The 253,593-nt window shown below is 43.0% G+C and overlaps 5 protein-coding genes across 20 annotated transcripts; 2 read left to right on the top strand and 3 right to left on the bottom strand.

Moving 5' to 3' along the window:
* Positions 1-8,223: 8,223 nt before the first annotated feature.
* On the top strand, positions 8,224-163,433 carry MTSS1 (MTSS I-BAR domain containing 1). 13 transcript variants are annotated; one of them, XM_045560512.1, is made up of 16 exons: positions 8,224-8,850; positions 30,581-30,642; positions 34,189-34,262; positions 127,084-127,168; positions 128,368-128,459; positions 131,718-131,792; positions 136,019-136,030; positions 147,115-147,272; positions 148,407-148,514; positions 149,805-149,902; positions 152,320-152,530; positions 155,711-155,830; positions 156,687-156,881; positions 158,114-158,287; positions 158,658-158,820; positions 160,255-163,433. In XM_045560512.1, the coding sequence occupies exons 1-16, from the start codon at positions 8,779-8,781 to the stop codon at positions 160,953-160,955; spliced, it is 2,400 nt and encodes a 799-aa protein (XP_045416468.1). In that variant the 5' UTR covers positions 8,224-8,778; the 3' UTR covers positions 160,956-163,433. The 13 variants fall into 13 exon arrangements, with proteins under 13 accessions (XP_045416468.1, XP_045416460.1, XP_045416464.1 ...); XM_045560504.1 differs by lacking the exon at positions 155,711-155,830 and having other exon boundaries at positions 160,255-160,608; positions 160,717-163,433; XM_045560508.1 differs by lacking the exon at positions 156,687-156,881.
* Positions 163,434-163,998: 565 nt separating this feature from the next.
* On the bottom strand, positions 163,999-174,638 carry NDUFB9 (NADH:ubiquinone oxidoreductase subunit B9). The gene is made up of 4 exons (XM_045560519.1): positions 174,442-174,638; positions 170,219-170,411; positions 166,821-166,934; positions 163,999-164,222 (listed from the first exon to the last, which is right to left on the bottom strand). Exons 1-4 carry the CDS (start codon positions 174,540-174,542, stop codon positions 164,091-164,093), a joined length of 540 nt encoding a protein of 179 aa, XP_045416475.1. The 5' UTR covers positions 174,543-174,638; the 3' UTR covers positions 163,999-164,090.
* On the top strand, positions 174,639-202,592 carry TATDN1 (TatD DNase domain containing 1). 3 transcript variants are annotated; one of them, XM_045560517.1, is made up of 12 exons: positions 174,639-174,706; positions 179,482-179,547; positions 179,875-179,924; positions 182,781-182,844; positions 184,099-184,242; positions 184,341-184,383; positions 190,143-190,228; positions 190,317-190,357; positions 192,669-192,745; positions 196,329-196,399; positions 198,363-198,489; positions 202,407-202,592. In XM_045560517.1, the coding sequence occupies exons 1-12, from the start codon at positions 174,685-174,687 to the stop codon at positions 202,507-202,509; spliced, it is 894 nt and encodes a 297-aa protein (XP_045416473.1). In that variant the 5' UTR covers positions 174,639-174,684; the 3' UTR covers positions 202,510-202,592. The 3 variants fall into 3 exon arrangements, with proteins under 3 accessions (XP_045416473.1, XP_045416472.1, XP_045416474.1); XM_045560516.1 differs by lacking the exon at positions 174,639-174,706 and adding an exon at positions 174,709-174,789; XM_045560518.1 differs by lacking the exons at positions 174,639-174,706; positions 179,482-179,547 and having other exon boundaries at positions 179,873-179,924; positions 182,781-182,920.
* Positions 202,593-203,195: 603 nt separating this feature from the next.
* On the bottom strand, positions 203,196-215,942 carry RNF139 (ring finger protein 139). The gene is made up of 2 exons (XM_045560514.1): positions 215,408-215,942; positions 203,196-205,265 (listed from the first exon to the last, which is right to left on the bottom strand). Exons 1-2 carry the CDS (start codon positions 215,586-215,588, stop codon positions 203,443-203,445), a joined length of 2,004 nt encoding a protein of 667 aa, XP_045416470.1. The 5' UTR covers positions 215,589-215,942; the 3' UTR covers positions 203,196-203,442.
* TRMT12 (tRNA methyltransferase 12 homolog) lies at positions 205,183-226,671 on the bottom strand. 2 transcript variants are annotated; one of them, XM_045560515.1, is made up of 3 exons: positions 225,435-226,671; positions 216,836-216,918; positions 205,183-205,265 (listed from the first exon to the last, which is right to left on the bottom strand). In XM_045560515.1, exons 1-2 carry the CDS (start codon positions 226,586-226,588, stop codon positions 216,873-216,875), a joined length of 1,200 nt encoding a protein of 399 aa, XP_045416471.1. In that variant the 5' UTR covers positions 226,589-226,671; the 3' UTR covers positions 205,183-205,265; positions 216,836-216,872. The 2 variants fall into 2 exon arrangements, 1 of the variants encoding a protein (XP_045416471.1); XR_006737128.1 differs by lacking the exons at positions 205,183-205,265; positions 216,836-216,918 and adding an exon at positions 222,606-222,684 and having other exon boundaries at positions 224,769-226,671.
* Positions 226,672-253,593: the final 26,922 nt, after the last annotated feature.

Here is a 253,593-nt window from a genome sequence, read left to right on the forward strand (position 1 = left end):
CTCCTGCTAGCCAAACTTATATGAGACTGATGTATAGTCAGACCATTAATTGGCTACATTATAATTTTGTTTGCCTGAAAGTCTTAATGCTAGAAGCATCTAAACATGGTTTGTTTTAAAATGAATTTTAAAATCTTTAAAATCATGCTATTTGAAGAATCAATAAACAATTTGCTGTAGGTACAAGGCTAGGTAATGGAGAGATTTGCCACACCACTAATGACTAGTTGGGACAACACAGCAGCCAAATTTTTTGATGTGGATGGATGATGTAAATTGTTATGAATAGATTGACAGTGACTACATTGGAGTTATTTCGTGTTATAAAAAGCTTTATGAATTATATGGACTACAAACCTAAAAAATAGTCTGGCAGTTCCTCAAATGGTTACATGTAGATTTTCCATATGACCCAGCAGTTCCACTATAGGTGTCTATATCTAAGAGAATTGAAAATATATGCCCACATAAAGACTCATACACAAATATTCATAGCACCTTTATTCATAATACCCCAAAAGTGGAAACAACTCAAATATCCATCAATGGATTAATGCATAAACAAACTATGGTATAGCCATACAATGGAATATTATACAGCCATAAAAATCAATGAAGTATTGATCCATGCTCCAACATGGATGAACCTTGAAAACATTATGCTAAGTGAAAGAAGCCAGACACAAAAGTCTACATATTGTACGATTCATTTACACGAAATGTCCAGAATAGGCAAATCCATAGAAACAGAAAGTAGATTAGTGGTTGCCTAGTACCAGGAAAAAGCAGGCTGGGGAGAAATGAGGACTGACTGCTAATGGGCAGGGGGTTGGTTTGAGGGGTGATAATAATGTTCTAAAATTGATGATGATTGTACAACTCTGTGAATATATTAAAAAATCACTGAATTGTGCACTTTAAAAGGGTCCATTTTATGGTATGTGAATTATATCTCAATGAAGCTGTTTTTTTTAAACAAAAGCAAAAACAAAAACGTTTACTACTGAGTAGAAGGTGCTCGTGCTGAATATTTTCCATTGCTCCCCCGACCCCAATCCACTCTCCATCCTTCTCTGCTTTGCTTTCTCAGTTAGCTGTTCTGTACGGACTGTACCAGCAGGCACCCTCGTGTGAGAGATCAAACCACGTACTGACCAAACTGGGGCACTTCTGAGAAAGACCAATGGGGATAAACTGGGACTCTCCTGGACAGACTTCGGTTGGGGTTTGGTCCCTGCCGCGCAGGGTGGCTGCATCGCCCTGCAGAGAGCACGGCTCCCACCACACAGTCAGCTCCATGCAGCTGCCTCTCTGGGTTCCAAGCCCACCCTGCTCTTTCCCTCTCCTGGCAGGGGTGGTGATGGCTTCTCACCATTGCCGGCCCCTGGAGCCGCACCATCCACTGGTTTCCCTAAACCCTGCCCATGTCCTTGCAAACAGTCTCTTTCTTAACCTTCCTCCATTGCCCCGTTTGAGTGGGCCATCTGTTTCCTGCCAGTACCCTACAGACACAAAACTCCAGATAAGCAGCCTGAAGGATAAATTTGAAAGGAAGGGTGTGGCCAGCGCAGTGACACAGCTAGATCTCTGCCGAAGAGCCGAAGAGCCGTTGCACTGACTCTCCTTCAGTTTCTACAGATGTCTGCTACACCAAATCCTGATAATAAATGATTTTACCACACTCCCTAGCAACAAGGATGTTATAATAAATGGAATTTTAATTTTTCTATTATAAGAGTTTTTTTTGGCCACTTTGAAGGAAATGAGTACATGGCACAAATTACAATTTTATTGTTTTATTTTTATTTTTAGAGACAGAGTCTCACTCTATCGCCCTGGCTAGAGTGCCATGGCATCAGCCTAGTAGCTCCCAGCAACTTTAAACTCCTGGGCTCAAGCAATCCTCCTGCCTCAGCTTCCCGAGTAGCTGGGACCACAGGTGCGTGCCACCACACCCGGCTAATTTTTTCTATTTTTTTAGTAGAGACGGGGTTTGGCTCTTGCTCAGGCTGGTCTCGAACTCCTGACTTCGAGCGATCCTCCTGCCTTGGCCTCCCAGAGTGCTAGGATTACAGGTGTGAGCCACTATGCCCAGCTTCAAATTACAATTTTAAGTATGAGAGTTCAATATAAGAAACTATATTCATTTGGTTTATCTTATTCAGAATTTGCTGTACTTCCTAAAATTGAGGATTTATGTATTTCATTAACTCTGGAAAATTCTCAGCCAATATCTCTTGGAACATCCATTCCCCCACCCCTCCCTTTCTCTCTGGAATTAGCAATTATGGTCTATTTTCATCTGTCCTCCTTGTCTCCTAATTTTTTTTTGTAATTTCTATTTCTTTATATCTGTGCTTTCTTCCAATCTTTCTGATCAAAAATTCTCTTTCCAGCTCATGTCTATTCAGTTCTCCAACCTGTCCATATATAGTTCAAATCTATATTGCTAATTCCAGTGCCTATAATTCTTCCAGTCTTCATTCTAGACTTTCTATTTGATTCCCTTTTCACAATGCTTGTCCTCTTTTCATAGTGTCTGTGTTTTTTATTTCTTCTTTTATGTTTGAATCATTTTAAATCTACTTACATCTATCAGATGTTTGATTATCTTCAGTTCTTGTGGGTTGGATCCTGCTGTTAGCTTGGCTGCTGGTTCTTAAGCGTGCTAAGTAGACTGTTTCCTTGTATAATTGATAATTTTAACTTTCGAACTCACTTCAGGGAGCTTTATTGTGGGGATCCTATGAAGACTTGATTGAGGATGGATCCCCTCAGAGCCATTTCTCCTTGGCTTTCTTCTGGGTTACTCAGGATTATTTTAGTCCAGTAACAATTTTTCACGTTAATTCTCATCTTGGGTATTTTGGATCCATTCTAGATAAGGCAAATTTAAGCCTCCAAATGCAGCTGGGGTGCAGCTTCTGTTACACATTCTCCTTGGATGCTTTTTGCTCCCACCCAGAGCCCAGACCAAGACTGTCAAGCTTCTGTGTCGGCTGCCTGTCCTGGTGGGCAGATTGTTTCTGGTCCACCTGTCCTTGAAGTGCTGCAATTATGGGGTGTCCTGGTTCTGTGGGTGGCACTCAGTTGCATGTCACATGGGGCCAGGGCCTCTTTTTTTGGTCTCTCTTGGGGCCGAACACCCAGGCTCCTGGATTACTGAAACCAAGGACTGCTGCCAGGGCACTCGAAGCATCAGCTTTCATACATTCTCTTCTTGTTTTCAGATTCCCTTCTGTTGCCAGCTGCTGGGGATTTTCCTTCTTTCTTGCTGGCTCTGTCGTGTATTTAAAAGGATTCTAATTACATTTTACTTACTACATCTACATGGCTGTAGCAGGAGGGGGTTTCAGGTTATAGAATCTGCCTCTGTGACAACTGGGAGTCCCCTTTTCATTGTGTATATATCACAAAATATTGGGTTTTGTGTAATGTGTAATATTTTCCACTTTTATGTAAACTCAGATCCTCTAACGGATTTAAAATACCTGGATATGTTTCTCAATTACTTCACACGATACGTAGACTTAAGGTTTGCTAAATTGTGCTTTAATGCTCTTTTTTTTTGCTACTCTGGCCAGAATCCATATCTTACTTACAAAATATCCCTTTTTCTCATCGTGCTCATATGAACAGAAAGAGCTAAGCTCCCAAAATACTGTCAATGAGGAAGAGATCAGGTCCTGGACAGTCTTGTTCTATAACTTGTAACTGGAATATCTGCTCCCCCGAGAGCCCAACTCTCCGTATCAAGGTAATACAGAAACCAAATGAGCGGTCGGCAGGCAGCCTGGGAGCATATAAACAAAGCGAAGGAAATCGGATGCTCCTGGGAGAACAAGCATGGCTTGGGGCAGAGTAGGTGCTTAAGAAGTGTCTCAGGAACTGAATTGAACTGTTCCTACCCCACACTGTCTTGGAGACCCAGGAGCATCAGATACAGACCTTCTTCCTTGAACAGCCCAAGAGAAACACAAATTCTTACAATTCTTTTCCCCTTTCATATCTTCCCCGTAAACCAAACTCTTTACTCAACTTCCATGATCAGAAGCTACAAATTGGCTTGCAAAGAAGTTTTTAAAAACTGGGAAATCTAAAAGTATTTTAAAAATTGGGTAACTTCACCTCTAGGCGCAAAGTTTTAGCCTCTCCAGAAAGACTGGAGCAGGCAACAATTAAAGGCCCATAATCCCCCCGACTGAGGATTGGGGGCAGCTGTCCCTGTGGGGAGAACTTGTTCTCTAGGTCTCCATGGCCCTGCCCACCCCATATGAACCCACACCTGGTCTGCTTCACACAGGTACACTACTTGGCACCCACACGCTGCAGGGTTTGTGCCTCTCCTGTTCCTGCATTTCTTCAGCCTGGCTACTAAGAAGTTCATTGCCTTCCTTCATTAGTTTCCTGTCCCAGTGACACATTCTGGACACTGAGGTTTATACTTGGGTATTTCCCAGCCTGCCATTCACAAAACACATACAAAACATCTCCTAGGGTGAGTCATTGTGACAGATATTTTAAATTGATTCTTGCTGATTTCATTTTCAAATGGGGCCTGTTTCTAAATTGAAACTTTTATATACCGACAACTCCCTAGTTTGTCTAACGGATTTAGCGGCTCAGGGATCATACAGAATTCTGCTTATAGGTCATCAGGGCAAACTGAAGCCAGTTTATTTCATAGATGAGCCATGGTCATGATCAATATGTAAATAGCTAACTGTTAGTGAGTACTAACTGTAGTCCAAGTGATTCCATTCAGGCCTTGCAGCCTTATGAGTTAGCATTTGCATAATTCTTATTCTACAGATGAAGAAACCGAGGCATAGAACGCTGGAAAGTGATGGAGCCAGAATTCAAACCCAGCAACCTGACTCTGGGCTCACCATCTTAACCCCCTCACACAACTTGCTCTAAAACAAAGACCCCTCACAAGGGTGACAAGTTTCACAAACATTGCCTGTCTCACAGCCACCTGGGATGCCTGCATAGCAACTAAGCTGCATGTTAAAATCACCTGAGGAGCTTTAAAACATATCTAAACATGAAGCAGATACCACAATGGCATAACATTTGGGAAACCTAACGAAGGGCAAATGAGATATCTTTGCGCTCTTGTAACTTTTCTGTAAGTCTGAAAGTATGTCAAATAAAAAATTAAAAGAAGAAAGAATGAATTAGAATATTATTAGTTGACCTGGGGGGATTTCTGCAGAAATTATTGTTAATAGCAAGATCCAGAAAAGTGTGTGTGACATGATCCCATTTTTGTAAAACAATGACAAAAGCCATACACATGCATCTATATGTCCTTATGTAAGGTTGGAATAAAATACGTATGATACATTAAGAAAAACTTTGAGCACAACCCCCAGAGGTTCTACTTGAATTGTTTAGGCATAGAACTTGGGCCTGGGTACCTTCTTTTAAAGTTCCCTGGATCAGGGTTCTTAACTTTGCTGCACATTTGAATCACCTGGGAAGCTTTAAACCATCCTGGTGCCTAGGCCACAGCCCAAACCAATTAAATCAGACTCCCTGGGAATAGAGCCCAGACATGGGTGTTTTAAAATTCCTCCAAGAGGATTCCAATGGACAGCCAAGTTTGAGAACCAGGTAGGGTCTTAGGGGTGGCCAGGGTTGAAAATCACTACTGGGAAAGGAAGGGACTCATGTGTGTACCCCCACTACGTGATAGGTGTTTGACATCCATTTCAATCCTAAGAACAGCCAGTGAGTTAGGAACCCAGGAGGAGAGAGAGGCTTGCTCCAGAGATCAAATAACTTGCCAGAGGTCACAGAGCTAGAAGATGGTAGTGCACGCTCTAACCCCACCATCCACCAGCCAGCCTGGCAGGAAGCAGGGGAGGGGAGTTGCTTTGGGAGGACTTCCTTGCCTCCCAATCTTTCTTCCCCAAGACCACAGGGGTTGAAATTCCTTAATAGAGATTCTTTCCTTTGGGTTCCTCCTCTTGGGAGCTATTAAAAACAACAAGAAGCAAATACTCCTGGGAGGAGTTGCATGTTAATAGGATCTTGATGTCTGCTTGGTGAATGCTTGATGTTTTGAAAAAAAGGGAAAGTTAGAAAGATGCTCAAATGTGGGAAAAGAATATAACATAAGGAGTTTAAATCTGATCTTTTGTCATTCTCCTGCTCATTCTCCTTTCACTCACCGGCTTTACCCCCAGTCTTAATAAAAATGCCAATTGTCTGTCCTACCTTGGGGAATACTTTTCCAGACTCCCTTTCAAGGAGTTTTGGGATACTTCACTTTCTCATGAGAGAGAAGGGCCCGGTTGTCAGGCCTGATGCCAGGAGAGTCCCAAGGACAAAAGAAGCAACAAGAGAGGTGTACTTTGGCAAATACTGCTAAAGTTGGGGTGTTTGGAGCATTTAAATTCAGGCATGTGGCAGGAAAGCTGAACTCAGCATCCTCTGGGCTAAGGCAGGGGCTCCTTATCCCAGTTCTGGAGGCTGGGCAGAAAGGAGATTTGGGGCATGGGAGTCAGAAAACTAGAACTGGAGTCCTTCCAACAGTAAAACAAGGACCAGCATGATGAAGTCCATCAATTAGATGTAATACATGTAAAACGCCCAGACTGCACACAGTGGGTCCTCAGCAATGTCAGTGGGATGGCATGCCACATTAGAGAAGCCTTGCTTCATCTCTACATCTTCTGTTGGTAAGGTTTGAGTCCTTATTTACTATATGGCAGATAACACTTTTAAGTCCTTTCATATATTAGCTCATGTAATGCACAGAACAGCCCTACCAGGTAGATGCCATTATTATCCCCATTTAAGATGAGGAAACTGAGGCCCAGAGAGATTAAGTAATTTATTCAAGGCCATACAGATAGTAGGTTGTACACTAGAGTTTGAATCCAGGCAATCTGGCCCTATAAGCAGTCCTCTTAGTCACTATAATACTGATAATATTAAAATCATAATAATGACGACTGAGAGCAACCTATGTATCAAGCACTGTGATTGGCAAGGTGAAGATGAAGCCAATGCATTCGAATGTCCTTGGAGACAGTGACCAACAGATCAGTTACTTCCTGAAGGTAACACCCCTCCCTGGTGATTTTGGGGAGATAGGCAGAGAAGGGGATTGCAGGGGAAAATTATCTTCTGCAGCTGGGATATGCAGTTCCATGCATCTCTTTAATCCATGTGGTTTTCAAAGTCAGATCTTTTCCTACTACTGAGTGAATCTGACACAATTCTGCAGCAGTGTGCATTTGGTTTCTTCCGGCTGCCCTCCTCCTAGTATTTTCCGTTTGTTATGTTTTGTGTTTCAAATATTTAGCTCAAGCGTCAAAGGTACCATTCAGAGTTAGGTGCTTATGTTTTAAGGGCTTTAAAAAGTTGATCATTTGATTCCCCTCTCCCTGGCCCATTTGATGTGAATCTGAATGAATGATCTATCTAAGTAGATAGGCAGTAGAGCTGCGAAAATGAACCACTAGGCCCCAAATCCTCCTGGGCACATTTGTGCTCTTTCCAGGTTAAACTTCCCAAGAGGGCTCTCAGTGGGCCTGAAAAACATCAGCCGTCCAAGTCACAGGCAGTCAGCAATCTCTATACGCTAATCAACAGCAGAGGGAAGCTCTAACGCCGTTTCTGTTCATCTTGCAACGCGCAAATCAATCCACTTTCCCAGCATCCTGCAACTTTATCGAACTCTCGCATCCCACTGCAGAGGACGCCTCCGAACTCTCCTTAATTATATATTTGGCTATTTGCAATCGTGACTCGGCGTTGCAGTCCTGACATCACGGAATGGGCCTCTTCTCAGAAGGCTGCTGTAGCTGCAGCATCTTTCCCGCCCTACTGAGCGCTCACTATAAGCCGGCGCTGGGCTTAGAGTGTCACGGCGCAAGTAGTTCCCGGGGAGCGGCGGTGCAGCCTCTGTCCCGGGCGCTTGCAGCCATTGTGGGGTGGCCGCTGGCCTGGCCGGGTGCCGGCACGCCCTCTCCGCGCTGCGACGGGCGGCCTGGGGAGGAGGGGTGCCCGGTGTTCACTGGAGGGGAAGGCTCCGGCCCAGCGCCGCCCGCGCGGCCGCCCGCCAGCCAGCTCCTCTCCGCCGCCCGCGCCCCCTGCGCCTCCTGGGCGCGCGCTCCCGGCCCCGCCCGCGTGCGGCAGACGCACGGCCGCGAGCGCGCGCCCTCCCCGCGCCCCCGCGGCGGACGCACGGCCGCGAGCGCGCGTGCGCCCCTCGGAACGTCCCCGGGAGCCCAGCCAGAGCGAGCGCCGGGGCCGGGCGCGCAGGAGTGAAAAGGAGGCGGCGGCCGCTGCTGCGAGCAACAGATCCGGGCGCCGCGAGCAGACTCGCTCTGCTGTTTGGCGATCTTTTTTCCTATTTCAAAAAAATTTACTGAATTTGAAAATCTTGCATTTTTAAATGGCGCTGGCCCCGGGTCAGAGGGCGGTTTTCTCTGCATCAAGATGGGCTTTGCCGTTTCCGTCGTGGGCACCAGTGGTGGCCTGATTGTCAGTGTTCTCCCGGCGTTTTTAAGGCCAGGAGCCGAGCGCTGCATGTAGGTGAATCACCACCCTATAGAGCGGTTTGGCTTTTTAAATTATTGCTGTTATTATTTTGGGCAGAGAACAGTCGATCTCGTGCACGCCGTCCCCTCTGCAGAAGAGGCTGCCAGTCGGAGGTGGGTCGCTCGGAGGGTGAAATTCCTCCCGGGGTGAGCGAGCCCCGGCCCCGCGCGCAGTCCAGCGGCCCCGCGTGTGTGTCCTCCCCCTGCCCGCGCCGGGAAAATGGAGGCTGTGATTGAGAAGGAATGCAGCGCGCTCGGAGGCCTCTTCCAGACCATCATCAGCGACATGAAGGTAGGACGCCGGGGCCGAAGCGCCCTGACCTCGCCGCCGTGCTTCGCCTCCACCCCGGGCCAGCCGCCCGGCCCTTGCCTGCGTCGTGGCCGCCGGCCACCTGCGGGAGCTCCCGGGCTCGGGTTTCACCTGCTCACCCCGGACGCTGCTGGGTCGACGGGCGGGCGGCTTCTCTGGGGGTGTCGGATGCCCCCTGACCTCTCCCCGTTCATTGTCCCAGGGGGCGGCACCATCTCTTTCCCCTAGGAGCTCAGGGCCCCGGCTCCAAGTTTTCCATTGTCTGTCCCTGCACTAAGTGTCTTCGTCCCGCCAGGGCTGGATGCCCGGGCGGACACCTGATTCCCCCGGGTACGGAGCCGGGGCGCCAGGCATGGTGGTAGGGAGGGAGTGGGGGCTCTGACCGGCCGCAAGGAGTCCCCCGGACTGGGAGACTGGGAGGAAGGTCCTAGGTTATCAGGTCTACCCGGAGTGCGGGGATATGAGCAAATTGGTTATTAATTAGGCTGTTCCAAAGCTGGTGAAGGTGTGCATGCCTTCCCTCAGCCCTCCCCGAGGGCGCGGAGCAGAAGTTCCCAGGGCAGCCTTGCAGGGGTCCCTCCTTCCCCCAGCTAAGGCTCCCTGCCTGAAGGCAAGATTGGGGCCCCCCCAAATAACTGTATCCCGCCCTCCCAAACACACTCTCTCTCTCTCTCTCTTTTTAGGTTTTCTCTTGGAAGGATTGTGAAGATTGTGTGTGTATGTGCGCGCGTGCGTGTGTGCGCGTGCGCGTGTTGGGGGCGGGGAACAACACCCGGGCTTTTTCCTGCAAAGGGTGGGACTGGGGATAACCTGATCCTCAGATGTGGATTTTCTGGTGCATAGAGATAGACCAGGGCCCTGTGTTACTCATCCAAAAGGAAATACAGCCAGCCGCGCGAGCTGGCTGGAGGTGGGAATTGAGGGTGGTGGGGGAATTTTTTTTTTAATGTGTATTTAGGGAGCTTCTCTTTGGCTCTAGCCCAGCCCCAGTTTGCCTCAACAGATCCAGATCCGGGGAGGTGGTGTTTAATTAAAAGCTCGGCTTCCAAAACGAGTGGGCAGGTTTGGAAAGCCGTGCAGCGAGTGGGTGTGGACAGCCCCTCTTCAGCCGCTGCCTGGGCGCCTGGAGGAGCTTTTGTCTGATGAAGTGTAGGGTTTGGAGAGGCTTCGTGCCTCGGAGATGGACTTTGGGAAGGAATGCCCAGCTGTTATGGCCTGCTTCCCCCTTTTAGAACCAACTGCCACCTCACCCAGGGTGAACTTTACCAAGGTGCCTCTGTCCTGGGCTTGTCCATTTTGAAATCCTTCTACAGAGCTCAGTGCCTTTTGTGAGAAATTGACATTCGTGTAGCATAATCTGCAGCCAGACCCTGCTTGCCTAGGAATGCCTCTAATCCAGCCACTTGGAATTAGATGGATTATTCCCCGTTCAGAGACAGCCCCTTTCATTCCTTTGCCCCTAAACCACATTGAATTATTAAAGTGGTCTTTTGAGACAAAGATTGGTGCCCTTCCATGGCCTCCAGTATGAATTGTTAACTTAAATTCTACAGACCTTATAGACTATAGTCAAACAAGATTTGGTTTGAGGCACGAATGGTGTTTTCTGGTCTCCAGGGGAGGAATTTGAGATAGGTTGGTAAAGCTGCTTATGTTTTTTTTGAGGAGATAAATGGATGTTTCCACTCCCTCAGTAGTAACAAGGAGCCCAGTGATCTAACCGATCTACCCGCTGCAGTCCTGAAGTGAACACACCTGGAGTTTTTCTCTCTTTGTTCTTTAATCCAGAATCCAGGCTTGGTCCTTCCCATTGATTAGTTTGAATCCAAAGCCCTTCAGAAGGTGACCCTGTCCTGCTTTCTACCTGCCATCCTGTGGCTGCTGGGCAGTGTGTTGCCCTAGCTGGGGACTCCTGGGCGTTAAGGTGGCGTTTTTCCCCCTCTGCAAGGTTGCAGTTAAAAATAAAGACTCCTTATTTAATGCCCAGTGAATGCTGAGAGTTTGTGGGTCCTGACTTCTTTCCCTTTGAGTTTAGTAGGTTTAGTCAACATCCTGTGGGAAAACATGTATTTGAAAGGGTTTTTTGTTTGTTTTGTTTTGGCAGTAAGATTTTCAAAGCAAGGTGGAGTGGAAGACTAAAACACGCCGTGGGGTCTGCAGAATTTTAGACTTTTGGGGAGTCGAGAGATAAGGAAAAAGGGAGTGTCTGATTTTCAAGGTTGTTTATGCATAAGACATTTACTGAATATTTTCACGGAGTTTTCTTAAAAGGCTTCTTCATGCATTAGATGGCAGTGACATTTTAAAAGGAAATTTAAAAATTTTTAAATTTGGGCATCTAGGATAAGCAGTGTATAGTGTGCAGATGCATTAAGTCACTAGCTATAAAAGTCAGTTTTTAATATCTGAAATCAGCTGACTTTCTAATGACCTGCTTATCCTCTTTTTCCCTTTTTTTAACTCTCAAATAATACCTTTGGTCCCCTTTCTCTTCGCTTTAGGGAGAAGCATAAATGTCGGAACATTTGGAATGCCATCTTGATAACATTTTTAAGTTATTTTCTCAGATGTAATGTTGGACTGGGGTGAGAAAAGGGTAAGGAAAATGGTTTTATTAGTAGCATTTGATTTTCCAAGGCAGCACAGGAAGGGAGTCAGTTTCCTCTTTGGAGGAAAAAAAAAAAAAACAACAAAAAATGAAGTAATTTCAAGTAATTTCAATGCCAGGCCTGGCATCATCCATCTTCTGAAACCCCAAAATCTCAAGGTACAGAAAAGCTCGAGAGAATTCTTTTTGCTTTCTTCTAAGATACATCATCCAGCTAAGTCCTCGAATGGCTGACAGGGTGTGTGTTTTATTCCAGTGGGTAGGGTGTGGAAGAAATCCTGACTTTTCTTCCATTGGGATCTAGCACTGCGTAAAGCAAGCGGCAGCTGTTAAATAACTTATTGATTCTTTGACTAGAGGAAACCTGGTGGTTTTTTCCCTTTATTCTACCCTGCTGTGGTGGTGGTCACTAATGAGTGGTGGTGTGCAAAATCGCTTACTGGCTGTCTTTCCTTCCATCCACATAAATTACCCATCAAGTCGTCTGGTGTGAGTTGGCCAAAGGAAAGGGGAGACAAGATATTCGTGTGGCTGGCGGGGAGGGCCATGGCTGATTTGTCTGGGGGAGCAGTAGTCTGGAAGTGACTGTTGACTGCCTTCTGATGTGTAGACAATGCTGACTGCTTTAGGGAGGTCCTGGAATCTTTCTGTAGTTTCTATCCCAAGTCCTGGGAAGGGTGGGCTATATGCTGCAAACAGACTTGTGCCTTTGCTTTTCAGTGATGGAACTGGCATAGAATTTGGTGATGTTTGAGGAGTTTTTAAGACTAGGAGACTTTGCTGGCCAAACTTGAGGGCATCTCACCTTGTGGATGACTTTCTTTTAATATTTAACTTGGCTTGGAAAAAAAAAAAAAACAGTTGGATGCTAAAATCAAATATTTTCCTCACCCTTGTTGCTCAAGAACCAGCATGTCAGGAGCTGAATTGCTGAATTGGGCCTGCTGCAGGGAGAACTTTGTCCTAGGTTAGGAGAGTGTGTTCAGGGTTCTGTGATGTGACTGGGGTGTAAAACCCCCCAGCCACACCTGATTCCTCCACCCCACCTGTCACTTTAGACAGGGGTGTCCTGTTACCAGCACCTGTGTGCAGCAGAATAGGAGCCTTGTTTAGTTCTTCCCTGCCACCCCCATCCCCGTTGGCCACCAGTATCCTCTCTTCTAAGTTCTGCATAAAATTAGAACTGGTAAAGGGACTTCTTGAATTCCATGGAAATCTTTCTGCGGTTCAGCATGTCATGTTATTTTCCCTTGCTTATCATAAGATCGAGAATGTGGGTAGTGGGTCCAGCGCTGGGTAATGATTTCAGGGTTGTTTTTGTCCCTTCACTGTTTTGGGATTCCTGTCAGAGGGAGGTTCACTTCCTTGCTGTTTATTGAGGGCCTACTATGTGGAAGGCCTTTTGCTAGGCCCTGCCCTTGGAGAGCACCTTGTCCTGTGGGCTGTCAACAGATAATGTCAATACAATATGGTGGCCTTGAAGGAAGGACTTGTAGTCCAGCCTGGGGAAGGGCGTCAGTCTCTGCAGGACTTCCCTTTGACATTTCAAAAAAAAGTTTTCTCCAGGAAGATACTGAAAACCCAGCCAAGGCCTCAGCCAGGTGCTCTGAGGGAGGTGGGCTGCTCTCTGTAAACGATGACAGCCACACAAAGGCAGGACAAGCAGAGCCCTTGTAAAGGACAGATGGGCCCCATGTTGGCTTTTCTCTCAGCAAATGGTTGTATTTGGCTAGGGTTTTACAGCTTCCTCATTTTGGGCCCGTGGGAGAAGGCAAAGTAAAGATGTCATAAAATTGACAGCAGGAACTGCCTGGAATGGGTGCCTGCTCAGAGATTTAGGGCCTCGTCTGTGTAGATCAATCTTTTTGGTTTCTTACGTGCAAATCTTGTTGTCATGGTTTGGAAAGATGTCGTTTTTGGTCTTGGCTTGAGGGTTTCTATGGGAAAACCCCCTTACACATCCTATTTCATCAAAGAGGGGTGGGGAACCTGTGGCCTCAAGTTCACATGTGGCCCCGCAAATCCCCAAGTGTGGTCCCTTGACCAGTCCAAACCTCGTAGAACAAATCCTTTTATTGAAAGGATTTGTTCTGTAAAATTTGGATTCAGTCAAAAGGCCGCACTCCAGGATCCAGAAGGCCACATGGGGCCCCGAGGCCGCAGGTTCCCCAGCCCTTAGAACTTGTTGCCTGATGCAGTGAACCTTTATGTTCTGAAACTCCCCAGTTTGGAATGCCCCAGATGGAGAGAGGAGGTCATTCCTAGGTTTCCGTGGAAGGTAAGCTGAGTTTGGATTTTGCCTGGGTCAGTAATCACCTAGTTCCTACTGGCATAACATATAGCCATTCTACAGTATTTATTGAGCATCAGCTGTGTTGCAGGCATCAAAGACAGTGTTACTACTGCAATAAGTAAAAACATAGAATTTCCAGTTAAACATGCATTTCGGATAAATTGTGAAAAATTTTTTAGCATAAATATGTTCCACCCATGGTGTGTCTTCTCAGCAGCTGACCTCTTGCCCTTTGAACTCTTCTTTTGCATCTTGGTCATGGGAAAAGGGAAAAGCTAAAATGATATCTGTCAATTTGGCTAGCTCACTCGAGGTTATTAAAATGCTTAGAAGGGTGGAAAGGTTGAAACTATCGATCCATCGGATGCTTTATCTACAATTTTCATCTAGGCTTTTTCCATCTTCACAGGCATGGGTGAGAGCTGGCAAGATTCCTTCTGTAGTGAGACCATTTAGGTGTTCAAACTGGGTATGGAAAAGTGAGATCATTTTAAGTTCCCCAGTACTTCTTGGAACTGCCTTGGGGCCCTTTCCCCCCAAACCCACACCTCTGTAAAAGCAAACAACTACCTCTCCCCAAACCAAACCAAAGCCAAAGGACAGATTTAGCTGTGGAGGACATCAGACAATAAGTATTTGAGGCCTCTTAAAGGGAACTGACTGATGCCTTAACAGTTTAACTCAGATTTGCAGATTGCACTACTGATACGGCCTTATTAAGTAGCAAACGGGAGAGACAAACGGAGTAAATGAATTGGCTGAGCATTAAGGAAGCCTGTTGTATTTCATAGCCGAGGTTCTCCCTTAACTTAGCTGGAAACTGCAGGTTTCATCTGAGTATGTTTCACCAAAACAAATCAAAATGACCAAAAAAATAAAAAGCAGTTTTCAGTGCAGAATCCGTTCCAGAGCGGCCCACCTCTCAGCGCTTGGAAGGCCTTGGCATGCAACTGTCTCATCTTGGCTGCTTCCTGATTTAGTTGGAGGTGGCTGTGTTTTTATCTACTGAACAATTGTGAGGGTTTTGGTTGTTTAAGATGTGCTGGTGTGCCACTGGGCACGTAGTAGGTGCTCAGTGTACACTGCATGCCATGAGCAGGGGACAAAAAGGACTTGGTGGGGACCTACTGTGTGCCAGGCATTGTGCTGAGTGATTGGTGTGCATGATGTCATGTCTTCCTCACATCTACCCACTTAACAGGTGAAAAGATTGAGGCTTAGAGGGATTCAGTAACTTATCTAAGGCCATGGGGGGGGGTGGAGCAGGTACTGAGATCTCAGCCTGTTTGGCCCTACAGCTGGAGTTCTGTAGAGCGTGCCTCAATAAGGGAGAGGGGATGTGTAAGCTTGAACTGAGATGCCGTGAGGCCTCTTGTGGGGTGGGCAGCTCCAATCTGGCTGTCACATTTGTGGAAATCATTTCATTTATGACATGTTAACATAGCATGGCTTCCTTCCCTCTCCCACTTACCAGTCTTCTCCAATACACAACTTGGCATCCCCCACTTGTCTCTCGTTCCCCTGGGTGTGCAGAAGGCACAGAAGCCTTGGGGCCAGGCTCAGGCTTGTCGCCTTCAGCATCTGTTCTTGTCCTCACACAAAGTACATCGGGTCTTCTCAGTGACTGGCCGTGGATCCTGGGAATCTGTTGGTCCCTGAGGTTGGGCGACTCTGCGAGCCTGGCCACCCCCTCCCACTCCCATAATCATCTGAGTTAACTAAGTTCACCCAAAGTTCAAGTGACTTCTGCAAGAGAACTCCTTACCTTGAAGTCGCTTTGTGTCCAGCCCTGACCCTCTCTTGTAAAAGAGCTTTCTGTGTTTAATCATGTCCCAGTAGCCCTCCCGTTTGGGCTGAGTTGGTAGAGCCATTACAAGTCTGTGTTTGGAGCAGTTGATAGGCTCGCCAAGAAAAATCCTTCCTGTGCTGATTCTTGGCGTCTACAGCTTTGGTCATAGTTTCTAAGTGGTTTTTCTTTTCCTGTCTAGTTTAAGTGGGGTGAAAAAAAAATCAGTTGAGTGCCTTTTGAGCCGTGTGTTTTTATTTGCTTTCTTTCTCTCAAAGAATTGGACGGCAGAAGTTTCAGCTCCTTCGGCATCAGCAGCCTCCTGAGCACTGGCGGGCAGGGCGGGGAGCAGATTTTTCCCGTGTCTCCCTCCTCTGCCACCTCCTATATGACAGGGACCTCCAGGAGCTGCAGGAGTGGGTCTTGCCAGAAGAGGAGGCTCTGGACAAGTGTACCTCTTTTGGTAGAATGGCCATGGTTACAGGGAAGGGCCCTTGGGGTTCCCTGGGAGCTGGAAGATGCTGATGCCTGCGCCCCACTCCCCAGAGCCCCTGATTCAGTGCTCTGGGTGCATCCTGGGCCTTAGGATTTTGAAAAGCAGCCCAGGTAATTCTAGTGTATATCTAGGATGGAGAACCACTGAGCTAGTATAAGGCTTCCCCTTGCACAATTTCAGCCCTCAAAGTGTTTTCTCAGTCTTACCTAAGTCTAAATAGAAGCACCTTTGGATAGTTGCACGACAATGTGAATATACTTAACACTACTGAACTCTGTGCTTAATGACGGGGAAGATGGTAAATTTTAGTTATGTGTATTTTAGTTCAATTGAAAAGAAAAATCATAGAAACTCTGGGTAAAATGTTAAAGCACATACATTGAAATAGAAAAATAAACGACAAAAGCATCTTCAGAATACTTTGCAGTGCTTTATTGATCAATAATAGTTCTGTCAATACAATTTTCTGCAATGATGGAAATTGTCAAATACATAAGCCACTAGCCACATGTGACTGTTGAGTACATGAAGTGTGTGACCAAGGAACTGAATTTTTAACTTTATTTCCTTTTAATTTGTTTAAATTTAAATAGCCATATATGGCTGGTGGCTATGGTGTCGAATGGTGCAGATCTATAACTTGTAAATAAATAAAAATCGTATGCTCGCTTTGTAACACAGCTTCCTGCCTGTCCTTCCTTCTACATCTTGTTGGCCACAACACTGCCCCTAAACTGCTGCTGTAGAGACTCTGGAGCTACTGCTGACCTAGGAAGTCAAAGGGATCTGATTTCAAATCTGGTGGGCAAGTTACTTAGTCTCTCTGAGCCTCAGTTTCCTCTTCTGTAAAATGGGTCTAATGAATTACCTTATAGGGTCATGAGGATTCTGAAATGAGATATTGTATATGAAGGTTTTCACGTGGTGCCTGGCGCACATGCACTCAAATGTCAGCTGCTGTTATAATATTGCTCAGTCTTCTAGACTTGGGGATGAAATATCTTGAAGTCTTAAAATCAGTGTAGTAATTATCTCCTCCATTTCTCTTAGGGCAAACGCTGCCACACCCTTAAGGAGCAGTATTTAAGGCTTGCAGTGAAGTTGTTGGAAATGAACTTGAGTTTTCTTTTTTTCTTGCTAAATAAATCAATCACCTGAGTTCATTGTGACTGTCAGCTTGTCCATCCGGGCCTATTTACATTCAATTTCTCAATTTGCAAACCCCACTGTCTGTTTATGGGGGTAGAGGAGGGTGGGGTGCCTCGCAAGGGTCCTCAGGGCATTTATTTTAATGCTTTAGGAAACAAAGTCTATTTTTAGAGATGCTAAGGCCAAGGGGACGGGGGTTGCTTTTGTAAGGGCCATCTTTTACTGTCTACAGCCTTTGAGTTTTCTTCTTTTTCTGGGGTGACTTTGCTTGTCTGTAGCCCGCCCTGTAGCAGCAGCTGTGTACTGAACCTCTGCCACTTCCCAGGACTTGGCTGTACGTGGGTTCTGCCTGTCTGCCGACTCTGGCCCTCCTGCCTTGCCTGGTGTTTGAGGACCCCAGTGATTTGGCCCCGGCCCAGTGGCCTGTTATGTGCCCCGTCTTTCCCAGCTTGGGTTCCCTGGCTTCCTTGCACACATCCTGGGCTCCTCACTCTTGCAGCGTGTCCTGCCCCAGCCATTGCTGCCTGTTAAATCCTCATCCTTCAAGGTCCCATCAGAAAGTGACCTCACCCTCTGGTCCCTCCTACTTCCTCCAAGCTGGAAACCCCTAAGTCATTTTTCACATTCTTTGTTGATTCTACCTGGTATTTATTACATTCTCTCTTAAAAAGTGGTTGCCCTGGGGCCTTGAAGCCTGGCCCTGCCTCTTTCTAGCTCTCTTACTCTGGATAAGTCACTCAACTTTCCTGAGCCTCAATTTTCTTATCTGTTAAATGGGGGAGGAGGTGAATAAGACTTTCCTCTTAAAGTTGTTGAGTATTAAATGAGAAAGTGTATGTAAAGGGCTTAGCATGAAATAAGTGCTAAGTAAATGCTCTGTGTACCTGCCTGTGCTGCCCTAGTAATTCCTAGCAGAGCACCCTGCCCATAGTGGCACTGGGTTGTGGGTGTTTGGGAGAATAGGAGAAACCTGTGTCTTCGCTTTGATAATGCAGTAGACAAGAGGGCAGTGCTTTCCAGCTTTCAACATATAAATAATTTGAGAGCACACAGTACATGTATTCAACAAATATGATGCCAGGCACTGCTAGGTGGTGGAGATACAGCTATGAACAAGATAGACACGGTCCTTGCCCTGAAATGCTCAAGCTAGAAGAGAGGCAGGCAAGTAATTAGCATTTAGAGAGATCTGTACCATGATAGAGATCAGCACGAGATTGTGTGGGGGCTCTGGGGAGAGAGCCTCTGCTTCCCATTTGGGGTGGGAAGAGAGTTTGGGAAGACTTTTGGTCTAGGTGACACTCAAACCGAGAACTGAGTTCTAATTTACTTATTTAACAACCTTGATGTGACTACCAGGAACCATGCTAAGTGCTTGACAAGTAAAGACTTATTTAACCTCCCAGTGACTCAGTGAGGTAGTTATAATTACTATGACTATCATAGTTCTCATTTTACAGATGGGAAAACTAAGGTGTAGCGAGGTTAAGCCATTTGCCCATGTGGTACAACTAGGGACAGGCACAGCCGGGAGTTGAATCCAGGCAGTCTGGCTCCAGAGCCTGTGTTTTTTGCCGCCCTGCTGGGCTGTCTCTTACAGCATAGCATTTTAGATTCTGTAATGGGTGCATTTCACCAATCTCTTTGATTGCTCTGTCTATATCATTAGGACTCAGGATGACCCAGATAAAACACACAAAAATCTAGACTCGTCTCTGAGACTCTTCCAGAAGCTCAAGGGGTCTCCCTGTAATTAAAGAGGAATAGGACCGGGCTGTTGACATGAAGCTATTGGGCAATTGACTCCCCTGCCTCTAACTTGTCGGCAGAGAGAACTATGTGGGGAAACATGGGGGGTGAGACCACAGGGTCGGATACAGCTGTCCAAGGTGGCAGCCACACAACACACTTGTTTTGCTGGAGAAACCCCTCCGTCAAGGGTCGCCCCAGTAACGGCCCTGCACCCCACATGACTGAGTGCAAAACAGGAAGGGGGGAGCTATTTGCAGCAGGAGGCTGGAAATGCTTGGGGATTAGTTCCCAGGGAGACCTCACTTCTGAGGCCAGCTCCGTTCCTGCAGCTGAATGCACAGCCATTAAGGAAGTCTTTGAGTTTGGTTTAATGGTCCCTTTTTGTTTTGAAGTGACTGTTTACTGAACCTTCAAAGGCAGCTCTTGCAGCAGGATGTGATCGAGGGCCTGAATAATTGGATGAGGCACCCCTATAGGAAGCAGGTAGAGGGGAGCAGAGCCAGGAGGAGTAGCCCATGGCCAAGTCCTCTGTCTGAACTGCCGCTGGAGGGACTGAGGTCGTCTTGCAACCAAAAGTAGAGCTGGTGCAGGGGTCCCCTGGAACCTGGCCTCTTTGATGTTATTCTGGCCTTAATTAGGAACACCCTAATTAAGTCACAGAGGAGGCAGCTTTTTTCTTAAAAAAAAAAAAAAATTAGCAAATGTTTTGAGAGCATTTCATGAGGGATTACTTCTCAAAGATTATATAAGTGATGTAAAGTTAATGGAAGAAAAACTAGGAACTTCAGTTAAGTAAAAAATAAATGACTACAACCACTTGATTACAAAGTGGGTTATGTACAGACACTCACAAGGGCACACACATTTTAAACAAAGGGTCATGCGGCCTGTGCGATGCCAGAAATTCTTTTTTCACTTAGCAACCTAGTGTCCTTCCTTGCCTTTCTGTGTGTGTAGTTATAAACAAGGTCAGTTTTAATGGCTGTGCAGTGTTGCATTGTTTTGCATGTCTATAGTGCATTTGGTCAACACTTATTTGAGGGCCTACTGCGTGCCAGGTTCTAAGTGCTGGTGATATAGCCATGAATAAAATGGACCCAAATCCATGCCCTTCTGGAACATTCTAGTGGAGTAGGGGGTGCCGGTGAGGGAAAGACAAATGGAATAGACCAATTCTCTTGTACATTAGAAGGATCTATGTGCAATAGGGAAAAAGCAGTGTTGCTGTTTTTAAATAGCGTGGTTAGGGAAGGCCTCACGGAGAAGGTGACACTTGAACAATAACTTGTAAACTGTGTGGATATTGGGGGAGGAATGATCCAGGGATGGGAAGAGCATGTGCAAAGGTCCTGAGGTAGGGGCCAGTTCCTTCCTCATTCGTGTTTAGGCTGCTTCCAGTTTTTCACTAATTACAAGCAGCACTGTGATGAGTAAGTATATCTTGATGGGTGTATCTTTGTTGCTGGACCATCCATTTACATGGATGGTTTCCCCCTGAAGCATTTATCCTGGGTCAAAAGCTGTGCAGTTCTTGAGGCTTTGGAAATGCACTTCCCAGGGCCTTCTAAAAGCATTTCTCAGTTCACACTCCTCTGTGTGAGTGCCTGTCTCCAGGGATTCCTTCTGAAGGAGCCAGACATGGGCATTAGGACCAAGAAGTTGCTGATCCCCAGCTTCCAAGAACTCAGAGGGACACGTGGCATCATATCTAATGCAGTGATTCTCAAATCTTGCTGTATGTAATTTGTAGCAAGCAAGAGTGTACCCAGGGAGTGGGTTAAAATGCAGATTCCCAGGCCCCATCCCCAGAGACTGTGTAGATCTGGGGTGGGGCTCGGGAATCTGCAGTTTTCACAAACACCTCGAGTGATTCTCTGGTAGGTTTTGCTGGCATTGCACCAGGAGTAGATGGAAGGTGGGGGTGGCTCTCAGGCCACCCTGAGCTGCCGGGAGCTTCCTCTGCAGCTCATGAAATGAGTCGAGAGCTATCTCCCTGCTCTCTGGCCCCTGCCCCTCCACAGATATTCCTAGAATGTGTTCCAGGTGGACAAAATGAATCCTGTGCCTAGACATAGCATGGTCTCCTCTACTTGCTTTCCTTGGCTGATTCTGTCTTTTGTGGGGAATTCCCCCCTCCTCCTCTCTTTCCTTCCTCTTTGCCAACAAAATTCCTGTTTAGCCTTGAGACCAAGGTGAGGCCTTACTCCACTCTGGAGAGCTTGCACCAACCCGACCTTCTAGTACTTTATACTTGAAGTGTGCCATCCCCCAGGGCTTTGGAATGGATGATTTCCACCTCAGCTTTCCTGCTAGACTGAGTTCCCCAACACTTTGGTCTCTTATCTCTGTGTGACCTGCCCTGCATACGAGGTGGTCATTAAATGTCCCAGTTAGGGTGACTGGCATTGTATATTGTTTTATTAAAGCAGTATGTGCCAGTCACCCTTCTAAGCACTTGTCGTTTTCCCCATAACCTCATAACCATCATTTGAGGAAGAGACTGTCATTAGCATCGTCTACAGGGCAGCACCAGGTGATTAAGTAACTTGCCCAAGGTCACCCAGTGGGTAGATCTGAATTTGGCAGACTGACTCTACAGTCATGCTCTTAACCACCAGGCCACACTGGGCCTTTCAGACTCTGGAATATGGCTGCACATTGGGCCCTCTATCTAGGCAGGGAGAATGGCATTCAGTGGAAAGATACTTAAAAAAAAGGCAATGACTATAGCAATGACAAGCACAGTCACCTTTTTTTGTGACATTGGTGGGCTCTGGCTCTTCTCTGACCATGAGGGCATCATTCCTAGCAGCCTGGGATGGGAGTTGGAGTCATGGAGGAGGTACTGCCTTTGCTTCAAAGGGGACATCTGTCTTGTGGAAGGTGGCAGAGCACACAAAGTGTGCACAGTGCAGCAAGCACAGTGCCTGCCACCAGGGTGGCTTGACAAGTTCATCACACTATCCCTAGCTGGGGAGAGGTTACGATTTAGAAGGGAGTATAAGGTGAACACAGAGGTGCTCATTTAGGGGAGCAAGACCTCAAGCCCGTTCCTGGTCCCCCCTAGGGTCGTGGGTGTGTGTGTCTGTTAAGGGTGTTGGAGAGATTGGCCCCAAGAGGAATGAATCCCCAAAATGCTGGAGCAGTTTTGGAGTTGGGTGGAGGCCAGTCAGAGAGGGCACTTCCAGGAAGGAGAAGTGGGTAAATGTAAGCGTGCAGATGTGAAGTCATGGTGAAAAGACTTGACTTTTTATAGGGTTGCCAGGTATTTTGCTTAGGTTCATTATCTCATGTGGACATTTATAGACAGGAGTAAACAAATGAGTTTTGGCCTCTGGATAGTGGGACAAAGGTTAGAGGGGTAGGTAGCATACTCATTATTCTGGGGAGCCTTAAAGGTACACAAACATTTCTTACCAGCCCTTAGGTAAAAGCAGCCAGTCCCCGTATTAGGTGATTAAATACTGAGTTCGCAGGTTTCCAGATGTGGAGAATCAGCCAATCTTCGGTGAACCCATGGGACAGTTTTATTCTTAAAAGAACTGGACAAGTTTAGGATTAGTTAATGCAGTTAACTGGGTAAGAGGGTAAACTCTTCCCTGAACTTGGGCAAATTACTTACCCTTTCTGTGCCCGAGGTTTCCAGGGTTAAAAGGGAAATGTTAACTGGCTGTTCTACCAGTTGCCCTTTTTGGGTTGGGACAGCCCCTGTACTCTCACAGGTACGGTCACCCGTGAGGTGGTGGGGTGTTCTCGATGAAGATGATGAAGTCAGGTTGGGCTCCTAGATGGCAGGTTTTCACCTTTGAAAACCAGGTCGTGCACGTGTCAGGTGGCTACTGATGGAGGCGGTCACTTACCACCTCTTCCTCTGTCTTTTTTGGCAGAAGGGACTGAGTAATAAAGGAAATACCATGGCAGTAAAAGTAGGGCGTGGGGGAGAACAAGATGAATTGAGGGGACGGAAAAGGAGAGGGAAGGGGGTTTCATTTTCAAAGAACCATGGAGCATGGAACACACACACTTTTGTGAAGGTTAGAAAGTAGACCCAGAAACCTAGTTGCAGTTGTCGAACACCCCAGGGGTGCCCGGAGTGACTTTGTCGTAGTGCGGCCAGCGCCGTCCAATGGAACTTTCTGCAGTGATAGAGGTGTTGTGTGTCAGTGCCGTCCAACGCGGTCGCCACTAGCCGCGTGCAGCTATGGAGCACTTGAAGTATGGCTGGTGGGACTGAGCAACTGAATTTTAAATTTTATTTAATTGTAATTTACATTTAAATAACTCCATGTGGCCGGTGGCTCCCCTCTTGCTTGGATGGCTCAGGGTAGACACAGGAATGCTTACTTGTGGAGAACTTAAAAAATAAGATGACTTTGAAGATACGGTTGACATATTTGTTTGGTCCTTTTTATTTCAAGTGGAGACATACCCATATGTCAGAAAACAGACAGCCTGGGCATCGAACCTAGTAACGCAGGAGGAGGAAAAGCTTGATGTCTTTGATTTATCGAGTTAGGGTGTTAGAGTTACAAATGGAGCTGTTTGCGGTGGAGGGTGGGGGGAGGATGGACGGAGAAGTTCAGTGTTCTTTTTCCTAGGCATATTTATTGCTGGTGTGCTTGGGTGAATGGGTGAGGGTGGGCGGCAAGGAAGCAACCATTGATTATCCCCAAGGCTGTCATCCACTTGATGGACAGGGATAATTAGTGGCTTAGGCAAGCCCCAATCAGAGAATAAAAGCCCAGGGACGGTATTTATGATGGATGGGCTTACCCGGTGCCTTTCATCTCAGGATCTTAGGAGCCCTTCATCTTGCAGGATGGGGTGGGGAAGGGTGGTTTTGGGGACAAAGCTGTGACAGGCATTCACAGGCCCTGTCCATCATCCTGCACACCCACTTCTGGAAGTGCAGTGGGTTCCTGCCTCACCCTTGAGGAAGCAGGGAGTCCAGAGACGCTCTGGCTGAGGTCAGAAGGTGCCGGCTCCTCTCCAAGCTGCTTTGCTCTTCTTTTCCCTGGAGTCAGAGCTTATCAGGGGTGTGCCTAGGAGAAGAAGGGGAGGGATACTGTTGGCTGCATTCCTCATGCTCACCCTGCTGAGGTTCCCGCACACCTGGGGAGGGGACATGGTGGCAGGGGTGGCTGCAGCACCAGGAGATTGAAGAGCCCCTTCTAGACTGGCTCTGCTGATCTCCTGGTGCAGGAAGATCAGGCTCCGTGTTCACAGAAAACCCAAAGATAAGATAAAATTTACCCCACAGTCATACCGTAAATGACAGCAACTGTGACCATTTCAGTGTGTTTCTACCAGGCCTTTTTCTACACAAAGGGTGTTTCTTTGTTTTGTGTTTCATGTTTTCTTTTTCACATGGTGGCATTATCGTTCCCCCGGGCTGTCTGCAGTTGTAATCAGGTGTTGTGTGTTCAAGGCCCCCTTGGCCCCCTCCCCACTTTGTCTGGGCTCCTACAGGACCCGCAGATAAAGCAGGAGGCTGCCCTGAACTCTGTTCATCTGGCCGTTTGCACTTCCCAGAGTCAGGGAACGCTGGGACTGCCATGTCAGACAGCTCTGGCATCGCACTTCAGCCTGGACCACTTCGCTACAACCTCTCTGGGCCTCAGTTTCCTCAGCTGTAAATAATAGCAGCACCTGCCTCCCAGGGCTGTTGTGTCATGTAATGACAGTGCCTGTGGGCCAGCCGCGACACTCAGACTGAGCAAATCAGAACCTGCATGTTTACACACTCCCCAGGTGATGATATGTAAATTAAAGTTTGAGAAAGGCCAATATATACACCTGGCACCTAGCAACTCTTTAGAAAGTGGTCATGCTTAATGACAACGATGATGATAGCGATGCTTATCAGGGTGGAAAAGGATGCTTGGGAAGTTATCTGGCCAGTCATAAACCCTATGGCTTGAATTCTCAGCCATAGCCACCGTGAGCCAGCCTCTGTCTAGCACCTCTGGGGCAGAAGAAAGGCCTCTGAGCTCTATAGCCTGTGCCTTGCTTATTCCTGTTTTGTTCCTGACTAAACCGAATTCTTCCTCCTCTTGGGAGTCCTGCCCAGCCCTCTGGCTCCTCTCACGTTGCCCTTTCTCTGGTGGCCACAGTACGTGGCCCCTCTGTGCCTTGTGTGGCAGTGTGGTGTCTGATTCCCTCAGCTGTCCCTCTGGGTTCTGCTGTCACAGTGGGGCTGGGCTGGGAGAGGCGGTTGCTGCATTATTTATGGAGTGCTGTTAGCTAGCCTCGTGGATGAGTTACACACAGTTTATTCTTCTGCACCATGGGTGGGATGCCATCCGGGGCCTCTGTTTAATACAAAACAAAACAAAGCCAAACAGAACTGCAAGCCAGAGTGGCTGTTGGCTGACTCCTGGGCCCTGTGTTAGGCGAATGGTCTGCCCAGGCCTTCTGGGCCTGGGGAAAGGGGAGGAAGGAGGAGGAAGATGAGGAGAGGGACTCAGGTGGCGGTGGGGAGCCAACTGGCAGATTTGTTTAGGTGGCCACCAAACTCTTGAGGAATCGAAGGGGATTTAGAGGCCTTTTCCCTAAAAGGTAAGAAAATGACATCATCATTCTCCTCTCTCCGAAAGGGACCAGGCTGCCGCCAATGATGTGACCCATCAGCCAGGTTCTCCTGTCATCGGGCTGGTTTGGAATTTATGTCACTCGACATCTGAATGAAGGCCACCCTGCTCTGCCCTGCTGTCCCATTTGTGGGTCAGCTCTGGGCCTTGCCCTGACGGCTGCCCTTGACCCCCTTGGCCACTTCCTGTGTCTCCCCAGTGTAAACACACCACTCTAGTGTCCCCTGGAGAGAGCCAGCCATGTCCAGTGCCTCCCTGGCCTTGTGCCTCTTACTGGAAGTGCTTTTCCTTCCTCCCCCATTTCTCTGTCCTTGTCCCTCAGGCTCATAGATGGCCGATGATATGATGATGTGATAAATGGAGGGAGTGGGCGCAGCTAACTTGGAAGGGTAGGTGGGAAGTTGGGGGCTTGTCAGAGAATGTTCTGGAAGAGGTGACAAGTGAGCTGGGTAGTGAGGACTGAGTAGGAGTTTTCAAGATTGCTGAATCCCCCTGGATATTTGAAGAGAAGACAGCCATCGGGGTGGTGTGTGTGGGGAGTGTGAGTTAGCTCTGTCTTCAGGGAGCCCAATCTCTCACTGTTGGCAGGGGGACTGTCACGCAGTTTGATTAAGGAAGTCCTCTGTTTGCTTATAAACAAACTGGCTTTCTCCTCCTGTGTCTTTAACAGGGGCCTTTTCCTTTCTGTCAGAACCTGGTGTGATCTGAGTTCTATGTCCAACACACTGCCAAGGGCTCCGGAAAACTCCCTACCCTCCTCTCCAAAGAAGTTCAAGCGATTCCCGGTCTTCTCCCTTTGCCTTGTGACTTTGGACTTGGCAGAGCCCGGGTGCTTGGTGGGAGTTTTGTTTTCTTTGATTTTGGTCTGTCTGGAAAGTTGTGCAGCCTTTGTGTGCTCTCTCTGGTGGACTCCACAGTGGGGTCTGTGTTGAAGCGTTTTCATAGCTCTGGGAGAGTATTCCTCGGGATTTCCTCAGATATGAATAGAGCACAGCCAGCGACCTCAGGAGGAAGCTTTCTGGGCCTCCTTGGTGGGTGGGTACAGGTTAGAAAATCAAACTATATGGGCATTGCTTTCTAAAAGGGTTCCAGTGTCTTGGTTTGCAGGTTTCTTTTGAAACTTGAGTATGGTCACTTTCACACAGTCTTGTAGTCAAAAATCCAAGGCTGTTTCTTTGTTGCCGTTTAATCTTTCTACGGTTTCCTTCTCCCTCCTTTCTTACTTCCTCCAAGCGTTTGAATTTTTGTAGTAAAACTGCTTTCAGGTGGGTAGAAACTTCTTTTTTTTTTTTTTTTCCTTGAAAGAAACTTAAAAAAATCTGGAGCAACCCAACGTCACCTTGCTTTTAAATTTTATTAATAATAACATTTACACATTCTTTTTTCATTTCTCTACAAGGAGATTTTTGTCTTATGTTCTTAGAAGTTGATTTTTTTCCCCTTTTTTTAGAATCCATTAAATTATATATTGCCTAAAACAGGTGGGGCTGACACTTTTTGATAGACTGTCAAATATCATTAAGTCAGGAGAGAGCTGATTTGGGCGGCCTTCCCATGGCGGAGTGGGTGTTCGTAGGTGGGGAGCTATGTGCTGTACCCCTTGACTAGAGAGGGGACCGTTCATTTGTTGCTAATTTGGTAAAAACCGAAATGAGGTTCCAAGTGTGGGCAGATAAGTGGGTTTTTTAAAGTAGTTTGAGCAGTTGTCGATTTAAGGCACATTCATCTTGGGATTGAGTACTCTACCCGACCGTTTGCCTAGGAGTGGCAGACACGTCGTCTGATACTGTGCACCCAGCTGCCTCCGTCTGTTGCTGCTTTAACCGTGGTTAACTAATAGGGAGGTGCAGAATGCGTCCCACATTGGCTGGATCCACACCTGGGACTAAGAATGAGAGAGTCCAGCTCAGAGAGACAGTCTGACTTAGAGAGTTTTTAACCTCTCTCCCACAAACATCCTCATAGCAAATGTTTATTGAGCACTTACTGCGTGCCAGGTACACCCAGCACTTTTTATGTGTGACCTCATGTATTCCTCGCACCAGCTCTGTGAAATAGTGACTTATCCCCATCCAGGGCTCAAATGACTTGCCCAGTGTCACATAGCAAATGGGAGAGCTAAGACTCAGTCCAGGAGATTGGATTCTTAAATTTGTGTTCCTTATTCCTTTCCTACATTCTTTCAATGTCCGGTAATTGTTAGTGTTAGTTAAGGGTGATGGAATTATTTGTTTTTATTATTATCATTATGAAGAAATGGGGCCTTAGAGTATGCCTGTAAAGGTGAGTATGCCTCACCTTTTCCTTAAGCACTATTATTTATCATCTCAGGGGCCTTCTCCAGGGCTCCCTGGATGGCAGTGGTTGCTGTTTGGGAGAGGCTCTGGCCTTCCTGTCCTTCTCCCTTGTGTAGCTGAGAGATGATGGCACCTTTGCTAGAAGTAGGTGGGCAGTGTTTGCAAATATGCTCAGGCTTCTCAAAGCTCTTTTCCTCATGTCTCATGGCTCAGAAAGAGAAGGAATGGCTAGATGAGGCCGTTATTGGCCAGTCGAACCTTTGTGTCCTTAAGGATGCCAACTGTTGTCCCTGTGGACAGAGATCTGGAGTGGCCAGCCAGAGGACTCTGATCTTGACCCTTATCTCTTTAATTACTTGAATGTAGATGTAGGAAGGGTGTTCATATCTGGACTTGATAAGATAATGGTGAGTATACTGGGTGGCCATGATTAGGATTCCCCCGTGATGTCTTGATGGGCCTGCATTGGTAGCCTGAGCTCTTGTAAGATTTCATGTCAGTTAACATACAATTCTGCTCTTGGGTTGAAGAAACCCCCAGGGTACAAACCCAGGACGGAGGCCATGTGGTGACAAGACCTGTGCATGGGTGTTGGTTGACAACAGGTCAGGTGTAGCTGCCAAAGGGCCTGTGCCAGGAGCCAGACAGGATCCCTGCTCTGGTGCAGCTAGGGATCCCATGGGAGCACATTGCTGCTTAGAGGAGTAAATCCAGAGCCCTGTGCTTGGGCCAAGCAGGTCTCAAATGCCCAAATGCAGAACTGATGGATGTGATCTAGCAGCATGTGTGAAACAGACGCTAGGGTTTGGGTGGATTGTAAATTCATGGTGCTGTTGTAGCCAGAACCTCTAATTTGATCTTAAATTTTTTTGTGCAATGACTTTATTGTTTTCATTAAAATGATACATGACCCTTATAAAAAGAAAATACAAAACTCTAGCCATAGAGGAAAGTACAAAGAAGAAAGCCATACATTGGGCCAGATCTTAGCTCCCAGCAATAACGCATTTTAATATTTGTTAGACAATTTTCCAGATATCTCTATGTAGATTTTCAGACAGAACTGATAGCTAGAGAAATACATAAAGAGGCAATTTTGTAACAAGGTGTTCCTTATTATGCATGCTATGCAAGATATTTAAAAAATAAAAAACATTTAATTTACTTTCATTTAACAGAAAATGAAACGGAAGTAATACTGAAGAAACTGCTGAGCTTCAGATAACTGTTTCTATAACGAAAGAAATGGGTTTCTCAGATGTGCCTCTAAGGCGGTGGTTCTTAACTGGGGGTGATTTTGCCCCCCAGGGGACTTCTGGCAATGTCTGGAGACATTTTTGGTCGTCCCAACTAGAGGACAGGGGTATTGGTGTCTAGTGAATGGAGGGCAGGGATGCTGCTAAACATCCTATGACGTGCAGGACAGCCCCCCACAACAAAGAATTATCTGGCTTCAAATGTCAGTAGTGCTGAGGTTGAGAAACTGCTCTAAGGGTAAGGAAAAAAAGATGATTAAAACCATTAGAAAGGTGAAATCGTTTTGTTTTATCTTGGTTGCAGTTTTAGACCATTTTGATTGGGCATTTGTAAGGAAAGATGAGATGATTAACCTCATTATAGTTTCTCCTTCCTGTCCTTAACAACAAAATCAAGATGTGACTTGTGTTATTTTTACCTTGTCAAAGTTTATGACATTTACACTCTATCCTGCAATTGTAAGTCCTGGGTGTTTAGTCTTAGTTTTCTATTTAAATGATCAGGGCCAAACACCGCTTCCCTACCCATGGTTTGTTTCCCTCTTTCTGGATTGATTTTGAGTCCCCTCTTGGCTGGTGGGCTATTCGATCTTAATATAAATTTGACATGTGCGGGAAGGGAGGTGTCAGCCGCCACTCTGCTTTGCCCTGGTCGGACTCGCACCTGTAGTTTTGAGCTCACGTCTGAGCGCCATACTTAGAAGGACAGAGAGACGTGATGGAGTGTCTCTGGGACGCTATCGGGGTGAGAAACAGTCCTGTGGAGAAATGGGATTGAACATGGGATTTGGTTTTGAAAAGACATTCATGCGAAAGCAGAATTACTGGTCTTAACTCTGAGGGCTCCCAGAAGGTTAGAACTAGAGCTGCCTGAACATCAAGGACAGGGTGGCCGATAGAGGCTGCCTTGGGAGGGTGGTGAGATCCCTGTTAGCTGACGTGTGCTGGGGAACCACCGGTTGCCATATTGTCTCTAGATGGTGGGTTTAAACTATCAGCTGAGTGGCTGTTTTAGGTGACTTTCCAACCTTGAGATTCTGATATTCTAATAATGCTTCCCCGTAGCTACCTGCTCATGGGGAGGAGCCTCAGTCACTCTGGTTTCTTCCTTCCTGCTCTTTGGGACAAGGGCGAGAACAGCCAGGGCCATGTTGAGGAGCAAGTGCTTCAGGATAGAGTCTTAAATGTTCTGCACAGCTTAAATTTGGATCAGCCATTGACTGACTCAAAAGTGTATGTGTGAAGATTCTGCCCAACTAGTTCCAGTCGGTGTCCATAGTATTTACAAGATTACAGGGACTGAGCACATTCTAAACCCATTCTGAGACGATACATGTATATACAATTTGGGCAACATATCACAGACACTGCCAAGGAAGAGAACATACAGATTGTTCCCTGCATAATTGGAATTGGATGTTCTGTTAATGTCGTAATCAGATGTCTATCACAGTGTGACTTACTGATGGCTTTGATTTGTTGTAGGGGAGCTATCCAGTTTGGGAAGATTTCATAAACAAAGCCGGAAAGCTGCAGTCCCAGCTTCGGTAAGTAGAAGCACATGTCCTACAGGAAAAAGGCAATGTCCTTAGATGGAGTGTGAAGGAACAAGATACAGATTGGGATTAATTTTGGATGTGTTACAGATAGAGAAGCATGGCGTGGGTTCTGATGGGAGCTTTACCACTTACTGGCCAGATTCTCCTGGTTCCTCATTCCCATGTGTAAACTTGGACCCATATCTGCTTTGCCTCCTTCCACAAGAGTTTTGAGAGTCAAATGAGGTACTGTAGGTTACAATGGGCAGTATTTATGTGGAGCTCACTATGTGCCAGGCATTTGTTAACTTGTTTAAGTCTCACAACCCCGCAAGGTAAGTACAGATATGATCTCCATTTTGCTGATGAAGAAACTAAGGCACAGATAACTTAAATAACTTATCCATAGTCATATTGCTAGTACATGGCAGAGCAGGGATTTGAGCGTATAGATGGTCTGGCTCCATAGTCCCTGTTCTCCTCCTTCCTGCTTATGGCCTCTCTGCATAAAGAGTTTTAAAATCTAGTGTTGATTATTGTGTAATTCCATTTACATGAAATGTCTAGACAAAGCATATCTACAGATATAGATGTAGATTAGTGGTGGCTTGGGGATAGGGATAGAACAGGAGATTGACTACAAGTGGGTAAGAGAGATCTTTCTGGAGTTTTGGAAATGTTCTAAAATTGCATTGTAGCGATGGTTTCACAACTCTAAATTTACTAAAAATTGTTGAATCCTACCCTGAAGAAGGTGAATTTTATGGTATGTAAATTATGCCTCAATAAAGCTGTTCAAACAAACAAGATCTGGTGCTGATCCACCCTAAGGGGCTATTTTGCCTAGGCATGTGCTTGTTCATGTTTCACTTGATATGAAATAGAAAACATGTCAACATCTTGTTAGAACTATACCCTTGTAAATCAGTATAGAGAAGGGATACGATTGTACTTCGTGGTGCTCTGTGAAGGATGGGACATTTAAAAAAGTATAATGATGATTCCCTGCACAGCATCTGGGGGATGACATTCGTTGGTTTGGATGGATGAGGAGGGTTCGGAGGGCAGAACATGAAGGTGTTTTCTAGGATAAAGGGCCACATGTGTTGAAGGGTGAGCGAGGGATGATGGTGTGTTCTTGGGCCTTTGCCCATGGACAGCAGGTTACTGCCCAGAGCTTTAGCCACAGGACTGGAGGTTCCATGGCTCACCTGTAGATTAGTTGAGAAGGACGGGAAGAGTAGATCCTTTTCCCCTGTTCATTCCTTCAGCTTTTGGGCCTGGGATTTCCAGAGCTGTGAACGGGCCTCCAGATGGACAGTGGACTCTGGAATACAGTGGCTTTTCCAGTTGTCAAGCCCTTTCCTGTTTCCCTGCGTAGGAACCTGTGATTACTTTCTGCTAGATCAGATCCAGCCTCCTGTGCTTAGAATCCAAGGCTTTTCATTTGAGGCCTTCACCAGCCTCACCTTGAGCCTCACCTTGCGCAGCTCCATCTCCTCCCCCTCCCTCTCTGCCACCCTTACCATTTATTTCAGGTGGCTTCCTCTCTGCCCTGTAGGAGGTCTCCTGTGGGAATACAGGAAAACATTTACATACATCCCCCCCCCTCCGCTTTTCCTTATTTGGCCTCATTTAATTGTCTGGCCAGCTTTCAGCTTAGGCCAAGAAAATGCTTCTCTTCCCCTTTGACCAGTGAGGACACGGAAGCTTAAAGTAATGAACTGATTAGCCGTCTGAAACATATAAAGTAAAACTTATCTTATTCCTGCTCCTACAAGGCACAGTTTATATTATTAAACAATATTTAGCCCTGAGGGCAGGGACCATTTCTTTTATTATTTTGTCAAATTTCTAACATAGAGCTGAGAGCACTGTAGGGGCCTCATGCACATGGTTTAATTTTCTGTGTAAAGAAAGAATGAAGTTTAGATTGCAGAAGAGGCATCCAGTCTCGGTGCATTTAAGCAGAATCACTCCTTTGTGCTGCCGGTGGTTGCATGTTTGCTCTGCCCCATCCTTTGAGGGCCAAGATGTCTTGTGACTGCATCAGACAGTGAAATATGACGGTCATTTAAAAGCCCTTAACTCCTCAAAATTGACCATCGTCCTAATTTCCAGTGGAGCGCTGGTGACTGCGTAATATGCAAGGCACCTCTACAGCTGGCTCATTAAATTTGGATGGTTGGCATTGAGTTGGATGAGAATAAATCCAGCCGCTGTGTCAGATATTAACTGTAAATCAGAATGACCTATTTATAAATTCCAGGGTGTTTGATAAAGCTAACTTTTCCAGGGTTTGCACTAGATGTCATCTTTTTAAAAAATATGGTTCAAAGTGGTTTTTGTGTGTGTGTGTGTGTGTGTGTGTTTATGTCATTATTTTAAAAAAAAATTAGGGTAGAATGTTTTCTTGCTCTCCTGGAAAATATCAGCCCTCATTTTGAAGTTTGGCTCTAAGGGACTGTCACCCGGGTTCTCCCGGGGACCACTCCCTGCACCTTCCAGGAACCTTTTGTTTCATAGCCACTGTTGCTTATATTTAAAGGCCATTTCTTTCCTTTTCCCCCATTTTGAACTCTTCCCTTTCTAGTCCTTTTTGTTATTCTTCCTTCAGCAACTTTGCATTCTTGGGGATTGCTCAGTAAAGACTGGACTCATGTAAGAAATACTTGAAAATTAGCATCCAGCTGTGAGTTCATTTGTGAAGTGTTCACATGCTAGTTCTGGGCTTGTTTGTGTGGCTTCCACGCACCTGGCTTGGCGTGTTGACTGCTCTCCACTAAGTGGTATCTCAGGCCACGACTCCGGGAACCAGGAGACCGCAGAGTGCTCAGGGCATCTTATAGTGCTCAGGAAGATGTTGAGAATTCAAAACAATTTCTAGGCACTAAAATGAGTAGAGTAACTTCTCCCATTCTCAGCTTTTAGGAATTCAGAAGATACAGTTGAAATAGAATCCCAAGGTTAAAAAAATAGTATCTCAGTTTCATTATAATTAGGATTTAGGCAGAAAAGTCACACTGCCAGGATCTTGTCTTGTGTTGGGTCTAGCGTGGGCCTGTGAGTCATGACGCTGGGGTGCTGGTCCCAGCTCTGGTCTCAACTAGGGATCTTGAAAGTCACTTTGTGTTTGTGGTCTCAGTTTTCCTGTTCCTAAAATGAATTTGAACTACATTATCTCTCTCCGGGATTCCTTCGCCCAGTTCTCTATCCTGTACTACTTATATTTTCTATGTTTTTTCTTTTAGGTAGAAACACCTGTCTTTTCCACCATTGCAAAATTTTGCCTGATGATAATTTTATACAGTCAGGTGAAATGGAATGGGAAGGTCTACTAGCATTTAACGATTAGCACCAGATGAGCTGGACACTATTAGGGTACAGTGCCTGGAAAAAAGTGGGTCCATCAAGCCGGTGGTTATTCATATCCAGTGGAGTTGTTTCTCCTGGAAAGTTACATTCACTCCTTAGCAGAGGTTTTAGCTTTTGAGCTGAAATGAATTTGCTAGTGTGAGGCATTCCTCATGCTTTTGTTATCTGTTTGCATTTCAGGACAACAGTAGTAGCAGCAGCTGCCTTCTTGGATGCCTTTCAGAAAGTGGCTGACATGGCCACCAACACACGTGGTAAGCAGATGGAGGCTGCTTCCAGCATTAGCTGAATTCAGCATGTGGGCTCTTCCCCTTGGGTGGCTGCACAAGAAGATATAGCTTAACTTATCAGAGCTTAGCTGACTCATGTTTTTCATTTTTTTTTTTAAACTCTGTGGGCTTCCACATATTAAAAGTTGCAACTAGTTTTCCAGATAGTAAAGCACATGTGAAGAAGAATGAAAAATAAAGAGAAGGAACCACTGTTTTTACCTGAGGTGGCTTGATGTGTTTTTTGATCACTTTAATGACGTGCTGATTATAGAACCTTGAGCTATGCCTTTAGTTGCAACTTGTTTTTCTCCCCCCTCATGGGGGTTGTCCTGTGGTTTTTCTTGTTCCCTTGTGGAAAAAGAAGCAGTGGGGATGATTGGGTAGACCATTTTTCTGTGTTTCCATAAAACAAGGAATGCTTTTATAATGAGTATCCCATTGCATTGTATCTATTTGTGTCTCTTACATTTGACTGCAAACCCCTTGAGCCAGAGTCTATGACTTATTCATGTCTGAACCCCCAAAACATAGAGCCTACAACATAGTAGGTATTTAAAATATATTTATTAAATCAATAAACAAAGAGAAATCTTTTGGAAAAATTTTATGTTTGCAGTGAATACTGAATCATACAAAGGATATTCATAACAAGTGAAAGGTATAAGAAGAAAATACCCCTGTATGCACCACCATCTTTATGAAATACAATGTTAGCAGTAAAGGAGAGATCCCCTTTTCAAAGAGGGAGATATTTCTTTTTCATTCCAATGCAGCGACTCTCTCCTGCCTCTTACTTTGTCTTACCTGTCTGGGTCTCCTATGTTGCACTGGCAGCTACGTGCCTGTTCTCTTCAGTGTCATGGTAACGTTGGAATATTTGGGTGTTGAGGGCAAGTATTGGGGGATTGTTTCCAGTCTCATGAAAGTTTAGTTTCTCAGAAGCACATGAAGGGTACCTCCAATGGGTTTGAGTAGGTACCCATTTACCTACAGGTGTGTAATTAAATATTTGCATGAATTTGCAATGAGGACACTACTCATTCATTTAACAAACTCAAACTCCTTTTATTTCAGGCACTGTCATGGGACCACAAAAATCACTACTTTACTCTCCTTGTCCTGGAGGAGCTTTCAATTGAATGGGGAAAATGAGATGTGTAAATAAGGAATTTCAGTGTAGAAATAATATGTTTGGTATGATAATAATGGTAGAACAGAGTGCTAGGGGATTATAGAAAAGTGAGCAATTAACTCAGCTTGGAAAGTTGGGGAGGTTTTCCCAGGGGAGGTATTATTTCTCCTCATTTCCAAGATGCCAGTGGTGTTTCAAAAGGTTCCCTGGGAGAGTTTGACTGAGACAGCAGAGCCATGGTCTCCATCCAGTTTGTTAGTGTGATGTGGATCTTAACCGGTATCTTTTTCAAAGCCCTTTTAAAAAATTATTATGGTAGCTTTAGTGTGTCTGTTATAGAAACTTAAGAAAATACAACCATAAAGAAGAACGTCACATGCAATTAGTGTTTACCACTGTTAATAGTATTGGGTCTGTTTTATTATATTTTCTTCTACTTCGGCACTCTGGAACTGGCCTTGTCAGCCATATTGATACCTCTCTGTAATAGCCATTAGAATGTCTCTTTTTTTAAAGCTGCTCTACTGTTCTAAAAAACTTCGGTATCTGATGTTGCATGTTTGAGGCTCTGCGATTCCTAATGTTTTTATATTTTGATTGTTTAATTATGAGATGGATCCTACTGGGTGGACTAGGAAGGGATCCCCTGATTGTCCATAATTTCCTGTAGTGGGAACCTGGGATTTTGAAGACGCTCCTCCCCAGAGTGGCTCTTGGTGGGACACTGGAGCTGCCTGGAAATTGTCCTGGTTTGAAGGGAGGAAAAATGGCAGTTATTTGTGGGGGGAAAATCCCAGAAAAGTCTCTCTGTTCTGGTGATAGGGGTGGAGTAGGAGTTTGACATATTTTTAAGCTATTGGATTTCAAGTCATTTTTAGTGATGCTAGAATACTTTTCTGTTTAGAATCTATATGTATTAATACCTTCATTGAGTGTGTGCATGTGAGTCCTCATATGACCGAAAAAGTATATAGTTGATAGAAAGAAGGTGTATTTTCTGGAGACACTAAGAGAAACTTGAATGCATTTCTTGTATGTCAGTAAGTATCCAAAGAGATTTTTATTAACTTAATTCTTAAAAATTTAAAAATATAGAATATACTCTTTAGTTTAAAAAACTCAAATAATAAAGTATATAAAGTAAAATCTACCCTTAGCCTATCCAGAGATTGGGTTTAGTGTCATTTATAGATTTATTAATGTTTGCATATATAAACAAATACCTCTGAGAAGAAAAAAACTGGTTGTAGAATAAGTGGAATGACCTGTGGAATAAAATACATCTGTGTGATCTTTTTGAGAAGGTAACACCTAAAAAACAATGTTCCTGTGCTTTTATTCCATAGTATATTATAATTGTCTTTCCACTTAAGCACCTATAGATCTACCTTGTCCTTTCTAGCGGCCAAATGGAATTTCACTGTCTGGATATAGCACAAGTTAATCATTATTCTGTTGATATTTGGGTTATCTTCAGGTATTTGCTCTTGCAAGCTATGTTGTAGTTAATGTCCAGGTATACATCCTTCTGGAGTTTTATGAGTGATCTATTTTTAATGGTGTATGGATTATCAAGGAAATGATGAATCTGTAGAAAGTGCTTCAAGCTGTTGTGGTCAGCAGCAAATAGGTTTGAACTTAAGTTCAGTATGGGCTGTAACTCTAATAGAGTTTGCAGTTTAATGTCTACCCGCTGCAGAAAAAGTATCTTTAGTTCACTCTCTGGCTTAGAGCCTTTAGATGCATTTTTTAAAGACCCTCTTGCTGGAAGTGGTAGAAGAGAATTACAGTTATTCTTAAATACATCTCTTTTGGGCAAGCGTCCAGAATTTCAAGCTAGCACGTCTCTGGTTTCCAAAATATTAGCATTTCGTATTGTTTCCGAAAGGAAACAGCTCTGAAAAGTCTTTGTCCTTTTTAGCAAATCTTTTGCGGTAGCCATTAATAAAAGGTACTTAAGAAAAAGTTTTTAAACTAGTCACTATAAAAGCAAAATCAATCTCGTCATTATGTACCTATTGTTAATGTGGAATTAAGTTAGAACTCAATTATTTTGTTCATTGTTTTTTTAAATGAAAGAGTACAAGTGGATATTATAATGTGTATATCGAGGTTAATAATTAAACCGTAATGGAATTTGAGTTTATTAGCATTAGACAGTCCCATATTTTGTTGATTTTATACTCTGGAATAAATACACAATTTGTGTTAAATATGAAAGTACACCTTTTTCTGTGTTATTGGCCACAAGGAATTAGTCTTAGGCATTCAGTATACACAGAACCCTAGACAGTGTGGAGCAGGGTCTCCACTTTTTTTGTGTCCATAATGGGCCAGCACACGGCCAATCATAGATAGGAATTGAGAAGTGTTTGAAATGAGTGGCATGCACTTGTCTGGGTTACTTAAGAAAATAAGGAAAAAAAAAAGGAAATGAAGAAATCAACACTCTATGGGAGAGGTGGCCTGTGTTGTGGACTAGAATTCTTGCACCTGTGAGCCCATGCTCTCACGCATCGGGGACTTGCTTGTGCTTTGCTGAAGGCAGGAGTATTGGGTGGGTGAAACCCTCCCTCTTAGTCAGCTGTGGCCGTTCATGGCCGCTGCAGCATTTGCTTGTGTCAGCAAGGGCCTTTGAAGAACACAGCGCTGTGTGACTTTCATTTTCGTCTGCCTCTGTGTGCCTCTATAATTACTTTTATGGCTTCGGAAAAACTCTCTCAGTGATGTTTAGATGATACACCAAACCCAGAGGAAGAAGTTTAATATTCTAAGAAGGAAGGACTGAATCCCAGGTAGACTAGATCATCTTTATCCCATCTGACAATCGACTAGATCATTTTTAATGTGCAAAATCTTTTATCAATCATTTAAAAAAGTGGGCATGGTTTTATTAATACTATTGAAAATCATGATAGCTAGCCTTTATTGACTGTGTGCCATGGGCCGGGCTCTGTTTTGTGTGGTGTACATATATTTTCCTTTTGTTCCCATAACAGCCTATGTAGTAGGTACTTATGATCTCCATTTTGGGTGATGAAGTTGGGCCAGAGAACTTACCTAAACTGACCAAGGTCACACGGCTGGTAAGTGGTGAAATTGGAGTCTGGCCCAGAGCCTGCATGTTAACCAACCATTAAATTATACATCCTTATGTGAAGAGCTCCTGGATATAATATAAACTTATATTTTGCTTTTGAAATTATTTGATCCTGAATGTATTAAACAAATCTATGTAGCACAAAAAACAATCTATGTAGTTGAAATAACAACAGCAACAAAATGTACATATAGTAGTTGGAGTAGCGACTAGATTGGGACGTTGGATGCCTGGGTTTGACTTCTGGCTTTGCCAGCTGTGTGACCCTGAATAAATAATAATTCACTTCTCTGGGTTTTAATTTCCCCACCTGTAAAAGAGCCTAGGGTCCTAGATGATCACAAGTAACATTTTTTTTTTGCCCTAATATTCTGTGCTTTTTAAATCTTGCTTTGGTCTTCATTAAATGTGAATGAAGTTAAACAGTATAAATTTCTTCTTTTATATTATCTTTAGAGCTTCCAATTTTTGCTCTTGGGACAAAGGGAATGGAAGAAGCCAAGTTAAACAGACAATAACAGAGTCTAAGATTGGAAGGGAAAAGGGGAAACTGCAGATGGGCATCTGGGTTGGTTTGAATTATATAAAAGATCCCACTCAGACTTGGAGTGATGCATGAGGAAGGCAGGTGGAAGCTGGCACTCCTAGGATCACCATGGAAGGCTGGACTGTCAGACTGGAGCTTTAATCAGTGAGCCAGGATCACCAAAGTTGGTGAAGACATTTGCTGCAGGCTTGGTTCGTAAAAATGTCATACATGTTTTTAGTATAGATTTTTGCTAAATGCTACGGTCTCCAGATTGGGCCGCATGCATCATAATCACTAAAGTTCATTTCAAAGTACATATTTCAGGGCCCTGTCTTATACCTATGGAATCAGAATAATTGGATGGTACCAGGGAATCTCCAATTTCGCAAAGCTTCGTAGGAGATTTTGCTCTCCAGGGAGGTCTGTTTGTGCTGTTACGTAAGGCCTCTTGCCATCTCACCATAACCCACCTGCCCAATGACATCTCCCGCCCATGGCCGGCATCTCCACCCACTGTTTCCTGAAACCCTTAAAACCTTTGATCCCTTGCTGCTTGCACATGTGCATTCCAGGACTGGCATGCCCTTTCCACCCCTGCTCCACCCACTTGTATGCTTCGGGATACTGCTTGTCTTTCAAGGGCAGTTTAAGAGTCATATCACCTCTGAAACCTTTGTCTCCCCCCCAGGAAGTAAACTGGGTCCTTGCTCAGGGCCTCCGGGCACGGCTGTTAGAGCATTCGCCTCACTGTGCTGTCACCATCTTCCCCACCAGACTGCAGACACCTCTGGGACAGGAGCTGTGTCGTCTCCTCTCTGAGGAACCCCGGTTCCCAAATGCTAAGCACCTGGCATTTAGCAGTGTGCAGACAATGTCTGCTGAATGGATGGTAGAACACACACAACAGCTCTCACACTCACACCCTCGGTGCATCCTGGTGAGGAAGCCTGTCACCTGTGGGACAGGAGACTGTTGGGATAGGGTCTTGGCCAGGTTCCCCTCGGAGTTCAGAATTTGAATCTTGGTGACCCCTCCCTGAGGTCGAGGCTCTGATGTGGTGTGTGACTTCATGTATCTTTGTTGCTAAAAGAGGGTCCTCGTTCTTCCATGATGAGGTTGCTGTGTGGCAGGGAGCCCCGTCCTGCTCTCTGCTGGGGTGGGGAGGGGAGGGGAGGGGAGGGAGCATCCCTTTGCAGGGTGAAGGTACCGGGAAGCAGTTTCCAAGTTCCAGCCAGACTGCTGTTGTTTGCCCCCAAGTTTTAGTTTAACCAGAGCATTTCGTTGAGACTTCACTAGCTTTTAACTTCTGGATTGACTTTGATGTTCAAGCCCAGAACTCTCTTTCATGTAATTAAGAGTGTTAGGATTTAGTAAACTTCTTTTTTAATTAATACATAATAGATGTACATATTTGGGGGTAAATATATTTTGATACATTCGTGTAATATGTAAAGATCAAATCAGGGTAATTGGGATACTTATCACCTTAAATATTCATCTTATCTTTTTGCTACCTGGCAAACACTAGCCTCAAATTTAAAAAGAAAATTTTTTTAATTAAAAAAAAGTCACTTCTTGCAGGTTTGCATCTGAATATTCTTTGAATATTACCTTAAAGGAATGTGGTCAAATTTGTTCATTTGATTAAAAATGAAAAGGCATAAAACTGCACTCTGCTAACCTATGGCCATAGATCACAAACTGGTTTTGTGTTCTTTTAGACCTGTTCTGCTTCCTTAGTTATTTTTAGTTATTGTCCTTAGGATTTTAATAGGAAAAGAGAAAACTTGTGAGTGAGTGAGAAAGAAGCTCAATTGTAATTTTTAAAAGCTGAACTTATTGGTTCAAAAGATTCAAGGATAGTGTATTAATTTTTCTGATGATCGTTATAGATAGTGTGAGAAAAAAGGATCTATCATAAAGCGTCTCTTGATGCTTATGGAAAATTGGCTGGGCGTAATTTTACCTGGAGTCTGTATATAGCTGTCATTGGGGCACCTGAGCTCTGATTTCCTAGAGCCTGGCACATCTTAGGTATCCAGGAAACAATTGCTGATTTGTTGGAAAATTATCAAGTGAAGTACTTCATAGTTTGCTTGCAGGATGGATGGGCCAGCAGTATTCTCAAATATTTTTTAATATGGATCTAGGCATCCTAGATTGAAGATGACTCAGAAAACTCACTATTAATTTTCATGTTTAGGGTTTTGAACTTGACCTCTTGGTTTTGATTCTTATGAATTATGCTGAAGAGGCCTTAAGAAAATTTTGCCCTGTCAGTAGTTATGCTTTGAAAAGTCTCATTGCTGTATTTGTAGGTGGATATGGGGAGTAAGAATGAAAATATAAAAAATAAGAACATTTGTAGTTGGTTAAAGTGGGGAATTGGCTGGGCAAAGACAAATTACCTTTTCTTCCATATTTCTTGTTTTTTTTTTTTTTTTAAATTTTAATTGTAGCCATTATATCAGGACTTGACCGTCCTTTGTGTATCGTAGTAACACTCAGGCAAACTGGCTTCTTAGTCTAGACCAGAGACCTTCTGTGCAATAGAATTTTCTTTGATGATAGAAATGTTCAGCATCCACCCTGTTCAACATGGTAGCCACTAGCTATTGCCACATGTGGCTGTTGAGCACGTGAAATGTGCCTGGTGTATCTGAGGAACTGAATTTTTAAAAATCTGAATTTGAATTTAAACAGTCACATATAGATAGCTAGTGGCTATTATATTGGAGAGCATAGATCTAGGGTGTATACCTAGTCCTACAAAGAAAGACTCATTCTGCTTTAGCAGTAAAGGTAATATTTTATGACTTATCTGATTTATGTAGTTTTATATCAGAAAGTTTTGTTGAGGGCTTACGAAGTACCTGGGCTCTGGGAATGGGAAGATCAATCAGACGGGGGCCTTGTTTCTGAGGCATTGTTAGTGGGTGGTAGCAGGGTTGGGCAGGCATGTGGGAGTGGGTTAGGTGGAGAAGTACATGTACATGATAATTATAGTTCAAGCAATAAACACCCTCCTTCTTTAAGTATATCTGTTTCATGCATTTTCAATGGACAAAATATTGTTCTTAAGGGAGTGAAAATTTGTTCCTGAGGAGGAGAGGGGGTCTTATTCTCTTTGCATATAAGGCACAGATATGCCCACAGTATATCAACAGACAGTCATACATTTGTAGGATTAAAATTTGGTGGGAAGGTGATGTTTAGGGCAAAAATGTGTCCAAAAAAGGGTGCTTACGGGAGCAGTAATGGGGAGGAGAAGCTTGAGAAAACTGTTTTGTGATGAAGACCTAGCTTTTAACCCATGTCAGCCTTTGACTCGTTGCCTCCTTCAAGGTACCTGTAAGCAATTTTCATGGACCCGAGAAGGGTGGTGGCTGGTAGATTCTTTACCTGAAATAAGGACGTTGGCAAAACGAACCTATATTCTTGAACTCCATAGATTTGTCAAAAAAGTTGCTAATGTTGAACAATAACTGGGTTCAAGGTGTTTTCAGGCCTGGCAACTACCTCATTGTTACATATTCACCGTTTACAAATATTCTTTAACCACAGGTGCACATAAAGAACAACTTTACTGCTGGGTTATGTCATGGCCATTATTGATGGGACTTTATACTATAATTGTTTGAATGCATTTTTTTTTTATTGTTAGGTGAAAGAACTCAAGCACTGGACTTGGGCTTAGCTGATTCTTGGCTAACATGACAGAGAAACAAGTCCTCTCTCCCAGGATGGCTGGTTTCCATGCACAACTGATCTCTGATATGTTTACCACTTTGCTGAGGGCCGTGGTGGGACCCAAACTTAGGATGGATTTAGTGTAGCCTCACTGACTTCCATCAGCCCCTCAAACTACCCAGACTTGATGTGTGTCTACATAAGTGTGTATCTATCTGTATATTTTATAGAGTACCTATTATGATCTCAATCTTATATGAAGTATAAATAAAAAATCTTATAAAAATCGTTGCTACTTATATGCAACATAGCTAAAAACTGTGGTTATTATGTAAACACAGCTTCAAGATGAATTCCCAGCTCCTAAGCCCTTTTATACAGATATTTTGAAGCTATCATTGTCCTAGGTAGAGGTTATGTAAAAAATATAATGCTGTCTTAAGTGGGTTCATAAATGCGCATTCTGCTTTCATCATTTCAATGCTTTTCCACTCTGATATAGCTTGAGTCATTTTAGCTCATTAGCACAATAGGTTTACTCATACACATTCTGCTAAGGATGAAACAACTTTTTATGAATGGCCCATGAATGTAAAGTTTGTCTTACTGTTTTGCATTTTTTAAAGCTCTCGTGTTTTTCATTGTGCGTTCTGTGAAACTCAGAGGTGTTGAGTTCAGGACAGCAGGGCAGCAGGTGTATTTTTAGCATTTTTTACAAATCACATTATAGATAAGGACTAGAAATAAAAATTCGTAGATATATTGAGTGGTTTTATTTTATAAGTTTTAAAAAATAGATTTTAATTTTTTTCCACCTTTTTTTTGGTGGATGGACTTAGAAGGTGGTTGCTTATGAGTTTGATTATTTTGATGGGCAAATATGCACATTCTGGGAGATTTGGAATCATGAATCCAGCATTAATCGCAATAAAATGAATCTCTTTTTTCCAATGCCATTGATCTTTTCTTGATATTAAAACTGATGCCTGACGACAGCTCTGTTCCCTGTTCTACAGTGGCCTTTGATTATTGATCTTTGGTTGGGTAGCAACAGTTGCCAGAGAGGACTGTTCATTATGGTTAACCCGTGTTCCTCCCTGAGTGGGGCTTCGCTTTTAACCGTGTCTTCCTGGAATGACACTTGAAAGAGCGGTCATCGTGTGTTAGCCAGAAAGGATCTCACTGGAATCCAACATTTATAAAAGCATATCCTGGGTCTCTGGAGCAGGATATCGCTGGAATTCTATAATCCTACCACATGGATAGCGAGGGATATCAGAATTCCGCACCCAAGCACGTGTGGATGTATGTCCTCTTAAGGATTGTCTTACCACGCACTAACTGAGAGAAGCATTTGCTCTTGCTGCTTTCTGTGGGGCTTCCCCATTTTGCTTTGGTGTATTTTCCCAGAGGATGCTTGAAATATGATGTGTGCTGTTCTCTGCCTAACCTTGGCAGCCCTCATTGATGCCGGGGAATGACGCGGTGGCGGTGGCGGTGGCAGCAGCGGCAGTGGGGGTGGAAGGTCCAGGCTTGGAGAGGATGTGTGTTTTTATGGGTGACTGAGTCGGTTTGTGTGCAGCGTGGTTATTTGTGTTGTTAGGCAGTTCACATAATGAAGTGGTTTACTCAGCATTTCCCTCTTCCAGCTTTCAGGGCTGCGGTGCATTTTGTACACAAGCAGTGACTACTCGCCCCACTTCTTCCGCCTCCTTTCCATCCTAGTCCTTTCCCTTTGCTTCCCGTAGATTGACTTTTTGTTTTGGCTTCATAACTAATAGCTCACCCCACCCCTTCATAACTAATGCCACACACACAAACACATTGCAATCACTTTTGGTAAAATATTGATTAACATTCATGAAAGAATGCATTATTTTAGCTTAGACAGATGAAGCAAGAAATTCCTTTTTTTTTGGGTAATGCTTTCTTGTGAAAGATCATTTGCCATAGAGCCATGAACTTGGTTTGGTCTGCCCTGCCCATTTCAGATAAAAAATAACCATTTGGAATGTAAATGTGAACTTGAAGGCATTTGACGTGTCAGACCAGTATTTTTCTAGGATGGGTCTGTTCTGCCAGACCCCCATAGATACCTCCTCTCTGCTCCCACTGATAAAGTCCCAGCTTGAAAACACACACAATGTGTGAAAACTATTTAGGACTAAAATTTTCACTTTGTGCATGTGTCCTCTGCTATAGGAAAAGTGTGTTGTCGGGAAATAGCTCAGGGAATAAAGAAAATGCAAAAGGTCTTTTGTCACCAAGAATCTTGCAGTGAGTTCTTCTAATGCATTTTAAAGAAATTTGATTTTTATACACTACTTTTAGAAAGCTTAAAGTGAGAATTACTTGCAGGGTTTTTTTTTTTTAAAGACATAATTCTCTGGTCCTTCCTTTTTAAGAAGGAACAGGGTTTTTTTTTTTCTTATAGCTCACCTAGTATCTAGTGTGACCTTTTCATTTTTTCTGGGGACACTGAGTCTTAGCCAGTGAAGTCACTTGTCTGAGGCCACCCAGCTAGCAAGGGGAAGAGTGGGGACTCTAGCCCTGGGCTTCCTATCTCATTGTTTCCCCCAAAAGCTGCTTAAACTAACCAGTTGTTCACTTTGCCTTCTTAGTTTCATAGTGAGGGTCTTCAAGGAGGAGATGACATGCGGCGTGAAAAACATCTCTGTTCTGTGCTCTCAGTCGATTATTGTTTATAAACCTTTTTGTTTGCTTGTTTGTTCATAAGGAATCCTTGCCCATCTGGTTTTCCAAGCAGTTTTCTGTTTCCATTCTGGCCCTTCCTTTTTCTGTGGAAGATATTTTTGTTTTCTTTTGGATCTTTGAAGGGGTGAGGCTTACATTTTAATCATTCATTATATTTGACATAAGCTTCTTAACTGTGAGAATGACTAGGCTTCAGTTCTCCTGCTTGCCGTAGTAGACATACACGCATACACACCCACATGCATGATTTTTGATTCCCAAATGTTTACAATTGCCATGGAACTCTTATTTCTGGTAAAAGATACTGCTGTGGAAATCTGCAGCATTTCCTGCTGTGTGTGATAGGGCCCAGGGACCCCAGTTACCATGGAAACTAATATTCAGCCACCAGGGTAGTGCGTCCCTTTAGAGCCGCATTTGAGCGCATTTCACAATTCAATACAATGCTGCTGCTTCCTCCCTTTCAAATAAGGAAATGGGAAAACGCTGATGGATTGCAAACAAAATGAAAAAATACTGTTTCTGCTGAGGCAGAAAGAGACCTTTAATATGCACCCTTTTAATGTGACTGTCAGAAGTAGGACAGTACACAGCTTCACAAAGATGGCCAAAGGTATCTGATAAAATTACAAAGGAATTGTGGAGGAGAGGGTGAACATCTTCTTCCTGTGCTGCCAACCCATAGGCTTCTCTGAGAGTGACGGGCGTGCGAGGCTGCCAAGGGCATTCACCGCTGACTCTGATGGAGTCCATTTGGTTTGCCAGAAGGGCTTGATGGCAGACAAAAGACCTTACGCACTCTGCGTGTGCCGGCCATCCTGTATTTCCTGACCCCTCTCTCTCTGAGAGCCTGGGGTAGCTTGCGGATTTCAGCCTTTCGGTTGCCACTTAAGCACGTGATTGCCATCTGTGCTTGTTTAAATGCGGATGCTGATTAGGAGAGTGATACTTCATTTGGATAATACGCTTTAAGCTCAAGTGCAAGATGTGTTGGCTGTACTGGAACTGGGGGAAATGTGAGCCATGCAAATGTGCCACCTGACCTCCGCAGTGGTCCAGGGGCTCCTGCTGGTCACTGGCTACAGGTGAACCTACAGTATGTCTACAGGGAGACGACAGTGACCCTGAGGCCTGGGTTCCCCTTGCAGGTGTACAGGCTCCTGCTTCATGAGACTGAAGGATAGTAAAATTGCCTCCACCCGTATTTAGATGGATGCCTGTTGCTCTGGTGTTTGTTTTTCCAAATGCATTTGATAAATTCAATATTGGGTATATGTGCTATTTGGAGATCTCAGTCCAGCCTTGGCCTTGAGCATTTACTGTGGATCCTCTGCCTGTTGGAGCCCTTAGTTCACCCCACAGCTGCTTTATCTCATGCTGAGAAAGGTAGTAGGAACCCCATTTTGCAAACAAGGAGACTGGCTTGATGACTTGAAAGTGACTTGGTTTAAATGTCATACATCTTTGAAGCAGCAGAGCCTGGAGTGTGTGTCCGGTCTGTGTGACGCTTCAGTCCCACATTCTTTCCCTCTCAGGGATCAGTTGTGGAACCACCCCAGAGCTTAGGGCAAGGTCTCTCAATCTGGGCACTGCTGGCATTTGGGGCTGGATAATTCTTTGTTGTGAGGGGGCTGTGCTGTGCCTTACAGGATGTTTAGCAGCATCCCTGGCCTCTGCCCCCTCCCAGTTATGAAAACCAGAATGTCTCTAGATGTTGCCAAATGTCCCCTGAGGGGCAAATGAGCCCTGGTTGAGAACCACCCAGCTAGACCCTCAAGGTGTTTTTTATTGGGCAATTTAATGAAACTGTGGCTATGCCTTTTTGAAGCAGTTGTGAACAGCTTGGTTCATTTAAGCTGCTAGCTTCTAAATTATTCATAACTAAGTTATGTTTTTAGAAATTGGACAGTCCATGCATTGTTTCATCTGAGAAACCACCGCTCTGCCAAGTTGTATGTATAACACTCTGTAAAAAGTCCGCGTCTTACTAAAAAAAGACTGCTTCCTTTTTACCAGAAGGTCATTTCTCACTGTGAAAATATGCACAGTTTTTTTTTTTCCCCCTCAAAAGATTAAGTCAAGTAAGAACAGGGCCGGCGTGAGCAGAGTGCTTGAGCCCTCGTTCCTGCTGAGCTGCCTCCTCCGTGGGGAGAGGCCTGATCACAGCTGTGGGTGGGTCTGTGCAGCCGGAGCACCTCGGTTCCCTTGTCTCTGACAGTCAGGTCTTCCACACCTGCTTGTCAGGGTGACCGTGGAGGTCAAACGAGGTCGTGGTTGCCAGAGTGTTGTGTAAATTGTACAGCCCCACGCAGCTGTGACAGAGGTCACAGTGCTCCTGTGTCATGTGACTTCTAGGTCCCTGCCCACCTTCCACCTGCTGGCTCATCAGGCACTCAGAGACGCCGGTGCGCCCGGGCTTCCACCTCTGCCCTTGCTCGGCCTGTCTCCTCCCACCTGTCTGTCTCCAACTTGTGCGCTGTTGAAGATCTAGTTCAGTCCCTGTTTTTCCCCCGAAAGACTTCTTTTGCCATTTTTTAATTCCCTATGATTCTGTGGGGTTTTTTTATTACTACAGTTTATTTTGTTTATAATTATTATAATTGTGATCCATAATTATAGTTATTATTAGTTTAATATGTGGTTTATGAGAGATTGGAGGGATTAACGACGACTTGAATGAATTTTGAGTTTTTTGGGTGTCTCCCGCAGCATGTGCCCAGGTGTACTGAATCTGTCGTCTTCCCCTGCATCGCACACTCCCAGAATGCCCTCCCCCTGCCCTCCCCCGCAGACTCCGTCCTGTCCTGCAAGTTCGTCTCAGGCAGTCCCTCCTCTAGGAACTGCGTCCTCCTCAAGGAGCTTAGGGGCCTCCCCAGCAGCTCTGCCCGGAATCTGGGCTTCCCCGTCGTATCGCTGTAACACAGATGTGTTAATGCCAGATGTCACCTGTTCCCTTACCCACTTGTGAGCTTCCTCAAGGTGAGGGCTAATTTGTTTATTAACAAATATTGAGTACTACCCTTGTGCCTGCCTTGGTTTTTCTTTCTTTTCTTTTTGTCCTAATTGAGGTGAAATTCACATAACAGAAAAGTAACCATTTTAAAGTGAACAATTCATGAGCATTTAGGACATTCGCAATGTTGTGTAACACCATCCCTATGTAGTTCCAAAACATTTTCATTCCCGCAAAAGAAAACCTTGTACCCAGGATGATGAAAAAGTTCTGGAGGTGGATAGTGGTGATGGTTGCACAACAATGCGAATGTACTTAGTGCCACTGAATTGTACATTTATAAATGGTTAACTCGGAGCTGAGCATGGTGTCACATGCCTGTAGTCCCAGCTACTTGGGAGGATGAGGTGGGAGGATCACTTGAGCCCAGGAGTTTGAGGCTAGCCTGGGCAACATAGCAAGACCCCTGTCTCTTAAAAAAAAAAGTTAAAATGGTAAATGTTGTGTTATATATTTATTTACCAAAAACCGATACCCATTAAGCAGTTATTGCCTGTCCCCACTGCTCCCAGCCTCTGGTGCTGTTTTATGTTGCTGTTTTATTCATCATTATATTCCTAGCCCCTAACATAGAAGGGGCCAAATAAAGCTTTGTTGAGTAAATGAAATGAGTTTTTACTTTAATACGGATTTGTCCTTGTATATCTGTCTAATAGCTATGAAATGGGGAAAGTTACCTTTAAGGAAGTTTCTTAGAAATGTTTCACTAGTGTTTATTTAAGGGATGTTCTGATTGCCAGTATCTCCGTAGAAATGCCTCTTAAACCAAAGCTATTTTGTAGGTTTATTCACCCATTTCTTCATTATCTTTAGTTGACATTTGGGACCAACAGTGTTGGTCCTGGTCCTGGTTCTGTACCTGGTGGTATCTGTCTGGCACACTCAAGAACAAAGTGTTATGGAATCTTTCAAATAAGTGAAGCGATGGTCAAAAATATACCTTTTCTTAGGATGTTAAAGTTTTTGATAACTGTTTTCTTTTATGGGGGAAAAAGAAAATCTACCACCCATCCTTTCAAAAATTAATGTTTCTAACATGACTTCTTCCTAGAAACATGGCTGCCTTGTTGTTAATTCTTTTCTTTATGCTTACAACTCACAAAATCGTGTTCTTTTCTGTTACTCTATAATTTATAAAATTGTATTGCAGTTGGCTTGGGTAGAATTTACTTAAGCATAGTTGAGCCTTTAAATTTTCCTTCTGGCATGGACAAAAGCATCATTAATTATGAATATGAATTCCTTTTGCAAAATGACAAGATTGAACATTTCCTCATGCCAGTAACCCAGCTGTCTCATTCTGATGCTCAACAAAGACTTTTTAGAGATTGTTTTTAATGGCCGTGGTATCAGATACTAAAAAATAAGAAGCTAAAGGAATGCAAAATAGTTTACAGTTCATTTGTCTAGAAAAAAAATAATGAAAGGTTTTTGCTATACTGTGGCTGCTTCTACTCTTCTGATGCATTTGCGGTCTCCAAGTTATGGCTGCAGACCAAGTAATTGTGCTCTGCTGTTGCTGGAGACAGCATTCCAGTTGTTCAGAGGATCAGTATCTGAGAATCCTAAGGCCTAGGTCACCCTGTCACTCCCCCTTTGTTTGGTGATGGAAATGGGTGTGATGTCAGAGCCCTCACTGTATGTGGTTACAGGGTCATTATGGCCTCACGAAGGTCCATGCAGTAGCTTCTGCTGTGGCCGCTGGAGGAGGATGCAGTGGGCTCTGATTCCAGCACCTTGAGGCTTTTAACCGTCATGTTACATGACCTTGATCCCGAGCATGTCTGCTGATCCATTACTTAACTGTCTCATTCAGATGGTTTCTGATGTTCCCACTTGCCCTGTATCCTGAGGGATTTGCTGCCAGAGAAGGTGACCCAGATATGACAGTTAGTTCCTTCGTGTTGGAAAGGCTGTGTTGTTCCCCTCTGTCTGCCTGGACGACTCCCAGGGCTTGCCCTGCCGCTGGCCTCTAGCTGGGGTTTTCTAGCCTGGAGATGGCCCTGTGTCGTCGCATTCCTTTCCGGGGTGTCAGAGAAGCTGCACTCTTAGAATTCCCTGCTGAGTTCAGAGCCCAAGGCCCAGCGAGAGAGAGCACACGAGAGCGTGCGTGTGTGTGTGTGTGTGTGTGTGTGTGTGTGTGTTTGTGTATATACATAAGGCTAATATTTGATAATGTGCTACAGGCTGGTGAAAGACTTTGTTTCTGCTCACAATTCCTTGAATGAGGATTTTTGGGTCACTGTTTCCCTTCCATTTTTTAACATAATCGTTTTTGAATTGTGGGCCCCTTTTTAACCAAACGTATTTGTGTGTAAGGGATTTTTTTTTTTTTTGCTTACTTTAAGTGGAAGTGCTGTCATGTTAAACACGAGGCTTAAGTCACAAGGAAATAAAATAGGGCCAGACAGTTTAATGTACTGTCGCTTCAGTACTTTAGGAAACATCAGGAGAGGTACCAAGATGGTCTGGAAAGGTCATAGGTTGGGGAAGGAAGGGCTGGGATGATCATTTGTCAGTGTCAAAAAAAAGCAAAAAAACAAAAAAAAGCAAGGCAAAATGGTTATCCCTGTTTCAAAGCCCACCCAGTTTTGTTCTTTTCAAGAATGTGGTTAGGGATGTGATTTGGCTTCATGAAACCCCTGTTTTCTTTGATCGTATTTGGTATACATTTGTGTAGTCACGTTTTTTTTGTTTGTTTTTTTTTTGAGTGCCATGAGGAAAATGACTGCTGTGGGTCATTTACCCTCCCCACTTTGTCCCTTCTTTGAAGGAGGAGCTGCTGGTTCAGTCAGCTGCCCCGAGCTGGCCTTGTGGCCTGGCTTCCCCTCTGCCTCTCGGGGGCCAGACTGGCCGCTCCAGCCTCCTGCCTGCCGAACTCCCAGCCTGCGAGGACTGAGGCGGTGGCCGGAGCCCTCCTGTTCTGCGAGGCTGGGATCCAGAGGCCTCTCTCCTGCCTCAGTACTGCCCCTCACACCTGTGGCCCTGCCCACTGAGGGATTATGTGCCCTGAGAGAAGAGGGAGATTGAAGGGTCGCCGTGTTAGTTCTGGTCCAGGCACCTTGCCACTGATGGTTTTGTCACCCCCAGGGAACTGCTGTTAGCAAATACAACTAAGCACAGCCTGGGGGAGGCTGCGGAAGACGGCAGTGGGCACATGTTGACGAACAGTGTCCCCACCCTGCTCTGACTGCGCTTAAAAATGACCACAAAAATCATTTTAGTGTAAAATGGAAAAGAGGATAAATTATTCTGGTGCAAATGCTATCATGTTGTTAGCGTTAAGAAATTGCATAGTGTGCTGCTTAAGCACCTTCCATCTGGGTTGAATCCCAGCCTGTACTTTTTTTGCAGCGTGACCTTTGGCAAGTTGCTTTAACCTCTGCGAATCTCAGTTTTCTCATCTGTAAACTGGATGTGATAACAGCACTTGTGTAGATTGTGGGGAAGAGTCTTTGAGAATATACATAAAGAGCCTAGTTCAGTGCCTGGCCCATGATAGCCTTCACACGTTGGCTAGTATGAGTAAGGAAATCAGTTATTTATCAGTACATACAAATGTGCCATGCACTACGCTATGTGCTTGATATAGATTATATTAATTAATCTTTAAAGAAGCGGTTCTGAGAGAGTATTGATTTAAACTAAACAGTGGTCATGTTATCTCTGTCATGGAAATATATTTAGGATGGGTACATTTTCATGGTGGACATTTTAAAAGACCACAAAACTAGGAGTGGCATAAAACCAGTACCTTTCATGCTGGACATAGCTCCTTTAGCATTAACCACGTACAGGGGTCTTGGTATTGGTGTTTCTCTGTGCTGCTGTGATGCCAGGCAGATTTGTTAGTTGAGTTCATCATTTGCTTTTTTTGTTTGTTTGTTTTAAATGTCACAGCTTCCCTGTGTTGTTTTAATTCGATAGATACATTTAGGTAAGGTTTCAAAAGTCTAGCTTTTCACTTAAGAGGAAGCTGAGCTCCATAATCCTCTTTTTTGTCTCTAACACTAGGATGCTGGAGTCTGCTCCGTGCGGGGGAAACGTTTCTACCTTGGGTTGTACCACTTAATCTGCAGGTGGCCTTGAACAGATTATTAACTTGCTCAAATGTGATTAAGGAGCCCCTCTCCTATGGCCTAAAGAAACCACTACTCCAGCCATGAGGGTCTTTGTGGCCTTGCTTAGCTGTCCTCCCCTAGGAGTAGAGACTGGGGCAACGCAGAGTAGCAACGGCCAAAAGGAAGTCGGTGGCTGTGAGAGCTCCTTGAAACCTTCCCTGTTTTGCCCAGAGGGTGTGTCCTCCGTTCATACCTGCAGGAATACTACCTGGCAACAGTGAAAGTTTTCTGACACATGTAATGGGTTGTTGAGTTTCTCTATTAAGGATTCGTTGCTGGTCAGAGCCTGGATGTTTTTTCAAACAGATGCATATAACAGAAATATTATAATACTATACTATTTGTGTAATAGATATACTTTATGCTATTAATACTAGAGAAATGCTATTTTGGATTCTGGAAGTTGAGTCCCTTAGTTGTGACATGTAGATAACTTGTTTTTTCCTATAATCTTCCCCACTTTTACCCTGGGGTGATTCCCCTCCCAGGGAGCTCTTCCCTGTGGCTCAGCTGCCAAGGGCTTCCTTCCTGACCACTTTTAACCGAGAACAGAGGCAGCAGCTGGCTGTCAGTGGCCCTTGGAGCTTTGGCATTTGGAGAGGACCAGGATGCTGTTCAGGTGACTCATCTTCCTCCCTGCCCAGGCTGCCTGACTCATGGCCTTGCCTGGTATTCTCTCCCCCTGTCCAATTGCTGAGCCTGTGATTGAGTTGTCCTACCTGGGAGAAGCCCTGTGTCCCAGATGTGGTGGTCTGATCCAGTGATAAAGAAGTTGCCATTTACAGAAATCGCATCCTAGAGGGCCATTCTGCCTTTCACATGTTATATATAGAAAACTCTGACATGCGTCTTAGTATTCCTTGCATGTTTCCAAGGGCTTAATATGTACACAAGGATTAAGAGAACTGACTTCCTGCTTTACTCGCCATAATATTAATATTAAAAAAAATCTGAAGGTAATAAAGACAAAGTTTAAAGAATATCTTGGCAGTTGTTAGAGGAGATTTTCATTAAATCTCAAACTGGTGTGTACATGAGGATTATTCCCTTTTTGAGGGTGACTATTGGGTTTTAGTCCTGGTTAAAGCCTGTGCAGTGTGTTGTGTGAATTATCTCCCACTGAAGAATTATGCATCTTCCAAGCTGTTTCTCCTAGACCTTGTTGCAGATGTGTGGGAAATTTTGAGATTCCCATAAACTATAAATCTTCTGTTGTTATTCTTTGAAGTTTATTTTGAGCTTGGATAGGGAGGATTATGAGTTGAGTGGTACTGCATTGCAAGTTTCTATTAATACACAACATTCAGGTTTTCCATTGTGACCAAATGGCACTTGGTTCCTTGCTTCAGTCAACATACTTTGTGAAGTTACCACTACAGTGTGCAGTTGCTTTCAGATTCTACATGTGTTCAGTGAGGATGGTCATATCTACTTTCAGAGTGGTTTTGAGGATTAAATAAAACCTTTTGTTAAATGAAAAGAACACACCGGAGCTGAGATGCAGGCACCAGGCTTGGCTTACTTCCTAGCTAAAGGACTTGCCCTCACAAACCAACCTTGCCTCACCTGGGATTCAGACCTCGCCTTGGCTGAACCATAAATTATCACTTGCCATGGACCAAAGAAGCTCTTATGAATAGTGTCCATCAGGAGAGTGTAACTCTGAATGCCAAGGGTCTCCTGAGTTCATGCTCCAGAACAGAAGTGGCAAATGCATGGCACATGTTGTGCATTGAGCTAGTTCTGTCTACCCCCAGATTTACAGGTTGAAGTGGAATTTAAGAGTAGGGAAAATAAAGGAGCATAGGTGCTTTATAGTTGAAGGAGTGTGTTAGGCACGTGTGTCTGTTTCTAATGAAAAACACCAATGAGTTGGTCTGCAGGTTCCATGACAGTGGAGATGGGGTTGACCTTGTTCATCTTTGGCTCCTGGAGCCCAGTACATCGTAGAGGCGCATTACAACCTTTGTTGAAGGAGAGGATGTATGAGTGCCTACCGGGCTCCTGCACAGAAGTGTTGGGCTTATTCTAGAAAGATGTTTTTATGTCTGTTCTTATAGGGTAGAGGATTTGGAGAGGTTAATTAGTTTTCCCCAGCTCACAAGGCTAAAGGGCAGAACCAGGATTTTAAAGTCGAGAATTATTCCTGTGAGACCACACTAACTTCCTTGCTATAAATATGTCTGCTATCTGCTAGCTAAAATCACCTCTGAAGTGCATTCAGTGGATCAAAGGGGAATCCGCTGAGATCATGGTTTTGGAGGGATCAGCCTCAACTTGTCACTTCCATACTGAAGCTATGACATTGAAAGCTCTCGGGGATCAAAATGTTTTAGAAGAAAAGATACATTTTGGTGTCCTTTATATCTGACAGCATGACCAATGCTGAGCACACAAGAGGCATCTTGTGAGTATCTACTGATCTGGTTCAGAAAATAGGAATAATGATTCTTATATTTTTTTCTGAGAAGAAGGGATTGAAACATTTAACTTTAAGCGTTAAGCAGGCACATTTTAAAATTTGTGGTCCTCTGCCAAGAGGTGATTAAAGGAGTCTTTAAACTGTCTTGGGATTCATGTAACAGAGGTAGGTGCTTTTTTTCTGAAATATGCTTTTGTGATGTTCTTGCCTGGTTCTTTTCTGGTTTATGCAAAACCTCTAAACCTCCCTCCCCTATAAATAAAGAAAAAAACCGGTTATACCGTGTCCTAAAACGTTAGCATCAATAATTTAAAGCAGGAATAGTCAGACTCTAGCCTATGTGCCATATCTAGCCTGCTGGTGGCCCTCAAGCTGAGAATAGTTTTAAAAGAGTTAGGAAAAAAAAAAGGTGAAAACAGTAATATTTTGTGACATGTAAAAATTACGTGAAATTCAAATTTAAGAGTACATCCATAAAATCTTACTGGAATATAGCCATCTCATTCATTAGTGTTTTTGTCTGTGGTTACTTGGTGCTACAATGGCACAGTTGAGTAGTCACAACAGAGACCAAATGGCCCACAAAGCCTAGAATATTTACTAAATGACCTTTTCTGGAAAAATTTTCCTGATTTTCATTTAAAGCAAAGTGCTTTGGGAGGAAGGGGTGGGGGTAGAGGTGGAAAATAGGCTTTCTTCTTACCTTTTCCCTTCCTTTGGTAAAATCGAATGTTCAAAATGAATCTTTCTTTTAAAAATTTCTCTCTGCCTCCTGATTTGTATCTTCCTAAATCGAGAGTCTTGACTGGGGAAGACAAAAAGAAAAAAGTTAACGATTGGTGGTGGTGGAGACCAGGAGAAGGAAGGCCCTGTGTCGCTCAGCAAGAGTCTTCTGCTTCTCGCTTCCTTTCCTCTGCGTCCATCCCAGAACCTTTAAAATTCTGAATAGTCAGTTTTTTTTTTCTTTGCATCACATGGGGAACACAGTATGAGAGTGTTCATCTGACTGACTTTGTTATGTATACAGTGAAGAGTACTGGACATGACACAGTGCCTCGTGCCAAGTTCTTTTTAATCAGCGTGTGCTTTGTGCCTGTGGTTGGCCGGTTCACAGCCCCGAGTCTGGCAGGCCTGGTTCCTAAGGTGAGGTTGCGTTTTGCCTCTTCCACGGGCCTCCTGTGGTTGGGTTTACTTTCTACTGAGTCTGAAGCCCAAAACCTCAGGTTAAAAAAGAATTCAAGGAAACTAAGACTTTTTTTTTTTTTTTTTTGATACTTTAAGAAGATTCTTAACACCTAGAGGGAGTTAGGTCTGTTTGTTTTGGTGAGGAGCGGTCTTGGGAGCCAAACAGTGACAATGTTAATGAAGACAATAATATTAGCCTCTCCACTGCCAAGGTTTAGGTGTGAGCGTGCTCTTCTATTTGCCCAGGCCTATATAGAGCGCAGTGGAAGGCCTGCCAGGTTACTTCCAATTCGTGTTTGCCCATGTGAGGTTTTGAGCTGACAGTCTCTGGACGGTAGTGAAATGGTGACTTGATGAAAATGGTTCTTTTACGAAGAAAGGTCTGAGTGTTCTGAGGTCACTGAATTGGATGGCGAAGAAGGATTCAGCCAGAGACGAGGGGCTTTGCTTTTGTTCTCTTCCATATCATTTTTTCCCCATGTTCCTGTAGTGTCTTTCCTTTTCAAAGACTTTAGTCTTTAATATAGCCTTTACATTTTCCATGCATGTTAGGAATAATGTTCAGTTTTGTAAAAGTTCTGTTACACATTCTCAGTTATGATTAATATTTAAAAATAAAATCATTAATGAACAGCTTTTCATTCCTTCACAAACTTCTCACGTGTCTAACTTAGACTTAGAAGTTCTTTGCCATTTTTCTTATTTTAAAAAAAGTGGGGGGGGAGATTAGAGTGTGATGAATTAATGAAGGAGGCAGCACAGCCCAAATGTGACTCATATGACCAGAGTCTACCTCATGTACTTGTTAGAATCAAATATAGAAGTGCTTTAAAAGAGAACTGCTACATGTTCAGAGCAACATTATTCACAATAACCTAAAGGTGGAAACAACCCAACTACCTATCACTGAGTGGGCGAGTAAACAAATTGCGGTATATACACAGTGGAATATTATTCAACCATAGAAAGGAATGAAACACTGATGCTACAACTTGGATGAACCTAAAAAAAATGCTACCTGAAATCCAGACACCAAATGTCTCATATTGAATAATTCCACATATGAGAAACATTCAGAATAGGTAACTCTGTAGAGACAGAAAGCAGAATCCTGTTGCCAGGGGTTGGTGAGGGTGAGAATAGGGGTTTATTTTGCGGCGATGACAATGTTTGGGAACTAGATAGAAGTAGTCAGTAACACATTATGAATGTACTAAATGCTACTGAATTGTTCCCTTTAAAACGACTAATATTATGTCAGTTTTACTTCAGTTAAAAATACAACCTGCATCAGTGCCATCATATATGGTGTACCTCCCTTGATGTCAACAGCTGTCAGCCTCGATGTACTTGGTCCCCAACTCTGTAATAGATGGAGAACCAAACACACCTTTACACATGGGGGACCTGAGCAGGGCTCGAGGGCAGTAGAACTTGCTCAAGGGCTAGTCATTGGGAGGTGGAGGTGTAGGATTGGCTCCTGGGTTTTGCTGTTTTCCACGCATCTTTATTCACTACTTCCAAATGGTGTTTGCTGGCAGGTTGGCAGGGGAGGCCGACGCGTTGGATAGACCAGTTGAAAGATCAGTGTTCCTCTGAAAGCTTCAAGTCTGCCCCTCATGTGGAAGGGCAAAGCTCCCCGACAGCACCTGCCATGAAGCAGAGGGTTCATTCACTCTGAATTTCAGCCTGGTTCTCTCCTCACTTCTCTGAGCTGGTTTTCTCTCTTTTAACATAGAAATAATGAGGATGATAAGAGGACTGCCCTCATAGGATTGTTGGAAGTTTTTAATCAGATTGTGCAAGTGCCCGGGCGAGGTTTGATATCTATTCTATGCCTGCCCCTTAAGACAGCCTGGTTTGGCAAGTTTCGTGGAAAGATTCAGGGAAATCCTTGTGTCCCCTGAGTTGGACTTGCCTCACGAGCCCCGTTCTGCCTTACATTGTGCCCCAGCTGGGATCATTGACCTTTTCCCATCTTCTGCTCTCAGAGGAGGACCCTTCCTGTGTCTGCAGTGATGGGAACAGATTTCACAGTTGGGTGGCGCTGACAAGGCTTAACTGCTTCATCGGCAGCTCACCTCGTGCCATTTTTCAGGTAGATCTGGCAGTTGGTTCCAGGAAATGCAGCCAAGTTTGTGAAATACTCTCAGGCTTTAAAAAAAGAGAGAGAGAGAAAAAAAAGAAACAGCTAGTGCTTTCCTCTGCTTGACACACGACAGCTCCAGCTTCGGGCTGCCCTAACACGAGGCGAGAGAAACGTGCGGCTTTGAATCTGGGGCTCCTTCTCATCCTGTAGTAACATAAATTGATGCGGCCCATCTGTGCTGCTTCAGAACAAACAAGAATGAAGTCACCGTGCTTAAAATAGTGCAGGGTGGAATGGCTGCGAGCAGCCCTCTCTCTTCCCTCTCCCTGGGGGACTTTCACACGGGGTTTTGGAATCGTGGCTGTGGGTTTGGTTCCCTGGGCACCACAGCTGGGTCACGCGTGTGCTTGTCACCAGCTTTCCTTCACAGGCAGCACTCCTGAGAGTGATTTTTTTTTTTTTTTGAGAGGGACATTTGCTGTGAAAATGTGTATGGTCTCTTCTTGGGCCTGTTATTTAATTTATGTGACTTTCCTTCATCTCTCCTGTGTTTCCATTATGGATTTTGGTGCCAGTTTAAAACAGAGGTCCTCTTACTAATGTAACGTACCAGTCCGGTGTTGAATGTACAGTAGTAACTTCATTTGCAAGCTTGGGGTGACTCTGAAGGAAATCCTCACTGCTTGGTCCAGACCCAAATGCACGGATTCAGTTCTTCGGGTTTAACTAAAGAGGAAAGGAAGTAGAAGTCAGCATGGTTCTCTTTCCTGGACAGTAAATGAAAGGCCACATTCCTCCATGATGTCCTTCTTCCTTCTCTGTATTTTTAAGTGGATGAAAATAATCTTAATGTCTTAATACTGTCTTTGTGCCCCTTATAATCTGGGAGTGTCTTACTACTTCACTCCATACATCCTGAAAAAATACATCCTTCATTAGTGTTCCTTGGGATAATTATGAAGCATGTATTCCAGTTCACATCTCTATAGATGTGGCTTCTAATTTCCCTTGAAATTCCTGCAGAGTAGTACTTACTATGCATGGGAATATGTACCCTTAGCGTGTATTGCGTTGGTTGGGGATTTTCCTGATGGTCACTGAATATGGCAAACATTGAGCTTTTGTCTTATTATTGTCCTCTAGAAATAGCATTGATCATGATATGTGTATGAAGTCTCAATCTCTTCTTCCTAAGTTATTTTTACAAAGGAAGTTGATGTTGGTATGTATTTCTTGAGGCAAGATGCTGTGTTCTTAATTAAGGTGGTGGTTATGTAAGAGATATCTGGTGTTTGTCCAGCAGGAGCTGTCGTCTAGATGAAGTCAGGTGTCCACAGCCACTGTTCTTAAATTTGCACCTGGGACGTCTTGAACTAATTTGCTACTGCCGTGGATCCTTCTCCAACGTTTGAGCCTCCTAGTGGGAATAGGAATGTCTCAGAACACTCTATCTCCACCTTGGTCATGTACTGAAAAGTTATCTTTCCTTTGTAGAAATTTTGGGAGTCCCTGCAGCATGTGCTGTGGGGTTTAAGAAGGGAGGGCAGGCCCAGGGAAGGAATGCTTCATGAGAGAAACTCGGCTTTTCTGGCCCTTGAGGCAGAGTGAGTGGCTAGAAAGAGGACGACAGCCTAGCTCAGCCCTGTCACCTGAAGTGTGCTGTCCAGGTTGATGCTGACATGGCACTGCAAGAAGACTGATCTCTGGAGTGGGGAATAGGTGGGTGGAGGCAATGAGAGCAAGATAGGTTGGCACAGGTCGTGGAGGTCAGGTGAGGATTTGATAGGGCTCAGCGGAAAGGTTTTGGGGTTCAGGAGTGTTGAGGGGAGAGATGCATTTAAGGGAGCCTGGCCTGACACGTGGACACGGGAGGGAGGGCAGATGAGAAAGATGTTGGTTGGAACAGTCTAGGCCCGATGAGCTTATTGGCAGTACAGATGTGAAAAAAACAAAAACATAAAACAAAAAGGCAAGTGTTTCAGAAATTCTCAGTAGGGGGAAGAAGGGGAGGGGCAAAAACCCACCTAACAGGTACAGTGAACACTATTTGGGTGACAGGCACATTTATAGCCCTGACTCAAGCCATGTAACAGAAACATTGGTACCCTTTAATGTTTTGAAATAAAAAAAGAAAAAAGTTCTCAGCTGTGATCTTGATGGCTTCGTCTGAACTGATCACAGTGGGAAACTAAGGATGCCCCTGTCTTATATTTTCATACAGCAGCACTCTGTGTTCTTTGGGGACCAGGCCTTTTGGCACTCCTGGGGTCTGTATCCTAAGTCATTTTAAGGCGATGATTTGAAGTCTTCAGAGAGAGAAGAATGCAAAAGCCACCTCCTTTCATTTACCGTCTCTGGAGTTTTCCTCATTAACCACTTTAGAGAAGGGATGAATTGGTTTGTTAATAATTAAGAGCTAGGAATTCTTTTTATTGCTGATCCTTAACCTCCAATTTCATTGCCCCCAATATAAACATCCAAATGAGGTGGTGTAGTGAAAGCTCTTGGGAAGTCCTAGGGCACGATACAAATGGTGTTTATCATAAGCCCACTTCCTGGCTGCTAGTCACGTTGCTCAGATGATCAATTCTAAGCGTGTCATGTTTGCTGAGCTCATATGTACATTTGCATTGAAATTAGTTGGTTCCTATTGATTTCTGAGACTCCTTTGCCAGTAGAGCTAAGTCACAAGTCCCTAACCGTGCCTGCAGGGCTGCCTGAGTAACCCCTGCCTGACTGTAATGTCCTTTGCCACCACTTGTCCCCCTGTTTGCCCAGCCATACTGGCCAAATTCCTTTCCACCCCAGGAGCGCTGTATTTGCTGTTCCCTCTGCCTGGAACGCTCTGCCCCAGACCCTTGTGTGGTTTCAGCTCAAACGTAACCTCAGAAGGGCCTTCTCTGACTGCCATGGCTAAAATACCCCCGTCCTCCTCTCACTGCTTCCCTGTGTACTTCCCGTTCTTCGACTGTGTTTTATGGCACTTCCAATTCTATGAAGCTCTCACTTTGTGCATGAATACCTTTGTTTCCCTCCCACTAGCATGTAAGCTCCATGAGGGCAGGACTTTGTCTTGCGTAGCTCTGTATCTACAGTACCTGGCGATCAGTAAATATTTGTTGAATGAATGAATGAACAAGAATTTTAAATGAGTGACTTAAGAAAATGGCGGTGCCTGTAGACACATCCTTCTGTGGAGATATTTGAATACTGTTAGCAGAGTGCGAGCGAGACAGTCGCACCATCTGCCTTTACATACTGGAGGTAGACTCTAATGTTACAGTAATCCATTTTCTTTTATCAGTACTAGACCCAAATGAGTGAACATGAACTTTGATTGGTCAAATGGAACCAGCAGATTTTAGCACGAGCTATAAAGCTCATCCCTTGGCTTTGTGTCCCTGAGTATGTGTAGACAAAGACACTGAACCTTAGTAGAAAGCAACCAAAAATGTGTAGTTCATTGACTTTGACATGTCTCTGGCTGGGACCTTCTGCAGTGCTGTAGCATCCTATAAAACAAGCAAGAAAATAAAACTATCTTGAATGTATTCTCTAGCCAACTCTTTTTTTCCCCCAGTCCATGACATCTGGCCTTTATCTAAAGGAACTGTTTTTCCATTTAGGATGTCTGTCATTAAAAGTGTATATTTCAAGCTTGGAGTGAGCTGTACTGTAAACGCTGTGTGGTCATCTCAGTTTGTACAAACATTAGGAGCCAAACACTTTTTTTCCACCCCTTGGTTAGCATCATTTGTCACAGTATCTCCGCATAGCAAGATGGTGACACCTACGCAGTTTCTCAGGCTGTGCTTTCTACTAATTGTTTGTTTAATTAGAAAATGAGTAAGTATTTATACAGAAAATAGAATCCCAGACTGTGGGGATGCAACCTTCTCTAATTGTACTGTGTTATCGTGATCTCCTAAGGATCGCACTTTTGGCGTGTGTAGGTGGGAAGGGGTCTTATTTTGTTGCTGTTGTTTACCAAGAGGTTCATTTTTTGCTCAGCAGCTCAAGCAGAGCAAAATGAAATCAGGTGGCAATAAACTTGCTCTGCAACACGGATTTAAAAGCCAGATACAATCAACCTGTCTGTTTAAACCATGAAGCTTGTGTTCATTCCACAGCTTTGGCTGAGGACCTGCTACATGCAGGATGTCATCGAAGGTACACAAATGTGTGGGAAAGGGCCTGTGTGTACCAAAAGGTGTTTTTTTCACTTCACAAGGACAAAGTGAGTCAAATCTTGATAAGCTTTGTGGAATTTGCTGGGTAAAAGCTTGTGTCAGGTGAGATCCTGTCGAGAGAGGTAAGCGTGGAGTTTGGGTTCTGGGTGTAGGGACTATCTTTCAGCTGGCTGTGATCACAGGGAGGCAGGAATCCACTTGCAGACCCACTATGGGCACGAAAGAGCTAGGGGAGTTTGAAAATGGAGCCAGGATGGGATGAATTCCTGCTGTAGTTGTGAGCTAAGGTATGGACACTCAGCTTTGTGTCTTCTGGATAAAGCAGATCTGGTGACTCCTCCTGTTTACAGCGTCATTCTCCACGAGGACATTAGTAGCTTTGGTGCCAGAATAAAACATGCCTGACAAGATGGGGCATATGGAACTGATTGTGCCTGTAAGAAAACAAAAACAGACTCACCGCCTTCCTCCAGTGGCTCTGTGGGAACCCCTGTGGCTGATTGCCCCAGGGCTGCCTCGGTTGCTGTCCTGTCCTGCCGCTGCCTTGGTTTACAGCGTGACAGTGGAGGTGAAGCTTTGGAGACTGATCTTAGTTCAGAGCTTAGCAGCTGTGTGACCCTGTCAACTGTGGAACCTTTTAAGCCTCAGTTTCCTCATTTATCTGAAACCATAATAATACCTACCTCACAAGGTTATTATTTTTTTATTGTAAAATATACATAATATAAAATTTACCATCTTAATCATTTCTAAGTGGATAATCCAGTGGCATTAAGTACATCCACATTGTGCAGCCATCACCAACGTCCATTTCCAGAACCTTTTCATCTTCCCACGCTGAAACTCTGTACCCATTAAGTGTTAGCTCCACATTCCCCCAAAAGAGCTGAGAATTGAATCTGTGATTTTTGGCTCCACGTGCCTGCCGTTCTTTCTGCCACATTATAACTCGAGAGGGTTGTTTAAGACATCTCCTAAGAATCTGTTATCTGAATTGGTATTATCTGCAAAACTGTATTTTCCAAATAAACTTAGTCCGATCCTTGCTCCATCACTGAGGTTGAATCAAGGATCTGAACTCACAAGGTTTGCTGTTCTGTTCTGAAATTCTCACTGATGAATGGTGCAGAGTTTGGTCACCTCTCCTGCATGCTCATCTTGCACGTGTTCTCTGTCAGTCTTTGATGTCGCCAAGCTGAGGGTGTCTCCTCCTTCAGCTTCGGGGACGCCCTGGTTCCTGGTTTGCCTTCTCTCTCTCTGACTCTTCCTTCTTGGGCTTCTTTACCGGATTTTCCGTTTTCTCCGCCTTATTGGTATTCTTGGAGGGTCTGTTCCGGGCTTCTTTCAGAACCGTCTAACATTTCAGCAGTTGCCTTGAGAGGACATAAGAATCCACTCGCATCCCCAGCCCTCCTCCCTCTGTAAGCTCCATGTCCCCCACGGAGAGCTCCTCCCCACGGAGGTCACACCATCACCTCAAACTCACAATCTAAAATCAAATTCTTTTTTTTTTTTTTTTTATGGAGGTGGGGGTCTCACTGTGTTGCCCAGGCTGTTCTTGAACTTCTGGGCTCAGGCAGTCCTCCCACCTTAGCCTCCCGAGTAGCTGGGATTACAGCTAAAATCCTATTTTAAGAAAGGAGGAAATGAAGGCATTACCTTCTCTCCCCTCTACCTGAATCCCAGCCTGCTCCTTAAATGTTTTCTTTTCTTCTTACAGAGCCAGCAAGACTGGACTGCTGTCTTGGGCTTGGGCTCATGTGAACTATTCCTTCTTAAATGGGAACCCTAATTTCTGTCCTTATGCCCATCACCATCTTCATCTCTCCCTCCTATACTCCTCCAGCGCCCTCCTTGCCGGCCTTCCTCTTCCTCTCCTGGGCGGCCTCCACACTGCTGATGGATTTTTCTTCCTGCGTTTCACATGTGATCACGCCACTGCCCTGTTTGAAACCCTCCATGACTCCCCGTCAGTGGCCACGTGATGAAGCTCACACTCCGTCAGCTGGGCTCATTTCTGCCCTGATGATCCCTCTCCATTCTCCCTCTGCTCTCCCTGCCCCCTGACCAGACACATTGTCACAGGGGTCCTTCATCTTTTTGGGCTTCAGACCCCTTCGAGGAACTAATGATAGCTATGGACCGCCTCCCAGGTAAGGTACATATTCACCTAGTTTTCATTCAGTTTCAAGGGGTCCGTGGATCCCAGCTATCAACTCTGCCTGATGCTCGTGCTAGACCATCTCTGGGAAGACTGTGCCCTTTCAGCATCTTTGCCTTTGCTTGTGCCACTTCTTCTTCTTCTTCTTCTTCTTCTTTTTTTTTTTTTTTTTTTGAGATAGAGTCTCGCTCTGTTGCCCGGGCTAGAGTGCTGTGGCATCAGCTTAGCTCACAGCAACCTTAGACTCCTGGGCTCAAGCGATCCTCCTGCCTCAGCCTCTCAAGTAGCTGGGACTACAGGCATGTGCCACAATGCCCGGCTAATTTTTTCTATATATATTTTTAGTTGTCGGCTAATTTCTTTCTATTTTTAATAAAGACGGGGTCTTGCTCTTGCTCAGGCTGGTCTCAAACTCCTGACCTCGAGCGATCCTCCTGCCTCAGCCTCCCAGAGTGCTAGGACTATAGGCGTGAGCCACTGTGCCCAGCCTTTGTGCCACTTCTTATGTCCTTGGTCCATATGCTTCCATCAGTATTTTCTTCACTGCACATTCCTGCCAGAATGACTCTTTCCTCCTATCATACTTGTACAGCACATTACCAGAACATCTATTTAGCGTTTGTTACAATTGATAGTTTGCATGATGCCTTGCATGTGTTATACACACAGTTGTGTGTTCATTTATTCTTCATTCAACAGAAGTTCTTTTAGCTCTTTCGAGCTGGCCACGGTGCTTGTTCTAGGGATATGCTAGAAATATGATCTCGTCCCCACCCCAGTGAGGTCAGTTTAACGGAGCATGTATATAGATAAACAGGTCATTATAATGCAGTGGGACCATAAAACAGCTAATGATTATTGAGCATTTACTGTATGCTCAATTACCTGCGTCATCCCTGAATTCTCATAACAGCTCTGTGAAATAGGTCCTAATATTTTACAGATGAAGTAACTGAGACACAGATGGGTTAAATGCCTTACCCCAAATCACAAGGCTCATCAGTGGTAGAGTGGGACTTCAACACTGAAGTCTGTCTCCAGGGGCCAGCTTTGTTATTGCTAGGCTTTCTAAGATCAGCATGGCCAAGTCAGGAGGAAATCATTGAAGGCTTCCTGGAGGAGGATGGAGAATGGGGATGAAGACAGAATAAGCAAAGGCCCAGAGGTGAGATTGAGCGAATGAACTTTGGCTGAAATTTTATGATCTGAGCTCTGTAGAGATGGACAAAGGGAAGCAGGCAATGACTGAATAAATTGAGGGGAAATAGAGAAGTAGCCACTGAATAGATTGTTGAATTGAGCAAAGAACTCTTTAAAGAATTCTAGTGACAGAAATGTCTCAGACGCTTTAGGACTAATTTTTGTTTTCAACATTGGAAGGCAGCACTGCTGCTTATTAGACACACATTCAAATAGTTTTAAGTGCTGATTACTCAATAGATTACCTGGTACTGATGTTTGCATTCGGGTGAGTTGTATATCCTCTTCATGCTCAGTATATGTATCGGTAAAATGGGGTTAAAGAATACTGATTTCCTCGAATTCAAGGACTGTCAGTTTAGCTGCAGTTTTAGTGTATGTAGCACTAAGAAAACAGTCCTACCAGCCAAACTCTGACATGCCTTTCAGAGATGTTAAAATGTGGTGGTGGGGAAGGATTGAGTATAGAATTTATTCTAGGATTGGTCTCAGAATCAATGAAATAGGATAGTCTACTTCATAGAGTAATTGTGGACAGTGCTGGATGCATAGCAGTTACTCAGCACCTGTTGATGGTGAGGGTGGTTGTGGTGGGAGTGTTTATATAGAGAAGGAAACGGGCCTGGAGGCTGAAGTGACTAATGACTCGATGTGAGCAAAAGCTATCAGTAAAATGCTCTCATTGCAGATTTTGTAGATTTCTCACTAGACAGGTTTTCTGACAAGCAAGAGCCCTTGTTGCCCGTAATTCCACGTTACTAGGAGCTGTGAGTGCGGATGCTTTTAGGTATACTACAACCAAGCGGTCATATGCCTTTTTAAAGCCTAAAGGGAAATGAAGGGCTTAATTTGAGTGTGTGGCCTCTAATTTTGTGTGCCCCTAAACTCTGATCTACACACTCCCAATGATTAGAGAGACGTTTTGTAACCTGAAATGGTTGGGTTCAGACTAGATGCCTCGGTGCTACCAAATTACAGGCCAGTGGAAAGCGGCGTGGAGAACCCGGCCTCTGGCACTTGTGGTAGAGGAGCACTGATCTAGAGACGGGCCTTGCAGAAAGGAGATGGCCACGCCTGTGTCTCAGGCGACTTTAATTAGGACCATTGGCTTGGCTGCCCCATGATGACAGGTTGGACTCAGGCCTGCGGTTCTAAGTCCTGAAACCACTGCTGGGAAAAACCCAGCAGAACCGTGAGTGGCTCCCCTGAATATTTGAGGGGGCAGCCCAGTTGACACTGGCTCTGCCTACCAGCCTGGCCGCCCTCTCGTGGGGCCCTATGTGCGCTTCACCTGTCTTCACACACAGGTATGTGTGGTGCCTTCCCCCCAGCCTGGGAGTAGGTTTCTTCTTCCTCTGCACGCACCACTCGGCCAGACCGACTCGTCCTTGGTGTTTAGACTCAAAAGCTGGGCGCCATCTCCCAAGGAGGCCTCCTGTGATCCTCTCTGCTCCCTGTGCCCCTGTGATGCCCTGGGCTTATCTCTTTCATTGTATTTTCTATCCTCATTTTCTGTTTGTGTCTTTGTCCTCCTTGGGCTGTGTCTTACTCATCGTTGTGTCCGATGTGCTTTGCATGTAGGAGGCTGTTTACAAGAGGGCACTGGAGTGAGTGGCTGGAGGGGCAGAGGATCCTTTGAGGAGGAGGCAAAGGGCAGCCTTTTTATGTAGAGGAGTAGAGAGCCACATATGCAGGGGAGCCCAAAAAGAAACAAGACGAATTCACAGAATCTGCTGCTTTAAGGAGTGTGGGAAGAAAGGGGAGGTGGGACAGTCCTACTCTTGACCTCAGTGGGAGCATGTGTGCGCGGGTGGAGAGATGCCGGCTGACCGTGCACACGTCCCCCTGGGTTTCCTAACTGGCCTCCTGGGTCCCTGGCCCTTCCCTCAGGGGCTTCAGGTTTGGGGAGGGGTGCTGGGGAGGGCCTCCCACGCACAGGATGTTGGGGATTTTCCTCCCCTCCAGGGGACGGGTGTCCTTGGCTTCATTTTTAGATCTTTGCCAAGGCCTGTGTGGGAAGCCTTCTGGAGCAAAAGGGCACCTGAGGCTGTGGATGTTCTTAGCAGTGTCTGTTGCTCTCTTAGCATGAGATTTTGCAGGCAGCCTAAGGAAACGCTTAGAACACAATGTGCGGATTCCCAGAAGGGAGTTTCTGGCCATGCTGTGGGTGCTCCTTTTCTAAAGAAATCTTTTTGCAGATTTCAGAGTGCAGGTTAAGCAGAGGCTGCTGGTTTCTGTGCCAGAGGCCAGCCAAGCCGCTTTTGACCCAACAACCCTGAGTGGGGTGCTGGGGGAGGGGGAGAGGTGTGGGGGCCCAGGACCTGACATCCAGCCCCATCATCTGGCCAAAGGAGAGCAGCTGCTCCTTGATAACTTGGAGGAAACCGTGGCTCAGAAATGGCAGTCACTTGGACCTGCAAAATGCTGTCAGGTTTGGGAAAGCTGGGAAGTAGCAATGCTTACAAATAAAAAAGCATAACCTGCCTTGCTCCTCCCACCCCAATATTTACAAATATAATAATAGCTTTAATTTACTGTCTGGAACAGAGGTTCTCAAATGTGGAAGTGTACCTCAGAATCACCTAGGTAGCTATTTAAAAGTACCTATATCTGGATCCTGTCTTCAGAGGGTGATTCAGGAGGTCTGGGGTGGAACCCTGGCTCCTGAGTATCGTGGAAAGGCTCTCCAGGTAATTGTGATGGGTGCCCTGGATTGAGAACCTGTATTAGATGGAAAAGCTTCCTGGTGGCAGAGACCGAGGCCTGTCTATCTTGGTGTCCCCTGCTGCATCTGGCATGTGGTATGTTTTATCATTTATTCAGAAGTATTTATTGACACCTGCTATGTGCCAGGCCCTGGAGTACATTAATGGGCATCACTGTTCTTGGTACTCCTGCAGCCCTGGTGAAGGGGCCCTGGTGTTAGATGCCCAGAAACTGGGGACGGGCTTCTGTTCATTCTCAGTTGTCATTGGATTCTGGTCTTCCTGAGTGGTGTTGGGTAGGTACCTGGTATTATAGCATTGACGTTGTCTCCTTTACTAAACTGAACATGGGCCCTTGGAATATTGTAACAATATTAGCAAATGGGCCAAATAGATCTCAACTGCCACCCCTGCCTTTCCTATGAACTTTCAGACTAAAGAGCAGAGCCTGCAGACAGGACTAGGATGGATCCTTTCCTTTCTCTTTAAAGAAAGAAACTGAAGCTGGCCACTTCTTTTGTTTTCATGGATGGGGGTGAGCCCACCTCTTCAGCAAATATTTCTTGAGTGCCTACTATGTGCTAGACACAGAGGACTTGAAGGTGAATGAAGAATAGCCCCAGACCTTACAAATTGTGTAGTCTAAGAGAGAAGAAGTGCAAACAGATGCATGCGGAAAAGTGTGAGGGGTTCTGGATGAGTGTTGAGCAAACTGTGAGCATGCTCATTGCTCTCAAAGCTCTGGCGGCTTTCGGCAAATAGGCAAATCTCTTATGGGGCAGTGCTGACGTGACTGCCCAGTATCCTCCAACCCAGGCTCTGAAGGGTGGTGTTTGTAGGGAGTGGCTGATTCCGGAAGGAAGCCTCGCCACCCCTCACCTGGCTGGGGAGGCTCTGGTTTGTGTCCCTCCCAGCAGCGTCTGTACCTTTGGCTGGGCTAGGACCCCAGTACCTGGCCATTTGACCTGTCCCATTTTCAAGTTGAGAGTCACACGTGTATTCCCAGTTGCTGGATTCCTTTTGAGTTAGCCTGAGACAATTGTAGCTTCTGTCTCTAAGAGCAAGTGCTTTGGTGGAAAACATGGCTCAGGAAGCCTGCTGTTTATCTAGATACCATAATAATCAGGTTGTGTAGGCGTGAATTGTTTGCAAAGATCCATCCATTTATAGAAAAAAAAAACCTGGAAGGAAATAAACTGACAAATCTAACTTTGATGTTGTTTCTGGTAGTGGGTTTTATGGGCGACACTTTCCTAGACTTTTTACTTTTGAGTATTACCCTTTCATTTTATAAAAAGACAATGAACTTTATTTTTTAAATATATAAATGTGTTGGTGAGTTTTTGTGATTCCCTTTCCTCAAAGGATAAAGGTTCTGAGCAAGAAACTTTTTAATGACCAAACTGAATCCCACTGCACGGTGGCATCTTGCTGTGTGGAATGTTCTGTGTGTCTCTGTAGATTGAAGATGGTGAAAGGGCCAAGAGGTGACGATTCTCCGAGGGTAGAGTGTGATCCAGATTGTGTGTGTGTGTGTGTGTGTGTGTGTGTGTATTCAGCTGTGCCTTCGGGGCACCATACCCTCCTCCTTTGGCTTCTATGGTGAAGACACTGAGAGAAGCCACTTAGTAGAGAAGAGAAGCAGGGGACACCCAGAAGGAGGAGGGGCGGGAGAGTTGGGGGTCCCCATACTGAGCTAGCGTGAAGCTGCACCACAGTCTAAAGTTTAGACCACTCATATCAAGTGCGTGTAGAACATGCTTTATGGCAACACTGTGGCTGCTCTGGTGCCCCCACCAAGCCAGAGCCTCATCCTTGGTGTCTAGTGGGGGCCTCTCATCCCCGGCAAGTGGGAAGGGGGGTTAAAGCTGTAGCCCAGGAGCTTCCTCTTGTGTGGGAGGCGCGGGTTAGTGATCCGTGCTGCTGTGTTGCTGGTTTAGCGCCTTGGTCTTGCTTCCCCCAGCTTGAGGGTGGGTGTGTATGTGTACACGTCTTTCTAAATACCAGAATAGACCTTCTAATTATAAACTGGTGTCATTGGTTCCTTGCCTGTCCCTCCCTCGTTGTCTTACTTTCGGTTAAAATGCTGCTCTTTCCTATTTCTCCTTTGTCAGGGGTACAGCCTATTCCAGATCATTCAAGTGGTTGGTTGTGCTCTTCTGAGACCCAACTCTAGACTGCCGAGTGCTTTTTCATCTCCCACAATTGAGCTCATGGCCAGAGAAGGGCTTTTGAAAGTTCTTTTCTGAAATGTACACATGTATACTGTCTTGAAGTCTGAGGATGTCCTCTGGACAGCTGTGTGGCTTTCAGAGCCACCTGGTCAGAGTGGCCGTCCCACCTGCTGCATTTCTGGGGTGTGGTACCTTTGAGTGTATGAAAATAGAGACTGCTTCTAATACCTCTGTGGCTCTTGTTGTTCAAGTTCCATGGGAAATGAATCACAAGGTCTGGTTTTAACAGAAGGAGAAAGGATAAGGAAGAGAGATGATTCCTTACAATGCTGTGTGCCTGTATTTATTTTTGTTTAGTTCTTTTATTTGGACTCTCATTTAATTCTGTGCTGGGGTAACCCTCACAGCCTGAAGTTGACTTAGTTGATCCTCATAGAAATTTCTGCTCCTTTCATTAATGTTTTCATGTTACCCAGGTGGGAGTGGAGCGGCCCATTGTCCCATCAGTGCATTTAGGAGAGAATCCAGGATGATGGCCAGGTACTTCACATGGTCCCCACTGGTGCTATGACAATTGCACCTGGTCTGTTTTCTCCCAAGAATTTCTGTGGTCTTGAGCATTTAACCAGTGGGACCAGTACAGTTTAAATGTGTTCCCTGTTTGCCAACAGGAGCCAAATCATAATTCTTAGCCTTTAATCTCCTGAGAAATGAGCTTAGCAGCTCCATGTGATTTTTAGGTAGCTTTTCTGGAATAAGCCTAGAGAGGCCGTCCATGCATTGCAATCCAAGTGTTTCACTTTATTTAAATTACAGCTTTCTTAATACTATCAACTAAAGGCACGATATGTGTGTGTGATATATATTTATACACACAAACACATACATACATATACATACATGATTCCTGAGATGCAAGTCACTGAAATTACATCATGGGGGAAAACTTAATAAACGATAGGTCTCAGTTACACAGAATTTGAGCTCTTAAATTACGGTGGTAATTGATACCATTTAGCTATTATTATTTATTTAAAGTACCCTCACTGTCAGAAATAACTCTTCTAAACAGGGCAGAAAGATTAATTTTCATCATGCATTGTTCATTTCATGTGATCATCCATGAGTCTAGTTATATCTCAGATTCTTAACTAGTGTTGAGCTCTTGTAAAGGAATTGCTTTATCAATTGTAGAGGAAACGGCTTATCAGAGTCCAGTTGGGTGGTTATGATCATGATGTAAAACAGTTCAAAATCGTGGGGGGTTGTTCAAATTCATTGGAAATAATGCAAAGATGATATTTTAGTTCAGGTTGCTCTAACTGAAAACTGTGGATTTGGTGGCTTAAACAACAGAGATTTATTTCTCACAGTTCTGGAGGCTGGAAGTCCAAGATCAGGGTGCTGGATCATTTGGTTCCTGGTGAGAGTGCTCTTCCTGGTTTGCGGGTGGCTGCTTTCTTGCTTTATCCTCACCTGGTAGAGAGAAAGATGATCATTCTTGTGTCTTTTCTTATAAGGGCACCGGTGGAGAAGCACTCCATCTCATAGTGCTTGCTGTAATGTGACAACTCAAAAAGGGTCAATAGTGAGCTAACCAGGTGGGCTTGCGAGCTAAGAGTCTCATGCTTTGTGTAGGGAGGTAGGTGGCTAGGGGTCCTGTGTGTCATCAAAAGGCCCCATCTCCTCGTTAAATTTGGACTTGGGAAGGGCCATGTGACCTGCCCTTGCCCACGATGCATGTTCAGTCGATGCATGTTCAGTCGGCTTGGGGCTGACACTTGGAACCCTCTTTGGTACAGTGTCACTGCTGAACCCTCATGTCCTACCCTCTGTTTTTGCTCAGTGCAGAGGAAAGTGCCTGCTGTTCACACTCATCTGTGGCTTAGAAATACCTGTCCTCTCTCATTCCTCTCTCTCTCTCTTTTTTTTTTTTTGGCTGATTCTGCCTTTAACAACATGTGTTGAAAAAAAGGAAAAAATCTTTCTATTCCATTTTTTGTGGCTTTATTTTTTAAACTTCATTATAGAAAGTATTAAATACACACAAAAGGAGACAGAATACTATGATGAACCCCCACTTTTGCCTACTTTCAACAGCCATCAAGTTTCTGCTATTCTAATGTTCAAACACATGCCCCCTGCCCCATTCTGTATGCTGAAGTATTTTAAAGCAAAGTACAGGCATTTTATTATTTCCCCCACATACTCTTATGCATGTACCACTAACAGATTAGGCCTAAAAACAAAACCAACAAAACCAACCCATGACCACAATACTGTCACCACTTCTAACAAAACTAAGTCATTCGTTAGCATTGTTAGTCTACATTCGGTTTTCCCCAGGTGACCCAAATGCCTTTTGTGTTGGTTTGTTTGAATCCTGTCATTGCATTTGTTGATACGTTCCCTTAAATTTCCTTTAATCTAATCTATAACAGCCCTCCACCTTTTTAAAAAATGCCATTTACTGGATCATTTGTCCTGTAGAATTTTCTGCATTCTGAACTTGACTGGTTATGTTCTCACTGTGTCATTTCACACCTTCCTCTGTCCCACGTTGCCTCCAGTTAGAACATTTCAGGGGTGGCTCTGAATGAGGAGTTCCATTTTCATAAAAAAAGGCCCTGACTCATTGTTGTTTTGGTAGCAATTTAGAGAGACTCAGGTCTGCTTCTTCATGATTCACACTTCTTGCTCGAATGCCTTAACACCTTCATGTACTTGTTTTCCTCCTGTGAACAGATTTGAGCTCATTTAGCTCACTTAAGAACTTTGTTTTGCAAGCCATATTCCCTAGCTTTGTGCTTGTCTTCCTTGCCAGTCTAGCCTTTATCCTATAGCCAATTTTCTCCTCCTAAAGGAAAGAGTTGGTTGGTTTTGAGTTCAAGTATTCTAGCCCCACCACTGAAGTTGTGTAACACTGGGCAAGGTAATGAGCCTCACTTAGTCTGAGTTTCTTCTCCCAGAAAATGGGGGTCTGTCTCTTAAGGTCAATGAGATGGGAAAATGCAATAACGTATGGAAAGGGCTTAACACAGTCATGTTGCTCAAGACACGTTAGTTTTTTCTTCCCCGATCATATCATTCCAGATTCAAAGATCTAATTCTCTTCTGCCTACAGAATGAAGTACAACCTTCTAAACAGGGTTCTTTTTTTTTTGTTTTTGTTTTTTAAGCATCTCACCATTTGTTACAAACACACCTTTCCAGCTTCTGACCATTCCCCTAAACTCTGGGCACACTGGCCTAGCACACACTATTTATTGCCTTTGCCCATGTTTTCTCTCCTGGAATGCTGATCCCTCTGATTTCTGTCTCCTACTTCGAGGACCAGCTGAGATGCTACCCTTTCTCTCAAGTCTTCCTGTCCTCCTTCCCCAGTCCGTCGGTAGCCTTTTGCTTGGGTTTCAGTGGTCCCACAGTGCTAATATATGTGCCAATGTCATAGCACATATCACTCTCCAAATTGGATTCTGGGTGGCTGTCAGAATATTTATCTTCCAGGCAACTAGTGGTAAATTCTTTGAAGGCTGAAAGCTTGCATCTTCATCTTTGACTTTTGCAAAGCGAGTCCATGTTCTGGCACATGGTGCCAGATGAGTATTTTGTTGAGTTGTAGAGACTGATTGCTCTCACCTATGTAGAGCCCCCTCCCTGTCCTGCTGAGATGAGGAAGGGCATAGCTGACTCTCTGTGCTCCTGGGAATCCCGTGTACTTCCAGGCCCAGCGAGGGGAAGTCTAAACCCAAGATATCCAAAGGTGTCTGTTTGTCCAGCTGGCTGTTGCAGCAGAGTGGGCATCTAACATGTTTTTTTGTTTTTTGTTTTTTAAACCATTTGCAATGACTTTAAGAACAACAGCTTCCCTGGGAGGGTCAGCAGACAGGGTCAGGTGTGTGTGTGCCAGGCAGGGCTCCACAGGCCCGCCCAGCAGGTAGGTGCCCAAGCCTGGGGCTGAGGCCTGTCAGCAGTTAACAGTGGAGGGCAGGAGAGTGGCTGCAGTTATCATAACTCTCATGTGTGCATCATTTTCTAATCCACATTCCGCTGCTCATGGGGCTGGTGAGCAGAGAAGGGAGGATGGAGTAGCGTTTCACTTGGACAGGGGTTTTATGATTAAGAGTAGAGTCCCTCATTGACATTTAAGCAGTATTATTAAAGTGTTTGAAGTTTTTGCACTGGTAAGCTAGAGCCCAGTGCCTGTTGTGTTACTGTCTAACTTTGTGGCCTCAAGCAAGTGACGAAAGTTATCTGAGCCTCAGGTGGCTCTTTTCTAAATCAGGCAGAAGATACTTCATAGGGTTGAAGAGAAGTGTAAGTAAATCATAAAGAGCTGTTCATGTTGTAACATTTACTAATAGGTCTATTACGTTATGCTTGTCAAAGTGGAAGTATGCTCTTCCTTCGTGAGTAAGGCGGCTGAGGTCAGGAAAGGTACCCACCTGCCCAAGGTCACTTCTCGTAGTGATTGAGCTGGTGTTCTTGACTTGCTGGTGTGCTTGGTAGAAGAATATATTTCATGTGGTTTAATATGAACCTTTGAATATATATACTTGATGAAACCCTTGTTTTTCTTAAAATTCTGCAGTGTTTTTATTTATTATTTCTCCGGATCTGTGGGGAGGGAGGAACTTCCCTGCTGTAGAATTCACTAACGTGCGTCCCATTTACAGAAAGTACTCTCACCGTGACAAGTGGCAGAGACTGAGTGAGAGTAGGTGGGAACATTTGCTTCTGTGGTGGTTCTCATAACAGTGGATTCTTTATTTGCTAATGATGTGTTTCATTAAAATGAAAATTGGGTGGGAGAAGAGGGTGAGACATTTAACTATAGGTTAATAATTCATTTAGCAAAGATTCTCATCCTCAGGATTTCATCGGCAACTGTCCTCAGGCTTCTGGCCCAACCCTCCTTTCTTTTGAGTTGAGGCCTAAGGAACTTGCTCCTCCGGCAGCTGCGGGTCAGCTGTGTCCATGATACACCTCATTACCCTCTTCTGGGGTAGCAATAAGATATTTCCAGAGGCACCTGCCCAGCGAGAGCTCTGGAATGTAAATAACCCGGGAAGTTGCTGTTCTGCCCCAGAGCCTGTGTTAGGAAGGAGGCCTTTTCCCGCCGCCGGGATGCCCAGCTCCTTCCTAATGGGGCTGGAGGCGCTCAGTGAGTTAAAGTTCCCTGAGTTTCCAGCATCCTTTAAGTGCAAGTTATGTCTGGTGGTTCTGTTGACTTCAGCATCCTCAAAGAAAGTCACACGTGTTATATATCCTAGGAGGAGAGGGGGATATTTTTATGCAACATAAATGTTATGAAGACCTGTTTTTCTTTTTTATACAATAGCACATATGACCTTCTCCCTGGTGATGGACCAACATAGTTGTAATGAATCAAAAGTTACAGGAGACATAGCATATGGAAAGTCGTTAGCCAACTATATTGTTTCAGATAGTGGACTAAACTGCACGTTGGCATTTAGGCATAGCGCTGAGCTGATGACCTTCTGTGCTGTCCCTGACCAGCTGTCATCCTGCAGAGGGCCGCTAGGCTTCCCTCTTGTTGGCACAGGAATCGGTGGGTCTGGGCTTTCCTATCAGGTCCATCTTTCTGAATTCCTTCCCCAGTTCCTCTCCCATGTGCCTAGGACCTGTGCCCTCTCCGGGCTTTCCAGATACGGGCCAGCTCCCATGTGTCTGGGCACAGAACTGAATCTGTTTGGGGTTTAAATCAGGTAACTGCTTTTGAAAGTTGCCCTGCAGTAGACAGAGAACTCGGAATACAGGTGGTCGAGGCGAGGCAGAGAATTTGCTGCTCTTAGTCACAGTGTGAATGAGATCACAGAGGTGACAGTTACCTATCACAGGTGAGGGAAGGACTTCGAGTGTTTCAGGTCGATAGTCATCAAAGCAGACTGAATGGGATGACTCTTTAGAAGCACTCTTGATGGCTGGTCTTACAGGTTACTGTCCATTTTTGAAAGCCACAAAGGTTCCCTGTCTTAATGTGTGTCCATTGGTGGTGGAAGGAGGGGTGGATATGACTTCAAGGCCTCTAGAGTACAGAAATGCTGCAAGTTTTGTACTTTACTCCTAATTAATAGGCATGCTTTGGCATGCCTGTGTATCTTCCTTCTTTTTATTTGCTTGTGCTATTCCTCTTGTCCCTGTTAAGGATGGGAAGGGGAACATTAGATTGAATTGGTGAGACTCTGCTGAATTTCTAGATCTCAGAAATTTGGGACTTATTTATTTGGAGGAAGCAGAGTTCTGCTTTCCATAACAGCCTTTGTCTTACATTAGCCATTGGCTACAGATAGAAATCTGGTTGTGTGTGCGTGTGAGATATTTCATGTTTGGAGAAGCTTCAACTGGACATCTAGATTTCAGGCCTTCCTCTGCTACTGCTTATCTGTGTGATTTCAGATAATTTGCCTGAGTTTTCTGGGTCTCAGTCTCCCTATCTGTTGAGCTGAAATCTCTCCAGTCCCAGAGATCCTGTTCTGGTGAGAACGGGAAGATGCTGCTCCCGAGTTTGTTCTGTTTCTGAGCCTTGGCTAACTGATACACTAACGTGCTGGCGTTGTAGGAAGGAACGGTGTTTTTCCTGCATATTGTTCGAAGGCAATATAAGAATTCGAACAGGCCGGGCGCGGTGGCTCACACCTGTAATCCTAGCACTCTGGGAGGCCGAGGCGGGTGGATCGCTCGAGGTCAGGAGTTCGAGACCAGCCTGAGCGAGACCCCGTCTCTACTAAAAATAGAAATAAATTATCTGGCCAACTAAAAATATGTATAGAAAAAAAAAAATTAGCCAGGCATGGTGGCGCATGCCTGTAGTCCTAGCTACTCGGGAGGCTGAGGCAGGAGGATTGCTTAAGCCCAGGAGTTTGAGGTTGCTGTGAGCTAGGCTGATGCCATGGCACTCACTCTAGCCTGGGCAACAAAGTGAGACTCTGTCTAAAAAAAAAAAAGAATTTGAACAGACAATGGTATAGAATTGCCCTGTCCTATTCTGGAGCCACTGGCTACATATGGCCGTTGAACCCTCAAAATGTGACTGGTCCAAATGGAGATGTATTTTCCAGTAGAAAAGACACACTGGATTTCAAAAACTTAGTATGAAAAAAGAATTAAAATGTCTCATTAATTTTTATGTTGGTTTCATATGGAAGTGGCAATACTGTGCATATATTGCATTAAGTAAAATATATTATTAAAAGTCTTTTTACCTGTTTCGTTTTACATGAATGTGGCCATTAGAAATTTTAAAATGACTCATGTGGCTTACATCATGGCTTACGTTGTGTTTCTATTGGACATCGTTAACGTGTGGGAGAAATTCCTGGCTAAGCAGTTGGAATAGGTGTTTGCTGGGTCTCACCCAATTATTAAAGAGTTCATGATTCTGAGGGGACAGGGAGGGAGGATTGGGAGAAGGGAACCCCTGGGGTGGTTGGAATGGGTGAGACTAGCCAGGAAAAGGGCTCTAGGGGGAGGTGACTGTGGAACTGAGTTTTGAAGTTGAAGAGTAGAACCCTTTAGAGAGAATGAAATGGGCAAAATCAGGCTCTGTGACAGACAAGGAATGGCCTACCCCTGCCTCCAGGGAAGCCTGGGGCTCCAGGCGAGGACCACAAAAGGAGGTCTTCCTCCCTATAGGAGGGTGTACGTGGCAGCTCTGAGATGGGAGAGGATGAACCCAGCAGATAGGGCGTCACTGGGTCCCTTAATCCCAGGATCATGGTGACCCAGGCTCAACTCATTTTCCTGCCTCTGAGCCCCTCAGATGACTTAGCAAGTCTTTTCCTGCTGGGTGTTGGCTGGGCGGAGACTCACGTCCCAGAACAGCTGAAATAACTGCTTTTCTTGGGAAGCCTTTCACATTGTTCTTTATCTGGCCTGTGGTTTGGGGGAAGGGCCCTTCTGCAGTCTGGAATTGTCCGTAGCCTTTATTCAGAGGATCAAACTCTGGGGAAATGTTTTTAATCAAACCTGTTCCCAGCTGCGGTAACTGATGGCAAACAATGTCCATGTAGACTGTATTTGGTAGCTAGAGGTGGGTAGAGCAGTTCAGGACAATTTCCATGATTGTGCTGTGTGTGTGTCGGAGAAATGCTCTCTTGAGTGGCATGCCATGCTCAAGTTCTTGTTTTAGACTGCCACATGTGACCAACTGGGGCTATCAGCTTGCTTTGTGGCATGTTATCAGCTGAAGCCAGATGTCTTTCTGAAAAAGGCTGTTGTTGCCTGGGGCTTTAATACTGACATCCTAGGAGGTGGCCTTTCTTAGGTCATTATTTTAAAAATTGCTGTCATGGGTGTTTGGGGAATGACTGTGCAAATGAGAAGGCAAAAGTGGTCCAAAGACTTCTGTGTAAGTCAGGTAGATTTGACTCAGCAAATAACAGAAGCCAACATTTAATGAACAGTTGGTTTGTGCCAAGCGCTGTTCTAAGTACTTTAAATATTAATACATTAGCTTATTTAGGCCTGTCAACAACCCTACGAGGTAGGTTATTATTTCCATGTCACAGATGAATGAACTTGGGCACGGAGAGGTAAACTGATGTCCCAAGGTCCCAAGGTCAACAGCTACTAGGTGGAGGGGTTGGAATTTGAATCTAGGCCATATACAAGTGTTAACATAAGTGTTTGGCTAATTATTAAGTACTTACTGGGCCCTGGGGATGGCTGTGGAGCAGTGGATAGGTCAGCTCTGACCCTTGCTGCCAGGCTATACTACCTTTTGTAGCCTCAGTTTCCCCAGCTGTAAAACTGGCACCCAAACCCCGCCCTGCCCACCTCATGAGATTTGGGTTTTAGGATCAGTTGCCCTGGTGCAGAGAATGTAATGTTCATGTACAGGGGAAGGCTGGGGTGATTAAAGGCTGTGCATGGCTTCGGTTTGCAAATGTCAGAGAGGATGGTGTCAGAAAATGGGGGGACAGGAGAGAGTAGTGAGGAGGTGTGGCTGCCCCAGCCTCACACATTCTCAGGACTTGGTTGTGTTGGGTTTCTGCCTGCACCGTATTCTGATGATTTGGTTCTTGTCAATGAGCTTGGTTTTCCCTGGAGTCACACCTATAGTGTGTGGGTGTCATATCAGCATGAAGCAACGGGAGAGTGATTTCACAGCCCTTTAAAATATGAGCTTGTCAAAGCTTTAGCTGGCCCGTGTGTAATTTGGCCAGTGTCTGGGAACACCCTCTACCAGTCGCTTGTCTGTTGGAAAGATTAAAGGTGTAACGTGCGGTGATGGACTCTGAGTGGCTCAGCTCTGGGACTCCTCCATGTCCAGGAGGCTGCCTTAAGTTGGATATTGAAGGGTTCTAACCTGAAACAGTTCAGTGTTTTCCCCTAAGCACAGGAACATAAAATCCTGACCGTTTGCCTTTCTGACTCAACAGGGAGAGAACCTTGCATCCTTTCTTTTGCTTGTAGTGCTCTGAGTCTGTCATCCTTTCAAGGTCATGGCAGTAGGGCTCAGAGTGACTGAAGATGAGTATCATGGTGATTCACGTTTAGTACTACATTCTTACTCAAGTAACAGTGGTTGGTAGGGTCATGAGCGTTAATGGAATACCTTGAGGAATACCAGGCCTGGTGCTAGGGGCTTTTTGTATAGTCCATCTTGTTTGACCTCCATGGCAGCCTTGTGCCCTAATAGTATAGCCAAAGGTGCTAAGGCTCACCAGGGTCCTGTGATCGTCACGAAAGCTGGTCAGGAAACAGGTCTCACCTCAGTGCCCCTGACTGTGCAGCTCCACACGAGGGGACTGTTTAGGTAAGGGCTGCTTCCTGCTGATAAGATACTTGCCTCTTCTTAGAGCTTTAAATGCTTTGTACTGTTTAGGGAAAACTTTTATCGTAAAAAGGCACATAGTAAATATTTTAGGCTTCATGGACCACAGTGTCTCCCACAGCTACTCAACTCTGCTGTTGTAGAGCAAAAGCAGCCATGGATAATAGATAAACAGATGGTCCTGGCTGTGTTTCAATAAAACTTTATTTACAGAAACAGGCAATGGGCCAGATTTGGCCTGCTGGCCATAGTTTGCCAACTCCTGATTTAGGGTTTAATCTAAGTGAAAATGACTATTATTATTACTGTTATTTTCTGAAACTTTATGAAGGGTGGCAGGTTGCCCACAAAAGATAGAAAGGCTAACTCTCTTTTTTTGGAGAAAATTAAATCATGATGCATTCTTGCTTGGGCAGCAACTCGTAGAGGCTGGATATTGTAGAAACTCCTTGAGGGTAGCCCTGGGTGCACCCCACGATACTTGATGGATGCAGACATGGACCCCGTGGGTGTTGCATGAATATGGCATTTTCATCACGACATACTGATGGCTTTTTGATGTCCATTTCACAGCAGCCGCTGCGGCCTTAGATTCTCATTTTATCTCACCTACCTTGCATTGGAACATCCCCTGGTCACTATCTGGGGGTGGCTGCTACTTGAGGTGAGGGCAGATTTGCCTCCTGTTCCCTAAGCCCAAGATAAAGGAGTAGGGTAGCTGCCAGGACATCCCTGGGCTTACTGTACTTCCCACCAGCTTTAGTGTGGAGACCCCAAGCCTTTCCAAGGTAACGTATCTCTAGGAAATGGGGCTCCTCTTACAAATGCTGGTCTTTTCACTGTGCTAGGGAGCTGTGATGAGCCCTTTTGTGGGCTTGAGGAGTTAGGGGAAGAAAGCAAAGTGAGCTGTTGGTGAGATGCAGTTCATTCATTGTTGGTCCAGTGCTGCTTAGAGGAGATGAAATTTTCTTAAGCAACTCTTCATTATGTAGCCCACCAAAAACTTTCATAACAGAAGGGAGCTACAGTTAAAATTGACCTGAAGAGTCCATTGTTGGTGTATTGTGATACTTAAAAACAAATAAAACTGGACAACAGTAACAGTAAAACCCTTTCACTGGATCGCTCATCTGCTTCCAAACATCAACTCAAAGTCTTTGAAGCATCTCCCATAGCTCTTTGGTGTTCTCTTGCACCAGTTCTTTCCTCTGTAAAAGGCTTTGAAATGCTGGGATGGGATGAGTCTTGTCACCTCCTGATTTCAGACATTCGTAGAGAATCTAATAGTTCATGCCCACCATAAATAGGATTCTAGCCCTGAAAGAGGATCAATCTGCAGGCAAACTGTTTACCTTCCTACTCCTGAAACACAAGATTGGCTGAGGTCTCTAAGGACACGACCTGGCACTTGTGATGGGTTGGATCACACAACCATATAACTGTAGGTGACCAGGAGCTCTCATTTATCCTCAGATTTCAGAAGAGTTCTGGGTTTAAGTGTATATAACCTTGTGCCTTGATCCTGTGTCCTGTTGTCAAAGATATGTTTATATAGTCATGTAAGTATTTCAAAAAACTTGAATTGCCTTGACTATTTTTTATAGCTGACCAGCTGTAACAATAAGTGAGAAATTATTTCTCTCCATAATTTGGAAGTTAGCTAAAACATGATAATGAGTATAGAAATAATGGTAACATTTCAACACTTACACACACATACACACACCTTTTTTGTGTATTAGAATATACTTTATTGAGGATAAACACTATTGTTGGTTAAAAGGTACAAAGATTTAGTTAGGATGGATAAGTTCTGAACTTATTATATAGCATGGTGACTGTAGTTAATAATCTATTGTATACTTGAAAATTGCTAAGAGTTTAGATCTTGAATGTTCTCACCACAAAGAAATAAGTATGCGAGGTGATGGGTATGTTAATTGTTTGATTTAATCATTTTACAATGTATACATATATCAAAATATAACATATACTCTAAATATGTACAATTTTTGTTTGTCCATTATACCTTAATAAAGCTGGGAGAAAAAAAGAAACTTAGAAGTCTAATAAAGCTCTCCCCCAAAATCCTATTTTACAAAACCGTCTAAATCTAGATGTATCCAAATATGAATTACATAACACATACATAAAACATAAATAGTATGAAAATGTACTTGGAGGTAGTTTTTGAAAAAGAGAGATTCTATAGGTCTGTAGAACGGCAAAGATATTTTCTTAGGAAAATAGCTATTAACTGTAGGTTATATAACATGTTTATTTAATAAAAAACAGGTAATATAATTTTTTCTTCTTGGTAGTAGGTGATGGCTCTCTGATGGTTCTGTTCTGTCTAGAAGGCTTAAAACTCATGGACATTTAGTCTTTTAAAGCACTTGAGAGGCCCTGAAATCATATCCAAATTATTTCATTCTGTTTCCTCAGTAATTGAGGGATCTTTCATAATTTCTAAATTATGAAACTATGGACTTAACTTGCTTTTAAAAACCCATAGAGGTGTAAGAGATTTCTTATTAAAGATAATTTGAGAAATCCCAGGACTCAGTTATTCTTTGTGACCCAGGAAGACATGTTTGGAAGATTTTTTAATGATTTCCTAGTATCTGATCATTTATTTACAATGAAATGCTGATTAGATGGCAGCTATATTCATTATTACATGTCTGCCAGATTGTGAACAATTGAGTATATGTAATTGACTAAAGATGACTGGCAGCAGCCATTGAGGTGAGGGGCTAAGGCTTGTGAGCCCAGCCTTGATAATGTTCCATTGGGAAGGGGAGAAGAAAATACAGAGGAAATTGATTCCTGGCTTCCTGAAGGAGCCTCAACAAGTTGAGGTTTCAACATGGCCTGGCCCAGGACTGTCTTTAAAAAATGCATCAAATACAATTTTTTAAAACCCTCACTATCCATTAAGTAAATTTTAAGTGTCTTTCATTTTAAAGACTTTTTTCTAAATAGATGTATTTATAGTGGAGAGAAGGAGAAAAATATAGCAGAAACAACTAGAATTCATTGTATTAGCAGCTCCTGAAGATACCATAGTCTCTTTGAAATAGGGTGAGAGTCAGTGACCTTTTTGTCCTGAAAGAGCAAAGGTCATTGCTGTCACCTCTTAGGCTGAGGGCCAAGGAAACTGGGCAAGAGTTTTATCTGTTTGGGAAGATGGACAAATATTTCAATCAAGAGCTTAGGGTACTCAAAATAGTAAGATGCTATGGTCATTTTTGCTTTCTGGATACTCATGATAGAGTTTAAATCAAAGCTTTAGGCTTAAAATCGAAAATCATGTTGAGCTTCAATTGAGAAAATGAGATTTGGAGAAAGTAGTTAAAAGGAAATGAAAGAAAGAAAACCTTGGTATACTGGTGTGCTTTAAGCTTGTGAAACTCCAGTGTGAAAACATTGTTGTAGCTGTTCTCAGATGAGTACCATTAGGGTTCTTGTTGGGAGAACAATTTCACTTAATCCTAACATTTTTGCTGTTGATAGCAATTGTGAAGATAGTACTAGGCACCCTGCATGCATTGGAGCTTCTGTTTTCTTCTTTACACTGAAAAATGTATTTTCGATGCACTGACCTGAGAGGGTCTCTGGGTCAGGTGTGCCCTCTCCACATTTGGGCCCCACGACCCATCAATGCCAAGTTTATAGTAGGCCCCTAGTAAATGTTTGTAGCTGAATGAATCTGTGTGTGACGTAACTAACTTCATCCAGTTTATCTATCCAGATGTTTTCTTACAAAAATGACTTAAGGGGTAGACACAAATTCCATAAAATGTTTTAAGTCCTCTTATGGTTACTGAATGGCAAATGGTTGACTTAGGTTTTCCTGTCTCCCTTTGAAGTTATCTACTGGTTTCTTCCTAATATTCTGCCTGTAGTGTTCAGATGTCAGAGCCCTGCTCACAGCCCCTGGAGTGTCACTTTCCAGTTTGACATTCGCCTGTGAAATTGAAGTCGAGAATCCCCCTCTCCCCCCACCACTTGCTACTCAAGGGACCTGAGGTGGAAAGAACCGGTAAATATTTAGACACTGGTACTGTTTAGCAAAATTGGAATCTTAAATGTAATTTCCTTGTTCCTTTCACTTAGTGAAAAAGATTAATTATGTTTATATGATGCTAAAATTAAATTGTGATAATATGAAAATCAGACAGCTCAGAACTCAAATGGCGAATGTATCAAGAATCTGTTCTCTAAAATCCGTCGTGGAATGAGGTTGGTAGGGGACAAATTCTTTAATTAGAACTTCTTTCTTAGCGAATGAGCATTCTACCATTGTCTGCTGCCGTCTAGCTGGCATTGATCTCAGAGACTTTGGAGGACCAAGACTTTTTCATCTGTAGGTGAGATCAAAGAAGACAGAGATAAGGTTGCCAAGGAAACCAAAAATGCTATAGAATCATGTGCTGCTCATGCATTTAAATGTGGTGTAAGGTTGGGGAGGCTTTTTTTTTTCTTTTGGCACAAATGATAGTACATGAAAATGAGCAATGCCCATGTGCCCAGGTCTTTAAAGGAAATGACCGACGGCTTAATGTAGCTCCAAATGTGGCCCTAAGTGGACCATGTTCTTGCCCTTCTTGCTGTGCTCAGCGTTAGCAGTTAAGGGTGTGCTTTCAGGGAGCTGGAGGGGGTCTCTTTCCTCTGCTTTCTCCCTCTCCATCACACCCACCCACCCACACACACACACACACACACACACACCACAAACTTTTTAATAACTGTTTTTCTGAGTCTAACAAATTCTTGGCACAGAAGTTTGAAAACACGGAACAGTTATTCTGTTAAAATATATAAAAATTATCTGTAATTTCATCATCTGTAAATACCTAACATAATATTTTGTTGTATTTCTCCTAGTATTTAAACACACACACACACACACACACACACAATTGAGCTCTGTGAATACATACTGTTTTAGATACATTTATAACATGTAAAATCCCAGTTTTGAGTATTGACTTAAGTTTTTAAATGATCATATTGGAATCATTTTTCCGTGGCTACAGAAACATTAACTCAGGAACGACAATTATTTGGCCATTTTTCCCACTTCGGTTATCTCTTTGTTTATAGTGTTCCGGTGTTACAAAGGATGCTGCAGCAAGCATTCCTGTGCATCTCTTTGCATGTCTTATTTCCCTAGGGTGGAGGCCTATGGTGGAATTACTGAGTGAGTTGCATGAGAATTTTAAGGCTTTCGCTCTAGGTTGCTAAATGCTTCTTTGCAAGGCTTTGGGTGAGTGGATAGGGTATCTCATTAACACTAGGTGTTACCAGTTTTTTCACTCTGCCAATTTTATTGATCAAAGATACTCAGGCTTTTTTTCTTGATTTTAGAGAGAAGAATAATAATAGCAGCTACATAGATTGAGGGGTTATTGTATGTAGGATATGCGAAGTCTGTTATGTATCTTTAGTTCTCACAAGAGCTGTCTGAAATAGGTCCCCCTGCTCCCATTTCACAGATGAGGAAACAGAGGCCTAGAGAAACAGAAGTCAGTGACTGTTTTAATATTGTGTTTAAAGACACAGAAGAAAAATGTGTCTATCTTAAAAGATTCATATTTCCAAATCAGGTGGGTAAGTTCTGTGTGTATGTTACTAACTGAGGAGGTGCCTAGAGACCTAATAGTTTTAAAGCTTCTTTGGACTGAAGGTGGGTCACTGGCAGAAAGACGGGAGGGGTAGGTAGACTTGCACTCTTTCTGTTGAAAATGGAGATGTTCTTCTTTCCAGAGTATAGCGTCCCCTCCCTAGTTTTGGGGTGTGTCTTGGCACGTAGAGCTTCTGTAACCAGAAAATTCACAGAGTGACTGAAAGCTTTATCTGTTGATTGATTCATTAAATAAAAAAAGCCTTCCATTTCTGCCTGCTTTCCATTCCTATCACATCCACTACTGAAAACATGCATTCGGCACCTGCCTCATTTCAGAGCTTAAATCTCTTTCCAGTTAACTGTGCATTTTGTGAAATGCTAAATACTTGAAAGCAAAACCACATGGTTGTCATTTTGGAACTGTTTCCCTTTTAACTTTTTGAGACTTGCTATTTGTTGAAAACTAAAGGTAAATGATTTATCTTTTTTCTGGATTTAGCTGTCTATGAATTTCTCTGTGTCTTGAAAAAAAAATCAGACTCATTCTATCTAACGTGTCCTCATTCTCCATAACTACAATTAGAGGGAAGAGGGGGGAAAAAACGATTTATTTACCAGTGAGCCTGGCTTTTTGCTTGACATCCAGGACTGATAACTTTTTAAATTCTTCTGCTTGTCTCTTCCTTTTATTCCTATTCTGGTCTTCTCTCCATGCTCATTGGTGAATTTAGAACTTGTTCATCTTTAGGGGGAGAAATTGTGACTCAGGATATAGATCCTTGATTCATTTTTAGGGGAACATTTGAGTCGAACAATTTACCAAACCGAAGGATGTTTACAGTTCTGCACTGTACCATTTGTCTGTCTTTCTGTCCATCCATCCATCCTACCCATCCATCCATCTCCAGAACTTTCTACTTCGGAGCATGTTGCTAGGCTGTCTGGGAGGGAAGTACGATGGTGAATAAGGCAGAGAGCTCGTGTTCATTGAGTAGTTTCTGTGCTCCAAGGCTTGGGCTGTGTGCTTTCTGTATATTCTTGTTTAATTCTTGTAGCAACTGCATGATGAACACTGCTTTAACCATACATTACAGACACAGGAATTGAGGCTCAGAGATGCAGGGACTAGAAAAGGTCATGGTTGTTTGAACTCATGTTTGTTGTGTCTCGATCCATTTATTCTGTTCTAACAGTGCTTTTGTTTTTTGATGGAAATGCCTGCTGTTTTCCCAAGGTGCTTACAGGTATGCATGGGTTGAAGCTCTCTTAACTGGCCGCTGCAGGGCCTGCTGGTCAGAGTGACTGCCCTCTGCCCTCTCTGTCCCCCTGCTCTAGTCGAGGCACCAGGGGGCTGTGGTGGCTTTCTCTCCTGTCCCCTACCATGTCTGCTCCCCCGGGTGAGTTCTGTGCTTAATTGGTCAGTTGTGTTCTTCCCCCAAACTTGTTTTTGCCACTTGTATTTGCTTTTGTAATTATGTAATCAAATAAAATATTACATAAACCGATGAAATTTTGGTGTGAAAAGTGAAGTTGTTTTTCTGGAAACTGAGTTGTATGTTTTGGAAAGACTTGAAAAAACAAAACTTCTTTAAAAAAAAAAATCCTGTTGTTTTAGGTGTGGCTGAGACACGTCAGTATAAATAAAGAGGGGTGGGGATGGTGGTGGTTAAAATCTGGAAGGAGATTTCACTTTGTGAGTAGTGAAACTCACCTTGAAAGAACCTGAAATCAGACATTGCAGGGTGTGCAGTTGAGGTGTGGTCTTTGCCAGAAAGACCACAGAACTCCAGTTCGGCCAGACTCTAAAGAAAGGCCTTGGCTCTTCACCGCAGGCTGGAGGAATGAATGTCTTATGTTCAATTGTTTAAGGTGTGTCTATATCATGTTTGAGTCCTTTCCTGCTCTGACTTCTTAAAATAATAAGACAACCATCACATCAGAGAGGGTAGTTCTTCTATTGAACTGGAGTGACTGCATTTCTCAGCCCTGCCCTAAGCTGCTTGGTGAGAATTAGACAGGAGGGTGGAAGAATAGTGGGCAGAGTCAAGAAGGCTGGGTTCCTATCCCAGCTGAGGCCTAGGGAGAACCAGCCACTCAGTTTCCCCATCTGTGAAATGGGATGAACAGCTCCTGTCCAGCACTGCAGTTGCAGAGGGTCCAGCAAGTGGATACTTGTTGTCTGTGTGGAAGCACCTTTCACATAGTAGGTGCTCGTTAAATGCCAGTTGAATGTTGTAGACTCATTATATCAGTCTTGATCTATTTAGAATGTCTGTTTTGTTCACTATTAGGAGTATTAGTAATTGGGGCAAGAAGTTCAGCAAAAATCTTACTAGGTTAGGCTTCCCAGATTCCAGTGTGATGAATAGTACGATGAGTATTATGTAAATAGCAGTCATAACACTTCATAGAAAAGAAATCTAAGCAAATTAATACTATCAGAAGCATAGAATATTTAATAGAGTATGTTCTTACAGCCTGTTCACATTTTTGTTGTGATAATTTTACATCTTCATTAAAGCAGGTGTTCTAGGCCCTCTGCTTATCAACACACCTTTTTATCTTAGCTCATTCCTATATATACATTTGAAAAATGGAAGTACTTTTTTGTTGTTAAAATGTATAGTAAATACTTACAGGTTCAGCCTTTTGATGGATTCAAACTGGCCTTCCCAGTTAATCAAAATTCTTGACCTCATGGGGACTGTTTCTGTATTTCCAAAATGCTATTTTTCATTTGTTTGCTTGTAACATTATAGCAATAATTACTAGTGATTAGGAAAAGTGGATTCCTCTGCTACCCATTCTTTTGTGGCCTCAGGGTCCTTGTCACCCTCCTGTGTCCTGGTAAAAGTGGCAGGAAATATGTCTGTGATGGGTGTTACTCTAAAATCTCCTGGGTTATTAAATGGGAAGCAGTTTGGAGATATCTCAGCTTCATGCTTGAGTGGTGGTAATGAGCTCTGTGGCCCGTTTCTGTTCTCCAGGGACAACAGAGCAGCTCCAGGAATGTGGGGAGAGCAGGTGTCTGCTTATCCCATCACAGACCCTACGGTTTCCTGCCAGTGAACCAAAGGGCAGGGATCTCCGCCGGGGAAGGAAGTTCAGAACTGGAATGTCTGTGTGTGATCCCCTTCCTGTTTCAGATGGGACTCTTCTCCTTCCAAGCTTATTTTTGGAGGATTTGAGCTTCCTTTGAAGCTCCACGCAGCAGCATTGCTAAGTTCTAAGTGGGGGCAGTTTTGGGGAGTGGATGTGATCACAAACAGTTGTGTGTACCTTCTTAGCTGTATCGTCTCTGCTGGTTGGAGGGAGAGACCCTTAACCATTGAGCAGCAGTGTCCTGACTTTAAACCTTTTGTAGTCATGAAATTTGAAAATTTCCTTGGATCTCTCTAAGGTGAAAGAATTATGATTAACATCTTTATTAGATTTATTGTCAAAGGCTACGTAGCATTCTCCGACTTAAAGGACACCATCATCAGCCAAGTCAGTGTCTTCTGCCCTAGAAGGATACAAGAATTAAAGAATTTTATGAGGAGAAATTTCTCAGGTGATCCTTCTGTACATTAAAGTTTGGGAAGTGCTACCCCACTCCCAACTGGAATTAATCTATGCCTCCCGAAACTGCCAAACCTATTTAACCTCTTTAATTTATCTAACTTGTGTGTATGTCTTCTATGAGAGAATATATGCTTTGAGGGCAAGTTCAGCCTGATTTATTTTCATGTTCCCATAGCAACTCTCACACCTGGGTTCAGTAAGCATTTGCATAAAATGAACGAATGAGCGAGTATGTACATCCAAAATGTAACTATGAAAAGCAGCTGTTTAGCTCTTGGGGGCAGATCACCCCCCCACTTAGAGACCCATCGGAAGCATGCTGCTTTGGGGGAAGAATCTGAGACCCACATGTGACACATAAATTCCATCCCTTCTAGGGTGTGAACGGAGGTGACCACCTGTTTCCTGCAGGCCCCGGCATGAAACAGCAGCTGGGCCAAGGGTTTGCAAGTGACCTACCCCCCTCCCTCCTGCTTTCTGCAAGTGTTTAGTTCTCATCTTCCTTGTGCCAGATACCAAGCCTACCGGCAGCCCGCCCACGTCGGAGCCCTGTGCCCTGCTCCCCTTCCTGTGGGAGAAGGGCCTTGTCCGGGTGGCATCCCCCACCCCTGTCCTACTTAGATTTCTCACCCCGAAGATCCCTTGCTCTGGATTGGTCCTGAGTGCATGTATTCTTTAATGTCACCATCCTAAACCTCTCTGACTCTCTCTCTAGTTACCAACCTGTTTCCCTACTCACTTTCACGGAACAGGATTGCATTCATAAACACGTTCACTTTAAAATCTGGCTGTCTTAATCTGAACTGTGTTTTGAGGGAGCAGGCTGTCTTAATCTGAACTCTTTGTTTTGAGGGAGCAGGCTGGCTCTAGAAAAGCGTGAACAAACGGTTGTTTTGGGATCTGACAGTCCCCGGAGCCCGGTGCTTACTTCTGTGGCCTTAGGCAGGGCCAGATTTCCTCATCTTTTGAGCAAATGTCTGAACTCCCTGGGTTGTCGTAATATTAAACAAGGGAACGTGTAAGGTACAGGACACACAGCAAAAGATCGAGAATCCATTCCTCCCTTAGCCATTTCCAGGGATGCCAGAGGAAAGTCCCTTCTTAGTTGAGAGTTTTGCACTTTTGAATTTTAGATGATGTAAGTAAGGCCTGAGAGAGGATAACATTGGTAGGGTCAGTTGCTGTTGGCTCCCTGCCCACAGCAAGTGCTGACCGTCGATTCCTCTAAGGAGGATCTGAGGCCATTGTGCAAGGTCACGGTGGGGGCCAAGAGCTCCTTGTGCCAAAAGTAAAGAGGTCTCCTTTCAAGGATGCCCTTTCTAATGGTGACGGGCACTCAGGTGCTTTCTGATGGTTGTAAAGGAAGACTTTAAGACTCTTGATCTGCTGAGGCTCTCAGTGGACAGCTGTGTGCATGTCCTGAGCAGCAACACGAGGCCTCAGTGACATAGTGAAACAGACAGGGAGGCTCTCGGGCAGTTAAAGCTTCATTTTTCACAGCTGTCAGAATGATCATGTCATGTTTTCTGCCCTTTTGAAAACTTTTTGGAGGTAAGCTCTCTCAGTTAATAGCCTTTGTTACATTTTCCTGATGTTTGAATTCTCAAACATATTAAGAAAAGAAAGAAAGAGAATTCTGGCAGTAGCTGAGCTGAAGTTGCACCACAGGAACCTGCATCCAAGGCCGAGGGCTGGGCCCTTTGGACTTTGTGCTCCTGGTCTAAGGATAATGTTAAATGAGACCCTCTGGTTTGAATTTGTTGCCTTTCCTACCTTTGTGTCTTTTAATGTTAGAGCTGAGCGTTCAAGACCTTCCTCAGACACTCATTCAGATGCTTGGTTTATGTAACTAGGGCGTTTTATTTTTCCTAGGTGAAAATACTGAGACAGGTAACCTTTCTTATTGTTTTGTTTAACAACTAGAAGGAAGGCATGGTAGCAGTCCAATGAAATTAGAAATCAGGGAGCCATAAAATAAGTCGTTTCCATCTAGAAACAGGGCAGTTGCATCAGAGATGATAACAGCTCTAGACATTCACGCAACAGCAGTGATTGAGCACCCATTGTCTGCTAGATCTTGCAGTGCTACGGAAAGCATAAAGATGATTAAGCCACTCTCCTTCGCCTCAAGCAATTCTGCATGGCACATGGGAGATAACCTGAAAGCTGCTAATTAGAATAGACCAACCATGATAAGGACTTTCTATACTCTGGATCGGGAGGCATGGGAGATTTCGTAGGAGCAGAGGTGTTCAGGCATTTGCCTGGGATATGTCAAGCCACTCTAAACTTCTTTTTTATGTATAAAATTACAGCTGGGCTTAGTAGCAAAAAAGTCCCAAGTCTTCGCAAACGTAGATGATCAAATCCACATTTTTAGGACTAAATGTTGAACCCACTGTCTGAAAGGTGGACCATGACCAGAGCCTCTCTGTGTACATACTGCTCACCTTAACAGTTCATTTTCCAAGGTGAACTAGAGTCCCCTCTGTCCTTTCACTCATGTTCTCTATATTTGTCTCTTTCTTCCTTTTCTCTCAAATGCTGTTCTTAGCCTTCTCTTACCTTTTCCAACCCCAAAGTGAGGTTTACTGATAGGAAGAAAGAGAGAAAAGAGGTGATGTTTAGAGGATAAACAGATGGACGTTTGAGCACCTTTAATGTTCCAGGCCTGGAGCTAGGCTCTCAGCATTAACTCTTACAAAGACCTGGGGAGAGCATACCTTTATCCCTTTGGGTAGATGAGGAAAGAGTCAGAAGACAGTTCATTGTACAAAAGAAAAAGTTCATTAAGACTAGGTTTTTTTTTTTTTTAATCATTTGCTCTCTTTCTAAGTTACAGCACAGACTAGCACTTCTCAAACACTAAGGTGCATAGAACACTTGGGATCCTGTCAAGTGCAGGTTGTGATTCAGCAGGTCTGGTACGGACAGGGCCAGGAGGCTGCATTTCTGTCACATTCCCAGACTGACCCAGGGACCACACTGAATACCATGGGCATGGCCCGTACATATGGTAAGGTTTTTTTTTTCCTTTTTTTAAAACAATGAAAGGTAAAAAAGATTTAGAGCAAGGAAATTTGAAGGTTCCCTGCTGTAATCAACTGATCACAAAAATGAGACCAATACCTTTTATTTCCCCCACTTAACCCCTTAGGTGAAGGGTGTGTCCTTGGTGACAGATCAAGATCTAATCATTTTTACAAATATTTATACAGTATGATTTGAGATGTTGCAGAAGGGAAGCATGAAGAACACACGGGAATTAGGACTTTTTATCTCTCTCGTTTTAAATAAGGACTGTTCTAGATATTATCCTTATTACTGGTCTCAAAGGAAGCTAGCTAGAAAAGGTCATTGCTATTTGTCATTTTGATGAGTTTTTACTTCCATGCATAAATGTGGATCTGGATCACAGCTTGAAGTACGAGAGAAGTAATGGTATTAATATTAATTGCCTTTGGAGGCTAAGTCCATCTACCCCCACAGTGTGCCACTGCTCAGACCTTTTGGAGAAGCTCTTCTAGAACCACCTTCAGGAATTAGGCAATATTGAATTAGGATCAACGGACCTTATCTTAAAAACCATGTATTGTGGTAGATTTTACCCACTGAGAGTGAACCTAATTTTTCCCTTTAGAAACAGGAGTCAGAGCCAAGTCCTGGGGCCAGGTGAGTGACAGAGCCATTCAGGAGTATCTGTGATCGGAAGGAGAGTTTGTGAAGTGGAGGGACTCCTTTCCTGAGTTACTTAGAAACCTGATTCTGAATGCTGTTCTTAAATACAAGTTCCCAAAAGGTTTTGACCAACAATAGGATTATTGGGGCATTGATGCCTAAGATGACAGCAGCCCTTTGGTTGGAGAAATTTCTAGTTTGTAGCAAAATCTAAGTTTTCACTGAACTTTGTGGTTATGGTCGTGTTAATAAAAGGTAGGATTGAGAGACTTGCTCCTTACCTTTTCTCCCTGTTCCTGTTGCTTTCTGTTAAAAATCAAACCAGATGACAAGCACCACCAGCAAACCCCAGATCTCAGATCTGTTATTCCAGTGGCTACAACAGGAGATCAGAGTGGGTGGACAGGCAATGTGGGAGCCGTAGCTTTGCTGTGCCTGCTTTTGGAGGACTGTGGGTTTATTCCGTGAGCAGCAGAGAACCACTCAAGGGCACGATGGGATCAGATCCGCTGTGGGAGGTTGGCTAAGCAGGGGTGCTGAAAGTGGGTTGAGCTGTGGAGACACAGAAGCTGGCAGGCCGAGGGCTTTCACAGTAAGCACCTGAATGGTGGCTTTGGCAGTGAAGTAGATGGTGTGGGGTCAGAGATATTCCAGCCACAGAGATGCTCAGACTTGGGACAAGGAGGGGTTGACCAGGACTTGAGGCCAGGTGCATGGTGAGGCCACCAGCCAAGCCCAGTAGCACAGAGGAAAAGCAAAGTTATGAGGAAGTTGATGATGGCCCGCTGGCCGGGACAGGGTCCGACTGTGCAGAGGTGCTGGGACCCCAGCAAGTAGAGCCTGCCCTCACTTGGTATGTGTACATGCTCTTCGGAGTCCGCAAGGGCGCACCTGTTGTGAAACCAGATTGCTTTGTTTGCTGGCTCTGAAAGTAAAGGACATTTGTGCCATTAGGGCAATTCTTGGGTCAAGGTAGTGAACTTTGGTCTGTGCTGTCCTCAGGGGCACCCAGCTATGGCAGCTTGCCTGCAGTCTGAGTCCAGAGAGCTGGCCTGTCCCTGTCCCCTGGCTTCCCATAGCAGTTTACTCCTTGCCTTTGACCTCAGTGCTGTGCGTGTGTGTTTGTTTTAGGCTTAAGGGTGAAGCCTTGGGGTGCTGGCTGATGAAATGTTTAAGTGCCACCGTTAGTCATTATTTTGCTTTTCTCACACAAGTGTACGTCTGGCACCAGCGTGGTTGGTGACTTTATCTCAGTGATGATGTTGTGTTAAAATGTGTATTTAAGAACACGCTGGTAGGTGGCACAGCATTGCAACACACCAAGCAGGTTGTGGAACACTGGCCAACCAAAGCCGGAGTGATGAAAGTAGGGAGAGGTGGGATCTGACGAACGTCAGGTGTTGATAGCAGAGCCAACTGTTGTGTGTGTGTGTGTGTGTGTGTGTGTGTGTGTGCACGTGTGTGCACGCGCGCGCGCACGTGCATGCGCCGGCCTCCTTATTTTGTTCGTTTCTTACAACCACCTTGTAAGTAGATGCCACTTTACAGATGAGATGACTCAGGTTGGGGCTACACAGCTTGCTCCAGGTCATGTGGACAGTAAGGAGTGTGGCTGGTGCTGGAACCCAGATTTTTCTACTCCAAAGTCCATGCTCTAGACTGGTATGTCTCAAACTTTCAAGGGCCCACGAGTGGCCTGGGCTCTTGTTAAAAATGCAGGTGGTGACGTAGTAGGGCTGGAGCAGGGCTCCCAGGTCTTGCTGCTGGTACGTGGGTTCCACTGAGTCGCAAGTGTCTACGCCATCTGGCATATGGCTCACTTTCTTTGACTCTCATTTCCCGTATTTCCAAACCAAGGAGATCAATTATTGTCTGTCCTTTCTTTCCTTAAATTGCACTGAGAACTGAGATAATAAATGTGAAATCTCTGTTGGTCAAAACAACAAAAAATTGCCAGTGGCCTTTCTCATCCTCTTCTCGTTCTCCCCCTCCTCCCTCCCCGCACCATGCCTTCTCCTCCTCTTCTTTCAGTTCCTGCCCTCTGCTCCTGCTCTGACCCACATCACCTCTGTCCCCAGGTGGCCGACAATCACCTGTGTGGCCCAGGCCGCTGGTCTGTTTGTGACTGTGCTGAGGGATGGCTTGCCACGGGGAGTGGCAGCTCGCCATGAAGTCGATGGCGTTTGTGGACTTAGACTGGGGCCTTGAGGGTCCATGGCCTCTCTGGGCTTAGGGAGGAAACAGGTCCCTTCTGAAATGACCTCTTCCAGGGGAGGTGGACGAAGGTTTCCTCTCCCTGATCATGTTTATTAAATGCCTTTGATCTAGCAGTTTTAAGTACTTGTAAAAGAGGAATTATATTCCGTGGAGCAGATGAAGTATGTCAAGCAAGACTCAGACAGGACCAAGCGAGCAGGGGCTGATGCAGTTAGCTTGGCCTCCCCACATCTGTCCTCGGCACCTCAGTTCTTTGAAGAGTGAATCAGCAGCCACTGGGCCGTCGGCTCTATTTAAGGAGGCATAATGTGTGTAGTATGTTTTTAAAAGATCACAATTAAAATGATGAAGATTAGTTATTCGGATGATTCACTCTGGGAAAGTCTCTTGTCCTTCCAGGGTGCAGGTGGAGGCCTTGCTGTCAGGTGTCTGGGAGAAAGGACCCTCCCTTCAGGCAGGCTGGGGCCAGGGCTGTGCCCCTCTGTGTGTTAGGATGCAGACAGTGGCTGCCCAACCTCCAGCAGGACAGGAGGCCAATTCGGTTTGAGGCATTTGTCTATCCAGTGACTGGCGACGTGGGAGCTTATGCTCTGGGTCTGTCTTAGGGAGGGGCTCATGCAAAATTCAGCTGTAGTGTAGTTCAGTGGTCAGATCTTGGGCTTCAGAGTCAGACCCTTAGAGCTAAGGGTCCAGCTCTAGAATTTCTTAGCTGTGTAACTTTAAGTGACTTAATCTCTTTGAGCTTCAGTTTCCTCATCTATAAAATGGGGATGATAACAGTACTTATGCCCAGGGTTGTTAAAAGAATGAAAATGAATTAACATGTGTACAGAGCTTAGGCCTAGGCCTGGCTCCTGTGTGCTTAGGACATGTGAGCTCCTATAATTAGCTCATTTTCCTTGTTGCCCCAAGGACCATCTTGGTAACTACCCTGTAGATAGTTTAGGATTATATAAAATATATGCATGTTCCTTTCAGGAGATGCTATGGTGGAATGGGAGAATTTTGAACTAGATACCACCTGGGTTTAAGTCCTAGGTCTGCCCACCTATAGCAGATTTCTCTTAGCCTCAGTTTCCCCATCTTTAAGATGGGGAGTAGGTAATGAAAATTGCCTCACAGGGTTGATGTGAGGATTAAATGGCGTGATATAAAGCGCTTCATGCAGTTTCTGGCTCATCGCAGGCACTCGATGAGTGGAAGTTATTACTTGGCTGATAAAATGCCTATAGCCTGGGTATTAGGGAAATTGCTGTCATTGATGGGGAACTTCCCCGTTGGGGTTGGTACTTTCGTACCAAAACCCTCCTCGTAGAGGATGGTGGGCTTGAAGATGAGCCCTGGCTTCCCCAGGTCCTGCTGTCATCGTCTTCCTGCCCTTTCCTGGAGCACCTGCCATGGGGGTCTGTGGGGGACCTAGGTTCCCTGGGGGAACTGTGGGGAGCAGGAGATGGAGCCTTCCTGCTAGTAAGGGTCTTAAATGCCAGCCCCCGCCTGGGTGGGGATCCTGCCGCTGGTTTGTGTCGTGGGATTTAGCATCCTGTGGTGGTGGTTTAATTGGAGGAGGAGATTGGTGCTGTGTCCTGGGGAGTGTGAGCCGGGGGTGCGAAGACCTGGTGGCTGATGTCTTGGAGCTGAGACCCGCAGCCTGGGACGGGAAGCACCCTCTGCTGCATCCTTTTGGCGTCTGTTCCTTTGAGTGACCTGCTCTGTGTTTTGCACTGTGGCTAGTTTTCTATCTCTGGGAGAGTTCTTATAGGAAATAGCAATGCCATGGTTTTCATCTAAAGCCCAGCTTGCATTGCTTCCCTCTGCCTCCCTCTGCCTGTTCCCCGGGCTCTCTATAGCCTACAGAAGCTCAGATACCTCAGGCTGGCCCCTGAGCCTTTCCCCCTCCTACCTGAGCTTCCTTTTCTCTTACGTCAGCCCCACTCGATGGTCCCTGGGGACACCCCCCATCCCCGGTCTCACAGGGCTGCTCAGTCTCTGATCCCATCCTGCCCCCCTTAGCTCCTTCCTCTGCATTCCTAGTCTGACGTCATCCCTGCCTCCTTGGCTGTGGCGCCATGTTAGGGAGGAAGAGCTGAGAACAAGGACTTAGGGATCTGACAGTGCTGGTTTGAATCCTGCCTCCAACATTCTCCTTTTGTGACCTTGGATCAGTGACTGAACCTCCTTGCTCCTCAGTCTCCTCCTTTGTACGGTAGAGATGCCTGCCCTGCTGGGTTGTAAACAAGGTGAAATGGCGATGCCTAATGTATGCAGTGGTGCTCAGTAAGTGTTAGCTAATATAACAATTATGCCCCGATTTCTCACTGATAGCCAGCCCTCATCCTTTGAGTGTCAACTAAATAACTTAATTGAACCAGTTTTAAATAGTGTAAGATGATTCCAGGTCTTCAGACAGCGCAGGGGGCCTTGAAGACGTGGGGGTCAGAGGCCAGAGGTGCTGGGTTGCAGGAGAGGATAAGCACAGCCTCACTTTCTCTTTTAAGACCCTGGTGGCAGCCTCTTGAGGCCCTGGAAGGTTTTCTCAGTGCAGACTTTGAAGAGGTCCACACAGCTACTGCCCGGGAAATGGGAGTGTGTGAAGGACTCAAGGATTGAAGTGATGTCGCGTGACAGGCTTGTTTCCAGCCCCTGTGTACCGGCTGGGCAGGGCTGGAGCGACTGCTGACTCATCAGCTGCGGTGACTGGGAGCTGCCTCGGAGACCTTCTTAGCGCTCAGGCCGCGTGTATCAGACCGTGTGCCAGTCGCCATGGAGATGTGATCCTTCCTGCCTTTCTTTCCCTCTGCTGCAGCAGAGGCTGGGCTGATGCCCAGAGGAAGAAACCTGTGACCGGGAGTCTCAGCAAGAACTTGCAGGGAACTTCTGCTGTGTCCTTGCTGCGCCTTGATCATTTCCAATCAGCCCATTCGCTTGACCAGGTACATCTCATTACCTCCTTCCAAGGGCAGGTTGAGTGCCTCCCAGCAAACTGCTTTATTGAAAGGAGCCTCACTAGATCCCCACTCCACCCACTATCCTTCAGCTCTGTGGCTGAGATTAATTTCTGGACTTAATGCTTCTTAAGGTCCTTTTGACTTGGGGCTTACCTTGACTATAGGATCATTTTCTAGCTCAAGAAGCCTGGCAGAAAAGCTATCAGTGGACTGGACCAGCCCAGCGCTGTGTGTGTATTAATAGAATCTTCCCAAGAAAAGAATTGGTGAAACGTTAGACTGGCTCAGTGAAGTGCGAAATAATGCCAGTCCTGGAAGACCTGCACACCTGCCACTTCCTGTCCCATAGCCCTTGCCTTTGTCTTGTCCCTTCACTCATTCTCATCATCACCGTCCTTTCCAACCACGTTAAAGGACCTGGCCCTGGAGTTCTGTTTGGGTTCGAATTGCAGCCTCTCCTCTTCAGTCTTCATCAGACATCAGACTGCACAGTGTCCTGCTGCATATAGTAGGTGCTCATTATGCTTAAGCTAAAGTCATGGACTACAGGAAATTGACCGTGGTGGAGCCAACTGGGAGGTGAGGCAGAGAACATGGCATGGATATAGTCCTGACGTCTGGATTTCTTGGATGAAAACAGTGTTGGGTATGTGGGTTTGCTCATGAAAATGGATGTGTAGCTTTCCTGTTTTGCAGCAGTGTCTGGGAGCCTGTTCATTAAAAAGTAAAAGGAGCTAGATGCATTGAAAGAAGGCAGCGTAGCCATACTTGCAGCTGGGGCATTTAAGTCCTTTTCACAACAGTTATCAAAGTGTAGCATTTGTGTGTGGGGCGCCTTAACTGGCCTTCTTTCTCAGAGCCAGCACGGGGCTGCTTCTGGGGGTAGAGTTGCCCCGCCAGCAGATGGTCTACACCAGCTGAACTCAACCATGAAAGCCGCCTGTGTTGGAGAACTGAAAGTCTGTGTCCCAAAGTGCTGGTCTATCTGAAGTCTCAGCTTCTGTGATCCTTAGAGAACCTCAGCCATGCGCTCATTTCTCTGGACTGTAGTTCTGCCTTTAAGAATGAGTCAGAATTATTCTGATAGGTTCAATGCATAGATTTAGGAGGATTCAGCTACTTGTCAAGAAACCCTTGCCCCTGTGGAGGGCTTTACATTTTAATAGCATATCCTCCTGTCATTTATTTGAGATGCTCCTTACCAGAATCCTACAGAGCAGGTGCAGAGTTCCACTCTACAGATGAGCACACCAGTGCTCAGAGAGATCAGGTGTCCTCTCCAGGGTCACATAACTAGGGAGAGGCAGAGCCAGGACATGAGTCTGATACTGACAGACGAGGATGACAACCGTTCGCACAATGCCTTCTCATTTCTGGCTCCCAAGCTCAAAACCCTCCCCAGAAAACCATTTCCCTGAAAAGGGAAGATTTGCATTTTTGGATCTGAAATCCACACACCCAGGCCCTGACAGATATGTGGCACGTGCTGTATTATAGCCGCCGAAGTCTGTAGCTGGGGAAATGTGGGCATGTTGTCTAGAGCATTTATCTATGAAACAAGCACAATGAGTGTCAGAAAATTGCCAGGCATTTGCCAGACATCTGCCATTTTAATGTGGAGGGTAGCAAACAGCTTTGTGTGTAGGCCTCATTCATCCCTGTGCTCACACCTCCCTGCTCTGGGCAAAGCCACCTCTTTCAGCTTCAGTCTCCAACTGTCTGCTGGTTGGTCTCCATTCATCTGGACAGACGTGTATTTCAGCACCATCAACGTGGCTGGCACGGTGCTGGGATATCTGGCCATGCCCATGGCGCCTGAGGCTCAGCCAAACCAAACTGCCTTCTCCCGATTTCCATATCTGTCAGTGGGACTCCCAGGTGGAGGTTAGCTGGGCCGAAAGTGTCAGACTTCCCTTGGATCCCATGCCCTGCCTCTTTCATTACTCTCCAGCTGTCAAGCTGAATGGGTACTGCCACCTGCAGTTCCCCTCCAGCATTCCTACCTTTCCTTTTTCTCATACCACCGCCCGAGTCTAGACCACTTTTCGTCACCAGCTCTCTGAACGTCTGGTCCAGGCCTCCCACCATCTCTCCTTTCACAACCTGGGCTGACAATCTTCTGAAAATGTCCCTGCTCTGCTCAAAAAGAGGGCATGTACTTGCTATCTGGACACCATGCCATTTGGCTTAGAGCTCTTTGATAGCGTAAAATAAATAGTGTGTGTCTGCCGCTTCCTCTCCGACACTAGGGTCCACTCACTGAGGGCAGGGGTTGTCCTCTTCTTCTTCTGTCCTATCCAGGTCTTTGCACAGCGTCAGGCCTTCTTGAGTACGTGCATGAGTAAAATGGGGATGCAGGGAAGCCTGTCTCCTCCCAGCACGGATCCATTCTCCCACAGGAGGCAGTGGTTGGTAGCTTGGATGGGCTGGCAAGAAGAGAGGAAACAATCTCCTTATCTTCCCGGGAAGGGGCAGGTAGCAACGAATTTTGCAAAATGCTTCAGTGTTTTAGGTGCTTTTTTTTTTTAAGCCAAATGCTTAAACTGGGCAGTTAATTTTATAAATTTCACTCTTTTGGGCCAATTTGTAAAGTCAACAAATGTTCATTGTGCAGATAAGTTGTTTTGGGGGGAGGGTCTGGGCACCAAACTATCTTGGATACCGGATTTATTTATATTTGGTGAAGAAAAAATGTGGCACTCACAAAATTGAGCCTAACCATGTTTTCCAATAATTGTAGCCTTCCCATGATGCTGCTCACAAAGGTGATCGATCCATACCTTAATGGGAAATGTCTGGGGAAATATGCCAGTTTAATATATACATATGAGCACAAATACATGCAGTTTAGTTGCATGTGGTCTTTGTAAGAAGGATAAACCTTCGTGTGAGCTCGGATGACAACAAATACAGTCGATGTCAAAGATTTTCAGTAGGGTAAACTGCTGAAGCAGCCAGAGCAAGGGGTGTGGGGAACCTCTTCTTACTGAAGTCCGTGAGACGAAACAATCCTTTGGGTTAGATATCACTTGAATGCTTCATCTAATGTCTGTGACTTGCCCTCCAGACAGGATGGACAAAGGCCAGTGGGTTGAATTGTTTACTTTTATGCAGGGATGGGGCCGTCTGTACTCTGACTCTGTGTTAGACAACTTGAGTTAGGACGGTTGTCTTTTTTTTTTAATTGTATATATTTAAGATGTACAACATGAAATTTTGATATACATAGTGGAATGGTTATTGTAGTCAAGGAAGTAAGTGAACATATCCATCAACTCACAGTTAACCTTTTTTTTTTGGATGGCAAAAGCTCCTGAAATCTATTCTCTTAGCAAAAATCCCCAATACAGTATTATAAAAGTCCTCACAGTTGTATGTTAGATCTCTAGACTTGGCCATCCTATAAATCTGCAACTTTGTATCCTTTGACCTACATCTCTCCATTTCCTCTTCCACCCTCCCGCCGACTCTTTTTTATACATATACATACATATATACACACACACATATACACGGCATTTTCTTTATATCAGGGAGGGTCTCATTTACTGAGAGTGAAGCAGCTCATGGTAGCCCATCACCTGAGAGAAGCAAAACCAATCCTAAACCCAAAACACAGTTCAGATGTGCAGATCGAACTTTCTGGTTGAATTTTTCCGACCCTCTGAGGGTTAAGAAGGATTTCTCTGGGAAAAGTGATAGAACTAGTCTACAAGAGGTCAAGGCCTCTGTTTTTGTGTGATTGAGGGACAGGGCCACGATGCTACATAGCCGTTCCCCCCCACCCCCCCCCACCCCCCCCCACCCCGTCCAGCTTTCCCATCCCTGTGTAGGGAAGCCTGGCCCCTCCCAGCGACATCCCCTCCCAGCAACGCCCCCTCCCAGGGGCCTGGCCCCTTCTACTTCCCTCCTGACCCCATGGCCAGGGCGAACAAGGCTGTCATGAACAGTGCCTCGAACAAAACTGAAGGCCATTAAATATTTAATTGAATTATTTCACTGTGGGGATATTGTGACTCATGTTGAAAACTAATCACCTGCCTTTTTTATCTGGCCCTTAAAAAATAGATCCCTGGTTAAACATTTAAAGGTCAGAGTCCTGGCGATTGCAGTGGCGTCATCATTTTCTTTCCTTTGTGGGTTTGGGTGGGGGAATGGGGACGGAGAGGATACCTGGGAAGGAAGATAAGTTGTTAGAAGTTGCCTTTATCAATGAAGGGATTCTGGGGGATCAGGACAGCTATACTTTTTTTTTTTTTTTTGACCTTCCCTGGTCTTGGTTCTCCAGAGGGATGCCGGGAAGGGCCTGGAATGTGGGTGAGGACGGCCTCTGAACTAGGCGATCCTGTTCCATAGAAGAAACTGTATTCCCTGTCCAGTCATTCGGGATACTGTTTCCTTTGCTCTGTCAGAGCTTGGTGAGGCACTGAAATTCCATTGTTCTGCTTTTTAATTTAATTTTTCATGCAGGAAGAAGAAAGGTGTTTTAAAATTCTCATGGCATTTTTTCCTCCCCTCAGCGTTATTTCTGGGTTAACAAGGCAGCACTTCTTACCACTGTAATATCTGTCCTTAGCTATGGTCGGGTCTTAGCTTCATTACTCCAGTAATACAATTGATTGACTTAATTAGGTTTTTAGGTGACTCCAGCCTGTGTTCCTCTTTGCACCATTCGACAGGAATTTCAGGAGGCAGGAACTGAGGTCCTTGAAAGTGCAGGCGTGTGGCTGACACAGGGCTGACGCTGATAACAGACCAACTGTGAAATATTTTGAGCGTCCACTGTATGCCATGACCTTGCTAGGCACCCTTGGGAGTAACAGAGTCAGTCCAATGCCATCCACAAATGCCTTAGATTTTCCAGAGAGAGGAGAAAAAGCTATTCCTTTTAGAATGCTGCTATGTTTCATTTTCCCGAGGATAAAAATGCCCAACTTTGAGTATGAAGCCCTAACTCCTAAGTTTCTTTGCATCTGTTGAAGATGATGAACAGGAGAAAGTTGAAGCAGTGGACAGAAAAAAAGTTCTGCTGTAATTCGTGTAGTGTTATTCTCTGGCTGAAAATCGCTCCAGCAGCCGATGGCCCTTAAGGGAGATGCGTCTGCCAGGATGACCAAGTGTCAGCAACGTGTTTGACTCGGCACAGAACAGGCACATGTTTCCTGCGTTATGCAGATGTTGGGCCACATGACCTAGGAGCCCTTCCAGGAGTCTACATTCCATGACACTCATACCCAGACAGCTAGAGATTTCAAAAACACTTTTCTTTGCAAGTCTGAAAAGATAATCCAAATCTGCTTTGTGCAAATTTATGTTCCCATTGGCTTTAATGACACCTCCTGGCTCCTGTATTTCTCAGCAATTTGTTTTTCCCTGCCCTCCCCCTCTTTTTTTTCTTTTTAAGAGATAGGTTCTCTGTCACCCTGGCTGGAGTTCACTGGCAAGATCACAGCTCACCGCAGCCTCAGACTCCTGGGCTCAAGTGATCTCCCACTTCAGCCTCCCGAGTAGCTGGGGCTATAGACGTGTGCCACCATCCCCAGCTAATTTTTTTGATAGAGACAGGTTCTCACTATGTTGTCCAGGCTGGTCTCAAATTCCTGGCCTTAAGCGATCCTCCTGCCTCAGCCTCCTGAGTTGCTGGGATTATAGGCATGAGCCACCTTTTAACGTCATTCAGCAAATATTTTTGCAGTGCTTCTCCGTGCTAGACACTGGGCACCTAATGGGAGCTCCACCGCGAGCAGGCTAGTCTTGGTGGAGGAGACAAAACATAAAGAGACGATGTCAGGATGAGTGTGACGATGTGGTGGGACATGGAGGTCTGGGTGGCACAGAGAGGAGGCTCCCTCAGAGGCAGAGCGTGGGAAGTGCTGCTCGGTCTGGGTGTGATACCCAGGTAAGGTCGTGGAGGTGCAGAGAAGCCCGAGAGAAGGGCAGCCGTCGCGCTGTGGGGGGAACGGTGGGTACAGGAGCCAAGAGGCGAGTGGCAGCAAGAACAGAGCATTTGGGAGCTGCCAGGATGCCTGTCACCTGCAGCCCGTGTGTTGGCAGCTTGCGATGATTTTGTTTCCTGGGAAGACTCTGAGATGCCAGTTTAAAAGAACATTCACAGCTCTGCCTTTTTGTCTGTTAACTTTCATAGACGTCAACTCCATGAAATTCAGGTGAAAGCCTCCCTGCATGCATATTCATTACCTTTCGTTAACCACACACTAGAAAATTTTAGAAAGGCAAACTTAGTAAACATCTGTCCAAATCATTAGGAGCAAAGCGCTTAGTCCTTAGATCTTCCAGCCATCATGCCCTAAAATGTTATTCTGTTGTGAGACGTTGCTGAGGATGTGCAGAAGTCACCGAGTCTGAGATTGTTTCGCATCTGTTCTCCCTTGTTCTTTAGAACTGTATTTAAGCCTGTTTGTTAATGGATACTTTTTGTAGGTGTTTTCTCCTCCTTTCTTTTTTCCGTGTGTCTGGGAAAGGCTCCTCTTCTTGCCTAGGGTTTGTCTCGCTATAAGTGGGCAGCTGCCTTACAGAGAGCTGCCAGCTCCCAGGGTCATGGCGGAGCCAGTGTGGAGAAGGCACACGTAGGAAACCGCCTACTTGGAGTCCCTGTGGGTTGAAAGGAGTGCCCTTGGGCTCCCGTTCCTCTGCCGTCCTTCACCCTGGTCATAGTGTGTAAAAAGCAAGTGTAGCTTCTGCAGCAGACCACCGAGTCTGCTCTGCCAGCTGCCCAAGCTTTAGTTTCATCAACTGTGGATTAAATATGAAAAAAACTGGTACACACACCCTGACCTGGTGACGTCATCTTTGGAAATCTGTCTTGTGATTGTGTGAAACGATGCAATGGCTGCTTGCTCTTGCCATGAATGGAGGCCAGAAATGTTGTGAAACAGAGGAGTGTGTTTTGGATATCTGTCCACTCACCAGGTAAAAATTGGTAGAAGGGATGGGGGCCAGTTTTCTTCAGCTTCCACTGGTGCCTAGGTAAAGTGGACAGGCCCGGGCAGCAGCCTAAGGGATTTAGGTCAGAGAGGCTGTGGGTGTGGTAGAAGGCGCATCGGCTTTGGAAGCACACAACTCAGTCCGAAGTTCCACTCCTTCGCATGTTAGCTGTGTGACCCAGGGCAGGTTACTTAACCTCTCTGTGCAAAGGCAGCTTGAGAGTATTCTAGGAATACTGACTGAAAGAAATACTCTTACATCATTCTTCACACAGGACTAAGAAAACATGCATAGCCCACATAAAGAGTCCCCTTCCCAGAAATAGAGTCGGGGCGAGATGAGGGCCAAAGTGCCAGGCCACCTCTGGGAAGCACTGCAGTCTCTGTGCCTCACTGTCCTCTGCAATGGGCATATTCATGTCCATCCCATAGAGCTGTCAGGGATATTAGAAATAAAGCATACACATTGCCTGGCACAAGGTTGCTGCCCCAAGTGAGGAACGTAAACCGTGGTGGTCAATTTTGCCAAGTGACTGTCTTAGATCTCTGAAGTCACTGAACTCTGGGTCGGCTCTGATTTTGAGTGGCATGGTCAGCGAGGGGGACCAGGGGCTTGTGGTGGGAGCTGGCAGTCTGCAGAGAGCCCCTGCACTCCCCTCTTGTCCTTTGATTTGAAACATCTGAAATCAAAATCAGGCTTTGCCACTTTAAGAATTCCTCTTTTGAAAGTCTCTGGTTTAGGTGAGATCCCTTCTGGAGCACCAGATGATTTTTCAAGAACTCTCCCAGCGCTCGTGGTTCTCTCATAAGCAATGGAAGAACTGAATTTTTGGTCTTTTATCATTGGCAGGAAAATGAAGGTAAACGGGTTAAAGGAGTTAATAGCTTTTGGCCCTGAATGTCTGCTTGTGGCCAGGAGGGAACACCCCCGGGACCCTGCTGGCTCTTGGGTGGGTTCTTGATCCCCTGGAAATAGAAGCAAGAGGCGGGGACCCTGCCCCTCAGAGGCAGCTCCTGGTTTCCTTCACTGGACAGCAAAGAAAGCGACCCCCGGCCTCCCTGAAAATCATTTTCTTGCCACTGGTATTCTGGGAATGAATTCTGGGAAGAACATTAGGCATGAACTTCAAGGCTGACACACGCATGTGTGGTAGAGGTAGACGCTCTGACCAAAGAGCATTTCCAGCTGTTAGTGTACTACTTGCGTAATCCTGATTGGAAAAACATGAGGATTTGTGGCAGGCCCAGAGGTTAGATGAAATGCTAGTCCCTAGATGAAAGCCTGGTTAATCTGAATGTTTATTAATCAATCCCTGTTTTTCTAAAGGAGCTCCAAATCTGAAATGAAAAAGCAATCAAGATTTCAACAGCTAAGCGCCTTGCTCAAGGACTGAATTGAGAAAGGCTTCGCTCTGTCCTTGAGACCATCACTCAAGTTCTAAGTTGCAGCAACAGAAATCTCTTCAGAGTCAGAAAGGGGAGTTGTTGGAGGATATCGGGGAGCTTGGGGATCCTGCCCTTCGCTCTTCCATTTGTGTTCCCTACTCTGTTGTAATCCCTGTGACAGTGTAGGGTGCCCATTTGCATACGTATCTCACTCTCTTGTGAGACTACAGATGCTGTTGTTTCTACATCAGCCATGCCCAGCCTTGACATGCGGGAGTTGAGTCACGTCATGTGGCCACAGGCAGGATGTCCGGGCATACTGAAGCATATTGGTGGGCCGAGATCAGTTAACAAAGTGATTGGGTATTTTTACCGCCTGAAACAGGCACACTTAACAACAACAGCAACAACCACAGAATGAGAAGATGCCTGAGCCAGTGCTCTCACTTCCGGCAGCTTCCCAGCGAATGGAATGCAGACGGGCCTAGGCTCTGTGTTGCAGTTCATTGCAGTGGACTCTTACCTGTTGCATGCAGAAGCCTAGGATCTTGCAGCCCCTCTGACATCATGGCAGATTATTTGCATGTTCATGGCCCATTTGTTGGTTCTTGGTCTGGGTTACCTGTGCCTGAATTTGGAAACATGAAAGGGCCACTCGTGGTTCGGTCGGAGGCAGATGTGGCCCAGAGCCATGAGGATCTTTGGTGTATCACCTCTGATGGTGGCAAGGGAAGAGTGACACTGAGGAGAGGGTGGGAGAACCTTGAAGGTCAAAGGCCGTGGGGCCCCGGCTGCCACAGCGTCCAGGCCGCTGACCAGGAGCAGGGCACTGATCTTGGCACTTCCTCCTGTGGTGCTGAATTACCGGTTCTAGGACCGTCTGTCCGTCTGGTTGGGGAAGGGGACGCTTCTTGTTCCTACTTCAGGAGGTACTGTTGGGTGGGGAAGCTAAGACTCAGAATGGATGTCACCCACGGTTAGACCAGTGTTGGAGGGCGGGCTGGAACAGTGACTAGGGATATCCAACTCCAGAGCCCCAAACTGTAGCCTCTGTGCTATACTCTTGCTCAGCTGGATCGCCCTGTGCAAATTGTTCTGCTGTCTTGAGCCCAGCTCCTCGTGTGTGAGAGGACTGAGAGATGGTGTAGCCGAGGGCCTGAGTGTAGATGCATGACCAGCACCGTCTCTTGCATTTGGGAATCAGGCCATGCTGCCAGGGCAGAGAAACGCCCCCTAGAGATCTCTTGGAATGATAGCACCATGCCCGCTTTCTGAGAACAGAAATTTGGAGCGATAGCCTGCCTGCAGGATTTGTCTGCTTGTCCCGTGGGACATTCCTGGCTGGGTAGTGGTTGTTCTGTTTACATAATTCACTTTGTGGGTCTCAGTCTTTTGAACTTAAAAAATAAGAAAATTGGATTTGTTTAATCTCATTTTCTGACACAACATTCTGCTTTTGAATGTTTGTGGGCTGATTGCAATTCAGTGTTAATCTAGTGACCTGCTATTATATTTCCTGGCGACTAAATCTGTCTCTGCCTTTAGGTTCACTTATATCTGTCTGTCTCTCTTGCTCTCATACACACATTCTTTAAACTTGAAGTCATTCAAATGTCATTGCTTTTCCTGTTTTCTTGCTTCGGAAGAGAAAATCCCTGATGCCGAGATTTCTACCTGAAAGGTCAGTTTCAGCTCTATAATAACTGGGTAATTGTCTCTTAAACTAAACCGGCATCTCAAGGACTGTAAGCTTGTCTTTTCAGTTATTCTCGCCTAATGACTGCCTGCCTGTGCCATTTCCTGTGGGCATGTGCTGTGGTCTGGAAATGGCTACCAGTCCCACAGCTGGGGACGACCAGTTTCTTTAATGGAAATGTGTCTGCTCCTGCCACTCTTCCACTCTTTGTCCTCTGCCTTGGGGTCAGGAGCTGCTCTGTGTGCTTTCTTTCTTCCCCCAGTTGTCACCACTGGTTTGAAGTGGCATCATGTCACCTCTGTAGGATGTTCACCAAATCCATACTAATTCTTGCAGGAGCTAATTCCTGCCTCAGACTTCAGTAAGCTGGCTGATTAAGTACCTTAAGACTGTTTGCTGGGTGCTGCCCCAAATGAGTGCTGGGTTCCTGATCGGGAACCGTGGTGGGAGAGCTCGTTCCACTGTTCTGTGAGCCCCCAGGCAACCGTGCCCTCCCTGGCGTGCGCGTCAGTTCCCAGGGGTGGGGGTGGGGGGTCCCCGTCCACGGGTGCCATCTTCGTATCAAATCTGCTTCTGTGCAAAGAAGCCTGCTTGGGTGTCTGATAGCAAGGGATCATCATAGGTCATGTAAAAATCCTTTTCATTTCTTCAAAGTCTTCTTTTGGGATGGTAGAGATTATTTATTAAGGTACTAAGTAAACTGGAGTCCAAAGAAAAACAAGGTTATTTTCTTGAAATGTTTCTGACTCTCTTTCTCATATGAAATAGGCCATTAAGCTTGCTTTAAGATCCCGGGTAGCGCTCCGTCAGCCCGGAGCGATTACGGAAAGATGCTGATGGGATGCAGAGGCTGTCCGGGCAGTGGCGAGGTGGGTGGTGAGCTGAGAGGAGCCCCGGGTTCTGCCACGGACAGAATGGAAGTAAGCCCCCAGGAGAGTGTCCCAGGCACCTGCCGTGGAGGACCGTCACTTGAAGAGGGGATGCCAGGAGACAGAGGTGGTGTGCTCATGTCGGCTGGACCTGGAGGGATCGACTGCCAGCCATGCCACTCCTCATGGCATCACACGTAGGCCAACTGTGGGCTTCTCCTTCACTGGAGCTTGTGCCCACTTTTGTGATGCAAATTACTCACCCAGCAATACCCGCCAGCTCACCCTGGCCCTTTCTTCCAGTCTTGATCTACACAAATGTGTTCCCTTGTGAACTACCCAAAAATCCACATGTATTTGTCTTAAATGACGGTTGCTAGACAGTGCCCTGGGAGGAGCCATTTTTGGTGATGCTCTTCAGAGGTGACTGTCAAGAGTCACGTGCTGGTGATCTGTCTTGTAGGTTTGTGCACATGTGTACACAGCACATGCACTGTTTGTATAACATGGGGACACAGGGCACATGGTTGTGGTTTTTCCCATGCAGGCTCCCACGTAGTTCAGAGAATACCAGCAGGGTCCTTGGTGCTGTGTCCATGTAGAGTAGGTGGTGACAGCCATGAATTTCCAGGTGGCATTGAATGGCTGGAATTGGAAGCCAGCTCTGTATTGCGAACCAGGAAAAGCTACCATCCAGTTTTTGTTTTGTTCAGGCTCATTGAGCTCATTGCAGGCATTGCCAAAGCCTACAGCTTCTGCTTGCAAAGGGAAAGATTCCTCAAATAAGTCTTCCCTCCCTCCCCATACCTCTGCTCACCTCACTCCAAGGATTCTTGAGGAAAGCTCCCTACCCTCTTGCTCCCAGCGTGGAGGGGAGCAAGTTCTCTGGCCTTGGAGATGTTTCCGCTCCGTGCAGATGACTGTTTGGCAGGGATGATGAAGAAATTCTGGTGTCATGCTAAACTGGGTTACCCCTAAGGTCTCATTCAGCTTTCAGATTCTATAACTCCTGGATGCTGAAGATTCTTTAGAAAGTGGCTTTAAGAAATCCCAGGGCTGACTGCAGAGAATACATTCGGTAGGGCCCTCACCCTTCTTCATACCCAGCCAAGTGACTGTTGTCATGGCGACAGATCTGCTCCTACGAAGGCTTTTCTTATAGCATGTAAGGGGACCTGAAGCTTCCTGAGATTGTTAGTAATTATCTTCCAGAAAAAATTATTCTGAGTATTGTGAACATTTTGATGGGCTCCGTTTAACCTTATGGGGACTTTTGAGGTCTGCATCAGCCCTGTGTCTTAAAATAAAAAGACTTGATTCTTTGTTTTGTTTTCATTTTTTCCTTTTGTGCATGGCTAATGCAGAATAAGAATCACTATCCTGTTAATAATGCTTTGCACATAGTAGGTACTCGGATATCTAATTTTATTTGACAGGCAGGTAGAATAGCCAAACATTGATCTAAATATTCTTTATTAGGTTAGCAGTTAGATAGGCCTTTTCCCTAGATGACCTTGAATCTCAAACCAGGCAGGACTCCCGGAGCTCACAGCTTTATGGTCAGAACTCCTGTCCCCTTCGTTTGCACACCAACAGGCAGAGGGGATCCACAGGTGAGGGTGATACATATAAAGAACCTCTCGTTGCCCTCTTCTGGGAGCTCAGATTTAGCTTAGCTGCAAAATGTTAGGAATGTCTGCTCTTAAGAATAAGATATTGTCCGATTTTTCACTTTTTTCTCCTCTGCAGCTACAAGTATCTATTGAGTCTTTATTCTGGGTTATGTATCTTGCTAGATGCTCAGAATTGGCTGATCTGAAGGTAGTGAGTTATCTCACTTGATTGTTCACAATCAGTTACAGATTGCACTCCTCATTCTACTACTTTCTCCCCTCCTCACTACTGCACTTGACTAGCCTTTAAAAAAAAAATAGATGCTCAGAATTCAGGAATGGCTCAGACATAGTCACTGTCCACAAGGCGGTCACCGTCTACCAGAAGACACAGGTCCATGAAGCAGGACAGCATGATACGTGTGAGAATGCACACTTGTGCAGTGGGAACAGGAGGTGACTTGGTGACCATCCTGGTCCCCTTAGTCTCTCTTTCCTTCCCTGCCTCCATTCTCCATCCTTATTTGCAAGTGCTGGAGGCCTCTGAGCTGCTTCTAATATTCTGCAAGGCAGAAGAGAAAAGTTTATTCCATGCCCACCTTTTTACAGCAAGTCACTCTGAAGGCTACTTAAGTGTCCCAGGTATGGGGAGGATGGGAGCTAGTGGGAACCAGGGGACTCTTTCTAACCCTTGCTTTTCTTCTTTTGAGCCACTTTGCCCTCAGACATTGTCTGGTCCTCCTTCGCTTTCTCTTCCCTCTAGATCAGAGCTGTAGTTTCACTCGTTGGTAAAAGGACATCTGGTTAAAGGGAGAGTCTGGTTTTAGATGGGAGACTAAGGTGAGGGCTGGGGAAGCTTCACTAGCAGGAGCCTGCCCCAGCAGCAGACCCCAATGTCCTATAGGGGTGCAACTGGTGAACAGTCACATTTCCTGTGTTAGGACATCTGGTCCAGCTGGATTTCTTCTGGCAGCATCTCTGTGTGGTGGCGGCAGTGGTGGTCGATGTCAGGGAGTTGGGGACAGTATACTGGCTGGTGAAACACTCTAGCCCCTTCAACTCAAAGTGTGATTGGTGGTCTAGCAGCAAGTCAGCATCATCTGGGAGCTTGTTAGAGCCGAATCTCAGTAGTACACAAACAAAGGGGCAGCACTCATTGCTATAAGGACAGTGTATCTATACCAAACCTTCTGACTCAGAATCTGAGTTTTAGCATAATCCCCAGTGAATCTTATGCATATTAAAGTTGAAGAAGTTGCATCTTTAGTTCTCTTTTGAGATCTTAGGGCCAGGGTGGCAAATACAGGGTATGCATCCTTCCACTGATGCTGTGTTCGTGGCAGACATTGCTAGCTGATCTAGGCAGTCTGTTTCCCATCAAGCCGGGAGCCAGCCACAGAATCCTCCCACGAAGCTCCAGGCATCTGTTACGACCTGATTAGAAGTAGCCCAGAACACAAAACCCAATTACCTTCCCTGCCTTTGTCTGTGAAGAACTCATCCAAAAAACAAGGAGATAGCTTTTTGTCTAGACCTTCAGGGTTGAGAATTAAGACCCTAATTGTGTTCTAGGGCAGAGGGAAGGAACACAAGGGCCCACTGAATGGACAGCCATTGGCAGCCAGAGCATACACAGCACAGTGGCAATACGTCGGACCCTGCTGGTCCTCTGGATGGAGTAGCAGGCCATTGTGTCACTCTGGCTCCTGTGCTCACCCTTAGGACATCTGGGCAGCCCCTCTGGCCCACGGTCCCCTTGCTTTCTGGCAACTTCCTGTTGGGCTTAATTGATGACTAGGCAGCAATTGGATTTCAGTCATTCCTCCTCACTTATTTTCCTTCCTCGCATTATGTTAGGAGAACACAGTTACTAAAATGGGTGTGGGGAAGAGAACGATGCAGGAGGAGGAGAACAGGAAGAGGAGCGAGTGGCTGAAAACATCTACTTAGAAGTTTTCATCACATTACGTGACCAGCTCTCAGGGCATCTAATATAAACCAGTTTAGTTTAACCTCAAAGGGTTATCAAGATGCTAGAATCCTGTTTTGATGGAAATTGAGCAGGACGGGGAGAATGTTTGGGGGATGCACTTTCTCTCTTCCCCTTAGAGCAGTGGGTTCTAACCACTGAGGACTCTACATTTTTCTATTCTCTGTGGACCTACCTCAAGCTTTGTACGATCTTATTTACTGAAAAAATTACATTTTTAAGTAATAATTAAGCTCTCCTTTTTCTTTAGAGATACAATAACTTTTAGCCTGGAGTCCTTTTCACCAGATTTGATAAAATTCCAACCCAAAGCAGAGGACTGTGGATGCTTACGTTAGCCTGAGCAGTAAAGAGGCTTTTAGAAATACTGAGAATGGTTTTGGGATCCACATGACTACTGCTTGACCTGAGACTCAGTTTTGGAGCTAGAAGCTAAAACTGGTTTATGCCTTTGGGTTGAAAAGATGGAAGATGGGAGGCTGGGGCTCCCTAGCTTGTAGGGACCTAAGGACACTTTGGTGTGTCACTGTGCTGCTTTCTCGCCTGCACGAGCCTTACATTTGCTTTTTCTCTTGGGTTGTAAACACCAGCCTCTTGTTTTCTGTTCTAGGATTAGAGTTTCAATTACTTTTTGACGTCTTCCTAGATCAAAAATCATCCAGACACTTGTTCAAAAGCCATCTGAGGAAGGTACGACTTGAAATGGAAATTGAAGAGGTAGAGAGGAGAAGATAGTATATAAGTTGGTTTCAATGACCGTAGGTGAGTTTGGCTAGGAGATCAACTGCAGAATGGAGCCTCTCTCCCACTGACTGTACCGCGGGGCCTCTGGGGGAGTGTTGGCTTAACTGCAACCACTTTTCATTTAGAACTTTAACTCAGGGAAGGTGTGCAGCAGCAATGGAGAAAGGGGAGCATGGAGAGGTTCTAAGAGAATTGAGGAAAAGCAAATACTACATGCCTAGAACTCAAAGTTTGTCACATCTGCCAGGGGTCCCACTTGTGTTTATTGAGCACCAACTACGTCCAAAGCTGTCAGCGTTTCTAGCAAACAAAGGGATCCTAATTCAGCTAAGCACGACTAGGGGGCCCTCCCTGGGGAGCCGTACGCAGATGCCCCCGGCTGGGATGGGTTACAGTTAGTAGCTGAAAGGGTGATTTCAGGAAAGATTCTAACAAGTACGAAAGGGTCTTCTATGTGAATAAACAGTGCCCCCTGCCAAAGGAAGCTGGCAGGAGGTGGTTCTTGCTGAGGCCTGACAGTACATGTCCACCCTGAGCCCAGGGTCTTGAATGCAGACCAACCAGCCCAAACGCAATCCAGCAAGGAAGTGATGACACTGTGGTTGGAGTCTGGCTGGTAAAAACAGATGTTCATGTGGAAGGATTCTTATTTTCCCCCAGTAATAGGATGGAGGTGGGGGAAGAAAACCTAACTGCCTGTCTGTCAAATATTTCTATCAGTGGCATGTATTGGCAAGAGTGAGATTTCCTCAAGAATGGACTGTTTAGAAGTTCTGACTGTGGATTCAGCCTTAGATGCAAATTTGGGATTCTGTGTGACCTTGGGCAAGTTACTTAACTTCTCGGAGCCCCTTCGTCTTCATCTGTAAAATGAGGGTATGATGCCTACTTTATAATGATACAAATATGAGGAACATAAGATTTTTTTTCCTAACAAAATGAATACAACATTCCTGCAAGGGCCTGTCACATTGTAAGCGCTCAGTAAATGGTAGCTATTGATAATAATTTAGAAAATGGTGAGACTGCACGCTGGAAGATGATAGAGTCAACATGTTCTGGCACAGTTCAGGGATATATAGAAACCCCTTAAAGGAACAAAGTCGTTCTTATGCTAGTAACACATGAATGTAACCTGAGTCTAAGTTACTAGAGGTTTTAAGGATAGATGTTTGTTACAGGAAGTTCTGATCCCAGCAAGAGGCCAGTGAGAGAGGTGGCAGCACAGGGCCACCTCTGTGGGGTCCCAGCACAGGGCCATCCATCTGGGGTGGAGACTGATGTTGCACGCTCTTACTCTGATCCCTAAAACACAGTTCTGATTCCGTATCCATCAGGCCACCTTCTAAATGATCTAACATTCCAGAAAGGCTGCCTGGGAGATAATTCCCCGATCTAGCTAGTGTGAGCGTCTTATCTACCCGACAGTTACATTTTGTGAACTAAGAATACGACATGTGGCTTATACATCAGGCCACATCTGCTTTGCTGGCATGAGTTGGCGTCCTCGAGTCACTCAAGCCTGGCTCCAGCGGGCGCCTCTCTCTGAGCCCACGTGGCAGAGGCAGACCACAGCAGTGGGGCTTTGGGGTGGCAGATGTCGGGGACCCAGCCGGCGTTTCCCAGGTGACACCCTCACAGGGCTGTGCAGCCAGGCACCATACCATCGGAAATGGAGACAGGGAAGCATCCCTGTCGGAATGTGTTTGCTCCTCATACGATTTCCCCATAGCGGGAGCATGTCCGTATTTTTGTGTTTCCCTATTACCATTCTCGCTTTGCTTTTAAAACAGCAACAAAGAAAGAGGAGTATCGGTCTTTGTGGCTGCCAGTACCCTGCATGCCAAAATCTCCTGCGTGCTGGTCTGAAGCTGCCAGATGGTGGTGGGATTGTGTGTGGTTTTGTTTCCTCTGCTTTTTGAAAAGTCGTGAAGTAGGAGAGCCCGAGAAGTGGGAGACTGGCTGGAAGATTGTCATCTGATAAGAGTTTGTAGTATCTTCCACCCTGTGTGTGAGCACAATGGTGTCTTCCAAAAATGCGACGCTGACCCTGCCTAGCATTTGCTGAATCTGCGGTATTAGCTGTCCCAGAAACACCAGCTGGGGTGTCCATTACATACTCAGCTATACACAGTAGCTGAATAAAACGGTTTTTGAACAGGAAATTCTATGTCTTTTTATCTTCCTTGAAGATTGAAGTGAGTTGTTAGGATTGCCATTGTAGCAAAAGGGAAGTCGCACTTCCTTTGTTGGGGGTCTTTAAAGGGTTTATTTTTGAAAATCTTTATTAAGTTTTTTCATTTTTGTCCTAAGGAACCTCTGTCCACAGCTTAAAGGACTGATGTTTTTCATCTGTTAGTTTCCTTGAAATCAGCTTGTATGTTTGTTGCAAGAACATGTAGGTGATCTTTTAAATGGAACATACAAAAAAGTTCAGATAGTTTTGAAGCCATTTTCAAAGCTAGCATAAAGTATTAGGATGCTGTTCGGTGACTTATGTATGACCAAGTCTCTGTTGAGTGGAGAGAGGACACTTGTCTAGTGTGAGTGGTATAGTCACTATGATAACGTGTCACACCAGGGACAGATTGTGTCTCCCTCTCTCCTCCTCCCTCTCTCCCTCCCCTCCCTGGAGTTAAACAAATGTAGGGCATCCAGTGATGCCACTTTCCCCCAGTCGTCCACCTCCCCATGCCCAAGGATAAAAATAAAGTGTTGATGAAGCCAGAAGAAACATAGTTTGTTCATTTGATGTTCTTAATATCCTGAGCACCGGCTTTGACCTTTAGTGAAAATGACGCTCCCCCGACAGGAACCAGCTGCCTCACAAGTGTGTGGCTGAAAAACAAGGATGAGTTTCCTTGAACAAGAGAAACAGCAGCAAGCGTGGAAGTCCTGAGTGCATCTGGGACTATCTGCTAATTAAAGGCAAGAGTGTGGTGCTGAATGGCAAGGAACTGCTGATTTGTTGCTTTGTGAATTTTCTGAGGCACTTTGTAGCTCTAAGGTCACCATCAAAATCTATCATTTCCAATTTTAGGAAAAGAGATGTATACTCTATGAGAGCAGGGGGCTGTCTCCTTATTTCATATCACAGTAATTAGACCAAGATAGCATTTCCTAAAAATTTGTTGAGTGTACGAGTGCTGTCCTGTCTTTACTCCAGCATCTTGGCTGCCCGAAAGAGGGGTCATCTGGTCCACCTTGGAGGTCACCTGGGGAATCTATTTTATAAAGCTTCTGGCAGGTGTGTCCACCTCTAGCTGAGGTCTGGCTAGCCACTTGCCTGAGCACCCAGGTTTCCTTACTGATCCATTTTTTTGTTGGTCTAGCTACAGTTGTCTACCTTTTGGATTTTGCTGCTTGAACTAAATCTTTGGGTGAAGCCTAGTCTTTGTGAGGTAGGGTATCATGCTTGAACTTTTCCAGGCATAAGAATTGAGCTGCTTCTTCTCTTATTATTATAATAAAGTTCAGGTTCACACTCAGATGCCATTTGGAAACACTTTTACTCTCCCTTTCAAAGACTGTGTACCATCACTTCATGTTGTGAAATAAAAGAATCTGGAACACACCAGCTCAACTGCAGAAGGAGGGTGCCCCGCCGGCTTCATGGTCAAGCCTGACGCTCAAGTGCACGTGAGCAGAGCTGTGTCGGCCACGGTGAGCGCTGGCCTCCAGGCATCCCCCAGGGCGGCAGATGGTGTACCCAGCCATGCCCTGCTCCGCCCAGCCAGAGCGGCAGCTGACGCATGCTGCGGCAGCTTCTGTGATGCAACGCCCAGGCAGTCCTCCAGCCCACCGTCAAGGTGAAAAGACCCCTGACATTTCGAGACGTCTGGGCTTCTGAGAGCAGGGGCTTGAGAGGAAGGAGAGAAAGACTGTTTCCTCATGTATTGAAACTAAAATATTACAACCTGTCACGGGCCATTGCAGACATGTCCCTACGTGGCCCTGAGTGTCCCGTGACAGTCCCAAGCACTGGATTCAGTAGGAGCTTTCCTTTTCATTCTTGGCTGGAAGGCAGCTGGTGATGCAACTGTTTTGAGCTCTGCAATATAAACATTAACAGCCAAGGGAGATCTGGGGCCAGGGACACCTTTAAAAGCTACTTAGCCAAGGGCAGCTGCTTGCCTGTTTTGCAGGGGTGGCGGCAGAAGGATGCTCGCTGGAGTTGGTTCTCTGCGAGCCTCTCAGTGTTCCAGCTTTGAGTTCCATTAAATAGCTATTTTGTTGGTGTAAAACCGTTAATAAGTACAAACAGAACCTTCCCAGGCAGGCCCTCTGGACCACTCGCTCTAGGCCTTTTGTCTTCTGAGATGTTTGGGAAGAAAGAACAATTCTGGCTTTCTTGGAAGCTGCCCTTAGGACTGTTAATTTGCCCTCCGTGTACTGATTTGCCAGCTTCTTGCAGAAGGGAGACATTAGATGCGGAAGGAGGGTGTCTAGCGAACAGTTCTTCGTTAAGGACAGACGCCCCCGCCTAGCCAGAATTAATCACTCTGGCCTCTGCCTTCCTGTAGGTCTTGGCTGGTTATTGCCACATCAGAGCTGTGCTTAACTGGCTTGCGGACGTCACTAGTGCTCCTTATTTTCTCTGTAATATACCAACCCCTGCCTTCAGTGAGCTCACAGTTGGTATGCGTCTCTCTGGCATGGACACACACTTCTTCCACCTGCATTGTGGGCTCATCCAGGAATCCGTTGTGCATGCACCCAAACCTGCATGTGACCGGTGTACAGACCGTTGTTAAATAATTTAATTATGAGGCACATAAATCTTCAGAATCTGAACGTGAAAATCAAGACTGTTGATTCTACAAAATAGGTAGAATGTTTAGAAAGAAAAGGTAAAAGCGAATTGCTTTTCCAAAAAAAAAAAAAAAATTGCCATCAAATTAAGTATGGACAAGGCACTTGTAAAAGATTGCCTAATTTTTTCTAAAACATTGTAAAAATCTAGGATACTCTTGATTGTTTCACAAGAAGCTCACATGGGACATCATAGATGATACATTTTGGGGGTGATTTATGCAACATAGATGGCATGAAACGCTGCTTGGCCTACCTGTTTTTTGGAGTACAACCATCAACACTTGAGTCTAAGCAAGTCAGACCCTTGCCGAGGCCACACAGCCCGTGCATGGGAGAGCCGGGCTTTGAAGCCATGTTGTCTGATTTCAGAGATGATCTCTTAACCCTTTTGTTCTACTGCTTATCCTCCTGCTAATTCAGGAGATGGAAAGGAGTCAGCCACAGTAAGAATACTGCTGCTACTGAAACTCTGTAGCTTGCAGGCTGCTTGGGGTCTGCATGTCACCCAAGTATGTGGCAAGGAGGGGAGAGAGCTGGGGATACAGCTGCTAAGGAGTCCCCAGGACTCTTGAAGGTCAATGGGGAGGAGGGAATCACTAACCTCAATAGCTAAGTTTTTGTGTGGATGAACCAGATGCTTTTAGAAAAAGATTCCTGATACACTATGTCACAGGGGGCACCTACACTCACATATTTGGTGTGTGTGGTAGTTATGTGCCTGGGAACCATATATTTATACCTGTCTAAGGTCTTTTAAACTTGTAACCAGGTGGGTGCAGTGAGCAAGTTCCCCTGTGTGATTAGGTGAGCTGCATTTCCAGCGCACGTACTCCAGCAGGGACAGGCCGAGGAGGGCCTACTTGGGGTCACGTTTGCCTGGCTCCCGTTTTGTGTCCAGTGTCACAGATCTTTAGAGGGACACTTTGGGACAGGCTGTTCATTAATGACTGGTGTCCAGAGAGAAGTCACAAGCCATTGAGTGGTTGGAGTTGCTGTCTTCTTCCACCCCCATTCCTGCTCCAAGGTCTCGCCGGTCCCATAGAGGAACCTTCCCAGCCAGACAGATGGCAGATCTGCTGCTGCCTGAGATCCTGCCAGATGTGGGCCTCTCGGGCTCCCTTCCATAGTTGTTTGGATTTTTCCGATACTTTGGACTTGAACATAAGCTGCCTCTCACTGAATTAATATGTCCCTAAGGCTGTGGGAGAGGAAGTTATGCCTGTTGACTTTGTGGGGAATGTCAGTTGTGTGTCTTTAAATTAATGTTTCTTTAATGGCAAGTGGAATATTTTCTTCATTATGAGAACACAAGTTGCCTATTACCTCTGTGTTTATGAAGGTGGGGGTAGGCGGTGAACTTAATAGCTTTTCATAGCTTCTGCGGTGAGTGTTTGGGGGGAGTGTTTGTGACAGATGAGTGTGTCAGTTGTGGCTTCCCCAAGCCCTGCACCAGGGTCAACGAGGCCTGACTTACGGGAGAAAGACATGTTCCCCTTGGCAGGTGCTGCGCAACAGTGGCAAGTTTGCACCCAGGGGACGTTTGGCAATGTTTGGAGACATTTCTTTTCTTTTCTTTTTTTTTTTTTGGAGACAGAGTCTCACTCAGTTGCCTGGGCTAGAGTGCCGTGGTGTCAGCCTAGCTCACAGCAACCTCAAACTCCCAGGCTCAAGCGATCCTCCTGCCTCAGCCTCCCGAGTAGTTGGGACTACAGGCATGTGTCACCATGCCCGGCTAATTTTTTCTATATATTTTTAGTTGTCCAGCTAAGTTTCTTTCTGTTTTTAGTAGAGACGGGGTCTAACTCCTGCTCAGGCTGGTCTCGAACTCCTGAGCTCAAACGATCTGCCCACCTCGGCCTCCCAGAGTGCTAGGATTACAGGCGTGAGCCACCGTGCCCGGCCCAGGAGACACTTCTGGTTACCAGGATTTGGGGGTATTACTGGCATCTAGTGGGTAGAGGCCAGGGATGCTGCAAAACATCCTACAATACACAGGACACACAAATGATCATTCTTGACAGCAAAGAATGATCTGGTCCAAAATGTCAACAGAGCGGAGATGGAGAGCCCCTGCCCTGGTGAGCTGCCCTGCCCTGGACCCCCACCTCCTGCAGAGGTGCCAGAGAGCATTCTCCCGTCCAGTGGTTCTGTCTGACTCCAAATGAGCCTCCCAACAATATGAGCCCTCTGAGGGACAGCTGAGATGCACAGTGACTTATTGTCGTGGCGCTCTTCGACCAAAGCAGTTCTTAAATCTTGCTTCCTCTGGCCCTTCCCCTCCACGCAGCAGAAGCCCGGCCTGACAGAAAGGCTTTTCAGTCCCAGCTCGCCACCTGCCTGCACTGTAGACCCCGACTGCCTGCCCGTTAGTCCCCCACCGCGTGGGGAGACGGAAGCTGCCTGCAAATGAGGCAGTTCGGAGGGGTGGGACAATGCCACTTGATGTACCCACTGCCCTGCCTATCTCTGCAAAGCCACTGTGGCAAGTGGCAGTCTGGAGGGTTTAGCCACGTCAGACTTTTGGGGGGAAGGAGCCTTTGCTTTTCTTATTTGCTCCTGAACCCCCTCCCCAAAATATGCATTAAACAATTTGCATTCTGTTTGTGACTTTAATGTGTCTCTTTGTCCTCAGTTGGGAATGTCTCCAGCTTGTCTTAATGGGAAACAGCCGTTGGTATCGGTAAAAACAGGATTTAGACCTTGACTCTACCACTTACCAGCTCTGTGGCTCTTAGCAAGTTAGTTAACCCTCCTGAGCTTCGGTTTTTTTCATTTACAAAATGAGAATGATGATACCTACGTCACAGGGTTTCTGTAAACATTGTGTTCCCTGCGCACAATTTAAGAAACACCCCCAACCTGTGTGGGAGTCTTGATCATCTTTGGAATCACTTTAATCCTTGCTGCGTGGTAAACACTTGTTACGGGTTACGCTGTGTCTCCCAGAAAGATACATGTTGAATCCCTGGCACCTGTGAATGTGACTCTTTAGACACAAGGTCTTTGCTGATGTGATCAAGTTAGGATGAGGTCATTAAGGTGGGCTCTGATCCAGTATGACTGGTGTCTTTATAAGAAGAGGAAAATTTGGACACAGACATGCAGACAGAAGAATGCCTTCGCCTGTGTCTCATGGGAAGACAGGCACACAGAGGAGGCGGGCGTGTGACAATGGAGGCAGAAATTGGAATGACGGAGCTGCAAGCCGAGGACCTCCAGAGCCGCCAGAAGGAAAGAAGAGGCAAGGAGGGATTCTCCCCTGTAGGTTTCACAGGGAGCAGTTCTTAAATCTTGATTTCACAGTTTTAGCCTCCAGAACTGTGGATGTGAGCCAACAGGTTTAGGGTGCTTTGTTATGGCAGCCCCAGAAAGCGAATACAATACTCAGTAAATGCTTATGGAATTTGCAGGTGTCTTCGTGTGCAAAATGATAGAGTTGTGGCCCAGCATTCACACTTTACTTGCTTTCTGCTGATCGTCTCCCTTACAGACCGTCGCATTTAGATTATTGACGGATTTTGTGTTACTTTATTATAAAAACCTTTGCTTGTTATAGGAAAAAGGTTTTACATGTACCGCATTGAACAGAGTTGAGATTTTTGCCATAAAGAGTTTGTGTGTCTCTAAGTAGCAGCATAAGCAGCAGCAGCAGCGAGTGACTGACTGTATTTCTTTTAGCGATGGTTGATTCCTGGTTCTGGGAGGAAGCACGAGAGGCTGTTGCTCTCTTCTCTCTTCTCCTTTCAACTGGCAAGAAACAGAACCCAATCAAAGTGGATTTAAAAATGAGGAAATGTATGCTTTTGCAGATGGGAGTGCCAGGCCCAGAGGAAGAGCGGCCTCATGGTGGCGGCTAAGAGAGGTCACTGGGGACTCTGGCTCTTTCTGTCTTCTGTCCCCGGCAGAAGCATCACCCTGACGTTTCCCCGTGGCCATAAAGATGTCTGACAGCAGCAGCTGGGCAGCCTGCTTCCTTGTTCTTGGCCCGTGGGGCTCTTGGGTGTATTTCTCTAAATACCAGGAGAACTTCCCCCAGAGGCCTCCCCGGCACCCTTCTCTCCGTGTCTTTTCCCAAATCAGCCACTGCCAGAGGGGTTGGAGTTAGCTTCATGGGCCCAGCCTAACCATCTGAAGGTGAATGGATGCTGGAGAGTCAACCACATGCCCTTCTATACCCTCCAGATTCATAACTTACCCTTTTTTGGCAGGCAGAATAATGGCATCCCAAAGATGTCCACGTTCCTAATCCCCAGAACCTGTGACTGTGTTACTATACATGGCAAAAGGGGACTCCACAGGTGTGGTTCCGTTAAGGGTCTTCACACAGGTTATCCTGGATGATCCAGGTGGGTTCTTACAAGAAGGAGGCAGGAGAATCAGAGCCAGAGAGAGATGGAAGGACAGAAGCAGAGGCCATTGAGGAGAAAGGGTGCTTCATCTCTTGCTTTGAAGATGAAGGAAGGGGCCACAAGCCAAGGAATGCAGGCAGCCGCTAGGAGCTGGAAAGGGCAAGGAAACAGATCCTCCCTAGAGCTTCCAGAAGGAATACAGCCCTGCCAGTGCCTTGATCTTAGCTTGGTGAAACTGCTTTTGGACTTCTGACTTTCAGAAATGTAAGATAATAAATAATAAAATAATAAATAATAAGATAATAAATAATAAATTTGTGTTATTTTAAGCCACTAAGTTTGTGATACTTCAGTACCAAAAGGAAACTAATACTGCATTGTTTCTCTAGGCTACCTTAAATCTATATAGACCTTTTTAAAGATTAAGCATCTTATAATTATTTTTAATCTTTTATTTGTGCACATAGAAGATGTGTTAATCCACAAATATTCATGGATTAAACAGAAGATAAACCCAGTCCCTGGTCCTAACTCCAGGTAGTACCATCCTGGTGATTTGCTCTCAAAATGGCAAATGTTGGTTTCTTCATTCAACACTAGTGCTGGGTTCCGGGAATACAGAAGTAAGAATTTTCCTTACTCACAAGCTGCTGAGTGTGCCTCAACCCGCCTTTCGATTCCATAAATATTCTCATTGTCAAATTAGAGCTCTTCCAGATGTCGGCTCTGTCTTTGTAGCTCAAGCCAGTTTCCTCTGAAGCTTATTCAAACCTGCTGATTTTTTTTTAAAATTCTAGCAAGGGTTAGGGAGTGCAGAAGATGTTTAAGCACTTCCACAGATAGGTCTATTTTTAGGGTGCCCCATGTTGCCGAGATCAGCAATAATTCTGGCTGAGTCCCGGGGTCCACAGAGGATGTCATCTGCCTCCTGCCCTCGTGCCAGTTGGACAGAGACACTGCTGTTTGGAAGTTTTCTTTGTGGTTCTTTATTTCCTCTCCTCTATAGGGCTTCCTGTTCTGCAGAGGCACAGTGGTAGAGCACATGCATTATGTTTAGAAACTTCTTGTTATTGTACTATAGTTCAGCCATTTCTGAGAAGCTTTGGGCTTTCCTGGGGGTGACAAACGACCAGTGGCAATCGATGGAAAATATCTGGGAAGGCAACAGCAATAATGGGGCAGAGAAATGGAGTGGGGGAACTGACCTTTGAGGTGATCCTTTCCAACTTCATACTGCTGTCTTGGGGAAATCTCAGCATAGGTTATCCACGAAGCAGCTCACCACCCCTGAGCTCTTTGCAGTAGCTTAGCAAGGATGGAGCTCAATCCTTGGAGTACCAATTAGGCAATTCTAGGTTCAAGAAGCAAAATTTGAGAGCTGGCTGTAAAGTGCTTACACCCGTAGCAGTGTGCAGACAGGCAGGTTTGGCGTAGTGTTCCTTCTAGGCCCTCATCTCTGCTGCTTGCCATTTCCCTTTGTCTGTAATAAGCACCATGTAGCTGAGGGGATAAATGCACAGACTGGAGATTCGGCTGGGTTTGAGTTCCACTTGCCAGCAGTGTAACCCTGGACAAATTACTCGAGGCACTTCTGTCTGTACAATGGGATGATCACAGTACCAACGCACCTGGGAGTGTTGTGAGGATTAAATGAGTTAACGTGTGCAGAGTACTCACACCGGGGCCCTGCACGTCCTAAGCACTATACAAGTGGCTCGTCTTTCCGGGACCCTCAGCTTTGTGCTCCAGCATTTTAAGTGACCGCTTGCTATTGCATCGCATGGCTGTGTTCTATGGTTGATTGGAACAGAGCCCTATGGTAGGATTTTGTTTCTAGTTTTCCAATGTTGTAAACAACATTTTGATGACTACCCTCATAGGTAAGGATTTGCTCTCATCTTTAATTATTTCCTCGGGTTAAATTTCTAGGATTAGAATTGCTGGGTGAAAGAGGGTGCATGTTTTGTAGGCTTTTCTTGATAGACGCTACTAAAGTCTCCTCCAGGAAAGTACTAGTTTACACTCCTACCAGCAGTGAATGAGTGTGCCAATTTCCTTGTGTGTCCAGGTTATTAACTTTTAATCAAATGAAGGCCCAGGAAAAATAGGAGATATTTCCCTAAGGATAAAGTGTTCTTCATTCTTGCTTATAAGCAATAAAAGCTTAAGAGGACTGGGAGAGAGCCCAGAAGGCGAGTGTGTGTGTGAAAACAGCACCCTCTACTGGCTCTCCCTGGTGGCGTGGTGTGAGCCGTGCTAGATGGCGATGCTGAGATGGTCACAGCATCTATCTGTCCCCTGGCCCTTGGGGTACAGGTGCCAGGAGCCAAAGTGCAACATTTTTGAAAGACTTCTGGCCATTTAAAAAGTCAGACTCTGGTAACATTTAGTTCTTGATCAGGTTCTTTCTACAGCAGTGGTTCTCAACAGGGGGTGATTTTGCATCCCAAGGAACACTTGGTACTATCTGGAGAGGTTTTTGGGTGTCACAAATCTGGGGGTGGGGGAGTAGGGAGCCTACTATTGAATTCTAGTGGGTGGAGGCCCAGGATCCTGCTAAACGTCCTACAATGCACAGGACAGCCCAACAGCAAAGATGCCTCAGCCCAGGATGTCAATAGCGTTAAGGTTGAGAAACCCTGTTTTAAAGCAATGGAAGAATTGTCCTGAGAAGGTTTCTCTTTTCAGACAATAAAATATAGAAATATTAATATATATAATGTGCCATGATTATTATCTGGATGTAAAAACGTGGGTTTTGCAGAATAAAATGGAAAACAGGTGGAAATGAAACAACAAATGGGCATTTCTAGAAGACAGGGCAGAGGAAAACGCAACTCATAATAATGTCACTAGTACTAATACAAGAGGGAATTCTTTTTCTGTTAACTTGACTCGGTTAAACCTGCCACAAATTCCTGTGCCTTTCCCTTAAAGGCTTTGTCTGTTAGAAATAATGCTTTATTTGACACTTTCCCCCAATTTCACAAGCACCAGTGTTTTCATAACATTGATAATTGCGCCTTCCAGTGTTCAGTGAGGAATTACCATCTGTGGTTACGATTTGCTCCACTCACCATGCTCCAGTAAATGCTGATTCAAGCATTGTTTCCAAAAAGGGGAAGGAAGAAAAGAAATGCAAAAATAATCTTAGAGAAGGGTGTGCCTGAAGGGAAAAGTATGATGAGAATTCCAGGTAAATCAAACTGTGCTGTAACTTGGTTTGACATTTGCTGAGCTTAAAGCCCTCTTTCACTGGTGTTACCCAAACCTGTTCTTAAAGTCTTCTGTTGGTCAGGCATGGTGGTTCATGCCTGTAATCCTAGCACTTTGGGAGGCTGAGGCGAGAAGATTGCTTGAGGTCAGGAGTTCAAGATCAGCCTGAGCAACATAGCAAGACCCTGTTTCTACTGACCAAAAAAAAAAAAAAAAAAGCTGGATGTGGTGCTGCGTACCTGTAGTCCTAGCTACTCAGGAGGCTGGGGCAGGAGGATTACTTGAGCCCAGGAGTTTGAGGTTGTAGTGAGCTATGATCATGCCACTGCCCTCATGTCTGGGCAACAAAGTGAGACCTTGTCTTCAAAAAAAAAAAAGAAGTATTACTTTATTTTGCTTTAGCCTTGCTATTCTCTGAATTACTTGCATTCTAGAGTATGCATCTTGATATAATTAGCTAGAGTGGTCTCCTTAGCTATTCTAAATAATGTTAAGAGGATCATTTTGTGGTGGGGAAAAAAAAACCCTGCAGCTTTTCCCTACACATCAGATGCTATTTTGGTCATCTTTCATCAGAAGTATTTTTCAAACTACAGGTCATGACTAATGGGTTTTAAAGTCAATTTCTGGACCACAATCAGGATTACCAAAAAAAAAAAAAAAAAATTAGCATAGAAAATATCAATGAGTATTGTATATAGTAAGAGTAACCTGAGTTTGGTGATGTACAGATATGTCACTGTACACATATATATATGTTTATGTGTGTGTACATATGTGTGCGTGGTGAGCAGCTTTAAAAGGCAGTGGCTTAGATTTTACAATGTGGTGAGATCTGACTTGTTTTTAAAATTCTCTAAAGATCTCAGGGATTCCTACATGTCTCCCGTCCCTCAACTTTGCCTGTGTTGCATTTTCAGGTGGTACCAGGGAGATCGGATCCGCTCTCACCAGGATGTGCATGAGGCATAGAAGCATAGAAGCCAAGCTGAGGCAGTTTTCGAGGTGAGGAGCACGTTTCACCCCAGTCTCCAGCGCCCTGCTGAGTTCAGGTTAAGGAAGCAGTGGCAGGCAGCGTGACTCACCTTGAGCAGCACTAGTGTCCCCACAGTATTTAAATCCCACGGCCTGTCTTTTTTCTGGCTCTGCTCATTTATCGCGTGAGTATGTGTTAGGCACCTGCTGCATTCCAGGCACTGGTCTGGGCACTCGGGATGCAGCGGAGAACCAGACAGCCACCTCCTTGGCCTCATGCAGCCTGCGCTCTCCTTTGGATCTTCTCTGTGCGCCTGCGTGGGTCTCTCCTCACCTTCCATCAGCGTGAGGAGCTGCTGCATCCCACTGCGGCCCCCACCACCCCGTAGGAGCCTCTTAGAAAGAGAGGCCGTGGGATTAGAGGGTGACATGTGCCCTGCTGGTCCTGTTCCCCAGGCCCTGTGTGCTTCCTCCAGACCCACCGAGAGGGCTGTGGCAGCTCATAGAACCCTCCACACTGCCAGCTTCCTGTCAGCCTGCCGGGCACCCAGAAGGGGAGGAATAGCAGTGGCTGGTTCCAGGATTTAGAGTCTCCAATGTTCAAGTGAAAATGGACCTCTTTTTCCCAAGCAGATATGCATGAATTCATCCGTTTCACACAGTTCTGTTTGGGAGACTGCACAAAATGAAGGGGTGAACCCGGAGATCCCTTCACCCCTCAATGATCTAAGAACAGACAATGCAGCTTGAGAATTTCCTGGGTCTCTCCTTTCTTCTCTTTCTCCAGGCTGTGCACAATTAGTGTACATTTATGACTTAGAATTCGGCATGCACATCAGAACCTTGTGGGTCTTTTTGAAAAATAGTAATGCCGGAGCCCCACTTGCAAAGTCTCCATACTCCTCCTGGGGTAAGGCCCAGGTGTCTTTGCCTTTTGGTGGTTCCTATATTGCAGCCAGAGGCGTGAGCCCCTTCTGCAACTGGGTTTGTTAACATAAGCACGAGCATAGTCATGTTGACAGCTTCTCAACAGTCACTGAAAAGCGTTCTGAGAACAAGGGGAAGCGAGGGACTTTAGATATGGACATCGGCTCGTTAAGCTGCCTTTTCTTGCTGCCTTTTCTTGCTTCGGGTAATTGTGATGTAGGTTTGTTTTGACAACCACATGTAAAGCTCGACAACAGAATGTATCTGTTTAATTTCTCTTTTTCTTTCCCATTTGGTAAAAGTGCTTTGATTGATTGTCTGATAAACCCACTTCAAGAACAGATGGAAGAATGGAAGAAAGTGGCCAACCAGCTGGATAAAGACCACGCAAAAGGTACAGGGGCAAGACGTCCGACGCATCATCACACTCTGGGAAGCGCCGCGGGAAGGTGCCGGCTGCTGCGTGGCACCTCTGCAGGGTTTACTGGGTCACCTGAACAGCTGAGGACCCGCTCGGTCCCCGCTTCTCCCGTAGGCACTTCCACGTCAGGATGAGAATGACAGAGTGATGTCGTTGCAGGACCGAGTGCCGTTTCTTTGGCATGAACCATCACACAGCAGCCGATCACTCGGTGCCATTAATTGTGTTCAGCTGAATTAAAAGGGAATTGTAATGACAGGTTTAAATGCCAAACATTCATACATAAGGCATTTCAGCATATTTTGAAACCATATCAGCCTACCCTGGGTCTCCTGCCCAGAACTGGCTGTTCTCTTTGTGTATTGTCTTGAGTAGGTGAGACAAGTCTTTGTGAACTGGTTTAGGTAGCTGTCGGGGGACCCTGATGGTTGGTATGAGAAGGAACTAGGTGTGAAGGGACTATTTGGTAAGAAGCTCTCATCCCCTGTTCAGGTCATTCTGATGTTTTCTACATACTAGGTGCTGTGGGGGCTATAGAAAGGTGGGTGTGGCATCTACTAATACGGGAATAAACTGACACTATTACAAAGCAAAGTAAAATAAAGACCACAGTGAAGACCCAACCAGATGCTCTGGGAATGTGAATGGACCACGTGCTGGGGCTCCAGAAACAGGCCTCTTTCTGACCATGGAGATGGTTTATTCCACCTGCTCTGGGCTATGTAATGAAAATCATTCCATGTCCCCAGCCGCTGTCAGTGGCCACTGGAGAGTTGTATGTTCATTCAAATCTCTGATCCCTTCCCTCATTTCTGCACCTCCAGCTGCTGAGTACTTACTGTGCTCCATGCCTGTACACTCTCTGGGGCCACAAAAATAAATAAGTTGATCTTGCTTTTTGGTGCATGTCCTTTAACATTTGTTAACCACAGATGATAGGCTCCTGTAGTTGTGTCTTTAGTGTTAATGGAAGTCAGTCTTATGTAGAACTTCAGGCAACCACTTTAATAAAAGAACCAGGAATGGTGATAACTTATGTTGACGTTCAGAAGTAGGGGTATAAAAGCCAAATATTTAGCAATTTTATTAAAAAGCTAATATAAAATCTTTTATTCCTCCTACGTTAACTTGAAATTAGGGAGAGAGGCAAATTCAAAGGATTGACTGGCATTGTGTATTTATCAGGTTATGCGTTGTCTTCTCTTATGTTCACTAGATTTATCCATTTGTACTTTTCATTTGATAAAATAAAAACGTTTGAATTTTTTTGTCAATGGGGAAAGAGTTGATAGTTTACATTTGGCCCAATTAACTTTGTTCATGTTATGTTTTTATTAAATGTTACCATTTGATAGTGCAGCAAAGCTGATTTTATAGCAAGGACGTCAAAATTGGACGAGTAAAGCTTTTGATAAGAGTGTGCTGAGCCCATGGGGAGACAGCAGCAGGTCTTGCAGACAGCCCTGCTTAATAAAACAAAGGTCCCTTGATTTTATGGAAAGTTCTCCCCTCCCTCCCATCCCAGGTGCACACAAAGACACTTCTCAGTTTTTTCCTTAGGTCTCATATGCAGAGACTAAGACAGAGCCTATGTCCGAATTGAATTTAGACCCCTTGTCAGGCCCTGCACACCTGCTAAGTAGTCTCTCACTGATCAGAGGCCAAGAAGTCAGGAGGGTACAGAGCCCCTGGCCCCCAGCCTGTGTGACAAAGCCCATCCTTCATCTTTTTAAGCCAGCCTTAACTCAGTGGCAGCCCCACGCGATGCACCCTGCTAGCATGCAGGATGTGGAGTGAGAGAGAGGGTGCCCCCAGAAGCCAAAGGTAGAGGAGCACACGTTTGGTTGAGGAATTAGAAAACGAGGTGCTGTTTGTAGGGATCCTAATGGATGGACATGGTTTCGTCACACTGAATTTGGGGTAGTGGGAGGTGTCCTAGCCAGAGGGAAAACCACGCAGAGAGGCAGGGAAGATGAGAGAGTGGCCGGAAAAGAGCAAAAAGCTGCCCTCAGTGGACTTCAGTCCTTCCTGCAAAGGCTTTGTGTGCCAATGTGAAGGAGTCTGGGAATTGGCATTGGGAGTGGTGGCCGGGATATGGCATGTGTTTTTGAACAGGGAAGTGACATGAATAGAGTTGTGCTTTAGGAAAACTATTCTAGCCACGGTTTGTTTATGCTATGCACGAACATGTCTCTGTGCCTTACGTGCCAGGCTTTGTGCTGGACTCTGGGGACAGACTGGTCCAGACAGACATGACCCCATCTTCATGGAGCCAAAGAGCAGGGATGCTGGTGGCATGGCAAGGACAGGAAATATCACTCCACGTTTCCCATGACCTGCAGTAGATGGAAGGGAGAGAAAGCATGCGGGTAGAGCTGAAGGGGAGAAACTGCAGAGAGAGGAGGGATTGGCTGAAAGGCAATTGCAAGAGCATATCAATGAGTACTCTGACAGGCTTAGGGCCAGCGGAAGGGAAGCACCAGGGCTGGTGCAAGGTCAAGGTAAAACGTACAGCAGTTGGCAATTAATTGACTGTGAGGGCAGCAAAGGAGAGAAGTGTCAGAGGCAACTGTCATCTGAGTTGTCTGTGTCTGAATCCCATGATGCCAACAACAGGAATGGGGAAGTTTGGGCACGGGCCCGTGGAGGAAGAGGGAGCAGCTGGCAGGGGACATGGTGCTCGTGGGCTGTCCCCCTTGGTGTCCACAGTGTCTGGCTGCAGGACTGATGGCGAAAGTGAGGCAGCTGGGGCGTGCCCAGTTTTCCCCTCGTGTGGTCTAGTTTCTCCTGCTGTGGTCTGAGACTCTCTTTTCTGAATTGTAGCATCTGGCCAGCATCTTCCCCACGTGGGGTTCTTTTTTGAGCCAAGTCCTATGGATTTGGGCCTTAGAATGGTAGATAATATTGAAAATCTTTCCTGATATTTGAGCTGAGGAATTGTGGAATTTTTTTTTGTTTGTTTTCATTAAGATAATCCTACATGAGGTCTCTTCTCAAAACTGGCTTGAGTGAATATGATAGAGAAAGACCATAGTGTGTTTTGTTGTTTTTCATGTTAGTAGCCTCTTGGTTGTAAACTGTCATTGTGAGATTTTTATCATTTTGTATTCCAATAAACCCATTTACTGCTTGTCACAGTTTATGCTTTCTATGATGAAGGTAATGGCTGTTTCTAAAATATTTTCTGTTGAGCAAAATGGTAATATTATTTAATATTCTGATTTCTCTTAGAATATAAAAAAGCCCGCCAAGAGATAAAAAAGAAGTCCTCAGATACGCTGAAACTGCAGAAGAAAGCAAAAAAAGGTAACTCCTAAAATTTTGCTATTGCTGTTCTTAATACTTTGAGAAAAAAATGAATGCATGCTTGATTTGTCTTTGAAGCAGAAGGTTTTGAATTTGTAGACTTCCTCATGTCTGAAGGACCTGGAGAACAGATAGGAGCTAATAGAACCTATCGGAGTTAAAGTTTTCAAAGTGCAGAATATGCATTAAGTCGAAGCCCTTGCAAAGTAGAACTTGACTTGTTCCTTCCCCCACCTTTGTCTTCCAAGTTTGACAGTTCTTCCATGCCTATTGTGCTTTGTAATGAAACCTATAAATTTCTTGGAAGCCTTGGGATAATGCAGAAAAGGCTTTATGCAAATGTTCTATAGTAATTATTATAGAAATTATGTTGTTTTCTCCTCCAACTTTCACAGCCTATAATCTCTGAAACCCTTTATTAAGTCTTGTGAGGATGTTAGAAATGGCTTCAGGGGGAACCAGAGTCATTGCTCTATGAGGGGGGCGTTTTAGTGTTCAAGAAGGCAGAGCTCACTGCTAGGAAAACCAGGCTGGTGCAAGACGCCCCTCCTCCCCGTTTATCATCAGTCACAAACCAATGAACTGCCAGGTCCTTGTCCCACCTTTGTTCCTCCAGAAGGGACTGCGAGTTTGAAGAGAAAAATCTAGCCACATCCACCTTGCAAGTATTCATAACATTTCACTAATACCTGAGATGTAGGGACTTTCCCTTGAGCTGGAGGAGGTGACATTCCTTCCAGACTACTCTTCTTGTTCCCAAGTGTTTTAATCCGCTGCATCGCAACCGATGAAATGGGCTTTTCCCATCAGACTGCCCTGGGGGTCCTGTTTAGCATTAATTTGGGACAGTCACCTTTTCAGGTAGAGATCCCTCAAACCAACTTTTTTCTTTAAGTGAGCAGTTCTCATTTGGAATTAAAAGCAAATACATTTGGAGAGACAGAATGGTGGAGGGCAGTGTGGGGGGTGGGGTGATGATAGGACAAAATTTTTAAGCTTTGACATTTCTGAAAAATCCCCCCCTCTAATTCTCACAAAAACCATAAGCCCATCTCAAGCTAAAGACAGCAGAATTTCACCTGCAATCAGATTTTCTGTCCCTGTTGGCCCCAACAGCTTCTTTTGGATGTGTTGTTTTGGGTCTGGTACTTCTCCCATTTATATTCTATCTAACTAGGGCACCTGGGAGCTAGTGTTTGACAAGTAATAGGGTTTGTGGCCAGTAACATTTTAGTGAGTCTAGAGGTAAATGTTTGTAAGTGAAATTGCTACCATATTCTATCCAGTCTGAGGCCCCATGAGGAGCAGACTGGTCAGAATTTGGTGCTAAACTCCACCTAATTGGCAATTTGGCAGCTTTGAGATAGGAGGGATTAATGGGCTTGGAGAGATGGTCCAGGGAAGACGCTTGGGCTTGGAAAAGGTTTGGGAGTTTGGTGAAAAGAATGAGGTGAGAAAAAGTAGCTCTTTTCCCTGGCCCTCCCCCCTCCTCCCCCCGGAGTTCTCTTTTCAGAGGCCTTAAGTTCTTGGCTACAGTGATGATCCTTTTATCTAAATTCTGCACGGAGGCTGAAACAGTCCTCGTCCGTCACTCAAAGCCGCTGGCATTGTCCAATTAGTAGAATTGGGACTTCTGGGTGAAGCCCGATAGGCTGATTGCAGTGCAGCATAAAAGGAAGCTTCTGGCAACTAGCTCTGCCCAGCACCGGCTCAGGCTGCCGACAGGGTAACGAGCTCCCCCAGCAAGGCCGGGCGGGAAGATTCAGAACCCACAGGATGCTGGACTGCATGTAGCATGAAGAGCTGCTTCTGGCCCTGGGACTTGGGAATAGTTGGCATCTAGTTGTGAGGTTTCTTGGGGGACCGGGGTCTGAGGGCTGAGAGAACGGAGGCTGCCATTAAGGGTTTCTGAAGCATCTGTCTTCCCAGCCCCAACCTCGCACCGGCAGTCTCAGGCACCATGTCCTTCCCAGACGGTGTACTTATGCCTCGATCAGTCAGATCACTGGCATGGAATGTTCTGGAGATTTTCTAGTTATTTCAAGATACAACCAGAAAACAATTTTTATTTCTGTCCTTTATAAAAAAAAATTTTTTTTTTAAATATAAGTGCGTTTTTTGGCCAGGTGCTTATATTTGTGTATTTCGGGGGTGACTGTGGCCTTCTAGAAGGTACCAGAATCATCATTCTGACTGGACTCTCATTCTAGAGTGCTCTCCTAGAAGGCGTATGGCCTGAGAATGGACTGAAACCACCGCGATTTAAGGGGCTGGAAGAAATCTAGTTATTTAAGTCTTTCATTTGTTTGGAGGTCTGGTTAGTTGAAGTTCCCCTTCCTGCTAAAAAACCTCTTGAGGCATCTGTTTCGTCTCCTTCAAGTGGCAACATCCTGGACTCTTGGCTTATAAGAGTGTTAGTATGTTTTGTCTGAGATTTACGCCATGTATTAGGGTGGATGAAGGCTTTTTGATACATTTTTTCCTGTCCTGATAAAACTGAATCTGATTTATGCAGCCAGACAATCACTTCCTTTTTAATACATTTTTAGATTATCAAGCAGCTTTCTGCCATCCCTGTTACAAAAACTGTGATCTTGATCTAAAAATTCTTCCGACTCTCCTTTTCAAAATTCCAAATGCCTGTGTGCATATGGACGTGGTTTTAACACTGTCCTAGACGTGGGCGTGATTTTTGTGAGCAGCTCATTTACCTTACTTCTTACTGTGCAAATATCACCTTTGATCACATTCTTTATTTGATTCTGTTTTTACTATAAAGAAAGGTCATTTGTAATCTAAAGGTATTTAAATATTTTCATCAACAAAACTTTTAATGGTTTGCTTCTTAGGTTTTATCTCAAAATCATTATAAAACAACTTGGGATATGCAGCAGCTATGGGTGAATGTGCCTTTTTTTCTTGAAGGCAGGCTTGTTGGATGCCTTTGAGGAGTAAACTCAAGGCAGGGAGTTGGGGCTGGAGAGACAGTCCCCCCCCCAGAGAAGTTCTGGCTAGGGCACATGGTTAAGGGCACAGAGTCAAGAGCAGGACTCAGAGCCAGTCTTGCCGCCAGGGGGAGGGACAGAGGCAGCAGGATGCTGGGGAAATGGTGTGGAGCTGACCCCGTAGCCCCGGGCTCTGAATGGGGTGTCTGACCGCTTCCTGCTGCATAATGTCAGCTCATTGATATTGGGGTCCTGGAGCTGACCATGTGCCAACTAGGGAAGGAAGAGAGGATCAGAAATGAGAGGTAGTTTACATTAATTACCTACCTTTGCCAACTTCCTGTATGAAGTCAGCAGCCTTCTCATTTAACTGACTCCCATATTATTAAGTGGAAAATATGGCAAAGCCTTCCGTTTTTATCTGTAACTACTAGAGATTTATCAGGGATTTTTTTTATAATAATGGCTAGCATTTATTAGGTACTTATCATGGCCATGGTTCCACTTACTACCATTATGTCATTGATCTAAGACTTCTTTGGTTTCTTTTTTAAAGACAATATCTCACTGTGTTGCCCAGGATGGTCTTGAGCTCTCAGGCCCAGGCGATCCTCTTGCCTTAGCCTCCTAAGCAGCTGGATTAAAGGTTCATGCCACTGCACCCAGCAGGGACTGAGAGTGAGAAATATGACATTATACTATGTTAACCAACGAGTTGACATTTAAATAGCGAATCTGTCATTTTCCACTAGAGACTGCAAAACCGATGTTATAAACGTCATATACAGACTCACAGAGTTCTATACTGGCATAGTATTTGCTGTTATACTGAAATTTTAAGTTCTTTAACTTTTTTTCATTCTCAGCCCATCTAAACTTTGTTTCCTAGGATTTCCTAGATATTTTTCAAGTTATGATAAATTACACTTGAAAGATTTTCTTGTTAAAGCATCTGAATGAGCTTCTTCTGGGTATATATTCTTCATCTCTTTAAAAAAAATCCTTGCTAGACTCTCTAGGGGAGATGACTACTAACTAGAAAGATTTCTGTTTAGATGAGAAGGAAAGAATGTTAGTAAGGCAGGAAAGGGGAACTTGGACGTCCAGCTCTTGGTGGGTTTAATCAACCTTAATATAAAATTTGGTGGCGAACCATGGACTGTTTAACGTTGGAAACAAAGGTAAGATTGCTGCTGCTCGAATACCGGTTTGACTTTATTATTTTCCTTTTTGTGTCAATTGTGTATCCTGCACTTTCTCACCGTGCGCCACCCCCGCCAGTGGACGCTCTCGGTAAGTCTACCATCCCGAATCTCTGGTGGCTGGTCACGGTGTGGTCCTTGCTGTGGGCTTTCCGTGGTTGTCCAGACCTATGCTAGTTGCCCAAGTTTTCCTGCCAGCTCAGAACTACCAATTGTGCCTACTTAATTTTCCATAACTTTAAGAAAATTTGTGTGTGCGTGTGTTTTAATCATTTTCCTTCTTGGATGTTTGGCCATTTAAAGTGTTAGAACGACATTCTGAGAGCCTTTGCATCATCATAATTCAATGGTAGACTCCTGGAAAAAAGAAATACAGAGTGATTTAAACCATCCTTTCCACAGGAAATAAACATTTATGCATACATATATGTCTGAGTATATATGTATGTGTGTATTGAGGCCACAAACAAAACATATAGAGCTATGGACCTTAAAATAATTTTCAAATTGGATTGAGTTGTATTAAGCTTGCAAAACATCTTCAACTTTGTTCCCCTGGACCATATAGTTGTTTTCAAAACCAATAATTCATATTTTAAAAAAATCAAAAGTATTTCTTATTTCAGTAGAGTTTGTGAAATGTTTCATTTCAAAGATATCAGATCTTCAATGCTCAAAATGATTCCTCTTGATTGAATGTTGAGCCTCACTCTGTGGGTAATCATGCTACTAAAACTTCAAGTCGCTTTTGGAGTCTTGTTGCTGTCCCTCTGTCTCGGGAGGTCTGTCTGTGAGGTGTCCGTGTGGTTTATCTTGCCTGAGTGTGCCCAGGTGTTCTTAGAGCTTTCTACTCCCGAACAGCTCTAAAGAGGTCTTTGAATTGGATTCTGTCATCCACAACAGGCCCGATGCACCTAGGTCTCCTTTGATGGGTGGGGCTTGGATGTTCCGATGTGGGGGAACACAGTTCTGCCTCCACCTCCCCTCATGGTGACATTGGGCTAGTCATTCCTCAACTTTAAATATGATGATCCTTTCCAGTTCTCAATATTGTGATTATGAAACAGCTTGAAGAGTTTCTAGTAAACCTTTGGAAGGAAGGTAAGACATAGCCACTTTTTGGCTTATTGCAAAAAAATTCACATAACAAAATGTATCATTTTAACTATATTAAAATGTACATTTCAGTGGCTTTTAGTACATTCACAGTGTTGTGCAACCATCACCACTATTGTAATTTCAGAACATTTTTGTCATCCGCAGAAGCCACTTCATGCCCACTAAGCAGTCACTCGCTGTTCCTCCCCACCCCCAACTCCCCCAGCCCCTGACAACCACTCATCTGCTTTCTGTCTCTGGATTTACCTGTTCTGGACATTTTGTATAAATGGAATTGTATAATATGTGGTCTTTTGAGGACACAGTCTCTTGACTCTTGAGTTTTATTGGAACCTTTACTGAGAGCCTGGCGTGAGTCAGTCCATGGAATAAATGGGGCATTTTATTTGTTTGAAATGGTGGGAATTAGGTTTGCAATGAATGAAGAAACCATATAGCCTTTTGCCTTTGTGACTTCTAAAGAGCCCACTCATCTTTTTTAAAAAAATTGTTTTACAGATATGGGATCTCACTGTGTTGTCCAGGCTAGTCTCAAACTCCTGGCCTCAAGCAATCCTCCTTCCTTGGCCTCCCAAAATGATTATAGGCATGAGCCACTGCACCCATCCAGATTCTCCTTATCTTTCAAAGAGAAATTTCAGCAGCCCCTTTTCATTTTTTCTTCTACAGAGACTGGTTCATAGGGCTAAGCCACAGTGAATTTGGGCATAAAGACATAAGAAAAGCTATATGGTTTGAAGCTCTCATAATCTTTACTATATATATGTGTGTGCGTGTGTATATAGTAATATATGTATATTATATGTGTATATATAAAGAAATAAAAAGAGGGAGAGAAATAATTCTTTAATTATTTTTGAAAATTGTCTCATGCAATTGTGGGGGCCGGCAAGTTCAAAATTTATAGGGCAGACTGGCAGGCTGGAGACTCAGGAAATAGTTGATGTTGCAGTCTTTAGTGTCATAATTTTTTAAAACAAGTTTTAAATCATTTTTGTACAGGTTGAGTATCCCTTATCTGAAATGCTTATGACCAGAAGTGTTTTGGATTTTGGAATATTTGCATATGCATAATGAGCTATCTTGAGGATGGGATTCAAGTCTAAGCATGGAATTCATTTATGTTTCATATTTACACATAGCTTGAAGGTAATTTTATACAATATTTTTAATAATTTTGTGCATGGAACAAAAGTCGAGACTGCATTTTGACTGCGATCCATCACATGAGGTCAGATGTGGAATTTTTCTCTTGTAGTGTCATGTTGGTCCTCAGGAAGTTTTAGATCTTAGAGTATGTTGAATTTCAGATTTTTGGATTCGGGATGCTCAACCTGTACTTGGAAATCTATATTTTAACAATATCTCATGATGGTTAAAATGTTTTGGTTTAACAAGAGGGAAAAAAATATATACACATATGGAACTCTTCCTTTGGTCTGGTTAGAACTATTTACCTTGAACCCCAGGTCCCTGTGTAAGCAATGGCTAGGGACCTCCAAAATGAAAGGAATGTACAACTCTGTAAAAATGTATTGAGCCTGGAAGGAGCTAAACTGTTCTGTAAGGAACTCAGACTCTCCCAAACTAATCAGTTTAATCTGGTGTGCTCAGTGCTGTGGTGAATATTAATATAAGCAAAAGGTGTAACATTGAGGCAAAGAGGAAGAAACCCAGCCAAGTTTGGGGGTGGGGTAGTGAGGATGGGACGGATGAAAAGGGGTGAGCTGGTGGAGAATGGGCAGGGGATGTTCAAGTCAGAGGGGACAACATGTGCTGAGACGTGGCTGTCACTATTTGGGAGTGCCAGAAACAATGGTGAATGGTAGACATGTCACAGAGGGGTGCCATGAGGGGCAGCCTGTGTGTGATGCCCCAGGGCAAACCCTGAGGCCAGGCACTGGGTCCCACTAAGGATGGACTCTATTCATAGAAAACTACAGTGACACCCCACTACTCAGCCCCTGGTTTCCTGGGCAGCGTCCCCCGTGCTGACCTGCCTCCAGAATGGTTCTATCACTGGGCCTCAGTTCTGATCAGACCCCAGAGTGGACTGAACCTCTCCCTATGTCATCCTTCCTTTCTTGGAAAAAGCCTGTGAAGTGTTGAATCCTTTCCACTGTGAGCAGTGGTTACTGGCCATACCCAGCATATGTGCATATCCATGCCGTTGTTTCTTCTGCGTTTACAAAGCCAGCAGAAACCACTTCAGAAGGGCCCTGAAACCTGCAATCGGTGGATGTCTGCCCTGCCTCAGTGGTAAAAATTGAGTGTGTCTTGGTTCCCTCCAACCACCAGCCCCTCTTTGATTTTTTGAAAAGGGATCATATGGGAACCCTCGTTACCAGAGGGAAGTCAGCGGAGTCAGGGGGAAGAACCAGGAGCAGGCAGTGGGATGGTTCCAGCCGGTTCTCCGAGGCTATGCCCAGCACTTCAAGGCCGATGGGGAAATGCAAAACAAGGGCACAGCCAGACTTCTTCCATCTGCGTGGAAGCTGGGGTGGCAGAATCTTATCTTTTAGACCTTGTGTGACAATCAGGAAGCTGTCCCTGACCTGAATCCGTAAAGACCTTTGAATTAAAAAGCTCCTGCAAAGGGATGTTGCATTTCAGATGAATGCACATAGTCCTCAGAGACTGGGGTATTCATCAGATGTATTTCACAACGGCAGATTCTGGGTAAAAACAAGTCAAACGGATCCACCGTCGGGCCAGAGCTGTGAACTCTCTTCCTTTGCACAGCGAGTGTTCGGTAAAGCCCCACGAGACACAGCTCATCGAGTGCCTTGCTTGTGACTCTGGTCTCAGAATGCCCCGGAGTGTCCGTGTGCGGGATGAGACCATTGTCAAGGTGCAGTTGCGCCTGGCTTTCCTGTGGCTGCATTCGGAGACCAGGGGTGAGGTATTTACACTGCCAGGGCACAGCAGGGGCAGAGTGCTTCTCAGGGTTAATTTTGACCAAAATACAAAATAGCAGAGAATTCAAAGGACACCTTGCTTTTGAAATATTGATTCCTTGCATCATATGGTTTTCGTCTCCCTGGAGAACACTAAGTGGACGGTGCAGAGCGTGAGTGAACAGCAGGGTGAGAAGCAGTTGCTGCCCATCTTGAGTTGCAACCCGTAAGCCATTCACAGTTTACACAGGACTAATTGATTCACATCTGGTGCCATTCTTGCGTTCATAGGCATTCTCCTTGACTACTGCAGATGGGTCCGCCAAGCAAGCAAGCCTTCTTTCATTAGTTCATTCATTCATTCATTCAGGACATAGGTATGAAATGCCTCCTCTATGCTGGACTCTGTTAGCTGCTAAGGAGGTGAAAGTCGCCTCCACCCTTAGCTTGTCCCCAGGATTTATGTTCTGACATCAATTCTGTGACCTCAGCTAGCTGTCCTAAAATTCAGTTCAATTCTGACACTACCTGCAGTGAGCACAGACCCCACGAGATAAGGGCTCAGTCCCACGAGACTGCCCCCACTTAGTCACCAGCCACAAGTGGGGCCTCAGGCTCCCCACATTTCTGCTCAGCTGACCACAAATTTGGGGTTTCCTATGACCTCTGTCTCCCAAGTTCATCAGTTGACTGGAGGACTCACAGAACACAGGAAAGCACTGTACCCTCACGATGACTGGCTTAGATGAAGAGTGCAGATCATAGCCTTGTTTACCACGTTAGAGACTTGACTTTCAGGACTCTGCTGAAGCCCCTAAAGACTTCTTGGCTTCTAGATAATTCCGCTGTGACAGTGTGTATTTGGATTAGACTGTGGCTGCCGTTGTCCAGGTGGAGATGATGATGGCTGGGGTTCAGGGAAGTGGCCACAGGGTGCAGAGAGAGAGAGAGAGAGAGAGAGAGAGAGAGAGGGAGAGAGAGAGAGAGAGATGGATTCAAGTTGAGGTGATGGCAAGTTTCTGGATCAGGGAATCGGGTGGCGGATGGTAGAGAATTTATTTAACCACAAAGGAAGAAGCATTTTGAATCGTGAGGATTCTGTATCTGAGACGCTGCAGGTGGTGAGCCGCAGGTCAGCGTGGGATGTTTTCTGTCTTTTCTTGTCCTTTGCTCTGATGAACAGCTGATTGCCCAGGGACCAGTGAAGACTCTTGGTGATGAAACTCCCACCTTTAATGAAGGAATTATGGGATCTTTTGCATTTCCTTACATCAAAGAGGACCTTGAACTGAAAGCTTCTTAAAAAACCCACCCTACTCTGCCTACTTATCCCCTGCTAACGTGCTCAGGGTCAGAAGGACAACTTCAGAGAAGCTGCTGCAGCAGCCGATAGCGCCTGACGCTTACCGAGTGCTCAGCGCGTGCCGGGCATTGTTCTGAACACTTCACGTGGATCCGTTCATTTGCTCTCACATCAGTCATGAGAGCCAGGTATTTACATCTCACAGGTAAAGGGAAACTGGGGCACAGGTGGTTGAAAAGTAACAAGAAATTGAGTTTGTTGGAAAGGCTAAAGGCCTTCAGTCTTATCTGATCACATCCATCTTTCTTTTGATTTCTGGTTGTTTTTCCTTTGGGGAAATCAGTCAAAAACTGCTATAGGGTATTAAGAGTAGAAGATGACCTATGAAGGGATAACGAGGGCAGGAAAAGGGAATTTGGTGGGAAAAGGGAATTTATCATTCCAAATTCTAATCTCCAGCATCACCTTGAATGTCCATTTTAGTATTTATATTCTGTATTTCAATATTTATAGCCTATATTTCATTTAACTCTAGGGTGCCATCAGTAGTTAGATGCACCATTATCTTCTAGACTGCTAAAAAAGAAAAATAACTGCCTATCGAACTATATAACACACTTGATTGTAAGACACATCCTCATTTGTGAGGTGTAAAAGTGAGGAAAAGCTGCCATCTTAGAGTGAAATACAGCATTTGTGTGTGTGTCAGGGGCAGATAGAAGTCATTTTGCAGGATTCTGATAACTTCCCCATACGTCAGCCTCAGAAGAAAGAAATGGTTTTGGATGTCTTGGACTCCTGATGGCAGGCTTGGCCCAGTGCGTCCCGGGTTTGTGCTTACCGCATTGGAAAGCCCCTTGCCTGAGAACGGCTCCTGGCTTGATCACCGTGTAAGGTGCAGAGTGTGTTTGAAGAGGCTGGGCTGGTACAGATAATGCTAATCACACTTGACTGGCTTTTTGATCTGCTGCTCAGCTCCTGGCCGCTTGTTCCCAGCGTTTGTGTTTGCTGTACGCAGGAAGCATAAAGAACATGGGCTTCTGAATGAGGGAGACCTGGGGCTGGATTCTAGCTGTGCCTGTGACTAGCTGGGAGTAACTGTGGCCCTGTGTAAGCCACTTTGCCTCCTGCAGTCTCAGTTTCCCCATCCATCAAAAGGGGTATTAATTCCTGCCTTGCATGTTTATGCAAAGATTAAGGAAAGGAAAGTATAAACATTGAGGAGTTGATATGGGATCTTCATTTCATTCCAGAAAGCTTTGTAAACTCTCTGTACTTAATTTAAAAAAAATCCTTCATCCTTTAAGGGTACTGCTTTGGCCCATGGCATGGTGCCCATTTATCGTGCTTTGCCCCAGGAATGTTTTCTGCAAAGAGAATAATCACGATTTCCCCTGGGGGAGGAGGGTAACAGGTTCTTGGCTGTTGTTCATCGGAATTCCCCAGCATGGATACACCAAAATGTGGAAATTGGCAGTGGCAAAAAAAGTTCTCAAGACTAAGGATGCCTTAGATTTTACAGAAAAAGCCAAAAGCAATTCTTTGCTTAAGAATTCTGCCTGGGAAGCCCATCTATGGCACCCACCTCCCTTCTCCTTCTGGCTGCCCGATGGTCCTGGAATTTGCTAGTTCTGAAGTGTTAGGCCGATTAAGGGCATGCTGGTTTGAGGCCAGTGAGCAAACTGCAGGAGTTATATCAGTGCCTCCTTCGTTTGCAAATATTTGCACACCTGCTGTCATCCAGGCACGTGTGCTGAGTGAGAAGACATGGAACTGAGCAAAAGCACTTGTGGGTTCTGCCCTCGTGAGGCTGCACAATCAGTAGAAGAGACTGATGTCAATCAAGTAACTAGAGAAATAAAGACAAAATTCAAACTTGGGGGAGAGCTGTGAAGGATAAGTATAAGGAACTTCTAAGATCAAGTAAAAGGATCCCGATCTGGGGAGAGGGTTCAAGGAGAGCTTCCCTGAAGGATGCAGAATTAAGCCAGACCTGCAGGATGAACTAGCCTGAGGCACGGGGAGGAGGAGAGTGTATGTGAGGATGGGACGGTGCCCAGACACCAGAGGCTGAAAGGGAAAGGGAGAAAGGGAGGGGAAGAGTGGCCCAAGAAGGCTGAAGCTGTGAGATGGACAGGTGTGACCCAGAATGCCTTGCAGAGCAGGCCATGTTAAGGCCATTGGACTTTTCTTGAGAGCAATGGGAGCTATTGAAAAGGAGTGACAATATTTGCATTTTGAAAGTAATTCGGGGCTGCTCTGGGCGAGTTGGTCTGAGTGCAGTCAGGGTAATGCATTAGGGGTCATTGTAGCTGTCCAGGTGAGAGATCATGATGGCCCAGTGATGGTGGAGGTAGCAGAGGTGAGACAAGAGGGTGGAACAAGTCCGCCTGGGAGCAGGAATAGCCAGCACCTGTGCACAAGGAGTCAGCAGTGAAAAGAATGGGCTTTTGTATATATTAAATCAGCGCCGGTATAACTCGGAATTTGTGGACCTCAGAAATACCCTTACATCTTAAAACCAGTACATCCAACTGGGACATGGAATAATTTCTTCCACAGTTTTTTTTTTATAAATATAATTATATGTTATGTTAGTGAATTTAAAAAATAAACATTGTGTTTTTAGGTTATGATATACCCTGAATGGAATGTTCTCACTATGTCTATAATTATAGCAGTCTTTACAGATTATACTTATTTTAGAATACTACAATTTGAGAGACCTTTAATCATTACATAATACGTATTTAACTTTACTATAATCATAGAATAATTTAAATTTGTATTTACCAAATGAGATAACTCTTGGTTCTGTTCCCTTTTTTCTTTCCTGTATAGATCTATTTTTTAATATAGGTAGACATGTGTCTTATACCTTGTAAAATGAAGTAAAGATACGCATTTTTCCAATTTCTTATAATCACAGATTGTTGTTTAAAACAATTGTTACCACAGTCAAAGCACATCCAAGCAGCACTGATCAAGCATTATGCATTTCAATCTGCCGTTTCCCAACTTCCCTACACCCTCTCCCACCAAAGTTAAGAACATTCTGACATTGTCTGCAGCTCTCCATGTTTTGTTATGAGAACATCATGGAAGAGATTGAGAGACTTAAAGAACCCCCCTAGACCAACCCCAAGTCATGTGGCCTCACCCAGCAAGGCCCAGGATTGGCCAAGCTATTTTGTAGATTGCAGAGGAACAGTGAGTGTTTATAGTGTTTGAGAGTTTCCCTGCCAGTGGGCTTGCATCCTGTGCACGTTAAGTATATGTGGATTCAGTTGCACAAGCCAGCATTTTAAAACAGGAGAGAAAACCCACAGTTTCACAGTGCTGGTGACACCCAGCCCTCCCTCTGTGAGCCGTTGGCCACAGGTGGTGCGTGTCCATGAGAACACTTGACCCCCTCGTAAGTCCCCACAGAGAATGGGAGAATGCTTTTACGGGTTCCCCATCTACAACAGACATGGGAAACCAGTGGCTCAGGTGGCCAAGTTAACATATAACGATGATTCTTCCTACATCCTTGAGGGAGAAATTGAAGAAATGGTAAAGAATTACTCTGAGAAGTAGATGGTGACTAAATGGAAGAACAAGTGAATGGGTCACCTTAAAATATGCTGAAACTTCTCAGGTAGCATATTTCTTACATACAGCAGTCCCCCTCAGCCACAGCAAATATGTTCCAAGACCACAATTGGGTAACTGGAACTACAGATAGTGTAATATATACAGGGTTTAGTACTGTGTTTTTTCCCTACATGTATGTAGTACTGTTTTTTTCCTACCCTTGATAAAATTTAAGTTATAATTCAGACACAGTAAGAGATTAACAACAATAACTAAATAGGACAGTTATAATAGTATACTATAATAAAAGTTATATGAATATGATGTCTCTCTCTTCATCTGCTTTCTCCCCTGCCCCCTACATATCCCCTTGTAGTATACTTCAGGTAACTGAAGCTGCCCAAAGAAAAACTGTGGATACGGGGAGACTAATGTGATTGTTGGATAAAATCCCTCCATGAACTTAGAGACTATACATTGTACACATCATACATTTGTACTCACTTGACTGGTGAGAGTTACACACACAAAGTTGTGCATACTGTCTTTAATGGCCATCTAAGGCATTTTCAAGGGTAATCCTTGACTGCATATAATTTTCTCATTATGTGCTTATTTAGAACTTACTCCCTGGCTGAGAAGTAACTTTTTCTTACTGGACTACCTTTTCTATTGGGATATTCTTTAAGCCTAACTGTCTCTTGCTCCAAATTAAGCTTTCTCATCTGCTTATAAGAGAAAATATGGAATACATTCCTACATCTAAGACAATTTTCCCCTATCTTTTCTTTCTTAAAACCAAATGGCACATTGCATTTAAGGTTCTCTACATTATTCTTACGAGAGGTAGATGGTAACAGGTAAAGGCCCTTCTTACAGGGTGGTGGAATTCATTCCCTCGGCTTGAGGCGGTGGGTAGTGAACGGGCTCTGTGTTATGGGAATCGGGCTGTGTGGGCGTGACCCTGGCTCTGAGTCTTGCCCTCTGTGACCTTGGATGAGTCCCTCCACTTCTTTAGGTCTTGACCTGCATGGAAACATGAGCATCTTGGCCCAACTGGATAACCCTAAGGCTCCTCCTAGCTTTAACATTCTGTGTTTAAAACTATTAGATACTTTTTGAGCACTTGGTTGTGTACACACATGACATCATACTGGGGGCTGTGCTGGGAAAGGCCAAAATCCTGCCCTGAAGGAGTTTAGAAATTCTCTCTCTGGTTTGGGTGATAGGTGACATACCATGTGGGGAGCCCAGTGTGGAAGCCCATGAGCTGGTTTCCCCTGTGGTCACACTGCTGTTGCCACCTACAGATCAGACTTACAGTAGCTGTTCCCTCAGGCAAAAATGCCTGTTTGCCCATGTTATTGCAACAAACTACTTCTGCAAAGGGCCAAATAGTCATGGTCTCAGGGCCATGCTGTCTGTCTGTGTCACACTACTGCACTCTGCCACTGTTGAAAGAGCAGGTATAGACAACATGGAAATGAACGGACATGGCTATGTTCTAATAAAACTTTATTTACAAAGACAGTTTGCTGACCATGTTTTAGAGTTGTTTAAAAGGTTAACACCCTGTCTTAAAATCTAGCAATGGTTGTCTCCACATAACTTGAGTCTGTGGACGTGGCCAGACGATTCCCAAACATGGGCCAGGCATAGCAGAGACTCTACCTTCAATTTTGCACAAGAAGAGACTTGACTGAAAGTCTTTTTGTTCCTGGGCTGCTTTTACAGGAAGAGCATTCAGAACTCTCCACTAGGGACTTAAATTAACTGCCAAGGATTCCCAGGGGCCCCCAGAGCCAGGAGAGCTGCTGCTTGCCACCTTTGTCTTCAGGGGCAGAAACTTCTGCCCAAAGTCTCCTTGACTGAGGTCAACCCAACAAAGCCAGTTTGTGCCCATTTTTGGAAACATCCACAGCCCCATTACCTTGTTTCTACATTGCTTAGCCTCTTCAGAATGTCCTAAAAAGAAAGAATACTGTCTGGCTATGTGTCCCAGGGTTTTATTGGCAGAAGGTTCTGTGCATGTTATGAAAGGCAAGAAGGCAAGTCATGAAGAACCACCCCAGGAAATTTTCCATTCAGGCCCTGGAAATTAGAAATGGCTTGGCCTAGGAAAATAGCCACCTTAAATCCTTTTGGGGTATAAATAAATAATTTGTTTTTAAGTCCTGGAAAATTGTGGTTTTTGACTTCAGCAAGGACCCCAGGGAGAAGTGCTTATTCCAGAAGCTGGTGTTTCAGCAAGCCGTGCTTGGGTCTTTGTTTTTTTTGCAGGGAGAGGTGATATCCAGCCTCAGTTGGACAGCGCCCTCCAAGATGTCAATGATAAATATCTCTTGTTGGAAGAAACAGAAAAGCAGGCCGTCCGGAAGGCTCTGATTGAAGAACGAGGCCGATTCTGCACCTTCATCTCCATGCTGCGGCCAGTGATTGTAAGTGTGGAGGAGGCTTTCCTTCTTTATGGGTCACCCAGCGTCTGCTGCGTGTCTGGAATCATGACGGTGGAGTCACTCGTACAGACAGTGATTGTCTGCATGGTGCTGAGGGCACGTGGCCTTCTCCCCATTCACAGTTCTTAGCACCAGTTGTTCTACTTTACTTTTTCTCCCCAGATCAGGAAGGCTCTAGAAGGGTGGTTCTCAAAGTGGGGTCCCCAGGTCTGCAGCATCACCTGGCAACTGGTTATAAATGCAAGTTCTTGGGCCCAGCCCGGATCCACTGAGTCCAAAACTCTGCGGGTGGGGACTAAGTCATCTGTTTTTTAAGCAAGCTCTTCAGTTGGTTTGGAGACTTACCATTCAAGCTGAATACCAAGGAGTGACCGTGAGATGGCTGTAGGAAGAGCTTCCATGAATCAATTCAGACTTAACCTTTAAGTAAATCATTTGTAAATCATTTGGTAACTTCTGCTGTGGGCCTTCTTGAATCTGATAAGGCACCAGCTCACTTCCCTCAACCCTAGCAAAGCATCTGAGTTTGAGTCATTCCCCTGAGCATAGAACTTTTCCATGGAGCGTTCTTGCTGGGGCCCACAGTCCCAGCTTGGCATTTGGGCAAAGTGAATGGTATATTTCTTTAATAGTTCCTGGCTCCCATCTTACTTGCCATTTATTAAGTTGGTGGAAAAACAGAAGAAAGGGGAGGATGGTTAACCTCTATTGAACACACGCGGACTTCACAAAGGTCTAGACCAAGATATCTCCAAGTCTTGTCATCCACTGAAGTTGAGCTGCTTCAGAAAAGGGCCTTAGCACATGAGGGGGGCTGTGTTGCGGGATACCTTGAGGACACACAGTCACACGACCCGTGCAGGCCTGGCACCCCCACACATGCTCACCATGGTCCCTGGCACACAGGTCACTCCACCATGATGGCAGATTTCTTTTTCCTTTCCATTCCCCGAAAGAAAGGGCATGTAGTGCCTTCAGCAGAGATCTTCCAGTCACGTGGTGCCTGTTCTGAACGGTCAAAAGGGTTATACAGTGACCCTAGTAAAAACAGCTGGAGTAAGACGATGAAGTGACTCACTCACGACAGTAACACATTGTGAATGGCTTTTCCTCCAGGAGGAAGAAATCTCAATGCTGGGGGAAATAACCCACCTTCAGACCATATCGGAAGATCTAAAAAGCCTGACCATGGACCCTCACAAACTGCCCTCCTCAAGCGAACAGGTAGGAGTCGTGGGTTAAGCACTCAGGGAAACAAACCAGAGAGAGAAAAGTTCAAGGCCCTGAGCGTTGTTCCTCGTGTCATTTATCGTATCTCAAATCCTATTCATGTGTCACCATGTCCTTTACATTGTAATGTATGGTAATTGTCACAGCTGGCCATTGTGTGGGACCTACTGTGTGTTAGGCACCGTCCCAAGGTCTTTACCTAGACTTCCCCAGTTCATCTTCACTGTTAATGCCCATCTTGTGGAGGAGGACACAGAGGCACTGGGAGATGAAGTCACTTAACCAGGTTCACCTAGCTGGTAAGCAGTGGAACCAGGCCTGGAACTAAGTGGTCAAGTCCCAGATCCCATGCACTTAACCGCTGTGGCCATCCACCCCCTAGGAATAAACCCTCATAGGAACATGACAGTGGTACGTTTTGGCTGTCATTGTCAAACAGTCTCCATTTCTCTCATTCTAATTGAGCAATACATGGAGACCGCTCTTGTCTTATGAAAAAGGTGACATTTTTTATGCTTTATTCATTTGGTTCATGTCACATATCACTATGTCAAGTGTGAAGAGACACATTTGGTGGAACAGCTGAGGAAGCACACGCCCTTTGTATATAATTCTTATGGATTCCTTGGAGAGCCAGGTCAGAAGACAAATTTGAGAGCTTGAATTTTCTCTTCTGGGAATTGCTTTTATTAGGCCAGAACATTCATGCATTCACTCAGTAAATAGCCATTTATTGAGTACCTCTTATGTGGATAAGAGGTGGACCTTATGCTCTAGTGGCTCTTAGTCAAGCAAGGGAGGTGGCCGTAGGAATAATTGTGACAGATCTGGCTTGCTCTTGATTCTGTCGGGTTTTCAAATTTCTAGTCCTGGTCAAATAGGACCCAAGTGACCATTGAGTATCAAGTGGTTAAAATGCACGATCAATAAGTCCGGAAACCATTATTGCCTTTATGGTGCTGCCTTCGGTATAAATGGCTCTCATAAATTGTTGATGGGTCACTGTAGTTATTTTTTTTCTCTCCCTCTGGTATTTCATGGTTTTCCTTTTCCCTCCCCACCCCCCATCAATTATAGTGTGCTTTTTTCAGAAAAAGGATTATGACATTGATGGGTTGGTGGTATAGTTCTGCAATTAAAGAAAAATTTTAACTTAGCATTTTTTTTTCTTTAATTCCTACCCCCTGTGATGGCAGCATTCTGATGTTATGGTGGGTGTTAAGATTTGATGGCTACTGTTTCCCTTCTTGGCACCTCACTTACCCAGCCGGCTCTGTCCCCTAGGTGATTTTGGACTTGAAAGGTTCTGATTACAGCTGGTCCTATCAGACTCCACCCTCTTCCCCCAGCACCACCATGTCCAGAAAGTCAAGTGTCTGCAGGTAAGTGAAGCTGGGGTCCACTCCTACTTTCAGAACAGGTCATTTTTCTTTATGCTAATGTGGGCAAGAGAGCCAGTCTTTATCTCTTAGAATGGCTCATTTTCAACAGGAAATGGAGAGATGATCAGCAGAAAGAATGCTAGTGATTTTGGTCTCTCTCTTTAGTCTCTGGATTAATTTGGATCAGAAAGAAAACCCCAGTAGCTCTAGACTAGTGGATGTACCTTGCTTTCTCTCACTTGCATGTTGTAGGGATTTTCCCATTTTAGGAGAGCGCATTTGATTCTCCTGTTTAGCAGAGTGAAAACTACAAGGACTGAAAAAGGGAGAACCTTGGTTGAGTCTTATACAGGCTGAGCTCCTTGTTGCCAGAACAAATGAAAGAAGTAACAATGGCTTATGCCCTCATTTTCCACTCAAACTTTTGTTTTAGGGTTTCATAAGGTAAATAGAGTTCTTGCTCTGTCAGCCGGTACTACTATTGCAATTACCACCACCACCACCACTGCTCTGTTAACTAGTACCATTACCTATTGCAGCATATTCAGAATCATCTGGAATAGTTCTGCCTTCTGCAAAACTGTTGCCTAGCAGTCTTCTGTTAAAAGACCGTTCTTGGTTTTCTGACTAGGAAAGATCATCCTCCTCTTCTCGAAAGATGGAAACATGTATCACTTACCTTTCTTGGTATACTAGTCCTGCTAATCTTTTTATGTCAATTTTCAAAGCCAAGTGAGTTTCCACTTTGTGTGTATTAGCACTGAGAGCAAAGATCAGGATGGATCTGCTAAATTTGTATATGGGGATGTCTGTGTATACCCTGGTGTGTGTTTCTTTTCACACTTGAGCTTGTACAATATACACTTAGCAGGAAGTTCAGACTTAAGATGCAATATCCTGACATTCTGCCCCTGAAGATGTTGATTGGTTTCTTGTCATCTTTCATAGGCTCTGTGGGGGGCGGGGGGGGGGGGGGGACAGGGGGGCAGAGAGAGAGAGAGAGAGAGAGAGAGAGAGAGAGAAACAAGCCTATTTTCTTTTTGGTAATCAAGAAAAATTTCTCTCACTAGTGTAAAACAAAGTTGCTTGGCTATCTTTTCTTCCTTATGATTTCAGTTTAAGTAGAAAACCATGTTGCACTGACATTTGCAACTATGAGGCTGCTGGGGTGCAGCGGTCATGAGCTTTACTGCCTATCCCCAAATGCCCTCTTCTGGCTGATTGTCAAGAAAGGCAAAAGTCATGATATTCATCCCTGATAGCTACGACTTCCTCCAGCATATTCCCCTATATCCATCTGGACATTTGCACCATGTAATCTTGGTGTAGGACAACCACGCCGTCCTTGACTGCCTTGTTAGCCGCCAGAGTTTGCAAAACAAAATCTCTTGCAGCATTAGGAGCAGAAACCACAAACTTTCTAATCCCAGGCTGGGTCGTTGATTTCATCCCTTCAGGTGCTTCTACAACTGCCCTTTACATATTTCAACTCTGCCTGTTTGGACCATGGGACTCTGTTCAGTTTTCTGTTTTTCATAATTTGAGTTTTCTGCACTGTATAGAGTGTGTTTCTTATGACTGGAGATGGAATGCAGACAGAACACCCAGCGGGGTGTGTCATTATTTTGACATCCTGTTTACTGTTCCATCTCAGAAGCAAACAGTTGAGCATTGATTGCCTTTAGTTGCTGAGAGCTGCCTGCCTGTTGCCAGCTGTACTGTTATACCAGACCCGTGGATAGTTTAATAGAGAAATGCCTGGGGTCAGGGTAAAACCACTAATTAAAGGATCACTTTGTCAATAAAAGGTAGCACACAATGCACACAAACACACTGAGTTGATTTGCCAATTCTCTCTGGTGGTCCTCACCAGGCACCCCCAGGATGAAGTCACTGCAGGAAGTCCATCGACAGTGGTTGGCTGTGTCAGCCTTGGTCATCTGGACCCAGATGGTCCATCTAAGGACATTCTGACCAGGTCATGCTGAAGCCTTAGTGGGTTCTGCCACAGAGTCGTGATTCCTGCAAGCAGATGAGTGGATAAAGATTAGCCCTGTCCCTTTTCATGCCACTGGCATCAGCTGCCCTAGCTTTGGTGGTGGATGACATAGCAGAGCTGATTTTAGTAGCACTTAATTTTTAGCATCTCAGACCCCGATCGTCAGAATGCCACATTGCACTCGTAGTCCTGAGTCCTGGTGGCTATTTTTCCCCCTTGCTCACTTGAAAAAACCTTTTGTTTACCAGCTTAATGACTTGGTGTTCTGAAACATGTCTCGTGGTTTGTGCTACTTCTGAGGGCAGAGAGCTGATTGGATTGTGCTCTGCTTCTTCCTCCTCTGCCCCTTTTGTCTGTCTCCCCTTCCTCTCACTCCCCCTTCACCTTCCCTGCCTACCACCTCTGCCTGTCCCCACAGCAGCCTGAACAGCGTCAACAGCAGCGACTCCCGGTCCAGCGGCTCCCACTCGCATTCCCCCAGCTCGCATTACCGCTACCGCAGCTCCAACCTGGCCCAGCAGGCGCCCGTGAGGCTCTCGAGCGTGTCCTCTCATGACTCAGGATTCATATCCCAGGACGCCTTCCAGTCCAAGTCACCGTCCCCCATGCCACCAGAGGCCCCCAACCAGGTAAGGGTGCCCTGGGCTCCAGGAGCAGCCGTCCCACCTGGTGCCCTGACCACTGTGAATGGCCGGAAGCAAAGAAGGGCTTCCGCTTGGACAGACCCCCGCCTGCTGACTCCAGAAACCAATGGTTTAATTTCTCATCGTTAGCTGTGTTGTTCCCCAAAGGGAGAGAGACTGTAAGTTGGGTCTGAAGCCTGTCTCCTTGGTGGTAATGGTTGAGTTACCACATTGATTTGGGGAGCTCTCACATGTAAGTAGACAGATTAAAAGAACTTGGCCATTCTCTGGTGACACTGCAAGTGCCCAGCCTAGCGTGATGCTGTAATTAACAGGCACTAGGGCAACAGGGACATCCTCAATTGTCCCTCTCAAGTTCTTCCTGAATGGCTGAGATTTTATCATTGAATAGTAGCACTTCAGACACCCTTTCCTGGCACCCTCAGGTTCCCTGTATCAGTTTGTGCTGGAGAGGAGAATGCATCATCAGTGCCTCTGCAGGTAATTCTGTTGGCACTTGGATCTGGGAGAAGGGGCCGTGCGGGTTCGATGGTGCTAGGTCCAGCCTGGCCTAGTGGTTCCAACTGGAGCTGAAAGCCCGAGCTGGGGAGGGCATCAGAACACCCTTCCCGTGCATTGTCGTGTATGTGACCCCCTCTCTGTCCTCTCTCCCTTAGTGCCCTGGGTTGGCCTCTGGCTGAACACTTAGTAAAGCAGCACAGCATACAGAATGCTGGGTGCCCCACAGTGCCACCTGCTGGGAAGCCCATGCCAGAGCGCTGTGGTCCTGGCCTCAGCTCAGCGCTCCCTTTAACATTTTTCAGCCATCCCGGGGCACTGTGGCCTCTCTGTCTCTTCCTTGGCTGGACACTCAGTTTCAAATGGAAACAGAGCCAAGAGCCACGGCTCTAGTTTTAAAGTGCTTGTCCCGGCTGGGGTGCTTTGCCCCCCAGCCCTGCCGTGTGCTGTACTAAACCATACCTGTGTGGCTTGCGAGCAGGAGTCTGCCGTTCCTCTGAGACTGTTCTAATGTGCGCATAATTGTACATTTGTTTTTAATCGACTGCAAATTAACGTGGTACTGTGCACTGACACCCGTTTCTAAAACAGAGAGGCACGTGCTTTGGCCTTCCCATTCCAAAACCGCGTGTGTGCATCGGGCTGAAGCAGAGTGTTTCTGCCACGGACAACGTGGAGGGAAGCAACAGGGGTGTGTTGGGTTGAGTTCAATCTGAAAGCCTGTGCCCAGGACATGCTTGGCCAGCAACTCTAGGCTAGTTCTAATGAGCTCAGGGATGCTGCAGAATTGAATAGAATTCTATCTTTAAAAAAAGGCCTTATGGCTGCTTAGAATGATAGAGGGGAAATTTAAGGAAATTGTACAAATCACATGAGCCACAGGGTACAGTCTCCTGAAGGTGGCTTTATTGAGGGTGGGAGGGTGGGAGCACACCCCTAAGAGGGGCAGGAACCCTTGTCTCCCAACTCGGTGGACAGGTCTAGACCAAGGCCAAGCGATAGAGTTTGTTCAGGGTCCTCCTGTTTTCCTCCCTCTACTCTTTCCCAATTGTGCATTTAACCCACCTGTGCCCAGGAGTGGGGCCACATCTTAAGTGAGGGTCTCACCCTAGAGCCATTCACTCCATCTGAAGCAAGAGGTTCTTTAGAAAAAATGAGCAGAAGTCAAAACAAATTGGGACCCGCAGTCCTGGGGTGAGTCGCTGGTTTGTTTTTTCAAGTGCACCATCTTGAATTAGAGGAACCAAGAAAAACAGTCCTGATAAATTATAATAAGTGACTCTTACTTACATCTAAAGAAGAAAAAAAAATGAGGTTTAGAGGGCTTTAAGTCCACAGTCACTCAGCTGGGAAGTGGCAGAAATGTGACTTCAAACCTTAAAACCCCAGGTCCCGGGCTGCCAAGCAGGCCCTGCATGCGGGGTGTGGTGGGGACGTCCGTCCGCTATGTGGCCTCTCCCCACGTTGGCCCCACACAGCCCCACGTGTTGTTTAGTGTCTTCTTGGTCCCTTGCCCTTTCAGGAAGCCAAACCTCTGTCCCTTCCTTTGTTTTGTGGGTGAAAGGGACAGAAACGTGAATCTGGCCTCCTTGACAGTGAATACAGGAACACTTTGAGGGACAGCCCAGTAGAGAAGAGTGGGGCTGCGGTTGGTAAGCCAGAGATCACAGTTAACAGTGAAAAAACTTAAAACTATCTGGGTGGACACAAGGCAGTACGTGGGGGACCCAGTTTACATGAAAGAGATGGTCATTGTCACTCATCCATTTAGTATTTTTTAAGCACCTGCCATGTGCCAGGTCCAGGACTGGAAACTCAGTGTAACACTGAACTCATAGGAACTGTCCCTCTGCCTCGGCCGAGTGGCAGGAAGCCAAGCCGGGAGCATGTGTCCTGGCTGACATTAGGAGCCTGGCAGGGACCCAGATTTAATGTAGATCAGCACGAAGGTGTTTTCCCAAGTGAGACCTCTCCAGACGCTTCATCCCTCCCCACAGTGGCCACCAGAAACACTGCACTGACCACAGGCCTTGCCTGCCCCAAACCCCCAAATCACTCTTCAGACAGAGAAACCTAAAAATGTACCTTGCTGGAAACCCTCCCTTCTGGACCCAGAGGCTGCATTTGATGAAGGGGGAGTCCAAGAAGTAGAGCCATTGTAGGCTGATGTGTAGCAAAAGCCCAAGCCGGGGGTCAGCCTTCACGTGATAAATAATGCCTGTGAGCATGGGAGACGTGACAGGCAGGGCCTCCCTGGGGACCTGGGCCTGTGGCATGTGAAGAAAAGCCCAAGAGAACACAGCATCGCTGGGACTGCCAGTGCCATGACCGCCCTAGTGCCAGGCGTGCTTCTGGGTGCCAGCAAAAGGCACGAGTCTGTGTCCTCTGCAGCCCTGCAGTCCAGCAGGTCTAGGGCTGGCTGGGTGTCATGCTTCCTTTCAAGGGCTTGAAAACCTCTGTGTGGTTGCAACTTTGGGGAGAAAGTAACCCTAACCCTCTGCTTCTCTCATTCTCCCCTCTTCTGTGTATATGTCTGTCTCTCCCTCTCTCTGTGCGTGCCCTCCCCATTCCCACCCCCACTTCTTCCTTTTTATTTATTATTATAATTTGGTGGCGTGTGGTTCGGTTTCTGTCCGGTTCCCTCGTGTGGTCCCTCCCCTGCTGCAGAACTCGTCCAGCTCGGCCTCCTCTGAAGCCTCCGAAACCTGCCAGTCAGTGAGCGAGTGCAGCTCTCCCACCTCAGTCAGCTCGGGCTCCACCATGGGCGCCTGGGTGTCCACAGAGAAGGTGACCGCCCGGGTGGCAGCCACGGCGGCCCTGGTCTCCCTCCTCCCCACCCCCTGACTCCTGCCTGCTGCTTACACAGGCATCACAGACACGGGAACCTGGAAACTCAGAATCGACACCAAACGTGGGCCCCTCTTGGGGACAGAGGGTGGGATGAAGCTGAGGGTTTTCTCTAGAATGAGCGCCTGGCTGCGGAACAACGACCGTGTGGTCGTCCCGAGGGAGAGGAGGGGTATGGAGAATTTGGAGGTGTGAAGGCATCTTCCCAGATCAGGTGTTGTGTGCACATCCATCTCTCCCGCCCTTCCCTGGCCCCCGCCAGACCACTGAGCGGGACATGTCACTGTGTCAGAGGCTGTGTGCTTTTCTGCCTTTTGGTTTGCAAACCCCTGCGCCCTTCCCTTGATTCAGAATCTGCTCCTGATCCATGTGATGATTTTGGAAACCTAGAATGAACTGATTCGTCTGAAGCCGCTTTAGAATTTTTAAATTTGCATAATGAGATGAACAAATCACTATCACCATGAATTTAGGCTTCGTTAGTTACGTAATCAAAAACCATTGAGAACGCCACCAATTAAGGACACTGATCAGTTTCCAACCTATTCTCCATGTAGGTCAAATATTTCCTTGACTAAATACTTATTTGGTGTCAAATGCACGTGCATTCTTTGCACCCTGGCTCTTTTCTCTTGCATCATGGGTCACCTGTGAGCAGCAGAGCCCCGTTTGTTTTATTTATAAATATTGAGGTTTCCCCCTCCCTTGAATGTCAATGCCATCTTGTACCTCCACACTCATCCTGTTATATTAATTTTTTTTCCTTTTTTCCCCCCCTTGTTTGTTTTGTTTCCAGTTGTCTAACGGGTTTTCTCACTGTAGTTTATCAAGTGATTCCCACGTGGGGCCCGTGGGTGCAGGCCTTTTCCCCCACTGCCTGCCTGCCTCCCGCCTGCTCCCTCGGGTCACCTCTGTCCACCTTCCAGACTACGCTCATTATTACACCATTGGGCCCGGCATGTTCCCGTCATCTCAGATCCCTAGCTGGAAGGTTTGTGTCTCTCCGCCCCGCTCCTGTCCTCTCCTCCTGTCATCGCCTCTGTGCTCACCCCTCTTCTGTTCCACCATCCTCACCCTGGTTCTCCCCTCACCCTTCCTTTCACACTCTGCCTTCTTCCCCGTAACTCCTCTCCCTCAGTAACTTCCCAGCGGGGGAGAAGCGAAGAGCAGCAGGCGGCTCCGAGACAGCGATTTCCACGTGGTGTGGAGGCCCAGGAGCCTTCCTTCAGGGAAGCCTGGTCAGCCTCTGCAGCAGCGGCCCAGCCTGCGTCCGTTCCCAGTTAAAAGGCCCAGTTCCGCATCGAGTTGACACCTGCTGGGTTTATCCCCCTCCTGGGGCCCACCCGAGGGTGTCGGCGTTATCAGAGGCAGCTCTAGGCGGCTGGGAGGGACTGTCCTCAGCCCTGTTCCCCAGACGTGTCCCCTAGTAAGTCCTCTGCTGGGCTATGGGAACAGGACCATGATCCAAAGTATGTTTTGGGTCATTGCGTTTGACTTAAAAGTGTACGCAGACTTTATTTCCAGTCTTGATTGTTTTATGTTAAAGCATAGTTACTTTAATACAAAAATGAAGTTTTCAGATTATCTCCTGGCAAGTTCAGTGAGTGCTCCAGGGAGATACTATACTTTGTTTTGAGAGGAGGACCCACATGTGAAAAGTGGGCCCCTCGGCTGCCAGCGTTTTGGGCAGATTTTGACCTCAGCACTCACAGGTTGCATGGACTTCTCAAGACTCCTCAAAATCTTTCTACTGACCCCAGGAGCCTTCCCTTCCTAGCTGGGGACGTGAGAGGACAGGGATCCCAATGTGCCCTTGGAGGCCAGCTTCCCAGGGATCAGAGGACCAGCTGTAGGGAGAGTGGCTGGCGTCACCCTAGTGCCCCCTGGTGGCCACTCCACGAACGGGCTGTCGTCTTGGTAGCTGAAGGAGCCAGAAGGGCTGGACGTGCTCCCCTGGCTGGTGCCCTCAGCATAAGTTGGCCACCTGTTAGGTGGCTGTTAACTAAGAGTCCCCTGCTGCCTGCGTGGCGGGTGAGGGGTTTTAATCTTTGGGCAGGAATGAGGAAAAGGGACGTACCCAGGAGGCCCCCAAAGGGTTTTCCCACCCCTGCCTGGCCCTGCAGAGGCCTGCTGGCGTGTCCCAGCCTGAGCTTACCCCCAGGGGTCACCGCAGCCCTCCAGCTGGAGACAGGCCGTGGGCCTGACTGCGCTTGTTCTGCTTAGGACTGGGCTAAGCCAGGACCCTACGACCAGCCTCTGGTGAACACTCTGCAGCGCCGCAAAGAGAAGCGTGAGCCGGACCCCAACGGGGGAGGACCCCCTGCTGCGGGTGGCCCGCCTGCCGCCGCCGAGGAGGCTCAGAGACCACGGAGCATGACTGTGTCTGCTGCCACCAGGGTGACGCTCTTGTTCTCTATAGTTTGTTGGGTCCACTTAGGCCTAACCGGGGGCTGAGGCAGCCTTGCAGCTGGAGGGACTCTGGGCTCCATTCCCTTACTTCCTGTTCTGCAGCATGTAGAAGTCCCCGGGGAAAAAAACCTTGTGTGGGAACCAGACCTGTAGAACTTTCTAGACCCTGGGTAGGACCCAGGCAAGTCAGTAGCCCGCTGGGCCCACAGAAATGTGCTGCTCACAGGACGGAATAGGAGTGGTATTGAGTGCCTCCCAAAAGCGACGTGTGGATAGGCTCTGGGGGACACCAGGTGGGGGCTCATGGCCCTAGTGGCTTGTCTGTAGGGACGCCGTCTCTCTCTCCTCCATCCTGCAGCCTGGTGAGGAGATGGAGGCTTGTGAGGAGCTGGCCCTGGCCCTGTCGCGGGGCCTCCAGCTGGACACCCAGAGGAGCAGCCGGGACTCGCTTCAGTGCTCCAGTGGCTACAGCACCCAGACGACCACCCCGTGCTGCTCTGAGGACACCATCCCCTCCCAAGGTACGAGGGCAGCCTGCTGTTGCAGTTGGGCTTTCTGAGCAGCACAGGGAAGGAGACGGAAAACTCGTCGTCCCTTTTAACTAAGCTTAACCCCCGGCTGGCAGAGGGGTGTCAGAATTGTTTCCATTATCCGGGTGTGCGGTGGAGAGTTGGTCTGCAGTTGTCAGGTAGCTGCCATGTGAGACAGTGATCTGGGCTCTCCACAGCTCTTTTCAGTTTTCACCATCAGGGTGAATTTGAATTGAGACACATGCTGTTAGTAATAGCTTCGTTTTTGTTTTAGCTCTTTGTGCTAACGACTTCGCATTTATTTTCCCATTGAATCTCTACAATCTCTTGTGGGATAAGTTTTTTATCCCCATTTTACAGATATGGAAACTAAGGCTCAGTAACTTGCTCACAACTTGTTCACGCAACTAATAAGTAGCAGAGCTGGAGTTTGAACCTAAGACATGTTAGAGTCTCACGCCCAAGCTCTTAAGCCATTCCAGCCAAACCCTCTCCAACCTGCCTGCCTCACCCCCACCCCCACCCCCCACACGATCCAGGCAAGAAGAAGATATCTGTAGCTGGAACATCTATGATAATTGACCACAAGCTATTTGCCATCCATCAGTCAAAGCGTCTCTAGGACAGTGAGTCTCCGTGGATGGTGATTTTTGTCCCCCAGGGGACATTTAACAATGCCTGGAGATATTTTTCATTGTCACAACTGGTGCTACTGGCATCTAGTGGGCAGAGGCCCGGGCTACTACTAACCGTCCTGTAACACATAGCTCACACCCCATCCCTTCCACAGCAAAGAAGCATGTGGCCCAAGTCGTCAGTAGTCCTGCTGTTCAGAACCACTGCTGTGAGAGCTTTAGTCTCTAAGCTTCCCCTTCCCCACACCCTGAGACTGGCGTTGTGCCATTTCTTGATAGGAAGTGAGCACATGGCACTGATGGAACCTGTTGTTGGACCTTGTTGTCAGGAACTCATTGCCAGTAGCCCCATTCTTTTTCTAGCCCTCACCTAACCGGTTAATTATCGGGGAGACGTAAAGGCCTATGCTAGTGTGTTTGAGGTTTGTTTCTCATGTTGAATTCCAGACAGGAGAATGATCTCCTTCATCCCCTTACTCCTCCCAGAGATGCTTGGAGGTAGCTTTGCTGCAACCTGGCAGTTTTACCTTCTCCCCCACTTGATGATACTTGAGTGCTTTCCGTGTCCAGCGCCGTTCAGGTGCGCAGGGCACGTCAGCGAGCGAAGTGAAGATCCCTGCCGGGGGTTCTCCGTGGGTGAGGCTTGCTAAGGACGGTACGGAAGCCTGGGGGAAGCTTCGCATGAGACAGTGTGTGTGTCCTGCTCCGTGCGCTTTTTGTCCTCCCAACACAAAAGAATCAAAAAGCAAAGCTGCTGTCTTGGATATGTCTAATCAAACCCTATCATCAGTTTCAGATTATGATTATTTCTCCGTGAGTGGTGACCAGGAGGCAGATCAGCAGGAGTTCGACAAATCCTCCACCATTCCGAGAAACAGTGACATCAGCCAGTCCTACAGACGGATGTTCCAAGCCAAGCGCCCAGCCTCGACCGCTGGCCTCCCCACCACCCTCGGACCTGCTATGGTCACCCCAGGGGTTGCAACCATCCGCCGGACCCCTTCCACCAAGCCTTCTGTCCGCCGGGGGACTATCGGAGCTGGTCCCATCCCCATCAAGACACCCGTGATCCCTGTCAAGACCCCGACCGTCCCAGACCTCCCTGGGGTGTTGCCAGCCCCTCCAGATGGGCCAGAGGAGCGGGGTGAGCATAGCCCTGAGTCGCCACCTGTGGGTGAGGGCCCCCAAGGTGTCACCAGCATGCCCTCCTCCATGTGGAGTGGCCAAGCTTCCGTCAACCCTCCACTTCCAGGCCCGAAGCCCAGTATCCCCGAGGAGCACAGGCAGGCGATTCCCGAAAGTGAGGCTGAAGACCAGGAAAGGGATCCCCCAAGTGCCACTGTCTCCCCAGGCCAGATTCCAGAGAGTGACCCTGCAGACCTGAGCCCAAGAGATACTCCACAAGGAGAAGACATGCTGAACGCCATCCGAAGGGGCGTGAAACTGAAGAAGACCACGACAAACGATCGCTCGGCCCCTCGCTTCTCTTAGGCTCTCTTAGTCTCACAAGAAACGCTGCCAGTGGGGAATGAACTGTTTAATTAATAAAACCTAATTTGTCTTGATCCATTCCAATCTATAATCTAACAAAAGATTTTGTAGGCAACTCAGAATACAGCTCTTTTGAAAGTACTCAACACCTTTAGATAAGAATTAAAAGCAACATATGTAACTGACATAATCTTGATCTTTTAATTTGTAAATATTGACAATTTTCTTTCTGCACATTTTAATCTTAGTTTCCCTTTTGATTTTTCTGAAGGTGCCAAATTCCATTTAACTTTTTTACAAGTCTTTGTAAAATTTTAAATGCATAAGGGGGGTGGTTGGGGTAGGGAAACCATGAAGTAGTTAATTTCAGAAAAGAATTTACTATACTTCACTCTCTTTTTTTTCTGCAAGCTTTTGTAGATGCATTGTAGTAGTCTAGCTTAGAAGCAAATTCAAGTTATTTTAATGTACAAACAACATGGGTAAGAGGTAAAACCCTCAGTTAAATATACTGTGTTCTGAGGGAAAAAGCAGGAGTAACAATTGATGAGCAATATTCAGAGTGAAGTAAATCTGGAAATGGTAGACTGTGTTGGGATTGGGGGGAGGGCCATGGGAGGGGCACACTGTCAACATAGCCGATCCTGTCACATTTAAGAGTAGCCTCGTAGGTTGAATTTCTAGTAGCTTCATGGTAAATGCATCCGAATAAGCCATACTGGATTGCAGTGTTTGTTTCTGTAGGGTGTTTAAGGACTTCCTTTCTCCCACGATTCCTCTTGACTGCACACAGCACCCACCTCCAATCCCGTGCATGCTGCTGCCACCAGGTAGACGTAGAGTGCCCCACTTTAGTTTCTCGTTGATTGTACTCACTTTCATTGAATCCAAATACATCCAAAAGGGTAAGGCAGTTTAAAAAATGTGAAAACATTTTAAAATGATAGCAGGGAATTCTTAGACATAGCAAATGCCTTTTACTTAACTGTGCCCAGCAGGCTGGGTGCGTTGAAAAGCCCAAATATTTTGAAAAAACTCGAGTGGATTTAACAAGGGTAACCAGCTTGGAGTCTAGCAACTTGCCAATGTGTTTACCAATTTGGGGGCTTGTTTTTCTTATCTTCTTTTAAATCAATAGCAGTTAATTGGCTTCATATTAAACACTGAAGAGAGGAGGATTTGTTTATTGTCACTGGGAATCTGACCACTATACTGTCCTTTTTTGTATTCTAGGTAATGTTTTTTGGAATGGATTTGTCTTTTCTTTTTTAAGTGGAAGTTAAATTTGTTATAATACCCATCCCTTAAAGCCAACAGAGATTTGTAGATTTAAAGGGATCACATTTGGAGAAGGCAACAGTGTTTAAAAAAGAAAGCAAGCCCCTTTAGCAGTTGGGTCAGTTGACAGGGCACATTTGTGACCATACTTCTCAAGGAAGAGGAGTTTGGTGGGTCCCACACACCCTGCAGATTTCTGTTGGCTCTGATCCTCAAAGACATAATCTTATGCTTTAATACATAACCGCATTGGATGTGACAGTAACGTACCTGTATAGTCACTGTTCTATATATTAACATTTAACACTGCTGTGATTGCTCAAGGACATTTTATGTTATGGCTTTAAAGCAAAGGCATGATTATTAGAAACTATTTAAGCTTTTTTCTTTGAAAAACAAGCTCCTTTTACAGAATATAAGCAACAGTAGTGCCTGTGGTTTAGCCCACCAATCTTGATGACTAAAAGTAGCTGATGCATTGTGCATATGATGCTTGAGATGGTTTTTGCAAAAGCAGAAATCGCTGCAAGGTAATCACAATAGATAAAAGTGGTATTTTAAACCTTTGAAATAAATGGATGTAACTGTACCTTGGTACAGCTTTTCACTTGTTTAGTTTTTAAACGTTAGTATAATCGGAGTAAGTATAAAATGTTGCCAAATTCAATGTAGAAAGAATGTGACAAGACACCTTGGGTAGTTCTGTTTGTGTTTTTGCATATTGTAAAAGCAGTGTCACAGCTAAAAATAAAGAAATCCTTTCTAAAGGTAAATTATTGTGGTTTAGTTGCTAGTTTGTACTGAGAGTTGATCTCTCCCTGTGCAGTTTTTTGTTCTAAACGTGTATAAATAACAATTGTGTAATGTGTCTCCCTTCTACATTGTAACAATTGCTTCAGCCCACGTTATAAATAAAGAACCACTAGAGAAAAAAAAAGTTCTGTATTTCAAGTCTTGTTAAAATTCAGTTTGAGGTCTTAGTCAAATGTTAGAAGATGGACTGAGACTCAAATTGAGCTTACTTGTAAAACTAACAAAATACTATTTTTGTGATGGTTGAGCCATAAGAACACTAGTTGCCTGAACTATTATTTGAGAACAGGTCCAATAAGTTACAAGAACTAAAATTATCCATTTGGGGTTGGCAGTTTTAAAAATTGCTTTACCTTAAAAATAAAAACAAAAATGTCTTGAAACATTTAAGAGTTCTGCTATACCGTTACCTTTCCGTCTGCAGACAATCTAAACTATGGTAGAGGAAGCAAAGCTGGAAAACTGGCTCTAAAATAAGTGTCACAGAAAGTTTCATCCTGGATTCGACACTTGAACCCCAACCAGCTGAGGGAACTCCATAAACTCCATGCTTATTTGTTGGCTATGTGCTTCTTAGAAAGAATTGTCCTTTTAATAAAAGCGAAAATCCCCGATTACTGGAATCTTTAGAAAACCAAAGGGGTATTCTAAGACCTCAGTATGTCTCTCTTCAGCTTTGCATGTTCCTTCCAGTCACTATAGGTAATTAAGCCTTCAACTTGAGTTTGTTCACCTCAGTCTTCACAGTAAATCTTGTATCTGGTTCTGTTGCAAAGTTTTCCCTTACTGATAATGTGCTATTAATATGATTTCTTAAGGAAGAAGAGAACACATCTGACTGACTACATTTCACATCATTTTCTTTACGTGCACAACTGATAAAAAGACAATGACAGTTGCATGTCACTTGACATCATGGTAATCGTTAGAAGAACACATCAGTCAGACCAGATCATTTCAGTTATTTTTATTAGGGCAAGTGTGTGTATGTTCTGTAACTTATTTCACTTGCAAGCATGAACAGTGAGGTCTCTCTTTCTCTCTCTACACAGGCCGATCCCTGGGTCTGGTCACAATATGCCACCACAGTGGGGGCAAATCACCTTCCTTTCTGGCAGGGGGCAAAGCTTCAGTCAGAGGACCACCAGGTGGGGTTTCCTCCTCTAGCTGCTTAACCTAGAAGGAGACAAGGAACAATTACCAAAGGAGTCTCACTGACTGTCAATCTGTCTACTGCAGCGAAGTGTCAACTTTATGGGGTGTCACACACTACCTAATCTCAGTGTTGAAAAGTGTTTTTTATATATACCTGTACTTTTACTCAGACAGAAAAGCTTTTCTCCTATAAGGGTTTTCCCATTCTTTAAAACAGCAAAGCTAAAAAAACCCTCCTACCCCTCGTATTATTTTGCTTAAAGCAAAACACGACAATTACCATTTCAATTCCCCTTGTCATTGTTCTTCACCTCTCCCCCAGAAACACATTTGTTTTTGTGTCTCAGCTAAGTGTTGTCCAAAAGCACCATTAAAAAACTTCAGTTCATTACATATTGGAGATTATAATCAGAAAGGTCCCCTACATAGCAACCAGGACAAGAAATAACATGAAATCACATGTAAAAATGTGCTCAGTTCTGCCTGAAGGTGCCCGGCTACTCCCAGTTCTAGTGCTCTCCAAGATAAATGTCCTAGCAGGGGAGGAGACCTAAGAGCTGAAGCTCCATCTAGAATAATGCATTCTGGATTGTGGTTGCTCTGGGCCTCCAAACACGTGTGTTGTCTAATAATGTTGAAGCACTGGAATAAGTAACAGAGAAATGCACTTGAGCAAAAAAATAATCATGGTGATCCACTGCAGAATGAACCTGCTGTTACCCGTGAATAAATATACTTCAAGCTTTTAAATGCTGAGACATTTACAAAACGCTGCCTACCTTGGTCACAATGACCTTCCATCCACTCTACATTGGCCAAAGACTTCCAAAGGTCAACATCCTGGACCTCACCAGAACAACTTCCAAAACCATGAATTCAAATATCCTGCTATCCAACTACCCCCTCCCATTTCCAGCTCATTTGCTTAAATACCCCCCTGAAACTCACACAGATGAAACAAGTCATAGATCCTCCCACCCAACCTGCCCTTCCCCCCTGCATCAGCCTCCTCTGTCTTTACTACCTTTGTTTATCCAGCTTAGGTTCCTTCATGACAAACGCTCCCTTTTGAATAACCTCAAGTTGTCACTTTCTCTGGGCAATGGACAAACCGAACCACCTACCTTCAAGCCTGCACCTGTACTACTTAATATTGCTAAAGAGAAAAAAATTTCTGGAACAAACCGGTGTCATAACACATTCATTGTTCTCAACTCCAGATGGGCCTTCACCACCACCTGGCCATCCTACTCCCCTCCCCAAGACTATCACACTTCTCCCACATTCTCCAAACACACTGGACCCACTTCTTTTTAGCTTTTCCTCTTATTTCAATAAAAGATTAGAAGCTATCATACAGAAGTCTGTCATCTTTAAAACTTCTAACCGTAAGGCATTTATATACATTTTTTTGTCCAATTATAGTGGAGAAAGATCTTTCTCCTTTTCTTTCTTCTCTACACTCTCTTCTGAGGATTCCACATATCTCTCCATGGCTTTTAAAACAACTAAAAATGTGAGGCCGGGCGCAGTGGCTCACGCCTGTAATCCTAGCCCTCTGGGAGGCCTAGGTGGGTGCATCGCTCGAGGTCAGGAGTTCGAGACCAGCATGAAGCGAGACCCCGTCTCTACTAAAAATAGAAATAAATTATCTGGACAACTAAAAATGTATATAGAAAAAATTAGCCGGGCATGGTGGCGCATGCCTGTAGTCCCAGCTACTCGGGAGGCTGAGGCAGTAGGATCGCTTGAGCCCAGGAGTTTGAGGTTGCTGTGAGCTAGGCTGACGCCACAGCACTCACTCTAGCTAGGCAACAAAGTGAGACTCTGTCTCAAAAAAAAAAAAAAAGTGAAAGTTCTGTTTCTAGGCAAAATTTCCCCTTGGAGTTCCAAAACTGCCTACTGACATCTGCCTTTGATGTCTCACAGGAGTCTCAAACTTCACACTTTCAAAACAATGCCTGATTGTCCCAATACCTATCACATGCTCTGTGTCCCCAGTCTCCCTATCTCAATAAGTACCACCACCAAGATCCAGATGTGAAGGCTTAACACCTGGAAACCACGCTGGATTCCTCCCTGCCCTTCACCTGTCCTTCACATGCAATCAATCTTTATATCCCTCCAAAAGACATCCCGAATCTAACTCCTTCCATATCTACTGTGTCCCCCCTAGTGCTGGTCGTTAGAAACCTTTTTTGACTAAACTACTGCAATAATTTCAATATTCCTCCTCTTGCCCTCTCCAATATATTCTTCACACTATAGCAAGACTGAGCTTTTAAAAATGTTAACTCTGGCCATAACACAACTAAAAAATGCCTAAGGCTCTAGTGGAGAAGAAGGTTAAGGGGTAGTCGGGTACAGCAAGAAGGTCAGGCAAAGGAGAGAAGCAAAATCAGAGAAGAGAAAAGCCAAAAAGAACAGGGAATGCATTTAAACCTATTTGTAAGACGGTTGTAAGTGTTAAATTGAGCACACTCAGAAATTAAAATATATCTGAGAAGCAAGGGGCCAGAATAACTGTCATGGCTGGAATCTGAACCTCTGCATGTGAGGAGTAAAACCCGACTCCGTCCATGTGGCCAAGCTATATGGTCAAGGGCAAGTAAGACGCACCTCTCGCTCCCAGCTTTCCCTCCGCAGCTTTTTCCACTGTTCTCTCTTGGCAAAGTAATCAGGATACATTGCCTTCTCAGAAGGATGCCAGTGATCTAAGCACCACTCTGGAAGCTGTTAGGAGAGGAAATCATGGTGTCATTCCAAAGGATACCTTACATGTCACTCACAGGGCCTGCTCAGGAGATAAGGACAAACATCAAGGTGAGTTTTTATAACCATTTGCAACTATTAGGCTGTTTCTAAGCAATGAACAGCAGGGAACAAGCAGAAACCAAAGAAAGAGCCTCTGGCTGAAAAACAGCAGCAGCATCAGTCCAAAGAGAACTGGATCATTCCTCCTCTGCCTGGCTTTTCTAGATATCCAGAGTGGTTTATGTTACTTGTAACTATTACCTATAGTATCTCAGAAATACTAAGCATCAATCCAAGTTGGTTAACTTTAAGGTCCTAAAATGAGTTACTTACCCAATAATAACTTTGCTCTGCCAAAAAGTATACTGCAAGACCTTGAGCTGAATTTGAAAGAAAATCTTTATGATGTGTAAGAGAGAGAAAACTGATACCTGAAAAAAAGTACAGGCATGCCTTGGAGATACTGTGGTTTCAGTTCCAGATCACTGCAATAAAGTGAGTACCACAATAAAGGCACACAAATTTTTTGGTTTCTCAGTACACATAAAAGTTATATTTACATTATACTGCAGTCTATTAAGTGTGCAATAGCATTATGTCCTAAAAATGTACACAACTTAAAAATACATTATTGCTAAATCTGTTAATGATCATTTGAACCTTCAGCGAATCATAATCTTTTTGCTGATGGAGGATTTTACATCAATGTTGATGGCTGCTGACTGATCAGGGTGGTGGTTGCTGAGAGTTGGGGTGGTTGTGGCAATTTCTTAAAATAAAACAATGAAGTTTGCTACATCAACTGACTCTTCCTTTCACATAAGATTTCTCTGTAGCATGTGATAGACACTGTTTGATGGCATTTTACCCAGAGTAAAACTTCTTGCAAAATTGGAGTTAGTCCTTTCAAACCCTGCCACTGCTTTATCAACTAAGTTTATGTACTGCTGTAACTCCTTTGTTGTTATTTCAACAATATTCACAGAATCTTCACAAGGAAATCCATTTCAAGAAACCACTTTCTTTACTCATCCATAAGAAGCAACTCCTAACGTATTCAAGTTCTATCATGAGATTCAGTCACATCTTCAGGCTCCACTTCTAATTCTACTTCTCCCACTATTTCTATCACATTTGCAGTTGCTTCCTCTACTGAAGTCTGGAACTCCTCAAAGTCATCCACAGGGTCAGAAACAACTTCTTCCAAACTCCTGTTAATGTTGAAATTTTGACCTCCTCCCATAAGTCAAATATGTTCTAAATGGCATATAGAATGGTGAAACTTTCCCAGAAGGTTTTCAATTTATTTTGCCCAAATCCATCAGAGGAATCCCCATCTATGGGTAGCTATAGCCCTGTAAAATGTATTTCTTAAATAACAAAACTTCCAAGTTGAAATTAATCCTTGATTTGTGGGCCACAGAATGGATGTTGTCTTAGCAGCCATGAAAACAACATTAATCTCCTTGTACATTTCCATTAGAGCTCTTGGGTGACTAGGTGCATTATCAGTGAGCAGTAATAAAAGGAATCTTTTTTTCTGAGTGGAGGTCTCAACAGTGGGCTTAAAATATTCAGTGAACCATGCTGTATACAGATGTGCTGTTATCCAGACTTTGTTGTTCCATTTATAGAGCACGGGCAGAGTAGATTTAGTATAATTCTTAAGAGCCCTAGGATTTTTGGCATGGTAAATGAACATTAGCTTCAACTTAAAGGCATCAGCTGCATTAGCCCCTAACAAGAGAGTCAGCCTGTTCTTTGAGGTTTTGAAGCCAGGCACTGACTTCTCCTCTTTAGCTATAAAAGTCCCCTAGATGGCGTCTTCTTCAAATAAAAGGGTGTTTCTTGGCTGGCACGGTGGCTCACGCCTGTAATCCTGGCACTCTGGGAGGCTAAGGAGGGAGGATTGCTCGAGGTCAGGAGTTCGAGACCAGCCTGAGCAAGAGCGAGACCCCTGACTCCACTAAAAATAGAAAAAAATGATCTGGACAGCTAAAAATATATATAGACAAAAATCAGCCGGGCATAGTGGCACATGCCTGTAGTCCCAGCTACTCGGGAGGCTGAGGCAGAAGGACTGCTTAAACCTGGGAGTTTGAGGTTGCTGTGAGCTAGGCTGACACCACGGCACTCTAGCCTGGGTAACAGAGCGAGACTCTGTCTAAAAAAAAAAAAAGGAAAAAAAAAAAGGCTGTTTCTCTACAATGAAAATTTGTTAGCATAGCCACCTTCATCCATTATCTTAGCTGAATCTTCTGGATAACTTGCTGCAGCTACTGCATCAGCACTTACTGCTTCACCTTGCACTTTTATGATTTTAGGCTTCTTTCCTTAAACCTCATGAACCAAACTCTGCTAGATTCAAACTTTTCTTCTGCAGCCTCCTCACCTCTCTCAGCCTTCACAAAATTGAAGAGAGTTAGGGCCTGGCTTTGGATTACACTTTGGCTTAAGGCGATGTTTACCTGGTTCGATCTTGTATCCAGACCACTCAAACTTTCTTCATATCAGCAATAAGGCTATTTTGCTTCTTATCATTTGTGTGTTTACTGGAGTAGCACTTTTAGTTTCCTTGAAAAACTTTTCCTTTGCATTCACAACTTGGCTAACTATTTGGCACAAGAGGCCTAGCTTTCTGCCTATCTTAGCTTTTGACATGCCTTCCTCCCTAAGCTTAATCATTTCTAGCTTTTGATTTAAAGTGAGAGACATATGACTCTTCCTTTCCTTTAAACATTTAGAGGCCATTGTAGGGTTTTTAATTGGACTAATTTCAATACTGCTATGTCTCAGGGAATAGGAAGCCCTAGGGAGAGGGAGAGAGAGAAGGCAACAGCTAATTGGTGGAATAATCAGAACACACACAGTATTTATCCATTAAGTCCACTGTCTTATATGGGCATAGTTTGTGGTCCCCCAAAACAACAGTAACATCAAAGATGAATGATCACAGATCACCATAATAGAATGAAAAAGTATGAAATATTAGTATTGAGAGAATTGCCAAAATGTGACACACAGACACAAAGTGAGCACATGCTGTTGAAAAAATGGTGCCAACAGACTTGCTTGACACAGGGTTTCCACAAACCTTCAATTTGTAAAAAGTCAGTATCTGCAAAGCACAATAAAGTACAATAAAATGAGGTATGCCTGTAGTATCTAACAATTGTCATAAAGGAAATCTCATTGCTACCCCTCAAAGAGCAAGTGGTTTATATGGCTCTCAGGAGACAGCTGCCACTGTAAACCTCACCTACCTTGTAGCACTCGTATCTCTCATATGAGGTACCCCCAGGAGAGTCGGGGAAGATATATGGCTGTGGATGCTGAGAGAACCAGAATTCTTCCTCTGCCTCCCTCAGCAGCTGGGTGGCCTTCCTCATATCCTTTTCATTCTTGTGTTCTTCAAACCGGGCTCTCATCAAACAAGCAAAGTACCGGTATTTGTCCCTTAAACCAAAATGATTTTGGAGATTAGAAATGTTATCTACTCAAGTGGGCAGTATCACCGCCTGACAGGAGGCTGCACTCCTACTAATACCTTCTGGATGAGTATGGAACATCCTGGCACCTCCCTGAACCCTGTCAATGGAGCAGCCATATCATTATAATTGCTTCCTCTGCAGCCTGCCAAACATCAGCAACAAAAAAATACTGTATTATTAATAAATACAGCCTAACTATTTTTCTCCTCTCCTCCAACAAGGGAATGATGATTTAAACAAAAAAAGAAAAAGAGAACTGGCAATTAAGAGAAAAGCTACAGCCTCTGTAGGATCAGTCAACACTTATCCAGTGACAACTTATTCCATTTCCTTCTATCTAGTGCTAGGCACTGTGCTAAATTTTGGAGATAACAAAGATGATAAGGAGGTGTTATATGGTACAAACATTATTGCTCAAATCATATAGAGCTGGGCTTGAATCCTGACCGACACTAGTCGTGTGACCTTAGCCAAGTTGCTGTCAGGTTCTGAAGAAACTGTGGGAAGAGATCAGTTATGAGGCTTTAACAATAATCCAGGCCACAGATACAAGGACCTGAAGCTGGCAGCGGTGGTGCTGACAGAATGGAGACAGGAGACATGTAGATTACCAAGTTATGAGACTCTTAAGTCAGACTGCACAGGCTTGAATCTTAGCTCTGCCACTAGCTGTGTAATCTGGGATAAGTTACTTACTGTCTCTTGGCCATGGGTTCCTCCTCTATAAAACAGTGTTAATGACAATGTCTGTATACCTTGGGTTGACTTAGAGCTAAAACACATCAACACATTTCACAAAGTGCTTGGTATATCCCAAGTGCTCAATAATGTCAGTTACTAATATTATTGCACTGGAAAGAGAATTTACAAAAATCAGTGTCCAATTATACACAGTGTATGTGTGTTATTGGCAGAGGAGTAAGTGGTAAAAATTCTGAGACTTAAAGCTTAGTAACTGAATCGCTAATAGGGCCAGTAGCTGAAGCAAGGAATCTGGGAAGAGAATCAGAATGGCGGATTGAAAAGAAGACGAGTTTCTTTTAAAGAATTTAGACAAATTGAGTTTCAGAGAACAGTAGGTAATCTAACAAATAATTGCAACTACAGCTCTAAAGACACATAAGCATAGGTGGCAACTCAAGTCCCAGCATTAAATGAGGCTGCCCAAAGTAAATACAGCAATACAGAGGGCCTGGAATGGAACCATGGAGAACAGATAGCACTATGAGGGCAAATGGAGGAAGGAATTCAAGCAAGGACTGAGAAAAATGTCAGATTTTAAAAATGCTAAGCTGGTGCTGTCATAGTAGCTAGTTTTATCATTTTCTCCAGGGCTATGGACTTCAATATTCCCAGCTGTAGTTCAGGAATTACCAGAATTCTTTTTTTTTTTATGTTTAACTTTTAAAAATTGATACATAATATTAAGATTATTAAGTATGAAATGTCCGGTTTCCTTAAGTACTAAGTTTTACAGTTGATATCTCTTGACATTTCACTCTGACATTTATTTTATTTTTATTGTGAAGGTACATCCTCGGTCTTGCAAATGCATGTTTTGGCTTGTGATTATCTTTCAAATTTTTTTTAGAGCAATTTTGTGAAACCATGGATAAGTCAAAAATTCGTGTTATTTTTGAATATGAGTTCTATTGTGGAACCAATGCAGTGCAGGCAGCTTGAAATATCAATGAAGCGTTTGGGAAGGATGTGGCTAATAAATGCACAGTATGTCAATGGTTTGAGCTCTGTTCCAGTGATTTTCATCTTGAAAATAAGTCACGTGGGCAACCTGAGACCAAGGTGGATAATGATGAGCTGAAAGCTATAGTGGAAGCAAATCCATCTCAACCTACGCATGAATTAGCAGCAAGGTTTGATGTTACTTTTCCAACAATATTGGACCATTTGAAACAAATCAGCAAGGTATAGAAGCTGGATAGATAGGTTCTGAATGAATTAAGCATGAGATAAGAAATCATCTCAAAGCTTGCCTTTCTTTGCAGTCATGAAATAAAGGTGAACCAATTCTACACGGTATTGTTACATGTGATGAAAAATGGATTCTTTTTGACAATTGCAGGCGTTTGGCACATGGTTAGAATAAAGATGAAGTGCCAAAACATAGTCTAAAACTGAATAGTCACCAAAAAAACTAATGGTGTCTGTTTGATGGTCCAGCACTGGTATTATCCACCATAGCTATATGAAACCTGAACAATCTATTACAGCAGATGTCTACTGCAACCAATTAGATGAAATGATGAGGATGCTGGCGATTAAGCAGTCCAGATTGGTCAACAGAGACAGGCCAATCCTCTTGCAAGACAATGCTCGACTGACCACATGTCGCATAAACAATGCTGCTCAAACTATAGCATCTGGACTTGGAAACTCTCTGTCATCCACCATATTCATCAGACCCTGCACCAACTGACTAGCACTTCTTCCAGTTTTTGGACCACTTCTTGCAAGGAAAAATATTTCGTTCTCAATAAGCTGTAGAAAATGCCTTTCATGATTTCATTGCCACTCGCTCTCCAGGTTTCTTCGCTGCTGGCATAAACAAGATACCATTAAGATGGCAAAACTGTGTGGACAGTTTAGGTGTATACTTTGATTAACTGTACTGCTTATTGTTTGAGATATAAGAAACTACACTTTTGATTTGAAATCAGACACTTCATATTTAATGACCTAATAATTGTAAATACTTATGGGATACATGTGATATTTTGACACATGCATACAATGAGTTATGATCAAATCAGGGTAATTAGGATAGTCATCACCCCAAACTTTTATCATTTCTTTGTGTTGAGATATCTAAATTCTTAAAGGCTTGACTTCCTTCATCTTTATAAGACTGACTGATACTACAATTCTGTTATCTATTTGTTTATGTGTCCATTTTCCCCACTAATCCATGAGCTGCCGCAGCTCAAAAAAGCATTTACTAACTTTTATTTATTTGGCATCCATCATAGAACCTGAATTGCAAATTTTGTCAAATAAATGAATAAGGAAAACTCAGGGAAGAAACTAACAACCCTGTACATGGCCATCTTCTTGCCTAGCAAAGAGAAGTACGTCCATGACTTTCTAATAATCACAGATATGCAATCTGGACTTCAAGGATATCCTCTGCAACTCTTTCAGGCCTACTCAGTTTTCCATCACTTACAGGCTTTTCCCAGAAGCCCTTCTCTTGAAACTAGGTTTTAAAACTCTGACAAGAGTGGGGGCCTGGCATTCACACATCTGGGGTTGTCAGCCCACCCTGCATTGCATTTAGGTCATGCACATCTATATATTTTAACACTATGTTCTAAGACTAGTTAGTCTCAGATGTATAAAGGAGGAAAGAATGGAACTATGTGGGAGGTGAGAAAGACTTGAGGGTAATGAAAAGGACTGGATGAAGCTAAAAAGAGAAAAGTTGATAGGAGGGGTGGGACAACGATAATGCTGTGGAGTCATACTTAAGTTTTAATAGTGGCTTGGCTACCAGCTAGCTCTATGGCCTTGCACAAATTATTCTCTGTGCCTATCTCCTCATCTGTAAAATAAGGCTAAAATAATCCCTAACTCCTAGAGTTGTTTTGCAGACTAAACAACATAATATGTTTTGCACATATTATTATTGTTAATACGAGATCATAAAGGTATCATTTTGTGAGCACCGGACCTGTGACATTACAGTTTTAGACACATTCCTTTATTTCATTTAATCTCCAAGCAACCTTTGCGCTGCGTCCTGTTTTACTTTATAGAAAACTGAGACCCGGACCAGATAAGCAACTCTACAAGGTCTCGCAGCTATGGGCGGTGAGCCTGGATTCGAACCCGGGTCTATGGGCGGCCTCTGTGGGGCGAGAGGCCGTCTTCTAATGTGTCCCTGAAGTCCTTGAGCCGCCCAGTCCCCTGGCGCTTCTTAGCGTCCATAGAGTCCCCGAGATCACCTCCCTCCCAGGCCCTGGTTCCCCCTCTCCCACCTGTGTATGCACCACGACTCGAGGTGGCGTAGCGCCCGCTTATAAAGCCTCAACACCTTCTGCTGATGAGTCAGGTAGGCCGCCGGCGCTGAGAACGCCATGACGGCCCGCTCACCTTCAGCGGCCGCACGCGCTGCCGGGAAACCGGAAGCCTGGGGCTACGGCACCGAGCGAGCCGGCTGGAAGGGCGGAGCTGCTGCCTGCCACTTCCGCTTCCGCCGGGGAGGTCCTACGGCAACAGTCATGACTCGCTTCAAGTTTATTGGTAAGAGGAGCGTTTTCCCGGTTCTTGCATGTCGCTAACCAAGGCTAGGGGGCCCAGGACTTGCACTCTCCGGCTTTTTAAAGGTTGGAAGGGCCACTCAATGGAAAAGAGTGCGGGGAGGCTTCTGGGTGGATGCTGGTAATGAATGTTCTGGTTCTTGATCTAGGTCCTGGATTCACGAGTGTGTATTTATTTGTGAAAATTCACAAGCATGGTTATGATTTGGGCTCTTTTTAACGTGTGTGTTGTAGTCAGTTTTAAAAAGAGGAAGAAAACAACCCCTCAAAATCCAGTACATCAATTCGAACTTTTCTTTGGTCCTTCTATTTTAACTTTTCTTAATCACTGTGCCGGTGTTTGCTGGTGGGTAGGGGGGTAAGGAGGTGATTTATATCTCAGAGGCCATTAAGTATAAGAGGAGAAACAGACATGAATAAGAGGAGAAACAGACATTGAGTCCAGGAAAAGAAGATATTTGCCACCAAACCTCCTAGCTTAGGTAAAACACCCTATTCATCAAAGGATAGAAGCAGCTGTAATAACTGGCTAAGGGATGCACTTTAGGCAAATCATATGTCAGAAAGAAAAGGACTATATGTCACCGATATGAGAGATTCTCACAGAAAAAGGAAGAAATTGGTGGCTGAGCCAGTGCAGATTATTTTAAAGCCCAAGACACGCTTGCTTCGAAACCTGAATTTAGAAGTTTAAGTACACTGAATCAGAGCCTGAACAACTGACCCTTCAGAGGACTGTTCTAGGAAGAAGTTGTATCACCTGGAATTGATCTCAACCAGCATCTCCCTCAGGGAAGGCATTGTAGAAAACAATTTAGCATCCCATTTAACATCCATTCCTATTAGGGTGAGAGAGGGCAAAGAATGGCTTCATAAATTGAGTCTCCAAGCTAATCTTCAATTACCTTTTAAAATTAGAGGCATAAATGTTTACGTGTTAAATTTGCCTACTTTTCAGTTCCATATATTTTTCACTTTGTCTTCTAGTAAAAGATTGCTTTGGAAAAATTCTAATCTCTTTGCTGCTGACAAAGACTCTCTCCTTGACTAAACCTGAATCAGACTGTCCTGAGCTGGCTTCTTGACTAGGCTCTGACCTTGAGCTCTGTCCTTGGCCCACTGGGTCCAGTTTTAGGAAGAATTCTACTGGATCAGTTTAGTGAAAATCCCTGATCAATTCCTTATCTCCCGTCTTGTATATCCTATCACTCTGGCCTGCCTTCAGCAAGAGTCCGTCAGGTTGGGTTAAGTGAGAATCCTCCCTTACCTCTGATATTTCCTCAGTAATTTTTTGTCTGCTGATACCCATCCTATTTGGTAGCTATAAATCCTTACTTGTCCTTGTATTCAGAGTTGAGCCCAATCTCTCTCTTTCTGCAAAACCCTCATTGCACTAGTCCTTCTTGAATAAAGGCTTCCTTATGGTCTTTAATATGTGTCGAGAATAATTATTTCTTTTACACTGCACAAAGGGGAAATGGACTAGAAGAGATGCAAACCATTTCCATTTTCCTAATGATCAATGACAGTAGGTTACCACAGACTGAATCTCTGTGAAAGATTATTTTAGGCAGAAAATTTCACTGGGTTAATTTTCTCAGTCTGTCCCCTTCTTTATCTAATTTCCTTCCCTACTTGTAAAGAAACCAAATGATAATTTCTTGTGCTTTGCCATTCTACTGGTTGACTTAAAATCATGAGGTCTATAAATTTGGAGAGGAGAACTTTATTTCTTCTGATGGGTTGCAACCTGCAGGCCAGGAGGCACAGCCTCTGGCTGAGACTAAAAGAAAGCACTTTGTGAACCCGAAAGATCAATTAGCGTCACCTCTTACTCTAGGACACCCAAATTATTATTTCCCCTTCCCTTTTTGTCCATGAACAGAAGGAAGGGGAGTCCTAACTCAGCTCCATGGGGATAGCAGTCAGTCCATTGGGTATTATAGTCAACAGTTAGACTCAGTGGCCCAAAGACTGCCACCCTGCCACCTCCACCCTCATTAAGGCTACCAAAAAAATAATAATAGGATCCCCTCTCACTCTGTATGTTCCTCATTCAACTGAAGCCCTTCTCATCTCTCACCATACTCGGCATATTTCAGCCAGCCGATTGACCTCCATTGTGATACTTTTTTCCTCATCTTCTAACTTGACCATGGTTTATTGCAACTTCCTTAATCCAGCCACCCTTTTGCCTTTACCAAGAAAAGATTTTCCCCATGACTGTGTTGTCTTTACAGATGCCCATCTTTTACCCCATATAGACTTAAAGGAGACCCCCATTCCCAGTCCAGATTTTATCTGGTACACTGATGGATCCTTTCTCAAAAATTCTGCTGGCTCCTATCAGGCAGGCTACATAGTGGTCTCTCTGATAGAAACCATCATATCAGATCCCCTGTCAGGTGCCTGACCACCCAACAGGCAGAACTACGTCCCTTCCTGAGGGCTGCCTGCTGGCCAAAGGCTAGAGTAGCTGACATTTATACAGACAGCAGGTATGCCTTCCTTTGGAGTTGCCTGTGGTTTTGGCATGCTCTGGAAACAAAGGGATTTTTTTACATTTTTTTACTTACTCTGGACAGCCTATAAAGAACAAAGACTTTGTTTTGGCTCTCTTAGATGCCATTCAGGCTCCTCTGAGCCCTAGCCATTATCAAAGTCTAAAGACATTCTTCTGACAAGACAGAAGGCAGCAAAAGCAACCACTTAGTGGATGTGATGATATAATTTCCCAATTATGCTTAACACACTGCCTGCCCTTCTCCCCTTGCTCCTCCTTCTCCCCACCCCCCCCCCATCTCAAGATCTCCTTTCCAGACTCTCACTATCTCAAAAGACAGTCTCAGAGTCTAAAAGGAGGAAATGGATAAAACAAATTGTACTTTCAGCCCCCAGACAAAATTATGGGACAATCTATGCACTTAGGCCAGGAAATGTTTTCTTCTACCCAGTTACAGGGGGGAACTCCTGGTTTGTTGCTGGGGGCTCATTAAAGTTATAAAAATCTATCAGTGCAAGGTTGTACAATCTTTTTACAGGTTCCAATCAGATCATGAACTCCAGTATCACCATCTCCAGCCTGGTGATTACGTATACTGGAAGAGACATCAGTTACAAGACTCCCTCCTGCTCAGTTGGAAGGGTCCTTATCAGGTGCTATTAACTAATCCTTGTGCTGCTAAGTTACAGGGAGTTGAGTCTTGGGCACACATATCTCATCTGAAGAAAGCGCCAATCTCTGCTGAGTCTTGGAAATTGATGCTGGTATCTGACATCAAATTCAGGTTAATCAAAGTCTTGTCTTTAGACCCAGGAAAAGGTGACAAAGTGAACTGCTTTCATGAGACATGGGCCAGGCCTTTATTCAGAGACATTGGGACTCATGTAATAATTTTGATTCTATCTAAAGTAATGTAACTTGTTCTTTGCCTTGATGCTAGATAATCTGAATGTTTAGTTATCTTTGAGCTCTTTTCCTGTCATTTTCAGAACTAGGCAGGGCTTAGGACCCTCCCCCGAGGACATGATTACTCTATTTCTTATTAGTCAGTTGCTCTATTACCTGAAGGACAGTCCCCAAAGTTTGTCTGATAACCTGAAGGGTAGGGACCAAGTGTGTTGGGTCTTATTCATTTCTCTATCCCTTAATTCCTTACATAGTATTTGGCACAGAGTTGGTCTTTGTAAGCATTTGGTGAATAAAGGAAATAATTTATTCTTCTGTGTCTCCACTTACATTACTCTAATTCAAGCTATCATTGTTGCAAATATGAATTCTTGCCAGTTTCCAAATGAGACATCCTAATTCCAGTGTCCCCTTCAAATTCTTCCTTTCACAAAGACACCAGATAGAGATGTCCAGAATATAAATCTTACTCCTCTGCTTGAAAGCTGTCAGAGCTTCCTGTTTCATCCAGTATTTTAAAGACAAGTATCTGAACATAGCTGGGTCTGGCTCCTCCCTTATACAGTCATCCTTCTGTATCCAAGGGGGATTGGTTCCAAGAGCCCCTGCAGATATCAAAATCCTCACATGCTCAAGTCCCTTACATAAAATGGCATAGTGTTTGCATATAATCTATGTACATCCTCAAGTATACTTTAAATCACCTCTAGATTACCTTAAATACCTAATGCAGTGTAAATGCTATGTAAATTGTTGTTATACTGTATTGTTTTTATTTGTATTATTTTTTATTGTATTATTTTTAATTTTTTCCTAATATTTTTGATCAATCTGCATTTGCTTGCCAACTGTTCTTCCAGCAGCTGAGACAGCCTGTAGCTCTCTATGAGCGCTGTGCTGTTTCCTACCCTGGAGGCTTTGCTCCTATTGCTTCCTCTGTCTGTAGTCTCCTCTCTTCCACTGGTTAACAATAACTCATCCTTTAAGATTCAGTTCAGGGATTACTTCTTTCTGGAAGCTTCTTCTGAGCCAGCCACCAGACTAGGTTGGGTGTTCCTCTTCTGTGCCTCATAGTACCAATGTTTACCTCTAATATTTCATAATTGTCTATTAATGAGTTTGCCTTACCAATTCTGTAGTGAGTTTCTTGAAAGCAGGAATTGTATCTTAAATTCATCTTTGTATTCCACGTGTCTAGCACAGTAGCTGACATGTGGTAGGTACTTTGATATTGTTCAAATGGATGAGTGTGTAAATGAAAAGTTGAGTAACAGGAGCTTTTATTTAAAGTAGAAGTTTCAAATAGAGAGTCAATGATTAATCAGTTATTTTATTTTTGCTTTCCATAGACATTGGTATCAACCTGACAGATCCTATGTTCAGAGGAATTTATAGGGGGGTTCAAAAGCATCAAGGTAAATGTTTCTTTTATTAAGGGAAATAGTTGTTCTATGAAGACAAATTTTCCACCTCAAGGAGATCTTGAAAAGCATAATCTACTCTTACAATTGAAATAATAAAGAATTTTGCATCCTGGATAAAACTGTGAAGTGAAACATATTGGTAAACCATGAACAGTTATAAAGCACCCATTATAACAAAGTTTTAATCAAGCCCTTCTTAACTGTGGAAGTTTATGATTTTATATGTACAACTTTAAATAATGATATACACAAGCCAAACAAACAGTAGTCAAAATTTTATTTACCAGGTTTTCTTAATGTGGGGTTTGTCTTTTACAGATGACTTACAGGATGTAATAGGGAGAGCTGTCCAGATTGGTGTTAAAAAGGTACATCTGATTTTTGTTATTCTTGAGTTTTCTTGTTTTTTAACTAAATTTTAGTTAAGGTTCTACAGAGTAGAAGGTAAAGAGCCAATGCCACACTTAGGGTATTTAGTGTCTACATTGGAATATTAGCAAGTTAATAGAAATAAAATATCAAAATATTATTCTCTTCCCAGGAATTTAAATTATACAAACCTCATATATAGTTCTTTCATGTGATCAGAAATGTGATAAATAGCAAAATCTCTTCGAAAAAAAATTTTTAAGCCTATGTGAATTACCAGGTTTCTTAAGAGGCAACTTTTAATATATTTTATAACATAATTTAGCATTTGTTATAATTAAGCAATTGTCAAAAAGACATGTATCTGTCACCAAGTCTAGCTTTTAAATGGGCGTACCATTTTAAATAATTGAGAGGACACTTTAACTTTTTTAACAATGAAATTTCTACCACTTTTTAAAGAGTTCTAATAAGCAAGTGAATATTAGCTCTGTGTCAAATTCTTTCAATAGATATTTCCTCAAATTAGTTTTTAAAATAGCAAGCTAGCTCACACATGCACATAAGAAATAAGGTTAAATCCATAGTGTGGTATCAGGACAATTGGTAGCTACTGCTTTTGAGTTGCATATTTATTATTATTCATAAGAAATATGAAAAGATAAAAGTCACATTGATTTCTCATTACGCAGTCACTGCCTGCTTGGTAAATCACTTTATATAGTGCTTTTCTGCAAACTGAAATGCCAAACTCCTAAATTTTCATGTGTCAGCCATATAAATTTAACCTTTATATTTCTATTCATTCTCTCTCTCTCTCTCTCTCTCTCTCTCTCTCTCTCTCTCTCACACACACACACACTCTCTACTGACTTAGGAGTGACTGAACTGGAGTGATTTTTACTTGGGCATGGTTCCAAATTGAAATTTAATTCAGTACCTTGCAGCTATATTGTAGTGGTTAAAAGCACAGTTAGGGTGTCACAAACCTGGGTTCCAGCCCCTTCGTTCTTCTTATGAAGGTTAGGTAAAATATTGAATTTAAAGCATTTGGTATTATAACTGGCATAAACAAACCTTCATTATGTATATGATGGAAGCCACCATCATCATGTCATCATCATCATCATTGTACACTGGGAGAGAAAATGGTGCCCTCTAGTCTTGTCCTAACTGTTTCAACTATTTGGAAAAGTTATAAAAAGTAGACTCAGTTAGAAACTATTTTGCACAATTGAAGTACTGGATGTGGACATGTGGTCTGGTGTCAAACAATCAGGTAATGTTAGTAACAAGAAAGTTTTCCCAACATTTTTATTAATATCTTATATTCTATGTTTTACAGACAGTTGAGGATTTAGTTATGGCTATATATAGTTTCCTGAATACATACTTAATGTCTAGTCAGATTAGAGGTTTGAGTTGCTGTCTGAAAATATCTGTTTATCATTTGCAATTCTACCTTTGTTTTGTATGTTCTCTCTTGACGTGTGTACCTAGAATGAATTCTTCACTTTAGCTTAGTGAGACTCTTAAAGGATGCTTTAAAAAATGTACAATCAGTGTGCTTGCTTGAATCACTTCTTTAGAAGAATGTAGACCTTAAGTGGCACTGCCTTAATACTCACTATCAGCAAATAGCTCCTCAGTGACGTTTTCATTTTAACAGATTAGAACAGATGGCATTCTAACTATTGGGTGGCCTCTAATTGCTGTCTCTGTAGAAGTATGCTTATTTGCCAAGAGCTGTAAATTTTCCTGCAGATGATTCATCAGTATACACTAACTCAGTGATTCTTACTTGGTCTTAGAACCCATTCATACCTTTTAATATTATGGAAAACTGCCAAAGAGCTTTTTTGTTCATGTAGGTTTTACCTATTGATAATGTACTATATTAGAAAGTGGAGAAAATTTTAAAATATTTATTAATTTCTTTTAAAATAACAATAAACTATTATATAACACAAGTAGCATATTTTTATGAAAAATAAGTATTTTCCAGAACAAAAAAAATTAGCAACGAGTGGAATTGTTATACAGTTTTTCAAGTCTCTCTAGTGGCTGGGTTAACGGAAGTCTGCTGAATTTTCCTATCTGTTTGTGTGGTCACTCTGTGGTGATTATCACACATCACGGAGCCTCTGGAATACCTCACTGTGCATTTGTGATAGAATGAGAGTGAAAAAGACAGATAGTGTCTTAGTATTATTATGAAAATAGTTTTGACCTCATGTACCTCCTAGGAATTCCCAGACCATACTTGGAGAACGGTTGAACTAATCAACACTGTTGAATCATTGATTTAAATTAGTCACTGATTTAGATTAACAAAATTGTAAATTTGCAAGTATTCAGCTATTCAGTCTTTCATAACACATGATCTGTGTCCTCTAGGAACACATGGCCAAATAGGAAAGACAGGAAAGTTTTCCCAACATTTTTATTAATATCTTATATTCTATGTTTTATAGACAGTTGAGGATTTAGTTATGGCTATATATAGTTTCCTGAATACATACTTAATGTCTAGTCAGATTAGAGGTTTGAGTTGCTGTCTGAAAATATCTGTTTATCATTTGCAATTCTACTTTTGTTTTGTATGTTCTCTCTTGAGATTTTACCAAGGAGGAATGACAAATTTCAGCTGTGGTGGGTGTTTGTGTGTAGAGGGGTAGTCAGGTACCAGTCTACATAGGAGATGATCCTCTGGCTGAAATTTAAAGGAAGGGTAGATGTGTGACAGCCATAGAGGAAAAAGCATTCTGGAATAAAGAGGTGACAGGAAGTCCTGCTTAGGAAACTGTTGTTGATACACTATTAAAGTTGGTTTATTTTATTTCTTTCTATTTCAGTTTATGATTACAGGTGGAAATCTACAAGACAGTAAAGATGCACTGCATTTGGCACAAACAAATGGTATCCTCATATTACTTTTACCAAAAAAAATATGAATTAAGTAATTTTGAAGAAGTCTTTCTGAGAACTGCTTCAGGTACAATATAATGGATCACTGACTGTAGAAAGAACAGGAAAATGGACTGATTTCAATAGGACATGATTAAGATGACAAAATTCAAAGTACTCATTGGTATATCAGAGATGTTTGATAAAACCTTCCCTTAGTACTTAACAAAGATTATTTTAAGATTTCACTTACTGAGAATAAAGTTCTCCAGGTACATAATTTAAACTCACGTGTTTCTGATGTGGAATTTGTATGTGTGTATTGTAATGTGTTTAAGATATAAGTTGCTTTTTATTTATTTATTTTTTACCTTGAGCGTGAAAGATTGTTTTATTAAATATGTATTATGTGGACCAGACACCGTGCAGGGTCCCAGGAATGCAAATACAGTAGTAATATATAATCCCTCATTGCTCACTTTAGGTTTATAGACATCATCTTCCAGAAGTTTTTGAGGTGTATCAGAATATTTTATCCTTACTTTTTATCCACAAACCAGCTATGCTTTTAAAAGTTCTCCCACCTCCATTATCGGCCCTCTTCCAGTCCTCTCTGTGTACCTAGTGTCCTTACATCTTTAAAAGGGATGCCTCCTTTTGTTTGTAAAATCTGCATGAGAGTCTGAGAAAGACTCCATGTGTCTCCCATGGGTTCAGGTTCAGGTACCTGCTAAGTCACTCAAAAAGCATTTTGACTTCTCATTTGTGTTCCATACAATTAAAGATGTCAAAGTAGCCTCCAAATAAGTGAGTTTTTTTTTTATTAGAAAAACAAATCCCTCTTTCCACCTCTTTAAAGTACCCCCATTATTAACCTTTTTAAGGGGAATACATTTTAACTGTTATATTAAATACATAAATCAAGACAGTCACATGAACAGTAAATTTAAAAGATAAAATTAGATGATGGCAGTCAAGAAATTGTTTCACTTTCCATTCTACAATACGCAATAAATACCAAGCTTTGGAAAGAGTTGAATTAACTATTTTATTAATACCTTAAGGCAGTTTTCATATTCATATTCTACTTTGTTCATGTATTCCAAAAATTCTCATGATTAACATAATACAGTTTTGGTGGTTTGAATAGTTTATGCCTATTGTTAAAAACCATTTGAAATTATTTGATATTTTCTCATTTTGCATATTAAATATAAATATGAGAAAATATTTTGAAAATAACCCTAAGACTTTATTTTGTGTTAGATATGTTTTTCAGTACAGTTGGATGTCATCCTACAAGATGTGGTGAATTTGAAAAGAGTAACCCTGATCTTTACTTAATGGAGTTGCTAAATCTTGCTGAAAACAATAAAGGGAAAGTTGTGGCAATAGGAGAATGTGGACTTGGTAAGTGCCAACCTGGCCATGTAGAATGACTTTATTTGAAAATAACTGATTTGTTATGCGTAAGTCTTGAGTAATTATTCTTTTTTTATCTTTTCAAGATTTTGACCGACTACAGTTTTGTCCCAAAGATACTCAGCTCAAGTAAGGAAATTTGTTAACTTTAGAAATTATTATAAAATCTTAAATGTTTTTAAATAACTTTTATCAGTTAAGAATGTAGTTGGATTAAGTGTCAAGATGTTTTTGTTTTTCCCGTTTGTATATGAAAAGTTAAGTGAAACATTCCATGCATACTTGCATGTAATTCATAAGGAATGGAAATACATAGTTCCCGGATTTAATTTGATTTTAATGTTAGACATAAGGGATGAGTTTTACATGATAGAGACCCTTTTCTTGGTGTTTACTGTTTAATAAATGTAGGCCAGGCACAGTGGCTCATGCCTGTAATCCCAGCACTTTGGGAGGCCAAGGTGGGAGGATCACTTGAGGACAGGAGTTTGAGACCAGCCAGGGCAACATAGTGAGACCCTGTCTCTACAAAAAATAAGAAAAATTAACTGAATGTGGTGACACATACTTGTAGTCCCAGCTATTTGGACTTGGGAGGCTGAGGGAGGAGGATTGCCTCACAAGTGCACTTATACATGAACAATTCCAATGGAATGAATTAAATTGTTATGGGGGATATGATTTAAGAGCAAGAGATATTAAAAATGGAATATAGGATAAATCACCAAAGCTAGAAAATTGTATTTTACTTTTGCTGGGCATTGGATACGGTTAGTTTGGAACTGTGAAAATCCTTTAAGAGGATCCACATTAAGAGTGGTGGCATCTGAGAAAACTCCAAAACTCATAAGCCTCCAGGACTTCCTACAACCCATTGCCTGTAGCTGAAGTTGGAGCTCCTGTCATCATACTGGCAGGTCATTGTTATAGGTTGAAAAGAAAAAGTAGGTCAAAATCTTAATTTAAAACATGAGCATTTTGTTGAATTTCAAAAACATAATTATCAAGATGATAAAACATTACAAAGGAGGTTGATTTAGTTACTCAACAAATATTTATGGAGTACTATATGCCAGCAATTGCTGGGAACTCATAAAAGTATGAATAAGGTGCAGTTTCTGTCCCTAGAGACTTTTCAGAATAAATAACCTTCTGTTCTCCTTTGTTTCTTATACACAAAGGAGGACTAGGGCCAGATTCTCTAAGATACCATTCACCTCTGTCATGATATTTAATAATTAATAAATATGATCATATGATTAATCCAGTGACTTGATGATGTGAAGGGATTTTTCAGATTATAAATGCCAAATGTGTACTTCCTCCCCCTTCCATCCCCTGCTTCCCTGCAAATTGTATCCTGATATGCCTGCCCGAATTGAAAATCACATAGTAAGGAGCAGATTTACTAGTGGAGTCTGTCATACCCTAAACTTGAAGCTCCAGAATTCCTAGAGTGTGAAGGTCTATAACCAAGTGGAATGGGATGGGTCGGAGTAATGTTCTGTGGACACATACTCTTTCTTTCAGGTCTTTCATTTATGTAACGCTTTCAGAACTGTTTAATTTGTGGTATATCATTTGCTGTGTGTTTCAGGGACATTCATGTGGTGACCAGCAGGATTACTAAAGGCCTGTACCTCTCTTGAATATCATGTAGGTCAGCTCACTTAACCTTGAAAGTTCACATGTTCACATTGAAATAGAAAAACAGTCATCTTTAATAGTTTCTTAGGTTCAGCCCCACAGATCATTATTCCTCAACTTTAATGATCTTTTTTTCGGCCAGGATGAGCCTTGTAAGCCAAACAGACTCTGTATATGACAAGCGAGCGCAGTCGCAGAGTCCCCCAAGTTTTCTTGCCCATGTGACTTTTCATCCAGAGTGAGTTAAAACTGATTTTAAAATGCAGCCTAAATACTTCAAACTCAATTTTTGGGTTAAATGAAAACACTGATGTTATCTGTTCTACTTTACTGTTCTGGAGATATTTCACCATCCTCAGAGCAAGATCAGAATTTAAAACAGTATGTACAGAAGCTTATGCTTTAACACTCATGCCAATTGTGCTAGTATTAATCAGTAATAGAGAGTTGAAACTCAGTTCATTCAGTAAGTGATTACTAAGTGTCTCAGTATGATACAAAGAAGAATAAGACTTGGTCTTATGCTTTTGTAGACAAGAGAGGGCATAAATATTTAAAATAAATTGGAAGTGCTTTCACAAAGGTGTGTAGACAGCAGAGGAAAGGACTAACTTTCTAGGGGAGTCAGGGAAGAGTTCTCTAAGGTGACAGCATGTGATGTGGGCCTCTTCTAGAGAGGATAAGCTAAGAACAAACTAAAATAGGTTGAAAGTTTTGATAAGATAAGCAATTCTACTTGAAATTTTTTATATTTTTAATAATAAAACATTGAATGACCTAGTGGTTAAGAAAAAAACATACCAGTAATAATCACATTTGGACCGTTGTTAAAGAAACAAATACACACATCTTCCACCGCTCATTCCCTCCCTTTCCATGAGCGTGTACTGACAGCGTGCAGCCCCTATTCTGTGTGTACACAGTACTCTGTACTTGTTTCAGTGCTTATCGCATCATACTGAAAATATGTTTAAGTTATCCTTCCCCTCCCACAACAGACCAGTGTCTTTGAGTTCTTCGAAGGCACACACCAAGTCTCACTCATGTCGTAGTTCCCATAGCACTTAGCACAGCACTCTCAGCATATGGTAAGTACTTAGTAAATGTTTGTTGAATGTTTAACAAGGAGGGAGGATTCTTTCTGATTTCTACAGAGCAGCATGAACAAAAAAGCCTATAATTCAGCTTTCACTATTGGGTTTATTCTTGGGAGAATTCAGATTTTGGTCTTTGTGTTATACCATCGAAGCAATTAACCAGTGTATGATTTTTTTTGGTTTTCAGTAAAAATGCAGTCAGGAAAAAGATGTATAAGAAAAGAAAAATAGAAAATAGTACAATGGATTAGGAGATAAGACAGAAAAATTAATGTACAATAGATATAGTATCTGAAAAATTATGGGAAGTAAAGGCAGTATATAACATAGTGTTAAAAGTATGGTGGTTGGCATCAGCAGGTCTTTGGGTGATTTATAACTGCCGTTGGTGGCTGTCTATCCGTTTGTACATCTCAATTTCCTCATCTCTAAAATGGGGATACGATGCCTATCTTCCTTAACATATGGTATATAAAGCCGATCGTAGTACAGAGTAAGTACTCATAAAATCATAGCCATTGTTAGATTATTCTTTCCAGAAATATTACCATCCTAAGGGAAAATACAAGCTATAGTTTTTGTCTGGTATTTTTGAAAAGTATTTTTTAAAGAACAAGAAAGCAAAGCAAAAAATTAAAACAAGGAAAGGCCTGATTTAGTTATGGAAAGTTTATCCTTTAAACCATACCCTGTATTTTCAGCTCTCTGCCTTATGCTACTCTCCTTTCCTTGCTGCAATTTAGAGCTCTGTTCTCTTGGGTAGGAGAAATTGCTTTGGGCATTTTTCTTGGGGTCTTTAAAATGTTAATACTCTGCAGGTCCTTAAGAAGAAAAATAAAGAAGACAAACTTTCAAAATAATCCTTTACGGATTTGGGGGACCCTAAAGATGAGAGTTTGAGGCCATCCTTGCCATCATCCAGCTTATAGGGGAGGGAACCTTGTGTTAAGGTATATTAATGTAATTCTCTGGGCTTTTTGGATTCGCTTTAATCCTAATTAATAACTGCTACTCTGAGGTTGAATTTTTCAAGCTCTTCTCCTTAGGTAGTGTTAACCCTAAACTGTAAAAAGCAGTAATACAATCAGAAGCAAATGACATCTTCACTAAGATGAGCAAATCTAACTCAAGTAAATAATGATTTTCATTAATAAACCTAAAAAAAAATTACAAGTGAAACAGGCAGAGAAGTCTCTTAATAAATGCCATTTCCTGCCCTATTTTATGTTATTTCTAGTTACCATGGTAGCTTTTTCTTCTTTAAGGATAGTAGTCATTTGGTGTTAAGTACCAGTTGCCTCAATTTGTATCATTATCAGTTTGTATCATTTTGCCTCATGGCTTCCTTATGATACCTAGCTAGCTTGAACTTAGGGACCTTTTTCCCCCTCAAATTATGTAAAATTCTGTGGGCACATTGCTTAGGCTTCTGTTATTTTCATAAATTATACTTTGCCTACCCTGGTATAGGAAGCTAATTTCCAAACTGACCATTAGATTCTGTAAATTTGTAGCTTGGTCATGTGGCTTGGTCCATGGAATTGTATGTGGAAAAAATTATCAGCACTGTATAACGCAGTGAGCACCAAGTGGAGAGTACTGCCTGCTGTGTGTAGCCAGAAGCCAAATATATAGGAAAGTTTATGTAATGGCTAGAGCACATTTAAATAGTTGCTGACATTTGGATTACTTTAGAACTTATGGAAATAGTGACTAGTAATAATTCTTAAAATCTTTTTGTCTCCAAGTTTTTATAGACATTTCCTACACTGTAAAATTTCAGCACTTTGTTAACTAAAACAAAATATTTTTGCTTATTCTGACCCAGCAGAATCTGAAAAGGTGACTAAAAACTCAAACATTGGGTAATAAGGACAGACCACCAATTGTAGGAAGACTGTTTCTTTAAGAAGTATATTTCTAATTTTAAAATTTGGCATGTTCAAGAGTGCAAAGGGACACTCCAGAAAAATAGTCCTGCACATCAGGAGACAAGATATAGGAAAATACAGCAAAAGAGGTTTAATTAAACACAGAGAAATTGTTCCCCAAAATTAAAAGACCTAGAAGAAATAAATCTATTTAAGAAAATAATAAGCCAACTGTCGTCCTGATTTCAGTTAAACCTATGTGACCATTAATGAGAGCCAGGGGAGCATTGTGTCGAAATGAAAAAACAAATACAACACCCCACCTATTATTTCCTCTGGATATTGTCTGGGAACAGGAAGAAGCTTCTTAAAAATGTAACTGTTTTAGGTCATTTGGGCTGGGACTTGGAATTAGAGCACTGAAATTCTGATTCCAAGTTTGCCACATCATGTGTTGTGATCTTGAACGAAATACTACACCTCTCTTGTCCTAGGGTTATTTGTATTGTATTGTATTCTTTATTTTGTTTTTGAGATGGGGTCTATGTTGTCCAGGCTGGTCTCAAACTTCTGGGTTTAAGCTATCCAATCCTCCCACCTCAGCCTCCCAAGTTGCTGGGACTGCAGGCACCATGCCACCAGCTGTCCTAGGGTTATTTTGAAGATCAAATGAGATAATGGTATGTGGCACTTGGAAAAGCCTTTTTATACAGTACTCTACAATAGTCAGGGCTATCACTTTATCATACAATTTTCATTTTTTGAAAAATAGTGTAATTCAGTTTTTGAAAAATAGTGTAATAGTGCTGTTTAGCAAATACTTAGATTTCATTTTCAAGGGAATCTTTGTTCTTTTGGCTCAGTGGCAGTAATTTTTTTTTTAATAACAGCATATAAAAAAATCTAGTTACAAAATGGAATAGAACACTCAGTATGAAGCTCTGTCTGGCTTCTCACATAAGTGAGTTGCTTCCCACTGATGGTGCTCAGCAAGCTTGAGCAGCAAGGAGCCAGCAGCTTGTTTTCCTCATAATAATTTTCTAAGCCCAGAAAATGAAATATCCCTTTCCAGAAGTTGCATGCTAATAAAAACCCTCTGCTAAGCCTGAAGTCTGAATTTACTGAATTTACTATTTCAGTAAATGTCTGAATTTACTATTTCCATTCTGTAATTTCTAGAAAATAAAATTCCTTTAATTAAAAAAATCATTTGACATAATTATCTTTCTCATGCTTAACATTTTTAACAAGGAAATTTTTTTGCATTATGCAGATACTTTGAAAAACAGTTTGAATTGTCAGAACAAACGAAATTACCAATGTTTCTTCATTGTCGAAATTCACACGCTGAATTTTTGGGTGAGTTAAAACTAAAATCTCATTTAGAATTTAAGAATTTTTTAGAAGTCAAGCTATTTGCTGAAAGTTTTCTAATTTTAATTCACAGACATAATGAAAAGAAATAGAGATCGGTGTGTAGGGGGAGTGGTAAGTATAAAATAGTTGTTTTTAATACAGGTTGACCATCCCTAACCCAAAAATCCAAAATCCAAAATGCTCCTAAGTCCAAAATGTTCCAAAATCTGAAACTTTTTGAGCACTGACATGAGATGGTGACACCTCTGCTTTCTGATGGTTCAGTGTACATAAACTTTGTTTCATGCACAAAATTATTTAAAATATTGTATAAAATTACCTTTCAGCCTATGTTTTTAAGATGTAGACAAAACATAAATGAACTTCATGTTTAGACTTGGGTCCCATCCCCAAGATATCAAATATTCCAGCTTTCAAGAAAAAAAATCCAAAATTTAAAGCAGTTCTGATTCCAGGCATTTTGGATAAAGGATAGGTGATCTTTATGTGACACGTAAAAGCATGTTGGTTATTAAGGTGGGCTTCCAGTTCAAACATTCACAATAAAGTTATTAAGCTTCTTTTCCCATTATTTGAAGGCTAAGGAAATTGACTCTTGAATTTATGGGCCAGATATGGTACAAACATAAATCACAGTTTTAATTTTAGTTCCTTTGTTAAAGTATGAGTACAGAATTCTATTCAGAAGAAAAACCCTGTGAATTTACTTCTGCACATTCTAATACTGTACGTAATATTTTTTCTCTGTCTTTTCCATTAGCCATTCTTAAATGTTCTTCAGTCTAAATTTTGAACAAAATATAAACTAAGTTTTATAACATTTTAAAATATTTTACCATTTATTTCAGGTTTGCCTTTGTAATTTCTTGTCAGCTGTATTCATTTACTATTAGAACTTAGATCTAGAGCCTTATTCTCCTTTTTGTAATATGCATTCTGCTCTAAACACTTCTCCTGTGTGGTCATTTCAATCATTATTATTGAGACATTTCCCATAAATATTATCTACCTACCACTTAACTCAGGTTTCTAATCTGCCTTAGAAAAAATGCTCAGATATATAAATTTTCGTATACAATTTCAGGAGAGACTATCTCTAGCAAAAAAGCTAACATCCAGGTATATAAAATCACAGTTACACTATGCCAACTAAGGAAAGAGGAAATAGCACTGAGTACTTACTGTACTTACCTTGCTTTGACAGTTTCATATATAGTTTCTCAAGGTTTTAGCCTCTGCCTCATGTTTCATGCCTCATACTAGTAATTTGTATGCATTCTGCAGTGCTGTGATGTTAATATTACTGTGCACATTTTTTCTGTAGTTTGCTGACTCTGTAATTTATCCTTTAGAAACTGTACTTGGGAATTGAAAGAAATTTTAATTAATTCCCTTGGGATTACTGGTGGCATTTATCATAACCTTCAAACTCTTGTCTCTCGGCCTTTTGCTTGATTTCTAAGTAAGAATTTACTTGGGTGATTCTATAATAGTTTTAAAAAATTAACAAAAGCAACAACAAATCCAACTAAGTTTTTTTTCCAAAAAGAAATTGTCAAACAAAGAATTAGTAACTAATTTTCTGGAATGGTCTATGAGGAGTCACATTTAAAATTATATTGATATTAATGGAGGCTGCCTTTTCTAGTCAGCTGGAAATTCTGAGGGAAAGAATAAACCCTGTACGGGCAGCTGTGTAATGCACATTTCTTTATTGTTGAGAAATATGTTATCTATAGTGTGTCCAGACTCTCTGGACTCAGTAGTAATATGATATCACTTGTTAGGTGACCTTACTTTTTAAAGGAGTGTTATTATTTGTTGTTTTTGATTACATAAATACATCCCAAGTATAAGCTCTGCCTTAACCCCTGTGTCTGTAAATGAGAAAAAAAAACATCATCCTAATCCTTTTTGCCTGCTGAATTGGTATTATTATGTAACAGTTTACACTTTTGAGCAACATTCTCACCTCTTTATACAGCTTCTTAAAACTTGCCTCTTAAAAGTCATTTCTCTTCTAGAAAAGGGTATCCTTTAACAGAAAAATTCAAGGATATTTGAAAATATATTTTAAATGGTGTTATAACTTTTCTAACCTTTCTTCATGCTTTTACTAAGAATATGGCTCCCTACTCCTGTCCCCCTTCCTGGAGGTCCTGCAGTATTGGTGCAGAGACATCAAAATGTAAAGGGGTAAATTCTAGGCAGCTAATTCCATGTCTCATATCATTAGAGATGACAGATTATAAACAGGTGAAATCTGATTTGAAAATAAAATTTGTAAAGGCCACCACATTTGACTCTGTGGTCCAGAAACCCTTACATGTATGTATATTTCTGCTTAGAAAGTCTTATTAATGCTATTTAGATTTTAAAGAGTAATTATTATAATAATAAAATTATACCTGTATGTCCCTAGGTGCATTCATTTGATGGTAGCAAGGAAGCAGCAGCTGCTTTGATTGACTTGGATCTTTATATAGGGTTTAATGGTTGGTACGTTCTTGGTTGTTTTTGTTTTTATTTTTAACCTTTATTTAAGCAGATTTCTTAAATTGTTTTACAGTGAATTGCTGACAAAATTTTATTTTTATTAAAGTTTGTGTATGTTTTGCATTGATCTTTGCCTGAGAGTTACAGTAATTATTTACCTAAGAAATTAAACAGTACATTACTATTACAAGTTAAACTTTGAAAGTATGACTATTACCGTGTGTTCTAATAATGGAAAACATTATTTTCCATTCTATGTGGAGATCATCAGCTAGCTTTCTCTAGCAATCCAATTCATTTTCAGGTCATTTGATCCCTTCAAAACATGTGTTCACAGCATTACATGTACATATATACATGTCATGTCTGACCATGGGAGAGTTTGTTCTGTAACAATAAACCAAGAAACCAAAGCTCAAAGAAGTTAACACAGGTATAGAGTTTCTCCAAGTCTGAAAACCTGTGTCCTCTGGCTCCTCACTCGGTGACCTTTCTGCTGTAATACCATACGAAACCTAATACACTCCGTACAGTCAGCTAGCATGGCTAGGTCCTGGGCTTGTTCTGTCAAATATGTACGAATTTCCACCAGTGTCTTTTCACAGGATGTCACTGTAGCTCATTAAATAAATTGCAAAGTAGTGTAAGACTTACTTTCCCTCTTTAGTGTTTCAATCCCTTATTAGTTTTTTGATTACATTTGACTAAAATCTTAGGGAAACAGAATCATGGAATTACTTATTTGCTATAGAGTTCAGAGTGTAAATGTCCTAGATGCTTCTTTCATATTTAAATTAATGCTTTAATTTATAAATTAATGTGAGAAAGAATACATGCATAGGGATTAAAAATTTAAGTAGTACTAAAAGACTTATAAACAAATATCAGAGTCCCCCCAGCAAGCTCCTACCCCTAAGTCAGCTTTTCCAGAGGCAATCACTTTGCTATTTGTAGTCATATTTCTAAATAATATGCATATACTATTATCTCTTGATTCATCCCCTTGTCTGTTCCCATCGTCCCCCACCTCCATTATTCCTTCCATATTCCCCTCAATGTAGCTGTTTCAGAATTTTATATGCATATATATTTTCATTATGTCTATAAATATTGTTGACTCCTGAGCTGTGTGATATACCATGCTTGCAATTCTTTTCTTGTATCACTTTTTGTTTTCCTGAAGTAATTGACTTCATGTTTTTATTTACTTGGCTTTCTTCAAAACTTGAAGCCCTATCTCACTTTCCACAGCTTTGTGAAATGCCTTTATCTGTTTTTCTACATGCGCAAGCCTATCTACATAATCTCTTTCGTTAGTTCTAGACCCTTCCATCTTTTTGTTTCAGTTAGACAAGAGTCTCTTCTGTAATAGAACTATTTTTAGATCCTATGTATTTTTTGTTTGTTTTGGTGGAACACATTCTCTAATATCCTCCTGAGAAAGTTTTCATGGGAAGTAAATTTTTTGAGATTTTGCACGTTTGAAAATGAATTCATTCTACTTTTCCTCTTAAAAGTTTGCCTGCATAGTTAATAAAAGTGGGCAGGGGAGACCCACTTTTGGTAGATAGTTTTTCTCAGCATAAAATTCTAGATTAGAGATCATTTTTTGGGCACGCATGTAGTTTCAGCCACTGAGGAGGCTGATACTGGAGGATCGATTGAGCCCAGGAGTTCGAAGATACAGTGTGCTATGATCGTACCTGTCAGTAGCCACTGCACTCCAGCCTGGTCAACAAAGCAAGACCCCCATCTCTACTGAAAAAAAAATTAATAATAAAGACATCATTTTCACTGAGAATTTACACTGTCCTGTTAATAGGTTTCAGCGTTGATGAGATGTTGATTGCTATTCTGATTCCCAGTCCTTTCCCTCTGACCTACTTTTTTTTCTGTGGAAGGTTTTAGTTATCTCTGGTTTTGTAAAACTTCACAAAGATGTGTTTTGATGGGTTTTTCTGTCATTCATTCTGCTGCTCTCTTACTGGCCCTTTTCACCTGGAAGCTCATCTTTGTCAGTCCTTAGGAATTTTCTTGATTTTTTTTTTTTTTTTTTGGTTTGGTTTTTTGTTTTCTTTGGACATCCCACACTGATTACTCTGGTATTCTTATGTTTTCATTCTGCTTTTCCTATCTCTATTTTTTTCCTGCTTCCAGAAAAGTGCTGTATCTTTCAATGTTTTAAATGAAACTGACTTCAGCTTTTTTTCCCCACTCTCTGAAAGCTGTCTTATTTATACCACAATCTTCTTTGACAGATGCAGTGTCTTCTTTTCTCTCTAAAGATATGAATTAGTTTAGAGTTATTTTCTGCTTGCCTTACTGCTTTTATTTCCTCAGTCTTTTTTCCTCTTTATTTTGGTCTCTGTCATGATGGAGATTTTCTTCAAATGTCAGGCAGTCCTTCACTGTCTATTTTTTTAAAAGCCTTTTGGAAGCTGTGGGAGGCAGGCCAGCAACTGGCAGGCTCAGATGGCTAAGTGGCATTTTCACTAGGGATTCCCAAATGTCATGTTGTAGAGATCTTTTTCTGGATTGGTTCAGTTGCTCCAGAAAGGCATCCTCTGATCCCTGCTGGAAAAGTGGAGTGGGGAATTTATGAAAGTACCTGGCAGTGTTCTGGAGCAGGGTGGGTTAGAGGGTCTCACTGTTCAGTGGGCAGTCCCAGTCTCCAGCTTCAGTCCCATGCCATCCCCCATTGCTACTCTGCGCTTATTCTCCAGCTCAGTCTCTCTAATTTGGGGTTCTCTGGAAACCCTACCCTCCTCTCTCTGTACCAAGTCATGGGTACATAACTTGGGAACCCTGCCTTCTCTTTACAAGATTTTCAGACAATCCCCGTTTTATCCCACCAGCTTTCTAGGTACTTTCCCTAGTTCTTCCAACTTTCTTAGGTGAATTGTTTTTCTTTTCTGCTGTGTCTTTCTCTACAGGCACCTATTTTAGGTCACTTAGCTTTTAAATGCAGGCCATTTAACTACTCCCTGCTTGCTACTCTAGGATCACCAGGGTGCCATCCAGACCACTAAAGTACCTTTCAAACCTATGGGCATGTTATCCCATTGGCCAGACCAAGTCTTGAGGCCAAGGCCAGATTCAAGTAGAGTTAATACTTCCTAAAAAGAAACCATGGCAAGGGCACACGGATAGATGATTCTGTTGGAGGAGAGTGAAGCATCAGGAGCAGTAATCCAGTCTGTCTGAGGGGCTGAAAATGGAAAGTTAAAAAAATGAAAATTAGCAGCCTTATGAGCACCTCTTATTACACAAATTACTCAAGAGAAGCAAATGAATTATTTAAAAAAGTTAAATTTTACTTAGAGTGATACATAAAGCTATTGAGAGCCAACTGGTAAGCATAAAAAATTATAGCCCCTAAAGGCAGATCTGGTTAAAACAGATCTTACTCTAGATTCTATGAAGGATGGGAGTGTGTAAATATTAATACTTTCTAAAGTATACTGAAAACAAAATTTGTTACGGGGTTTTGAGTTGGTTTTGTAATGTTGTAGATAAATTTGTGATATGAAAAAAAGTTATTCATTAAATGTTACCTTTTAAAATAAATATATACACTTTTTTTAAGCTCCCTGAAAACTGAGAATAATTTGGAAGTTTTGAAGTCAATACCTAGTGAAAAATTAATGATTGAGACAGGTAAGTTTGTTTTCAGAACTTTAAGTTTCCTATTAAACCATAACAAAAAAACTAGAGACAGAAATTTGACATCAAGTTTACTGAAGTGAACAAATATTTTCTATAAAATGGCATGCTCAACCTCAGCCAGCATAATACTTTTCAGAAGACCCTTGGAGGTTATCAATTGATGGAAAAATATGCAGATGATTCTTTTTTCAATTGTATAAGTTTGGCTAAGTCTAAGCACTTAAAAAAGGGGATGCCAGAATATATGATAACTAAAGAGGTTGTGGTTATGAATATTTAATTAAATAAGGAATCTTCACTAAGAACTCAAGGTTCTAAGGAACCTCAGGGTTGCAAAGTCTATTCAGAATTTTTTTTTTTTACACAATGTCTTTATAATGGCTTAATTGTATAGCACTTTTTAAAGTGCAAAAACTTAAATTGGTTTACTATAAGAATTTTAGAACCTGGTTGCCTCTTAAAACAAAGAGCCAGGCATGGTGGCACAACATGCCTGTAGTCCTGCTGCTCTGGAAGCTGAGGCCGGAGGATCAATCGATTAAGCCCAGGAGTTCAAGTCCAGCAACGTAGCCAGACCCCTTCTCTAAGTAAAAAATAAATAAATAAAACAAGGTTAAAAGCTAAAACTTTTACCTAAACCCTGTAACTCAAGATTCTCCTTATACAATGGACTTTAGGAAAGTCAAGACAGCCATTCTGGAGAAATCAGGTTTATTTCCTTGAGCAGTCATGAAAATGAGCTGATTTTATTAAAAGTGCAATGCTTCTAAAATGCATAAGCTATTAAAATTCTTTATTTTTAAAAAACTAAGTATTCAAAAACACTGCTTCACATTGAGTAGAGGCTACATAGACATTTGTTTAACTGAAATGTTTTCATGTTACAATTTTACTTCTTTTAGGTTTAGGTCTTTTTTTTTTAAAGCATGATATCAACAATAATATTAGCAGAAAAAAAGGGATAAAAGTCTTAGAGAAAGCATTTAAGATGCAATTCAAGATTTTCTTTTGTGCTTTTCTTCGAATGTTTTCTGTTGTATATAATTTGCCATTTGGGGAGCTGAACCATTGCTTATAACTTAGAGGTTATATAATTAGTTTGATAATGTTCATAGAAATCAATTTGAAAGGTAAACCCCTTAAGTCACTGCGTCCCCAGGGTGTGGCCCAGTACTGGTCCGTGGCCTGTTAGGAAACAGGGTGCATCACTGCCTGAGCTCCGCACCCAACACCCCCTCCCATGACACCCCACCCCCATGTCATGGTTCAGTCCACAGCTGGACTTTGAAGTGTTTCCCCAGTTCTTGGGCTCCTGGCTTGGAGGAATCACAAGCCTTGGCCAGTGTGATGTAGAGAGATGACAAACGTTTAGCAAGTATGTATGAAGAATTTATTGTGAGTAAAGTTTAAGGGTGCAGAGTGAAAGCACATTTCCTAAGGGGAAATGGGTCTGTCTCCGTGAGAGGAGAAGACACTGTCGACTTCTATGTTTTCCTTTTATACGTTAGGTTTAGTAAAGGTTAGTTATAACTATTCATGACTATATGTCATTGTTTTGGGGACTGAATTCTTTCCAGGTATGGACATGACTTAAAGGTTATGTTTCAGTGATTCTTTCTAATATACATATGGTAGGGAAAGTGCTATAACCTGCTCATGGTGTTTTTTTCCCTTCCCTGACTGGTGGTCAGTGTTCCATAGCCTGATTACCCCATTCTTTAAGACTGAGATAACTGTTCCCTCTTTATTTTTCTGCAGCCATTTCCTCCTTATTGTTTTTCTATAAGTGCTTTCTCCTTTCTGTTTTTCTGATTTCCATTGCCTCTCACTTGTTTTTCTATCCCTAACACACAGTCCGTGCAAAAATTGTCTTCCATGAAACTGGTCTCTGGTGCCAAAAAGGTTGGGGACCACTGCCTTAAGAGACACTTTTCTTTCTTTTGCCTAACTCTAGATGCACCTTGGTGTGGAGTCAAAAGTACACATGCTGGATCAAAATATATAAAAACTTCATTTCCTACCAAAAAGAAGTGGGAAAATGGGCACTGTTTAAAAGATAGAAATGAGCCCTGCCATATAATGTAAGTATTTTTGCTCTCATCGTTTTCAAAATCACTAAAGTCAACCACCAAATGCCACTTAAAAAATGAACTCAAGGGATAAAATTACCATATTGTGAAATCCAAATGAACTTCAGGTCAGAGACCACCATTTTAATGCAGTGACTTGGAGGAATTTGCACCTGAATTACTCTATCTCAGCTCTTCTTTTCATACCCTCTTGACCCAAAGTGATTTATTTCAGCAGTGAGAAATAAATGTGATTGTAGGTCATCTGTCATATATTGTAGGAGAGCGGAAAAGATCTGAAAGCTATTTGTATAATCACCTTACCTGGTTTAGGTTCTGTTCTCATGCAACTTCCCTGTTACTATTCCATAACAAGAAGCTTATAGCATACCTTTTTGTTAATAATATCTGCATTTTAAATGATTTGACAACCTGAATTTATCCAAAAAAACAACACATTTCTTTAAGCCTTGGAACAAAAGGACAAGTGATAGGAGTTCCTTTTTCCAACCTGGAAAAAAAAAGGGCAGAACTTCAGAGCATTTTGTTTCCTAAGCAAATAGTAACTCAGGATCTTTTTTTTTTTTTAATTATAATCTATAGCACAGGTGAAAAGAGGGGCTGTTAGCCATCTGTCAAATAGCTATAAGGAATATTATAACAAAATAGGAAAAGTTGGTTAAATCATTTTGATGGGCACATAATCCAATTTCTTTAGTTTGCACAGATAATTTAAATCTAGACTATATCAATCTAGTATGATTTACCAGTTCAGACAACTGGGCATATTTATAACACATTCATAAAAATTAATATTGGATTGTTACTTTTACACTATAATAATACCTTCCATATGCACCACCTTTGTTAGTCATTTCTAATAGGTAAATAGTATTAGTTAAGCCAAACCTAAAATTCAGCAGGCAAAAATTAAAGAATTGTTCTATAAAAATATATTTGAAAGGTTCTTTTGCATTATTAACATGCTTGTGCTGGCAAAGACTTTAAAACTGAATAACTGAATGCTTTAAAACCTATAGGGTGAGGAATATATTCAAATTCTGGTTAGTAAAAAATCACTTGTAATTTTTATGAAATGTAGATACTTGCAAATTCAGTCAGGAGACAATATTTCTAATTCTTTGGAGATCTAAGAGGACACTAGAAATAAGGAACTGGTATTTTGCCAGCAGCCAATTTAGAGGAAATATTTTGTTGCCAAAAGTATATCCAAATCAGTTTTCTATACTGCCTTAATCTTACATAAAATTATAGCTGTTGACTTTAGCTATAAAATTTCAAGGTGTTTTTTGCATGTAGCCTGTCAAGAACAGTGAAGGCTTGGGTATCAGCTGCAATCATGAATACCTGTTTTTCAATTAGCTGAGTAGGCAGAGCTCAGGAGAAATCACCATTTGTAAGCTGAAAAATTTTAACCACATTTCAAAAACATACCTATCTTTAATCTACTATTATGAATTAGCAAATTAATTCCTATTTACAAAGTCATTTTTACCAACCTCTGTTCTGTTAACTTTTACCTTGTAATTATTTTTATAGAGGTCTTTCTACTCTTTTAGATATAAATTCTTTGAAACAGACATTTTGGAGCTCCCGCCATATGTTAGGAAAGATGTAAGTTACTAAGGCTACACAAGAGTCAAGACAGTCCCTCCCCTTATCCATCTACCAGATGAATAGGTACACTGTGTCAGGCACTTTGGATAAGGCGTTCACTGAGTCAGACAAGAGCCCCTGCCCTCCTGGAGCAAACAAGCAGATGCAGTCCAAGATGGTAGCACTGTTGTTATAGAGGTAAGAATATACGGCAGGGATCATAGGACACATCAAATTTATGTATGACATACTTAAGAGGAACCAGGAAACTAGGAGAGAGCTTTATTAAGGTGACATTTCAGCTGTTGACTAAGCATGACTGGGAGTTAGGCCAAGGACAAAACACCTTGAGCAAAGGCAGACTGCAGAATGGCTTGGCTGATCCTGGGAAGGATGAGTTTAGTGTGGTGAAAGTAGGATGCAGGGTAAGTGGAAGAAAAGCCTGAGAAGACAGTGAGGACAGATCGTGAGGGCTCTTGTATGCCAACTGTAGTTTAGATTTATTAAGACCCGAAGGATTTTAAGCAGGAGAGTGATAATTACTTTTTTTTAAAGCTATAACTGAGTATCAGTGTGGGAAAGGATTGGAAAGGAGATGGTGGCAGGAAATCATACAGATCTTGCAAGACTTTAAAAACCTGTGCCTAGTGTAAATGTGCTATATTAAACAAAAGGCACTAAATTCTCAGGGACACTATGTATTCTTTATGGAATAACTGCAGCTTTAGGCCACTGAAGATATATGAAAACAGCATGGATGCAAAAGGGTTGTTCAAAGATTACCATAAACTTTGCATTATCAAACTTATTAAATAGAATGTTCTAAGCTCCAATGGACTTCTCTTAAACAATTTCTCAATTTGAATAAAGTGATTTTGCTATACAATATAATCTTAGCAAAGCTGCTGTGAACTTCAAAATTTTGTATCATCAGCAGCACTAAAGAGTTCCAATTCTTAGTACCTTTAGAGAAATTCTGTAGTTTAATAAGAAAATTGGATTTTTTGTCATAATTTAAATGTTAATAGGTTTTCTTTTAGCATATTTTAACTGTCAGATAAAAATTTAATATAATCTGTTTATTTAGTGCATACAACAAGCAAGGCTATAGTGTCACTATTACAGAATAAAAAAAAAATCCCCATTAATCTTTAAATCTCTATCCCTGATTCCTTTAGGTGTTCACATTTAAGAAACTCATTAAGGGAACAAAAAGCTTAGGCAAAGAATATTTAAATGTTTATTTTGACTTTATGACTTTCTAATCCTTGTATAAAAATATTTCACTTATATGGCCGGGCACAGTGGCTCACGCCTGTAATCCTAGCACTCTGGAAGGCCTGAGGCGGGTGGATTGTTTGAGCTCAGGAGTTAGAGACCAGACCTGAGCAAGAGTGAGATGCCGTCTCTACTAAAAATAGAAACAAATTATCTGACCAACTAAAATATATATATAGAAAAAATTAGCCGGGCATGGTGGCGCATGCCTGTAGTAGTCCCAGCTACTCGGGAGGCTGAGGCAGTAGGATCGCTTAAGCCCAGGAGTTTGAGATTGCTGTGAGCTAGGCTGACGCCACGGCACTCACTCTAGCCCGGGCAACAGAGTGAGACTCTGTCTCAAAAAAAAAAAAAAAAAATTTCACCTATAATATTGCTAGGAGACATCACTGATAATTATGATTCTGGGCACAGAAACAGAAAGATGGACACCTGTGCTATTATTCTCTCTTGCAGGGGAAAAAGTACAGGAATGGAAAGCCCTCCCTGCCAATAACCACACATTATTTCAAGTAAATGACTTCATTTGCTGTCTCTAAAGGACTAGTTCACTAAGCAGTGACTTTCCAACTTTGGCTGTATCCCCTTACATTGTGACCCAGTGCACACTTTCATTCATAAAACCAAACCAAAAATGGAACAGTACTTACCCTGAGTACAATGTACTTTTAATTTTTAAAATGCTCATCATGACAATGCATTTATGACCCAGAATTTAAAAGGACTCTTCATTTCCACTGGGTTAATTTGATAATTGTGGTGCACATAATATAGACAGCTGGTTTAATAATTTACGCGAACCTGGCTCTTTTCTCTGGTTATGCAAGGCAGCCCCAGAAATCTGTCTCTTACTACAGGTAGTTAATTTTTTGTATTAATATTGCTGAAAACTTTACTTTTAAGCTTTACTTAGTGTATTAAAGGTGCTAATACGGTATCTTCTTTTATGTGGAAAAAGATGATTATTATGTACCCTTAAAACAGAATACATACTTGGAAATTTAACCATCCGTTTTGGTTTTGTTTTGTTTCAGCCAAATACTGGAGATAATGTCAGCAGTAAGAGATGAGGATCCACTGGAATTAGCCAATACACTATATAACAACACTATTAAAGTATTTTTTCCTGGTATGTAATCAGGATGTGTCTTCCATTTTCCATCATGTATGTAAAATTTCATGGTAAAACTTACTGATAGCTTCAATAAAGAAATTCTCTGGAAGTTGTCTAAAGAGGTACTATATGTATCACTACACACCATTCCCCTTATTTTTCCATAAAATCAGATCAGGATGTTTTTAATATCATTTAATGCCTTAGTTTAAAACAATGAAAACCCCCAACTATTTTCATTTTGTAATCTCTTCAAAAATCTGAAAGGACAATTTTATGACAACACTGCAAACACAGAATGGCTAACAAATATATTGATTTTACATAAAAATTAAACATGCAGCACATTCTGGTTTATATCAAAGTTTAGCTGATGTAAGTTTATTTCTTAACTCTCACACAGTCTGAATCATGACTTTTGAACCCAGCTCAACTACATTGCTACTCTGATTTCAAAAACATTTCTCAATTGCTCTGTCTGGCTAATTTTTTCCTTAGTTTTAAAATACTCTATAGTTTTTATCCTCTGATCCAAATTATTTTATTTCTTTGACTTTAATGTGGTTTCCTGATTTGCATTTTTATTCTCCCACCCATTTTAAAGAAAAACTAGGGTCCAGAGTGATATGATATAATTTCATTGAGGAATCTTTGGCACAGTTGACGCACCGTATGATTACTACATCTATTAAAAAGCTATTTGTTCAAATTTTGTCATAAAAACGTGAAAACATTTTATTCTATGTACAATAATGTACACAAATTTAAATAGGTCACCAAAGAGACCAGAAGTAATGAAAGAGGTATATTTACAGTAGCACATCACAGTAAACCATTCACAGATTCAACATTGATACTGTTTTTGTGCTTGGTTACACACTGAAGGTGAAGCATATTACTCCATTTTGGATGAACTGAATTTTAAACAAATACCTCAATGATTAATAAATGCTATTTTAATCAGTATCATCATTAATAAATTCTTCAGCTGCTGCGGCTGCGTGCTGAATCACTCCATTTCTTTCTCTTTGAACATCATCATCATCACAATCTGTACTGTCATCTTCGTTCAATTCCCTGTCAGATTCAGCAGCAGCTTCTCTTATAGCTTCCTCTGGATGTTCATTGGGTGGTGCAATAAATCCATTGTTGTTAGATATATTTGAATTATCCTTGGTATCATCCTCGATGTATACTTTTTGATGGCACATTGGACAAGTATCTTGAATGTACAGCCATTTCCGAAGGCAAAGTGCATGGAAATAATGATTACATGGTGTAATACGAGCAGATGTTGTAAACTCATGATAGCAGATTGCACATACGTCATCTATTTCTTGTAAGCGGCTCCCTTTTATTTCAGGAAGAGAATTAATTTTTTTAACAGCAGTCCTACGATTCATGAATGTCTTCCAGCCATTTTTTGCTTGTAAGTAGATGTTAAAATATGCATGTAGACACATCATACAAGCTCGAATTTTACTTCCTGACTCAAACATCATAGTATAAGCCCCATTTCCAAACATTACCACTCCAAATATAAATTCAATAATATTGCCTGTTGAACGAACATAGTAGACATAATCATCAAGCTTTTCCCAGAGGACATTATAGTAGCCGTCAATCATGAATAATGTATAAACAGTGAGAGAAACAATTACTTTTAAGCAGAGTTCCACACAAAAAGCTGTAACTGCAAACAACCATGTATTTAGTGCATAGTGATGCCAAAGAACGTAACTGAGTAAAACAGGAAGAATAAACAGGCAAGCAGAAACAAAAAGCACAGGAAAATGTCTACGAAAAGATGACACATGAGAGGCACTGAGAGACATTAATACAGGGTCTGTCATTCCATGGATGAAATGCAGGACTGCAGTTAATAAAAGGCACATGTTTCTACTTAAGCGAATAAGTCTCTCTTCTGGTCTTAGCCCACTTAAACCAGTCTGAAGAGCCAAAATAAAAAATAAAACAGGTGCAACAAAGCCAAGCCGCCTGTCATCTTCTTCAGTTGATCCAATAAAGGCCAATATTCCAAGCCCCAAATAATGGGCTATTGAGGAAATTACAGCACTCATGCCCAGTACAGTTAGTGTAGAATCACATCCACTAATTATAAGACTGCAAATGAGGTCCCAGAAATCATCCCAAGAAATAAGGAAGGAATCAGTTTCATTTGCCATCCTTAAAATGTACATTAACACTGTAGCCTGAGCTGTAATTCTTGTTAGCCAAAAGACTCGCAGTATATCTGGGAAACGAATCCTCTTCCATGTGTCCTCCATCAATAACTGTAATCCATAAATTCGTAACATGTGCCTCACTAAAAGATAAACATATCTTGTGGAATAATAAAACCACTTAAGTTTCACTGTCAAGACAAGCACTGTATTTAATGTGAGAATCAAGGAAGAAGTAAAAACTAAAGTCTCTCTGATATGTAATGGTAGCTCTGTGATTAAGCCTATTACAGGAACCAAGAGATCCAAAATAATTAATTGTGAATAGATGGAATGAATCTGGAGTAGTGTAATGTATCCAATTCCAAGTGTAAGCTGTACAACGATGAGTGCCATCCATAGTGAGGGACCTTTTCGAGGAAGCAGCTCAATTCCAAAAGCTGACGTGTTGTAGGCACCATAGAAATCAATGTGCAAAGCAGCATAATAATTCACCAACACTGAAGTTGCAGCTAACAGAAATGCTGAGCTGTACATGTAAAACTTGAAAAGTGATCGCCGTGACAAGATCAGAACAATACTGGATACAAATATACCTAGAAAAAACAAAGAAAAAGTCATTAGAATGAAATATTTTAAGAATTTTCCCACTAGTTATGATATTCTTCCATCAATTAAGAAATATAAATATTTGCAAAGTTATGAACATTAAGGTTTCAAGTATAGGGGTGACATCCACATATTCACCTAGTTCCACTCCTACATTAGAACTACAAACATCAAAAGTTCTGAAATCTAACTCATCTTAAACCAGAACCCATTTTTCTTTGTGATTTGCAATGTTAGTTAAAAGTATCATTATTATTCTCTTAATGGTACTACCGACCCCATGTCCTCCAACTTTGCCAATTAGTTGCCAGATTCTACTAACACCTCTCTCTCTCTCCTCAGTGACACGAACCAATTAGTCTGTCTAAAAATTCATCTTGCCCAAATGCATCTACAAGCCATCACCAAATTGCCTTTCTCCATCCCTCTGCTCAAAGTACTTCAGTGGCTCTGAGATTACTATCAACTAACCTCTACATTCCTTTGTCCTGACATACAATGATCCAATTCGCCTTAGAATTATATTCCTACACACACACACACACACACACACACACACACACACACACACACACACACACATCCTCCAATGCACCAGACTTGCATTTCCCAAACACATCGTTTTCTCAACCATAGGTACAGTGGTGTTTACATTCCTCTTTTTGCTCGGAATGATGGTCCCACCAACTTCCCAAATCCCCGACTGTTCAAAATCCTACCTATCCTAGAAACCTACTTTTTTAGATAGTGACTGTTCCTTCAGCATACCTATAGAACTTACTGAAACACCTAACACTCACATACTACTTGATATTGTAGTTTGTAGTTATATGAGTATAGATCATCTACCCTATTATACGATGTGCCCATGACAGAAAGCAAGGATCCTACTTTGTACATCTATGTAGCCCACGATATTTTGCACAAAGATCAATTAGTATTCATTGGGGAAATAAATGTCACATCTGGATTATATTTTTAAAAGCAACCACAAAATACAGCCTGCTTGAAAAATGAAACCTATGAAAAAGTGAGAGAAAGCTGAGAACCATAGCAGAAATGTGACAAACTCCAAATTAAGCAACCATCTATCCACCAATATTTCAGCAAGTAATCAATAACGTACTGCATATTACAGCGGAAGCATTTCACAATCTGTTAAATGAAAAACAAAGTCTAGTTCCTTTAAGTGATGACTTTGCCCAGGACTTAAAATTTATCCTGTGCCTAAGTGTCAAGTCATTTGTGAAAAGGAGAACAAAAGGACCACAATCAACTGGAAGAAATCTAAACCTCTGAATAAGAACCACCCAATTCCCCAATCAAGTGGGCTACTAATTATCTGCAAGCTGGGAACAGGCTCTTTCAATAGAAAATAGATTTTCTGAGGATTAGAAACTTTTTCCATGGAAGGTAACAAGGAAATGGAATTAACTCAGCCTACTACATGCCATATGTAATCTTAACTTTCTCTTCGTGGAAAAACAAAAGTATTTTTCCTGAGACAAAACTAATCTTCTAAATTGGGCCAAAACCAAACCAAAATAACTTCAGTTCTATTTTACATCATTTAAAAGGGAGAAAGTCAAGCAGGAACTGTAAATTATTTTTGTCAACTTGGTACTCACAAAGTGGTAAATTAATCTTAACCTGTGACCATGCATGACCTTTGCAATAATTTTATAACCAGTCCTTTTTATTACAATAACTTTTTCCCCGAAGCTTATTTTTACACACAAATGAAGAAATGATCTGGGTTTTAGAAATACTTCTGGAAAAAATGTGCCATTTTGCTTTATGCAAATGTACCAAAGAAGAAAAGGTGAAGGCATATGACAGACCAAATAATGAAGTGAGACTACAACCTCAAAGTCTGGGTGTGTCCCAGCAAGTAACAATCTGATACTACTACTCTTTCCTGATTAAAATCACATCCCCAAGGTATTATAATGAGTAAACATTTCAAGAATAATATACATTTGTTTTAATTCCTACCCAAAGTTTGTAGGAACAGGGGGTTCATAAATTTTTCCTTTATACCATGTTCCTATCTACAGAATGTGGGAAGAACTGGCTCTCATTTTACAGGGGAAAAACTCAACTTCCCAATTAATAAGTCTCTGAAGTAACATTCCTTCTCATGACCTTTAAGAAGTATTGTTAATAATACAAATTTTTGTTGCATGTTCACAACATTATACATGAAACTCAGAATTTCATGGTAATTATCCTGTAGATTTAAGGAAATAAAGTCCAGGGATAGTTTCTCCTTACAAATTATGAGTGACTTGCATAAGTAATCAAGTCTATATACAAAGGCTGCTTTATAAAAAAATAACACCTTGAGACACCAGAGAACAGAATTTTAACTGAAATCACAATTCAGGGATCTCAGTCCAATTCTCCAGTGATTAGAGTTTCACCAAAGTTCTCAAGATAGGAAAAGAGGCAGGTATCCAAATTGGGAGCTTTGAAACTATATATGAACTAATAAACTCACAAAAGACCAGGGCCTTTTCAATTTGTATTACCAAAAACAAACAAATGAGAAAAAAAAAAAACCTATCAACCATATTACACAACAAAGTGTTTAACTCTTTTATGTGTAAAGTCCACTCATATCCTTAACCTTTTCTGGAAACTCATAACTAAAAATTACAAGGATATAAGACATTTACAACTCTCCAGGTACCTTAAAAACCTTTAAAACAGTCTAAAGCAAGTTGTGGATTCAATACTTGATAGAATAAATGTAAAGAAGTACAGAAATAAATGTTATTACTCTCTTACTCCCAAGGAATCTCTAAGCAATGAAATTTAGGACAAAGTAAATAAATTATCTTAAAATATTAGTCTGTTGGTATACTTGATAAACTACAGCAAAAAGAAAAATTTTCTATCAAACTCTCATTTTAGATAAATTGGTATTCTAAGTATATTATTAACAAGATAAAACTAAAGTTTTGCTTTTAAACTAAAATTATAATCAGTGTTTTTATTAAAAATGTGTGAACATGGATTAAAAAAAGTCAAACCCTATAGAGAGGTATTAAATGAAGAGTCAAGCAAGTTTTTCTATTCTGTCTTCCCCATTTGTGATATGGTAAAATATGTATTTCATCTTTGTTCCTATTTCTTGACGTAGCTCCTAAAATCCTTGGGATCTGAGTGACAAGAGTGTCTTCTACAATAACAGACGATTAGCGGCTGGGGGCCCTTAGATAGCATCACGAACTAACCCTGTCATTAGAGTGTTGTAACTTTCATTCCCACCCCCACCTCCTACCTCTGAGGAGATGAGAGGGGCCGAAGGTTGAGTTGATAAACAAATGGCCAATGATTATAATCAATCATGCCTACTTAATGAAGATTCCCTAAAAACCCAAAGGGACTGAGTTCCGAAAGCTTCTGTGCCCTTCTCTTCTTCACCTGCCCTGTGAATCTCTTCCCTGTGCATCTGTGTCCCTTGTATCAGTCTTTATAATAAATGGGTAAATATTAACTACATAGTCCTCCCTTATCCAAGGTTTCACTTTTCCAAGGTTTTGCTTTCTGTGATTTCTCTAGCCGCGGTCAACTGAGGTCAAAAAATATTAAATGAGGCCGGGCGCGGTGGCTCACGCCTGTAATCCTAGCCCTCTGGGAGGCCAAGGCAGGTGGATCGCTCGAGGTCAGGAGTTCGAGACCAGCCTGAGCGAGACCCCGTCTCTACTAAAAGTAGAAATAAAAATTATCTGGACAACTAAAAATATATATAGAAAAAATTAGCCGGGCATGGTGGTGCATGCCTGTAGTCCCAGCTACTCGGGAGGCTGAGGCAGTAGGATCGCTTAAGCCCAGGAATTTGAGGTTGCTGTGAGCTAGGCTGACGCCACGGCACTCACTCTAGCCTGGGCAACAAAGTGAGACTCTGTCTCAAAAAAAAAAAAAAAAAAAAATATATATATATATATATATATATATATATGCACACATATATATATATATTAAATGGAAAGTTGCAGAAAGAAATAAACAATTCGTTAAGTTGCATGCTGTTCTGAGTAGCATGATGAAATTTGGCACCGTCCCGCTCCATCCTGATCCAGGTTGTGAATCGCCCTTTCGTCCAGCATATCCATTCTGTATACACTCTACTTGTTTGTCACTTAATGGCAAATGTCTCTATATTGGTATCAAAGTGCTTGTGTTCAAGCAACCTTTACTTTATAAATTAATTTATAAATTAAACTTTATCACAGGTATTACGTATAGGAAAAAACATAGTATATACAAGGTTTGGTACAATCCTCAGTCTCAGGCATCCACTGGGGGGTCTTGGAACACATCCATCCCCACAAGGATAAGGGAGGATTACTGTAAAGTGTTTTCCTGAGTTCTATGAGCTGCTCTATCAAATCAACTGAACTCAAAGGAGTCATGAAAATCTTGTTTTATAGCCTGTGGGTCAGAAACACAAGCCACACCCTGTGCTTGTGACTGGCAACTGAAGCATGTGAGAGTGGAGGTGGGGGGATTGAGCCCTCAACCTGTAGGATCTGAGGCTATCTCCAGGTAGACAGTGAAAGAATTTAATTGAATTAGAGAACACCCAGGTGGTGTCTACTGGCGAATCTGCTGCAGAATTGGTTGGTGGTGGGGAGAAATCTCCACACATTTTGGTGACTAGAGATGAGGCATTCTGAGTTGACTGTGTGAGAATAGGAAAAAAGCTTTGTTTTTTTTCTATATCATTACACCACCTTACTAGCACCAAATAGGCAGAACCATTTTAAGTTTCTTATATACCCTAACAAATTATCAAACACGGCACATTCATTCATACATAAACACACACACATCTTTTTTTTTTTTTTTGCTTTTTGCCCAAAGGAGATCTCACTATAATAGCATTTTTTAGCCTTTTATTTAAAATTTGCATTTCTGATTACTTATGAAAGAGATAATCTTTCCATTTTTATTGACCATTCAGGTTTCCTCTGTGAACTGCCAGTTTATCTTTTGTCCATTCACTTATGGAGTTGTCTTTTTTCCTTACTAGACTGTGGATATTTAGAAAATATTCTGAATATGAATTCTTTGGCAGTTATACATAATGCAAATGTCTTCTCCAGGTAGACAGCTTTCCTTTTCACTTTTTTGATTAATAGCTGCTTTTTGATTAACAGAGGTTTTTAATTTTAATTTCATTCAATTTCTCAATCTTTATACATTTGCTTTCACATATTGTTAAAGACTTTCCCCCTTACTCTAAGGCTAAAAAAAAGATATTTCATATTTACTTCTAAAAATACAAGTTCTACATTTCACATTTAGGTATTAATTCATTTAGAATTGAGTGTTTACATATTGATATGAGGCAGAAATCCATATGAACAACGAAATGACCACTAATTGAAAAGTCCATATATACCTCAATGCACTTCAATTCTATCTCTGAAACACATCATTTCTATAATACACATTGGTGGGCTGTGTCTGGGCTATGTATTCTGCACTACTGATCTATTTGCACTACTGATCTATCCCAGTGGTTCTCAACCAGGATTGGATTTTGCCCCCCAGGGAACATTTGGCAATATCTAGAGATAGTTTTGGCTGTCACCACTGGGGTGTGTTGTTGGGGGTGTGTGCTACTGGTATGTAGTGGGTAGAGGACAGGGATGCTGCTAAAAAGGGGCACTCCCCTCCCAACAAAGCATTATCCTGTCCAAAAAATACATCAATAGTGCCACTGTTGAGAAACCCCAATCAATTCCTATGCCAGTTACAATTAGTTCTGCTTCACTTTGTTTTTTCACTTCATGGGTTTTCTCAGATCTTTCTATAGCACCAAAATAACTCATTCTCTTCAAGAACTTTATTGTATGGCTAAACCTAATACAATGAACAGATTCCCATCCAATACCCATTTAGATTACGTTTGTTTTGTTATTTCCAACAATGCTATAATGAATATCCTTGCCCAGAGTCTTTGTACAACTGTATCTCTAGGCAAAATCCCTAGAACTGGAATTGTGAGGTATCACAAGATGGGAGGAATAGCCTCCACGTGTACTCACTGTCAGATTGGTACTAACTGATCAACACTGTGGTGCTCACACAGTAGTGATATTCTCCGGGGATTAGAGGGTTGGGGGAGATAAACTCACAACTAATGGTCACAGACATGGTGAGCATTGTAGAGGGGAAGGGCATGCCTCTAAACCTCACTTGGGTGAGGCAAAGACATAAAATGTAACCAAAAGGTATTTGCACTTCTGTGTTCATTGAAGCATTATTCACAATGACTAAAATGTGGAATCAGCCTAAGCGTTTATCAAGGGATGAATGGATAAAAAAGATGTGGTATATGTACACAATGGAATATTATTTAGCCATGAAAAAGAAGGAAATTTTGTTATTTGCAGAAACATGGATGGATTTGGAGGACATTATTTTAAGTGAAATAAACCAGGCACAGAAAAGCAAATATTGCATTTTCACACTCACATATGGGACCTAAAAAAAATTGATCTAAAGGAAGTAGTGAATAGAATGGTGGCTACTAGAGATTGGTAAGGGTGGTGGGAAGGAGTATTGAAGAGGTGTTGGTGAAGGGGTAACTCTGTTAAACAGAAGGAAAAAGTTCTAGTGTTCTATAGTGCAATAGGGAAACTATAGTTAACAATAATTTATTATATTTCAGAATAGCTAGAAGTTTTCAAATGTTCTCAACATAAAGCAATGATAAATGTTCCAGGTGATTCATGTCCCAAGTACCCTGATTTGATCATTATATGTTATATGCTTGTATCAAAATATAACATGTACTCCATGAATATGTACAATTATTATGTATCAATAAAAATAAAAAAAATAAAAAAAGGTATATTGTAAATGTCAGTTGATAGTGCCAAATGGTTTTACACAGAAGTTATAGTCTACCAAAATTGTAGAAATTTATCTATTTCAAAGAGGTAAATATCTTTGCCAAACTACCTTTTAACAAACTTTGAACTCTTCAACAATCTGGTAGGTAAAATTTTGTTTTATTTAATTCTAAAGAGACTAAGTACTTTTGCTTATTGAAAATCTGCATTTCATTTATTGTGAACTGCTTGTCCAAGGCCCATTTTTTCGAGACTATAAGTTTTTCTTCTTGACAGAGTAAAACTCCCACTAGAACTTTAATCATATATGATGCAAATATTTTCTGTTTGTCATTTTAAAGAATTTTTTTAAAGTTTTGCTATAAAAAAATTTCATTTTTATATGCTCAAATTTATCAGACTTCCCATGGTACTTGCTGAGTTTTCTTTTGTTTAGAAAAGTACTCTCCCACCTCAATGAATTATCACCATATGAGTAATACTATTAAAACAAACTCCTATGCTTGCATTTTCTGCCTTGGATTTAAATTTGCTAATTCAGCATTATGCTGCTCTGGGTTGAGTTTCATTTAGCATTTAACACCTCATAAGAAACAGCTTTATGTTCTTAAATATTCTATATCTTGTCACAGAATTTTATTTGGATCTCCAAAATGAGGACCTGTAGAAATCTCAAAGTATCTAATAGTTTGATACCAAATGAAGATACAGTTGTAGCACCTTTTTGCAGGTGGAGGGAAGTAAATACTTCAAATACTACATATAAAATTAGTAATGCTTTTTAGAGGTAGATTTCTATTTTTATATATTAATTTTAAAGAAAGAGGTGAGGTTGATAAGTATTAAGATTTATACACAGTACTAAGACATCTATGTACAACTATAATATAAAAAAACTAATGAGGCAGAACAATTAATTTCAACTATCCATTCACATCTTTTACACACAAACCTGCCACTTTCAATAATATGTTTTTATTTATTTTTTTAATTTTACTTATTTTTTGAGACAGGGTCTTGCTCTGTCATCCAGGCCGAAGTGCAATGGGGCAATCATAGCTCACTGCAGCCTTGAACTCCTGAGGGCATGTTTTTATACAGGGTGAATTTTTAGCACCAAAACCAGTTTTTTTCATCTTCATCATTCTTACATATGTGAAAAAATAGCATAATTACACGGCACAATAGAAGGAACAGTCAGGTGACAGAATTGGAAAATATTTCGTATTTCTCATAAACTCTGACCCAGAGATTCTGGGATCAAAATTTTCAAATAAACAGTACCAACATTTTGCTGATGCCTTCAAAATACCAAAATATCTAACAAAGTATGGTATTAATTAAAGCATTAAATTTTTTGTAAAAGCTATCAAGTTTATTAGTAGCTAACACTTAAATAATCCCAAGTAGTGTTTTAAGTGCTTACATTTTAACCCATTTATTGTCCTTAAGACTCTATGGAAGATAACATCATTGCACATCCTTAAAAACATAAAAATAAGAAAACCAAAGCACAGAGTAAAGTACCTCGCCTAAAGCCATGTTCTTCTTTAAATTGTCAAACACAAACTTCCACAATTATAAAAATAAGAAGAACAGAGAGTACAAGGAAAAATACCAAATTACTTTGTTCAATGTTCTTAAACTACAAATGATTTAATGAAGGAAAATGCTCCTTTTTCTTAAAGCTGCCTAATCCTGAAGCTCAACAGAGTACCGGGTCCCAAAGGGGTTTTCAGACAATCTGCAGTTATGCCACATGAGCACTGGGTCCCCAAGGGGTTCTCAGAGAATCTGCAGTTATGCCATACAAACATTCAAGGCAGTGGCTATACTATTTCTGGAATGAATATGCAGAATTCTTTCAAACACAGCCCCATTTTTGCCACAAATAATAGTGATAGTATACTTCTGCAGCGGCAAATAGGAATGGCTGGAATTAAGTAGCTGGCAGATTACTGAGAAGGCTTGAGCTAAAGAACATCACTTACACATCTTTTAGTTTTCAGATCTAGCATATGATCATTACTACACCATTCTGTATCTGGACAGCAGCTGTACCGAGAAGGAAAGTAAACCATACTTGATGTCAAAAGATTTTTAAGCCCAGGCTCTGGCAACCACATACCCGCTGTGTAACAAGAGCAAAACACTTAACCTCTATGACCCTCCGTTTCCTCATTTATAAAGTGAGAATAACAAGACCCACCTCTGAGGGATGTTTGAAGGTTAGCTTAGTAATACCAGTGAAAATGCTTTTCAAAAGTAAAGTACCAGACAAATGTAAAATATTGTTAATCATTGCTAAAACAAAATTCTAAGCCTTTACTGCCACTCCTTTTTTGTAGGAATAAAGCAACAGATGGGTTGTAATTCCGAAAGGCTTTGTAAGGATCTCACCATGAGCCCGCCCTCAGCAACACTTCAAAAGCACTAGCCACTTAAAACTGATCACAAGAATTACCTCACCAACGAAATCTGCCAAGTCGCAATAACTTAAAAAAAATTCTTTTATGCATAAATGCTTCTCACTCTGGTGATGTAAGTGAAGATGGAAAGAAGGAATGAAATATCTTTTTAACACTCCATATGCAACAAAGAATGATTTTCAGAAGTCTCGCAAATGTCTCATCACTTTTTTACAACCATTTTCAATACCTTCTCGTTTATTCATGGAAAATTTTAGGACTCGTTTTAACTATCTTCGCTTTCAGAGAATTTTGGTAATGGTTTCAAGGTCTGACATTCGAAACCCTGTCTCCTTCACTTGGATGTCATTTACCACTTCACGATCTTGTGGTAAATGGGTGCAGTAGAAGTGACAACATAAGAGCACTGTGCATGTTGGAAACGGGGAAACTGAGGCCCACGCCTTGGCATAAGTCCAAGGTCACACACGACAAGACTGGGTCAAGCGTAGTTGTTTTTCTAAGGCTGTCGCATAGGACGCAGTAAGCCGGCACTCATTCCCCAAGAGAAACAGCAGGCAAAAAGCCGCACACTCACACAGCCACGCTTTCTCCCCGCCCTCGCCCAGGTGCAACACGGAACAGGGGGCTACCTCGCTGAGAGGACTGCTCCGCTGTCAACTCAAACAAGTATCACCTTCCTCCCCCTTCCAGCCCGCAAAGACACCCCTTCGGGGGATGAAACAAACGCACACACAGAACCTACGGCCTGCGAGCACCTGCCCGCTCCCTGGGGCACAGCTCGGCCGGCAGGGCCGTCCCACGACTCAGGCTACCCCGTCCCCTTACCAAGGAGCCGGAGGAAGTTCTGGAGCACGATGCAGAACCGGCTTTGGCTGGGATCGTAGTAAGAGTTGAAGATGGCGTCGATGATGTAGAGGCAGGGCACCCGGAGCGCCACTTCGAGCGCCGCCCAGACCTGCTGATGGGCCATCCGCACCTGCTGCCGCGGGGGCCCCACCGCCGCCATGAGACGCTGCCACACCGGGGGCTGGGCGGGCCGGGCAGGGCCGCGCCGCGCCGCGCTGGGCAGGGCCCGGGACCGCGGCTGGGGGCGGGGGCTCAGGCGGGCGACTCCGCCCCCGCTCTCCCTCCTCCCCCGTCTCCCTCACCGCCCGCCCCGCCGCCCGCTCGCGTCTCCCGAGCTGGAGCAGGCGGCGGAGGCGGCGGCGGCCGAGGCAGCGGCGGCGGCGGCGGCTCCCCAGGAGGTCTCCGGGCGTCGGTGTTTCCGGCTGGCTAAGGGCTGGCTCCTCCTCCCTCCGCCGCCTCCCCCGCCCGCGGAGCCACCATCTTGACCTCGCCCGCCGGCCACTGCCGTTGCCGCTGTTGCGAGGCCCGAAGGCTGCGCCTGCGGTCACGCGGGACGGCGGAGTCCGCGCCGCCGCTTGCGTCATAATCCAGCGCTAGGCGCGCTCCCGAGGCCGTCATCACGCACAGCGCTGCAAACAACTCAATCGTTGCCATGGTTTCCGCCCACCTCCGCGGCCCCCGCCGCCTCGGCGCCACCGAGTGGCACACTAGCTCTCAGGCAGCCGCGCCCTCGGCGGCAGGGTTGTCGCCTCGCCTTCGGCAGCATCAGCTTAGCTAGGAACTCGGTGCTTCCGCGGGCGGAACTCATCCGCTGTATTATTAGAGCCCATTAGACGACCCATAAACGTGGTTTAGAGCCGCTGGGAAGGAGAAAAGCCAAAGGATGCCGCCCTCCCGACCTCCACCACTCCACCTGGAGGCCGGGTGGGAAAGACAGCCCGTGTTCCAGGAAAAATACCAGCGAGGCTGCCCGGGGTCCTGGTGAAGGATCGCCGCGTGCCACTGGGCCAGGTGTGATAGACACTGCCAAGAAAAACGTCCCTCTCTTTGCACATCCCCTTTCCCACTTCCCACACAGATAGACAGAACTGAGGACATGCATCGGCCACATTTTACTAATGGCAAGGAGACTGAGTTAAGAGCAAGAACCCAGGCCTCCCTGTCATTTATTTCTCGTCAACTTTGAGGTAAGCACACTTGGACATTCCTATCCTTCCTCCTCAGGGCAGATGACACCATTCTTTTTTCATGCTTTCTTGCCTATCCATGTAATTGATATGGTCTGGCCATCTTAATCTTTCTGTTCTTTTGTCACCAAATGAGAGTGAAATTAGGTCAGAGTCTGCATCGTAGACCCAACTATCTTTGATTAAGGGGGATAAAATAGGAAGCAAGAAGCCCGCTTACCTCAGCTCCTAGCTGAAATTGCATCCAGTGATCCAGTTTATATTAGGGCTCTGTGTGGATGGTTATCTTCTGTCAGGATTCCCCTGGAGAGAGGAGGATTGTTAGTCAAATTATCAAACTCTTCCAAAACCCCATTCTCTGGGTAGTTATGTGTAGTAGAAAGATTAAACTCCCACCCAAAGTCCTTACTGTAGTTACGTTTTTAAACTTGTGTTGTTATCCCCGCTAATAATGACCACCATCTATCTATCTAGTACTTACTATGTACTAGGCACTGTCCTAAGGGTCTTACATTTTACTTGAATCTTTGCATCAGCCTTATTTTGGTAGGTATTATTATACCTGTTTTACAGTAGAGGAAACTGAGGCCTAAATTACAAAAACCACAAGTTAATAGGTAAGTTAGTAGTGGGCAGCATACAAAGCTAGTAAAAGTCAAAACCAGGGCTTGAACCAGAGCTACCTAAAGTTCACAACTTTAGGCATCTTTGATTTCTTCTTTTCACCCACAGCCAATTCTGCAATCAAATTGTATCCATTCTGTCTTCATAATCTCTTGTATGGGTCTCTTTCATTTTGTCGCTGTCATCCTAACTCAAGATCCTACAGCAGTTTGCCCATTTATGGCAATATCCTCATTTCATTCGCCACCTTTTCTAATCCAGTCTGTTTACTACTGCCAGGTTAATTTTCCTAAATGGCACATCTGGGGAATAACTTTCTGGTTATGACAAAATTCTCACAGGAAAGCAAACTTGGTAAGGTGAGAGAACTATGAAGAGTCATATAGAGAACTTCAGAGATGTAAATTAGCTACTCAACCCATCTGTTAATCTGCCCTGATTGCAATTTAAAGCAAAAAGAGTGAAACCATTATGGAGAAAAGGATCCACAAGGACTGATCTAAAACAGGAGTGGGATAGAGGAGAGTACCATTATATTATGATCATGCCAAATGGAAAATAAAATAGTTCATGGGCTTTCCTCCAATTTTTATTTAAAAAGTTAAGTGTAGTAAATATTAATAAAAAGCTTTTCAAAATGAGCAAATGCTTCAGTCTTTACTTAATGTTTAACTGTTCATAATATTAATTTGATGTATATATTTTATTAGTGTAAGAGTTTCTAACTGCGACTAAATTCCATCTTGGGCCAAGAACTTTCACGAGCTGTGGCATATTCATTCTTATCTTACATAGGTTCTTCCAGCAATTCTCTCTAAACTCTAGGGCTTAATTTCCCCATCTATAAAATGAAGGTGGGAGCGTTAACATAACCGTAGGGCAAGACCATAAATGCGTACTGTTGTCTGTCCTATATAGATGCAAACTGCTTCTGATCCAGAACCCTCAGGACCCAGTTCCATACATACTCTTCCTGGTTCCTGTTGGTACATGTTGGCTAGGTCCTACATCTCCTTTGGCATATAAGCCCATTTATAATTATTGAAAGTGGACACACAAAATGAGGGGAAAAGAGCAGCAGGACGGCTGCTTCATCATGCTGTTATGGGGCTGCTGCTGTTGTTTTTAATAGCAGGTTTTGTTTTGTTCATAAATTATGTGTAAATCTTTGATTTCAAAAAAATAACTTTAGTAAAAAAGAGAAACTAGAACAGCCTCCCTACCCTTTTATGTCTATTTAACTACCTAATGCTATTTTGTGTGTTTGTGTTACACCAAATTCAGTTTTTAGCCTCATATTCATTCAACACTTTCTGTTTACCTTTGATTCAGCCTTGACTTTTAAAAAGCCAAAACAGTAAATACCTACTTTGATACTGTTTCTGGTCTTTCTGAATTTGTGTATGATCAATGATCAAGTAATCTTGCAGGTAATTATATCTAATCAGAAAAAATGTCATTCTATTGTTAATATTTTAATATTCACTTTATAATATAGGTAAGCATTCTAAACATAATTGTGGAAAGAAATTCTTAATATGCTTTACATGTTGAAATTTTGTGTCAACTGAAGTACATACGTATATTATTACTAGAGTGAATTTCTTCAATAATGATTGTGAAAGCTAGTAAATTTATGTATAAAACAATTATAAACGAAGTCCTTTTTTGTTTCAAGCTCTGCCAAGTCTCAGGAACTTATAAATGCCTTTTAAAAAATATCAATAGAGTTAGGGGGTACAAATGGTTTTTGTTACATGGATGAATTGTACAATGGTGAAGTCTGGGCTTTTAGTGTACCCATCACTCAAAGGGTGTATATTGTACCCAATAGTTAATTTTTTATCCCTCACAGGAACTTCTAAATACTTTTAAAAAATAGACAAAATATATGAAACAATGGCCCTCAAGGCATGGGACATAGGCAGTGAAGGACAGTGACCCATAAGAGATGGAAAACAAACAAGGTGAGCCACATAATTGCTCCAGTTTACTGCCTGGAGAAAGTTTCCAGGCTGTGGCATGGAGAGAGGGAACCCAGCACACTCTCTGAGGTGAAGAGATGGAACTGGGAGTCCTGGGAGCCCAAGGCAACCAGAGTTAACAGGGTAGAATCCTAGAAAGGAGAGTCAAACAGAACTCTGGAGATCTGCTGACCATTCCCCTAAAGTATTCAGCTAAGCAATGATCAATACATGCATGAGAAGAAATTACCAAAGGCCAGGAAAAGAACCATTGGAAAGGATTAGAGGAAACAATACTCAGAGCTCACACAGGGTGGTTCCCAAATTCATGAGGCATCAGTTAGACCCAGAGTACTACAAAAGGTCTTGCTTCAATAGTGGGAAAAAGTAATCCTCGACTAAACGCTCAGGTATAACATAAAAAAGTTTAAAAGCAAGACCAAAAACCGTGTCCAAACAATTTAGTCATATTCCAGAACAAAGCTCAAAATGTTTTTAGGGATATGAAAATAACCTACCAGGTAAAATTCACAATGGCTGGTATTCAATCAAAAAATGCCAGGTATGCAAATAAACAGGAAAATAAAACCCATAATGAAAAGTAAACATTTTATTAAAACTGATCCAGAAATTATGCAAATGATGAGATTAGTAGACAGGGACATTAAAACAGTTGTTATAACTGTATTTTACATGTTCAAGAAATGAGAGGAAAGATTGAAGATGTTACAAAAAAGATATAAAAAGACCCATATATGCCAAGCATGGTGGCTCACTCCTATAATCCTAGCACTTTGGGAGGCTGAGGTGGGAGAATTGCTTGAAGCCAGGAATTTGAGACCGGCCTGGACAACATAAGTGAGACCCCATCTGTACAAAAAATTAAAAAATGAAAATCAGCCAGAAGTGGTGGCACACATCTGTAGTCCTAGCTACGCAGGAGTCTGAGGCAGGAGGATCATTTGAGCCCAGGAGTTTGAGGCTGCAATGGCTCACGCCACTGCACTCCAGCCTGGTCTATAGAATGAGACCATGAATGAATGAATAAAGCAAACCCATATCAAACTTCTGGAGATGTAAACTTCAATGTCTGAGATGAAAAACACACTGGATAAGCTTAATGGCAGATTAGACGTTGCAGAAGGAAAGATTAGTGACCTTGAAGACATATCGATAGGAACTCTGAAAGAAATAGAAAAAAGACAAAAAACAAAACACACACACTCTAACCAAAATGAATAGAGCATCAACAAAGGGTGAGGTGACTTCATGCAGCCAAGTATTATGTCTATACTTGGAGTCCTTGAAGAACTGTGGAGAGCAAAAAAATTATTTAAAAGAATTAAATTATTTGAAGAGATAGTGGCCAAAGATTTTCCATATTCTAGGCTATAAAACAAATTTTAATAAATTTGAAAGGATGCAAGTCATACAAAGTATGTTCTATGACCACAATAGAATTAAACTAGAAATTAACAACAAAGATATCTAGAAAATCTTCATCTATTTGGAAACTAACATACTTCTAAATAACTAGTGGGTCAAAAAAAGACATCAAAAGGTAAATTAGGATATAATTTTAATTGAATGAAAATGAAAACACAAGATATAAAATTTTGTGGGATGAGGCTAAGATAGTAAAGAGAAATTTATACCACACACCTATTAAGGGCTAATCAGTGACCTCAGTTCTCTCCTCATAGAACTAGAAAAAGTACAGCAAATGGAGGCCAAAGTAAGCAGAAGAAAACAAAGCAGAAATTAAAAGCTGAAACACAAGAGAGGAAATTAATGAAACCAAAAGCTAGTTCTTTGAGAAGTTAAATAAGTTTGATAAACCTCTAGCCAGACTGATCAGGAAAGAGAGAGGGAGGGAGGGAAGAAGGCAGAGGGATACACAAATTAGCAATATCAGTAATGACAGAGCTGGTAGCACTACAGATTCTACAGTTATTAAAAGTACAAGGGAACATTATGAACCACTTCACATCAATACATTTGGCATATTAGATGAAATGGAAAAATTCCGTGAAGATGCAAACTGTCAAAGCTCCAAGATACCCTGAATAACCCTGTGTCTTTCAAAGAAATTAAATTTGTAGCTACAAATCTTCCCACAAAGAAAAATCCAGGCCCAGATTGCTTCACTGGGGAATTCTAACAAACATTAGTAAGTAGTAGTAACAATTCTACAAAAACTTCTCCAGAATGGAAGAAGGAATACATCCCAACTGAATCAATTCATTTTATGAGGCCAGCATTATTTCTCCCATAAACATAAACACAAAAATTCTTGACTATGAACTATATGGACAAGGCTAACTCCTTGTACAATCCCATGTTACCACAGTTGCTGGAAATTAGGGTAGATTAAGGGAAAGGAATACTAGGGGTTTGTATGTGTGTTGAGAGTATATTTTTTTTTAGAGACAGGCTTGCTCTGTTGCCCAGATAGGCGTGCACTGCCGTAATCACAGTTCACTGCAACCTCCAGCTCCCAGGCTCAAGCAATCCTCCTGCCTCAGTCTCCCAAGTAGCTAAGACTACAGGCAGGCACCACCATGCCCGGCTAATTTATCTTTTTTAGAGATGGGGTCTTGCTATGTTACCCAGGCTTGTCTCAAACTCCTGGGCTCAAGTGATCCTCCTGCCTCAGCCTCCCAAAGTGCTGGGATTACAGGTATGATCTACGACACTCGGATAAGAGTGTATTTTAAAATGTCTTAGAGTACTAGGATTTTGATAAAATGTGAATCTATAAAACCCCACATATTTAACCATGACACACTTTTGCTTAGACACTTCAGACATCCCATTGCTGTTGGGATAACATTCTTAACACAGCCTATACTGCCCCCTGCACGGTTGGACCATCATTTAACTCCACAGTCTGATTGACACTCTTTCGTCCCTTACGTTTTCCTCTCCATCCACCCTGGATTTTAACCCCTCAAACTCCTCCACAGGCACTTGAACACACTGTCCTCATGGCCTAGAAAGCTGTCCCCTGTTTCTGTCACTCATTAATTCCTATTCACCCTTCAGGTCTCAGCTTAGTCATCACATCCTCAGGGAAGACTTCCCTGACCTTCCTGAGCAGGTCAACCCGTCATAGGTTCCTATTGCACCAAGAATCTCTCTTCCCAGAATTTACTAGAATGTGAGTTGTTATATGAAATGTTATATGTGGTGTGTGATTATTTGATTAACGCCTATCCCCTACATTAGAGTATAAGGTCCACAGAGTCTGGGATTGGGTCTGGTGTTGTTTGCTATTTTGTTCCCAGTGTCTAACACAGTGTCTGGCATATTGTTTGGGCCCCAAAACATTTATGAAATGGAGAAAAGAGAGGGAAAGGAAAAGAGAAGGAAAAGTATAAAGACTGACCTTGGAGTCATGGATAAAATAGTTCAAGGCTGAATGAGTTTTTATTTCCACAGCATCTTCACTAGAGGGCAGCATTAACAACAGTTGAAACATCTGAAAAAGAACTTTGATTTCAAAATGTCCTGTTTTGGGTGGTGAGAGCTCTGTGAGCATTCCCACTCTGCTATTGTTTATTTATCCACCTCTATCGTATATGTCTAATTTACCTGGTTAATCCACTATTCAGAATATCAGGTAGAAATATTTCTTGCTTGTAAATAAAAAAAAAAAATCCCCAGTGATCTAAATACTTTTTTTTTTTTTGGAGTGGGGAAGCACTGGTTGCAGGGTTTCTTTTTTGTCTTCATATGACAAGTTCAGAGATATGTCAGGACTGCAGAGTCCTACAATTCTGCTCTGCCAGTGTTAGCATGCCTGGGAGAGATGGTTGGTGCATCTCCAGGGTCAGAGTCCTCCCTGGGGCCCTGGGGCTTTGTTAACTCAATTGAACCGAACAACTACCCTACAGGACACATACAGTTGTTAACCCCAATGTCCAGATGAAGAAACTAAATCTTGAGAGATTCATAACTTGCCTGGGGTCACACAGAAAGTAAAGGAGCCAGGAGTTGAATGAATGTAACCAAAATTTATGAAGGTAGAGCCCATATCAATCTTTCACTACTGCACACTCTGGGCCTGATATACAGATTTATAGATCTAGATATAGTTATAAAGTAGGAGTTCAACAACCATTAGTTGAATGGATTCAACCAGCTACAGCTAATGGCAAAAAGGCAACTCCTCAATCCCCAGACCTTGCTCTCTGACTCGTCTTTCCCACTGCTTCTCCTCTGTATTCCTCCCCACATTGGCTCAAGCCTCAGGTTGGCATCTTTAGCATTTCCGTTTGAGGAGAGCATGCATGGCACACAGAAGAAACCCATTATGTAAAAGAAGAGATGATTAAGGTAAATACAGGAAGGACACTCTGTGAGATGGGAATGGAAGCAAGTAGGCTGCTTTCTGTGGTGGGATCACATGATAGCTGACATTTCCCTGGAGGCTTACTGTATACAAGACCCTGTGTTTTTTAATCCTTATCAATCCCCTTCTTCAATACATCTCTCACTGCTTCCTCTGTTCCAAACTGATCTAATGACAATGTCCCATTTTCTGAGTATTCAAACTTTTGCATCTGTTTTTCTCTTCAACTACTCCAACACCACCCATCAAAATCTTACCCAGTTTTCAAAGCCAATTCAAATACTACCTCTCTGAAAATTTCCCCGTTCAATTCTCAGCATTCTTCTTTCCCACCTTTGCACTCCTACAACATGTTGTCACTCATATGGCACTTACTGTATTCCAAGTTTTTGAGTACTACTGCTCCTCAGGGACAGGAACTTTATTTAATGGGTCTTTGTACTTCCTCCCGCTCTTGTATATAGTAGGCTCTTAATATTTGCTGGATAACATAAACAGCACCCTACTTTGTCCTTATTGCCACTGCTGCAAGAGGACAAGCAGCCCTGCCCAACTCCAGCCAGCCAAATGTCAGGTTCAATCATAATCTTGATAAAGCCACGCTTTTCTGTATTTCTTTCACTAAGCAGACAAGCTCAGATGTTTTCAAAATGCACCAAAACTCTGATTGACTCTCAACAATTAGACATCCTAATGGCAAACCATGGTGATGGCAGAGAGCCATAAAATAAGGTGAGGCTTGAAAAATTCTGCAGAATATTTCACATTACCTAGAGCTTCTTATGTCGTCCCTGATGTCAGCTAAGGAAGGAAGATGAAGAGGGAGGTTGAGGCCTATAAAAGTCTAAGATTTTAATCAGAATTTTTAAAAAAATAGCTAGTAATTGGCAGCCACTGCACAAGCTTAAGGCTAGAAATCTAGATTCCCTCTGATTTAGAGTAGTGACTCTGAATCCTTTTTCTACCACAATAAACCTAGTATATGAGATATCCCCCCACACTCATTTAGGAATGCTATAAAGTAGAATAGAGTTAACAAACCTGAGTAATTTTTGTCCCCTTCTCTCCCTAATTTAGTCAGTCATAATACAAAGCACCATTATATTAATGACTTGATTTGGTTTCTATTGCTTGGTCCTGTTGATTTTATTTCTCAAATCTATCCATCTCCCACTGCCACCACCCTAGTCCAAGCCACCATCACCTCACACCTGGACAACCACAGAAGCCTTCTCGCCAATCTCCCTGTTTCCATCTTGGCCCTCCTCCAGTTGATTTTCCATATTGTAGCAGGAGTGATTTTGAAACAGTACTGTGTCTTTCACTCTAAAATAACCAATGCCCTGTGTACAACTGCTTATTAGACAATAGCCATGTGAGACAGTTCAAGGAAACCTTCATTTTGCAAATAAGGAAATCCAAGGCCAAAGAATATTGAAAGGTCAGAAATGAGGTCAGAATTTGGAATTCATAATTGCACAGATGAGCCTCATTTCAATGGGCTACGCTGCTTCTCCCAGATATGTAGTTCATTCTCAGTATGATCACTGGCAGACAAATGAAATGATCTGGACTGGTCTACAGCTTGCTTTCAGGGCCACAAAATATTAAAATAGATCACCGGGAGACAAAAGGAGTGAGAGCTCAGCCTGAGCTGATGCATTAAGGGCCACTCAAACCTGGATCCCTTGTGTCCCAGGATCCACCTCCTCTAGCCTACTAAAGGACAGGGGCGGCATTCCAGATCCAGGACTATGTGATCCACATGGGGGGCATAGGATTTCACTGGTTGGATGTGCAGGATTCGTGTCTTCCATGGTTTCCCATGCACCTGCTGAAGAAGATAGGCAATTCGAGTTTCTGCAGATTCTGCCCACCTTTGCCACTCTGGCTTGGTGGCTGGTGACAGCATTTTCCTCCTGGAATCCCTGGTAGCTCCATTTTTGCACTGGTTGGTGATAACTTGCTGAGGATAAGGCCAATGTTCTTTCTCTATTTTGCTGCTTCCAGGAGGCTGGGGATTCCTCCCTGGGAAAGATTCCACATTTTGGTGGATATGCAGAATACCCCCAGCATCCTGCCGTAGCACTTGGCAGGCAATGGGCCAGCCTTCTTCAGAGCTGGGAATCAGCCCCAGGTTCACCCTATCTGCAACGTTTGAGAGCTTCAGTTTCCTGTTATCCCCAAAATGAATTTGGCACCGATCTGCTACTCCATTGATCTCAAGGTTATTTCTCAGAGCAGCTGCAGCATGGGGGTTCCACTCACAGGCATGAAGGAAGGCAGCACCAGCATGAACTAGGAAGGGTAATGTGAAATAACCAATCCCTGCATAGAGATCCACTAGCACTTCTCCAGCACAGGACAGCGATGCCACTCGCAGCTTCTCTGTGATGTTTCCGAAGGAGAACATACACTGGGTCACGTCAAACTTATATCGGATACCATTATCCACATGCTCTACCCAGCCATGGTCGCCCAGCAGCAGAGTCACTGCTGGAGTTCGAGTGCCATCCGGTGATACCCGCCCTCGTTTTGCCAAACGCTGGACACCAAGTGCGGAGGCAACAGTCTCCCAGAGTTCTGGTTCCAGACTTTTCCATTGCTTGCCTTGAAAACAGTCTTCACTCAGCAACAAGAGGTCCCCATGCCGTTGCCAAGATCGGGGCAAATCAGCCTCCAACTCAGCGGACCACTTGACTCCGCGACCTTCCACCCAGCGACTCACCTCAAGACACAATCTTTGGGCAGGTGAAAAACCCTGGACCTTCTTTGAAGGAACGGGATCCAGGAGCTGGGTCAGCACACAGGTGCTGCCTGGGGCCACGCGACTGGTCAGCTCCCGCAGGTGCTGCTCGGGGAGGGTCTCTCCCAGCACCGGTAGCGCCACGGTGCCATCCGGCATCTTTTGCACACGGTGCCGTCTATCCAAGAGTTTCTGCTTCTCCAGATATTCCCTATATCGCTGAGTAAATCGAGGTTCAGTCACAACCGCGACAACAGGCACGGACTTCCCAGGTTCTCTCTCCATGTCGCGAGAGCCCACATTCTCTCCGAGTCCCTCGGCAAGACTACTGCTCCTCGGAGTCAGTTCACCGGCCTTATTACGCTCACGGCTGCACGCCAGTGACAGCGCCGGAAGTGACGCCAAACGAACAGGCCGGAACTAAATGTATCGATGCAATTGTTGGCGAATAGCGTCGCCGTTGCCATAGTGAAGCTGCTGCCGCCATCTTTATTGTGGTCGACCATTACTTTCTTCAGCCTAGGAGGGAATTAACGATAACAAAGAATTCTGTGGGGCTGGCTTTAGCTCAGCCGTTCGTTCGACAGTGTTCTTTGCGGAGGCAGAGCGATTAGAGATCTGCGGGCGCTCTCCAGCCCTTAAAAAAAATAAAAATAAAAATAAAAGGAATTCTATGGGCCAAAAGACTTCAATGTAGTCAGTATCCTCCAAAACTGTCTGAGTTTCTTCTATGCTGCACATGAATCTAAAGAAACAAGTGAACATAAATGATGGTCTGAATTTAGAGAAAGACTTGCAGTTTCTTCAGTGCTGCTCGTGAACCCAAAGAAGGAAATCCATGAATCCTAAGAAAGAAATGAACATTGAAATGATGGTTTGAATTTGGAGAAAGGCTTCCCATAGCCTAATGCTGCTCTTAGGTCCACTTCAGCAGCCACCTTATTTGCTCAAAGTAAAGAGTCAGATATAACTTTTTCATTCTTTTTTCTTGCAAAGATACCATCACCATTTTATTGTCCTGAGGTCCAAGAAACAAGTGCTTGAAAATAAGGAGGATCTGAGCAAGTAAATCATACCACTTTTCAAAACTGGAATTTTCACTTATAAAATGTAAATTACCTTAATCTTTTTCAGAGGATTGCTATTGTGATTATAGATACTATCTATGAAATGTTTTTAGACAATGACTAAAGAGTAGATACTAAAAAAGATATAGAGTAATAAGTTGAGTTGGTTAGATGGCAAATACTAAATACTTGTTGAAATGCTTTGATGTCCAAAGAAGACAATGAGGAATTCCCTACAGATAAATTCAAATAATTGAAAATAAGAACTTTAACAAGACCTATCCCTTCTACTTACCTCCCACCATTCTACAGATTAGGATATTGAGACCCAGAATGTTAACATTAATTGAAGTTCCCAATTATTGTTTTCAGGTCAATACAAGGAAAATACAAGGCTCTGACTAAAACTCTTGTTTCTTGACACTTATTTTCAGTATCAGTCAGAGTTGTTATTGTTGTTTTTCAGTCTCATTTCTACATTTAAAACTCAGATTCCATGGAGAAAACATCAACACAACTAGTATTGAAGACCTGATAGGTCACTTATGTATCTTTGGGACTCACCACTATCACATAGGCTAATGCAGTGGCTTCTAATGGTGAGCACTTGGGAATTTTTGCCTTAAGGCTTTCTCTGGTCACCAGAATTGGCTTAGCCCGTGTGCAGGGCAGACCAGAAATGCTGGAGAATTAATGCCCGTTCCTACATGTCCCAAGAGTGTCCCTCAACAAATGACTAATGGAGTTGGTGAATAAATATCCCAGCTTTCACACACCTTAGTTGGAATAACTCTGAGGCATGTTCTGTACTGTCCCCCAGAGTTCCCTCAGGAATTAGATTTTTTGGTAATCCTCTCTATGTCCTACACTTTCAATTTTCCTCTCCCTCTACCCCCACCCCTTGCTGTGTCTCCTGGATCATTCAGTATATAAACATGCTGCCATTTGTCATTTTCAAAAATATCTCTCTCTCTCTCTCTCTCTCTCTTTTAGAGATGGGGTATTACTCTGTCACTTAGGCTGGACTGCACTGGCCCAGTCATAGCTTACTGCAGTCTTTAACTCCTGGGATCAAGCAATCCTTCTGCTTCAGCCTCCCGAATAGCTAGGACTACAGGTGCATGGCACCATGCCCAGCTAATTTTTAAATTTTTTGTAGAGATGGCATCTTGCTATGTTTCCCAGACTGGTATTGAACTCCTGGGCTCAAGCAATCCCTGCATCTCAGGCTCCTGAGTAGCTGGGACTACAAGGAGGATGCCACCATGCCCCACATCCTTCTGCATTGTTTGAACACCATTTGCCAATCCTCCCCTTCTTCCCCACCCTACCCAGTACTAAGCTCATTAAACCAAAGACAGTTGAATAAAATTCAGTTTTTGCCTTCACAGAACTCAATTTACACCCGCAAATAACTTTAATGCCGTGGTTTAAGTGCTATTGTAGTTGCAACTTAAAGTGCTTTGTGAGTGTGGAGAAGAGATCAAGTCATCCTTCTCTTGCATTTTGAAGGACACATTCTGTTGCTTTTCATCACCTCAGTGAATATTGCTTCATACAGGTGTACCATTCTTCCTATCTGTCTACCATTTCCTGCCTCTTTGGTGTTCCCAGATACCTCAAACTCAGTGCTTCCAAAATTGAGCTCCACTTGTGTTCTCTTCGCTCTTCTTTAGCTCATGAAGTGCCCCTGCCAGTCTTCTAGTTGCTCGTGGCACAACCCTGGGACTTTGCTTTGACTTTTGCCTCTCCCTTGTCTTCAGCACTCACAACCAACCTGTCTCCATTTTTAACAGGCTTTACTTGTTGCCTAGTTCCCCAGGCAACCGCCTTCTGTGCCAGTGACACTGCCTTACACCTGGTCTCCAAGTTTCCTCAGAGCATCCTAAGTGAGCTTCCTGTCTTTGTTTATTTAACTAGTAACATACTGTTATTTGGATACCTTTATTTTTTGCCAATGTATTTAAAGCAAAAAACAAGATAGTGTAAAGATAAATAATTCAAACTTAATCATTTTTTGGAACCCTGAAAATTATGTTGAGCTTTGAAGCTGTGTGGCCGAGCAGTCTGAGGCTGTGTGGTCTGAGCCATGCGGCATGTAGCTGCAACTTCTGCATCTCAGAGTATACATTAATTCTCTTTCTCATTGTTCTTGTTCTGTAAATTGATTAAGAAAGATTAAATGGTACTGGAAACTCCTCCACTCCTGATTTTTGTCCTCTCCTCCTTCATTATCTCACACCTAACTCAGAACAGATGGCGCAAAAGACTCCATGACTGTTACATCCTCAGTGTGGTATGTTAAATATACCTTTCCTGAAAAGAACACTACCTTGACTAACCAGATTACTGTAATTATGCGCTAGCTTTGTGTGGAAGTGTTAAAACCCTGTTAAGCTTCTCAAACCTTATCGCTATAATCCCCCAAAACATTTCCACTTGTGAGCATTGAATTCCATTCTTTGGAATCTGTGTTCCCAGGTGGCTGTTTTCAAACTTTGTGCTCAAATAAACTCTACATTTAACCATATTCCCTGAATCTCTTTATTTAAAGTTGACATTTATAAATAATTTTTCCATAGGCATCGTTTTATTACATAAAATGTTACATTGTCACATTGTAAAACATATTTTCTTGTGCCAAAATGGAATGTTGCATTATTGTATATTGGCTTTGAATAATTCATATTATAATACCTAGAGCTTGTGGCTTCATAATATTTAAATTTATAAAAATTTGAGAAAGAATCGCAAGCTTTGATAAAATGTCTATATGAAAGGTTTGCACCTTAATTTATTGCTGGATAGTTTTACTAAATCTTTTTTATGTTCAGAAACAAAGCCCAATATGAATTATTTTTACATGGGGACATTTGTCTTTTTACATGTTGATTTGTAGTGTTTTAAATGTAAATGGTGAAATTAATACCCAAAACTTATATGCTATAACCAGAAGCAACTTTATTTTGCCCCACTGCTCACAGGGGGCAATCTTTCCCCTGCTCATGGATGAAGAGTCAGGCTGTCTGTATCTTTTCTTCTTTGACTCATTGTTTCTTTAGGAATGTACTGTTGAATTTTCACATACCTGGACGTTTCCAAATTTACTTCTGTTACTGAGTCTTAATTTCATTCCACTGTGATCTGAGAACACATTTTAATGATTTCAATCCTTTTAAATTTATTAAGGCTTATGTTATGGCCTAGCACACAGTCTGTCCTAGAGAATATTCCATGTGCACTTGAGAAGAACATGTATTCTGTTGTTGTTGGGCGGAGTGGTCTGTAAATGTTTATTAGCTGATATCTTCTTAGCTCATGCTCAGGTAAAACAATTGTATGGTCACTATAACTCACAACCACAGCCCAGTACCCTTCTAAACACGTGGCCTTCTTTTATTCCCTTCCTTGCAGCTCACTTTATGACTGCCCGGAAAACTGCCTTCTTTACCTGGCTGTTCCGGCCCTTCAGAACTTGGGCCGGTCAGAACCTCCTCAAAACTTTCCCTGACCTCCACCCCTCTCCCCAACAAGTCAAATCCCTGTCGGCGCTTCTCATAGCACTATATTCTTCTCTTATAGCACTTTCCAGTCATATATTTTTTAAAAAATTGAATTCATGGCTGTCTTCCCCCAAGTGTGTAAATTTCAAGAGGCAAGGAGCTGGATTTTCCCTCTCGTTATTATATTTTCTTATTGTGTTCATGAGGACCTGCCACACATAGTAGATCTTCATAAAATGTTTGTAGAAGGAATGTATGAATGAACAAATGAAAGAATGGTGGAACGAAAGAAAAGTTGAAGGAAAAACAATTCATGGTCCAAAAGAGAGATTTAATTCTAAAATATGGCCACTAGATGGCAGCAATAACCAGCGCCAAGCTATTCGTAGTTGAAGGCAGGAAACTGGTAGCGTTCACCTCTTGGCTGTGAGTGGCCCTGGACACTTGCCCACTATATTTGGAACGAACAGTGGCTGCTTTATCTTCTGTAATTCAATTTCATTTCTGGCCTAAATGTTCCCTTCCTCACAGGTGATAGAAAGTGGACCTTATTCCTGGGGTTCTCCCCACTGAGGGTTGGGCCGTGGTTTTGGAAACCCTCCTGATGCCTGGGATTTTGCCATGATTTCAAGATTATGATGATGCCAAAGTATGGGGAGGGGGCATCTTCGGGCTCCCCACCACACTTGGGTCAGGGGACTTTGGGGGGAGTTTCCCTGCATTCCCATCTGCCCAGATAGACCTGGGCTCTTCTGGGATGTGGCACCTGCTTCTCTCTTCACCCAGGACCTACAGACCTTTCTCCTCTCCTGTCTACCCCATCCCAAATCTCAAATCCCCATCCCAAGCAGAATTTCCCTTTCTTGATTTTGTCAGGCTTCTTGCCAAGACTTTTAGTTTGTACCTGGGATTCCTTCCCCATCCTGCAGATTAGGCTTTTGGGGAAAAAATTCAGGAAGACAGGCAGGGCATTTCTGCCCTCTCCTGCTACGTCCCTCCTGGGGTGACAAGGAGTGAGCAGACCCCAAAGATGAATGGGAGCAAAGGGAAAAGGAATAACTGGAGAAAACAAAACCGTGTAAACCATACTTCAAAATGCAGTCCAAGGCATACATTTATTCTGAGTATTTCTGTCAGGCCCTGTCCTGTGAAACCTTATCTGCAATTTCACCTAGTCTGCATGGCAGGCCTGTGAGATAAGTTTTGTACCTGCTCTACTGACAGTGAAACTGAGGCCTAGAGGACTAGGTAATTTGCACAGGGTCACACAACTCCCACGGGGTCTGAACCCAGCCAAGGCAATCCTCCTGTGGCTGTGGTTGTGCATCGTGTCGTCAGGGCAGGGTGGGGTCTAAGGCAAGTGTGGTGTCAGGGAGAGACAGAGCCGGGATTGTGGATGGATCAGCTCAGCCAATGCCAGTCAACACCTGTGTGGCCCTGGGCACATCACTAACTTATCAGGGCCTCAATTTCTGCATCAGCAGTTAACAATGTGGAGCTAGATTCTCTGGGCCCCAGTTTCATGGCGCAGGATCCATCATCTCGTCTCATCTCACTGCCGTCTAAGACATGGCTTCTGTTCCTAAGTGTCTATGAAATGTTTCTTTCTGAGGAAAAAAATGCTCTTTCTTGTCCAGAGGCTCTGTGGCTTCCAACCATCTTTTAAATTCCAGTCTCCAAGGCAGTTTCTCTCAGAGTGATCCCACACCTCCCCCTTCCCGACACACACACACAACCCCCACCAGAATCTGGGAGAACCTGTTTAAAAAACTAGTTCCTAGAATCAGCCAAGATTAAGCAAACCCGAATCTGAATCTCTGGGAACAGGACTCAAAAATCTGTATTTGACAAGCTACATGTGAGGCAACCTAACACGTGCCTTGTGTTACTGAAGGACCTGAGGGAAGATAAGATTTTGATAAGGGGAGAGAAAAAAAGAACATTCTAGGAAGATAATGGGCTTGAAAAAACACCCAGAAATTGGTGTTTTGGGGGCAGTGAATAGTCTGACTAGAGAGACAGACTCTATCAGATAGTTGCAGAAGATCAATTTGGGAAAACAAACGCACCAAATCCTGAGAGAGAACACACTCTTTTAGTGATGGGAGTGTCCTGTCCATTAGATAAAACGCAGTTATCTTGGCAATGACAAAGAATTCTAAACAACTCTCTAGACTCTGAGCCCTTCTCTTGGTTATGATGTGAATATATCATTTTATTTCAACCATTATAAAAAACAATAGGCAGAAAGTTTTCTCTCTTACAGTTGAATATATTTTAGTATGGCTGCTCCCAAATGCCAGGTTAATGAAGCATCATCCACAAGAGTGCATGCCACCAAGAGTCCCATGTGGTGACCAAGGTGCAGGGACTGCCTGGGTTTGACCTCAGCAATGCCACATACCAGGTGGCCTGTGGGAGGTCATTCAACCTTTCCTTCTCACAATTTCTACACCTATGCAATGGTGATTATATCACTAGTCCCAAACCCATATTTTTTTATGAGGAATTAAATGAATTAATACTGCATAGGGCTTACTTAGCTCTTGGTAGATGCTATGCATCATCACCTCCTCACAGAGCAGCTTAGCTTATGTTCAGCTCTATCTCAGGAAAGGGCCCTCCCTGAATTTTGCCGTAATCCTCTCTTCTGCACAGTGGGTCCTCTTCCACATCGGTGCCTGCAGCTCTCTCTTCTCTAACTAAAATCCTAAAGATGCTAAGCTAGGTCTGAGCTGAAGTGGGCAGGGAGATGATGTGAGTCAGGGAGCCATGACTTCCTGAGAGATTTGTGTTCTCTGCTGGCACACCTGTGTGGATGCATCGTGGTGTGTGCACTGACTTGGCATCAGGCACACCTCGGTGAATTCCTGCAATCCACATTGACAAGCGCCTATCGTATACCAGGCATTGTGGTAGGCCATGGAGGTGCAGAAGAAAAACAAGGCAGTCATGGACTTGGATTTTTAAGGAGATTCTTGTGGGGAGGGTTCCATTTCTGGTTTCATGACTTCCTGTTACCTGAGGCAGGTCATTTAGGCTCTCTGTATCTCAGTCTCATCTTTACGTAATCATTGCATCCACCTTATAGGGTCATAGGAGAGTTAGCAAAGCTAATGTATGAAGTCCTGCACATGGTGAATGATCAAAATTTCTGGCCAATATTGCTTCATTATCATCATTGTCCCAGTTGTCATCATTGTCATCATCATCGTCATCCCAGAACAGAATGTTTAAGATTTATTACATCTATGTTCATCAGGGATATTCATGATAAGTTTACTTTTCCTAGTCCAGTCACAATTATCTCCTGCCCAGATCACTCTAACCTTAAACTGGAATCCCCATTTGTACCTTCCATTCACTCTTCATGCAACAGCCAGACTCTCTTTTTAAAACATAAATCTGATCATGTCTCTCCCCTACTTAAAACCCTCCAATGTTTTCCCATTGCACTGAGGACAAAGTCTAGACTCTCACAAGCCCCACCAAGTCCAGAATGCTCTGGCCCCTACCCTGCCCCACAAATGCATCTCACACCAGTCTCACCCTTGCTCACTCTCCTCTAGCCACATTGGCCTGCAGTTCACTCTGGGAATGGTCCAGGTCCTCTGATGTCCAGCAGCATTTATTCCTGCTTCCCCCCTTGGGGATGTCCTCCCTATATCTTCACATGGCTCCCTTTTTATTTCTGAGTCTCAGCTGAGATGTCACCTCCTCATTCAGAGAAGCCTTCTCTGCCCACCTAGCTAAAGCTCCCCTTTCCAAGTTGCTTTTTTTCAGCATTCTGTTTATTTCCTTAGTGCATACTTATGACCTGCTTTCTTCTTCGTTTGCTCATTGCTTAAATATTATGTCTTTCCTTTTCCTTCCAGCAGGTCAGGGACTTTGCTTTATTTATCACTGTATCTCCCAGCACTTAGCACAGTGACCACTACTTAGTAAACATTCAATAAATGCTTCCTGGATGAGTGAATACATGAGTAAAGGAAGACATAAATGAGTGGATGATTAAATAAACAGTGTTTACTCCTGCTAATCTCCCATTGTCCTAGATCCATCCCTGGACAGAAACCTCCTGCTCTGTTCTGCTAACTTGTGTATGTTGGGGTAGGGGAGCCATTGAGAAATTCAACCCCTGAGAAGGGGTACTCAGAAGGAATCCAAGGACACAACCTCCCTCTCCTGAGGGAGAGGAAGAGAACCACAAGCTCTCTACAAATATATCCACAGGAGCTGCATGGTAGGGTGCTCAAGGGGCTGCAGCATTTGTTACCTGCACCTGGAGGAGAGCATCCAGGTGTTTTGATGGTGCTGGTTTCTTGGGCCAGCCTGGGGACGTCAGTGGAAGGAGTAGCAAGGTGGAACAGGACAGTGTGGGTGCCCACAGAAGGACTCAGAAATTATAATGTAAAGCCTTTCTCTCTCTGCTCCTCATGTTAAAAGCAGACTAAGTGACCTCGCTGAGCACCTGCAGGGCAGGAAAAGGTCTTCAGGCCCTTTGTTTTATTATCAAAGGAGTGTTAAACAGGATTCCCTTTATTACCTAACCAGTACTTTTCTCTTTCTTTTACAGAGCAACATATTAACAAAATCTTATACCCTCCCTGCTTCTGTAATAGCTGAAACAATTAATGAAATGATAAACATTCAGCGAAAAACCAATAAATGTAAACAGTTTATTTTAATTAAAACCCCCAAGGGGCCTTGCTCAGATCTCTATCTACTTAGCATAAGCAAACTGTTAGATACACTGTCCCTAACCCTAAATAAACAACTTAGGGGAACTGTTGAGCACAAGTACATTCCACCCACCTAAACTTTCTGCTAGTTTCTTCCAGGAACCAGGGGAATGGTTGGTGCTGTTTTGCTGCTACAGGAAGCCCTAACCAAGGGGTAGGGAACCTGGGGCCTTAAGGCCACATGTGGCCTTCTAGGTCCTTAAATGCAGCCTTTTGACTGAATCCAAATTTTACAGAACAAATCCTTTTACTTTCATTAATGCATTTTTTGTCCACCTTTTATATTTTTATTTTTAAAATGAATGTATTTAAAATACCAAAGAATAAAAGACGTTTCAATGAAATAATCCTTTTAGATTGACCGGCACAATTAGAACAGTAGTAAACCATAAGGGCTAAATTGACGACTGCTACACTCATGATTTAGTTCTAACTTTCCCCGCCTGACTGGTGCCACTACAGCATGAAGCTGGTTGGCGAGAGTTTATGGGGGTCCAGTAAGCCAGTCTTTTATCAGCTTTTGACAACAGTGCACCGTGTTTCTGTTTTAAAGTGGAATTTGTGAATAGTTGCACAGCTCAACAGTATTTTTTAATTCTGTCTACTCTTCAGCCCATAACGTCAAAGAAGACCAAGAGAACGCTGAAGAAAGAAAACAGATTTTTTAATGAGGATTGGGAATTGCAACATTATCTTGTTTCTGCTAAAGATAAGATGATTTGCTTGCTTTGTGATACTGCAATATCAACATTAAAGAAATTCAATACTCATCAGCATTATATAATAACACTAATAAGGACCACAAATATTTTATATTAGAAAGAGAGGTGCAACAGGTTGTATTGCAGAAATTAAAAGCAAAAGCAAAGACAATTCTTTCAAGCAGCAATAAGACCTGGAAATAATGCCACTGAAGCAACTTATAGAGCAGCTTATGCGCTTGGGAGAAAGGGAAGCCATTGTGTAATGTAGAAATTGTGAAACAATGCATTGTCAAAGTTATAGGATGCCTAGACCCTGATAACTGTTTCAAAGTACAAACAACTTCCTCTTTCAAGAAAAACCGTAACTGATCTGCAGCATGAATTAGCCTTCAACTTAACAGAACAACTTCATGCAATATTTCAAAAGGAAAATATGTATTATTCAATCACTTTGGATGAATCAACTGATTCTACTGACTTGGCACAGGTTTTATACTTCATTTGGATCATAACAGATTTTCTTTGCTATGAAGAATTACTGGTTTTGGGCACTCTTGTGAACGGAACACAGGGAATAGATATTGTCAACATCTTTCAAGATAAATGTTGAGAAGTTGGACTGAATTTGGTAAATATAGTGAGTGTATTGCAGACAGTGCATGACACGAAACATGAAGTGTTTATTACACAGATAAAAAAGTATTAACAGTTCCAGATGCTCTCATTTCTTTTCATTGTATCTTGCATCAGCAAAATCTCTGTGCTACAGCGACTATTTTAAGTGACACTTTGCAACAAGTTAAAAGTACTGTTAACTATATTTGTGCAAATGCAACACAGCATCATCAATTTCATAACATGCTAAAGTTGAAAAATGAGGTATTCAGTGTGGATTTGCTGTATCATTCTAAAGTGTGTTGGCTACCACAGGGACAGGTGTTAGCCAAAATTTTATCTCTACAAGAACAGATAGTTAAATTTTATGAAGAACAAAATCAGCAATGTGAATTATTGAAAGATTTGTAAAGGAATGCCGCAGTTCTGTGTGATATCACGTCAAATCAAAACGACTTTAATATTTCTTTGCAAGGGAAAAAATCTATATATGATATATGACAAAAATCTACGTATCTTCAAAAAGCCCACTTTTTCAAAAGGAAATTTTGTATAAACATCTTCTCCAGTTAGCAAAGGTCATTGATGAGCAGGATGATATGTGTGAATCATTTGAAGAATGCTCAGCAGTTATAGACCTAATAATTGTAGAATGCAATGAAAGGTTCACTGACTTTCAGAATCATGACATAACACTCAAATTAGCATTTCAGCCTCACCTAGTTGATATCAACAAGGCACCTAAAGAACTACAGATGGAATGATTGAGCTCTCGGTAGATGACATTTTAAAGTCATTGTTTGATGCTAAGAAAGATCCAAGTGAAATATAGAGAAATGCATTAGAATACCCGCACCTTCAGCAACATGTCAAAAAAGTGCTTTCTTGTTTTTCAACTACTTATTACTGCAAATATACATTCTTCTACCTAACCCAAATCAAGATGCCCTTTAGGTCACAAATGACTGATACTCACCTAGAGGATCAACTGAAACTGCAGACCTCCATGCTGCAACCAAATATTCGAATGCTTTCCAACAAAAAGCAAACATAATGAAGTCATTAAAAAGTTAGTTAACTTTAAAATTAACAAATAGTTTTCATTTTTTGAAGTCATTACATAGCAGTTACATTTTTACAAAATAATGTACATTTTAAAGTATTATCTAATTGAAGTTTCTTGAATGCAGCCTTATTTGATTACAGCTAAATTAATACAGCCTTCCAACATGGAAAGGATTCCCACTCCTGCCCTAACCCAATAGGTCCTGGTCTTTTACACACAGCCAGCAGAAAACTTTGCAGTTCCTGGGTTTCACCTTATTTTCCTTATGGAAATTGAGCATCTTCATATATATATCTTTGTTGCCCTTCACATTTTCAGGATGTTTCAGCCATAACTGGTAACTGGTCACATGACCACATCCAAAGTGTTTAGTTCCCCAGGTTATACTTCATTTATTATACATGCCTCTCTACAACTTGAATAGTTTTATGTATCCTTTGAGATTCCCTTGGCAAATAAAATTAAGGTGCAATTCATATGAATTGTTAAACATATCAGCAAAAAAATACTCTGCAAAAAATACTCCTGAGGCATTCTGAAGAATGTCCTATAAACAAATGTAGTGGCTTAAATAACTCTCTCCCATCCCCGCCCCAATTCATGCTCATCTGGAATCTCAGAATGCGACCTTCTTTGGCAATAGGGTCTTTGCAGATGTGATTAGTTAAGTTGATTATAGTGGATTAGGGTGGGCACTAAAGCCAATGACTGGTGTTCTCATAAAAAGAGGAGAGGACGCACAGAGATACCCACAGAGGGAAGAATGCCACGTGGCAATGGAGCCAGAGATTGGAGCAATGCAGCTCCAATCCACAGATCCCTAAGGATCACCAGAGCCATCAGAAACTAGAAAGAGGCAAGGAAGGTCCCTTCCTTAAAGCCTTTAAAGGGAGCATGGCCCTGCCAGCACCTGGACCTTAGACTTCTACTCTCCAGAACTATGAGAAAATAAATTTATGTTGTTTTAAGTCACTAAATGTGTGGCAATTTGTTATGGTAGCCTTAGGAAACTAATACACACAATCTTCCATAAAATAAAAACTATCCACATTGCTCATTGAGTTGTCTGTGCATCCACTCAATTGTCATTTTTTGTGCCTATGTGTGTGAGGGACACTGACCCAGGCCTGGAGAGCACAGGGATCTGGCCTCTGTGTCCTTAGCAGACACAAGCTGGGGTTAAGTGCTGGCTTCATGTATGTGCAACCTGTGCAGTTGCACACGGCCTAGGGCTTAGAAGGGCCCCGGGCTTGGTTTAACAATATGCTGCTTTTGTCTTGAAATTCTTAATAGTTTTTGAACAAGGGACCCCTCATTTTTATTTTCACTGGGCCATGCAAATTATGTAGCTGGTCCTCACTAGAGAATTACAGAATCACTGATGTTACAAAGTGGGTAGAGAGGAGAACTCATAATCTGAGGGCATGTTTTACTAAAGCAGTGAGATGGGATAAATTACTTAAAGGAAAAGTTTGTTTGTAGACAACAAGGTTCATTTGCCAGATTGTCATTCAGGCAGAGGGAACAACAACGTGTGCATAAACAGGAGTGGGGAGAGTGGCCAGAGAATACGGGGTATTGGACAACAAAGTAGACTCTGGTAGTGCTAAGCACCCAAGCACCACTAGAGGGTGCTTGGGGAGAATTGACAGACAGATGTGGGTCAGGTTCTGAAAGGCTTCTGGACAATGCAGAGGCCTTGAACTCAGTCCGGAGATGATGGAACAGGTGACAAGATTGGATCCCCCAATTCTGTTTCCCAGGATTCCAGTCAAGCCACTCTGTGCTCAGAGACCCAGGCCACACAGACACATGGAAAACATTCAGAGGGAATAAGGAGAAATTGAGCTTTCTTTCTAGTGTCCACTGCTTTATATCTGGGCACTAATAAATTATATGAGTACCAGTATATGTTTAGAGTCTGTCAGGATTTGGAGTCCTGAAAAAAGGTGGTCCATGTGGCCTTTCTGGCAAAATACCCTGGGCTTGGTCTCTTGTAGGTGTCCAGATCGGTCACCTTCAAAATAAGTTTCATGCAACACGGGGGATTTTTCAGGAACATTAGACCTTGCAGTCAGCTGGATAATGGTTCTCCTAATATGTCCACGTTTTAATTCCCAGAAGCTGTGAATATGTTGCCTTACATAGTAAAAGGGAATTTGCAGATGTAGTTAAATTAAGGATTTTGAGATGGGAGGTTATCCTGAATTACCTGGGTGGGCCCAGTGTAATCACGGGGTTCTTACAAGAAGAAGGCAGGGGGATCAAAGTGAGTAGGAGGAGATCTGACTGTTGAAGCAAGAGGTTGGAATGATGCCAGGAAGGAACCACCAGCCAAGGAATGCAGGAATCTTCTGGAAGCTAGAAAAAGCAAGGAAATGGATTCTCCTCTGAAGCCTTCAGAAGGAACCTAGCCATAGCATCATCTTGATTTTAGACTTCTGACCTCTAGAACTATAAGAGAACAAATTGGCACTATTTTAAGCCACTAAGTTTGTGGTAATTTGTTATAGCAGTAATAAGACACTAATACAGATCTTTAACAAATATTTGAACTCATTCTTTTTAAAGTTCTGTTTTTGTGTATGTTTATACAGGTTAAGTATTGTTTATATAAAATGCTGGGGATCAGAAGTATTTCAGAGTTTGAATTTTTTTTTATTTTAGAATATTTGCATTATACCTACCAATTGAGCAAACCAAATCTAAAAATCCTAAAACTGAAATGCTCCAGTGAGCATTTCCTTTGAGCATCATGTTGTCACGCAAAAAATTTCAGATTTTGGGGCATTTGGGATTTTGGATTTTTTGACTTGGGATGTTCCACCTGTAGTGTGCATAAAGTAGCAATATACTAATGTATGCACATGTAGTTTAAAAATTAGTGAATATAGATATATTAGGGGGCTTCTCAATCTTAATGGTAGATGTGTGCATGTTCAAAAATTTTTAGACATCTAGGATAAAAATAAGAGTAACAGAAGTCCAAATATAATATAACTTAAGATAATTATATAAATTCATTATAATTAGTGGAAATTTTAGATGTGACTATACAAATTACTCAATACTCACAAAAGAAGAGAATATTCTAGGCAAGCAGTTGGCAATATTTCCCACACATTTGGTGACTGCCTTAGATAGCTTAGAAAAATAAAACTTAAAAAAAAATTTCTCTATCCTATTCTGTTCATTCCTCTAACAGGCTGTAGGGCATGCACCCAGACCTATAATCCTATGACGCTTTCATTTCACACTAGTGTAAATCTACAGAAAACTATTTTCATTAAAAATCTGTTTCAATTCACACCCAAGAATTTTGTAGTTATTTTGAAATAATTTTTGATACCAAACTCATTTCATCAAGGATTATTAAATAGGGCAAAGAATTAGTTTTTTTCTGGCAAAATTTATTACATTTTTCTCCAAAGTGCATTGCCTTGTTTTATGTTAAGGAAAAAAATTTGAAAATAATCATACATGTAGAAATTATTCTATAACTTTAAAAGAGTTTTAGACTTTTTAAAAAAGTAGGCAATGTTCATTATCCAGATTAGAAGTCAGAAATAGTGCTAATAACAGGCATAATTAAATCTGTAATGTTTAGTATAAGAAAGGCACTGTTCTAAGGACTCTGCATCTATTTACTCATTTGATCCTCACAACAGCCCTATAAAGAAGGTACTAACCATTATCCCCATTTTCATAGAGGAGGAAATGAAGGCTCAGGAGAGTTAAAGGACTTGCCCATGATCACATAGTGGGGCTGAGACAAGGCTGAGATTTGCACCCTGCTAGTCTGGCTCTGCAGCTTGCTCTTGGAACCACTGCACTGTGCTGCATAGAAAATTAACAGAAATGAATGATGGTGTGAGCTACTATTTGAATTTTGAATTGTATCTCAAAGTATGTCCCGTTTAGAGGTTATTTCTATTTGTGGCCTTACATTCAGTAAACACATGTATATTTATATGGTAAACAAATATAGATGAATAGGCTGTCTCTCCATCTGGCCTGTGAATAGATGGGATAATTATTCAGGACTTATACCCTTCAAACTGGTTCCTTCATACCTGGGTTTGATTCTAAATTCCCTCTGCATAAACCGATAAAATAAGTGTCATATAGCAGTGACTAGAGATTTGGGCTTTTTTCTTGTTTTTATCATTACCTGTCATTTGTATTTAAAGCACACAAGTGAATTCCCACAGTAATATTTCTCTACATAGATCCACTTAGAAACTGGCCTTGGAAAGAAATAAATGAAAAGAAGTGCCTAGTTTCCACTAAATTATTTTTTATGTTGATTTTTTGAATTCAGAAAGAAGCCTTCAGGGTCGTAGTGGCCCAGAGGAAGGAAAATGAGAAAAATTACATAGAGCTACATGGAAAGTCATCCTTATTTTTGCATGCCAATTTCAGGAAAAACATAAAGAACTTAGAGTTGTCATTATTCGGGGGTGAGTTCCCAACCAATGTTCTCATACTGACTGCTTTACAGAAATGACCATAAACACCAAATATAATCAGAGTAAACTTTCTAACACATGTCCGGGCAATGCATTTTCCTACTGAATATCCTTCAATGACTGTCCACTATTTACAGAAAAAAGTTAAAAGTCTTTGGCATTGTGTTTGAGGCATTTTGTGCCATGGGTCTGATCTGTCTCTCTTACCTGCTGTCTAGCCCTTGTGCTTCAAACATGGGAAACAACCCTTGCACCATGTCACACCCATTCCTGTCACCATATCATGTGCCTGCTGCTTCCTCTGTCCAGGGGCAGACACAGACTTATTTTTGTCACCTTTTAAAAATTGACTCCAATGCCAGCACTTTCTCTCGGATATCTTCCCAGGCTGCCTCCCCTTTTCTCTGGCTCAGCCTCAGCACCAGTGACGCTCAGAGGTTGCTCCTTTATGGGCCTGTAATTATGTGTTTGCAGGTCTGTCTTCCCCACCAGACTGAACTGCTGTGGGGCCATGACTTCCTTCTTTTCCTCTGAATGCCCTACCCCTGGCAAGTATGAATAGTTTGAACCTGCTTCTTCGTCAGTTCTTCTTAGTTCCTCTTTAGTTCTGAAAGTATGAGTACGGATTCTGTATTTAAGCATTCAGATCATTAAAGATCAGGTATCAACCCACCTAGAAAACTGTTCGGCAGTTTCTTATAAAGCTAGACAGACATCTGCCCTATGGCCCCACAAAGTCACTTTTATGTGTTTACTCAAGAGAAATGAAATATGTATGTCCACAAAAACCTAGTACAAGAATGTTCATATCTACTTTATTTATAATTGCCAAATCTGGAAACACTCCAAATGTCCATCAACAGGGGAATGGATAAACAAACTGTGGCATATCCATACCATGGCATACTGGTCAACAATAAAAAGCTACTGACACACGACAACATGAGCAAATATCGAAGAACGTGATGAAGAGTGAAAAAGCCAGACAAGAAAATTATATATATTCAAGATTCCATTAATACAAAGTTCTATAACAGGCAAACTTAATTTAGGGTGACAGAAATCAGAACACTGGTTGCCTGGGGTGGGGCCTGGATTGACTAGGAGGGGGCAATGTCCCGGAGTGATAGAAATGCTCTGCATTTGATAGGGCATGGGTAGCTCAGATGACGTGGCTTCACGAAATCTCCTCCAACTTACCGCTGAGGTACAGTGCATTTCAATGAATGTAAGTGACACCTAAAAAACACCCTGCACCTTGATAATTCTGCCTTTAAAACAGAAAAATATGTTAATGGCCTAATGATTCTCTGCCCTTTCTGTCAACTGAGGTGTGTTACAGAAGTTAATGAGTGAATCATTGTGGCCACTGACAGAGAGAAGCTTGCAGCCATTCTAAACATTAGATAGAAATGGTTAAAAATGGTTAGAGTGGCAGATTTTCCATCAGATGAATCTCGTGGGCAGCATGTGGTCTGCAACTGTGGAAGGCTATATCATGAAGCCAGTATCTCAGGTAAAAGACATCTTGTGAAATTTGGTGAAAAATTATGAGTCACAGAGTTAAAAGATAATGATTGATAAGACTTTCTTTAGTGGGTCTTCATTTCTTCACTCAGGCTCCTGGCATATGATTTCAAAGGGTAATGACTTCAAAGGTTGTTGTAATTAATAAAGGACTACTTCAGACTCCGGCAGAATATGGTTCATCAAGTACAATTTAAACATTAAGACAATAATAATTATTGTGCATGCTTTCTGAGAAAACACCTTATCTCTTTATTCTTGTTAATCATTATCTTAATTATAAATTATATTCAAACTTTTGTACTGAAGGTTACTCAAAGGGAAAGGAGCAATGTTATAAATGGAAACAATAAATTATTTATTCAAAGCTATTCAGAAAATACTAGTCAAAACTGGAACTAGACTTCCAAACACCCGGTCAGTATTTAAATATGTCAAGGTCAAAGTCAGATTAAGTAACTGGTCTTAGATATTTTTAGCAGTAGCTACAATTAAGATTTAACAACCCTGCTCAGATCTGGAAAAATGTCATACTGTCATACACTGATTATTATCTTGAAATTCATTAAAAAGTCCATAATCATAAGGGTTTTGTGAGAGGCTCAGGAAAGAACATTTTGTTGGGTGCCTTCCATGAGCCTGGTGCTCTACGGCTCTTTATGTAAACGGTCTCACTGAATTCTCACAACCTTGTGATGCAGATTTTTTTAATCCCCATTTTATAGATAAGGACACAGGGAAAATAATTTTTTTCTAGATTATATAGCTAGTAAGTGGAAGAGGTACAAAATTTTAAATCCATGAAATAAAAATGCAGAGAATTACAAAAGAAAGCCAGTTATATTAAATGATAGCAAAACATTGTATTAGGGTGTAAATAAATAGTACCTATCTAAGCCTTTTCCTGGTTATTGATGAAGGTTAATATTTTGAATACCTGGTGAATACCATCACTTGTAATTGCAAGCCCCGATCTATTCACTTTAGTGATTATTCTTAAAGGTAACATGACTTCTTCTTCCCCTTTTTCATCTTTCCAAAAGTATTTTCGTATTTGGGGACCTACTGTTTTGATTATTCAAAAAAGATACAGAGAGAACTACTGAACTTGATCCTGAGTCTGAAGCCCGTAAATATTTACTGAGAACCTACTTTGGTGCCAGGCACTGGGCTACGTACTGGGATGCAATGGGGTATTGGACAGACAAGGTTTCTGCTGTCGGGGAGCGATACATTCTAGTAGGATGAGCTTCTCAAATAACAAGTTATCAAATAATTGTTCAATGTAACTTCACACCGTAATAAGTACAATGGAAGAAACAATCCAAGGATGAAGTGACAGAGAGGATGATTGCCTAGCGGTGGAGACTACTTCAGATTGAGTGTTCAGGAAAAGCCTCTCTCAGGAGGTGACATCTGTGTTGAATCTGAATGATAAAAAGGAGCCAGTAATGTAAAGATCTGGAGGCAAGGATAACACAGATAGGGGGAATAATTCATGCTCCATCCTGGTGCAGCAACATGCCTGGCACGTCATAAAAAGAGAGAGTGGCAGGGGTTGGGGCCAGGAAGAGAAGTAAGCAGGGGTCAGATCATACACGAGATTTAGACCAGTATCAGGAATCTAGGTTTTATCTTAAGGGAAGCATTGGGAATTTTAAAGCACAGGAATAACATGCTAATGTTTATAAACTTTTATAATATCTTAGATCACAGGTCTTCAGAACTTGAAAGGATTGTAGAGATTACCTGGTAAAATTTTACTTAAATATGAAGGAAAACTAAATCTCACAGGAATTCAATGATGTGTCCAAGGTCATACACATAGTTCAGGCAGAGCTAGGACTTGTCCCAGTTCTGGCTCCAGAACCAGCATTCTTTCTAGTCCAGTACTTGGCCTTGCCATCTTAAACTGGTACGTTTGAGGAAGAATTTGGGGCAGCCTTTTGAGTTTCTTTGAAAAACTGTTCCTAAGCCACAGATGGTCTATTAACATGAATGTTCTAATCATCGAGCTTTAAAAACAATTAGCACAAGTGTTTGCTAATGCCCCGGGAAAAGTCAATATGAAAGTATGGTGTCAATTACACCAGTGTCCCACGAATCCAGTTACTTCTCAGTAAGCTCAGATACCTCCTATGCCAAATGCTTAACATGTAACCCCGGAATTGAAATTTTATAATGAAAGGACCCCATCTAATGTTTTAACAATAAAGGAATCGATTTACTTGTGTTCCTCTCCAAGGACTCTCACAGTGGTTTTTCTTCCTAATAAAATTCCATCTACTTATTCACATAGTATTTACATTGCAAATCTGAGTTTGGGATGCTCCAAGTATGTGTTGTTGATGTTTTATTTTTTTTATTTTTATTTATTTATTTATTTATTTTGAGACAGAGTCTCGCTCTGTTGCCCGGGCTAGAGTGCCATGATGTCAGCCTAGTTCACAGCAACCTCAAACTCCTGGGCTCAAGCAATCCTTCTGCCTCAGTCTCCCAAGTAGCTGGGGCTACAGGCATGTGCCACTGTGCCCGGCTAATTTTTTCTATATATATTTTTAGTTGTCCAGCTAATTTCTTTCTATTTTTAGTAGAGACGGGGTCTCACTCTTGCTCAGGCTGGTCTCAAACTCTTGACCTCGAGCGATCCTCCCGCCTCGGCCTCCCAGAGTGCTAGGATTACAGGTGTGAGCCATACTCTCTGCCTATTTCCTCTTTTTCATGTACTTCCTTTTGTTTCCTTTTTTTTATTATTTTCTTTTATTTATTTATTTATTTATTTTTGCTCTGAATCTAAGCACAGAATGATGTACCTCCTTTTGCCCTCAGATGTTCCTGGTGCCCCAAGCCCAGTGTCTGTCTACTGGTAAACTTCTAGACTTCTGCCAGGATGAGGAGAGGGCAATCTCTCAGCTGCATGGGTGAAGGAGGGGATCTGGGTTTATAACTATTTAAGTATTTTTAACTATTTTTTTTGTTGTTAGTTCAATTGTATCTCCATCTTCAGAGGTACCTAGTGCATCCAATTCCTGCACTCTTTTGAAGGTTTGCTTGAGTTATTTTTCTTCTATTAATAAGTCATCCCATTCCAGCTTAGTTTTTACCATTCTCTGGTCCACCAAGTTAATTACCACTCCTACATCTGCTTTCCATTTTACACTAATGTGTTGCTGTCACCTGTTCTCACATTAACTCTGTGCTTGAGAGGCTATGTCTTTTTAAAACCCATTTTTATCCCTTTTAGTGTCATTTTATTACAAGGTGGCCATAATTGTATGTGTTCAATCCATTTATAAAAGGCATTTCCTATCCTTAATTTACTTGATTTTGCTGCTGCTTTTGAAATTATAGACCCCTCGTTCTAGAAACCTTATCCTTTGGCTTCTGTGGCTACAGTATTTTTTTTTTTTTCTCTTGACGTATCGTCTCACTTTCTTTCCTTGGCTCTTTCTTCTTCCATTGCTTATCTCTTAAATGTTGTCGTTTCCCAGGTCTCTGTCTTAAGATCTCTTATGCTTTCATTTAACACACTTTCCATAGACAATGTCATCCACTTGCTTGGATTTAACCACTTCCTTAATGATGTTGACTCCCAAATCTATGTGTATGGTTCTAGACTCACATAAAACCAGACAGAGGAAAGGAGGACCCTGTCTCCTTTGTACCCTAATCAGGCCAAACAAACATCCTAGAGCCAAAATGTGTCCTCCTTTTAGATAAAGGAAATAGCAGGAGTGAAAGAAAGCATTCAGTTTTATAATAGTAACAAACAGAGCCAAGGAAGAGCTGTATCAGTATGATATGTGAGGTTTTGCTGCAGTAACAAGAAATCCCCAAATCATAGTGATGACATAAAAAAGTTTATTTCTCTATCATGAAAAATCTACTGGTTGTTAGGGCAACCCTCCAGGGCAGCTGTTCTTTATTGGCTCACTATTCCAAGTCTCTTCAATTTCCTGGAACTTCCATTTCAACACATATTGTGAATCTCAGCATGGTAGGAGATGAGAGAGCTATATGCAGCTCAACTATGGCTGAGCACAGACATCCAGAAGTATTTAATAAAATGTCAGGTCTCTATCCGTTGCTCAAAACCACCTCTCACTTTAAGGGGATAGGGAAGAGCAATCCTCCTGGACCCTGAGGATTGGATACTGTTGAGCAGCAATAATTCATGGCACTGAAAAATATTAGGCCTTATATAGGAAATTTGGCCTTAAACAAAGTATCTTCTTATTTTTATGTTCCCAGTACCTAGGTTGATGGTTTGCACAGACTGGGTGTCCCTATGATGAATTCAGATATGTTTTAGGAGATAATTTGATAAGTCCCTTTCAAAAGGTGTTTAGAAAATCTGAATCAACACCTTACTTTCCTTCCAACACAGACAGGAACATTCAACATCGTTCTAACACCAACACCATTCCCTGGTTTTTCTCCTACCTTGCTGCTTCCTCTGCCTCTGACAACCTTTCATCATATCTATCCTTATCCCAATGGGAACTTGACCAGTTTATGGTTTTAAATGCTACCTGGATGCTGATGGCTCCCATATTTAAATATCCAGACTTGTTGCTTTGGAAACTGGATGGCTAGACTACAGGGTGTTGGAGAGTGAAGGGCAGTTGAGAAAACAGAAACCCAGGTTGGACTTTCTCTCTTTTAGTTTTAAAGTTACATAAGTCTCTGATACTTCTAGGTCAGTTTGCCACTAACACTAATTTCACTGACACTAATTTTTAAATCTTGATGGCTATTAATGCTACCTATCATTTGTTGAGCATCTATTTCATGTTATATATTGTGTCATGTTTTTTACATACATTGTCTCATTTTACCTCATGATTCTGTGATGTAGACTTTTAAGAAAAATAAAATCAAAATAAAAACCAAGCCTTAGTGTGATGAACAAGATGTCCAAACTGACACAACTGATAGGTATTGGAGTTAGGATTTGAGCTCAGAGATCCATGCTTTCTGGTATGCTATACTCATTTGTATTTCAACATGCATTTTAGTATCAGTTTGACAATTTCTGAACATACTCATATAGACACACAAACTCAGCTTGGATTTTGATTGGGATTACACTGAATTTGTCGATTAGTTTGCGGTAATGGTTAATTTTATGTGTCAACTTGACTGGGCTAAGTTATCCCCAGATAGCTGGTAACACATTATTTCTAGGTGTGTCTGTGAGGGTATTTCTGGAAGTGATTAGTATCTGAATTGGCAGACTGAGTAAAAAGGATCACCTTCACCAATGCAGGTGGGCATCATCTAATCTGTGGAAGGCCAGACTAGAACAAAAAGGAAAGGAAGGATGAATTTGGTCTCTGCTTCAGCTGGGGCATCTATCATCTCCTACTCTTGGACATTGTGCTCATGGTTTTCAGGCCTTTAGACTCGAACTGGGAGATTACCCTTTCAGTCCCCTGGTTCTTAGGCCTTCAGGCTTGGACTGAATTATACCACACACCAGCAGCTTTCCTGGGCCTTCAGCTTGCAGATGGCAGATCGCGGTGTTATCAGTTGTTGAACTCCTCAGCTTTTGTCTTCTCTCAATCAAGGAATGAAAGCAAGAGACTATTTTGAAGCAGCAAGCAGCAAAGTTTATTAAGCAAGTATACCTCCAGACATGCAGGCAGACTGCCCAGAAAGATTAGCAAGTGAAGGTACACTCCAGAAGTGGGGGGGTAGGAGTGGGCACAAGTCCCAGTGGACAGTGGCACTGGGCTCTCTGTGCCATCGTTTTTTCTCTTGTTTGGCTTCTCCTCCTTCATGACATTCTCTTTTCTTTTCTTTCTTTTTTGTCTTGACCAATGGGAGATGTTGTCTCCTTCCTGCTGTCAGGCCAGGGAGTTTTCCACTTTATATAGTTAGGCCCATATGTGTTGTGTCCAAAGCCCACCGAGGAAGGGAAAACTGTAATGTATAATGTGTCCTGTGTTGTTTCTATTATGTTTCTTGTGATAGTTGTGGTTACCCTTATCTTGTTATTGTTACAGTATATTTTCTTACTCAGTATACCATTTGTTTACATTGTTTGCTTTTGTAATTTTTCTGTTCACATCTCACTTTTCTTATGCTAACATTTTGTGACACAGCCACCCTTATCTTGCAATGTGTTTTCATAATCAGTATCGCATTTGTTTACACATCCTGTCCTATACCTTCTCTGTTCATGTCTCATTTTCCTACCTACGCTAACAATGGGACTTCTCAGTGTCCATAATCATGTGATCCAATTCCACATAATAAATCTCTTTCTGTATATCTCTATATATCCTATTGGTTGTGTTTCTCTGGAGAACCCTGACTAATACATTTGGGGAGAACTGACATCTATCTTTCTTTCTTTCTTCCATTTTTAAGACACAGTCTTACTCTGTCTGGAGTACAGTGGTGTGATCATAGCTGACTGCAGCCTTGAACTACTGGGTGATCCTCCTGCCTCAGACTCCCAAGTAGCTGGGACTACAGGTGTGCATCACCACACCTGGCTAATGTTTAAAATTTTATAGAGGTGGTGGTCTCACTATGTTTCCCAGGCTGGTTTCAAACTCCTGGTCTCAAGCAATCCTCCCACCTCCAAAAGTGCTGGGATTACAGGTATGAGCCACCATGCCTGGCTGAACTGATATCTTATGCTATTGAGTTTTCCAAACTTGAGTTGGTATTTCCCTCCATTTGTTTAAGTATTCTTTAATTTTTCTAATAAGATTTTGTGGTGCTCTTGTGAAGCAGCACTTTATTTGCCATAACCCTGATAGAGTAGGGGCCTTTCAGGAGTTAGAATACTAAGGCAAGAACTTGATGGATGAGAAGTGCGATAAGGAAACTGCAATTCCACCAAGTAAAGCAACAATTTCAAGAATTGTCAAGTGGAAGGCAATAGCTGGGTGCATAACATATCATAAATGGTAGGCACAAACAGCTTTGTGCCCTGCCAGCAGCAGAAATGCCAAGAAATCTGGAGAGTAGTTATATGATGCAGCTAACTGATGGATGGACTGATGATTCAGCAGCAATTTTTCATTAGGAGGAGACTGTGATTAACATAACTGAGGTATGATGTTTGTCATCTTAAAAGTGAAGAGCAGACTGGGATGAGCCCAGGCCAAGTTTGCCTCTGGGCCTTACATCCCTGTCTTCCATTTTTTTAACCCTCTCTAGCCTGCCAGCTCTACCTCTTCAGCACTATCATATTTCCTCAGACCCTCCCCTTTGCCACCCCCATCTAGAGCTGCCTTATCCTATACTTCTCCACAGCCCCATAAACAGACCCCAAATCCTCCTTCTCTCTCTGTCCTCCATTTATTCATATTTAGGGTACTCAGGTGTTCAGAGAAGGAAGCAGACACAGGATCCAGTTAGTATCCATCCATGTATGCAATGATAGCTAGGTGGGTATTTTTCAAATTAGGTCCAAAGACATAATCTTAGAGGTTTGAGAGGTCCATTTAAATAATAATAGCTAATATTTACTAAGCACTTATGTTTTAGGTGCTGTTTCAAATGTTTACATGTGTTAATTCATTTGGTTTCATTATAACCATATAAAGCAGAGGCCCTCATCTCCATTTAACAGATGAGTAAACTGAGCAATATGTATTTATTCCCATGAAACAGATGAATCACCATGGAAAGGTTGATTTTTTTAGTCCAAGGTTATACAGCTAATACATGGTAGCGTAAGACTCAAATTCAGGCAGTCTAGGTCTAGAGCTAATGCTTTCAATCACTTTGTCATCTGGGGCTCAATTGGGGCTGGATGGTCCAAGATGGCCTCATTCATATGAGATAGCTGGCAGTTAGCTGGGGCTGCTGGCTGGGGTTTCCTTCTCCATTTGGTCTTTCTAGCAGGGCATCTTAGACTTCTTTATGTGCCATCTAGATTACAAGAGGGCAAATGTCATATAGAATATTATCTTGATGCAATGGTAGCTTCCAAGTATACCACCAGACAGGTTGTTCCAGAGGTCACAAAACAGATAGGCTTATAGACCAAATTAAGAAGCTGGAATCACACTGTTTATGTGGTACTTTTAAAACACATCCTGAAATTCTTTGGCATTACTCCCATTGAGAGGTGGGGTCTATATCCCTTCCTTGAATCTGGGTTGGCCTTAGTGGCTTGGTTATTACAGCCACTAAAATACAGTGGAAATGATGCTGCATGACTTCCAAGATAGGTTAGAAAAGGCCGTGACATGAGTTCTTTTCAGACAGTCACTTTGGGGGAAGCCAGTTACCAGGTGAGAAGTTCATCACGCTGGAGTATCTGTGTGAAGGTGCTTTGGTTCCCAGCCCCATCTGAGTTTCCAGCCAGCTAACTGCCAGCATAAACTTCCAATCACGTGAGTAAACTATCTTGGATGTCCAGCCCAGCTGAACCTTCAAATGACAGCAGCTGCATTGACATCTGATTGCCACTACTTAAAAGACTCCATGAAAGAACTGCCCAAGTAAGTCCTTCCCAGATTTCTGAGCCATAAAATCAGGAGCAAAATATCTGGCTATTTAAACCACTGAATTTTAGCATAATGTGTTCACACAAAGAGCAGCAACAGTTTACCAACGAATATAAAACAGAGTGAGAAGCAACGGGAAAGAGATAGGGTAACAAGTTTAGGATAGGCTGAAAGACTGTAGTACCTAAATCCTGTTTTATGCAATGTTCATATATCCTGTCCCTCTCTACTGTGCCAGTCTTCTCTGCAGACAGTTTGGTTTGAGGAACAGAGTGGAGGGTAAGCAATGTGGTTCAGCAGATTGTAGGGGCCTAGACCCAACATACATCTGTTCTGTTGGAGAGATGAGAGGCAAGTGTGTCTGGTTTTAACTGACGCTGGCCATTAGTTGGCTGAGTAGCTGGGGGTTTATCTGCTTTTCTTAGGCAGACATTACATGAGGCCATAATAGGGCTACAATGGGGATCATCAGTAGGTGTCCAATTTAGGGATGACATAGCTACCAATCTAAAGGTAGTAGGATCGACACCTTATTAATATTTAAAGTTTACTTTGTGTTTCCACCCCCTTCTATCTAAAGCATTTGTTGCCCAGGTTCTGATTCAGGAGGTCTGGGCTGAGGTCCACAACTTCACATGTCTAACAAGCTCAGGGATACACTTTGAGAAACAGAGTTAGAGAAATAAGAGGTTTTAGTGATTACATTCCTCCCTTTACTCACAGTTGCATATTATACTTACATATAGTACATTTACTACATACAAAGTTCTGGGCTGGATGCAGCAGTGGATATAAGGATTTAGATCTTGATTACACTTGAGCAGATTTATTCTCTAAGTAGATTTATTCTCTAAGACAGGGTGCCTAAGTGTCATTAGACAGGTTCAGATAAAGCGGTGAGCTCCCTTAGAAAGACGTAAGGGGTAAGTTTAATGAACTAGGAGACCCTTTGACCTGGGCCTTGAAAGATGCGTAGGACCTGGACACGTGGCAGTCGCGGAGAATGACAGAATTTTTTCCGCTTGGAATTAGACAGAAAAAAGAAACAAAACAAAACACAAAAGTAACAAAATGACAAGCAGCCACCCAGAGAGGTGACATTCCTGCCTCCTGCTCGAGCGTT

The sequence above is a fragment of the Lemur catta genome, chromosome 9, assembly GCF_020740605.2.
Source record: "Lemur catta isolate mLemCat1 chromosome 9, mLemCat1.pri, whole genome shotgun sequence".
Lineage (NCBI taxonomy): Eukaryota > Metazoa > Chordata > Mammalia > Primates > Lemuridae > Lemur > Lemur catta.

Coding starts and splice junctions, on each gene's coding strand:
- TATDN1 (XM_045560516.1), top strand. CDS start 174,735: ATGTCGCTAACCAAGGCTAGGGGGCCCAGGACTTGCACTCTCCGGCTT. Junction 179,548..179,874: donor GGGGGTTCAAAAGCATCAAG/GTAAATGTTTCT, acceptor TGTCTTTTACAG/ATGACTTACAGGATGTAATA. Junction 190,229..190,316: donor TTCACACGCTGAATTTTTGG/GTGAGTTAAAAC, acceptor TTTAATTCACAG/ACATAATGAAAAGAAATAGA.
- MTSS1 (XM_045560512.1), top strand. CDS start 8,779: ATGGAGGCTGTGATTGAGAAGGAATGCAGCGCGCTCGGAGGCCTCTTC. Junction 147,273..148,406: donor CCATGCTGCGGCCAGTGATT/GTAAGTGTGGAG, acceptor CTTTTCCTCCAG/GAGGAAGAAATCTCAATGCT. Junction 152,531..155,710: donor CACCAGAGGCCCCCAACCAG/GTAAGGGTGCCC, acceptor CCCCTGCTGCAG/AACTCGTCCAGCTCGGCCTC.
- TRMT12 (XM_045560515.1), bottom strand. CDS start 226,588: ATGGAGAGAGAACCTGGGAAGTCCGTGCCTGTTGTCGCGGTTGTGACT. Junction 216,919..225,434: donor ACCAAGCCAGAGTGGCAAAG/GTGGGCAGAATC, acceptor TCCTCTCTCCAG/GGGAATCCTGACAGAAGATA.
- RNF139 (XM_045560514.1), bottom strand. CDS start 215,588: ATGGCGGCGGTGGGGCCCCCGCGGCAGCAGGTGCGGATGGCCCATCAG. Junction 205,266..215,407: donor GAACTTCCTCCGGCTCCTTG/GTAAGGGGACGG, acceptor TGTTTTTTCTAG/GTATATTTGTATCCAGTATT.
- NDUFB9 (XM_045560519.1), bottom strand. CDS start 174,542: ATGGCGTTCTCAGCGCCGGCGGCCTACCTGACTCATCAGCAGAAGGTG. Junction 170,412..174,441: donor GAGTCGTGGTGCATACACAG/GTGGGAGAGGGG, acceptor TTTTGGTTTAAG/GGACAAATACCGGTACTTTG. Junction 166,935..170,218: donor AGAGATACGAGTGCTACAAG/GTAGGTGAGGTT, acceptor CTCTCCTAACAG/CTTCCAGAGTGGTGCTTAGA.